The sequence below is a fragment of the Artemia franciscana genome, chromosome 20 (genome assembly GCF_032884065.1).
Source record: "Artemia franciscana chromosome 20, ASM3288406v1, whole genome shotgun sequence".
Classification (NCBI taxonomy): Eukaryota; Metazoa; Arthropoda; class Branchiopoda; order Anostraca; family Artemiidae; genus Artemia; species Artemia franciscana.
This window is the reverse complement of record NC_088882.1, coordinates 10706399-10994756: the sequence shown is the minus strand read 5'-3', so window position 1 is coordinate 10994756 and position 288358 is coordinate 10706399. Positions and strand designations below refer to the sequence as shown.

At 35.7% G+C, this 288358-nt stretch overlaps 4 protein-coding genes and 1 non-coding gene across 8 annotated transcripts in view; 2 read left to right on the top strand and 3 right to left on the bottom strand.

The window, feature by feature from the left end:
* The window catches only part of LOC136039750 (lysine-specific demethylase 2A-like), a gene marked incomplete in the record, with an annotated part of 107872 nt that extends 55065 nt beyond the window's left edge, over positions 1–52807 (bottom strand). The window contains 8 exon segments of the mRNA XM_065723599.1: positions 959–1195; positions 4697–4810; positions 10504–10773; positions 23432–23632; positions 35274–35446; positions 36763–36888; positions 48779–48932; positions 52728–52807. Of these exon segments, the coding sequence (XP_065579671.1) occupies positions 959–1195; positions 4697–4810; positions 10504–10773; positions 23432–23632; positions 35274–35446; positions 36763–36888; positions 48779–48932; positions 52728–52760 (1308 nt within the window).
* A 3732-nt stretch (positions 52808–56539) lies between these two features.
* On the bottom strand, positions 56540–81711 carry LOC136039749 (broad-complex core protein isoforms 1/2/3/4/5-like). Its single transcript, XM_065723598.1, has 4 exons — positions 81481–81711; positions 71412–71832; positions 64613–64678; positions 56540–59421 (listed from the first exon to the last, which is right to left on the bottom strand). The coding sequence occupies exons 1-4, from the start codon at positions 81649–81651 to the stop codon at positions 59078–59080; spliced, it is 1002 nt and encodes a 333-aa protein (XP_065579670.1). The 5' UTR covers positions 81652–81711; the 3' UTR covers positions 56540–59077.
* Positions 81712–94440: 12729 nt separating this feature from the next.
* Positions 94441–189547, bottom strand: LOC136039745 (PRKCA-binding protein-like). Of its 3 annotated transcripts, none has more exons than XM_065723590.1 (9): positions 189510–189547; positions 152530–152641; positions 147732–147860; positions 137627–137766; positions 133472–133605; positions 124395–124528; positions 116898–117091; positions 107386–107644; positions 94441–99434 (listed from the first exon to the last, which is right to left on the bottom strand). In XM_065723590.1, exons 1-9 carry the CDS (start codon positions 189518–189520, stop codon positions 99303–99305), a joined length of 1245 nt encoding a protein of 414 aa, XP_065579662.1. In that variant the 5' UTR covers positions 189521–189547; the 3' UTR covers positions 94441–99302. The 3 variants fall into 3 exon arrangements, with proteins under 3 accessions (XP_065579662.1, XP_065579661.1, XP_065579660.1); XM_065723589.1 differs by lacking the exon at positions 189510–189547 and adding an exon at positions 183466–183555; XM_065723588.1 differs by lacking the exon at positions 189510–189547 and adding an exon at positions 164686–164818.
* On the top strand, positions 111444–111515 carry Trnad-guc (transfer RNA aspartic acid (anticodon GUC)). The gene has a single exon. It is a non-coding gene; the product is annotated as a tRNA-Asp (tRNA).
* Positions 183686–288122, top strand: LOC136039742 (uncharacterized). 2 transcript variants are annotated; one of them, XM_065723582.1, is made up of 10 exons: positions 183686–183915; positions 192732–192862; positions 219170–219263; positions 229023–229243; positions 251355–251491; positions 263744–263943; positions 269138–269265; positions 277796–277951; positions 284165–284369; positions 287523–288122. In XM_065723582.1, the coding sequence occupies exons 1-10, from the start codon at positions 183834–183836 to the stop codon at positions 287999–288001; spliced, it is 1833 nt and encodes a 610-aa protein (XP_065579654.1). In that variant the 5' UTR covers positions 183686–183833; the 3' UTR covers positions 288002–288122. The 2 variants fall into 2 exon arrangements, with proteins under 2 accessions (XP_065579654.1, XP_065579655.1); XM_065723583.1 differs by lacking the exons at positions 183686–183915; positions 192732–192862 and adding an exon at positions 205905–206082.
* Positions 288123–288358: the final 236 nt, after the last annotated feature.

The following is a 288358-nucleotide window of genomic DNA, read 5'->3' as shown; positions in this document are numbered from 1 at the left end:
TACTGCTTATCTATTCTGCAGTGTTGAATGTGAGTAGTTAGTGCTGTAGTGGAACTGCTATAGTTAGAAATTACTAGTAGCTAGTTAGTAGTGTTTCTGTTACTGCTTATCTATCCTGCGATGTTGATTGAGAATACTTAATTATTTATTATTATTTTTTATAGTTTATATTTTTTATGTTTGGTTTTATGGTGTGCATTTGTTTCTGTGTTTGTGCTGTTGCACTGGTGATTTCTTTTTTCACCATAATCTATTTGTACAAAAGGCAGCAAAGGGCGTGACGAAACGAAACAAGAAGAAACAACAATTAAAATCTAGCACATAAATACGTGAAAGCAATTCAACATAAACATACAAAAAAAGGCCTCTATGTTTCACCTCTAGTCCTCTATGGTTTAACCATTTTTTTTCTCGTTATTCTAACCCAATAGTGGACAAAATCAATAAAGCAATCTTTACTTAAATCTGCCAATTTTTCTAACACCCCGCTATTTCTTGCATGAATTACTATTTCTCGCCCAGGATGTTAAATAGTAGCCTTTAGACTGAGCTTTAACACGAAACCCCTGAGTTGATCGTTAATGGATTGGAAAACTCAACATTTAGGGGGTCAAACTAAACTAGCAAAACAAAAGTCATTTCGGCAGAGAAATTCTATATTTCTTCTTATCTTCTTTATCCATTTTTTTCTCGTTCAGTTTTTCTTTTGAAACCACAAAAGGGGGGGGGGGGTATTAAAAAATCGTGAGGGTGGATATTAGAACTAGAGCTAAATTTACAATTACTTAAGATTTGTTTGCACTTTAAGCTGGATGTTTCCAATGCATTTCAGAAGGGGGGAAGAAGAAAAGTCTGATAATTTCTTGGAAAAATTCCCTTTCATGTTCTCCCCCTGTACAAAGGTATGATTAAGAATGATTATCAATATAAGGATTCTGAAGATGAATCGTCCACTAACCTTATTTGACGAAGCTAGTGATAGAGCATAAACTCCCGTTTGGGAGAGATGTGGCTTATCGTTTCTATGTCTTTCCACAATTAGTCGTACATCACGAATCAAAGCAACTGGATCTTTGATCAGATCGGGTATATTCTTTCTATTTGCAGGTAGGGCATGAAGATACATTACAATAGCCTTAATACCGCTTATCTCGAACGTAGTGAGATGAATACACTCTTCTGGGGGTTTCGTTTCCTGAAAATACAATATTAATTTATGAGCATTCTACAATAGATGCAAGTATATCACACCTTTGTGAGGAAGGGGATGATAATATTTCATTCGTGGAGAAAGGGACGATGCGCAAACAAGCACTTTTTAAGGAAAAAAGTTTCCAAAACTTTCTCTGAAGAGGATTTTCAACCCTATGTTTTCTGGCTAGTTGAGGCAAACCACCTGTTTATGGAGTTCTGAAGGAGCTGTAAGCATCAGATGGTTATCGTCAACATACCTGACCATGACAACTAGGCTCTACCTATTTCGACTCAGTGTTCATCTGGTATGAGTGGCAGTATGGCAAGCAAGATCAGACTCTGTGGCACATTACAACCTTGCCAGACTGTATTGAAACTATATATACCATCTATAGATACTTAACATTTCCTTGAAAAAGTACAATAGTAATGTTGTGGATAGTAGTTACTATTATTTCTTTTCATATTTTCTCTTTTTTGCACTCGGTTGATTTCACATCGTGTGCTGATGGGTAATGAAACTTTTCATTTATTCAAATATTATTATTACTTAATATCTGTATTTTTTCTCAAACCTTGGAATTTTTTTCAATCATACCTTGAGAAATCGTTGGATTTTCGGGAGTAGCCATGGTGTATTGCTCTTTTTTTCGAATCCCTTAAAATTCTTTGACGTTCGCCCTATTTATTTTTTTATTCAACTCTGGGAGTCCCTAATTTACGGAAACATAATTTGCACCAAATATTAGACAAAATATGCTAGAAAAGGATAATTAAAACAATGTTACTCTCAGTCATGTAATATCTTTTTAAGGTAGGGTTGCTGCTACTAAGGATTTCCCCCAAGATCTTAAGATTCCAGTCCTAAGCTACTTATGATGCATTACTGACTTGTTGTGTAACTCTTTTTTGTTGAAGCTTGACATCTTTCACAACTGACTGTAGGGATATAATTACTTGCGCTTGTACTTGCAGCCGGAACAGGCTTTTTATATCCCTTGGGCATCTGAAATTCAATGTTTAGTGGGAATTTGCTAAATAGTTATATTTTCAGTGATTCCTAGCTGTGACTATGGTCAGCCGTGACAATTTATCCAGAAGAGCTTCTTGACAAATGCCTTGACGAGAATGGGCTAGGTATAAATGGTAGGAGTTGTGCTAGTGTTGCGAAATCGCTTGAGGTCTTCACTCAGTCATAAGCTCCTTCTCCCTCTCCTGTCCCCGAAAAGGAAACCCTGCTTTCTTGGTATAATAGTGGCAACAGTGTGGTCCTTCCATAAGTTTGGCTAACCAGAACCATGAATACAAACAGTGCAGAGGATGACCTTGAGAAGCGGCACCCCTCGTAAAGATTATAACAAGCAAGAAGGATGAGGTGAATAAGTAGGAAGTAAGAATCATGATTAATAAGGAAGCGTTCAAGTCTTCATAGGTTGGAGAGGTATTAATAATACATTCTAGCAGTTAATTTTAGGATAATAACTGCAAGGCACAGTGCAGTCATAGTGGCAAATGCCGCTGTAAGACCAACTGCCGGCGGGAGTACTGACTCCGATTAATTCTACTTACACTTACAGCAGCGAAAACACAGGCAAAAGGTAGAAATATACATTTCTACCAGGGAATTTTAATGCCCCGACTAGTAAGAGCAGGAATAGATGGTATCCCAGCCTAAGTAAATTTAGTACAAGAAACAGGAGAAGCAGGAATTTTGTAGGTAAGCAGTCTAATTATAACCAGCACAGTATTTGGTCATAAAGTGGCCCATAAGTTAACAATTGGATAAAATGGATCTTAAGTTAACATGGTACTCAATGATGGTAAGACAGCCAACCTTGTTGTGCTGACAGTGCAGTCATAGTGGCAAATGCCGCTGTAGGACCGACTGCCAGCGGTAGTGCTGACTCGAATTAATTCTACTTACAGTACTTACAGTTAATTCTAGTTACAGGAGCAAAAACACAGGTAAAAGGTAGAAATATGAAATTTTTACCACGGAATTTTAATGCCCCGACTAGTAAGAACAGGGATAGATGGTATCCCAGCCTAAGTAAATTTTGTGCAAGAAACAGGAGAAGCAGGAATTTTGTAGGTAAGCACTCTAATTATAACCAGCAAAGTATTTGGTCATAAAGTGGCCCATGAGTTAACAATTACTTAAAATGGATTTTAAGTTAACATGGTACTCACATGATGGTAAGACAGCCAACCTTGTTGATTATCTTATTATAAATCAAAGATTGGCGAGATCTTCGATTGATGTTAAAAGTAAAGGTCACCCATCTCGTTGTGTGTAGAGTTAATCTAAACATGAAATTTAGAAAGGGCCCAGGAAGTTATGACAGTTTGTATATTCCAGGATAAGAATTTGAGAGAAACTTTCAGCAATAGTTAATATGGAAATGGAGAGTCTAAAATTTGACAACATCGAAGATAGATCGACTAATTTTAAGAAAAACCGTTTGTGAAATAGCAGATGATGTCTTAAAAAAGGGAAGTTGGAAGCGCGGCTAGGAATGTTTGTGAAAACCCTTTAAGCTTGGTAGATAAGAGGAGGGGTTTGTGAGAAAACTATTTGAGTCATAGATCGTATGAGGAATTTAAGGGAAAAAGAAAAAGCATTAAAATATGATCTAAGAAGACGTGAAGTAGAGGCCATGGATGAAATTGCCGAAAATCTGGAAGATGCGGCCAGACGGAACAATAGTAAGATATTGTGTTGGCATGTTAAGAAAATGAGAGGGAATAGTAAATCTGGACTTATCCCATTTAAAGATAGGAAAGAGGTCTCAATTCGTAACAAGAAAAGCGTTAAAGAGAGAGTAGCAGAATATTATGAGATTACGTTAAACCTTGGTGAAGATGCAGAAAATGACATAGAAAAGAATGGAAAAGTTGGTGACAATTTGACAGGAAGATTTATTGCAAGGAACACTCAAAAACTGTACTAAAAGGACAAAAATAATAAGACCTCCGAAGCTAATAGTATGGTGAATGAGTTTTTGAGCTATGGTGGTTGCAAAGTTAGAGATATATTACTGAAAATTATGAACATGATTTTTGGAAAAGGTACCAAGCGAGACAGGTTGAGATGGCTAGGACACGTTCTGCGGATGAAGAATGACAGATGCCAAATATCGTCCTTTTCGGCAAACCATCTAGGGCCAAACAATAAAAAAGGTCGTCCCCGAATTGGATAAGCAAAGATCGTAAGGAAAGATTTAAAGAAAATTCGACTTCTTTGGCGGATGTAAGGAGCACAACCTTGAATAAATAGGGATGGAGGAGGATCGTGCACAGATGTGTTGCAATCACATCATGCACAGATCGTGCAACACATCGTGCACAGATGTGTTGGCATGAAGCAGCATGAGGCTGCAGTGAACAGTTAGTAGTAATAGTGGTAGCAGAAGTAGCATTCATAGGAAAATTTAAAATCAATCAAAGACAAAGACAGAAAAAATCAAACATAAAAATTAGAAGACTAAAAAAGGTCACTTACAACTTCACTTTCTTCAACATTCAAGTGCTGGACCCCTAAAAGGGCTTCCACATAACGTGCTAGAACATACCAGAGCATTTCACTGTAAAACGGGTAACGAAATTTTTGAGGAACCTTAAAAAGAAAAAAATCATAAGAGGAAAACATGCAAACACTACGAAGTTATTTTTCAATCACTTTCCAAAAAGAGGGAGTTATTTACAAGGAATACAATAAGTCTTGGGCTAGAAATTTCGTACATCACTAAAACTCGCTATTGTTGCTTTATTTGATTGAGAAGCATTAGGGGTAACAAGAAAAGAATGCGGAAACGACTATTTATCACTTATTGACATTTTGGAAAATTTTTCGGAGTCCTCCTCTTCCTAGTATCTCTTTTCTCTCCCTCTCTAAATACAAGAAAACACGAAGTGATTTAGAATCAGAGAAAAAAGGAAAATGTAAATATATCGGTTGAATATATATGTACACCTCTTTTCTGTTTTCAGTTAATTTAAGCATTTTTAAGTAAAATCTGCAATTAACCAAATGACCACTTACCTTTTAAATGACGAAATTTGCTTTTATAACGTTTTCTAAATAATTTTTGCTTGTTTTCAAATGACATTCGCGAGGTAGTCAATGTAGTTTTTCTGCTTAAGAATCGAAATGTTAGATTTCGATTAAATTGTTCGATTTAAATTCAAATATTGGAATAAATTTGAATATTCAGTCCAATTTTTCAGTCAACGTTTGTTTTACGTAATAAATTATTAATAGCAGTTTTACTGGTAGAATTCTCGGCAGAAGGAGATGGGCTGTTTTATTCATAAAAACTGAAAATCTGCATAATATTTGGTATTTTGCAGGGCAGAAGTCATCCTAACCGCATTTTCATCCTTGAAAAAGCTTGCATCTTGGGTGTATTTTCGAGTGAAACAATTGTCGTATTTGGAAAAAACGGGAGCATAAAAAAACAAAGCGAGTGTTCACTACATAACATCTGATATCAAGATCTAAATGCATCTTCCCCATGTTTTCAATAATTATTTCCTATTTCCACCTTTTTTGGCTACATTTTACACATAATTATTCGAAATCCCAGGTAGTTGTGTCTATATAGTACTTGTTCAGGCGTTCGCTCCTATATTATGAGGGCCAACCAACAACTGCGAAAGAGACTGTGTTCATATAAATATTTAATCGAAGAAGCAATGGAGTTACGTCAAAGTCTCGAGAATTTTGAATCTGCGTTGGCCCAGCACTCTATTGATGATCCACATTATTTAGTTTTGTTTGATAACACCTATATTATTGCCAGTATTCAAAGGTGCCACATATGCTGTCAGCGACGCAGTTGCAATCCAAAAATACATCCGCAATATGTTGGCTTTAATTGAGACCTGAAAGTTTCAACTGAATACCCTGAGCTGGTCGTGAGATTACATATATGTCCTTTTGATCATCTCGATACTTATTGTGTCTTTTGCTTTATTTCAGAACAACATTCCCTGAAAGTTTCAACTCAATACCTTTAGCCGGTTCTATGATATTGCCAATACACTTTTTTGACAACTCGGATACTCATACTGTCTTTTGGTTTAGTTCAGCATCCCCCCAAAGATTCCCTGAAAATTTCAACTAAATACCCGTTGCTATCCTTGTAATAACATAGATACACCCTTTTGAGAACACAAAATCTCTTTATTAATGGAAACTCCCTCTCAACATCAGCTGAAAATTTCAATTCAAAATCTTTGGCTATTCCTGAGATTTTACAGATATACCATTTTCACCACTTCGATGTCATATTGTGTATTTTGATTTATTTTAACATTCCCTGGCAGCTTGAACCGTTTCTGCGATATTGCAGATCTGTCATTTTAACATATTGGATGAATGTATGGTCTTTTTGGTTTAATTTAGCCCCCCCCCCAATACCCTTTTCTATTCTTGATATACCACAGATAAAATCTTTTGAGAATCTGGAGGCATTTAATTTCTTTTAATTTAATTCACATGCCCTGTCCTTCCCTGAAAGCTTCAATTTACCACCCCAATCCTTTCCTAAAATAAATAAAAGCCAGAAACTTCTAGCTTTATTGGTTCCTCGACTATACGGTTTGCTTACCGAGCCAACCCAGTTATACCCGTTCCTTCACGTTCGCTGAGTATTCTGTGGCTTCCCATTCCGTCACACAAAATTTTGAATAGCGCGATACGATACACCCCACTTTGGTCTCTCCTATAGTCCAACTTCCAGCTTGTTGCTCATCCGTTCTCAATGCGGGTGTTCTTTCTTAATTATATATTGTTATATTCTTCCTCAAGAAAAAGTAAAGGCCATATTTGCCTAATATGGTCTTTCAAAGCGCGTCATATCCGCTTTGAGAGAGCTTCGCCCTTGGGATTTATTAGGGAACCTAGATATTTGAAATTCTGGACCTCCATCGATTGGGACGTTATTTAATGTGATCGGAGTTTCATTTAGCCCAGAGGTGCGCACTGATTTTGTTTTCGATTGGCTGATCTTTAGTCCGGTAGCAAGGGACCTAGCGGCAATGTCGTCTATCATGAACAGTGCTTCTGTTACAGACTCAGCTAAGATATCTACATCATTGGCGTAATCAGGGTCTGCTATTGATAGTGTTGGACTGATTGCCACGCCTTTGTATTTGTAAAGGGTGTTCTTCATCTGGTCGATGACAAAGTTAAATAAAATGGGCAATAGGGCACAACCCTGTCGCACTCCTTCGTCAACTGATAGTCATTTAGAGATTTCTCCGTCTGCTCTTACAAATGCCCTCTTTCCCTCGCAATAAGCCTTAATTAAATGGACAATTTTTGTCCGACACTCCATCATCCCTCATCGCATCCAAGATAGCGTTTCTCTTCGCCGAGTCAAATGCCGTTACAAAGTTGCTAAAGACTTGTATTGTTTCCTGCTGGTGTATAAGCCGGTGTTCCAGGATCTGTCTCAGGCTAAAAATGTGATCGCAGCATCCCATACCAGGTCTGAATCCTGCTTCATGTGGCCTCATCCGACCGTTCCTCGTCCAACCATGCCACGGCGGTGGTGGCGTTGCAGGCAAGGATGCTCTCCCTTCCGTCCCTAGGCAGTAGAGTAAACACGCCAGCACACCTCATAGCGGTGAGAAGGTGTAAACGTTACCCAGCTTCACGCCAAGCGAAGTGAGAGCTAACGTGCCCTGGGTGATCCGTAGAACTGGGGCCCCTGCGGTTAATCAAACCCAAGAGAGATTCAGAATTATGTCAAATATGTCTAATATGAAAGCGAATTTGGCTACGGCATTCCCGGCTTTAAGCGATGCGTCGAGGCTGGCGAATATCGGCTGCTGGAACCTCTGTTCCATCAAATGTTCACTAACGCAAGCCTTCGTAGCTGAAAAATTGTATCTATATAGCCTAGATATGCTCTGTGTTTCAGAGGCAAGATTGAATGGACGAACGACAATTTACGATTTTATTAAATCGGTTTGACGATTTTATTAATGAACGATTTTATTAAACTAAATCAAAAGACAATACGTACATCCATGGTTGTCAAAGTGCGTATCTGCAATAGCCAAAAGAGAATAAGTTTAAAAAGTCAAAACTTCCAGGGCATGTTAAGAGGAATGCTGAGCTAAATAAAAAGTTAAGTTTTTCATGGCATTTGAGGGGGATTATGAACTAAATTAACAGACACTATAACTAAATCAAAAGACAGTACGTACACCCATGGTTGTCAAAGTGCGTATCTGCAATAGCATAAAGAGAAAAAGTTTAAAAAGTCAAAACTTCCAGGGCATGTTAAGAGGAATGCTGAGCTAAATAAAAAGTTAAGTTTTTCATGGCATTTGAGGGGGATTATGAACTAAATTAACAGACACTATGTGCATTCAATTTTGTTTATTTTTTATTTTATTTAAAATGTTGTTTATTTATCTGCGATATCTCAAGACCGCCAGCGGGAATTAAGTTGAAACTTGTAGGCATGTTGATGGAGTGGTTGATTTGTATTTGTCTATATTGAAGATTCATGCAAGAAATGGTAAGAATGGCTTCAACCCTATAGAAGACCAAAGGTTATGCAGATTTTCATTCCATTTATTTGAATAATAATCCAGTTACCCTTCCATCCAAAGTTCTATAGTGCAACTATCAGCAAAATTTTGTCCATTGCAATAGCAAGCAAACATTTTGACTCGTAAGGAGAAAAACCGAGAAAAGTTTCACAAATATTCATTTTTCTCAATCAATAAAAAAACTATACCAATTAAAACGAACAGATATTAACTTGAAAAACTCTTTACATCTCTTTTTCAAAGAGAAGTAAAGAGCTACACTAAACCTATGACGTACAGGAATAAAGTCAAATGTTCATTCAAGTGTAAAACGAACACAAATCACATTCAATGAATTAGTTTAACCCAAAAAGAACGGATATTACAATAAATGATCAAGTTAAACTAAAAACAAACAGAAACTGCCACAAACAGGAGTAGGGCTACCGTCCCCTATGCCTTGTAAAGACATATCTACGATACAATCATAGATATAACCTCCTATCATTGGAAGATGAGGCTAGTTGGATCAACCTTGGTGATTCTCTCCAATAGGAATGTGAACTGGGGTTTTTGAGGAAGGAGTCTTGTGGGGGAGGGGCTTGCTGCTTTGGGTAGTTTGGGTGTTCAAAAATTGATTTTAACAATTTGAAGACTGCAACCCTTATTAGAGTTATCTTATTTATCTCAAAGGGGGTATCAGGATAATTTTTAAGTATATTCTGAAGTTTTTGAAGGAGTTGGAGCAAGGGGAGGGGAATTGTTTTTGATTGAGGAGATTTTTTCCTTTTTTGGAGCTCTTCGAAAGGACCTCTTGAAAGTTATTTTTATCATGGATAGTGACGAACGCCCCACCTCCACCATTGTGGTGTCCATTGAATTTGAATCGATCGTCATTTACACCTTACTGAAAACAAAATACATTTGAATCGTTTTCTTCTTTATAACGGTCACAAAAACGATTTGAATTTCAGGAATGAATAAAAAGTCACAACTCGAAATAAAAATTATTTTTTGTACAGCTCAAATGACATTCACTTATTTAAAAGCCGTAGGGGGCTTTAACCCTACTCCTGCTTGTGGTAGTTCCCGTGCGTTTCTTTAGTTCAGTTTCTCTTAGTTTCTTTTCTAAAAGAAAATATGGGCTAAAAAGAAAGCAATTAAGAAAAGGAATTTTATCTTTTTAAAGAAAAGATATCTATATTTAATAGAAATTGCAATATAATAAATTACAATATTGTATTTTATATACTGTATTTTATACAATTATTTACATTATAATATCACGTAAATTACGTGTTATTTATTATTATATATATATATATATATATATATATATATATATATATATATATATATATATATATATATATATATATATATATTGTGCATTATAATATTACATTTTGTATATTATAGTGTTGCATAATATTCTATATTTTGCATAATAATACTAAAAATACAGTATTAGAGATTATGATATTACATTACAGAAATTATAATTATATAACAGAAGTTATATTTTTCTCATGAAAAATATAGAATGTTTTCACATTTTCTCAAAAACTGAAACACACTATGTGCAAACTCTTAAGATTCAGAGACGTCAACATGGCGGAGGGAGGTTCAGGGGGTGTTTAACCCTTAGATCTTGAAAGCTATTTTTTTTTTTTTAGCGAAAAAGCTTTTTTGGTTAATTTCATTGCAGTAAATAAAAACAAATGTTCTCCGGAATTGATACCACAATCAAGATGGACTTACTTTTGTTGTATCTTCTATTTGTGCTGTTCGTAGCTGTCGCTCAATAGCGAAAGAATGAAGAAAATTCCCACCAAAAACTAGAGAATCTTCAGGTGTATAGACGGCGTGTATCCAGCCAGCTGGGATGAAAAACGTATTTCCTGCTTTCAATGTGACTCTGTAGCATTCATCTACTATATCACCAAAGAATATTGAACCTTGACGCCCACTCAGTGTCCATTCTTCGTAAAGTTTTAAGGTGTGATCATTCGGTGGTACCAGCCAAAAAACCTGGACAAGAATATATTTATATTGTTTTCTCTTGCTTTTCTATTTCGTTTTTTTTGTTCAATTTACTCGATGAAAATTAAGAAACAAATGTAGAAAAGAGGTCACACATTAGGCTCTTAAGCCCCTGTGCGGCTACAATAATCAAGAAATTTCTGCATAAAATGAACAAAAAAGTAGATGCTTAAATTTATGCGTAGAAGATCTAGATGAGAATTCTACATCTTCACATGAGGAGATGCTTGAGCACTTGCGCAAAATGAAAACTGAACGAAGACAAACCAAGGAAAAACGAGAAGGTCTGGAGATGAACTAGCACCCATAACCAAAATAACAGGTCTTTTTAACATTATTATTGAAAGTAAGGATTACATGAATACTTAAACATCATCTGAAATTTTGGACCAGGATTCTAGGCTCTGGATATAAAAAAAAAAATGCCACTCATGATATGAATGTTATTGGTGTCCTGTGACACTGACTTTAATGGCCTGCTGTTAGATGGCATCTTGATGGTCTTCTTGATTAGATACCTTTATTGGCCTGCTGTTAGATGGCATCTTGATGGCCTCTTTGTAAGATGGTGGGCTACTGTCCTACTTAGATGGCATCCTAATATCTTCAGTATGTCAGAGGAAAAATAGAGGAGGGACTGAAAGCGTGCAAAAATTCCAAACAAATAATCTAATGATAATAGTAACTTTTAAAATTTTATTAATAAAGTAGAGGGCAGAGCTAATAAATAAAGACGATTAATTAATTATTAATTAATTAGTAAAGAGAAAATCAAAAAAAATAATTTGATTATTAATTTAAATAATTAATAAAATTAAATAGTTTAACTAAAAATTAATTATTTATCACTAATAAACTGAATATAATTGTCTTAATAAATTCAGATACTGTTAAAATTTGGACTGAAAATTTTGTGGGGAACACGAGGTGGGAAGGGGTAATCAAGATTTTGCCCTGGACACAAGAGAGGTCAGTACCGCCACTGCAGTATGTCTAGTGTAATAACCACGGATTTTACTCCTACCAATTAACATATTAGCAAAACACATTCCCATATTACTGTTCTAAATAAGATGTAACCACTTCAGGTTGAGTTTATGCATATACAGATCTACGTTCCATGGGCAACTTGAGGTGTAGCGGCAACCTTTGTTCGGCTTCGCCGAGTAAAGCGTTGCGAGAGCAACACTTTGGTTTTGTTTCTTCGCTTTGATTAAACGCTGAAGTTGATAGTCTGTAAGGATCTTAAATTAAATACTAGGTAAAAAAAAAAAAACACACAAAAGTTGCAAACCCCTCATTGCTGAAGATGATTGTAGCCTAACAGCCGATTATTACTCACAAATCCCCTACATGTCTTACCGCTGGAACCAAATTAGTCTTACCATCAAATGTACCACGAACATATAATAGGCACATCAACTAGCAAAAGTTACGAACCCTTCATTGCCGGAGATGATTATGAGCTAACAACCGAGTGTTGCTTAAAACTCCCCTATATGTCTCACAATTGGTATCGCCCTATTTTTGGTTTCAGTGTGTACCTTGCTACTGAAGTTGTCAACCCCTTTAAACTTTCAAACTGGTACATCTCACGAAGGAATTTTTCTATCGAGAAATGGATGATATATACTTTGATCAGCTCATCAAAAGCTATCGACTACCATCGAAAAAAAATCTGTATGTCGTAGTTCAAAAGTTGACTTTTTGCCATAGGCCGAGTTTCTAACGTCATCACTTAGAAAGGAGCAAAGTATAAACTCTAATTTATTTAGTAATGAGAAAACTTTTAAATTTAACAGGTACATCTGATACCCCTTTTGTACCGCAATACCAATTGCGAACAAGAGCTAAGAGCTCATATGGCACTTGTGACGAGGTCGGAAGACCTAAGAGCCAAGAGCTTATATGGCATGAGTTCTAGCAAGATTATAAGAATCAATAGATCAATTTAAAGGAAAATCAGAGGCTTAATGCCGGTTGAGATTTAAAATAAGAGCTCTGAGATACGAGGTCTTCTAAATATCAAAATTCAATAAGATCAGATCACCACTCGTAAGTTAAAATACCTCATTTTTTCTAGCTTTTCCTCTCCCTTCAGCCCCCCAGAAGATTGAATCGGGGAAAACGACCTTATCAAGTCAATTTGTGCAGGTCCCCAAAACACCTACCATATTTCATCATCCTAGCAAGTCCAGAAGCACCGAACTCGCCAAAGCACAGGACCGCCCCCCTAGCTTCCTCAAAGAGAGCGGATATAGCCCGGTTACGTCAATCACGAATCTACGACATTTGTTTATTCTACCCGCCAAGTTTCATCCTGATCTCTCCACTCTAAACGTTTTCCGAGACTTACAGTTTCCCCCTCCAACTCCCCCAATGTCACCAAATCTGGTAGGAATTGAAAATAAGAGCTCTGAGACATGAGTTCCTTCTAAATATCGAATTTCATTCAGATCCGGTAATCCATTCTCAAGTTAGAAATACCTCAATTTTTCTGATTTTTTCGAATTAACCCCCCCCCCCCAAAAAAAAAAAAATCCCCCAAAGAGAGCAGATTCAGTTCGGTTATGCCAATCACGTATCTAGGACTTGCGCTTATTCTTCCTACTAAGTTTCATTCCGGTCTCTCCACTCTAAGTGTTTTCTAAGATTTATCGTTTCCCCCTCCAACTCCTCAAACATCACCAGACCGGTCGGAATTTAAAAAAAGAAATCTGAGACACAAGATCCTTCTATATATCAAATTTCATTAGGATCCGATCACCCATTCATAAGTTAAAAATACCTCATTTTTTTCAATTTTTCCTCTCTCTCCAGCCAATTTAAAATACCTGATTTTTTCAAAATGAAATTCACGTATCTTCCGGTTATGTCAGTCACGTATCTTGGACTTGTGCTTATTCGTCCCACCAAGTTTCATCCTGATCTTTCCACTCTAAGCGTTTTCCAAGATTTCCGGTTCCTCTTCCCAACTCTCCCCAGTGACACTGGATCCGATCGGAACTTAAAATAAGAGCTCTCAGACACGATATCCTTCTAAATATTGAATTTCATTAAGATCTCATCCGCCGTTCCTAAGTTAAAAACACCTCATTTTTTTCTAATTTTTCAGAATTAACCGTCCCCCCACTCCCCTCCCAGATGGTCAAATCGGGGAAACGTCTATTTCTAATTTAATCTTGTCTTGTTCCTGATACGCCTGCCAAATTTCAGCGTCCTAGTTTATCTGGAAGTGCCTAAACTAGCAAAACCGGGACCGACAGACAGACAGATCGACAGAATTTGCGATCCCTATATGTCACTTGGTAAATACCAAGTGCCATAAAACCAAATGAGAAACTCAGCTGAAATCACGAACAGAAATGGGTAGAAACAATAGACGGCAGCACTTTCGGTCCCCATTTTTTATTTCTGTAAATTTTTCTATTTATCACTCAAAGACGACATATTGGCTGTGGGGCCGGGTAACTGCCGCAAATATTTAATACTTATAGATTTTAGTCCATCTTCAATTTGAAAGTCGTGCCTGCCTGCTTGCCTGCTTGAACGGAGCTTTCCACTCGAAAGCAGAAACATGTTTTAATGACACGAAAGCTTGACTGTTTAACTTCAGATACTTCTCTCTGACATAGGCTATAAAACTCCAAGTCACTTCACACACAATAGGCTCTGGCTCAAGGACAAGCAAAACCATCCTTTTTGACCCAAGGCAAGAACTCTAAAAAGCTTTCCAAAATGCATCCATATTTATCAATCCACCCTAAGGTCCATACTTTCCGTAAAAACCGCAGAGATTAGACCCTTACCACCTTCTAGGAATAAGCTAAAATCGAGGTGATAGGAAAAAAAACACGACAAAACCAAAGTGTGGCTCTTGCAATACAATTTGTTCCAAACCGAGGCAGATTTTCACAAAAGGCTTTATCCAGACTTTATTCTGCATATTGCGATCACTCTATGTTGTTTATTTCCAGTTTGCGCCCGTTTTTTAATAATCAAGATTTGCAAGGTATAAGAGTTCTGTATTTTCGTTATTGCAAATATTTATTGTATTTGCCACGTTCTTATAAAAATCAGAAGATTATTAGAAAGTTTTGTGCCACTGATATTATTTTTGTTTATAAAAAACTCTATGCTCGATTAGGTGCTGAGGCCTGTCAACGCTTGGGTCCTTACCACCCTTTGATTAGACTGTATTGATTGTACTGCCTTTGTTATTTTGTTTTTCTTTCCTTAGCGTTTTTACTCCGCTTAAATTGTCAAAACAAGCGGGTAACAAATAAATTATTATTAATATTAGGTTATCGACCCAGATAGGTTTCCGATAGAAACATACAGGAAGCGGCTAGAGTTCCAGGAAGTATGTTAGTCAACTAAAATGTTCGAAAATTACCCCGAAAATGTTTTTTTTTGTAATTACAGTAAATATTTTAATTTTGTTTGAAGAAAGTTAGATATCTCACCCTTGCATTGGGAAAGTTTTCTTCCAGCAATTTTTATTAACTTGACAGGTCAGATAGTTTCTCCAACAGGACCAAATTTAAGACCTATTTCCCGGGAAGAGGCGTGGGTCGAGGTTTCCAGTAGCAAGTTTAATTACAAGATTATCAAAAATTACCCTAAATATGTTCTATCTGTGTTTTCACAGTAAGTTTCCATTTTCTTTGAATAAGTAATTAGATAAACCGAAACTCATGTCCATCATTTTTCTATACATGTATAATGGTAGAAAAAGGGTATTTGGGTAAAGGTATCAGATAGGGATGATCTTCACACATTTCGAAAGCAAAATAATGACTTACCAGTCAATTTTTAAAACACCTACTTAAATAACACTATGCAAGTTTGAAAGGACGATCGGTCGGCAAGAATTTAGTAATCAAATTCGAATATTAATTAGTCAATTAGTCTAATTAGACAATTAGAATATAAGCAGTCACATTATCAAGAATTACCCTAATTTAGCAAGTGTTCCCTTACTACTTAAAAGTTTATTTCATACAAAACAAGAGAAGATAACGAGAAAATTTGTGAAGACATTGAATAACACAGTGAATAAAACCGAAGCAGATATTTCAAATTAAATACCAAATTAGAATATTAACTAAATTATTATTAATCAAATTTTATTAATCAAATTAGAATATTAATTAGTCAAATAGTCTAATTAGTCAATTAGAATATAAGCAGTCACATTATCAAGAATTACCCTAATTAACAAGTGTTCCCTTACTAACCAGAAGTTTATTTCATACAAAACAAGAAAAGATAACCAGGAAATTTGTAAAGACATTGAATAATACAGTGAATAAAACCGAAAGAAATATTTTAATTAAATATTAAATTAGAATATTAATTAAATTATTATTAATCGAATTAGAATATTAATTAGTTAATTAGAATATAAGCAGTCCAATTATCAAGAATTACCCTAATTTAGCAAGTGTTCATTTACTAACTAGAAGTTAATACAATGAATAAAACCGAAACAAATATTTTCAATTAAATATCAAATTAGAATATTAATTAAATTACTATTAATAAAATTTTATTAATCAAATTAGAATATTAATTAGTCAATTAATCCAATTAGTAAATTAGAATACAAGCAGTCACAGTATCAAGAATTACCCTAATTTAGCAAGTGTTCCCTTACTACTTATAAGTTTACTTCATACAAAACAAGCGAAAATAACGAGGAAATTTGTGAACACATTGAATAGTACAGTGAATAATACCGAAGCAGACATTTTTAATTCAATATTAAATTAGAATATTAATCGAGATATTATTAATCACATTAGAATATTAATTAGTCAATTAGTCTAATTAGTCAATTATAATATAAGCAGTCACATTCTTATGAAATACCTAATTTAGCAAGTGTTCCCTAACTACTTATAAGTTTACTTCACACAAAACAAGAGAAGATAACGAGGAAATTTGTGAAGACATTGGATAACACAGTGAATACAACCGAAGCAGATAAATTTAATTAAATATTAAACTGGAATATTAATCGAGTTATTATTAATCAAATTAGAATATTAATTAGTCAATTAGTCTAATTAGACATTGGATAACAGTGAATACAACTAAAGCAGATATTTTGGCTACAAAAGAAACAAACTTACTTAAATAGTCTCATCGATAAAATAAATTTTAAAACCAAAATTATGAAATAAATTTTGAAAATGTCTCAACTTCCTCACCCCACACAGCTTTAAGCCGAAATAGCTCAGTTGGAAGAGCGTTAGACTGAATATCTAAAGGTCCCTGGTTCGATACCGGGTTTCGGCCCGGTGCATAGTATCTACACCGAACATATTTTGTCCTGTGGTGGCGCAGTGGATTTGACCTTAGTTTGGTAATACGGGACCTAGAGATCGAATCATGCTGCAGGAATGCACTGCAGGGCCGACGCAGGGACCTTAGTAGTCAAGAAGCGTCGTTAATTCTTAAATAAATAATAACCCACACAGCTTTAGCCAAGACTCATGGCTGATAGGTTCGGCAGAGTCATGGTTTAGGGCACATCAAGTGATGAATTTTCAGTTTTAAAATTTGTTTATCGGTGACATTTTTTAGTAATTTTTTTTTTATTTGTTTTGTGGTCTATTTTTCTGATAACGGCTGCTGCACATATAGCTAAAATATCTGCTGAAACTGTATGCATTGTGTTATAAACAGTGTGAACCAATTTCCTCGTTATCACCTCCTATTTTTGTATAATGGATAGGTAGTGCGGTCTTCGTCAGTATATAAGGTTACTTATTTGAGGTTTTTAGAGGTTCTTAAGGTATTTGCCATGAGGATAGACAGTACGGTCTTCGTTAGTATTTAAGGTTACTTATTTGGGATTTTTATAGGTTTTTGAGATATATGCCATGAGGATAGGCAGTAAGGATAGGTGGTTTTCCATTTCATCAGTGTTTAAGGTTACTTATTTGGGATTTTAAAAAGTTTTTGAGGTATTTACCCTGAGGATAGGTAGTGCGGTCTCCGTCAGTATTTAAGGTTACTTAAGGTTACTACCATTTAACTGATGTCGGTGAAACTGAACTGCTAAAGCTGTAATTTGCTAGATTTCCTTTGTGACGGTGAAAACATTAATTCAATTTTGAAAAAAAATTATTGGTAATTTTCCTTTGAAAAAAGACGCTTTAAGGTAACTTCCAATTGTTCAATTTTGTGGCTAGCAATAAAATTATTTGGTTCCATTATCTTTTAATGTTTTATTAACTTCTGGTTCATTAACTTTTATTGGTTTCAATAGAAGTAATTTAGATACATGTAATGTATTAGTAGATAGCACCTGGATCAGTTGAGTAGATGCCACCTAGTGTAAATGAGTAGTGATGATTACATGAGAAGAGTATATAGTAAATCTTTAATAGCAGACAATGGAAGTAGTATTAGAGAGTGGATGTATCATCCTACCAAAATTCCAACCAATCTAAGCACAGCAATAAACTTACGAGAGTTCTTGGGATATGCCAAGTTACAAATTCTATGAAATGTCATGCATATATTTAAAAGAAGTATTTCTCGAATTTCCTATGAAAAATATCCTTAAACTAGCAGCGCAGAATTTGAAATTTCATCTCCTTCATTCAATCAGTAGCATCAGTTTCCGAAAGTAAGGGTGGAGGGCGAAATCTATTTTTCAAAATCTTAGGTGGGGCAGTTTTGTTGTTTTTTTCATTTTGTTCAATGAAAAACCATAAAAAGACATTTTTCAATGAAAATAAATAAGATATATTTTTCAAAATCTAGGAGGGGGCAGCAAATAATCTAGTAGGGCAAAATCACCCCCCCCCCAATTAAAGCTACTCTCTTTAATGTTTCAGTTTAATTTCGTCGTACTAAATCATTTTGTAAATAGAATTTTTATGTTCAAGTCATTGGATGCAAAACTAAGATTAATTACTTTCCCATTAATTCAATTATTTTCATACCGGTTAATTTAGTTGAGTTGCTTAGATTAATTACGGACTAGCTTTTATACCTGCTTTCATACCAGTCCAATTTTATATAGCTGATGTTTATTTCTTCTAAGTTTGTCCATTGTTTTCTTTATATGTATATGTATCTTCTGTTTTGGTAGCAGTAGTGTTTTGGGGCCTGCCTTTTTCATAGAACAAAAATACACGTATGCTAAGTATGATAATGTTGCATCACACTTAGTGGTGATTAGTGTGATATGCTAATCTATTAAGGTCAGTGTGACAAGAATGGCGTAGGAAGATCCTATGGAATAAATACTCAAGTATAAAACCGTTATAGCAATCAATAGATTGGATAATATTTAGACATAGGATACCTACCTAACTTTCCAGTTAGTTTCATAACAATTTAATTATACAATCGGTATTGAGTTCTTCTATTTATATAACTCGTTATAGGTCATTCTTAGAATTTTTGCAAAAATAGTGTTATTGAAAGACATGAAAATAACAATAAAAAAAAACCAAAAGTAAAATCGTGACAAACTCAATAAGTTGGATTGTTTTATATGCATACTTAAGGTTACTGACATTTTTACAACAATTTGACTTTTATGTCATTAGCTTCCTAAAATTAACTACTGCCTAACAACTTAGCACATTAGCGACCCAGTGATCGGAAAAATCCCTACTCTGGTGCAACTTTTGATTCCCTGTGACATGCTGTGCACTTCCTATTCAATCCTAATTTTAGCTTTTGATGGCCAGATTAAAGAATTCAGAGATCCTGCGCTTTCAAGCGGAAGCGAGGCCATCACACGGCATTGTTAATAAAGCTCGACCAGAAGATCCTCTTCTGAAAAATTTAAAGTCTACCACTCCCCATCCCAAAAATCTCTGAAAGTTTCTAATCACGTGAAAGTTTCATTCCCAGTCACGTGAGACAAAACAGGGTTGATTTAGCAAAGTTATGTATAAAATTTATTGGCACACCATTTTTATCATAAGAGATGATAAAAAAAGGAGCCTGAAAAATTCAAACTGCTTCACGTGAAAGATTTGTTATTTTTAATGAATTTGTCACTAAGGCTTGTCAGAGATTGCAATTATAAAAAAAAAATGGGGGAGGGGTAAGGATTTTTCTATTTTTTCTTTTTTCTCTTTTCCTTCTTACATTAAAGTTTTTTATAGTGAAACTCAGTCTTCTCGGTGTATATAGGGTTTACGGTGTCTTGGCGTTTCACCGCGACCATAAAACTGAAAGAGCTCAATTTTTCCTGCAGTAGGATTTTCTGTGTCATGGCTATAGGCCAACTCAAAACTTTAGCCACTTGAGACTTTTACTGTAGTCTCAGAAAGACAAGACAACCCTAGGACTAAGATCGTTTGAACAATTGTTCGTTGATTGATGTTGTTCTTTGGTTCCTGCAGTAGGATTTTCGGTGTCATGGCTATAGGCCAACTCAAAACTTTAGCCACTTGAGACTTTTACTGTAGTCTCAGAAAGGCAAGACAACCCTAGAACTAAGATCGTTTGAGCAATTGTTCTTTGATTGATGTTGTTCTTTGGTTCTTGAATTGTCCTTTGATTGATGTTGTTACTTACATGCGTGTACAACAGTGGTTCCCCATCTAGTCTTAAATATTTATTTCACTTTAACTTTAACCTTCAATCAGTAGCACTTTAACCTTCAATCAGTAGTTTTCCCTTTAACCTTCAATCAGTAGCATCAGTTTCCGAAAGTAAGGGTGGAGGGCGAAATCTATTTTTCAAAATCTTAGGTGGGGCAGTTTTGTTTTTTTCATTTTGTTCAATGAAAAACCATAAAAAGGCATTTTTCAATGAAAATAATTAAGATATATTTTTCAAAATCTAGGAGGGGGCAAATAATCTAGTAGGGCAAAATCCCCCCCCCAATTAAAGCTACTCTCTTTAATGTTTCAGTTTAATTTCGTCGTACTAAATCATTTTGTAAATAGAATTTTTAGGGACAAGTCATTGGATGCAAAACTAAGATTAATTACTTTCACATTAATCCAATTATTTTCATACCAGTTAATTTAGTTGAGTTGCTTAGATTAATTACGGACTAGCTGCTTTCATACCAGTCCAATTTTATATAGCTGATGTTTATTTCTTCTAAGTTTGTCCATTGTTTTGTTTATATGTATATGTATCTTCTGTTTTTGGTAGTAGTTGTGTTTTGGGGCCTGCCTTTTTCACAGAACAAAAATACACGTATGCTAAGTGTGATAGTGTGGAATCACACTTAGTGTGATATGCTAATCTATTAAGGTTAGTGTGACAAGAATGGCGTAGGAAGATCCTATGGAATAAATACTCCAAGTATAAAACCGTTATAGCAATCAATAGATTGGATAATATTTAGACATAGGGTACCTACCTAACTTTCCAGTTAGTTTCATAACAACTTAATCATACAATCGGTATTTTTGAGTTCTTCTATTTATATAACTCGTTATAGGTCATTCTTAGAATTTTTGCAAAAATAGCGTTACTGAAAGACATGAGAATGATAATGAATAAAAACCAAAAGTAAAATCATGACAAACTCAGTAAGTTGGATTGTTTTATATGCATACTTAAGGTTACTGACATTTTTACAACAATTTGATTTTTATGTCATTAGTTTTCTACAGTCCTTAGTTTTTTCTTTTTCTGTATTCTGAAGCTAATAAAATTAACTACTGCCTAATAACTTAGTACATTAGCGACCCAGTGATCGGAAAAATCCCTACTCTGGTGCAACTTTTGATTTCCTGTGACATGCGGGCACTTCCTATTCAATCCTAATTTTAGCTTTTGATGGCCAGATTAAAGAATTCAGAGATCCTGCGCTTTCAAGCGGAAGCGAGGCCATCACACGGCATTGTTAATAAAGCTCGACCAGAAGTGCCTCTTTTGAAAAATTTGAAGTCTGCCACTCCCCATCCCGAAATTCCCTGAAAGTTTCCAATCGATTCCCAGTCACGCGAGACAAAACAGGGTTGACTTAGCAAAGTTATGTATAAAATTTGTTGGCACACCATGGTAAGAGATGATAAAAAAAGGAGCCTGAAAAATTTAAACTCCTTCACGTGAAAGATTTATTATTTTTAATAAATTTGTCACTAAGACTTGTCAGAGATCGCAATTATAAAAAATAATGGGGGAGAGGGAAAGATTATTCTATTTGTTCTCTTTTCTCTTTTGCCTCTTGCATTAAAGTTTTTTTGTGATAGTGAAACTCAGTCTTCTCGGTGTATATACAGTTTATGGTGTCTTGGCATTTCACCGCGACCATAAAACTGAAAGAGCTCAGTTTAGCCTGCAGTAGGCTTTTCAGTGCCATGGCTACAGGCCAACAATAAGCGCTTAAAACTTTAGTCACTGGAGACTTTTACTGTGATCTCAGAAACACAAGACAACCAAAAGTAAAATATTTTGGTTGTTTATCGTTTGAACAATTGTTCTTTGATTGATGTTGTTCTTTTGTTATTGATTGATGTTATTCTTTGATTGATGTTGTTCTTTTGTTCTTGAATTGTTCTTTGATTGATATTGTTGACTTACATGCGTGTACAATAGTGATTCACATCTAGTCTTAAATATTTATTTCAGTTCCAACTGGAAGCAACTTCCCATTTATTACATCATGACAATTCGTTCGAGATTGTACACTTCTCTTTACCTAAATCTAAGAAATGTAACTGGATAACTGATTGGGAGAAAACTAATAAGCATTTATCGCAGTTTGTCTCTGATGCCATTCTGTCGAGGACTAAGGTGCCTTACCATCTCTCGGGGCTGGCTCAAACCTTGAATAATGAGAAAAGCAGACGCGTTTTAATGTACTTTGTGCCAAAAATCATGCGCGGTTTCCGCCTTCTTATTGAGGCTGCCACCGTACTTATACGTAGAGTGCAAATTCGCATAGATATCGCAGAGTGGAAAAGAAATCCCAAGGTTGATGTAGCTCGCACATGGAAATTTGCATAGTGTCTTTCTAAGCAGCTGGAATCCATTTCAAATACAAGCACTCCTCGTATCACGAGTAATCCTGGAGTAGAAGCTTCTCCGGAACGGTTTTACAGAAAGAGCGTTTCTAAATAGCTACGAACTGAGATTTGTGGTGAAATCAATGAAATCATGGAATCAATGAAATCGTTAAAATCATGAAATCATTGAAATCATGAAATCAAAGTAAATCATTAAAACAGTCAATAAGTTGGAATATATTATAACTAAAAAAACTAAAAAGAAAAACAGAACATAATACCTTTCCACCTCTTATGATATGGTACCAAACTAAGGTTCCACCGAAATCGATATGAAAATCGGTATAGCATCCTTTAACTGACATTAGACAACATTTTTGAACTTTTGGATACATCATTTGAGCCATGTTATTAGTAGAATCAGATTGTAGAATCAGAGTGGAAGCTTCTCCGGAAAGGTTTTCACAGAAAGAGCGTTTCTAAATAGCTACAAACTGAGATTTGTAGTGAAATCAATGGAATGATTGAAATCATGAAATCGACAAAATCATTAAAATCATGAAATTGATGAAACCATTGAAATCATGAAATCAATAAAATCACTGAAATCATGAAGTCAAATGAAATCATTAAAACAGTCAATAAGTTGGAATATATTATAACTAAAAAAACTAAAAAGAAAAAAAAGAACATAATACCTTTCCACCTCTTATGATATGGTACCAAACTGAGGTTCCACCGAAATCGATATGAAAATCGGTATAGCATCCTTTAACTGACATTAGACAATATTTCTGAACTTTTGGATACATCATTTGAGCCATGTTATTAGTAGAATCAGATTGTCGGGCTCGAAGTTCTGAAGGCCAGGCAGTGTTGACCCAGTCCATAGCTCGAACCTTTAAGGTGAAAATTAAAATAGAAAAGGCAAGTAGAATTAGCATAATCCGATTATCTGGCTCGAAGCTTCAAAGAGCAGGCAGCACGAACCCAAACCATAGCTCAAAAATCTAAGGTAATGATCATAATAAACATGGAAAATCTTTAAGAATAGCTCACGAATTATTAAACTAGAACTAACTGAAATCACATGATTTGGGCTAAAAATAACTAATTGAAATGGGTATCGGTGAGGAAATATAGTGGGAATTATAGGATTAAAAGTGGCTCTTATCAAGGATGTGGCCCATACAGAATTTATCCAGGCTGGCATGGCATATACAGATATCTTTTTCATAAAGATTAAGGTTAGTGAGGGTTTTTATTATTATGTGGGTTATTAGTTAATAACCCACATAATAATGAGGGTTTTTATTATTATGTGTGGCTATTAGTTAATGACAAAGAGAGAACTATTTATCGTCTTTTATTCTAAAATGAAGACATTTTAAAAACAACTTAGCTGGCACGTATAAAAAAGGTAATAGGTGAATCTGGTACGTAGATTAAAATAAAAAAAAAACCAATTTTTGTAGCTGAAAATAAGGAGCGACATTAAAACTTAAAACGAACAGAAATTACTCCGTATATGAAATGGGTTGTACCCTCCGCAATCCCTCCCTCTTTACGCTAAAGCTTTTAATTGTTTTAAAAAGTAGAATTGTGGCAAAGAGTTAAACTTTAGTGTAAAGAGCGAGGGATTGCGGAGGGTACAACCCATTTCATATACGGAGTAATTTCTGTTCGTTTTAAGTTTTAATGTCGCTCCTTACTTTCAGCTAAAAAAAATTAGTTTTTTTTATTTAATTTCTGAACGTTTTTGAATTAATGCATGTTTGGTTTTGGCTCTCCGCACATAAATTATTCAAATGAAATTTGTATATTAATTCTTTTTTTTGGCTAAATGGCTTTCTCTTAGTTTTGATCAGACGATTTTGAGAAATAAGGGGTGGAGGAGGCCTAGTTGCCCTCAAATTTTTCGGTAACTTAAAAAGGCAACTAGAACTTTTAATTTTTAACGAACGTTTTTATTAGTAAAAAATATACGTAACTTAAGAATTAACTTACGTAACAAACTTTTATATTCTTATATTTTTGATTATATATATGAAGGGGTTTGTACCCTCGTTAATACCTCGCTCTTCACACTAAATCTTGTTTTGTCCCAATTCTTTAAGAATGACCCCTCAATCAGAAAGGCCGTAGAATAAATAGTTGAAATTACTAAAAATAATTTAGCATAAAGAGCGAAGTATTTATCTCCTCCTAAATACATGCTCTTTATGCTAAAGTATTTTTAGAACCCCTCATATGTGTAATAATCTCTGTTCGTTTTAAATTTTAATGCTTCTCCTTACTTTCAATTGAAAAAACTTTTTCATGTTTATATTTTCATTGTTTTTTTTTAATAGTAATGCTAGAAAATCCTGCGCCCTTTTCATTGAATTTCTCTTCCCCCATGAAATATTCCTTTAAGGAAAGATCCTCCCATATGGTTTTCGACTATGCTGAACAAAATGGCTATCTCAAAATTTTGATTCGTTGATTTTGGGAAAAAATTAGCGTGGGAGGGGGCCTAGATGCCCTCCAATTTTTTTGGTCACTTAAAAAGGGCACTAGAACTTTTCATTTCCGTTAGAATGAGCCCTCTTGCGACATTCTAGGACCACTTGGTCGATACGATGACCCCTGGGGAAAAAACAAACAAATAAACACGCACCCGTGATTTGTCTTCTGGCAAAAAATTTTTGTAGATAGGAGCTTGAAACTTCTACAGTAGGGTTCTCTGATACGCTGAATCTGATGGTGTCATTTTCGTTAACATTCCACGACTTTTAGGGGGTGTTTCCCCCTATTTTCTTAAATAAGGCAAATTTTCTCAGGCTCGTAACTTTTGATGGGTATGATTAAACTTGATGAAACATATATATTTATATATATTTATTATATATATATTTATATATATATTATATATATTATTATATTATATATATTATTATATATATATATTTATATTTAAATCAGCATTAAAATGCGATTCTTTTGATGTAGCTATTGATATCAAAATTCAATTTTTTAGAGTTTTGATTACCATTGAGCCAGGTCGCTCTTTACTACAGTTCGTTACCACGAACTGTTTCATTGTGTATGGCAATGCTGTTTGACCTATGTAATGGGATAAATGAGTTCAAGTACAGGTCTATATTAATTACTAAAGTAGGAAAACAGTCTTCCTTTCTCCTCCTGTCTTTCTTTTCTGTTTAATAGGTTATTTTTTTATATTATCTATTATTTGATAATATTACCTATTATTTGATAATATTCTATTACCACGAACTGTTTGATTACAAGCATGCACCTTATTTTTGTTTTAAACGCTCGTGTTCAGTTCTCCCACCTCCTGGCCAATAAATTCACATTCAGTACATTACGCGAAGTTGAATCCAGACAGAAAAAACTGGACTACTAATGCAGAAAAGAAGTCGTGCCCGTCAATTTCACCATACAATATAGAAAATGAAGCCTCATCCGCTTCTTTAATCTCTTCTTTAGAAGCACCAATTCGAGAAAACGTTGAAGCATTTCCCCTAAAGTGCGCGGTGTCTCTCTCCCGTTTCAGTGCAATCCCTTTGCAAAGTCCATGAAGATGGGAAGCTGTGTCGTAGCCAACAGCAAAAGGAAGCAGTTTGCAGATTTCAGTCCCAATCTTCTTAACAGCGGCGTTTGCCGCTGTTATGTGTGCGCTATTATGTGTGCAAGTGGTTCTCTTTTTCTTTTTATTTGTTGTTGCCCGAAGACGCTTTTGTTACAATAAATATATATCTATCAATCTATGACATCTGACCTTTAATAGATGTCCTTAAAGACGTATGACATTTAATAGATATATAATATATGACCTTTAGGGTATGAAGTAGAAATGTAGAAGCAACTTCAATTAAGAATAAAGATCCTAGCCTGAACACATAAAGGCTCATTGAGGGACGTTTGGATCTCATCGCAGCAAGATGTTATTCGATACTGCAATCATGCACGTGTCTCTTATACTTTTGGAGAGTCAAAAATAACCAGGCCATTAAACTCTTGGGTGACAATTTTTACCCCATAGGCAGTTCCATTTTAGAACCAAGTTCTCCAATATAAGATAATATCAAAGCCGCAAATATGCACATTATTTCAAACTATAGACGGTTTCACGTGATAAAATCGTAAAATATTACTACTATTGGTAAAAAAAATCACTGCGGCACCAAACCCTCTGAAGCACAGCTGCGCACGCTCTTCCACCCGAATTTACTTAATACTTCACTCTTAACCCCTTCGATGAATTTCTAATTCCCTGTAAATGACTCCTTATGACTTTTTCTCATCCATTCCAGAGCCAACCGGCTTTTCGTTTTGCCCCAGAGGGCTAGCCAGAAAAAAAACAATCTTTGACAATCTCCCATCCTTCATCCGTAACACGCGTCCCAGCCATCTAAAACTCACAATTCCTTTTCATTACAGCCCTAAAAAGTGGGATAGAGCCTCATTTTTCGTAACGCTTGCTGCTTGATATAGATCGGTCAAACAGATACCTCCAACCATCTCTAGATAATTTCCTCTGAAAAACGCTTAACAAATCTCCCACTGACTTTCGAAGCGACCACACTTTAGAACGATACTTGCATTACTGTAGTTTCCCATATTCTAATTATGGTTTGCAGACTTCTCTTCCTATTCTTCCAATCTTTTCTCAGCCGTAAAAGAACACCCTGGGCCTTGGCTATTCGACTTTTAACGTCTTAACTGCCCCAACCGTTTTTAGTAATAATATTCCCCCAACATCACCGCTCCACATTCAGTTATTCCTGTTCTAAACGACTCAGTCTTCATAGCACTAATATTCAAACTTTTTCTTGCACCCTTAACTCTCAAGACCTTCAAAAGTTCATTAAAGTTGCTAGCAATTTTAGTACATTTACTCCCGAATATTTCGTTCGTATAGTCCAATTCACGTAAACACATTCATATAGTACTTAGAGAGAGAAATGGAATAATAAACTTAACACACTAAAAAACCAAAAATATCTTAAGAATCGAGAAGCTGAAACATACCAAATCCATAGTTTGAATTTTTAAAGCAAAATTTCTTAGCAAGGGTTCTTAGAACCCCAGGGTTCTGCGAAAGGTCCCTAAATTTTTTGTAAGAAGGTGTGAATGAACTAAACAAAACAGCCAAACTTTGATGAAAAAAAAAGTAATATGGTATATATTACACAAAAATTTCCTGAAAACCAATTTATTTTGAGAGGTTTATTCTTTAAGGAGATTAGCACAGTTAATCACCGAATATGGATGCCCGCTTACGCTGGCCCTCAAAAGACGTTCTGGGCACCACTTCAGAGGGTCCAAAATAGAAACAGTAATTACTAATGACTCTCTCCAGTCTGTTAGCAAAAGGTTTGGTGTAGTGTCAATGGCTTCTTTACAAGTATACAACTTCACCTCTTTCTGTAGAGCTTTCTCTTATCCCTCCCCCATTGTACAAGCAGCATGACAAACATAAAGGCATACAGCTCCATCCAATTAGCTTAACATTGTCACACCAAAAACAGAGTACTTGAAGAGTAACTTTGTTTGACGTTGCACTTCTATTTTGACAGGTCTTTCCAGGAGCCTTTTCCTCGAAGACTTTCTCAGTTGGCCCCTCCAAAAGACGATTCAACAACAGTTTAAAACCTCGTGATGGAGCAAAGTAAAAACCTAGTAGTAAATAATATACTTAAAAGCATCTGGATTTAGGATTAAAAAAAAAAACGTAAAAAGACAGAGAAGCAAGACGACATAGAAACTCAAAAGTTTGAGACTTTAAAGATATTCGCAATGGTTAAACGGTTACAAAAGCATGAAAAGCAACAAACTTAAAAATTAATAAGAATTTATGGTTTCTATGGTTTGGATCTTTAAAGTAGAGTTTCTTTGCTAGTTTCCAAATTTTGATAATAAAAAAGCCATAGCTTACACTCTTTGAGTTACAACTGGAAAAAAAACCTTAACACAAGAAAAAAAAATCTTGTAATTTTTTGAAGTACTAAAGGATATTCAATTCTCAGCCTAAATTTCAAAGGCAGAAGGTTAGAGTACCAACTTCAAAGTCTCCGTAAACCTTTCTCCCACAATAGATAGTGGAATGAAGACTGCTGGAAAGCAAAAGTTATAATAAAGTTGAAGAGCTAGACCCTTATGTTAATAGCAGCCTCTATTCGGAGATATCACACCCTCCCTTTGGAAAGCCATCAATAATATTAGATGCGGCACTCAAGGGGTGCCGAAGTATAGAAACATATACCTTTAATATTTTTTTCCCCAATCACTTTATATGAAAGGGGTGGTCGTAAAAACTTCGGAGGGGGCTCCTTCTTTAGAAAAATAGAGGTTTTATCTCCCTTCTTATAAGTTGAAAGTGACTTGGAGAAAACCAGTCCTCCTTCTGGGCTCTTTCGGCTACCTGGACCCTCATAGCTCACAAGATGTTCTATAAAATTCTGCGAGCCATTTTGTTCATAATGGTCAAAACGTCACTAGAAAGGCAACCAGGAATGGTATGGGCCCCACAGCTCCACATTTGTGTTTGTTTACTTTGTGTCAAATTAAAATCTTAAATCTTAGGACAAGGGCCATAATTTCTGTTTAGCCCTAAATGGTTGGCCGAAAATTGCCATCTATCACCGGTCATATACTCAGAAGCAGCTCGATAAGGAAAGCATAACGTACGGACCAAAGACATGGGCGGTCGCAAAAGGATTTAGATGTGGCCATTAACCCAAAGTCAAATTGAAAATTCCAAAGATTCACTAATTTTTAACAAAAACTTATTTACTTCTATTCGGGTTTGAGGGCTATCTCCAATTCTTTTCCTATTAAATAAAAAAAAAACTAGTTTTTCTAACTGAAAGTAAGGAGCGACATTAAAACTTAAAACACACAGAAACTACTCCGTATATGAAATGGGTTGTCCCCTCCGCAATCCCTCGCTCTTTACGCTAAAGCTTTTAATTGTTTTAAAAAGTAGAATTGTGGCAAAGAGTCAAACTTTAGCGTAAAAACTTACGCTAAGCGTATTAAACTTATAAATATGAAGTTTCATGAAGATCCGATCACTCCTTCGTAAGTTAAAAATACGTCATTTTTTCTAATTTTTCAGAGTTAACAAACCCCCCCCCCCCCAATAGAGCAGATCCGTTCCAATTATGTAAATCACGTATCTAAGACTTCTGCTTATTTTTCCCATCAAGTTTCATCCCGATCCCTCCAATCTAAGCGTTTTCCATGATTTTAGGTTCCTCCACCCCAAACTCCCCCCAAAGTCACCAGATCCGGTCGGAACCTAAAATAAGAGCTTTAAGACACGATATCCTTCTAAATATCAAATTTCATTGAGATCCGATCACCCGTTCGTAAGTTAAAAATACCTCATTTTTTCTAATTTTTCCGAATTAACCCCCCCCCCCAGCTACCCCAAAGAGAGCAGATCCGTTCCGGTTATGTCAATCATGTATCTAGGACTTATGCTTATTTTTCCCACCAAGTTTCATCCCGATCCCTCCACTCTAAGTGTTTTCCAAGTTTTAGGTTTCGCCCTCCCAACTCCTCACCCCCCATGTCACCAGATCCGGTCGGGATTTAAAATAAGAGCTCTGAGACACGATATTCTTCTAAATATCAAATTTCATTGAGATCCGATAACCCGTTCGTAAGTTAAAAATACCTCATTTTTTCTAATTTTTCAGAATTAACCCCCCCCCCCCCCAAACTACCCCGAAGAGAGCGGATCCATTCCGGTTATGTCAATCATGTATCTAGGATTTGTGCTTATTTTTCCCACCAAGTTTCATCCCGATTCCTCCACTCTTAGTGTTTACCAAGTTTTAGGTTTCCCCTCCCAACTCTCCCCCCCAACGTCACCAGATCTGTTCGGGATTTAAAATAAGAGCTCTGAGACCCGTGATCCTTCTAAATATCAAATTTTTTGAGATCCGATCACCCGTTCGTAAGTTAAAAATTCCTCATTTTTTCTAATTTGTCAGAATTACCCCCCCCCCCAACTACCCCAAAGAGAGCGGATCCGTTCTGGTTATGTCAATCATGTATCTAGAACTTGTACTTATTTTTCCCACCAAGTTTCATCCCGATCCCTCCACTCTAAGTGTTTTCCATGTTTTAGGCTTCCCCCTCCCAACTCCCACCCCATGTCACCAGATCTGTTCGGGATTTAAAATAAGAGCTCTGAGACACGATATACTTCTAAATATCAAATTTCATTGAGATCCGATCACCCGTTCGTAAGTTAAAAATACCTCATTTTTTCAAATTTTTCTGAATTAACCCCCCCCCCCCCAACTACCCCAAAGAGATCGGATCTGTTCCGGTTATGTAAATCATGTATCTAGAACTTGTGCTTATTTTTCCCACCAAGTTTCATCCCGATCCCTCCACTCTAAGTGTTTTCCAAGATTTTAGGTTTCCCCCTCCCAACTCCCCCCAAATGTCCCTAGATCCGGTCGGGATTTAAAATAACAGCTCTGAGACACGATATCTTTCCAAACATCACATTTCACTGAGATCTGATCAACCGTTCGTAAGTTGAAAATACTTCAACTTTTCTATTTTTTCCGAATTAACGGGCCCCCCACTCCCCCCCAGATGGTCAAATCGGGGAAACGACTATTCCTAATTTAATTTGGTCCTGTCCCTGATACGCCTGCCAAATTTCATCGTCCTAGCTTACCTGGAAGTGCCTAAAGTAGCAAAACCGGGACCGACAGAATTTGCGATTGATATATGTCACTTGGTTAATACCAAGTGCCATAAAAACGGCCACAAGACCATGAAATTCTATAAACACCCCTACCCGGAATGGGGCTGGCTTTATCTTTGCCACTGTTGAAAAAGCTCTGTATTGTATTTGAATGTTTAAAGGTGACATTAAGTTTATGTTTTTTAAGGATTCTTTTCAGTTTGTCACTCAATTTTGGAATGTAGGGCAGACCAGTGAAAAGTTTCTTATCATCCATCAACGGAATGATATATGTTAGGATTCGTGGATTTGATGACTTCTTTTCTGCATTTTTTTGTCTTTTCTCTATAATGGTTTCAAGTAATTTTATGGGGTACCCATTGCAAAATAAAATGTCCTTAATATAGTTCAATTCGGAGACTATGTGAGGCTCCGAGCATATTCTTACAACTCGGTCAACAAAAGAAATAACTACTTCTCTTTTTATACAGGGAGAATGGTTGGAGGAAAAATTTAAGAGGTTGTTGGTGATTTAGGTTACACTATGACAACGGTGTCCTTGCACATCAATCACCTTTACAACTATAGTCGCACTCTATTAATTGATAAGTCCCCATAGGAGTTACAAAATCCAGATTATTAGTATACCAAAGCTGAAACGTTCACCGTATGGATCAGCAAAAAGGCGTCAGACCAAGTAAAGCCTACGTCTAGTATGTATAAATATTTTGCTCTTCCGATTAACATTAATTAGCCAATACATCCAATTTAGAATTAGAATCATCGTAATCCCACCCTCTTAACACTAAAGTTATATCTTTTTCAACGGGGCAGATTAAGATCTGATTCCACATTCTAGTGCATGAAAAAAGATTGAGATAGCTAGAACATGTTACATGATGAAAGATTTCCAAAGATTTCGCTTTTTGCCCATCCATCTGAGGCCCAACGAAAAGCAAGCCCTTCCCTAATGGGGTGGGTAATAGGTCATAAGGAGAGATTGAAAGTATTTGGAACTTCAAGGGTAGGGGATAAAGAGTGAAATTTCGACCTGATTGGGGAGGGGGAAGAGCAGGCGTATCTGTGTTGGCCTTATGCAGTTTGGTGCTGCAGTAAGTTTTAGTTGTAGAAGTAAGTTTAATCTTATACCAACCGAATGGTCATGATAAATTTAGGAGCGTATATTCTAGGCAAAAACTGGAGTAAGATACACATTATCCTCATGTTATTTTTCTTTCCACTTTTAATTGAAATTAATTGAACTGAATACCAATACAGTTGAATTGTGACTCCATTAAAAAATTAAATTTCTCAATAACTGAGCTATACTTGATCGACAATGACGAGTCTAAAAGTTGAATTGAACAATTCAAGTAACCCTTCAATCGAGTAACTGTATGAGTATATAAAAAGGATTCCATTAAAATTCTTCTGAAAAATTGGCCTGACAATCTGACAATTGCCTCACTAACAAAGAAACAAACTTATGAAGGTCGGACCTAACCGTCCTACATTGTTGGCCTCACTAACAACTATATAATAGTTCATAGTTGACCTGATCGTCAACTATAATGAACTACCAAAGTTCAGGGTCCAAACACACTCAAGGTATTATGCTTAATGAAATACCACTCATATATGCAATAGACAAAAGTAACTTTGAAAAGAACTAAATAATTCCAATAAATAAGGAGTTTATTTTCAACTAAAATAGTGACGCAAAAACTAGTATAGTCGAAAATTTCGGTTGTATAGCATATAGCTATCCTTATTGAAAGAAAAAAACTAAGGGAATAGCTATTGACAATCCAGTCGAAATATTCGAATGGTCTAGTTTTGCTATCACTATTTTAGTAAAAAGAGTCTATACTCGTTGGATTTTTGTTTTGTTCTTGAAAAACAGGTAAAATTAAAAACACTATCAGGGCAAATTTCTCAATTGCGAAAATAGCCTAAATAAAATAGCCAAAAAATAGACAAAATCTCTAGCGAAAAATAGCCAAAAATTATAAAGTTGCTAAAACAGGTCATTTTATAAAGATTAAAGACAGAATTTCTTCAGGTGATAGGAATTGGATAAGAAAAAATAAATTACATAAGAAAATATAAATATTTATATAAGAAAAAATAACACAAAACTATATAAAAAATGTCTTCGACTAGTTTTACAATACGACTTAAAACTATTTAACGACCGTAGATTCATCTCACAGATTCAACCAAAGACAATTATTGGTCCTTGAAAATCCCAAAACAGTTTGAGATGGAATGCGATTCATGTAAAAACTATCAAGTAACTTCAGAAGGAAAAGTATAGAGGAAATGATTGGAAATGATCATTGCTTAATTCTTGTCTATAGAACTCAAAAGATACATGCTCACAACATACCCCCGGAGGAGAGAGGAATCAGAGAAGTTTCTCTTGTGAATAAGAAAACCATCACTTCAAGATTATAGTGTTTCTATTGTTCTGAGAGTCCTTGTGGGACTCCCAACATGGAGGTTTGAAATTGTAACGATTTTTCATCATCAAAAGATTTTGCGCGATCCTTTCTTCCAAATTTTGTTTTACAATACTTGAACGTTTTTGGATAGGAACTGTACATAATAATAAGCAAATAGAAAATAAAGATTACCACAAGTGGACAAGCAATCAGTTTATTCAGATCTTTCAAACTGACTTCAAGGCTGGCAATTTGTATGCCAAATTATTTCATTCAAAGTATAAGTTAACGTTTTGATATAATTGAAGTTAATATTATACAACACAATAATATAATTAATAATAATATATGATACAATTAATATTAAACTATAAACTATAATTAAACTAAATCTCATTAATTAAACTTAATGGTAAAAAGAAAATAATATTCCTCACTAGTTTACCTGCATTTATTTTACCAAGCTTTGTCGAACTGAATTATAAATTAATTGCATTAAGTAAGCAATTTTATGCCTAATTTAGCTACATTTCGTTTCAACTACAATTTGATATAATTGAATATAAGGAAATATATAACTATATAACATAGTTAGTTGTATAACAGTTCAAAATAGGGATGAAACCTTTTAATGGACAGTGAACAGATATAAAATTTTTAACTGGATATTTCGAACACATACACAGTGTTCATCATCAGCAGTAAAACTTAGCTAATGATGAGTTTTACTGCTGATGATGAACACTGTATATGTGTTCGAAATATCCAGTTAAATAATTTTATATCTGTTCACTGTCCATTAAAAGGTTTCATCCCTATTTTGAACTGTTATACTTTCGTCATGGAAAGGCAGTGTGGTCTTCGAAGTTATCTACGATAATTAGTTGTAAAACATAATTATAATACAACACAATTAATCTTAACTAAATTTCGCTAATTCAAATATATGGTAAAAGGAAAACAATAATTACCACAAGTGGACATGCAACCATTTTATCCAGCTTTGTCAAACTGAATTCCAACTGAAATCTTAAATAAATTTCGCTAATTCAAATATATGGTAAAAGGAAAACAATAATTACCACAAGTGGACATGCAACCATTTTATCCAGCTTTGTCAAACTGAATTCCAAGCTGATTACATTGAGCTGATTACATATATGGTAAAAGGAAAACAATAATTACCACAAGTGTACATGCAACCACTTTATCCAGCTTTGTCAAACTGAATTCCAAGCTGATTACATATATGGTAAAAGGAAAACAATAATTACCACAAGAGGACATGCAATCATTTTATCCAGCTTCGTCAAACTGATTTCCAAGCTGATTACATTGAGCTGATTACATATTTGGTAAAAGGAAAACAATAATTACCACAAGTGGACATGCAACCATTTTATCCAGCTTTGTCAAACTGAATTCCAAACTGATTACATTGAGCAAGCGGCTTTTATGCTTCGAATTGTAATATTGATCCCATTCCTCCATTGTCATACTCAGACTTGACTGGTCGGATACGTTCATTACATCCAACAACCTATCCCCACCTGAAATGATAAATTGACACATATTACTAAACATAGCAGCACATAGAAGGGAGCACAAAGGGGGCTAGACGTGAATGGAAATTCCTCCTTAAGATTGATTCAAAATACCATCTCCTCTTTTGGATATTTTCTTGGGGAACATGAATTTAGCCGAGAACTTCGATCCTTTTTTAATTCTTTCTAAGCATCAAATGTGGCCACATTCAAATTCTAATAACCAACTTCCCCCCTCCTCTCCCACTAAAGTCAAGAATACGCCTATTATATTACAAGATTAAACCATACAGCCAGCTACATTCACACCTGCATACCTAAAGCAGACCAGCCTCCCACCCCACCCCCTGAAAAAAGGAAAATTCTCAAAAAAGCCCTAGGAAACAGGGAAGGTTGGGCATTGAGATGTACTTTTTGGTTATATTGCTCAACTATCGAAAATAGGTAATACATGGCTATATTAGGAGCTTTGTTAACCTAAGACGCATCAATGCCTGATTTTACCAAATTCTTCCGAAAATAAAGTTTGCCTAGTATTAAAAAGTTCCCGTTCTCCTCTCCCCGTTTTTAGTTGTAAGCTAATAGATCACAGTGGAAGCACTAATATATATTTTTCGAAATTAATTCCTTTTTCACTAATCCGCGTCATTCTTAGTATTCGTAAACACACAACTAGACGACTATAAGAGAATACATGCTGAAAAACCACATAGGCTCTAAGACGACACTGGCTAGGCATAAAAAAATGAACTTTTTCCAAAATGATAAAACGAAAAATCACTTTCAAATCCATAAAAAAAACAATATTTTTTTTTTCCTTTTATTGTTGAATATTAAAGTTTGTTACGCTGTAGTTTCCCGAACACCAGAAATTCCTTGATTTTTCAATTTCATTTTTTTATTTACTTGTTTACATTTTTATATTTTAAGCCCCTTCACTCTTTTCTTCCTTCTTTTGTTTATTTATTGGCCTAATGTTGTAAAAAAAAATGGCGTAATTTAGTTACGGCGCATGCCAAAACTAACAAATCTGCTTTTATTAAACGAAGCGTGAATACAAAAAAAATTAGCTTATTAAAGATGTAATACTGACAACAGATACAGCGGGTATTGTCACTACTACTTCGGCGTCTTGTATTTATGGCTTTATTTTCTAAGCATGTAACTTCACTTTGTTGCTTAATTATCCAACAGACGCAAATTAATTAGCAAACATAGAATCAAACATCTACGAAGAAACATACAAAGAAACATAAATTTTGGCTTTACAAAAAGAAATGAGCAAAAACGGAACTACGGAAGTGCTTAGACAAGTTCCTTACCCACACAAGCTTTGACATCAGTAACAGTGAAAGAGCTAGGAGGAACACGCATGTCTAGTCCAGTCTTCTCCTTACAGAGCATAGGGGTGGCGAAACCATGTTTTTGAAAGTATGCCATTGTTAGTTCTAAAAAACAATAATATAATAAAATATCTACCCACTTAAAGTAGCTTTATGGGTTAAAAATGCAGAAACACAGCAAAAGATCCATCTTCGCGACTTTTTAGGACAAAGAAAAAGAACACTTCACACATATACACACTCCCTCGACTGGCTCAGGCCCTCGCAAATATACCACGTCATTTCATCCACTTGCTAAGGCCAGCAGCTCACGTAAACTATGCACCATAACTTAATCAACAAAATTGTCAACCAGTAACTGCAACCATTAGGTGTTTCACAGACAAAACTTGGCTTTATTTTCCTCTCCATTTTCGTATTGTTTTTATTTGCATGTATACTGGGGTTGTAAGCCGAAACAAGCTTTGATTCGGGCTATTTGCTTGTCTTCTTTTGTTTATTTATATTAATCAACCAATCTTTCTCTAAAAAAAAAAAAAAAAAAAAAAAAAAAAAAAAAAAAAAAAAAAAAAAAAAAAAAAAAAAAAAAAAAAAAAAAATGTTGATCAGAAGAACAACCGAACTAGCTAACAAAAACTGTTGGTAAGGATGAAGGTCAGCCCAAGCTATATTCTATTGCGTGTGTTGAAGCTTTATCTGATCAACAATTTATTTTAATTTTATGATACTTTTTCCAAAACAATTGTCACCAATGGATTTAACAAAATATTTACCTTCAACGAAGTTTTATCAAATGTAGTAAGCTGAAAGGGTGACACGTCCCCCTGCACCCTTCAGCACACCGGTAGGGGGCTTAGGATTGATTTCAAAAACAAGGCAATCATAAATATTTTTTATTGAAAAACCTCAGTCAAAAGTAAAACAAACGTGAAAGCAATTTGCAACAGGACAATTTAACCCGTTTTCATTGTTAATTTCGCTCTCCATTATCATCCCAATTTTTTGGGAATTTTAAGCAGAATTAGAGAATTTTAAAACAAGAATTACTTTAACTTTTCTGATAGTAGCCACATAATTTGTTTTAACTATTGTTTATTTATAATATAGTTGTCAGGACTACGTTAGGATTCAAAATATGGCAAAAAAGAATACACAAAGATACCCATTGTGTTTTTTACGTGGTTCTTTCATATTTCGCTTAATTTAAATCAAAAGTAAAAAAAAGAGACAAAAATAAATACGAATAATTTTTTAAGTTTTTATAATACCTTCTATGATGTTGTGGTTTAAAATAAGATGGCGTTGGTTGTTGTTTTTTTGCTGTTCTCTTTTCTCCCTATGGATTTGAGTTTTTGCTCAATTCAGGTTCCCATACTCTTTGAAGAGAACCTTATTCCGTTCTGATTTTGACACAATGCTTGGGTTTTTTTCTTCAGCCCTCTTAAGTCTCTTTTGCAAGACAATTCACTTTTAGTGGTAAAAAAGAGATAAAAACCACAGCAAAATACACCATGGTGAGATCCTAACAAGGATAAGCACAAATTATCAAAATCTCAAATAGAATGTCCTACTACTTGATTCTCGAAAATCATTGATTTGATGTAACAAAACCATTCAAAGAATAAACAAAGGACCACCTAAAAGGGCGAGGACTTTGGGCAAATCTGTTAAATTACTAACATTACTTTTACATGATTATCATTCCTTTTTTCGGGAGGTCAATGCTTTTCAAAAAGCCTAAACACTTTAACACAAATTACTTCAATTAGGAAATGAATACTGACATAATTACAAACTCCTTATTTTCAAGCAAGAAAATTATCAATTCCTAGAATTGATTACTTGATTTTTTTAAGCAAGATTTTTGGAATCTTCCATTAAAATTTGTTGATCCCAGCAGCACATATTTTCTTTTCTGACTTTGATAAACTTTTATCCATTTGAAATTTTCCCAGTCGCATTTTTGTACAGGGGGAGAGGGAAAGGATACTGAACATGATTCAAGGACGTCCCGGGGAGCTTTTGCCAAAAGCATCAAACCTCCTGCAGAACATACCTCGCGAAAATGTGGTCATTTGTCAAAACTACCTTTAGCCATAAAATATGCGGTATCAGACTGGCATTGTTATTAAGTAGGCCACGAATGTCCCCCTTCGCCTTCCTCAAAAACTGAAGACTTTTATGATTTTTTCGTAATTTCTTGTGTTTATATGTGCTTATATGGACAAGTCTTCCTTAAAAACAGATGACAATTCTTTTCCCATAATGTACATACCCTAATTACTTACTTTGGATGAAAATTTTTCCGTGGCAATAAGCTTTTTCATTTTTTATTTAGTTCAATTTTTCGCATGTTTAACCTATTAGGATTTCCCATGCCCAGAGTCGGCCGCAACGATGCTCCCGAAAAAGGTGACTTTAGTTATTTCACAACTAAAAAACGTGAAAAAAGTGCTTTATGATCATTATCTGCCCGTGAGGTTGCGTAAAAGAAGACTAGAAGTCTTATTGTATTTCCATGAATTTATTTGCTCATACAAAAAGAAAAATTTAATGAAAGCACAAATTCGATTAAGGTACAAGGAACAAACAACCTTAGTGAAAAAGAAAATTTTGAATGTTAATGAGCAGGAATAAACTGTACAATTGGCTTTCACGGGTAAGTGTAACAGATGACTGGTAGAATCACTTAGCATAACTAGCGTCATCACTTCTTAGGCTTCTTTGAAAGGCGATTGATCAGTTCTGATTTCCTCTTCAAAACAAGTACTTCCATAGATTCAGAATCAGCTGCCCTTTCTCTTTCTTCAGAACGAGCTTTCAATGCTGCTTCCAGCATGCTTCGAGCAAGACCAATATTCAAAAAGTCCTTCTCTTTTGTTGATTTCATCAGAAGTTCTCCTGCTTCTTTCAGAAGTGTACCACCGATTTCTTTCTTCTGCTTAACCACCACTTTTTTCGTAAAATTTCTTACTCTAACTCCGCTATTTTATGCTTCCTTTGGACCAGGTCTTGGACTGTAAATTCAGTCTCTTTCTTTTCAGCTTCAAGGTTTTCTTTTTCCAATTCATCCTTGCTAAGTCCATAGCTAGCTATAGCTGATCTGGCTAAACACACCAACTTCTTTGTGATCAGCACGAGCTCGGGTTTGTTCTCAAAGTTGCGCAGAGCATCAGCAGCAAAAGCATTAGCGTTTAGGGTCCACTCCCCAGAGCGAGCTTGCATGCTAGTCATCAACTGAGCTGAATGACAAAATCCTCGCTCCCCGTCTGCACTTCCATGGCAGAACGAAAGAGCTACTCTAACTGCTCGACCCGAGGCCTGATGTTTCACATCCCAGCCTGGTGTCTTCAGTGCTAGGATCTTTTTCAAACAGCCATCGATCCGTGTACTGTTCATGGGTGGATACACAGGGTCCAGTTGTAATAATAACCGAGAAGAACATAAGAGAATATGAGGGGAGCAACTCAAAATTCAGCACATGAATCAATGACTCTTATCGTTGAAACATTCTAATGAATTCAGTGAAGGTACTTGCAGAACTCACAACAAATTCAATTTCGCCTTTCATTATTGGTTTTCTTAGCCAACTGACAATTTTCTGATGCTTCGAATTTGAAATGAAGTGCTTTACCCTCCTTTTCTTTGGCACAAATTCTAGAAAATGTTCAATCAGAGCAGGCTATTGCTCGATCAAGCGGTTTGCAGCTTCTTCTATGGTAAGCGACTTAGTGGAAATGTACTTTACGAGCTTGTGTCGCGGAGCCCTAACTTTTAGCTGACACTGACTAAAATCGTCACAAGGAGCAGAACATCCGCTGAAGAAATGGTAAACAGCAATTACCATATCAGAAGAAGCCTCCCCGAGTTCCTTAAGTCCTTTTTGGAACACATTATGCACTACGTGGATATTGCAAGTACCGATATTTAACAGGACCTTTTGACAACTTTTTCTTTTCCAAGTCAAAAATCGAACAAAATTTCTTATTGACAGCTGGACCATCAATGGCAAGCATCAACAGTCTGTCATTTGGGAGTCCTTCATCTTCTATACACTGGAGGAGCTTCTTGCTCAGATCCTCACTAGTAGCATGTCCCAGATGATATGTTCTAAGATGCCGAGTAATAACTAGTTTTTGCTCCTTCGACCAGTACCAAACCTTTGTTTGGAGCTCTTTCACTCCAGCAGTGTTTGTGATATCATCATATTCTAGTAAAAAGTCAGGCATCTGGATGTCTTCGACCAAAATTTCCCAAAAATAACGATAAATTGCCTCTGTCAACAAGTACGTCATTTTTTGGCCTTTGACGAGAAATCTTCGGGGTACAGAGCCCAGGAACAAAGTTCAAAAGACATCGGTAACGCCATCAAAAGATTATGTAAGTAGAGAACTGGCTATGGTCTTCAATACCCGTGTTATTTCAACCTTTGAAGCTCCATCTCTCTCGCAGAACATCTTAAGCCTCTTCTCCTTCATCTTAAGCTTTCATCTCCTTCTTCTTCTTCATCTTAAGTACAGCATTTCCAACTTGTGACTTTCTTGGTTGAAGTTGATCCAGTGAGTATGAGTTGACACAGGTTTAGCACAGTAAACGCGTTCACCTTTTGTTCGATTTTGGTGGCATGTTGAAGAAGAGCTTGAAACCCTTTTTGGTAGCTGAGTGTCCTTTTGCATATTTTATAGTAAAATGAACTGTCACCATCACTACTCTTGACATACCACTCTTACACTAAGCGATCAGTCCCGTCTTCCCTACCAAACCAGTTTGCCAAAAAATTCGTCTTATCCATCACTCAAAATGACAAGAAAAAAGATGAGGTATTAGAATGGATTTAGAAAGCCTTCTTCAACTCATATATCAACTCAACTCTTATCAACTCATATATTTGTGCAAACAAGTACAAGCCCATAAATCCATTGAAGGACGCTTGATCCTTCTTACATTTTAGCGTCCCCTAAATTTATGGGTCTTAATTTGTACCCTCTACAGGCAACACCCAAACACAAAAAGGGAAGCAAATACTGGAAACATAACTTAAAAATCTCGGCCAAAGTCTGCATCTTCTAAGCAGCCAATTTGGGTGGATGCTCAGTGAACGGAGGTCGACGAGCAGCTATGAGAGGATTATTTATCAGGAGTGAACTTATCTTTTAAGAAAGCTTGAATGTCCGTTAGTTCACTAAATTGCTGAAAAAAGCTCAAAACATGAGCAAAAAATTGACTTTATGTACGAATTCCTTGAAAAAGTGACTGCAGCCGAGCCCTCCATACCCCAATTCACACTAGGGTATGTGAATTCTTGTTTCCAATATATTCTTATTTCTATCTATTTTAAGCCATTTTTACATGTCTATGTTGAGCCTCTATATTTTATGACAGCCTATGAATTCTTATTTCCTTTTCATTCCACTGACAGATCCAGGGAAGGGGGGGAACACCACTAAAATTTTCCCGGCACACTCTTATCTTGTTCTTTTTACTCTTTTTTTAGAATAAATTTGCAAATTTGATCAATTATTGGAACCTTTGTCACATTCCCCCCCCCAAGATTTTGCTCATTGGCGCCCTTGTCACATTGAACCTCCCCCAAGATTTTACTCTAGATCCACCCATGGTTCATTTAATCAACTTTTATTAAATTTGATTTATGCTCCATATCTAGGTTACTGGTCTTTGCTAAGTCAACTCATTTCCATGTATTCTGCACCAGTCTATGTGTTCTTATTTCCGGCTAATTTCTTATTCAATCGATTTTTGTTAATCATACTTTATTGCTTTATCTGTGTTCTGTATTTAGTCTCTGTCTACACAGTGTAGTCTTACTCCCTCTTGATTCTAAATTCAATTTTCAGGCGAGTTCTTTCTCTGAAATACGAATATTTTCAGTAATCATTGCGCTTTTTATACAATAATAGTATTTTATATCATATCACATATTATAGAGTATTTTTTTATACTCTATTTTTACTTATAATGTTTTACGAACGTTTTCATTAGTAAAAGATATACGTAACTTACGAATTAGCTTACGTAACAAACTTATATATTCATATGTTTTTATTACGTATATGAGAGGGTTCGCTCACTCGTCAATACCTCGCTCTTTACACTAAAGCTTAAATTTTACCCCGTATATGAAAGGGGCTGTTCCCTCCTCAACACCCCACTTTTTACGCTAAAGTTTGACTCTTTCTCTCAACTCTACTTTTTAAAACAGTAAAAACTTTAGCGTAAAGAGCAGGGCGTTGAACAGGGAAAAGCCCCTTTCATATACGGGGTAATTTCTGCTCGTTTTAAGTTTTAATGTCGCTCCTTACATTCAGTTAAAAAAAAACTTGTTTTTTTTTAATTTCTGAACGTTTTTTAGTTAATCTATGTTTTGATTTCGGCTCTCCGCAGATGAATAATTAAAGCGAAATTTGCATAATTATTCATTTGGCTAAATGGCTTTCCCATAGTTTTGATCGAATGATTTTGAAAAAAGGAGGGGGGAGGAGGCCCAATCGCTCCAATTCCTCAAATTTTTGGGTACTTAAAAAGGCAACTAGAACTTTTAATTTTTTTACGAACGTTTTCATTAGTAAAAGATATACGTGACTTACGATTTAGCTTACGTAACGAAATTCTATATTCGTATGTTTTTATTAGGTATATGAGAGGGTTCGCCCAATCGTCAATACTTCGCTCTTTACACTAAAGCTTTAAATTTTACCCCGTATATGAAAGGGGCTGTTCCCTCCTCAACGCCCCGCTTTTTACGCTAAAGTTTGACTCTTTCTCTCAACTCTACTTTTTAAAACAGTAAAAACTTTAGCGTAAAGAACAGGGCGTTGAAGAGGGAACAGCCCTTTCATATATGGGGTAATTTCTGCTCGTTTTAAGTTTTAATGTCGCTCCTTACTTTCGGTTAAAAAAAACTTGTTTTTTTTAATTTAATTTCTGAACGTTTTAGTTAATCCATGTTTCGATTTCGGCTCTTCGCAGATGAATAATTAAAGCGAAATTTGCATATTCATTTATTTGGCTAAATGGCTTTCCCATAGTTTTGATCGTATGATTTTGAGAAAAAGGAGGGGGAAGGAGGCCCAGTTGCTCCAGTTTCTCCAATTTTTTGGGTACTTAAAAAGGCAACTAGAACTTTTAATTTTTTACGAACGTTTTCATTAGTAAAAGATATACGTAACTTACGAATTAGCTTACATAACAAACTTCTATATTCGTATGTTTTTATTACGTATATGTGAGGGTTTGCCCACTCGTCAATACGTCGCTCTTTACACTAAAGCTTAAATTTTTTCCCCTGAATCACGAAGGCCGTAGAATAAATAGTTGAAATTACTAAAAATACTTTAGCGTAAAGAGTGAGGTATTAGGAGGAGGTGAACCCCTTATACGCGTAATATTTTCTGTTCGTTTTTAAGTTTTAATGCTACTCCTTACTTTCAGTTGAAAAAACTTTTTCATATTTATTTTTTCATTATATTTTTAAATAATGCTAGAAAATGCTGTGCCCCCTTCATGGAAATCTTCTTCCCCCATGACAAATTCCTCCGTGGAAAGTTTCCCCCACATAACTCCCTCTTCCTAACCCCTCCTTTCAACCAAAAAATCCCCCTGAAGACGTCTGTACACTTCCCAACAACCATTACTATATGCAAACACTGGTCAAAGTTTGTAACTTGCAGCCCCTCCCATGGGGACTGTGGGGGAGTAAGTCGTCCCCAAAGACATAGTTACAATGTTTTTCAGCTATGCTGAATAAAATGGCTATCTCAGAATTTTGATCCGACGACTTTGGGAAAAAATAAGCGTGGGAGGGGGCCTAGGTGCCCTCCAATTTTTTTGGTCACTTAAAAAGGGCACTAGAACGTTTCATTTCCGTTCGAACGAGCCCTCTCGCAAAAAACTAGGACCACTGGGTCGATACGATCACCCCTGGGAAAAAAAAACAACAAACAAATAAACATGCATCCGTGATTTGTCTTCTGGCAAAAAATACAAAATTCCACGTTTTTGTAGATAGGAGCTTGGAGCTTCTACAGTAGGGCTCTCTGCTACGATGAATCTGATGGTCTGATTTTCGTTAAGATTCTATGACTTTTAGGGGGTGCTTCCCCCTATTTTTTAAAATAGAGCAAATTTTCTCAGGCTTGTAACTTTTGATTGGTATGAGTAAACTTGATGAAACTTATATATTTCAGCATTAAAATGCGATTCTTTTGATGTAACTATTGGTACCAAAATTCCGTTTTTTAGAGTTTTGGTTACTATTGAGCCGGGTCGCTCCTTACTACAGTTTGTTACCACGAACTGTTTGATTGTGTATGGCTATACCTATTTGATTGTATGGATGAGTAGGGTTAAGGCCTCATTCAAGTACTGATATATACTAATTACTAAAGTAGGAAAACAGTCTTCCTTTTCTCCTTCAGTCTTTTTTTTTATTATGAAAATTTTTATTATGAAAAAATAGTATTTTTTGTCTTTATTTCTTATTCCGGTTTCCCTTGGAGTTGATGTCTCTGGATTGAGTTGGATATTTAATTGAGTTGGTGAAATCATGTGCTACCCCCTGCCTAGCTTTTCATTTTTTGGAGATTATTAAGGTGGGCGACTCAATTTTCGGTTTTTGTTTATATTTTTTTTTGTTGTTGGTATTTTTTTCTCCCCTGTTCTTTCCCGGCCATGGAGCCTTATGGGGGAGATTGTCTTGAAGTATTTTTTTTGTTTATGGATTTTAATGTTAAATAAAGAACTCAGAACCAGACATAACCAAGTGGAAACTGAAAGGGAACATTAGAGCTCTCTCTCCCGCACTCTCTCTCTCTCTCTGTCTCTCTCTCTCTCTCTATTTCATTTTTATGGTTTATGAATTAATGTCTTAACAAACATTATAATAATTTTAAAATATGAGTAATTATTGCGTGGTAATAATTGTAATAAATCCATAATCACTAAATCCGATGGATGGAATTTCATGAGGTCATAAGAATCAAATGATTGTTATTTCAATGTAAAGAATCCACGATTGGTAAAACTGGAAAAGCAGGGAAAGTTTCTGGTGGGTTCTATCCCTCAGAATCAGGCAATAAAAGTTCTCTAAATGCACCAGATCCAGTCAGGATTTAAAATAAGAGCTTTGAGACACGATATCCTTCTAAATATCAAATTTCATTGAGATCCGATCACCCGTCAACTATAATATAATTAGAAGTTAAGTATGATAAGCATTTATTATTATGGGTCAAATCCTCCAAATAAAAAACAAAAAAATAAAGGAATCAATGTTAAAAATAAGTTACAAACAGTCGGTAATATAAGTTTCAATCTTCAGTAATGAAGTTGTGTAATGAAGTTTTGAAAATGATCAAAAATGTTTTTTTTTGGGTAAACGAGAATACTGATAATAATTCAATGCAAAAATTTCCTGAGGAAAACCACCTCTCTCCTTTGGCACGAGCAAAATAATATAAAAAATGAAAATTCCAAGGAAAAAACAGACTTATGTCTGGCATATATATTAGCTTTTTTAACGACAGGTTTGACTACGGTGCGGCTCGGACATCAGAGTTCCAGATTCTTTTAAAACTTCGATGGGCGGCGAACTTCAGAAAAAGCCTGACAATTATTAGCTACTCGACCTTCGGCAATACTAAAAATCTAAGGCAACTTAAAAAACCTCGTGTATAGTTGATTGTAGCGAACCTTTATGTTCTGCATACTTCTACTTGAAGAGTTCGTTGCTAGACCTTGGGTGGAAAAACTATAATAATGAATTTGAAAAAGAAAAACGCCTTTGACTGCATTAATGAACTAACAAACGTAAACAAAGCCCACAATCTTCATAAATTTGAATGTATTTGATCTATAATTCATGACATATGTTGCCAGGCGGTTTGGTCGTTAAAGAGTCGCTGGAGCATTTCTTGGCAAAAAAGTAGGCCAGACTGGTAACCAAGCCCATGTGTCGCCTCATGATTGTTCTAACAGATCTGTATGATTTTATCGTTCCATGATGGGTTTGTAAGACTTTTGTTTTGTTTAGAATGCGAATGAGATCACATTGTTGATCATTATTAAAGAGCTCAAAGCCACATTCCAAGAGGAATCATTAGGCACTCCTAATGCCTTCGAGGTTTTGTTTAATACCTTTCAAATCGCGGAAGTCAATGCTATAGGTCGGCAAGGCGTCGGTCCTAACGATATATGGACAATTTAGAGGACATTAGTTTAATAGGCTTTTACCTTCCTACTGTAAAATCATTCAAAAGAAATGACCTTACATACTTACAATCAATTCTAAAGGATTGTATGCTTATTTATGTATTTGTGCTGTTGCATTGGTGATTTCTTTTTTCATTATATTATATGTGAAATGGACATTATGCTAATTATTGATAACAACAGTTGGTAAAAACCTTTGCCCCCCCCCCCTTCAAAAAAGCATTTTGGCTAGTAATGATCCTGATATTCACTGAAACTTTTCTACTAGATGAACCAAATGGCTGTTTAAAAACTATAAAAATAAGGACCAAAGGAGCCTGGCAGAACAAACACTACTTGATCATGGTTGCAGTTGTAGCTGCAACCTATTAAAGAACAAACCATGGCCCATAGCAACCAAAAATTAAAAACAGCACTAGAAAAAATTACCATTTGTAGCTGATTCAAGAATGGTGAGTATTATCTTGATTAGTCTTAATAATAAAATGTTATGTCAAAAAACAATTTATGGGTATTTTGAAAAATAGCCAGAAACCCCTAAAAAATGGAGTCGGGTCGAAATGAAAAGTACACCATTGGAATTACCATTGCCCAGAACCATCTACAGGAAATTTACAGTCCCCTGGTTGGAACAACAAAGAAAATCACTTTTTTTGTGAACTGATGCATCCTATTTATTTCCTTTTTTCTCCACTGCTACCAGAGCACTGGAATATCAGAGTTGTTTCAAAGTCTCATTTGAGAGAAAATTTTATTAATCAGTGCAAAAATTTCGCCAATGCATCCTCTCCTTCCTTAAATCCACCATCTGTCTCTTAAAACTTTATCTATAGCAGTTATTTGTCTAATAAACATTATCACACTACATAATTTACTTCCTTTAAAAGTAAAGCTAATGCGTCCATAACTTTTATATTCAGACTTATCATATTTCTTAATATAGCTTGCTTAATAATGATTTCAAAGGTGACTTTTTGATTTTGCTTTTTTCTTTTTTTTTGGAAGGAGGAGGATTCCCTTATCCCCCTAGATCTGTGCCTGCATTAGTAACAGGTAAACCTCATTGAAAAGAGTTATTACTTTCCAAAATCTTAACTCTTACTCAGTTTTTTCTAATAACCCTGTTTTTCTACATCTGGTTTAATCCCCCTCTCCCCCTCACATCAGACTAGTCAAAAGGACATTCTTTCCTAAAATTCTGAAAGTTTTTTTTTTCCACTTTGTCCTCCCTCCATGGAAAATATCCCTTGATGCCTTCTCTCCACCCAAAGTAATGATTTTAAAGTGTAGACGTGTACACAGCTCTATATAGTCTATATACAATTTAAGTATTTTCTGGTAACACTCCTGAAACATTTACTGGTGAATCAAGTTTTTCCTAAAACTGCAAAAGTTTACAAATAACATATATGTTCCCACATCAAAGAAACAGGCAATATGAACCCCTTAGAAATGGGTAATATGATAGCTATGCCCATTTCTTATAACAGGTTTTATTCATTCGCACAGTGAATTTTGTGCCACTAAGCACTAAGGTTAGAGCAATAAAACAAACTTTATTGTGAACAAAAGAGTGGGTCTGAAAAATTTAAGAAAAAATTTAATTTTTAAAAGATCTTATTTTTTATTTAAGTAAAAATTGTTTTAAATTATTAATGACTTAGCTTTAATTTTATTTTTATATATCTTTTTTCCCTCCTCACCAAAGATAAACTATACTGTGAACATGCAAACATAGCTCTAAATATATATGAATTCAGTAACTCACCATTCCCAGTAACAATTCTGAGACACTGGTCAGTGAATCCAGGTTTAACTAACTTGTCTGCTAGGTCAAAAGCTGTGTGTGTGACTAGCTCTTCTTCAATGTCACTTTCTGATATTCCATCTTCATAGCTTGGCCTGAAAATCTTCCTCTTTTTCTGTAAAATGACAAAGAAATTATTGAAACAAATACTAGTCCTTCAAACTTTTTAAGTAACAAAGAATTATAATTAAACATTAGCACCACAAAAAAATCAGCAGAGTAAAAACTCTTATGATGAAGATTTTTTTTTTCAGTGAAGTAAAGAGCATATTACAAATTAAAGCAAGAAGAAAATAGCTTGTTTGAAAATTAAAAGATGAAATATTAGCCTATATGAATATTTGACCTTAGCTTGGTAATACGGGACACAGAGATCAAATCACGCTACAGGAATACACTGCAGGGCTGACGCAGGGAACTTAGTAGTCAAGAAGCGTCGTTAATTCTTAAATAATAATAATAATAGCCTATATGAATAGAGAAATGACCATAAACAAACAAAAACACACAAAGGTTAAACCTAAAAAGAACAGAAATTATTAGCCAATAAATGAAGACAAACAAAAAACTGAATAGCAAATTCAAACTTAAAATACCAAAAACATCAAAATGAAAACCTTGCTTTCCCCCTGGCTTCATCTTAGTTCAATTCATACATAAAAATTGGGATTTTCTATGATTTTTCTTTAGGTTGTTATATAATTATTAGGATTTTTTGTCATGTGAACTTTCTCATTTGTTGCCACACATAATTGTGCAGAGAAAAATTTTCCTATTTACACAACAAGCCCAACTGAACAGTTGTAATTCCCATTTTTTCTGCATCTGATTGTTGAGCATTACAACCATCAATTGCTCAATAGCAAACTATTGAGCAAATATTGGCTAGTGGGATTATGTAGTAAAAGTGACATTTTCAGAATCAGAAGAAGTCAACCAAATGGATAAATATTACAGAATAGGATAGCCTAATTGGTCTAAATAAGAAGATGTTCTTTTAGTTAAGTCAATTAACTAGTAATTTTAAGTGTTTAGTTCTAAATAACTTTAACAGCATACACATAAATGCAAAGCTTAGATTTATGGCAGCACTTGTCTTTAGCAACAGCAATCTTGAAAGTTATAGTTTCTTGAGGTCTATAATGATACACCTTTTTACTCATGCACTGCTGATTTTTCATACATTCCTTCTTTTCAAACATGATCCTCACTAAGCATTAGACTAAATAGCTGCTAATGGATGTCTTTTTCATCAAAAAATAGAGTTACCAGGTTTTCCAAGTTTTTCCTATAGTTGTGTTAGTTTCCACTTAACCAATTTAAAGAATCATATTTAGTTTTTGGTGTTCTTGTTACTTTAAAAGGAACAAATGTAGGAGGTACCTATTGCATACTTTAACCTGTTTTGGTGTATTAAATCTAGTGGAATATTAATTAGAGAGAAGAGTGCTCCTTTGAATTGAACAGGGGCAGATGGAGGAGGAGCAGGATGGAGAGAGGAGCAGGAGACAGCTATATGGCCTGAAAGTGGTTTGATACTGTGATGATTTATCAGTAGTATTACTTGTTTATAGATATTGTAACACAGTATATCTGTGATAATTCAAAAGGCAGTATTTTACCAAGGACAAATTTTACAGGAGACCGGAAAGAAGAAGAAAAATTCAAATTCTGTTTTTGTTTTCTTTGTACCATAATAAACAAGCAGATTTTTACAAAAAGAAAGTTTGTATTAAATACACATTAAAACAACTATGGATATTCAAAGCTCAAATTTTTAGCTGTTTCACTGGGTGAAACAAGACAATATAGCACATTAAAAAATCTTACTACTTTATGATCTAATTAAGAGAGAAGACAGCAGATGAAACCAACCAATAAGACTTGCTTTGTTTGATGAGGGGAAGTATAAACATTTATTTTCTGAAAACACCACATGAAACATTTTGAATTAACATAAACAAATGGCCAGGAGACTGCATCTGACTTAAAGGATTTAAAATCAAGCAGCTTTAAAGCAAAAATTTAAACTTGTATTTTTAATATGGTGTTGTATTCAAGGCTATGCTTAAGACAAGCTATTTTTTCTTTTTCTAACAGCATGAATGATCATGATGAGTTTCTTTTTCAAAATCTGAGTAATTTCTTGTTATGCTCATAGCATAGGGTGGCATAAATTGGTAAATACATTTATATAAATATACATATATATTTCAGTTTCTCTGAATGAACTGACAATCTTGAGCTTTTGATGTAACATCATGTCTCACTGCAATGGGTTTCAAGGGCAAAAACGAAAGGAAACTTATTATAATCACATTCAGCTATGAAGTTGACCCAAGATTTCCTAATTCCTTTTCAAATGAAATTCCTCTCAAAGTTAGTCAAATCTACTGATTTGATAAAATTCCCCCTGGTGCAAAATAGAGAAAAAAACAATCTTGTAGCCATGATAAAAAAGTTAATGTTTTAAATTAGCAGACCTGTAGTTCTATCTCATCAGCTTTGATAATGGTAAAATTCTTGTTTGGCTACTTTTTGCTATCTTGAAAAAGGGTTAGGTTACAAAAATGAAACTTCCAGGGATTGGTCTGCAGATTAAAGTAGGCTATGTCTAAGAAGGTATTTTGAAGTACATACCTCCACTCCTTTTCCCTCTAGAGGGCAGTAACTTTTGACTATGTTTATAAATCTTACTGTTATAAAAATAAAACCTAGCAAAATAGATCTTCTAATTAAACAAAGCACAAGAAAACTGTTTTCAGCTTCACAACTTTGCTTAATTCTAATTTGTGAGGTTTCAAATGTCTGCATATAAACTTCCTAAATTTAGAAGAAGAAAAAAACCAATGGTATGGCTTAAAATTCTACTCAAATAACAGGAATTGCATTTTCAAAACTAAAACCAGAAAAAAAGAAACTAATAGCCTAACTGAAAGTTAAGGTAAAATGTAGATTTGTCATTATTTCAATAGGTTTAAGAGGGTTTTACCTGTCAAGTAGGCAAATTTTCAAGGCTTAAAAACCAAAAGAGGGTTAACATAGAAGCTTGGCAATATCTTCCTAGAGTATATTTATGGCCTTGGATTCATTAGTAAAAGTTTCATTTTCCTAACCTGACCCCCTTCCAAGATAGCAAAAAGTAATTATTCTAAAACTTTACTCATATAGGCTACTATAGGCTACAATTTCTTTCTATATTTTTCAGCTTTTGTAACAAGGACAAAAACCACATTCAGTAACACCACTTCCTCACCTTCATTCTACATGGTTTCATATCATATGACATTGACAGGTATTCCTTAAAAGAACACAACTCAAAAATATTGTCTGATTGTCATCAAACTTTGGCTCTGGTAAAATTCTAGTTAGCCTAATTGACTTCTTGCTAGCTCGGAAAGTGTTTAGGTTAGGAAAATGAAACTTTTAGGGATGAATCTACAGACTAAAATATGTCCTGGGAAGGTATTTTGAAGCAACTACCCCTACTCCTTCTCTCTCTAGAGGGCCCTGACCTTTGATGACCTTTCAAAAAGGCAGAGAAAAAGCAACTGGTAACTGAAAATTAAGGTAAAATGTTGTTTTTACAAAATTTCCATAGGCATAGACATGTCATGTAGGCAAATTTCAGGGCCCTCTAGAGGGAGGAGGAGGAGTGGAGTTGGTTACTTTAAAATACCTTCCCGGGACATACTTTAGCCTGTAGACCCATACAAGATGGCAAGAAGTCAATTAACTAGAATTCTACCTTGGCCCTTATCCTAGATGAACATATCAACAGTATGACCATCCCTTAGGTGAGACCACAGAATGAGTGACTCAGTCACAAAAATTGCCTGGAAATTTGCATAATCTAATCCACCTTTACTCAAAAGATATGAGGTTGGCTGGAAGTAAGTAAAAGGCTCACTCTCTCAGAGACCACGTCATTTTTCCCGTTCATTGTCTTGCGAAGTTTACCACGTGACAGTAATTTCAATTCTTGTTTAATTTTTCGCCATCTATTTTTCAAATAATTTTGTCTTCTAACCTTGAATCCCTACACGCGACGTTTTGCAGAAAATTCATGGCACCGATAACCAACTCCATAATCCTAAAATTTATATGGCTCTTCCCTATAGTTCAGAGGTTTTTTATATACTTTTTCCATTAGTAACTTTTTGCTGGTTCCCCGAAAAATCTACATGAGTGCCTAATCAGCCCAAATCCTTAACGATTCCTTAAATAGGTAATGCCTAGGAATATTGTTTTCGGAAATTAACTTTTTAGTTATATATTCAGCTATTTCCACTGAATATAAGTTAGTTCTAGACCCCCCCCCATCATCCTATGTTCCATTAGCATACTGAGATGAATTTTCGAATGCATAAGCTAAGCATAATATTTTGCTAATTCGCAATGCTGAGACAAGGTGAAAGATATGTGTTTTTGACTCTTTGCACTTCAAATTTTAAAGACATGGCAAATACATTTTCTTGTCAGAAACAAGAAGGAAATAGTGTGAACAAGAGTGAGAGACAACAGCACTTCCTCCTCTTGTAATAAAATATATGATGGTTTCTTTTACAATCCCCAACTTTCCTCAAATAAATCATATGTTCTTCACTATTTTGATGCATCTGATATCCTCAAGACAGCTTCTGTGCAACACTTGGCCTTTCTTTGAAAGTGGTTGCGTTCTTTTCCCATCATACAGCTGCAGTTTGCAGTATGGAACCGTCACCTAACTATCATCGTTAAGTAATAGAATAGTATTTCCTTTTCACTCTCACTACTTATATAATCAACTTTGCTGTGAAAAAGGTGAAATTTCCGAAGTTTCAATGCGTAGGAATGAATCCTACCTCTTCGAGTTCACGTTATAACTGGAACAGGTCGCTCTTTGCTCACACAGTTTCAAGCCACAAGCTGTTTAATATCAATCAAGTCCTTACCTTTTTTATGTTCAACAAGAGCTAAAGAAGGGAAAGAGCAATGCAAACAAAGCTTAGGCATTTTTCCCTCGATTTGTCCTACGCCTTCTTTAATTTTCCTAATTCATCCATATATATATATATATATATATATATATATATATATATATATATTGTAGCACCGTGTGCAGAACGTCTAGGAGGTGCAAGGATATTGCCAGCTTCTGGATTAGGATTTTTACACACTTTTGTTCATTTTTAGGATAAAACATGATACAATCTTTCTTTTTTGGATAATTTCAGGGTACGAACAGGTCGGTTCGTTTCAAATAATAGGCTCTGTCCTATTTATATAGGATTTCCCCAGCCAAAATATAGGATTCGGAAGTCTTCGGGATCAGATCGGTGGTAGATGGCATGGGATGCCTGGTCACATAAATTCGTCATTTCCCGAGTTTTTGCATTTTTTGCAGAAACTCAATTGACTGATCTGCATTTTTTTGCAGCCAATGATTGACTGATACAGGTAAAATACCTGGAATCACTCTTGCTGCTTCTTCGGCATCGATATGAGTTCAGTTTTTCTCTCTGAAAGAGACTGCTCCATTCTCGAAGATTTTACCATCTTCTCTCTTTCACTTGTTCAGGACTTCACAGCTTCTTCGTGCAAAGAAACAGCTAGGGCAATGTTTAAGGAACTCTTGGGTCCGGCAGCCTTCTTCTTTCTATTGGTCACTTCTTGAAGTAGAGTATCTTCTACTGTTCTCTTTTCTCTGATGCTACAAGTTTTTCTTTTCGCTTTTCAGGTCTTCTATTTCTTTCTTTTTGTCGTGGACCTCCTGCAACTTCCACTTGTTGTCCTCTTCAAAAGTTCCTTTCTCCTTCTCGGATAGCTCTTCTTTTTTCTTTCCATGCAGATATTGTTGATACCGAGACCGTGCAGAAGGTGCAAGATTCAATAGTTCTGATCGTTAGCCAGCGGCTTAGGACATGCTATATGAAAGCTTTCTCTGGCACTCTTACTTTCTTTTGGCACTTTCAATAGTCTTCACAGCGTGAAGGCCAGCCGTCAAAAAATGTATGCAAAAGAATAACAAAGTCGGAACTTTCTTCTCCGAACACCTGAAGACCCTTCAAGAAAGCGTTATGGATTATATTGATGTTTCAGTACCAATATTCAACATTCCCTTTCCTGTCACTTTCTTTTTTTGGCATTGAAATTGTTCCAAACGCTTTTGTTGACGTTTGATCCATCACTTCCAAGCGTGATCAGTTTTTCAAGTGGCAGCTGATTCTGCTCAATGACAGACATAATCTTCCTACACAGATCATCACTTGCAGCGTGGCCCATAAAACTTGTGCATAAAAGTCTGCTCTGGATTTCGTTTCCATATGAGGACCAATATCGAACACGTATCTGTAACTCTTTCATACCAGCGTTGTTGGTTGTCTTGTCATATTCTAGTACAAGATATGATTGAATGTCCTTCACAAGCATTTGCTTACAGTAAGGATGCAGCGCATCGCTGATCAGATACATGACTTTCTTCGCACATAGGGGCATTTCGTCGGAGATCTTACCGGGGAACATCGCATGGAAGGTTGCGATAATATGGCCTGAAGAGTTAGCAGACATGGAACTCTGTACCGTCTGATAGTGCCCATATCAACTCAGCTTTATAAGCGGCATCACGTTCACAAAACATGGTTGTACCAACTAACGGTTTATCCCTGGTTGTTTCATCAACTCGAGATTGTCCATTCAGTTGAAGCTATAGCGGATGTAGTTAAGCAGTAACTGCGGCTTTGTGTTCTGCAGATCGCACATGTTGGTTTACCCCTGAGCAACCCCAGCTGTGCAACCAAAATATTTCAAGCAGAGTTTGCAAAAGAACGAGTACTGGTCGTTCCCAGTCTTACACCATTCGCCAATCAAGTTCAAAGAGCTCAACAGTTGTAATTAATTATCGATCTACACCGAAAGACAGCACAGTCTACAACAGAGTCAAAAGCAAAAAGAAAAGCACATCTTGTCTTACTTAAAGAGAAGTGAAAATTGCAAATCATGAGCAATGTTCTTAGTGCTCTTCAGCCGAAAATATAGGAATAATAGGATTTTAGCCAAAATATAGGCATTTTATAGGAATGCATTAAAATATAGGAATTTATAGGCGAGTCCGAATGCTGTAATTTACCAAATTTGAGATCCTCAGTTCACGACTATGACGCTCCATCTTCTAATAGAGATTAACACTGCTAGGTGCTTTAACCCAGTGGACATCTTCTGTCCTTCATAGGGGGATTTTGAAATCGAAACATCTTGATCAATATATATATATATATATATTTAGCGATATTTCTTTGTTTAAGAGTGCAATCAAAGAAATGCTCTTTAGTAAGCATGAATTTCAGTGTTTTTATCCGGAAGGGTGGCGGTAGATAAATAAGTAAGTAACTACGGCCTCTCGTGTAATGAATAAGACAGTATATTTGATGTAATTGCTTTTTGTACAAGGTATGTGACACCGACTGGGTACTGGGTTGTAAACTGTTTGATAGTTTTTTTTTAGGAGGGGTGGTACTAAATAAATAGTCATGACCTCTCTGGGTATGAATAAAATATTTACATTTGAGGACATTGTTTCTTGTCATTTATGTCATGCCAATTAGGTATTGTGTTGTAAACTGTTAGTTTTGTTTTAGTGTATCCCCCCCGGACAAATTTCATACTTCTTGGGGTGACCGTTAAACCGTGGTTATTGTTTGTTATAATAAATATCTATCTCCCTAAAAAAAAAAGCCAGGCAACTTCAATATATAATTTATTACGAAATAATAAAAAGCAAGTCAAACCGTCTCAAATAAAAGCACAGTAACCAAAGGGAATAAAAGGCACTTTTGAGATAGACATATCTTTTTATTATTGTTCCTATCTTTCTAAGAAGACAAGGAAAAGTAACACATAATAACATAAAAGGAAACATAAGACACTGAATAAAAAGCGAGTAAAACAACTTAAACTTAAAAGCATGAAGTCTAGAGGAAAAACAGTACAATGTTTTAAAACTTCGGCAATTCTGACCTCACAAGGGGGCTAAAATACAACTAATAAAGTATACGAATAGGTTGAAGAACAACACATGATGAACTTTGAAACTAAAAACAAAAAGTGAAGTAATTTAAAGGCCAAAACATACCTTGACAAACGATTGTCAAAAGGAATCTTCGAGAACATCTAAACTCTCCTCTTATTCTTTGTTTTGTCCCAAAATTATTTTTTAACATTTATTTTCAAGGACGCATCAAGAATTTTCGTTCGGTGGGGGAGGGGGTTTCCAGGAAGGATTACGGAAAGCAAATTAAAGAAAACATCAAAAATTTGTTTCCATTACCTTTTTCGGACAAAAAAAAGTCGGACAAAAATTCTGGAGGGGGGAGGTCAAACCCAGTCCCCCTTGGATGTAAACTTTTTTTTATCTCATTTATTGAGTGTTGCTCGATAAAAATTCGGGTTTTTATAGGTTGAATAAAAAAAAGCAAGGTTGAAATCAGTCTTGTTATGGTGCAGCTTCCATGAAATTGGTGCAGCTTCCATGAATATTGTAAATTTTCTCACACAATGAAATGAGAATTCAATTTAAATAACAAATTTTTGCATATAAAACTGAACATATTTTTGTCTTCACTGGGAACTTTAGTCAAAACTAAGGAAAATGAAAAACGAACCAGATGCACAGCAAAAGGATTAATGTAACTTATTTGCACAGAACATCCCCTTTTTTAGGCATTTGCAATTTCACCTTCATATTTCAAAGATAATATTTTTCAATATATTAGTGTTTCAGACGAAAGGGAAGATATCAGATTTTCAAAATTTAACAGAAAAACACAAATAAGGCTTCTAAGATTTCATGGGATTATGGGAACGTTACAAAATATTTTTCTGCCATTTTTTTGGCGTTAAGAAAATAATATTTTAGAAAAATAGAAATATTTTGATACTTTATTAAAATACAAATATTTTTCTATAAATTATACAACCAGTGGTAAAAGATAAAGGTAAAGGATGCGGCATTTAGACTTTACAGTCCGTACCAGCGGTGCTGATCTCCGTTTCTTGGCCCTTCAGCCAGGAAGTGCAATGGGGGGTTGGGGGCCAGCCAACCTGTGCTTTCGCACACCCTTCCTGTTTACCTTCCCCAGATTTCTCCAGGTACCCATTTAGAACTGGGTCGACTCTGGCTAAGCTTACAGGATCACGCCACTGACCCCCGTCCCAAACTGAAGAATTGGGTACGCTGGGATTCGAACCCGCGTCCTCTCAGACACAGGATCCCGAATCCAGCGCACCAACCCACTCGGCCAGGGGGTTTTTAATGGAAGATTTCATTGTACGAATAACTGAACTTCGCAAATAAACATGTATACAATTAGTAATATTAAGTAATTAGGCAATATTAGGTAAAGCAATATTATAAATAGATGGAATATCAACGTCAACGCATATACAATAGAGAGCTATTTATACACAATATTTGATTAGTGTTTCTTTTATACTTCAATTTTAGTTACTAGATCTTAATTTTGTTTTTTATTTAATTCAGGATTCAATTATTAGATACTAGCTAAGTGATTAGTATCATAAACTATTTACACATAGACGTCCAATCAAATATTTTCAAAATATTTAATACAGTATTTAATATTTAATATTAAATAATAATATTAAATGTACTAAATTTAATATTTAATACAGTAGGTAAATACCTACTGTGTAATCTTTTCCCATGAATTCATATATGAAGTCTTTGCACAAATTTCCAATATTAAATTAAAAAAATTAAAATATTAATTAAAATATTAAATTAAATATTAATTTAAATTTAAATATTAATTAATTAATTAAAATATTAAATTAAATTAAATGTACCAATACAGCAAAGAAGACAGCGTTATTGCAAGATTCCTAAGGTGAAAAAACGGAAAGCAAGAGATGAAAAGACTGAGGCTTAAATGAAACTCTTAAGAAATACCAGGTAGTATTTGAAGAAAAAAGGAAAAACACCAAAGAAAAAAACCAATACAATAAAGAAGTTATGGAACATATAACACGAAAAATAACAACTGAAACACTATGCATTATGATCCTACTCGAACCATATAATCAGAAAACCTACTAAAAAAGAAAAAAAAAATATGCATTATAGTTCTAAGACCTAATGCACAGTGCCTTAGTTTGAATTTCTTATCACAAAATTTAGATGAGAGAATTACTTATGCTGTGAGTTAACTTAACATGTCTTTATAACTTCAAATGATCAGAAAGATCACTGGAAAAAAAAAAATCCTACTCAATCACACTATGTGATCTTATCATATGATCTCTCACATGATGTCTTAATTTAAACTTTCTATCGCAAAACTTGCACTGAAAATTTCTCCCGCCGTGAGTAGATTTGACATGTCTTCTAAATTTATACATACTTTCGAAATTTCTATCACATTCTCGACATTTCACTTCACCGCCAGGCATAGGGATTGCTACCTCTTCTGGGTCTAGTTCTAACTCCTCCCTAGACTCGTTTCCTTTAGGACGACGAAGGAGTGCAGACAAAATTTGGGGCGCTGGACCTAAAGGCACTGCTCCGATGGAGCTTGATTCAAATTTTGGCTCAAAACTGAGAGCTGCACCTGTAAAAACACAGAAAGATATTTGCATTAATCTAAAAATACGGGCTCCCATATTTTACACACGTTTAAATTATTTGTAAAAGTACTGTTCAACAAAATAAAAGCTTTTTTTTTGAAAAATTTGGCAACAGCGAAAAAAAAACTTTTGTCCTGTTTTTGTCACTTCGTCAGTAACAGTAGTCATGTGGATTTTCTACCTGATAAAGTATTCGAACTGCAGCAAACAAAAGGTGAAGAGACAAACAGAAAAATTGAAGAGAAAAGAAGAGACAAACAGAAAAAAAAAGGTTTTGCAGCAAACAAAAGGTGAAGAGACAAACAGAAAAATCGAAGAGAAAAGAAGAGACAAAACAGAAAAAAAGGTTTTGCAGCAAACAAAAGGTGAAGAGACAAACAGAAAAATTTTGAAAATTTTCTAGACGTTGCAAGGACCTTAGTGAGACAGGCATTGGCTTTAGGAGGAAGAACAAAACGGCAACTTTGTTCAAATTGCTCAACTTCTAGCGAGATATGTGGCAGCTCTTGATTTCCGATATAGACCATACAAATTACTTATTTAGGTACAATTCCTTAGAACGAGTTCATTGACTTTCTTTTAGCAGAAATTAGGGAGAAGACCCTCGAAGAAGTCTAGGATTCAGAATTTTATTCTTTGATGGCGGATACGATGCCCGATCCTTCACTTTCTTAAAAGCTTGCTGTCACAATCCGCAATATCAACTCGGAAGGAACACCTAGAAAGAAACTATGATGTTAGCGATGCTAATGAAAAAAACGGGCAGGATATGGCAGAAAGTATAATAGGAACATAGTCAAGGAAAGGAAGTCTTCTGGATAAACTAGCTTCCCAGTCTTATAACTATGCAAGTTCGATGTCTAATCAATTTAATAGAACCCAGCAGAAAATACATGAACTTCTTGATCACCATGTGCCTCATATTCCCTGCCAGGCCCATAGACTAAACACTGTGAAAGAACAGTTGCAATTCACCTCTTTCGGTAGTCGAGCTCTTCAACATCCTTGACGACATATACGTATTCTTCTCTTTATCTACAAAGCATTTTGCCACCTTAAAGAAGAACTATCCTCGATTCAAAAAAGTCTAAATCTCCGAAACTTATCACGGACTCGGTGATTGTAAGGGCTGGAACCATATAAGCAGCAGTTACTTTGCTTTAAGCAATAGTTTCAGCCATTTACGAAACATATAGATAAAGAACACCGATGCGAAGACAAAGGCACAAGCTAGCGGCCTTCTGAAAAGGATTCAAGGCTTTGAATTTATCGCTTGCCTCATGTTTATGGAAAAATCATGTACAAGATCAAAATAGCAACAGATAAAGTTGAAGAACAGAAAAACTTGAAGAAGAGGAGATTCACATAATTGACGCAATCGAGACACTTGAAGCTGCGAAGAAAGCTTTTGAAAGAATATCGGATGATGAAATGAACGATTTCATTGACAGTACAAATTGTTGGCCAGAATGAGAGAAATTGATCCAGAGGCAGATCATTGTCGGTGAATTGAACCATCTGGTTTTGACAGCCGTGCTCAAGAGTCAAGCTGAGATATCAATGTATCAATTTCATAGACAGCATTTCAGAATCCTGCTTGTAAGGTTGACTAAAATTATGGAATATAATCTCAGAGCTTACCTTGTCAATTTCCAGCCATTTTACTCCTTACTTCAGCCTCCTTTAAAAAAAGGGGTTCAGTAGCAGACACTAAGACAGCAACAACATTTTTTTCAGACCAAGAAAGAACTCCAGATTCTACTATTACTAACAACTCACCGCAGCACAAAGCCACCTGAGGCCAACACAGCTACGCACGCTCTTCCTCCATTCCAATCTATTCAAAGTCTCCCTCGTTACACCCTCCCAGGAAGTTCCCATTTCCTTTAAGTCTTTCTTTATGACATCCTCCCACCCCAGACGAGGACGACCTGCTTTCCTTTTAGCCCTAGACGGTTGGCCGAAAAGGACGATCTTCGGCAATCTGTCATCCTTCATCCGCAGAACCTACCCTATCCATCTCAACCTTTCTTTCATTATAGCCCTAGAAAGCGGGCTTGAACAACATTTTTCGTACTGCCTACTGTTTGAAATACGGTCAGTCAGCCGGGTACCCAGAACAATCCGTAGGCAATTTCTCTGAAAAACATCTAGCAAATCTTCATCCGCTTTTCGGAGCGCCCATGCTTCAGAGTCGTATTTGACCACCGTCATTACTGTAGCTTCCAATATTCTACTCTTGGTTTGCAGACTTATGTTCTTATTCTTCTAAACTTTCTTTAATTGTGAAAAAATACCCTGAGCCTTGGCTATCGTACTATTAACATCTTCACTGCTCCCACTGTCTTTACTAATAATACTACCAAGGTAAGCGAAGCTGCCCTTCTGATCAATCTTTTCGTTACCCAGCGTCACCTTTTCATCTTCAATTATTCCTAGTCTTAGAGACTTAGTCTTCTTAACATTAATTTTCAAACCTATTCTAGCACCCTGAACTTGCAAAAACTCTAAAAGTTCATTGATTTTGCTCACACTTTCATCTAGGATGTTATCATCAGCATAATCTAAGTCCAGGAGAGTGCTTCTCCTCATTTGATTCCATGGTCTCTCGTTGCCTTTCCTGTGCTTCTTAAGACAAAGTCCATAAAAATAATCCAGACAAAGGGGGATAGAACACAACCATGCTTAATTCCTGATTTGGTACAAAACCAGCTGCTAACCTCATTTCCTACCTTAACCGCAGATGTGTTATTCTCGTTCATAGCACTAATCACTTTAATGTGTTTCTTTGGTACACCATACAAGGATAAGACCTTTGCTGAAGCTCTTCTATCAACAGCATCGAACACTTGCTCATAATCTATAAAACTGAGGACCATAGGTGATTGACAACTCAGTCACTTCTCAATTATTAACCTAAGAGTGAAATAATGGTTGACACATCCACTACCTTTTCTAAAACAGCACTGTTCTTCTCTTAAAACTTTGTGTGCAGCATTTCTCAGTCTAAAAAATATCATATTACTAAGCAATTTGCTACCTACAGAGACCAGACTAATGCCTCGATAATTACCACACTCACTCTTATCACCTTTCTTATACAATGCTTTCATTAAGATTCTCCTAAAATCGTTAGGTACTTCCCCTTTTCAAAAATCATATTCATAATCTTCAGTAACTTATTTCTAACCTCAGAGCCATCATACTTAAGAAACTCCTGTACCACACTATCAGCATCTGGAGCCTTATTATTTTTTAATTCTTTTAGTACTGTCGTTAATTGTTCCTCACAAAACAAATCTTCCTTCACATCCAAGGTATCACAAACTTTTCCATTTTCCTCTATATCTTTTCCTGCAACTCTATCTCGGTTTAGCACATTCTCAAAATATTCTGCCCATCTCTCTTTAACTCTTTCCTTATAAGTAATTGTGGCCCCGTTCCTATCTTTAGCTGGGACAAGTCCAGATTGACTATTCCCTCTCAGTTTATTAACATGCTAGTACAGTATATAATTCTAGCACAAGCTTCTTCTCCTTTCTATTAAACACAAAGCTTTTTCACTAGTATTCTAGCTACAGTCCTAACTTTTTTCTTTTAGACACCATCAGCAACTTCACAAATTCTTTTTCTAAAATTATTCCAACCATCTTCCACATTGTCAAATTTTAAACTCTCAGGTTTACTATTCAACTGTTCATGGAAAATTTCTATCAAATTTTCAACCTGCTTTTTAAGTAGATTCTGAAGTTTCACCAAGACGCTACTTGATTTAGGGAAGTCCTAGGCAAAGGAAATTGCCGGCACCATAAACTTAAGCATGCTAATCGCCTTTGCACAATGGCTGCGACAGCAACTGCTGCAGTTGTTGCTGCCGAAAAAACATAAAGCAAGCTCTATTTTGTTAAGAATTTGCTGAGAACTGCCATTGTTGTTTCTTGACTAGATTCCCTCGTGTTGTAGACGAATGAGAAAGACCTCATCATTGTCATTGAGTTAAACAAAGTTTTCCAGCGCTGGCCCACTTTGAAGAAAAGTTGAATACATATTAAGCGCTTCTTAGTTACATATTTAAACATTAGGTATTCCGTTTTAGCTTCTTGTTTATCTCCGTAGATACGTATAAATGATAAAGGATTAATGTATAATAAATTTTCAAGAGTCGTATACTGTGATCTAGGAGTCATTTAAATGAGAGGATGTCACCCCCCCTGTCCTGGGTGCTTCGAGCCACCCCTGCATCAATCTTTTATAAATAATCAAGCTCAAAGTTCAAACTGGCTTGTTACCGTTGTTACCAGAAAATAGAAACGGTACTTTGAAAAAGAGCTATAAAGCAAATTATCAAGACATTATGGTAAAGTGCTATTCAGGCTGCGATCAGAACGCAAAGGGACAAATTCATATCTAGCCGTTTCTATTGAGAAAGCCCTAAGTGTAGCTACTGTGATCAAGTAGAAAAAGTAAATCACCTTCTATTACAGTGCCCAGTAACTGACTGCCATAGAAAGAAACTTCGTGATCTTATGCGTGTAAATAAGCTTAAAGACTGTCATGATTTTCTTGACAGCTCATCAACAACTAATGAGAATATGACAGTGATTTCAGCAACAATGGAATTTTTACAGAAAATCTCAAGGGACAAGTCCCTACAATTAACTTTTTTATATCTGTAGTGTTGATCCAAAGTGCATGATCCTTAAGTTACGCCAGTGAGAAGGACGATTTAATTTTATCCTCATCAACATCATCACAGTGACATATATAGGCAGCTAGAGTACTTGCACTTCCCACAAGCCAAGTATTCTTGTATTTTATTTTGAAATCTTGCTGATGTTCAAAAAAGAGAACTGAATGGAATCAAACAGACAAATAGCATGAGAAAAAAGAAGGAATGAAATAATGACATTTGCCTTACAGGCCAACTACAGTCAGCAGTTAATATTAATAGAAGTTGTTGTAAGGACTTCAAGGCCAAGAAGATAATTAAATCGACACCAGCAACAGCAATGATATATACTAAATGAATTATAGTAGACTGTAAGTGAAGCATTTCTTGGAATCGAAACAATCTTTACTGGTTTCATTAGATGGTAAATTACCTTATCTTTAGGAATACATGTGTTTTGGTAAATATGAAAATGTTTTTTATTTTTTTACAAAACTAAAAATTACCTTCGTTCTCGTAAACTTCGACAGGGACATCACATGGTTCACCATGACCTGATTCATCACTCTCACCTATAAGCAATGGCGAGTATTAATGCAAGCACTGATTATTAATGTTAGTCTTGAGGCTTGAAAACGCATTCAAATATTTACAGCTCCCAAGAAAAGAAGAGATAATTTAGTAATTTCTGGTGTTTAAATCATGTTAATATTTTTGGAAGCGGCCTAAGTGACTAGACATAAATTTCGATTGACAGTTTTCACATATTCAATATAATATTTAATAATTTGTCTCCCATTTTAACATTTTTCACATTTGTTTTACATTTCCAGAATTCATTGTCTTTTTTTTATTTCAGGGCTAGATGATTAGAAATAAAAATCCAAGAATAAATAAAAATAGGAATAAATAATGAAAATCTAACCTCTAATTTTTTCCACGATTTAATAAAGTGCTTCAATTAGTACTCTAAAAGATATTATGAACTTCAATCCAAAGTACTGCTTAACCAAACTTATTTTCTATGTACGTAAACTTTGGAAGAAATCTGAAAGGCTTGCTCAATATTTATGTCAGGACTTATTACTTAAATTATTGTCACAACGTGTGTTTTGAAGGCAATAACCTTTCTCTCAATGCTTATTCCAATTTTTTTTTGGAATAAGCAACAATTTGTGTCAATTCTTATTCCACAGATTATCATGTCAACGTGTATTTTTAAAGCTTTGTAATATATTTTGTTCCTAACTATTCAAATTTTTTGGAATAAGCAATATTTTCGTCAATGCCTATTTAATAAATTTTCACGTTGATGTGTGTTTCAGCATATTTCTATCAATGCTTATTCCACAAATTCTCATATTAACATTTTTTTTAGTCATTTTTTTTTGTCGACAGTTTTCACATTGTCGATAGCTCAAATATTTTGTCAATCCTTAGGCTATTCTACAAATTATCATGTTAACATGTTATCAAAGGTCATAACCTTTTTGCGTATATTTTTAGTCAGTGCTTATTCCTATTATTTTGGAATAAGCAACATTTTCTGTCAAGGTCATTCCATATTTTCTCATGTTAACCCATGTATTGGAAGGCCATAACTTTTCAGTAATAAGTTACTGTCAATGCTCATTCCATTTTTTTTGGAATAAGCAATATTTTCGGCAGTAATTATTTCACAATTATCATATTGACGTGAGTTTCAGCATATTTTTGTCAATGATTATTCCATGAATTCTCACGCTACCATTTTTTGTCGACAGTTTTCATACTGTCGATAGAGTCGACAGGTCAATATTTTTGTCAATTCTTACTCCATAAATTCTCATGTTGACTTGAAGGCGGTAACCATAGAACATGAAATAAAATATTCCAGGAACTGAACAATAGCTTAGCAGGTCATATTTCTCAGTCCACACTGCCTTTTCATTTAAAATGAAAACAGAATGAAAATATATAAAAATACAGTTTTTTACATATTTTTTTAACGAAGTTTATCAGCATGACAATACAAAAATAACGTAAAAACCACTTTTCATTAATAATAATAAATATCTCAATATCTCCGCTTCACTGCCTTTATCAACAGAAAAAAAAGAAAATAGAAAGAACAAAACAATATACTAATGTGTATTAAACTGAAACAAAAGAAAAGCTTGATAATTTCATAATAAAAAGTTCGCATGTTTCGGCTCTTGTTTACTTTGTTTTCATTATCTTTAAATTAATTGTGATTTTTACCTTTTATCTTATATTTTGTTTATTTTAGGTTACGTTTTTTGTTGTTTTCTTTTATTCCCATTGATAGCAACTTCAGGAAGTGAAGCCAAAATATTTGCACTATTATTACTATTATTAATGAAAAAAAGTGTTTTTATTCTTCTGTTTCTGAAATACTGATCTGAAACATTATACTCTTTATTCTATATTTTCATTTTGTTTTAATTGTAACTAAGCTAGTTTTTTTTCCATAAAATTATCCCCTATAATATAGTTTAATTACCTAAATAAACCTGTTTTGAGCACAATTTTTTATCTTTTATGCTAAATTTCTAAGATGCAGCAATCATTTTCTATTTCTTCTTAATAGCCATTATCAATTTAATTCACATTTAAAAAAAATATCTACTACTTTACAGTTTTGATCCCTCTACACGTTTTTGGTACATAATTTTTCTATATTTGTCTCTATTTTCGGTAGATTTCTACGCTTTATCATACCCTTTTAACATACCCTTTTAACACTATCATACCCTTTTAACATAAGGCGCTTATATTTCTCGTTATTTTGGGTCATTTTTTGTCGATTTTTACCGTTTTAACATAAGACATTATCATACCGCTTTAACGCAAGACGCTTCCATTTCTCGTTATTTTGGGGCATTTTCGGAAAATTTTACTGCTTTAACATAAGACACTACCATACCACTTTAACACAAGGCGCTTACATTTTTCGTTATTTTTGGTAATTTTTTGTGGATTTTTACCGTTTTAACATAAGACGCTATCATACCGCTTTAACGCAAGACGCTTCCATTTCTCGTTATTTTGGGGCATTTTTGGAAGATTTTACTGCTTTAACATAAGACACAATCATACCAATTTAACAAAAGACGCTTATATTTCTCGTTATTTGGGGCGTTTTGGTTGCATTTTACAGCTTTAACATAAGATGCTATTCATAGGGAAGACATTCATAGGCCAAAAAGATAGAAAAATGACAGGGGCTCATGAAAAATGGTCGTCTATATCATAGTTAGCCAAAGATGGCGGTCATCGGTCACAAACTGCAGAACTTATCGTTGCGCCAAGATCGGGAGCATTACATTCCCAATCTTACGGGACTCTAGATTGGTTTCTGTGAAGCTTTTACCTACGACTCGAAGCCCAGCCTATAAAATGACACAAACCAAAGTTGGACACTCAGAAACTAAAAACCAAGGAATTCCAACAAAAGTATTCAGTCGAAATCAAGAAAAGATCTGAATATCTGAATAGCCTTGTTTACCCGGACACAATGTAGCAGACATACAGAAACAACGCACTAGAAATCGCCACTGAGACCATCGGTCTTGAAATGTACTCAAAGAAGCCCTGGCTGTCGCAGTAAATTTTGCAAATCATTGAACAACACAAGAAAGCGAAACTGGCTGGAGATATGCCTTCCTACAGATGACTAAACGAGATCAGGAACAAACCTATTCATTAAGACAACCAACAATTTGTACATAAAAAAAAGATGAGCTTGAAAAACCAGCAAAAAAGGTCAGATGACCTCAGCAAAAGATGACCTCAGCAAACGGAAAGCTTCAAAGATAAGAACAGTTAAATCCACCTCCGGCGCGTAATACTTGAAGGCGAAACCAAGCAACTAAAGTGATGGAAGGAGCACTTCGCAAAGCTACTGAACGCGGGAAGACTTGAACTCAATCCCAATCTAATCACGCCTGCTCATTAAATAGCTCATGAAAATCCCCCGGATCCTGACCCTCCTTCTGTAGAGAAGATATAGAATGCTCTGAGGAGATGAAAAATAACAGAGCGCAAGGAGCCTGCGGGATCACAGTGAAGATACTAAAATTTGCAGGACCAACGATGCTATTATGGCTCCAAATGCTCTTCTCCCTCGTTTAGACAACTGACTTGATTCCAGAAGAATGGAAGGAAGGGATAATACTCCCTCTATGGAAGCACTAAGGTAGCCAAAGTGATTGCTCCGACTATATAGGAGTTACCCTCCTGTCAGCTCTTGCCAAATTATTCGCCATGACATTGATCAATAGAAGTGCCCAGTTCATCTGTAAGCGGCACCGGATTTAGCAAGCAGGTTTCATGCCCGAAAGATCTACTAGCGAACAGATCTTTATGTATACCAAGTCACTGAGAAAGCTCGTGCTCGTAAGTTCCACTGTAAAGCAAACATCGTCTTTGTTGACTCTAAAGCAGACATCAACAGGATCGACCATGAGTCTCCTTGGCTGATACTAGGACGAACAGGTCTCCCTGACAGATACTTTCGCCTGTTCAAGGCGCTCTACACTGGTACGAAAATATCCATTCATGTTAATGGTTGTCAAAGCTCTCTGCTAAATGTCGAATTTTTTGCAGCTTAATGTGGTCCCAAATTTTTTTGGAGTGGCTGTCACAATAAAAAAAAACTATTTTATGTTGCTCGTGGTGACACTAGAAACATTCTTCACAATCCAGAAAGTCAGCAAGTTTTGTTGTTTCCATGAGTAGCTGCACCAAAGTAACCCATCTCAAGGAGGCTGAAGTTACTCCGAGTCTGGGGTAAATTTGAAACTCTTTATAAATCCTATGCAACCAGAGATAAGAAATATTTTAACTGAGACTTGATAGAGTCTTTGTACAGATAAACTATACAAACCAAAAGTTCTTGTTAATAGTTTGTATGTGCCACAGCAGAACATCAGTTTCCTGCTTACCATGGGGCAGCTCCAACAGAGTTGGTTTTATCCCGTACAAAGGAGAAGTATGTGAGAACAGTACTTTTTTCCCTTCACCTGACTTTACCTCACCTTACCTTACTTCACCTTACTTTACTTCACTTTCCTACAAATAATGGGGAAACAAATTTTAAAAAGCAATTTCAATGAGCGACCTATCAGAGAGTCAATGAAGCAAACTTTTAATCACTTGCAGCCTCTAGTGTGCTTCTTGTGTAGGCTGATAACGTGCCAAATTTACAATGATGGTAGAATAAGGGACCAGAACAGAGCAGGAGAGTCTTTTTTGGGGGAAAGAAAACACTTGCTAAATATGAGAATAAGAGGCAAATTATCAATAACATTTGAAAAACAAAGAATTTTTTTTTTTTGGGGGGGGGGGGGCATTGTGTGTAGCTGTGGTCTGCATCTTTTATTTTCTCATTTTTTGTGTGTCTCATTTTTATTTCTTTGGTGTTATCTTTGATCTTTATTCTCTTGAAATGTGTAATGTTTTTGGATTTTTTTTTTCTTTTTTAGGATGCCTTATTATTATATAGAAACAATCACCATTAATTTTCTTTCTTTGAATTCAACTTGCCTAAAATGTCGTTTCCCATGATTTTGTCCTGGCAAAAAGTACAAAAGGTTTGAACTAAGAAAAGTTCAAAACATCGGTGAATTGTGATGAAAATAGTTAAATGACAGAGAAATCGTTTAGACTTTAAGATATGAGAAGGCGGCTGGGACCGAAGGTCCCCAGGCCCGAAACTCCCCATTCCGTAATGCTTTGTTTGATTATAGACCTAATTTATATTTATTGTAACAGTTGCTATTCCTTTACTTTTGAATTTTTTGATATGATAGCAATTTCATACGGTAACAATAATAAAGCTTATAGTTTACAACAGGCCCATCATTAGGATTGAGAATTACTAAAATGATTAATAGTTGACAAACACACTTCAATGAAACCTAGGCTAGAACTGCAAAAGACTAGCCACTCGTAATCATGGGGTAAAACCAACCCCCTATTCAGAGATTTACCCTGTACGGAGCAAGTCCAACATGCCAGAGTTACCCCAAACTAGTGGTTTTCTGAGGTAATTCCAACACCCCATGTATGTTCCGACTGGCTTGAGAATAGAATACTAGTGTATTTTGAGAATAAAACAATAAATGAGAATAAAATACAATGTCGTTTTTCATATCACAAATATATATTCTTGAATGAGACAACAGGTGGATATTTGTGCTCTACCCAATGCATATGATTAGTTCCAATAATTCTCTTCCGCAATTGCAATTTCTTTCTTATTTTGCTTTTCTGTTTCTGTTTCTCAGTAAGAAAACACTTAAACTATCCTATGAACTCATCAGCTGTTTAGAATTGTTCTATCCTTCCTCTAATTTCCCACCCTACCATTTAAAAATTACTACCTACCTCATGGCCAGCAAAGATGCCCCTCCTCGAAATCCCAAAATTCATTGACTACAGAGGAAATGAAAAATTGTAGGAATACTGAACACTGTTGTCAAGTACCAAGTCAAGGGAAGGAGTTGAAGTACAGAACCACAGAATCCTGTCTTTACTGAGCCAGATAAGACAGGGATAACCGGAGTTCAAGATTCATTTATTTAAAACAGCTTTCGTAGATTGGTAAAAGCCTCAACAAAATTACACAATCTCTTGCAACACAGGAAAAAAAGTTGAAAAAAACTGAGCATGATTAATGACGCTTGCATAAAACGGAATAAAAGATTTGCTTAAGCGATTCGTTCTGCATCTTATTGGCTCGAACTTGTTCGTGTGTCGAGTACTGTCTTTGGGGGCAATAAGAGGAGGCAGCACCTTACTGTGTTTTTTACTAGTGAGGAGCGATTGTTTAAATTTAATCATAGATGGAATCTCTGTTCTCTCAGCGTTGTTATTTTCAACGTTACAGTTGCAGACATGTCATATTTGAGGCCCGGTAATATCCTTGTCACCCGTTTTTGAACAGCCTCGAGATCACAAAAAATCGTTGGAAAGAATGCACAAAAAAGCTAAACTCTGGAGTAGTGCACATCAGCTTCAACAGCACTGCAACGCCATCTTAATTATCTCTGTGTTGAACTTACCCCCCTTTAATCTATTCAAAATAATACACAAATAATAATAATAATAAACTAAACAAAATAGCGATTATTGTTAGTAATAATTGCTAAAATTGCTAAAACACACAAACTGTGTGTTTACTCTATCATGCGTGTATCATTTATTACCCCACTTCTAGTTTTTATATCCACTTTTGGGTTATGAGTAAATTATTATTGTTATTATGATAATAACATGAAAAAAAATTAACAAACATCTTACTTTGCAGTTGTTGTGCATCACTCTGAACTAAGATCTCATTTTCAGCTCTCTCTTCTATTGGCTCTGGTTTGATATTAGGCAATGTGGATTCGTCTTGTTCAGGGAATCTAATTTCAGAGCTCATCTGCCGAGTTAAAAAACCTTCTTCTGTAACAGGTTCTGGGATATTGTCAGATTTCATCTTCTTCTTCTTCGGTAGGCTTTCCCCTTCATTTGTCTCGGTTGTGTCATTTTCATCAGATGATCTACAAAGTCCTTTAATACCCAGAGCTTCTGCAGCATTTAATAAAGAAGGAAGATTACTTTTTAATATACTAACTTCGCCACTATACATAAATTCCATTATAATCTTCAAATCAATATGTGACACATCTTTGAGAAAAACTACAACCTTTTCATTAGGATGCATACGAAGGACATTCTGGAATAGAAAAAAGACATAAGAAACTCGACAAAGAAAGTCAGATAAAAAAATAAAAATAAATAAATCGCCAAATATTCGTGTGAACTATGAGAGGGGGGGGGGGCTGTATTTACCTAAAGTCTCACAAAATACCTTTTTTGAGTCCAAAGTTTCCAACTCTCAGTAAGAGGTTCTTCATATTAATGAGGTGGGGGGAGGGGCAGAGATGGTTTTCCTTTATCATCCTTATAAATGGCTTATTTCTGAGTAGAAAGGTTTTGAATAGCAGTTCTAATTCCTGAGGAAAGAATTTATAATCCACAACATTTTTAATGTCATCAGAAACACATATTCTTGAATAAAACAACAAGTGAATATTATGCTCTATCCATACAAATGATTAGTTTCATTAAATCTCTTCTGCAAATTACAGTCTCTTTCTTTTTTTGTTTCTTTTGTTTCTGTTTCTCTGTAACTAGCTATAATATGAAAAAAAATAAATCAAGACACCCAAAAAAAACAAGAGATATAAAATGCCCTGGAATTTTCCTCTTTCTTTCCTTTCCATATTTCATTTCATGTTTTAAAATCTCAGTGATTCCACCTTTTCTTGTGAAGAATTTCAAAGACAACCAGGGTCTAATCAATCGTAGTTGAAATGCGAAATGTAGTGTTAGGGAAAAAGATGTAAAAAAATAAAAAATAAAAAAAAGTATAGATTAGAAATCAGCAAAGATTTTAATTTTTTTTTTATATTATTCCCAAAACTCATATACAACGATCTATGAAGCATAATGGAGTACATACATGACTAAATAACTCTTTCTCTAGTACTATCTAATCATATCTTAAAAATAATAGGTCAGTCTCTTTTTCTTATGCTGAACAGGCTTTAAATTAACCAAAAAAAAATGATTTTCCACTTTGATATTCAAGCAAGTACAAATAGGGATAGATGGTATCCTCAGATAAATGTGATGTAGGAAAAAATGGCTACAAATTTTTCAGACATAATAAATTATTTACCACCACTATAGCACTTGGTCACAAAATAGCCCCAAGATTATATGGTAATCATGTGATTTTATTAATGATCATGTGATCACTGACTATGTTATTGTAAATCAAAGACTGGCAGAATCAATATAAGAGTGTTGTAGATTTTCGTTGAAGCTTTCCAATAACAGTAGAATATGAAACAAGACATTTTGGAAAAACGTTTGAAAAGTAGCATGGTTTTATATAATAGGTTTCTCAGTGATTCAAGGCTCTGCCCTACACACTATGCATTTCTTATCAGAGGCAACACTTTAGCGTTGCCTGTAGAAAAGATTCTCAAGATTTCAATGCACTATTATTGTTTTTTTTCCAGTGTGTCACTTCATATGGAAGGGGTGGTCAAATAAACTCCGAATAGGGTTCATTTGATTGGACATCAAAAGTTCTAGTGACCTTTTTCACAGTCAAAAGTGATCAGAAGGCAACCAGCCCCTTACCACGCCTCTTTTCTTCAAATATATCCAATTGAAATTTCGAGATAGCCATTTTGTTTGAAATAGTCGAAAGGTCAAACAGCCATGCCTCTAGGTTTGACATGCCCCCCCCCCACACACACAGGGAAAGAGCTGTAGGCTATGCAAATTGCCCATTGGTAACATATAAGTTTTTTTTATAGATAAGAAGATCCCTGTTTGATCCTGTGTCTCCAAAAAGGGTAAGGTATTAAAATGAAACTTTAAGCATATGTTAAGAGGGATGTTGGGAACAATCAAAACACACCATGTGCATGCAAATGGTCAAAAGGTTCACCAATATCTAAGAAACACCTGCAGGCATTAAGTTGAAACTTTCAGGGTACATTGAAAAGTCAGCAGAGATCAACCATCAAATGCTTCCCCCCCCCTCAACACAGATCAAAATTTTGAAAAAGTCATTTTGTTCAAAATAGTCAAGGTCTAATAACTATGTTTCAAGCAATGTCATGCCCACCATAGCCCCAAAAGCAGCTGCCAAGGCAACCACCTTTCAGAATCAAACAGTTTGTGGTAACGAACTGTAGTAAGGAGCAACCCGGCTCAATAGTAACCAAAACTCTAAAAAATGGAATTTTGATACCAATACCTACATCAAAAGAATCGCATTTTAATGCTGATTTTAAATATATAAGTTTCATCAAGTTTAGTCTTACCCATCAAAAGTTACGAGCCTGAGAAAATTTGCGTTATTTTAGAAAATAGGGGGAAACGCCCCCTAGAAGTCATAGAATCTTAACGAAAATCACACCATCACATTCAGCGTATCAGAGAACCCTACTGTAGAAGGGTTCTACAGTAGCTCCTATCTACAAAAATGTGGAATTTTGTATTTTTTGCCAGAAGGCAGATCACGGATGCGTATTTATTTGTTTTTTGTTTTTTTTTCCAGGGGTGATCATATCGACCCAGTTGTCCTAGAATGTTGCAAGAGGGCTCATTCTAACGGAAATGAAAAGTTCTAGTGCCCTTTTTAAGTGACCAAAAAAATTGGAGGGCACCTAGGCCCCCTCCCACGCTAATTATTTTACCAAAGTCAACGGATCAAAATTCTGAGATAGCCATTTTATTCAGCGTAGTCGAAAAACCTTATAACTATGTCTTTGGGGACGACTTACTCCCCCACAGTCCCCATGGGAGGGGCAACAAGTTACAAACTTTGACCAATGCTTACATATAGTAATGGTTATTGGGAAGTATACAGGCGTTTTCAGGAGGATTTTTTTGGTTGGGGGAGGGGTTGAGAAGAGGGGGATATGCTGGGGGAACTTTCCATCGATAATTTGTCATGGGGGAAGAAAATCTCCATGAAGGGAGCGCAGGATTTACTAGCATTATTTAAAAACACAATGAAAAAATAAATATGAAAAAATCTTTCAGCTGGAAGTAAGGAACAGCATTAAAACTTAAAACAAACAGAAATTATTACACATTTGAGGGGCTCACCTCCTCCTAATACCTCGCTCTTTACGTTAAAGTATTTTTAGTAATTTCAACTATTTATTCTACGGCTTTTATGATTCTGGGGTCATTCTTAATGAATTGGGACAAAATTTAAGCTTTAGTGTAAAGAGCGAGGATCTGACAAGGGGGCGAACCCCCTCATATATGTAATAAAAATATGAGAATACAAAAGTTCTTTACGTAAGCTAATTTATAAGTTACGTAAATCTTTTACTAATAAAAATATTCGTAAAAAATTAAAAGTTCTAGTTGCCTTTTTAATTAACCAAAAAATCGGAGGGCAACTAGGCTTCCTCCCCCGCTCTTTTTTTCTCAAAATCATTCGATCAATATTATGAGAAAGCCATTTAGCCAAAAAAAAAAATAAATGCAAATTTCGTTTTAATTATTCCTCTGCAGAGAGCCAAAATCAAAACATGCATTGATTCAAAAACGTTCAGAAATTAAATATAAAAAAAACAAGTTTTTTTAACGGAAAGTAAGGAGCGACATTAAACCTTAAAACGAACAGAAATTACTTCGTATATGAAAGAGGCTGCTTCCTCATCAACGCCCCGCTCTTTACGCTAAAGTTTTTTACTGTTTTAAAAAGAAGAATTGAGAGACAGTCAAACTTTAGCGTAAAGAGCGGGGCGTTGATGAGGAAGCAGCCTCTTTCATGTACTAAGTAATTTCTGTTCGTTTTAAGTTTTAATGTCGCTCCTTACTTTCAGTTAAAAAAAACTTGTTTTTTTTATTTAATTTCATATCAAAAGAGATACTGGAGTCTTTGTTGCTGTTAAGTTTAAATTCAACACGAATGGTATGATTGTGTCAGTCTTTTGGAATAATCAAAATGACAATTTTGAGTCAGGATCCCAAAGTATTCATGAAATTCCACAAGGAACTAGTAAAACAGCAGTTTGAGGCTGGATGTCTTTGGCATCAACATTTACCACAAAGGATAATAAAGAACTGGAAAAATTGCAGTTCGTCAATCAATCTATTTTCCTTTCTTAATTTGGACTACCTTAAAGTTTTCATTCGGTAAGTCAACTGACCATATTATTTGGATAAAAAAAAAACACCAGACTGGTAGTCAAGTGTCTCAAGTCCACAAAAACTCATATCAAGTCAATAACATGACAAATATTCTGAAAGGGGATTATGTTTGACCACCTTCAAGTGGTGCTCCTGAATGCACTGGTTTTTTCTTGACTGCTGGTGGAAAAGGGTTTGGTCTCAGAATGCAAGTGAATGTAGGAGTTCAATGGCAATACTTAAAGCCTTTTCTTTGATGAACTTTTGAACATGGAGCCAGATATGATGGAGGTTGATGGAAATGAACTAGAAAGTAAAAGCCAGGAACTTCAGAGGATCAATAACTATTCACTGGCATGGGACCCGGGGCTGGGCCAGTCCCTTTGGCTGAGTCCACCCTGCTGCCCTTATGTGAGAATCTTGTATGGCATATTTGAGCCATCCCCCCTCACATTTGGGCATTTCACAAACTTATATTGGCCAATGAAGTGATCAGTAAGGAACATTGTTGAAGGTGGAAGAAAGCCATAAACAGACCTGAACCATGATGAAGCTCTGGATGAGCATTAACAGAAAGAGTATATGAAGAAAAACTTGGAATTTTTCTGTGCCTAATGCCACTGTCTAAAACAGATGCATTCTGTTTCTCTTGTAAAAACTACTACTTCACTCCTTTTAGCAGTTTATTATTTTGTGATCAAATTTGGATTTCATCCAACTAATGTTGCTCCATTTCAAATAAGGCTCTAAGACATTTGCCTCTCAGCCATGATACTAGGTGATCAGCATATTCATGGATTTCCATGAATATTATTTTTGTAGCACCAAAAGACTATTCAAGACATGGCAAAACTTAAAAGGGGTGTTTTCTTCTCCTTGAGGGTAGTCTTTGTGAACATTTTCGATTACTTAGATATTCCAGCTCCCTCAAATTCTAGTACTAAACCTTGATTCCTGAGCATATGGGAGTTCTATTTTTGTATAGTTCTATATAATCTTGATTTTTCCATGGCCAACTTTATGGATTCAAAAGTAGCATTATCAAATGCTTCTTATGTGCTATTTTCTTCACAAAGCTTTTTATGAAGTAATCAAGAAATGCATTATTAGGACTATATATTGGACTATCAGTGGGAGTTACAAGTGGTGCCACAGGTGCTTTGTTGCTGTATTTTTTACAAGGAATAGTAGCAAGCTTGTCACTCAATATTCATTTGTAGAATCTGCCCTAGCCATCTCAGCCTTTTTCTCATTATAGCCAATAAAAATATGTTCAAAATATGCTTAATCAGTTCAAAATATGCTTAATCAGGCAGGTACCCAAAAACATTATGTAGGCAAATTCTCTGAAAAACATCTACAAAACCTTCCTGTTTTTTTGGATTACCCATACTTTAGAACCATGTTAGACCACTGTCATCACTGTAGCTCCAATTTGGGAAATTTAATGCTTAATAGGCCTTATCAAGGATTTTCCCCTAAATTTAAGAATAAACTTAGCCTATAAATTTCCAAAGCCTAAAGTTTTTAAGCATCATTCAAAATAGGTTTGCTGCAATATTTCTGTATATTATGAAGTAAGAATTGCTTTCTTGGCATGTTTTCTTCTCAACAGCCCCAATACTAGGCTTTTATCAAATATACCACCAGCATTACCATATGAGAAAGAGAGGATTGTGTTTCCTTGAGCCCAAAATTATACTTTTTTGGACAGAATTGTGATACACTTTTTGTTCTTTTCTCTTATATCATGAACAAGTTAATCAGTGGTATGGTGGCATTTACTCTGATGAAAGACAAGTCTGACTCTGTCTTATCTTCACAAGAGTTCTGAATAGAATACAATCTGACAATAAAATTGATCTATTTCTAACTCACTAAGGGTGCATAAACATGGTATAAACAAAGGAAAGAAAAATACAAAGAGAATGACTAAATACAGGATAAAAATGTCTTTCCTTCAAGTTGTCTTTCTTCCAGAAGTGGTCAACTTTGAAAACATAGTGTGTTACCTCATCATTAAAATTTTACTTCAGATATGTAAAAAAGGAAAAAATGTCATTCATATGTACTAATCTTTTCATCATCACTTTCTGACTCATTTTCATGACCCAGGGATAGAAAGGCTAAACACAACTTTTTGGAACTGTGGAGCCTTATCTGATTGCCTGTAGGGATTTTTTTGTAGTAAACTACATATTTTGTTCTCAGTTCTGATTTCATGGCAAGGACAGCTTCAATACTTTCTTTCTTCACCCCATTTTTCTTTTCTGTCTTGACATTATTCATCCAAGAAAAAATCCTACATGTCTGTGTATGAACACAGTAGGGATAGTGCCATCTTGGCTAGGTTCTGCCACATCTGAAAAAAACTCTTTTGTCAGTGAAATTTCTTGTTTCATGTATTTTTCTTCATATCAAATGTGTAATCATTTTGACCAAACTTCTTTTTTGGAGTCACTAAAAAATATACGGCAGCTTATGCCACTGGAGCAGGGTTGCCACTATGGTCAGTTGTAACAATTGCCCAAATTTGCATGCTACACAATGATTTTTGGTGCTATTAGTAAAAAAATTCACTGTAATAGAGCTAAAAAAGCACATTTGTGCTATCTTAGCAACAATGAGCATGTGTTTTGGTGCTACAAATAATGAAATATTGGTAAAATAGCACCTTTGTGCTATGGGTGGCAACCCTGACTGGAAGTCAATATCTGTTAGTTTTGCATGAGACTTGGATATTGGTTTCCTACAACCCTAAGTGGTGAAATACTTTGATTCCACCACTACAATAGATTTCTTTGGTTCCTAGGGCCATCTTGGCATTTAAAAACTGAAGGAAATGTCAAAATCTTTGACATTCTTTGTTTTCTCAGCTGTAGCAGCAACAGTTCATAGATGAACTGAATGACACATACATTTCAAAAGCACAAAGTTAGTTTCATTTTTAGATGTGCTGTTATAAGTTACCTTAAATTGCAGCTTGGAGCAATATGAGGATTTCTCCTTATAGAGTTCCAGAGTTGACAATTTGAGTTGAATTCAGGGTTCTTTAGTGACAAGGTGTGCTCTGCTGATCCATAGCTTCCCAGCTGAGTTTACACTCTCTGGAGGACCACTCAGCATCCATTCTTTGTTTAAAGATGTCCAAAGATTCAGCAATGACAGTTTTTAAGAGAGTTTATTCCAAGTGTTGATGATCCTTGAAGAAAAGAATTGGGCTTGGACTCTGAATAAGGTAGGCTACTTAACAAGTTTCAATTAATTATTTCTAGTTCTTCAGTTAGGACCAACAGTGGGAAATAATGCTGGGAGTGCATTAGCCCTCATTAACTAATAGGTTAACATGGCATCACCTCTATTTCTGCTGTATACATAAATTGGTAGTTTTAGCTTTGCTAGTCTTGCAGGGTAGGAGAGTTGCTGAATGCCAGATATCACTTTGGTGGCACAGCTTTGCATATCTTCCAATACTTTTTTGTCTTTTCTAAAATAAGGGGAGGCTAGAGACATTCCAAATTCAAGCTTAAGATGCACAAGTCCCTTACAAAGAAGAGTGATGACCAGGGGAATGAGTAGAAAGAGAACACTTAATCAGCCCCATGTTTGAATTAGCACCAGCAGCAGACTTCCTAGCATGAGTGGTGAATTTTAACTCATTATCAATAGTGATTCCAAGATCTTGCTTACTATTTACAGAGGAAAGTGGGTGACTTGAGAGACAATAATATCAACAAGGGTTCATTTTGCCAAGGTGAATGACATGGCACTAGATAACATTAAATTTGAGAAGCCAAGCCTCAGCCCAGTGATCAATCAGTCCAAGATTATTTTGTAGAAGGGTGTGATCTTCACAGGAAAAGGCTGTTCCAATGAGCTTTAGGTTGTCAGTTTACTGCTGATAGTTGGAGCATCATTGATGAAGATATTAAAAAGTGTAGGACCCAAAACATTACCATGAGGAACTCTACTCAAAACATACTTGGACAAAGAAAGAATACAGCTGCCAGGGTTGTCAAATAACTGAACATATTGAGATTGCATATAAACAAAATCAAGGATCCAGAGCACAGACTTCTCTTCAAGCTTGGCAGCATGTAAATTGATTGCTAGCTGCTTTGTGACAAACTTTGTGAAAAGCTTTAGAAAAGTCAAGAAGAATCATGTTGGCAGGCACCCCTGCATCAAGTAACTTAGTTATATGGTCATATGATTCAAGGAAATAGGTATCAACAGATCTTTCAAAACAAAAGCCATGATGTGAGCTGTGCAAGAGATTATTTGCTTCAAGATTTCTAATAACTGCAGAATTGATTATTCTTTCAAGAACCTTTACAACTGCGGATAGGTCAATAGTATTCAGCAAGGTTCTTTCTACCTTTCTTAAATATTGAAATGATATGGGCTGTTTTTCAATCCAGAGGTAGTCTTGAAAGGTTTAATGATAACATGAACAGTAAGGAAATAGGTTGATACAAGACTATTCAACATTCCTAGAGGATATGAGGATGAATACAGTCTGGCCCAGCCAATTTATTAAGTTTGAGTGACATAAATTCCTTAAGAACTTTAGTTCCTTTAGAATCATTAATCAGAATAGGTTCCATAGTATGTAATCATCATATATAGGAGGTGGGGAAAAAGCAAAGCAGAAACTAGAGGAATAACAGATGCCAATTGTTAGTTGAAAATTCAAACTTTCAGCTCATGATCAGCAACTGCATAATAAGGCCACATCTGACAATATTGTGTACCAACTATGAAGTCAATTGTTTTACTATTAGATTTGTCTCCATTTTCTAAGAAATTGATCAACTTGCATTTGCCAACAATAAGGGAAAGTACTGTAAACAATGATAGTGAATAGTAGAGTATATTCTTTTACATAGGGATATTTAAAACTTGATCAAAATTTTAGAAAAGGTATAAACCTAGAATAAGCGCTGCTGAGAAGGAAACATGTGAAGAAAACAACTTTTACTAAAATTATGATCACATTTTAAATAGGCCTACATATTAAACATTCTCTACTATTGTCTATCAGTGCATTTGAAGTATTGAGTATTGTAGGCTATATGGATAAGATATTCAAGTTGATCACTTTCTAATTAAGTAAATTCAGGTAAATCTAATGGAGAGACAACCAGTTTTCTAGGGGATAAAGCCTAGCCAAATAGATATCTTACCATAGCTTGTTCAGGTAATAGGAACATTGACCCAAAATTATTTTCAGCTTCACAACTTTCCTTAATCCCAATTCATAAGGTTTTAAAGATATGCAGATACATTTCCTAAATTAAAAAAACAACATTGATATGGCTCAGAATTCTACTCAAATAACAGAAATTGCATTTTCAGAACTAAAGGCAGAGAAAAAGCAACTGGTAACTGAAAATAAAGATAAAATGTTGTTTTGTCAAAATTTCAATGAATATAGACCTGTCATGTAGGCGAATTTCAGGGCTCACTAGAGGGAGAAGAAGTGGAGGTGGGTACTTTAAAATACCTTCCCAGGATATACTTTAGCCTGTAGACCCATCCCTGAAAGTTTCATTTTCCTAACCTAACCCCTTTCTGAGATAGCAAGAAGTCACTCAACTAGAATTTGTCCATGTTTTGGCTTATTTTTTTAAGTAGCTTCAAAATTTACCTCAAAAAAAGAACTACACGCTGAGAGGATAACTTTATGACCACTGAAAGTGTGTCCATCAGAAGTATGCAAAGTGACATCCACAAAGCTACATGATTGCCTTAGACTAGAAAGGCATGCAACAACTGTGCTTTGGTGTCTGTTCCATTTCAAACTATATTCATTTGTCATCTTCAATTAGTTTTTTTCCCCATTTGCTTCAACTTTTTAAAAGTAAAATGAAAGGTCTTAGCAGCGTTGTCGAAATAGCAATAGTTTAAATGTTTATTTCAACTTTCGTCTTGTAACAACGATTCGTTTTTCATTGAATGCATGTATTTTAATGCACGAAAGGTTTACCACTCAAAAATCGGGCTTGTTATTGAATACTCTGACGAAAATAGGATGGGTATTAAAGTTTCAAATTGCTCCTGTTATAGGAGACAGCTTTGCGTCTCCATTTCGTCAGAAGCTCCCTTTTCCTTCCCAATCCTGAGCAAAGGAATCTTACTTGCGTGGCATAATATTAACATCAAGGCGGACCTTTCAAAAGTTTTTCTAAACAACACTACGAATCATAGCACATAGAACCCCAAAAATGGGCTGAAATTCCCCAAGTTGGCGTTCGATAAGAAGGAATTGTATACAGTTGGAATCGCCTTGGCCAAAAACCTTTTACAAAAAATTTATAGAAACTTGGCTCGAACAGCAAGGAAAGTTCCGTGGCTTGAACACAAGGAAAATCAATTTTGTGCATGAGAATCATCGTCAATATCACTTTTTTCTCTGATTTCCAATCGATTGAGTCCTTTTCAAAGTTTATATGACAGCCCCTTCCATATGAAGTGCCTTTGAAAAAAAAATAGAAAACATTGAAGCCTTACGGCTCTTAATTATGAACAATACAATAGTGTTGCCTGATTCGAACCATTTAAGGATTATCTGGAATTTCCTTCCTGTTAAAAAGAATATAATGTCAACCTCTGCAAAGACACCGCCTTTTCGATTACTTACTGAACATCCCGTCAAATATGAAAATATTGTGCGTCAAAGTAAGTCTGCAAAATAACCCACATTGAGCTATGATTGATAGACATTTCATTTTGTTAAAATTTTACATATAAATTTTCATTTGAAATGTCTTATTTCACAAAATTTAATTAACTATTTAACTTGAATAAATATTCCAGTGCGAAAGCAAATATCAGTGATATATTTCTGTCATTGCTGCAGAAATAGCTACATCATAATTACAAAAATTGTTGCAAGTAAAGGATAACCACAATACATAGTAACCAAAGATAAAAAAAAATGCTTTTTAAATAAATTTCAAACGTGAAAAAAAGTGATTCGGATCTAGTAACCATTATTTATGTTAACGCTAAAAGTATAAAGTAACGAAAAAAAGTTAATTAAAATTTTGAAAAAATAACTTCAAAACCTTTAAAACAGCTGAATAAATAGTGAGCTATACCAGTAGAACCACAATCGGCAAAAACAACAAGTGGAGATTTTCAGCCCTGAATTTAAAAAATTGAGGAAAGTCACATTTTAATTTCAATAATACTGATCTGTATCTTTTTTTTCTCATTGCTGCAGGAATAGCTGGAATATGGTTACAACAATTGTTGTAAACTAGTAAAGGCAAACGACAAAACATACTGACCAAAAATTAGAGAAAAATGCTTGTTAAATGAATTAAATGAATTTACAAATGCGAAAGAATCACTAACTAAGAATGATTCGGGAGTAGTAACTATTTTCCTTGTTACACTCAAGAGGAAGAAATAATGACAAAAACAAGTATACGGAAACTTTAAAAAAGTTTAAAAATGCTAAAAACAGTTGAACACAAAGTAGCCTATACCTTCTGAATCGCAATGGGTAAAAGCTCGAGGGGAGTATTTCACCCATGAATTAAAAATAAAAGGCATTTGCATTTTAAAGCAAGCTTGTGACTAAAAACGTGGAGTTAAGACATTAATCATGGGTAATTAAGCAATGTTCTCAACTTACGGCATGGAGCTTCACACCAAGAACAAAATTTGCGCACATAAAGCTAATAAGGATATAAACACATCAAACCAAAATATAGTTGAAATGCAATCACCGTAACACTAAGGAGAAGCCAGTAGGAATTTTGCTTCTGAAGCATGGACTTCAATTAGTTTCCAGCCTGAGGATGGACTGAAGTCAGTTTGTTCAGACCAGGAAATGACAATATAGGGGAGCTTGTATTAAGTAAGATTACGGTTGCCAGATTTTCGGCGAAATGTACAGCCCAAACCGGCATAATCGCTAGCCCAAAAATTGCGAACGACATTATAACCCTATTATACCTTATTACAGCGCTCTTATGGGTAAAACGAGGAAGAAGTTCAATGGACATACTAGATAACCTACACATAAGTATAGGTCAAAAGCAAAGTAAAGCTCTGTGAACGAACTAAAATAACAACCCCCTCCACGTGTGCTTTTGTAAAATTGATTAGTGCTTCACTGAAAGCAAATATTATGTAAAAGGAAAATTGTCCTTTACGCACTCGGTTTATTGCATACATACCATGATCTTATTGAAAAACAGCGTTATGTAAACTTAAAAGAATACCTAGTCCTAGTCCACCTCTCCACTGTTTTTTTCCATGCTCTTAGCCTATCATTGGCAAATTTACCGGATATATGCTCAGGGGTGATAATTGATAATAGGTACTGTCCACTAAGTGGCTGTTTTTTCTAAGTCGCTAGTCAATTCCACCCGAATATATCTCTATACTTCCCAAAAACAAATATTGAGTGTAAACAATGGGCAAGTTTCATAACTTACTGTCTTTTTCCCACGGAGTGTGGAGAATCATATCATCCCCAAAAGCCATGGTTACAAGATTGTTCAATCAAAATTCTGATTGTACAATCTTTGGAAAAAGAAAGGTGGTTGCTCTCTATAATTTTTTGTCACTTAAAGAAAATAATATAACTTTCAATTCCTGTTCAAATGAGCCCTCCCCCGATCTCCTAGAAAAAAAAGAATGAAATAAACGCGCACCTGCGATCTTTCTTCTAGCATTAAATACAACCAAATTTTTTCAGAGGGGATTTTGAAACTTTTACCTTTTTAGATCATTTTAGTGACTAGAAATGTCAATATACTCGATGAGAAAAAAGAACTATGTAGCCGGTTTCGAAGCTGGGCCCTGGCACTCGGCAAATGGTAGGCTTGTATATATTAATTCTTGTTGTAAGTAGCCACCAAAAAAATGAGTCAGCCTTGTTCTGGTACTCAGGAAGATGGAGGGCTCTCCAGGGAACACATAGAACTTTGAAGGGTTTTGTCATCTAACAGCATAATTCTTTGTTTTTCCCTCCACTTTCTACATGTTTTGATGGTCGCTTTCTCGCAAATGCTTGTCATTCTCATTGCCACTAATCCTTTAACCACGTATTCCCTTCTTCTCGCCGTGGCATATCTTTTAGCCGCATAGTTCTTTGATCTTTACTTTTGTTTTTGTGTTGCCGCTGCTTATCTTTGAACCCTATGTTTCTTTATTCTTTACTTTTATTTTTGACTCATTGTAACTGTTGCTTAAGGATGTATTCTGACTGTATATGCTTGTTCTTCATTTTTGTTTATCATTGCTTTACACATTTTTTAATACCTTTTACCTCAGTTGATTAGAAAGGCCTTGTCACGTTCGATGGTCAAGATTGTTCAATTGTCCTCTAGACAGGATGAAACTACTTTGAACTCCTTTTTTAAATTGACTAATTAGACTTGGTATTGTATGCTTACTATGTTCCTTCTGTAATGTCACATGCGTCATAGATATAAAAATGATACGTTTACTCTTGGAGAGGGGAAAGAATGGTGAAATTTATTCTCTTGAAATGTACTCATAAATATAACGTCAATCATATGATTTTTCTATAGAAACTAAAAACGGTAAAACCACTAATGAAGCCAATATGATGTATATGACATGACTAACACGAATATTGTTTTTCTAAAATTAAGACTCTTAACGAATCTTCTATACAGAACAAACATCTGACCTATATAGATCGTTTTTTAGGCCAGAAAATACCAGGATGTGTGTGTGTATGTGGGTGTGTGTGTGTTTGTGTGTGTGTGTGTGCGTGTGTGTGAGCCGATCCTGGGGGCAACTGGGTTAACCTCCCTTGACGCTATAGCTGAGGGATAGGACAATGTCCACTTTGATCAAATTTTTGGCTTTGATTTAGCTTTTTTTGCTTATATTTGATTTTGGTTAGAAGCGCTGTAAATATTTTTACCCCGGACACAACCAACCCTATGAACAGCTTTTTGCACAGTTACAATTAATCTGAATATTTTTATACTAATTTCTAAGATCCTTCTCCGCAATTGAATTTTTCAAACTAAAAAAATTCACCCTGTCTCTTGGCTAATTTCGTCGTGATTCCATAACATTCAGAATGCTAAGTTTTATTGTATTTTTGGATAACTTTTCAATCTGAGTTTGTAATAAGAGGAATCTCTCAGCTTTTCCCGTGCAAATTCTGAAAGTCATCTGAAAAATCTTTTTATCGCCAATGCTTACAACCACTTGGGTGTTACGTTCCAGTTTGAGCCAAAGGGAAGGAAAACAGTCTTCCTTTTCTCCTTCTATCTTTTTTTTTTTATTATGTGTGTTTGTGCTGTTGCACTGGTGATTTCTCTTTTCATTATATATATATATATATATATATATATATATATATATATATATATATATATATGCACATATATAATCTTTAAAGACTATTATATAGAAAAACTTAATTTTTTGCAATGCAAACTTTAGTTAGTTAATAATTGAATATTAATGATAAATTTACCAAGTAAACAATTGTAAATCCTCCTTTATCCTCCTTTTTTCACTGCCTGTACTTACAAAGATTTAGATCTAGGCGTTTACCCCTCTTCCCACAAAATACTCCTCGTGGTTAAATGGTATCCAATCACTTTCGACTTATAAAAAAAGACTAGAGCTCTCAATTTTTGATGTATGAACCCCTTCCGATGTTTCTGCGACCATAGTTGACAAGCGGGGACGAGGAGGGGGCAGCCTCCCTCCTATATGGAATATATTATGTTTATTTCGTTAAAAATGTTAAAACGTTCGTTAAAATAAAAAATTCTAGTTGATTTTTTAAGTAACCGAAAAATTGGAGGTCTACTAGGCCTCCTCCCCCACCCTCTTTCTCAAAATCGTCTGATCAAAACTAAGAGAAAGCCATTTAGCAAAAAAAAAAAAAAAAAAACAAACGGAAATTTCGTTTTAATTATTCATTTGCAAAGAGCCAAAATCAAACATGTATTAATTCAAAAATGTTCAGAAATTAAATAAAAAAACAAGTTTTTCAACTGAAAGTAAGGAGCGACATTAAAACTTAAAACGAACAGAAATTACTCCGTGTATGAAAGGGGCTGCTTCTTCCTCAACGTCCCGCTCTTTACGCTAAAGTTATTTACTGTTTTATAAATTAGAATTGAGAGAAAGAGTCAAACTTTAGCGTAAAGAGAACACAAAATGTTTCCGGCGTTTATTTTAATTCATCACTTCTATTCTCCCCCTCCCCACCTTAGAACCAATAATCAAGGCACAAAAAAACTTTAAAAAACGTATTAAAAATGCAAAAATGATATTTAGTCTCTTATGATTTCTGGGAATATTTCTGGTCTCCACTGCTATGATGGAAGTAAAGAGTAACATTAAACCTCAAAATGAGCAGAATTTATTCTGTTTTGAGAGACACTGCCCCTTCCCGTCCAGATCTCCCCTTCATGGTCACAGAAACTTTGGAGGGTGCTCATTAGGACAGAATTGAGAGTTCTTATCCTTTTTTATGGCACTTGGTATTAACCAAGTGCCATATAGCAATCGCAAATTCTGTCGGTCTGTCTGTCTGTCTGTTCCGGTTTTGCTACTTTAGGCACTTCCAGGTAAGCTAGGACGATGAAATTTGGCAGGCGCATTGGGGACCGGACCAGATTAAATTAGGAATAGTCGTTTTCCCAATTTGACCATTTGGGAGGAGTGGGGGGCCGATTAATTCGGAAAAAATAGACAAAACGAAGTATTTTTAACTTACGAACAAGTGATGGGATCTTAATGAAATTCGATGTTTAAAAGGATATTGTGTCTCAGAGCTCTTATTTAAATCCCGACCAGATCCGATGACACTGGGGGGAGGGGGAACCTAGAAAACGCTTAGAGTGGAGGGATCGGGATGAAACTTGGTTGGAAAAATAATCATGAGTCCTAGACACGTGATTGACATAACCAGAACAGATCTGCTCTCTTTGGGGGAAATGGGGGGGGTTGTTAATTCTGAAAAATTTGAAAAAATGAGGTATTTTTAACTTACGAAGGAGTGATCAGATCTTAATGAAATTTGAAGTTTGGAAGGATATTGTCTCGGAGTTCTTATTTTAAATTCCGACAGGATCTGCTGACATTGGGGGGAATTGAGGGGGGAACCTAAAATCTCGGAAAACGCTTAGAGGGGAGGGATCGGGATTAAACTTGGTGGGAAGAATAAGCACAAGTCCTAGATACGTGATTGACATAACCGGAACGGATCCGCTGTCCTTGGGGGAGCTGGGGGGTGGTGGTGGTAATTCTGAAAAATTAGAAAAAATGAGGTATTTTTAACTTACGAAAAAGTGATCGGATCTTAATGAAATTTGATGTTCAGAAGGATATCTTGTCTCAGAGCTCTTATTTTAAATCCCGATCGGATCCGGTGACATTGGGTGAGTTTTTGGGAGGGAACCTAAAATCTTGGAAAACGCTTAGAGTGGAGGGATCAGGATGAAACTTGGTGGTAAAAATAATCATAAGTCCTAGATACGTGATTGACATAACCGGAACGGATCCACTCTCTTCGGGGGAGTTGGGGGGAGGAGGGTTAATTCTGAAAATAAAAAATGAAGTATTTTTAACTTAGGAAGGAATGTTATGATCTTAATGAAATTTGATGTTTGGAAGGATATCGTGTCTTGGAGCTCTTATTTTAAATCCCGACCGGATCTGGTAACACTGGGGGGAGTTGGGGGGACCTAAAATTTTGGAAAACGCTTAGTGTGGAGGGATCGGAATGAAACTTGATGGGAAAAATAATTATAAGTCCTAGATACATGATTGACATAACCGAAACGGATCCGCTCTCTTTAGGGGGGGGGAGGGTTAATTCTGAAAAATTTGAAAAATGAGGTATTTTTAACTTACGAAAGAGAGATCATATCTTAATGAAATTTGGAAGGATATCATGTCTCAGAGCTCTTATTTTAAATCCCGACCGGATCCGGTGAAGGGGAAATTGGGGGGGGGAGTCTAAAATCTTGGAAAACGCTTAGAGTGGAGGGATAGGGATGAAACTTGATAGGAAAAATAAGCACAAGTCCTAGATACGGGACTGACATAACCGGAACGGATCTGCTCTCTTTGGGGGAGCTGGGGGAGGGTTAATTCTAAAATAGATAAAAACTGAGGTATTTTTAACTTTCGAAAGAGTGATCGTATCTTAATGAAATTTCATATTTAGAAGGACCTCAAAACTCAGATCTCTTATTTGAAATCCCGACCGGATCCAGTGTCATTAGGGGTGGGGCGGAAATCTTGGAAAACACTTAAAGCGGAGAGATCAGGATGAAACATGGTGGAAAGAATAAGCACAAGTCTAAGATAGGTGACTGACATAACCGGACCGGATCCGCTCTCTTTGGTGGAGTTGGGGGGGGGGGGGTACTTCGGAAAAATTAGAAAAAATGAGGTATTTGTAACTTACGAACGGGTGATCAGATCTTAATGGAATTTGATATCTAGAAGGATCCTGTGCTTTAAAACTCTAATTTTAAATCCCGACCGGCATTAAGCCTCTGATTTTCCTTTTAAAGCAATCTATTGATTCTTAGAATTTTACTAGAGCTCATACCGTATGAGTTCTTGGCTCTTCCGACCTCGTCACAAGTGCCATATAAGCTCTTAGCTCTTGTTATAAGTTGGTAGTGATTGGAAACCAACCAGCCCTATTGTATTTGTTAAAAAAAAAAAAAATTCAAAAGGGATGGGTACAACCAGTTCAATTGCCCCAGGCACCACAGCTGGGGTGTGGGCGGCTGCCCACTTTGTTCAAAGTTTTAACTTTGATTTAACTTTTTGCTTATATTCGAGAATGGAGGGGGCGTTTTAACTCTCCAGGCATCACCAACCCTGGTAATGGCTCTGTATCTATTGATGTAATGTAATAGTGGTTGCAGCGGTAGTTGTAACAAAGAGCAAACCGCAGCCAATAGTAACCAAAAGTTAAAAAATGCGTTTAGAAAAAAAATACCATGTGAAAAAAATTACCATCTGACACTGATTCAAAAATGTAACTATTATTTCGGTCCGTCTTAAAAATAAATTTTATTGTGGGAAAAAAATTGTGGTGATTTCGAAAAAAAGTCTGAAGTTCCTCAAAAACACCGTCAAATGAAAACGAAAACTGTACCATTGGAATCAGCATAGTTGAAAATCTTGTAAAAGGAAATTACAGTCCCCCACTATAAATAACAAGGAAAATCACTTTTTCAAAAATCTGGAAAATCAGGAAAATCAAAACCATTGCGCCGAAACTAGTAATTAGTAACAATGAAGTCCCCCCACAACAAAAAACCTGTACAAAAGAGTCTTCAAAAGCGGAGGGTTTGGGGGGCGGCAGCCCCCCAACTGCCTCTCCTAATTCCTGTACGTTTTAAGGTTCGACTTTGGGACGCAGCCTCTTTAACTCTTTAAGAAAACGAAGTTTTTTTCATATTATTACATGGGTAGCACTGATCTGTCTCCCATTTTTTTTTCGTTGAATTTTCAAGCAAGGCTAGGGGGTGACCAGAACATCATAGAGGGATATGTAATAGCTCATTCGAACGGAAATTCAATTTGATAGTGCCCTTTTAAGTGACCAAAAGCAAAGATCAATTTTCAAGTAACCAATGCCTTTCAAAAAATTCAAGTAACCAATGCTAGGAGACTACTAACTCCCCCCCCACTCCTTCAGGACCTATAATAAAGGCATACACTGAAAATATACGTGGGAACTGAAAAGAATTAGACAAGCAGTCTAAAAAAATCGTTTAGCTTTCATCTGAGGCTTAGAAAATTGGGCCACTGAAACGTAATCCTTTTGGTATCTTAATGTCTTTCCTACACAGCAATCTACCACCCCTTATTCATAACCCACCATAGCATTGTTAAGCAAATCAATTCAAGTCAATAAAGGACTAAAATAAACGCCAAAAACGTTCAATAAGAGCGGAGGTGTCGCCTTGCAGCACCCTTGTTGAAATTACCAGCATTTTTTCACGGAAAAATCTTGCCGGCCAGTTTGATCCCCGCTGACAGAAAATCCCTCCCCCCCTTGCAAAAAACTCCCTTGAGAAAAATGTCCGTAAGTTTCCCGATAACAAATATTATCTGTAACCAGTGGAGAGATTACGAAACTTTAAAAGACATTTACGCTTCGACAATGAACTTCTCTGATCGTTTTATAGTTAAGGAGGGAGGGAGATGCCTCAAAGGTACCTTTTAATGCCAAAACATTCCAGCTCTTATTGAGGCTTCAGATTAATTCAATTTAAAAAACATTTTTTTTTCAACTGAAAGTAAGGAGCAACATCAAAACTCAAAATGAGCAGAAATTATTCCCTTTATGAAGGCTTTGTCCTTCTCCTCAATACCTTGCTATTTACGCTAAAGTTCTTAGCATTTTTTAAAGGGCTTTTTATTCTAGCGGAACGGCCCTTGGTTTTCAGAAGCTATTCTTGAGAAAGTTTAACAAAAAGTTAAACTTAGGGTAAAGAGCAAGGTACTGAAGAGAGGAGCAACCCCTTCGTATACGGAAATATATCCTTTCGTTCCGAGCTTCAATGTTGCTCCTTACTTTCAGTTGAAAAAAATTCGTTTTTAAAACAAAATTTAATTTCTGATCGTTTTTCAAATAATGCCGGTAAATCTGGCTCACCCTCTATGAAAAAGTCTCTCCCTTCACCGGAAACTCTGTGAAAATTTACTATCCCACAAAATGGACCCCTTCCCCCTCTTACAATTTCTTGCGGACGATTCAGCGTGAAAAATTCATTTGAAAGAGACTTAAATTTCTAATCATTTTTCTGATCACTCCAGAAATCCTCCTTCCGTGGAAATTTTTTCCGGAAACCCAAATATGCTGAAATTAGCCTCCGGACAATTCCCCTGAAAAAATATCGACGTGCCAAAATTGAGTTGGCAAAGAGAATGTAAGACAAATATAAAGATTTTCGTATAGAAACTATGTCAAATCTCTCCACTGTAAAATTTACCCTTGAAAGCTAGCCTCTAGTAATTTACCTCCTTACGGAAACTCTCTCCATGGAAACCCACCCCAAGCACAAAATTCTCCCTCCCAAAAAATCTGTATACTTTCCTGTAACAAATACTATCCGTAAACAATGGGCCAATTTCATAACTTACAGGCCTCTCCCCTCGGGAAGTGGGGGAGGTCGTGTTACCCCTAAAGGCATAGTTCAACTATACTGAACAAAATGACTACCTACAAAATCTTGATTGGACGACTTTGGGGGGAAAAAGGGTGTGGGAGAGGCCCCCTCCCATGGCCATTTTTAGCATATAGCTCAACGAGGGGGGTTAGTTGCCCTCCAAACTTTCAGGCCACTTAAAAAGAGCACTAGAAGTTTTGATTTCCGTTCAAATGCACTCTCTACCGATCTCCTATGACCACTATTCGATACGATCAACTCTGGAAAAAATAAAATAAAAAATAAACACGTATACGTAATCTTTCTTCTAGAAAAAAATTCTAGAAGATTTTTTTTACATTTTGCTATATAGGAACTTGAAACTCCTATAACAGGGTTCTCTGGTACGCTAAATCTGATGGTGGAATTTTCATTACGATTCCTTGACTTTTATTAGAAGTTTACCCCTTTTTCGAAAATCATGCAAATTTTATGATTTGTGATTAATAGTAAATTCTAGATAAATTTTATATATTTGGAATCAATACGATGAGACATTCTTTTGATGTGTCTATTGATATCAAAATGCCGTTTTTTAGAGTTTTGGTTACTTTTGAAGCCGAATCGCTCCTCACTGACAGCACGAACTGTTTGGTTCAGATTGATGTATAATCCCCAGGGACATAACCAGGGAATATTTTTTGTGTGAGTTCTTTTTCCATGGGGGGGGGGGGGCACAAAAAACTTTAAAAAACTCATCAAAATGTAAAATTGATATTTAATCCCTCCTGATTTCTGGGAATATTTCTATTCTACGCTGTTATTATAAAAATAAAGAGTGGCATTTAACCCCAAAATGGGCATTCCGGCCCCCCTTTTTGGTCCCTTTTATTAAGGATCTTTTGGTCCCACTTTATTACGTAGTATAGACTAGACTAAGCACTGAAAGTTCCAAAATCAAAAACAACTTAAAAATTCGCCATAATGAGATTTTGAAAATAGTTTAAACTGTTGGAGAGATTGTAAATCTAGCCATGGATTCAATGTTTAACAAGGGGACTTGCACTATTTTTACGTTTTAGTTGCATCACAACGAGCAAAACAAAACCAATATTAGAATATTGTAAGTTACAGTGATGACAGTGGTCAAATAGGGCTCTGAAGCATGGGTTCTCCGAAAAGCGGATGAAAGTTTACTAGATGTTTTCCAGAGAAAAGGCCTAGGGATTGTTCTGGGTACCCGGCTGACTGACCGTATTTCAAACAGTAGGCTGTACGAAAAATGTAGTTCAATCCCGCTTTCTAGGGCTAAAATGTAAAAAATTTTGAGATGGCTAGGCCGCGTTCTGCGGATGAAGGATAACAAATTGCCGAAGATTGTTCTTTTCGGTCGACCTTCTAGGGCTAAACAGAAAGCAGGTCGTCCTCGTCAGGGGGTGGGAGTCATAAATAAAGATTTAAAAGAAATGGGAACTTCCTGGAAGGGTGTAAAGAGGGAGGCTTTGAATAAATTGGGTTGGAGGAGGAGCGTGCGTAGCTGTGTTGGCCTCAGGTGTCTTGGTGCTGCGGTGAGTTAGTAGCAGTAGTAGTAGTAGCCATGGCTTTATGCTCACAACTACTTCACTTTAATTTACAGTTTTTCTACAGTTATAATCCTATAACTAAAATTTCCCATAGCTATAATCTATAGTTTTCCTCGAATGAGCTCCCTCCGTAGTTTTTAACACCACCTCTTTCATATGAAGTTACAGCGAAAAAAATTTAATAGATTGCCGGCATATTGCTCTATACTTTGGCAACGATCCTTTGAAAATAAAAAGCAGTTAACAGATATTACCAGCTTTTTAGAAAAGAAGAAAGGCAAAAATGCAAAAAAGATGAAGCTTGCAAGAATTAGACAGACACCAAGATTAAGACACCAAATTACAAAGATTTTTTCGGGTGGGGGGGGTGTGTGTGTAAAAACTTTAAAAACGCATCAAAAGTGTGCTTATATTCATCGTTGTTACGTTTCTTACCGGTCAAAAAACATTTCGGTGGGGGGAGGGGGCCCAAGCCCCCTGGATACGGCCTTGGTCAAAGGCAAAAACGAATTTTCACGACTCATATTAACAAATCAGGAATTTCAAAATTTTCGGCAAACACCATAAACATGATGTGAACTCAAGAAAAACGTGCGCTACTGAAATGGAACTCGACCAAAACCCTTACCTAGATGTTTGCATTCTCCCATCTTGAAAAATAAGGAAAATTACATTTTGTATATACTGATGTTTCTTTTGTTTTTGTTATTATCTTCCCCAAGGAAATTATAAGAACAAATGATCTTAGACAAATAAGGGCTCATATGAAAGTAAATTTCGATTACCCTGAAGTTTCCGTGAATCATACCTGATAGTACCCGTGTGAGTTCCATAAAGTACTCAAAAGTGCCACTTTTGTATTTGATGGTTTAAATTTAATTAAAATACAATCCTCCAATTAATTTATTAAAATAAAGTATACGAGACACAATACTTATAAAACATAAATAAATGAGAACATAAGACTAGAAAACAAGGAAATTCATACAGTTCAGACAAGTTGTCTTGAAATAGGTCAACCCACAGAGTATGGGTAACTTATACCCTACCCAAGTTACCCATACTCTTTGGGTTAGCTACTGAGGAGTATATACATAGCTGTTTCGGCGTCTCAAGTGTCACCGACAATTTTCTGCCGGCTCATGACGACAGAATTATTAGCTAACTAAAATTTAATTAGGATATCTCGTGTCAATTTGTCAATTTGACGAGGAAGTTAAAAACGGAACCTTAAAATGTAAATAAAGACTCAAAGCTACATTTCAGAATTGAAAATAAACACAAAATGAATCCAAAATATGACTAAAATTACCAAGATTTATTTCTATTATATTTTATTGTTTTAATTTTATTTGTTTTTATTTATGTATATTTAGAAGTATTTGAGTGCGGAAACGTTATGACACAAAATCCCACGTAGATATAGAGCTTGCCTTCGTATTTATTTCTGACGATTTTTAGCATACTTCCGACGCAAAAGAAATATGCAGTCTGTTTCCAAAATATGAATATGTTGATGAATAAAGCTTAATTTCAGCCGCCAAATGATAGAAAATTGTCGTCGAATTTTAAAACGCTAAAACCATAAAACAGAATAACACAGCCGACAAATAACATACCAAAAGCTTATTCAACAAAGATAAGGCTTTAGTACGATTCCAACCAATTTATATTAACCTTAAAATTACGTTATTATTCAGATTGATTTCAATTTCAATTATAAATTGGAACTTGTGGCGTATCAGCACTGGAATGAGCACTGAATTGCAAAAATTGTGATAAAACCGAATTCAGAATAATATAGCAATGGATAAAAGACTAGAAATCGTTAAAGGTCATTGATGAGATTTTACTAACACCGAGATTTAGTTATCGCTAATTTATGGCAATCAGATTTTTTATTGAATTTTCTTCGTGTAATGCGATTTTCGTAGCACTGAGGCTAAGCTAGCGCTAATTTAAGGGAATCAGATTTTACATAAAATTTCTGCAAACTTTTATGGAAAATTTGATTAGCTTAAGCTAGTGCGAGCTAAATATCAGTATTATTAAAACACCTCATTGTGAATGGACCCTTAAGATAAGCAACAGTAAATAGTGTTGTCAATACACTTGTAAAAAGGATATATGTAGAGATTTATCCCAGTAATTCAAGAGCATACACGAGCAAGAAATAAGCATACTTTTTTCTAAGAAAAAAAAAACGTTTTCTAGGCTAATATTTAAAATTTGGCAAAACTGGTGATACATGAAGCAAAGAGAAGTTGTGGAGACAAAGTTGCTAGGCCGAGCCATCAATAAACTTGTTCAATAATATATGACCTTAAACCTCTGTATCAAACTTTCATAGACCCATAATTAAAAATTGTTAATATTTTAGGGTCAAACGCCCACCCTTAAATACGTCAGCACAAACAATATTCAAAGTAAATGTCTTTATGTTTATCGTTGTAAAATTATAAGCAATAATCAAGTATTACAGCGTCAAAGTGAGCTAGCTGGCGCAAAATATTCATGTATTCATTAAATACGTTAATTTTTAGCTTCAAGAGTCTGCGTCTATTCTGTCCCTAATTTTTATATTCCCTGTTACACATACAATTTTGTAAGAAGCCTAGAGATGTAACTTGCAGCGTTTGAGTTTCAAAAAAATCCGCGTTGTTCGGCTCTTACATTCTACTTTCCCTGCTAAACTTCCTGCTACTTCCACTCTCAATATACCGATGTTAGCTCTAAATTATAGAAGGCTAAATATTTGTTCGGAATAAAAACGAAAAACAGAATCCCCCAATGTCAAGTTTTGAGATTTTCTCGCAAAATTATCGGGCTTGTCTTCAGATACCTGAAATTAATCTTTTAATGCGCTTTCACAGCAAACCTTAGGATGGGTGCATCCAGTTTCAAGGTATTCTTTTAGAAGATAATCTCTCGGTCATTCAACATATTAGTCTAATTTAAATGAAGATACCGAAGAATTTGGAAATTTTTCAGAATCTCAAATATATTTTTCGCAAGTCAACTCTAAAAAAGTTTTCACTATTTAGAATATTCCAATTTCCTTCACTCCATCAGTCAAGACAATTTTAATTCCTTGACAGCCGCTTATGCTGCCTGAAATGCTCTGCCCCAATCGCCAAAAACCTGCAAAACAATTTGCTGCAATTTTGGAACAAGCCTACAGCTCTAATTTGCATTGCTTGATATTACAAAATTCCGTGTCCTCTCAGCCCTTAAGTGTTATGCTCAATACAAACATGCAATTTTTCAAAAATCCTACGGCTGTAACTTACACCACCTAAATTTGAACAAATTTTGCGTCTGTTCGGTCCTTGAGTTTTATGTTCCCTATTCAACATGTAAATATAAAATAAGCATAGAGATGTAACATGCACCGAGAGGACGAAACACTTATACTAAATTTACTAAAAGCAGGTTTACTAAAAGGAGGTTACTAGAGGTTACTAAAAGGAGTATACTAAAAGGCAGGTTTACTAAGGTTTACTAAAAGCAGATGTCAATTTGGATTCATCGAATCAAAACTATGATATTGCTTGAACTTTTTCTAAAAGCATGATTTAAACTTGCTCAAAAAGGAAGAGAAATTTCCGGACGCATTTTTGAATCACAAAAAAACAATAAAGCAAATTTTGCAAATGCCATTCGTTTATGGATAAAGCTGAGTCCCAACTATAGAGCAGAACTAAAATTGCCATGTTACGCTGAAACATTAATTACCGTAGGACTAGAAAAGAAAAACTAAAATAGGCAGAAAGAGCGAATGGTATCAAAATGTTTGTCTTACATTAAAATACAAATACACTTAGGCAACTTAAAAACAATATAAAAATTAAACCTTAAAACTATAGAGGCAAAAGCATATAGAATGAAACAAAAGTAAAAATGTAGTTTTATACACTATTACAACATGAGTAATGCAAATGCACAGTGGCGACAATTAAAAAAAGTCAGGAGGGGATTTATTTTTCAAATCTAAGGGTGCAAATTTATGTTTTTTTCGATTTTTCTACGGAAATACCAAAACGAGGAATTTTTATGAGGGAGAGGGAGGGGAGAGGGGAAATAAATTAGAAAGGGGCAAAGACATCCTTCCCCCTAATTGACACCATTAATAATACAATACGTCACATAGCATCTTCAAAATGACCAGATAAGATCCTCCAAGTATATAACTTGATTATTTCACAACTATAATATTAGTCACAAACTAATATAGCTTTGGCCTAAACTACCATCAAAATTTTCTTATAATAATAATTTAGAACCCTTTCTGATCTATATTATATTATTTTATTTAATTAAAAAAATGACTCGATTGGATGTGGAAAGAACTGAATGTTCAAATAAACGGAATGTCTCAGACATGAGGCCATAAATATGGCCAAAAGAAAAAACAGGAGGATATATCATCATAAAACCAATGCCATATTCGGCGAATTTCCCCCAATTGGGTCAGCTAAAATCAATCGAATCAACCAAACTTTTAAAGATCTGTCAAGTTGGCAGAGATCTTAAGAACATACGATGCAATTTTTAGATGGCTCCCTCCCACCTAATGAATTTTCTAATTTTTCCCAAAATGTCGTAAAAAAGCACATATATGCATAAGCTGCTGTAAGAGCATGAACACGTCCAAGCCCGAAATATGTTTATTATATGCTATAATTTCGAGCTTTTATTGGACCGTAAATGAGCTCAATGACTCATCAAGTCAATACCAAGAGAATAAATTCAACCCCACTGCCATCTAACACGATTGGAAGAATAATACTTACGTAGCGATTGGCGTTAAACGGAAGTGATAGATAGAAAAGACGAGGATGCGGTAGATGGAGCCAAACAGCACAATGGGAAGACAATGTATTGTCATATGAAGTTTTTCAGAGGAGGTCATCAATTTAGATTGATTCAGCTGACTAAAAGGCTTTGATGAAGCGTTGGGTATACGCACTATTATCTATCTAAAGAGCAAACTGAAAATATTCGCAGCTTGGAAGGGCCCCTGGTGTAACACACGTTCTTACCCATATACAACCAAAATAAGTTGTTGATTTTTTTAGAACATTTAAATATAACTCAAAATATCTTCCTTATATTTACTAAGCAATCCTGGATAAAATTATTAACACTATCAGAATAGTTTGGGAACTCAGCCTATATTTACATCAGTCTAGACGCAAAATATATGTTTAATGTCTATTTCTGAAAATCCCCAAGCGTTTCATTCATAACTTTCTTGAAAAAATTGAAGAAAGTGGTGTCCCAAAAGTGATTTTTTGTCCGACCACATAATCGCCAATTAGTCTTGTCTCACCTATCTTTGGCCTTCATTACAAGATATAGCCTGGCCATAAAACAAGAAAATCTTTAACTGGTCTTGATCTCACCAGTATTGGGGCTTTACTGCAAGATACAAACTACTCATGAAATCAGAAGTTCTGATAAAAGTTTTTGGTCCCAAAAATCTCCGATTAGTCCTTTGGCCTTTATTACAAGTTATGGCCTGGCCTTAAAAATAAGAAAATCTTTAATTAGTCTTGCCTCGCCAGTATTGGGGCTTTACTACAAGATACAAACTCTTGATGAAATCAGAAGTTCTGGTAAAAGTTTTTGGTCCCAAAAACTTGTGATAGGATTCCTCCCTCAGATACAAGTAAAAGCAAACGTAGACCATTGGACAGATTTGGAAAAAGACAAAAAAAAAAACAAAAAAAAAAACTAAAAACAATTTAGTCGAACTGAATAAGAAGTGAATCTGCTGTAGCTTTACTGGCAACGCTGTCGCCATGAAGAAGTGTCTGTAATGTGCTTTCCTCTGTAATTTCTTTGGCTTCTTCTGGGACGACTTCATCCTCTGTCATCTATTTGAAAAAAAAATATAAATTGATTTACTTTTTATATTTACTGCAACTATTAATAGGTACTATCGGAGGTAACATAATTCAACAAAAACATATAATACAAATCACTAAAATAATGAAAATTAAATAAAAAGCAAATCCAAATTTAAATTAGTTTTAGGATATAAGTATATTTCAAGCAATTAATTTAGTTCGCAAAGCGCAAGAGCAATACATTTTCATCAATGTTTCTCAATTTTTAAATACATTCTTATCAAATTCCTTCTAAGATGAACTTTTTGGAGACCTTCTTTCGACGAAACTATAAAAAATATTTGAGAGCAACAGAGTGGAAAGGATATGAGAGCAAGAAAATAAGAGGGATATAAGAACACAAGAGAATGAGAGGGACATAAGAAAAAGGGAACGAGACAGATACGAGGACAAGAGAATGAGAGGGATACGAGAACAAGAGAATGAGAGGGATATAATTGTACTTGTACTTGTAGCAGGACTCGAGCATCTCAGCTCTCCCTGGCGTCCAGTAGCTTCATCATTGTAGGAAGCCGAGAGTCTCGGTTGTTTGCGAGTGGCTCGATCAATTCAAGCCAAAACTTTTCCCATCTTCATTCATACTTCTTGAAGCCACCAATTGGGTCTAGATTAGCCTTGAAGCAAACAACCGCCATTTTCTTCTCTACCCCATGTTGCTTTTTCCATTCCAGAATAGGTTTACATCTGAGGGCTTTGTTAATGAAGGTGTGGTGTGGGTGTCGAAGTTTATGGCCGAACCATCGGAGTCTTCTTTGTTTAATTATAGTGGGCAAATCAAAACGCCAATAGCAGATTTTGCGGAGTTCGTCAGTGCTGACTCGATGACGGAGTTTAATGCCAATGATTCTCCTTAGATATGAATGGTCAAATACGTTGATGGCTCGAACGTCGGAAGCTTTTATAGCCCATGTCTCACAGCCGTATAGTAAGACAGACCAAACAAGAGCCTAATATATCCTTATTCTTGTCTTTAGACGTACATTTTTCTTTTTCCATAGAGAGTAATATAGCTGGGTGAAGACTCCAGTTGCTGAAGCAATTCTCGACTGAATTTCTAATGTACATCCTCCTCTTGGGTCTACCAGAGAGCCTAGGTACTTGAATTCAGGTATTTCCTCAATGGGCGACTGTTCTAACAAAATTGGGGGGTCTTGAGAAGACATGACACCATGACTTTTGTCTTCAAGGAACTTATCTTCAGGCCGACCAGAGAGGATTATTCAGCTACCTTCGACAGCATGGATTTAGCTTCTGAACGAGATTCAGCTACTAAGCAAATATCGTCAGCGTAGTCCAGATCGGTGACCAAAAAATTGGGACTTAATCAAACGCCTGAAAAGATCGTCATTGCTCTAGTCATAATCCAGTCGATTACGAAATTAAATAAGACGGGGGACAATATACATCCCTGTAAGATACCAAAATTAATTTGGAACATCGATGAGAGCTACCCATCGATCTGAATTTGGGCTCACGGTATGCTTAGATAAGTCTGACTATTTGTCTGGTAGTCTATCCTCTGTCATGGTCTTCCAGATTCCATCCCTTAGGACTAAATTAAAAGCTGTAATAAAATCTGTGAATAGAGACACTGTCGGTTTCTGGTGTTTTGCCCTGTGTTCAAGCGTTTGTCTTAAGACGAATAGTTGGTCGATTGTTCTCATTCCTGGGCGGAATTCCACTTGATTGAGCCTTGTTTTCACGTTGCACTGGATACGAAAACGATTATGTGGCACTATGGCAAATATATTTGGCAGCAATGCAGATGAGAGAGATCCTTCAATAATTATTGCACTTTGTCTTTAACCCTTTTTTGAAGACCGGAAGGATAAAAGAGTCTCCCCAATCCTGTGGAGCCATCTCTTCTTCTCATATACGACAGGTTAGTTTATGCAGTCTGCTGACAAGTGCTGCCCCTCCAAACTTGAAAAGTTCAGCCGGAATGACATCAGGACCTGGGGCTTTAACGCTTTTCAGGCAATTGATTGTTTGTATTTTTGGCTTAATGTAGAGGATAATTGGAAAAAAAAGTAAAAAAAAAGTTTATATATTACTATGAAGTAATATATAATATTATATGTTAGACTATATCGTGATTATACTACATATATATACTATGTACTGCATTATATATTATTACATATATATAACAATAATCCCAGGAGACTGGGCTTCACCCGGGCCCCGGAACTCGGTACGACGCAGGCTTCTATATATTTGATTCTCTTATCTTTATTGACATAATCTAAGGAATTCGGGCGTGAATTTCATTCCTCCTTCCTGTTAATGCATCAAAGAATCATTCATTTCAGAGGAATTATTTTCTTCTTGGACTCGTTGTGATTCTCACTGTTGCTTCTCTTCGAACCACAGATTTTGTTTTCCATTATTTTCATTTGAGATTCGTAGTGACGCATGCCTTCTAGCTGCATATCTCGCTTGCGTTCCGTTTTCGTGCGTCACTACATGAAACATTTTTCTATGCCTTTCGCTTTAGCTGTTTGAATTGAATCAAAACTTAAAAAAAATGAATAAAAAAAAGAAAGAAAGAAAAAAGAAGAAAGAAGAAGAAGAAAAAAAAGAGTTATGGGAGAAATACAAATCGCAAATGGCCGATGATATACTCCACCGAATACGGTTAGAGGTCAGATATGACCTTGAATTTTACAACAGAAATTTATAACTGCACTTTAGTTATGATTGAAGATTTGTGCTTATGTATGGCAGACAAACTTCTCAAGCAAATGGAAATGTCTTCACCTAATCATATAACTGCTATTTCTACATGTGTAGAATTGGAAAGTGAACAAAGTTAAAACACGAATGATCTATTATCGTATGTACAAACAAATGTTTCTAAGTTAACATCTGAACAAAAAGGCATTTATGATCAGATAATACTTTATGTCGATAACCAAGTTGGAGAAATCTTCTTCTTAAATGCACCAGGAAGTACTGGCAAAACATTTCTAATAAGATTGATTCTGGCATCAATTCGATCCAAAAATGACATAGCGTTGGCCCTTCTGTCGTCTGGAATAGCCGCAACGTTGCTGCCTGGTGGGAGAGCTCATTCCGCTTTGAAATTGCCTCTGAATATGCAATCTACAGAAAATCCCACGTTCAACATTTTCAAATCATCCAGGATAGGTAAAGTATTGCAGCAATGCAAATTTATTGTTTGGGACGAGTACACAATGGCACACAAAAAATAGTTCGAGGCTCTCGAGTGATCATCTTAAGATTTGCGAGGAAATTCCAAACCCTTTGGCAGCACATTAATATTGCTTGCGGAGATTTCAGGCAAACATTACCTGTGATTCCTATATCGAGACCTACAGACGAAATGAATGCTTGCCTGAAAAATTCTAATTTACGGGCACACGAAAAGACATTAAAATTAACTATAAATATGCGTTTCCAATTGCAAAATGATCACTCTGGTGAAATATTTTCAGATCAATTGTTGGAAATTAGAAACGGAAAGGTCCCAAATCACTCAACTTCAGGACGTATAAAACTGCCTCCTGAATTCTTTAATTTACAAAAAATGATTTGGTTGAAAAGGTATTTCCGAATATTCTAACCAATCATAAAAATCATAATTGGCTAAGTGAACGAGCGATTCTGGCAGCCAAGAACAAAGACGTCCACGAAATCAACAATATTATTCTGGCCAAGATTCGAGACCAGGCAGTCATTTACAAGTCAGTTGACACAGTTCTGGAATCAAATGAAGCGGTTAACTATCCATCAGAATTTTCAAATTCACTGGATCTCCCAGGGCTTCCACTGCACGTGCTACAACTAAAAATAGGCGTACCAATAATCCTGTTGCGAAATATTAACCCACCAAAGCTTTGTAACGGCACGCGACTTGCCGTAAAAAAATGGGAAATATAATAGATGCAACAATCTTGACAGGGCTTTTCAAGAGTGAGGCTGTTCTCATTCCTCATATTCCCATGATTCCAACGGATCTAACTTTTCAATTTAAAAGTCTGCAATTCCCAATTCGATTAGCATTTGCAATCACCATCAACTAAGCTCAAGGCCAATTACTAGAAAAATGAGGTGTAGATCTGAATACGGGTTGTTTTTCCATGGACAATTATATGTTGCATGTTCAAGAGTCGGTAAACCTGACAATCTATTTATATGCACAGACAATGGGACAGCGAAGAATGTTGTATATCCGCAAGTTTTATGCAGTTAAAAATTGGCACCTTGCATACGTGTAGCTGGGGCACGTAGCGCTACAACAACGCGTGGCAGGGGTGTTATAACATGTTGCTGGGGCGAAAAAAAAATACTGACATCCCACGTGTTGCTGGCGCGCGACATCAACAAGTGGCAGGGGTCAGCTAGTATATAAATAAAAACACTGTTAATCGTTTAAAGGAAGTATATGTATTAATTATTCTTTAGTTTTAAGTCATGAGGTGTCAAATAAGCAGTTTTAATTGAGTAAAGAAATTCCGATGAGTTGAATTCCTCTTTCCTGTTGCATCACAGCAGAGTCGATTTTATAGGATTTGTTTTCTTTTAGGATTCGTTGTGATTCCCACTGTTGTCTCTCTGCTAACCTCAGATTTCATTTACAATTTAATGTATTCGTTGTGATGGTGGTCGTCATATGTCTTCTAGCCACAGATCTTGTTTGCAATTCATTTTCCTGCATCACTACCTCAAAATTTTCCCAAGTTTTTTAATTTAACTGATCGGATTCATTTCGATCAGTATTTTTACAAGTAATTTTTCAGATCAAGTAATTTTTAATTTTGCATGACATGATGGATACCAAAAAAATCTTTCCCAGCTTTTCCCCAGTCGTTATGGTTTACTTTAATTGCGGTGTTATATAATTCAGTAACAACCTGCTCCGAGTCATTTGTTATCTTGTGTAACTTTACATGTGTCATAGACACTAAAGTTTTATTCCTCTTTTCTGTTTTATTCCTAAAGTTTTATTCCTCTTTCCTGTTTAACAATTAAATAAAAAAAAATAGCTTTTCTAACTGAATGTAAGGAGCGACGTTAAAACTTAAAACGAACAGAAATTACTCCGTGTATGAAAGGGGCTGTTCCCTTCTCAAAGCCCCGCTCTTTACGCTAAAGTTTGACTCTTTCTCTCAATTCTACTTTATTAAACAGTAGAAAACTTTGGTGTAAAGAGCGGGGCGTTGAGAAAGGAACAGTCCCTTTCATGCACGGAGTAACTTTTACAGCAGAAATCTCTGATACGCTGAATGCGAATGGTGATTTTCGTTAAGATTCTATGACTTTTAGGAGGTGTTTTCCCCTATTTTCCACAATAAGGCAAATTTTCTCAGGCTCGTAACTTTTGATGTCAAAGATTAAATTTGATGAAACCTATATATTTAAAATCAGCATAAAAATCCGATTCTTTTGATGTATCTTTTAGTATCAGAATTCCGTTTTTTTAGAGTTTCGTTTACTATTGAGCCGGGTCGCTCCTTACTACAGTTCCTTACCACGAACTGTTTGATCATAGACTCACAAACACTAACATAACATGTTCCTTCATTCCATTGTAATTTTGCTTGTTCATCTAATCGCCCAAGGACACAAAACAAAAAGTTCCTTCATTCAATTATAATTTTGTTCCAACAGCAGATTTCGTTGTCCGTTTTCCTTTGCAATTCAATGTGATTTCTGCTGTCCTTTGTTCCATGCCTTTTTCATTAACTGTCTAGAGTAATATTTTGCAACCGTTACAGATACTAAAAACGATAGATACTAAAATAGATACTAAAACGAAAGATACAAAAAACACTCCTGAGTGAAAAATTATGTAATTTATAGTCTTGAAATATACATAAATATGACGTCACTTGTATGATTTTCCCCCCCAAAATCAAGGTTCTAAACGATTTTTCTCTAAGTCACTACTAAGTCTCGATTGTTCTTTCTGGCTAGAAAATCCCAGGATGCCAATTTTGAGAAAAACTATGCAGCCACTTCCAAGATAAATTATAGATAAATACACTCACAGTTAATCGTTTAGAGATATAAGGTAAAATACAGTAATCAAATAGTCATAATGTTCAATTTTAATAAAGTTCCCATTAAAAGTTTGATTTAAAAGTTAATTAATATTAATTTAATTTTAAAGTTCCCTTTCCTCTCCCTTTTAAATAGCTTTTCTATCAAAAGAACATAGAGGAACCTAATTCCGCGGCATGACAAGTTGACTTTATTTACTACTGTATCACACTGGCATTCAATATGGAAGCCGAACAGAGAGTACGATAGATATATGGGATTTCACCTTTGAGAATGAGTTTCTTCTTCTGGAGAGTTATAAAAGTTTCGGTAACATAACTACTTTTTTGGTTTTATAATCTCCCACATCCACAAAAACACTGGGGACTCAAGAAAATTGTATTATATACACTAGAGAGGTTTCTGACACCAGAATAGCGTATGCTAAGTTCTGAATTTGGAAATATTTTTCGAAAATAAGAATGAATTTCCTATGCGAGAGAAACTGATTTTTAATAAAATGCGTTATTTTTTAACGTGATAAAAATCTTCCAGTTGACAAATAAAACAAGTTCTGATAAAAAATTAGTAAAAGGTGTATAATGACAATTTTTTTGTTTATTGGTAATAAATATTTGTTGATTTTAGGATGAGAGTCACAATACATTTCAGAAAATTCTTGCCGTTTTCGCGTGCCATGAACCAGCTGATAACATTAAATAACAGAGTTTAGACACATCTCAAGTATTATGGCGATTACTTATTTATTTTTGATTTAGACTAAATTTCATGCTTCTAAGTTTTATTAGAAGTAACAACCCAATATATGTGGAAAAGCTTAATGAAAATTTCAGCAAAAATACCCCAATTTTGGTCCATAAATTTCTGTCTAACAAAAGTAGCAACAGGTCGAATCGAACCTCCCAAAGTTAAAAATCCTACGGAAATAGCCCTGGTTCTCTCCCTTCTCTTCGGGCAAAATACATTCCATTTTCTAAAAGCATCCGGGCTACGCCCCTGAAAGACTCCAGAGTTAATGACCTATGGAAATACTGGCATATATTTCATGTTGAATACATATTTTTCTTTTTAATTTGTTTATTATTGAGTAAAACCAAATCTGGAAGACTGGGTTTTTGAAGAAATTCTCAGGGATTTATGTGTACAAAGCTCAAAATACCATCTTTTTGGGCAGATGTGTTGTTTATGTGTACACGAATGTTGTAAACATGTGCACACAATATGTTGTTATCAATGTTGTTGATTAATAATAGCAAATTCGTCCAATGAAAAATTAAACAATAAAAATTCAAGATTTAGAGGTTGGTACTAACCGCTAAAATGCATAACTGAGGTCAAAACCAGGATAAAAGCGCGTTTCCAAGATATAATTATTCCTTTTTGCCATTTGAGTTTTAATAAATTTGACGACGACTGCCGATTCTATTGTAGGCGCTTCTGCATCTTGCTATGCCTTTTTTTCGGGTAATTTCGAGGCAAAAAAAGAGGCTTATTTGAGGTAGGATAAAGTTCTAATAAGGCTTTAATTCACTTTAGCAGCTGGATTTCCTATTACTCAGAGAAAATAAAATAACTTCTTCACGCATTCATTATTATTTCAGATTAGAACTGAAAAATTGATTCATTCCACCAGCATAATTGCGATCAAAATCAACAAAAGTTTCACCTATATACGCTCGTAAACATATATTAATGGTATTTTATGTACATAGGTCTTAATAGAATCTAAAAGAGTTTTGAAAGTATGTTTTGTTTTTCAGAGATGCTTAAGGAAAAATTCACACAATTTCATTTTCTATCTGAGATACCAACAAGAATTGATATAGCGTCATTTTATCCATAAAATTTACTGTCCTCATTCAAACGCATTAAAAATGACGCACACACTTACCGGTGGCAGCGTTTCTTCAAGTGACTCATATGTAAAAGCCCCTGCTGAGAGATCCAACTCAATTGGGAACAGTCCACGCGTTTCCTCAAAAACCGCTAAACATTCCTTGTTATACGATCCCAGTTCAGAGATGAAATGTTGCAAATGCTTAGCAATGTCCTGCATATGCTTGCTCTCAAGTAGTTCCAGTTTTACAAGAACATCGTTTCTCATGTTGCCAAAACGCTTCCTTGCTTCTTGTCGGCAACGGAGAATCAATCTGCAACAGTAACATGAATAAGGGCTTTGTAATGTAAAATGGTTCGAGGGCTAACTCGTGGCTGAAGCAATAGCTCTGGGTACAATTTGCTGCCACTGGTGTTTATATAACAATAATAATAATGATTTATTGTTACCTTTTGCATACAACACAAATGCACTAAAGAGGAGTATAAAAAAATGAAAAGAAAAACAAAAAGGGCACAAAAAAAACAAAAAGAAAAGAACACGCACAATTCTTGACAACTTCAGACGCTTTAGAATACTTTTTTACTAAAAATAAGATGTCCTCCAATCAGCTACCAACGGTTCTCTTTATGAGACTACTTAATTCTAATGAAGTGTTGTGGGAAGTGCGGGTACTTGAGCTACCTGTCCCCAGCAGTTCAAGGCCTATATGCCGGCCAGTACCAATACGGCTCTTCAAACTCACTCCTGCTCCCGCTCCCTTTAAGTCTCCATAAAACTCTCTAGTTTTGTATTCAAAGTATTCTTGGAAAATCCTTATTAAGCTCTCACCCTGTAGTCTATCAAGAACATAGGTTGGCTATTCTTCCTAAATTTCAGCTTTACATTAACTGGAGACACCAGATTAGAACCATTATTTCTAATATCAGCATTCCGTTATGCCCTAATGTTTTGTATTGATCCAGTCAGTCTTCGATTTAAAATGATATAATCAATACGACTAGCCGTCTTACCATCAGGAGAGTACAATGTTAAGTTATGGGGTGGAAAATTTAATGTATATTATATAATGAATATTATGTTTAAATGCACAAAAAACGACCAGCCATTCAACCCTTATTTCAAATAGAAAATAATAGCACACATTGTCACAATAGCACACAGCTACCAACGGACGGCAAACAACAAAAAAATATATCACACAATAAAATTAAACAAATTTAAATATGAACAATTAAAACTTTAGACAGCATTTTCCAGAACTTAAGCATTGTAGTCTTTCACAAAGTACGGAACAAAGGCCGATACCGTTTTAGTGCCTTTCGGGGTTTAATGCCTTTCAGAGTAGAAGGAATTGACAAGGCGAAGTTAGGACTCATCTACATAATTTTCACCGCCTCGCTGGTGGTTCTTAAAAACTCGGTAAAATTTTGAGATGGGAATCGGAGTTTAGGTATGTTCTTTCCCAAAACGTATCATAAAATGGTGGCACCTTTTAGATAAATTCTGAAGCCTCAATGTTGCAAGGATGTCCCCACAGGATTAAATATACATTCTATTCTCCATAATTACATTCTAATTTTCCATAATCATTATTTAGCAGCCCCGCTTCTGAATATTTTCGTTTTAAATATCAGTTAGACCTCGATGCCATACGGGATAAGCATATTCCTTTTGTGATCTTATATACATACAGCATAGAATATGCATAATAGGAATCGGGTAGGTTAGACTGCATATGTGAATCCCATTTAAGGTTGCTTCTGAAAACTACTCCTAGGATTTTTATTTCATCTTTACTTGCAAGTCCAATGCCTACTTGGGACTGGATTATGGTTATTAAGAAGCTAGCATGTAGAATATGGCTCTTTTGTAACATTAACCACAAGCGTTACATCTGAGGGATAATACTTCAGTTTGGAAAATATTGATGATTTCCCTATAATGTTCGCTGAGTTGCAGAATGATATGCTTGACAGGTCATCATCAAACTTCTAGCATCTCAATATTTGCGCTAGGATAGGGTTTAAAACAATGAAAAGAGATAATAGACTCTAATTTTGTCCCTTGAGGAGCTCCAGACCCTATTACTCGGAATCTGGAACTGCCGAGCACCCATATCTTTGACTCGGTTAATAGCAGGTGTTGGACACTGTCGACTATCTTCACTATGTCGCCGAACGGGATTTTAACGTATGCCACTTCTTTCTCGATATGTTTCATCGGTTAATCAAGAAGAGATACAAGATAGTAGGTAGCATTATCTCCACACACGAAACCAAAACACTTTAAAAAGGCATAGGTATTTTGAAACCGAGAAGGTTTTGGGCGAGAGGTTTCTTTGAATAGGAATCAGCTGTGTTGAAGCCGTCCAAGAATGTACCGTCTATAAACATTGATCGAAACCAGAAGCCAAAATAGGACCATACTCCTCAGAGCAATTAACAATCAGCTCAATTGGAATTTAAAGGGGGTAATCACTCTTCCTGGCGCCAAAGCGTTTGAGCTTATCACATACGTCTTGGGAGTGAATGATCAGAACTTATTCGATGAATACAATTCCAAGTAGCTCGTCCACATGTGGGTGTGCGTGACATATATTTGAGAAATATTTGTTGATATGATGAGCACTTAGAGGTTCACAATAATGCCATAGATTTTTAGCTGTTTTCGGGTTTGTCCCATAATCTCCTGGGCCATTCCATGGAATCTAGAGAGTTAGAGCCTCTAATCCATTTTTCGATTTCTGTATTTGAAAGCATATGATAATGTGCATTTTTTTTTACTACAATTGCCGAAGATTGACCTTTTCGGCCAACCGTCTAGGGCTAAACGGAAAGCAGGTCGTCCTCGTTTGGGCTGGGAGGATGTCCTAAAGAAAGATTAAAAGGAAATAGGGACTTCCTGGGAGGGTGTAAAGAGGGAGGTTTTGAATAGATTGGGATGGAGGAGGAGCGTGCATAGCTGTGTTGGCCTCAGGCGGCTTGGTGCTGCGGTGAGTTGTTAGTAGTAGTAGTATCTTGATACTCCGATTCTTAGAGCTCATTATTGGATTTAATTCGATTATTAGTCTCTTTCCTGATCCATTGCTTATTTTGTGACTTTACCAGGATAGACCTTTCAGGAAAAAAAAAACTTTATTTTCATAGAAATCCCTAAAAATTATTTCCAAGCTTGTGGTTTGTTTTTTTTTTACTTTTTTGACTAATTGTCAAGTTTCCACGAATTGTTAGCAAACAACAAAATGGCAGAAAAAAGCAATATGTTCAGGTACTTGGGGAGGGGGCAAAATCGTGAGTGTCATAGAATGGCAAACCAATTAGGCCTAGTATATATATCTTTCGTCAGAAGATACGCTCCGGTAAATATTTCGCAGTTCATATTATTGACTTAGGAATAAAGTGAACATACTACCCGATGCCTTTTTTTATGTTCTTTACGAATATAATAATCGCTTTTCTCGCAAATTCAAATCTAAACCCTATTGAACCCTTAAAATGACCGAAAATTTTCTGGTTTTTGGGTATAAAAAGCCGTAAAACACTGGTTTCAAACTTGCTATTTGATTTTAAATCCATTTTTTAAAGTTATATAATCCACAAATATTTAGTTTTTAAGTGGCCTAACAGAATAAGAAGAAAACATGGCGGACTTGCTATGAATTTTTTTTATTCAGCTTAATCTTGACAAATCAATGTTTGTGAATTATACAACTTTAAACAAAACGGATTTATAATGCAATAGTAAGTTTGAAACAAATGTTATTAACTATTTTTATGTCAAAAAAATATAAAATGAAATTATTATTTTCAAGGGTCCTTAAAAGGCCTTAAAATTGAATTTGCGAGAAAAGCGATAATTATATTCAGAAAGAGCATAAAAAATGGCATCTAGTGGTAGGCCTATGTTCACTTTAGTTGTAGGTCAATATGCCTAATATGAACTGCGAAATATATACCGCTGCTCCTACTAGGGTACTTGATTGGCAAAAAAAATAGTGTACCCTGCACCTCTAGCTTATATGAATTGAACCGGTACTGCTTCTGAGGCCAAATACCAATGTTCCTATTTTATATTCTGAGCTTAAAGCAAGTTTTACCTTTGAAAGCATGTCCTCGGTAGTATAGTGGTCAGTATCCCCGCCTGTCACGCGGGAGACCGGGGTTCGATTCCCCGCCGGGGAGGATTTTTTATCAAATTTTTAATAATACTTTTTGTTTGAAATGGTTCAACTGATCTCTATATGTTAAGTATATGTTTCTTTTCTCTTTTTATTCATATAGTTTAGACAACAGCGGCCATATATCTAAATACAGTTTATCCATATAATTCAACAAATTTATTGAGTTCATTTTTTCGTTTCTCAGAAAAAGGATTGCAATTTGTCAAACAAAAGATTATTCCAATCACTTATTAGCTTAGAAATACCATGAATGGTTAATGTCGACACACTTTAAAATTCTAACAAAATCCACACGTTTAAATCCACTTGAGGCACAACAGCCATATCGACGATTTTCCTCGTTTTGAAGATTGGGAACTGCAAAAGCCCAGTAAAGGATTTTAGACCATGATAAATCGATTTTTGGGACAAACTACCAGAAAATGGGACGATACTGGGCCTGTATTTATTTAGCTACTTAAAGGGATATATAGATGTTTCCATTTCAGTCCAAATGAGCCTTTTTTCCGAAATTCTACGGCAATTGTTTTTATATGATCACCCCCGTGGAGATTATTTTCCAGCCAAGGCCGTATCCAAGGGAGAGGGTGGTTAGGGGGTTTAATCCACCCCTGAAATATTTGTCCGACTCGTAAAAACATAACAAAAATGAATAGTAGGTATAAACAAATTTTTAATGAAGTTTTTTGTACCCCCCCCCAAAAAAAAATCCTTCTTTACACCCACCACCCGAAAGGAATCCTTCCGTAAACCCCCATAAAAAATCCCGGGTACGGCCCTGGTTGCAGCTATTGCTGCAGCCATGGATAAGAGAAAACAAAGGAGACACATCAATGCTACGTTCGTACTACCCAAGCTGTCTTGTTTTTCAACGTATTTTCTATTTTAACTAGAAGTTATTTTTCAGGGATTTCAGCCTTTGTTTATAAATTCAAAAAAATAATGTAATTACATATTTCCCATCATACATAATTCTAAATCATATTTTCAAAGTAGTATTGGATGGGAATTATTTTCTAATAAACAATTCGTTTAAAAATCCACTTCTTATATTGTAGCTACTATAAGCAGTGGTTCACTCTTTATTACATTGCAGCAACTGCTGCACTCATGATTCTGGCTTTATTACTGGCATCCCACGGATACCACCCTATTCTCAGCCAACAAGCTGGACTAAAATTCGGCCAAACGGAAAGCATGTCGTCGCTGGATAAGAGGGTGGTGGCGCAGTGGAATGATTTGTGTTTGGAAAGAACTGGTCAGGGGGTTTAATACGAGTTGCCGCAGGGCCTGGATTTGCATGAAAATTTTTACTTTTGCATCTCAAAATAATCAAACAAGAAGAGAAAAAAGGGTTTAACAAGAATTTGAACTCCAAGGAAGGGGGTAAAGAAAGAAGCTTCGAATAAATTAGGGTAATGCACGAGCGTGCAAAATGAAAAGCTCCATGAAAGCTCATGAAAAGCAAAAGAAAAAGGAAAAGCTCCATCTCCAAATAATCAAACAAGAAAAGGAAAAAGGGTTTAACAAGAATTTGAACTCCGTGGAAGGGGGTAAAGAAAGAAGCTTCGAATAAATTAGGGAAAAGTGCGAGCGTGCAAAGTGAAAAGCTCCATGAAAAGCTTCACTGAAAAACAAAAGAAAAAGGAAAAGCTCCATCTCCAAATAATCAAACAAGAAAAGGAAAAAGGGTTTAACAAGAATTTGAACTCCGTGGAAGGGGGTAAAGAAAGAAGCTTCGAATAAATTAGGGAAAAGAACAAGCTTGCAAAGCTGTGGTGGCTTCAGTCAACTGGATGTTACACCCAGTTTTTAGCGGTAGTAACTTCGAATCGCTGTGCAGCTGTATGAAATTGCAAGTTTGGCATCGCATAACATATCAAAATCCAAATTATTTCATATATGGTACAGGAAAAACAAGCAATAATCGACATTTTGTAACTCCTTATTCCCGTTACCTCTAGTCTACAATATACCTCTTTCTTCTGCTTAATCCTGACCCCTTGAAAAACTTACCTCCTATAACTAAACCAATAAAACAGCAGACGAGAATATTGAAGGTTTTGCATGTAATTTCAATTACTTTAAAATTTTGGAGACATAGTATTTTTTCCTCAAAGCATTTGCTTGTAAAGAAAATACTTTTAACTTCATGAGAATTTATCCCGGAAGAACACATATGCCATAGTCCACAGTCAGGAACTCTCCAATAGAGTGGTAGTCCATTGGAACAAATTTCATGAGACAGCTGTCACCAGTCCCTCCGTTGTCCACAGTCAGTTCCTCTCCAATAGAGTGGTGGTCCATTGGAACAAATTTCATGAGACAGCTGTCACCAGTCCCTCCGTTGTCCACAGTCAGTACCTCTCCATTAGAGTGGTAGTCCATTGGAACAATTTTCATGAGACAGCTGTCACCAGTCCCTCTGTTGTCCACAGTCATTACCTCTCCAATAGAGTGGTAGTCCATTGGAACAATATTCACAAGACAGCTGTCACCAGTCCCTCCGTTGTCCACAGTCAGTACCTCTCCAATAGAGTGGTAGTCCATTGGAACAATCTTCATGAGACAGCTTTCACCAGTCCCTCCGTTGTCCACAGTCAGTACCTCTCCAATAGAGTGGTAGTCCATTGGAACAATATTCATGAGACAGCTGTCACCAGTCCCTCCGTTGTCCACAGTCAGTACCTCTCCAATAGAGTGGTAGTCCATTGGAACAATATTCATGGGACAGCTGTCACCAGTCCCTCCGTTGTCCACAGTCAGTACCTCTCCAATAGAGTGGTAGTCCATTGGAACAATCTTCATGAGACAGCTGTCACCAGTCCCTCCGTTGTCCACAGTCAGTACCTCTCCAATAGAGTGGTAGTCCATTGGAACAATATTCATGACAGCTGTCACCAGTCCCTCCGTTGTCCACAGTCAGTACCTCTCCAATAGAGTGGTAGTCCATTGGAACAATCTTCATGAGACAGCTGTCACCAGTCCCTCCGTTGTCCACAGTCAGTACCTCTCCAATAGAGTGGTAGTCCATTGGAACAATATTCATGAGACAGCTGTCACCAGTCCCTCTGTTGTCCACAGTCAGTACCTCTCCAATAGAGTGGTAGTCCATTGGAACAATATTCATAAGACAGCTGTCACCAGTCCCTCCGTTGTCCACAGTCAGTACCTCTCCAATAGAGTGGTAGTCCATTGGAACAATCTTCATGAGACAGCTTTCACCAGTCCCTCCGTTGTCCACAGTCAGTACCTCTCCAATAGAGTGGTAGTCCATTGGAACAATATTCATGAGACAGCTGTCACCAGTCCCTCCGTTGTCCACAGTCAGTACCTCTCCAATAGAGTGGTAGTCCATTGGAACAATATTCATGGGACAGCTGTCACCAGTCCCTCCGTTGTCCACAGTCAGTACCTCTCCAATAGAGTGGTAGTCCATTGGAACAATATTCATGAGACAGCTGTCACCAGTCCCTCCGTTGTCCACAGTCAGTACCTCTCCAACAGAGTGGTAGTCCATTGGAACAATATTCATGAGACAGCTGTCACCAGTCCCTCCATTGTCCTCAGTCAGTACCTCTCCAATAGAGTGGTAGTCCATTGGAACAATCTTCACGAGATAGCTGTCACCAGTCCCTCCGTTGATGCATTTAAGATCACCGTGAACAAGAGACCCTGTAAGACGGAGTGGGACGTAATTGAATCAATGCCTCTCCATCATCACTGACCAGCGGTTCCACAGCGTTATTTTTCGGTTCACTGGACAATGTGATGTAAGGTGTTAAAGGTAAGGTTAACACTAGAAATTATTGATCATGCAACAAACTTTACTAGACACCAGCACAATAGATCGACAAATAGTAACGATGAAAGCTACTTATTTTTAAGCATTTCAAAATCCCATAGAATATAACATTCACTCCATTCCTGTTAGGAAAAAAAGTCTTCAATTTTAAGGAGTGAAGTTAAAACCTAAAACTAATGAAACCCCCTTGAACAGGATAGGAGGATGTCGGTCACCCTCAAATCCACACACCTTGCGTCTATGTGGTTACATACCCTTTTCTAAAAACAACACAACACAAACGAGTAGCAATTTGTGGAACAAATTGTACCAATGCTCACAATTCTAAGGATCTCACTTAGGCGACTTAAATTCCATCAAATCTAAATTGTTTCAATATAGAGCATGTAACATATCAAGAGATCAATTAAAGGAAAAACACATTATTAGAGATATATAATTTTTAGGGATATATGCATAGGCTCCAGTCCCAAGCCCTCCGAATCCAAAATTTTTCTTGGATTGATGGGTACTTCTTGTTAAGATTATCAAATACACATTTGTTTGTATTGTTGCTCGTCCCCGTAATTTTCTTTTATAATGGCCCTGTCGTTGCAAAAATCATTCCTGGGTCAGTCAGCGTGTAATTGACCCAGCTGCAATTACTTCCGAAGTAGATTGTTGGCATCATTGAAATAATCAACATGAGTTTTCAGTAGAGAGTTAAGATAACAAAACGAAATATAAGATAGCGGGTCATTTAATACTGGTCTGTGGCGAATCCATAAATTCGTTGTGCTCTAGAATGTGAGGCCACCTGATTTTTTTTTTTTTTATTAGTAATTTTAGCAATCATTTAAAAAAAGATCGAAAATACCCTCTAATTATAATGATTCAAAGACAAGTTGGGATTCTCTCGGTATTCCTTAGCTCAATTCCACATAAATAACGACAGCCAAATCAAGAATTTGTAAGAAGGTCTAATCGTTACATATAACCAATTATTTACCCACACAAAAACTTTTCTTCCGCGCAGCGACGTGAAATTTGGATTCAAAAGCGATATTCGGCTTCTGTAAGAACCTAGCTGTACCCTTGACAGGCCAATACTACAGCTGAATACTTATCTATACACCCCGTTTCCAGCCTCAATACAAATGTTGAGCCAGGTTACCTAAAATCTGGCTACTAAACCAAAACTCAACTCCCACCAGAGCCTAGCTTTACACTTGACAAGGCTATGCGTTAAAGTAAACTAAATAGGTAAATTTTGCCTGTATCCGTAATTTCCAGTCTCAACGCGGTAAAGTGACTCCTGAATATGCGCATAGGTTAAGTTAAAGGTAAGAAAAGCTAAAGTAGGTTAAGCAGGTAAGTTAAGTATTTTACCTATACTCATAATTTCTAGTCTCAACACGGTACATGGCTCCTGAATATGCCCAGAGGTTAAGTTAAAGGCAAGAAAAGATAAAGTAGGTAAGTTAAATACTTTACCTATACTCATAGTTTCCAGTCTCAACGCGATAAATGGCTTCTGAATATGCCCGTAGGTTCAGTTAAAGGTAAGAAAAGATAAAGAAGTTAAGTTAAATATTTTACCTATACTCATAGTTTCCAGTCTCAACGCGATAAAGTGGCTCCTGAATATGTGCGTAGGTATATTCTTCATCGTCCATTTCTTTAACCTTAAGACAATAGGCCAAGTATTCAAACTTGACATCTGCATACTTCTTTATGGTTAATCTAATATCTGGGATGGCTTTGTGCAAAAAAGTGCCAATGTCAGTCAAAATCTAGAAAAAATCATCAACCATGAATTGTGTAATGATACCAGAACAGAGGTGATGGAAGCCTTGTTTTTAATTCACGAATTTTAATGCCCAGAAATCAGGGGCTGTTTCATAGAGGACAGAGGGGGCATTCTCTCCAGGCGTAGAAATTTTAAGGGTGTAATGTTTCAAATAAATAATCTAGCATTTAAAAAAATTTCGTAATCTTATAATTTTTGTTTTTATTAAAACAAAGTAGGGGGCGCAGCTGGCAGGAAGTACAAGCAAATTGAATCCAAAATTTTCATTTTTCCATATCTTTTTCCACACGAAGTAAGGAAAGTCAGATTTAAATAAATGAAAAATTTGTAGGAGATAGAGGGAGGGGAGCTAATCAAGATTTTGCCTCGGGCGCAAGAGTGGCCTGCCAAAAATGCTTCATGTTTTCCAAAAAGAAATTACTAATATCTAGAAATATTATAAAATAAGAAGAACGATTTATATAAGTGAATAGAAAAATTTAAACTTAAAACAACAAAAGATATAATGTCTACTAACGATGAAATTTATCTAAAGCCGATATTCATCTAACGCTACAATAGGGAATTAATAAGTGCTAAATTCAATTACACAGGAATGTATTTAGTAGCATGATATTCAATTATTAATCATATCAAATAGTAATATGCCAACTATATCACCCATTAATCTTAATGAATTAATTATATATTAATTAAACAGCTATCAATTAAATTAATATTAACTAGTTATTATTAGTTATTAATAGAGTCTTGTATCACAACAGTAACAAGAGCAGCTAGTGAACAGATCTCACTCAATAAAGAGGCTTGGGTGCCTATAACAAAAGCTGTTTAGGGTTAGGAAGGGCACTATAATGCGGTTCTAGACATTTACTCCCCCCCTTCCGCGGAAAATACCCCCCACCCACCCGATAAGCACCCCCGTGGAAAATAAGGCTTTCCAAATTTGAGAATTTTATTTGAATTCTTTTATTATTTTCCGTAAGGAGAAGGAATTTGGTACTTATGTATTATGTACCACTCGCTCAAGTCAACGCCATGTAAAACTCGGGAACAAACATGTTTCTTTGTTAGTTTCTTTCAGCTTAGCGCGGGACAAGACAAAGACAAGTGACATAATAGATGGGAAATATATAATTTGGGCTATGTATTTGCACATAAACGAAGGGGTAAAGCAATTTGACAGTTTGAAGTCAGAAAACAGTTTTTTGACTTTTAACAAATAAATAAGTATTAAGACTATAAGGAATAAATATCAGAATGTGCATATCAAACTGATAATACACGGTTATTATTTTTTTTTTAGTGAGGTGCGAATTTGTTTCTATAATAAGGTTTCCAAATTTGAGACTAATATTTGAGTTTTTTTTTAGTTTCGTTGAAAAGTTCTAAGAAATGGGTAAAAGAGGAATTTACATACCAGAAGTATCTTAAAAACTTAAGAAAAACACTAAAATCCATTTGTGTTGAAGAGATTTCCATATGAACTTTTCCAATTTTTGGCAGTAGCGGGTGCCAAATTAAAAAAAAAATGAAGAAGAAAAAACAATATAGGCGAAGAATCATCAAAGTCAAGCTAAAACATGCGGCACCAAAAAGTTTAAGAAGGTTTAGCTATCCTTTGAAAGGATAGACAGCGTTGGGAACCAACAAATTCTTATTGTTTAAGTTTTTACGGACGAAAGCGTTGTCAAATTCTATGAATTTGTTTTTCTCATCTTCCAAGTGTAAAACTACCACAAATCACCATTAATAAATAAATGAAACCCAAAACTAACAGAAATTGCAATAACTAGCCTTGTCAAACTCAAAATGAGCAAAAATTAAAAGGAGTATGGCTGACAACACCCATGTCTTCTTCAGACCAGAACATAATTTGCATTTCACTTAAAAAAAAAAAAAAAAAAATAACCATGTATTGTCAGTTTCATATACATATTCTGATATCTATTCCTTATAGTCTTAATAGTTCTTCATTTGTTAAAGTCAAAACAGTGAACTTTGTACTAAAATGTACTTTGTTTTCAGTAAAGTGCAAATTATGTTCTGGTTTTGAGGAGGTATGGAGGTTGTAAGCCCTACTTATGTTAATTACTGGTTGTTTTGAGTTTGAATCGGTTATTTATTGTAATTTCTGTTCGTTTTGGGTTTAATTCATTTATTTATGGTGATTTATGGAAGCTTCACGATTGGGAAATTATTCGAAGTTATTTTCACTCTTTTTTAGCTTAACGACGCTGTTTACTATTCTTTGACAAAGTTGTTTTGTGGAAAAAGTTTTTTATATCAATTTCCGTTCATTTTTAATTGACATAGTCTTTTTCATATAAAAAAAATATTTTATACATATTTTTTTTTCTATTAGACTCGATAGTTTTTACTTTGAAGATTATTTGACTTTATTTCTGCTCAATTTTGGTTTAATGAGGCCCTTTTAGTTACCTTAAAAAAAAAAAATTCCCATTAACAAATACTACCTGTAAGCAATTAGAAAAAAACAACAAGTTTTTTAACTGAAAGTAAGGAGCAATATCAAAGCTTAAAACGAACTGAAATTATTATATATAAAAGGGCTTGCCTCCTCCTCAAGACCTCGCTCTTTACGTTAAGTTTTTTTTTTAATTTAAAACAAAGCTTAATGTTCTAATTAAACGGCCATTGTGTTTCAGGAATCGTTCTTAAAGAATTAGGACAGAAAGTCAAAACTTTAGCGTAAAGAGCAAAGTTTTGTGGAAGGGGAAACTCCTTTGATGTACGTAATACTTTCTGTTCGTTTTAAGTTTTGATGTTACTCCTTACTTTCAGTTGACTTTTTTTATTTATTTCTGATCTTTTTTAAATAATACCAGGAAATCCAGCTCTCTCTCCATTTGTTCACGATGAGTAAAACTCGAGAAAAAACCAGTTTCTTCGTTACTTTAGAAACAAATTTGGGCTATATATTTGCACATTAGAGGGGGGGGGGGGTAAAGTATAGCGGGTCTGCATGCAAAATGTGTTAGGTACAATTATTTTGCATATCATGAAGTAAGAATTGTTTTCTGACTTCAAACTGTCTAAATACTTTACCCCCCCCCCCTATGTGCAAATATATAGCCCAAATTATATATCTCCAATCTATTTTGTCACTTGCCTTTGTCTTGTCTAGTTCTAAGCTGAAGGAAACAAGTTTGTTCTCGTGTTTTACACAGCGCAAACTTGAGTGAGTGGCGTATGATACAAAAGTACCAAAATTCCTTCCCCCTTCGGATAAATACTCAAATAAAATTCTCAAATTTGGAAAGCATTATTTTCCACTGGGAGGTATGTTCCGTGGGGGGGGAGGATATTTTCCGCGGCGAGGGGGTATTTTCCAGGGGGCTATTTTCCGCCAGAGATATTTTACAAGGGGGTATTTTCCGCGGGTGGGGGGAGGGGTACTTTCCGCGGTTTTTTCCGGGGTTGGGTAATCTCCGGGGGGGGGGGGTTAAACGCCGGTAACCCTGTGATTCAATTTTTTTTTGTCTATATTTCAAAATTTAACAAAAGTTGAAATAAATAACAAATTTCGGACACTGGAATTTAGTTCAGGCTCAGCTGATTAAAAAGTACCATTAGGAAAAAGACAGTATATACTAGGCATAGGGGAAGATAATTTCGATAATGTGATTGTGAAATTCTTTTAAGTAAAAACTTTTAATCTTTTAAATATAAGATTACAATAAAAACAATTATTATTCTATTTTTATAAGAAGTTTTGTTTTGATTTGATTCAGCTAAATAATTATTTTAATAAGTCAGTAGTTGCGTGGACTTTCGGACGACCGCAAATCCTCATAGGTTTTTAAGGCACATGGTATTAACCAAGTGACACATAGCAATCGCAAATTCTGTCGGTCTGTCAGTAGGTCCCGGTTTTGCTACTTTAGGCACTTCCAGGTAAGCTAGGACGATGAAATTTGGCAAGCGTATCAGGGACTGGACCAGATTAAATTAGAAATAGTCGTTTTCCCGATTTGACCATCTGGGGGGTGGGGGGTGGGGGGCGGTTAATTCGGAAAAAATAGGAAAAAATGAAGTATTTTTAACTTATGAGCGGGTGATGGGATCTTAATGAAATTTGATGTTTGGAATGATATTGTGTCTCAGATCTCTTATTTTAAATCCCGACCGGATCTGATGACGCTGGGGGGAGTTGTAGGGGGAAACCTAAAATCTTGGAAAACACTTAGAGTGGAGGGATCGGGATGAAACTTGATGTGAAAAATAAGCACAAGTCCCAGATACATGATTGACATAATCGGAACGGATCCGCTCTCTTTGGGGTAGCTAGGGGGGGGGGTAATTCTGAAAAATTAGAAAAAATGAGGTATTTTTAACTTACGAACGGGTGATCGGATCTCAATGAAATTGGATGTTTAGAAGGATATTGTGTCTAAGAGCTCTTGTTTTAAATCCCGACCGGATCTGGTGACATTGGGGTGGGGGGATTTGGAAGGGGGAAACCTAAAACTTGGAAAACACTTAAAGTGGAGGGATCGGGATGAAACTTGGTGGGAAAAATAAACACAAGTCCTAGATACATGATTGACATAAACGGAACGGATCTTATGAGCGGGAAATAGTCGTAGAAATAGTCGTTTTCCCGATTTGACCATCTGGGGGGGGGGGGCGGTTAATTCGGAAAAAATAGAAAAAATGAAGTATTTTTAACTTATGAGCGGGTGATGGGATCTTAATGAAATTTGATGTTTGGAATGATATTGTGTCTCAGATCTCTTATTTTAAATCCCGACCGGATCTGATGACGCTCTTTTTTAACTTACGAACGGGTAATAGAATCTTAGTGAAATTTGATGTTTGGAAGGATATCGTGTCTCAGAGCCCTTATTTTAAATCCTGACCGGATCTGGTGACATTGGAAGGGGGAGTTGGGAGGGGGAAACCTAAAATCTTGGAAAACATTTAGAGTGGAAGGATCGGGATGAAACTTGGTGGGAAAAATAAGCACAAGCCCTAGATACATGATTAACATAACCGAAACGGATCCGCTCTCTTTGGGGTAGTTGGGGGGAGGGTTAATTCTGAAAAATTGGAAAAAATGAGGTATTTTAAACTTACGAGCGGGTGATCGGATCTCAATGAAATTTGATATTTAGAAGGATATCGTGTCTCAAAGCTCGTATTTTAAATCCCCAACGGATCTGGTGACATTGGGGGGAGTTTGGGGGTGGGGGAACCTAAAATCATGGAAAACGCTTAGAGTGGAGGGATCGGGATGAAACTTGGTGGGAAAAATAAGTAGAAGTCTTAGATACGTGATTGATATAATTGGAACGGAACCGCTCTATTTGGGGGAATTGGGGGGTGGTGGTTAATTCTGAAAAATTAGAAAAAATGACGTATTTTTAACTTACGAAGGAGTGATCGGATCTTCATGAAACTTTATATTTAGAAGGACCTTGTAACTCAGATCTCGTATTTTAAATCTCAACCGGATCCAGCGTCATTGGGGGGGGGACCAGAAATCTTAGAAAATACTGAAAGCGGAGAGATCAGGATGAATCTGGATGGGAAGAATAAAAACAAGTCTAAGATACGTGACTGACATAACCGGACCGGATCTCCTATCTTTGGTGGAGTTGGGGGGGGGGGGGGGGGTAATTCGAAAAAATGAGGTATTTGTAACTTACGAACGGGTGATCAGATCTTAATGAAATTTGATATTTAGAAGGATCTTGTGCTTTAAAGCTCTTATTTTAAATTCCGACTAGATCCTGTGACATTGGGGGGAGTTGGAGGGGAAACCGGAATTCTTGGAAAACGTGAAAATTGGGGTATCTTTATCTTACGAATAGGTGATCAGATCTTAATGAAACTTGATATATAGAAGGATCTTATGTCTTAGATACTCCATTTTCGACTTGAATCGGTTCCGGGGACATAGGGGGTTGGAGGAGGGAAACAGAAATCTTGGAAAACGCTTAGAGTGGAGAGATCGGATGAAACTTGATGGGAAGAATAAGGACAAGTTCTAGATACGTGATTGACATAATTGGAACGGATCCGTTCTCTTTGGAGGAGCTGGGGGGGGTTAATTTGGAAAAATTGAGGTATTTTTAACTTAAGAACGGGTGACCGGATCTTAATGAAATTTGATATTTAGAAGGACTTCATGTCTCAGAGCTCTTATTTCAAATCCCGACCGGATCTGTTGACATTTGGGGGAGTTGGAGGGGGAAATAGGAAATCTTGGAAAACGCTTAGAGTGGAGGAATCGGGATGAAGCTTGGTGGATAGAATAAGCAAACGTCGTAGATACGTGATTGACATAACCGTACTGGATTCGCTCTCTTTGGGGGAGTTGGGGAGAGGGGTTGAGTGCTCTGGTGAGTTTGGTGCTTCTGGACGTGCTAGGACGATAAAAATTGGTAGGCGTGTCAGGGAGAGGAAAAATTAGAAAAAAATGAGGTATTTATAACTTACCGAGTGGGTGATCGGGTCTTAATGAATTTTGATATTTAGAAGGACATCGTGACTCAGAGCTCTTATTTTAAATCCCGACCGGCGTTAAGCCTCTGATTTTCCTTTTAAATCAATCTACTGATTCTTAGAATTTTGTTAGATCTTATACCATATGAGCTATTGGCCCTTAGCTCTTCTGGCCTCGTCACAAGTGCCATATGAGCTCTTAGCTCTTGTTCTTCAGTGCGAAAGTGTTATTTGTTTTATTCAATTATTTGTGAATGTTTAAGTTAAAAAGTTGAAACTGAAAAAGACATCACAAATATGACATCACAACTCACAGACATATTTAGGAGCAGCGAAGGTCCAAATGGGCAAAGAGAGACAAAGCTCCGTAAGCCGGGCCTTAAGTCCAGCTTAACGCCATAGGGCCGTTATGGGCGAGGAGACAACTGAGAAGAGCGTTATCGAGCTCCTTTTTGACTAGCATAAATACAGTATAAGCAAAATATAGTTTTTTGTATATAGCATTCTATATAGTGTGCTTGAAGTATCTTATCTCTTCCTTTTTATAGCCACGGCCCATGTGGGTTTAAAGCATTTAGCATCATTCTATCATGCATACGACATTTTGTGTAATTATGTGAGTTAGTTTTAGGGAATTATGTCCTTTATCATTTTTGTTTTGCAATTGTTATATTTTTTCATTGTTACTGTTATGAACCATGTTTTGTTATGTGTTTTATCATTATGTGCTATTATCTTATGGCATTCTTCGTTTTTGCCATGGCCCAAAGCAGCTTTTGTTGCAAAAAATACCTATAGGCACAATTCGGTCTTACCGGCTTTAATGTTTTCAGAGACTGTATTCCAAGCTTCCAAAGAGTTCGATGAGCCTCCCCAAACTTTGTGAATGATTCACTTGCACGTTGTTGAAGTTCTTTTACCCCCATCTTTGAAAAAATGTCTCCAAATTCTAAAAAAAAGCGGTTGAAATAAAAATACAAGTAACCAAATAAGAAAAAGGTTCCAAGGGACAGTCACAGTAATTTACTATATAGCACTATTTACACATTTGGAAAGGGTGCCGGTGCTCATTTACATTCCCCGTAAACCTCTTTAAAGAAGGTAACGCATCTTTGAAAAGATATTTCTAAGTTCTAAGAGAAACGTGGATGAGTCAACAAGAGTATGTAGCTAAATAGAAAAGACAGGGTCTCATGGGACACTTACCGTAATTCTACCAAGTAGCACTAGTTCAAAATCTAGAAGGGGCGTCAGCGCCAACTTAAGTTCCAGCAAAGAGTAACAAATCGAGGAAAGATTTGCATCAATCATGTTTCTTTTCAATATTTAGCATTTTTAAGATAAAAGGAACATAATGCATAAAGCTAATAACAAACCTGAGTTTTGAAGGCAGAGAAGTAGAAGTCAGATTTAAATATGATAGCTCCAGAATAGACATTTATAAATATTTCTGCTATTCCTTGAAAATCAAGCAAAAAACAATGGCTTGACCTCTATCCCCCTTAAATTAATGCGAAATATTTTATAAAGGCAGTAGCAATGCTTCATTGTACCACTAACTAACTTGCTTTGTCTCCACCACCACTGAGGATGCCTAAAGGCGCATTTGCTCTGTTCCCCCTCTGAAGAATACACTGGTCATGGGTATATAGGATTTGTTGTGTATACAATACCACAAAGCACCCATTAGGGCAATTTTCTTGTTTATAATCAGATCTCTTTTAGAGCATCTACCTTGATAAGTTTAGAATATTCTGCACGAGAAAACTATCAATTCTTATGAATGTTTGTGAATCACCTGACATGACGGGATTTATGTATGAAAATACATATAAAAGATGAGGTTGAACCATTATATGAATCACCAAAATAGTCCAATACGATTGTAAGACTTCAGGGCAACTCCACATATGAAGGATGACCGGTGGATTTTCCAGGATGCCGCGGGTGGATCTAGTGGCACACGAGGAAAAAAGGTCTAAGGTAAGATAATCATGGACCTTTTCCCGTTGTCCTTCTTTTTTAAATCTTACATTTATCTTGATCATCATGGTCGACCAATTAAGTATGTAAACTTAACTTCAGGGCTAATTGGATGGGTTTTCCAGTTGCCCATAACTTGCTTCAAACTATAAGCTAAAGCTTTGATATGGTTTCAAAAGAGGTCAAATAGATAATAAATGCTTGATTTCACCTTTTTCTGTTGGATTTAACTACACTGGCCCTTCCCCTTTTTAATCCAACCGTTTTGACAGATACAAAGGCATATAACTTGGTTCAATTATCGTTAGGAGTCACGCCAAGAGCCAAGAAGTTGCAGATTAGCTTCACTCAGCGCTGCTCTTTTATTTGTAATTATCTTCCGAGCCACGATCTAACCTCCAAACGTTGACACCCTCAAAGTTCAGCTACTACTACTACTACTACTAATAACTCAATGCAGCACCAAGGCGCCTGAGGCCAACAGCTACGCACGCTCCTCCTCCAACCTAATCTATTTAAAGCCCCCCTCTTTACACCCTCCCAGGAAGTTCCCATTTCCTTTAAATCTTTATTTATGACATCCTCCCAACCCAGACAAGGACGACCTGCTTTCCGTGTAGCCCCAGACGATTGGCCAAAAAGGACAATCTTCGGTAATCTGTCATCCTTCATCCGTAGAAAGTGGCCTAGCCTTCTCAACCTTTCTTTCATTATAGCCCTAGAAAGCGGGATTGAATCACATTTTTCGTACAACCTACTGTTTGAAATACGGTCAGCTACAACTAGCAAAACCTCGAAAAAGAATGGCATAAAAGAATATCAACCATCATATACTGTTAGGTACATGGTGCCAGGAAGCTATGCATAAAAAAGATAAGATTAAAAAGGGGAGCCACGTGTTGTTAGCACACAGACCTGTAATCTTAAGTCCTTTGGGTGGTGTGTTACCAAGGTGGTGTTACCAAGACCCAATTCCTACCTTAAAAGTCATTGGTGTGATTCTACAAGCTCATACAACTGGGTTGTGGAGCCAATGGGCATTCAAAGGCTTGAGTCACGATCCAGTTGGGTCCGCTCCATCAAAAATTAGTTTATCACAATTATAAGGAAGTTTTTCCATATCAAACTGTTTGTGATAATAAAGTTCATTTACTGGAAAGGTACGACCTTCGTCAGCTACACCCTGTAGTTGCTACATTGGCAATATGAAAATACGAACTGAGAAAGACATATATGTTCACGTAGAAATCTATTAAAGTTTAAGTTTAAAATGACTGATGAATTTATAATGGCAAAAGCCGATGAAGATGCTCAAAGAGTCTATGCCAAAAAACTTGCTGCTGATAGAGAAAGTCAGGAAAGAAAGCGTGCCGAGGAATCAAAAGAACAGCAAGGAAACAGGCTTGAGGCTGATAGAGAAAGAAAGAACAGAAAGCGTGCCGAGGAACTACCAGAGCAACGCGAAAGCAGACTTGCTGCTAAAAGAGAAAGTGAAAAAAGAAGGCGTGCCGAGGAATCACAAAAACAACAAGAAATCAGGCTTGCTGCTGATAGAGAAAGTAAGAAAAGAAAGCGTGCCGAGGAATCACAAGAACAGCAAGAAATCAGGCTTGCTGCTGATAGAGAAAGTAAGAAAAGAAAGCGTGCCGAGGAATCAGAGCAACCTGAAAGTTATCGCCTGGGATTCAGGTACAGCCCAGTCGATGATTATAGCTTGAGTAGATGTGTTCAAATCGGGACAATGTCTAAAATTTGTCCCTATTGCAAGGCCTTGAAATTCAATGGTGAAACAATGGGAATGTGTTGCGCCTCAGGAAAAGTTAAACTTCCTCTATTGGCTGCACCACCAGAGCCATTGAAGACTTTCCTTACTGGAACTACGTCAGAATCTAAGCGTTTTTTGTCACAAATCAGAAAATACAACTCATGTTTCCAATGACGTCGTTTGGAGCCCAAATAGAAAATCCAGATCAATTTATGTCTTCTTTCAAAGTAAAAGGGCAAATTTATCATAGAGCAGGGTCCCTTCTACCATTCTCAGGCGAGAATCATAAATTTTTACAATTGTACTTCATCAGTGATAGAAATTCTGAATTAAATGCACGTTCCAAAATTTCTCCCAACGTTGAAAGGACAATCGTTTCCCAATTGCAACATCTTTTCCACGAAAATAATAATTTAGTGCGTCTGTTCAAAACAGCCATCGATTTGATGCCTACTGATACGCATAAAATTGTTATTTCCGCTGACAAAACGCCTCGTGGCCAACATGTGCGTAGATACAATGCTCCAACTATCGACGAAGTGGCAATCGTTATGGTCGGTGATCAGTTTTTACCTCGAGATATTATTCTTCATAAGCGAAACGCTCAGTTGTTAAGAAACGCTGAAACTCATCGATGCTACGATGCCCTTCAATATCCTATCATTTTTTGGGATGGAGCCGACGGCTATCACTTCAATATTAAATTGATGAATCCAGCCACTAACAAAGAAATGAATAAGAAATGCAGTGCAATGCATTATTATTCCTATAGACTAATGGTTCGGCAGGATGGAGAAAATTATATTTTAAAATGCCGTGAATTGTTTCACCAATTTGTCGTTGATATGTATGCTAGAATTGAATCAGAACGTTTGCTATATATCCGCCTGAATCAGACCAAGCTCCGCTCTGAACAATACATTCATTTGCGAGATGCAGTTATAAATGACGGTAATACCACAAACGTTGGAAGATTAACAATTTTACCTTCGTCATATGCTGGCAGTCCCCGTCATATGCATGAATATGCTCAAGATGCTATTGCGTATGTTCGTCTCTATGGTCGTCCAGATTTATTTATTACATTTACATGTAATCAATCTTGGGACGAGATACTGCAGCTTTTACTTCAAGGACAATCGGCGGTTCATAGGCATGACATTACGGCCCGTGTCTTCCGGCAAAAGTTGAAATCACTGATAAACTACATAGTAAAACTTGAAGTGTTTGGGTCAGTGCGATGCTGGATGTACTCAGTGGAATGGCAAAAACGAGGTTTGCCACACGCACATATTCTAATCTGGCTACATAAAAAAATTACTTCGAACGAAATTGATGATGTGATTTCCGCTGAAATACCTGATAAAAATGTCGATAAGGGGTTACATGATATTATTGTAAAAAATATGATACATGGCCCTTGCGGTGCACTGAACGAAAATTCACCATGCATGGCCAAAGGAACGTGCAAAAAGCAATATCCTCGACTTTTAGTATCCAACACAATTACTGGCAATGATGGTTACCCACAATATAGAAGAAGATCAACTGAAGATGGCGGTAAAACAGCAATAATAAAGAAGCGTAACGGTACCACCATCGAAGTAGATAACCAGTGGGTTGTTCCACATTCCCCATTATTATCAAAAACATTTAATGCACACATAAACGTTGAATACTGTAACTCCGTAAAGGCAATCAAATACATATGTAAATACGTCAACAAAGGCAGTGACATGGCAGTTTTTGGCTTGCAGCCCGAAATCAAAGATTTCGACGAAATCGTACAATATCAGGCTGGAAGATACATAAGAAGTAATGAAGCTGTTTGGCGAATTCTTTCATTTCCGATACATGAACGTAGTCCAGCTGTTGTTCACTTAGCGGCACATTTACAGAATGGTCAACGTGTTTATTTCTCGGAAACCAACGTGCAACAAAGAGCCCTGAATCCACCGGATACAAAATTAACAGCTTTTTTTTCGCTTTGCAAAAATGATTCTTTTGCAAAAAAAAACTGCTGTATACTGAAGTGCCTTCGTATTACAAGTGGAATACTAAAAATAAAGTATTTGACGGTCGAAAACAGGGTAAGTCAGTCGACGGCCAACCTACCATCTTCAAAGATACCACGATAGGAAGACTCTACACCGTTCACCCCAATCAACATGAATGCTTCTTTCTACGCCTGCTTTTGGTGAATGTACCCGGTCCGACATCCTTTGAGTATTTGAGAGCTGTAAACGGTACTATACATGATACTTACCGTAGTGCATGCCAAGCTCTGAATTTATTGGAGAATGACCAACACTGGGATAACTGCATCAATGACGCGTGCGAAACGTCAACCCCAAGTCAAATTCGTGCATTGTTTGGCATCATTTTAACAACTTGCTCTCCATCAGCTCCTACAGAGTTATGGGGAAAATATAAGTCAAAAATGTCCGAAGATATACTCCATCGAAAACAGTAAGAGACGTCAGATATGACTTTTGATTTTACATCAGAAATTTAGAACTACACTTTAGTTATTATAGAAGATTTGTGCGTACGTATGGCAAACAAACCTCTTCAGGATTTGGGAATACCTTCACCTAACCGTATCGCTGCTGTTTCGACATGTGTAGAATTGGATCGTGAACAAAGGTACAGTACGAGTGATCTATTGTCGTATGTACAAAATAACATTTCCAAGTTAACGTCGGAACAAAAAGACAGTTATGATACGATAATGCATTGTGTCGATAACAACGTTGGAGAAATTTTCTTTTTGGATGCGCCAGGAGGTACTGGTAAAACGTTTGTGATAAAACTGATTCTGGCATCAATTCGATCAAAAAATTATATAGCGTTGGCAATTGCGTCGTCCGGAATAGCCGCAACATTGCTGCCTGGTGGAAGAACTGCTCATTCCGCTTTGAAATTGCCTCTGAATTTGCATTCTACAGAAACTCCCACGTGCAATATTTCCAAATCTTCTGGGATGGGTAAAGTATTGCAGCAATGCAAACTTATTATTTGGGATGAGTGCACAATGGGACACAAAAAATCGCTCGAGGCTCTGGATCAATGCTTGAAAGATTTGAGAGGGAAGTCGAAACCCTTTGGCAGCACATTAATATTGCTTGCAGGAGATTTCAGGCAAACATTACCTATAATACCTAGATCAACTCCTGCAGACGAAATGAATGCTTACCTGAAAAATTCTAATTTATGGGCACACGTAAAAATATTAAAATTAACTACAAATATGCGTGTCCGATTGCAAAACGATGACTCTGGTCAAACATTTTCAGATCAATTGCTGGCAATTGGAAAAGGAAAGCTCCCAGTAGACTCAATTTCAGGACGTATACAACTACCTGCTGATTTCTGTAATTTAGTGACGTCCAAAAATGAATTGATTGAAAAAGTATTTCCGAATATTCTAAAAAATCATAAAAATAATAAATGGCTAAGTGAAAGAGCGATTCTCGCACCCAAAAATATAGACGTCCACGAAATCAACGATATTGTTTTGACCAAGATTCGAGACCAGGCAGTCCTTTACAAGTCAGTCGACACAGTTTTGGAACCAAATGAAGCGGTTAATTATCCATCTGAATTTTTAAATTCCATAGATCTTTTGGGGTTTCCACTACACGTGCTACAACTAAAAATAGGCGTACCAATAATACTTTTAAGAAATATAAACCCACCAAAGCTTTGCAATGGCACGCGACTTGCCGTAAAAAAAACAATGGAAAACCTAATAGAGGCCACAATCTTGACAGGGCCTTTTGAGGGTGAGGCTGTTCTTATTCCTCGCATTCCCATGATTCCAACGGATCTGCCTTTTCAATTTAAAAGATTGCAATTCCCAATTCGATTAGCATTTGCAATCACCATTAACAAAGCTCAAGGTCAATCATTAGAAAAATGTGGTATAGATCTTAATACTGATTGTTTTTCCCATGGACAATTGTACGTTGCATGTTCGAGGGTCGGTAAACCTGACAATCTATTTATATGCAGCGACAATTGGACAGCGAAGAATGTTGTATATTCGCAAGTTTTACGCAGTTAATTTGTATTGTATCTATCTATCTATATAAAAACGAGTTGTGTGTATGCATGTTTGTTTCTTTGTAAAAAGAGCGTTTGCATATGACGTCATTATTAGTACATACGGCTTTGTATATGCACAGACAATGGGAAAGCCAAGAATGTTGTATATTCGCAATTTTTACTCCTGGAGACGAAATGAATGCTTGCCTGAAAAATTCTAATTTATCGGCACACGTAAAAATATTAAAATTAACTACAAATATGCGTGTCCGATTGCAAAACGATGACTCTGGTCAAACATTTTCAGATCAATTGCTGGCAATTGGAAACGGAAAGCTCCCAGCAGTGGGAAAGCCAAGAATGTTGTATATTCGCAATTTTTACGTAGTTTGAAACACATATATAAATCTATCTATATTCACAGGTGGGACACAGGGACACAACTAGAGTGGCGCGTAACTAATATGGCGCGTAACGACTTACGCGCGCGGGGGGGCTTGGGGTGGCACGAAGCGCCCACCGACTAGGTGTTGGGGTGGCGCTTCGCGCCACCCTAACAGCTAGTTATTTATATATTTGTAAAATATCATTCTGTACTTATTATGTAATACATATTAATATATATCACATTTTATTTAATATATATAATTTTTAACTACATTAATACAAAATATATAATATTTAATAATTTTACATAATATTTATATAAAACTAGCTGTTGGGGTGGCGCTTCGCGCCACCCCAACACCTAGTTGGTGGGGCACTTCGCGCCCCCCCAAGCCCCCCCGCGCAGGTAAGTCGTTACGCGCCATTGTAGTTGTGTCCCTGTGTCCCATCTATGAATAGAGATAGATATATATATATGTTTTTAACTACGTAAAACATGCGAATATACAACATTCTTCGCTGTCCCATTGTCTGTGCATATAAATAGATTGTCAGGTTTACTGACTCTTGAACATGCAACATTTGTGTCCCGGTGTCTCAGTTTGTAATTTCTCTTTGAGTGTCCCGGTCGTCATTTATATTCCCTGTGTCTCGGTCGTCATTTGTGTCCCGGTCTGTAATTTTTATTCAAACAATCCCTGTGTCCCGGTCGTCATTTATATATCCCACCTGTGCCCCCGGCGTCCCCGTTGTAGTTGTGTCCCTGTGTCCCGGTCGTCATTTATATTCTCTGTGTCCCGGTCGTGATTTGTGTCTGGGTGTCCCAGTCTGTAATTTCTCTTTGAGGTTCCCGGTCGTCATTTATATTCCCTGTGTCCCGGTTGCCATTTGTGTCCCGGTGTCCCGGTATGTAATTTCATCAGTTGACAAACATAACGTCAGTCAACAAACAACTTCGTGACGCATACAGCTCAATCCTTATAATGAAGTCAGTCGACAAACATGACGTCAGTCGACACACAAACATGACGTCACTCGACACACACACACACACACAGACAACTTATTTTTATATATATAGATAGATATATAAAAACATGTAATATTTTTTTAAATACATAATTTAATATATAATTTATTATTCGGCTCATTTGATTGGAAGTTGAAAGTTCTCGTCCTCTTTAATTTATAGTGTCCTTTTTAAGAGTCAAAGTGATTTGATAGCAAGAAAATCCCCCCCCCCCACGATTATCATTTCAAAAAAAACATCCAAATAAAGTTTTGAGACATTTATTTTTCAGTATTGTTGAAAGTTTCAGTACTGCAGGTACTGCACAGTACCTGACAGTACCAACTGGGAAAATACGACTTTTGTCAGTCTAACTCTCTGTGTAGAAAAAAAAAGTTATAACTTTTAGTTGTTACTGGGACACTATGAAAATAAAACTGGGAAAATAAAGCCTTTGCCAGTAACGCACTATCCTTTTTAAACCCATTTTAAAGTTTCCGGTTCCTAGGGTCTATTCTTTATTAGGTTGCATCTATGCAACCATACCCAAAGGGGAAAAAAGTCAAATGCGATCTTTAGTTGTAACAGCAACGCTATGAAAATACAAACTTGAAGAAGATCAAATGTAGAACGAAGGACTCGACGAATCTGTTCAACCAAATGCTTATACACACTTTCTAAATGGTAGCTTTCCGACTCACCTTTAAAAACTTGAAGAAGATCAAATGTAGAACGAAGGACTCGACGAATCTGTTCAACCAAATGCTTATACAAACTTTCTAAATGGTTCAACTCATCAAACTTCTTGATCAGTGTATCGTTGCATAAAATAGCCCTGGGAAACAAACGCCAAAATTAACCAGTTGGGCATTTTTAGCTTAAAGTTCTACTGTTTCACAGTGATTTAACCACTTATTACACAGTTATATACTGCTGCACTGAAATGTAACTATCCTACCTCCAAATACTCGCTTATTGAAACTGTCCTATGTCCAGAAATGGTAAAAATGTATGAGTGATTGAAATACGCGCTGATTGAAACTATCCTATGTCCAAAAATGGTAAAAATGTATGAGTGGTCTATCTTGTGCAAATTTTTTTGCTGAATCGAAATTTTGCAAACAGAAGTAGAACCATGTTGCTAGATATCTTCCAAATCACCCTTTTCTCTCTTATCCTATGTTGCAAAGTTGCTTTTATCACACCCTGAAACTATTTAGACTTGGGAGTCTAGCAGTAGATTTTGATTTACTTTAGAAACTCCGCAGTTTAGTTGTTCTCATATAATCTCTTTTCGAAGTACTCTAAAAACAATCTTAAAACTTCAAAAGCTCTCTTAAAAATTAGCGGTTTTGGACATAGGATAGTTTCAATCGGAGCACATTTGGAGGACAGTTTCATTACAGTGTATCGATATTAAAATAACATTCTAGTTTAATACTCCTATAATTTTCAGGTGGAAAATTGAACTCAATTTCGTCAGAAGTTCTACTGGGATTACCGATATCCGTAAGCATTGGAAGCGATACTTTTTAGGAAAGTAAAGACTTTTTTCCCTTTTCTCTTTTTTAGTTATTTTTAATAACCCTTTCAGTTCTAAAATTTAATTTCAGATTGAACTTAATTTCGTCAGCAGTTCTACTGGGATTACAAATATCGTTCGCGTTCGTAACTCGTTATATAGTTATAGGCCTATACGTTAATATACAGTTGTGACTTGCAGCGGTTAAATTTACGAGGTGTTCGGGTTTTCTGGCGAAGACTTGTGAAAGCGCGTGATGTTTGCCTAGACTTGAAGGGTGACTGCACAGAAAAATAGTGGAAACCTATTAAAATATTAAAACCGGTATTTCTATGGAATTGTTGATCAAAAGATTCCACCATTTGTCGGATAACAAATTTCACGACTTTTATGAGAGATCCAAAATGTCGTTTGTAAACCTTTAAAGGCTGGTTTTATTTATTGCTACTTCAATCTTGGTTGCAAAAGTAGATATTTTTACTTTAGAAAAATAAGTTATAAGCTTCAGCATAGAGGCGTCAAAGAAAGGTTTTCAGATGTGTTCAGATGGGTACTTTTTTCAGATGTGTGCACTAATCGTGCTTCTACTACCTCATCTTGTGTACTCTGTTCTCGTACTCTGTACACTGAGTACTCTGTTCTCGGCTGGCCAATCTCAAGATGATTGGACTGAGCTGTGTGCCGTCGTATTTGTCTTTTCAATTGGACAATTGGCGATACAATACCAGAAAGCTCTAGAGATGGAAGTAAGATGAACTTTGCCGACGAAACTTCTGTCATGGAATCATACAAAAAACGACTCCAAGAATTAGACCAGGTGATAGAGAAAGGAAGCGAAATTGGTCTGAAAACAAATTCCAAGATAACAAAATGCATACCGACAACAAAGCTGGATCAACAACGCAGACCACGCAGCCCATTATATACCTGTTCTCATACACTGCCCCTGAGCGTGCATACCCCTACCTTCAATACGGCTTTTACAAGCAAAGTCAGTCAAGTGGAAATCGTTGCTAAAACACAAAATACCTGAGTTCTGTTGAAATTGCATAAAGACACAGACGACTTGAAACGCCAGGATTAATTAATTGGTTAACTCATATTTAAAGTTCTATTAATAGCAGTTTTGCATTCCGATTTACATAGAGTTTATAGATTTGGTTTGCTTTTGCTATAAAATTCCATTATATACCCTTAGAGCATTTGATCAGCTGCTGCGACGTCTCAGTCAATACATGGATGGGGCTTGATTCATGAATAAACTGAAAATAACAAAGCTCTGGCTGTAAAAAACATCAAACAAGATATTTAATCCATTTAATACTTGTCTCTCCGCAAATAAGTAGGCCAGGATTGGTATAAAGACAGCAGCAAGAAAAAAAGAAAAAAAGGAGACATCCCTTCTTCCAATTCAAAAACGTGATTTTCCTTTCTGCTCAAGGTGGGGGACTGTAATTCTCCTAAGTAGGGTTTTCTGGTACGGTGATCCCGATGGCGTAGTTTTCATTTCAAGCTGACACCGTCTTCGTAAGGTTTCAAGTTATATCTTGAAATTACCATAAATTTATTTTCACAACAAAGTTTTACCATTAAGACTAATTATTATTATTATTTAAGAATTAACGACGCTTCTTGACTACTAAGGTCCCTGTGTCGGCCCTGCAGTGAATTCCTGCAGCGTGATTCGAACTCTGGGTCCCGTATTACCAAGCTAAGGTCAAATCCACTGCGCCACCACAGGACACCATTAAGACTAATCAAAATCAGAGTTACCATTTCTGAATTAGCTTCAAATAACGACTCTTCCCTGCCCAGCAGTCATTATTCGGAACACGTTTTAAGATTTTGGATAGTTTTGGAACTATAAAATTTTGGATAGGAAAATTTTGGCCTAGAATTTGTTCTATACTACGCTGTGTCTGACGCCACAACCCTGATCCAGATACTTAGTTTAACTTCAATAACAGGTGTCATATTACTTCAGCTCCCGTATTATTATTGAGAATGCACCATTAAAAACGTTACATTTTATGCTTATTTGACAACATATTTTGATTTTCTTGATTCAATTTTGTGTTTTATTAGTATTTCTATCCAATGAAATGTCCTTTCGCACTGGATGACATTTCATTTCTGGTTTAATTTGTATACACTTGATAATCATGACCTGGCCTGTCCTTGGGTCTTCTTTATATATTGTGAAGTTTATTGCCTGATTTTCTTTAATAATGGAAAATAATGCTGACTAAGCAAGGGCAAGAGGCCAAATAATTAAGTTAAAGAAGCTAAGTAAATAAACGAAACCAGTCAGACGAATTTTTGCAGATATAGCTGAAACTTTGGACGAATTTGAATAATTAAAAATAAACCCAAAAGAATCGCGCGGACAATTTTTGTTGATAGCTATGAAAGTGGTGGGGTAAATTCAAGAAATGAAAAATTTAACAACCGGTTAGATGAACTTTTGCACAGCGCTGAAAACAGCAGTTAAGTAAAATGATAAAATTGAATAGACACAATCTGGCAGACAATTTTGCAAATAGCGGTGGAGTAATCTAGTAAGATCACTGTAAGATATCATGATATCTAGTAAGATATCAATTCATGAATGCCCTTCCTTTTGCACCTTCAAAAGACTTTTAAAGAGATATAGGTTTTGACCAACCAACCGTTGGTTTTGAATTAAAATTAAGTAGTTGTGGGCACCAAGCCAGGCTAATTGTAGAAAAATCTAAGACGGATAGTTTAAGTGTGTAAGAGGCAAATCTGGCATAAGCCCTTTTTAGGATTTTATAAAAATGATGTCAATTCATTTGTTAATAGATAAGTCTATCTATCCTCCGTCCATGCGTCATTCCTCTGGCAGAACTAAGGTAGATAGTCATAGAACTAAGGGATGAAAGATTGGATTGATTTTGGGTTGACGCGTGGCGGACAGTGTCCACCGTACTTGTATGCAAAATCTAGGACTGAATTTGTTTGGACTCACAGGCGAACAAGTAAAACCTAAGCCTACTTTTGACTGACATAGTTATTAGGTTTATCGACTATGGTGAACGAAATGGCTATCTCAGAATCTATCTTTCAAAATGTTGAAAAGTCTGGGTTTTCTGCGGCAAATTTTTCAGAATTTGCTAAATCAAGCCTTAAGAGGCAAGTCCCAAAGCATTCCTAGTAATAAGGCTTTCTAAAATAAATTATAAAGCATGGAAAAAACATAAAATAAAAGAACGTTTGTGGCAGACCAATATCACCAAAACTAAGCAATTAGAGTGCATAGAAGTCTTTATTTAGTTTTGTGAGGTACAAAGTATCACAACTGAATCAAACTTACCTTGAAAGTCCCAAAGCATCTGCAGTGCTTGAACTCATATTTTCAACAACTTTGTGTTTCATCTTTTTCAGCAAGAAATCAAGAGTCCTTCCTTTCTTAGAATCTGCTTTAAGTTTGTTGAACTTAATTGTTACAGGACCCTAAAAGAAACATGGATTTTAAAGTAAATGGACACGAAGCTTTATTTTGCAGGGGCAGATGAAAAAGGAACATCAGAATTGAAAGAACTTACTAGAAATATTTCCACTCGGTAACCCTTAAAAAGTGTAACAAACTTAGCTGACATAGTTTACTTTTAAAACGAACATCTCCTTCCGGAATCGGACATCAATTACCCTAGCACATGGCAACCAGAAAACGTTAATCAAAAAAACTAAATCAGATCAACGAATGAGCTTTAAGCCTGTTGAATTTGATCATTATAGATAGTTTTGGTGATTTAACTGGAAATGGGCCACGGTCCTGAAAATGTTAGGCCATAAATTAGAGCCATTCAAAAGTTAAAATATTTAAGTTCACAGAAGTGAGAACCAACAATCGCTTCCTGAATATAAAGAAGAGGAAGAAGAATAAAGAGAAGAGAAAACTAAGTAACATAAAGAAGAGGAGGAAGAGATGAAAACGAAGAATATAAGAAATATATGATATAATATAAAGTGGTACTTCCAGAATGGCGTCTAAAACACATGTTTGACTTTAAACAAGTGAAGCTCACACGGTTAAGTTAAACCAAACAGAAACTGCCATTTGGAATCTTGCAATGCCGACCCTAGTACACGGCAGGAAAACTTTGGAAAAGCAGCTAATTTAAGGAAAATACACAAAGGAGTATTTTTTTCAGAAGAGTTATAGCTATTTTAATCTAAAAAGCAAAACAATTTTAAATGTTTTGAAACTGGGTTACTGTTTTACAAATTATTGTTTTTACTTGTTTGTTCCAATATATTCCAGCACAACGTTTACAGGTTTTTGGTTTTGATCAAATGTAAAATGGAACCAGATATTTTTTTAATTCTGGAATCAAATTTCATAGACAAGTGAAGCAGAAAAATTCTAAGCAAAGCAGATCCAAATATTCCAGGAATATTTTTTAATAATAACTGTCATTAAGTGTTCTATTGGCTTTAAAGTGAAGCAGAGATTCATTGGGTTTGTACTTTAGCTATGTTTAATTTACGTTAAAATACCAAACATAGAGAAAACGGATTCTGATTAGTTGAATTGGTTGAAGTGGAAACTTACAGAAGCATACATATCTTCACCATACATATTTTCAAAAATTCAGGACAAGTGGGAGTTTAGTTTTTAATGAAAAACACCTCCACCATCTGCAGTGTTTTGTTAACAGTCGACACAAAATTTCAGACACAGAAACGTGGGTGAAAAACCAGCCAAAACAAGCTAATGTAAAAAAAAAAAAAGGAGAAAACTAAATCTGATTGGCTGAATTGGCTTATTGGAAACTTACAGAACCATACATATCTTCAAAATTCACGACAAGTGGGAATTTTGTTTTTAACAAAAAATACCTCCATTTGCTTTTTTTGTCAGTATCAAGCACCAAATTTAAGACAAAGAAAGGTGGGCGAAAATCCAGCAAAAAATAAGCTAAAATCATTCGGTATTTAACAGCTTAAAAATATGAAGCTATTCTCTGACGGTGCAGTTATCTCTGGGAGTCAACAGATTGTTAATGTTTGAAGTTCTACAAACAGCATTGTCAGACTTGCTAAATCAGTTTTGTCTATTTATTTTGATCGTTCAAAGTGGCAGTACCGGGGGATATGAGATATCAAAATCTATATGTTGAAATAGCCAAGGGACTAATCTTATAAATTCGTAGTTTTCAGATGTTATTGGTACTTTAAGGATTGTGTGAAGAACCTTACACACTGATATGATTATCTGATCAGACTGATTGACTGATGATGATTATCACACTGATATGACAAAACTAGCGATTCTTGTTTCTATTGTGAATGTAACTTATTTCCATGGTTCTTGCTTAGCATTTCCTCTGTTCGTTGAGGACAGCTATTAGTAATAACGCCAAAATACTATTTACAAACTATAGCTATTACTATCTATAACTATTACTATAATTATTACTATTTATATTATAAATTATAACTATTTATACTATTTATAAACTATATACATGTAACTGTTTTGAAATGTTCTCATTTATTGGAATTGTTTGTTCTTGTCTGGAACAAAATTCTACCACAAAAAAACCTAAAAGATGATAAAACAATCTATAGAGGAAGTGCTACTTAAATGTCAAAATCACCTGATAAAGAAAAATTTCAAATGACTAAATATCTAGTCTAAATAACACTGAGTCTCTTAACACCGAGGACATAGCGCCTCCTGTGGCATTTCCACCATGCAGTGCCTCTTTGCACCAATAAAGGCAAACCTTTGCCAGATGTGGCACACGGCCCCTGGGTTACATAATTATTGAAAGTTAGCAACCCCTTGATTAATCCGTAGGCAAACCACGCATAAATTATTCTCAGAATAAACCCAAATCTAGGATCTTTCACAAAAAAGTGAAAATCATAACATTTCCGAGCCTACCCCTAAAGCCTATATAAAAACATAACACAACAAAATTTTTGCATGGTTGTACCATTAAAAAGAATAAGACAGATAGATATATAGATAGATTTATTCACATGAAAACCCAATTGTACCATGGTGACATACAAAAAACAAGCGAAAAAATACAGCAAAAAACATAGATGAAAAGACACTAAAACTAATTATTTAAGAAAATCATCACGACACCTCACACCTACCCGGACGGACTTTCCAATATTATTTATATTCAAGTAATACCTCCTTCTCAAAATTTCAAAAATCCAATCTCTCCCCTGTACTCCCTACCAAATATTTCCAAGCGCAACTCCCTCAACTCCCTACATTCCCCTAAAAAATTATACGAAGACTCATCCATCTCTCCACACATAGGGCAACTGCAAGTATCATCCCTCAATCTATTTCTCCCTAAATATTACCTACGTTCTTGAAGAGGCATAAACTTCCCCCTTACATACATTGCCTATTTCAAATCTTCTGGAGCCAATCCCATTTTTAGGTAAATTTCTTCGCCCCAATTCTCATTTACCTACGCATATAGCCCAGGGGACGGCGATGTGACCTTCTCAGCTTGCCGAATTTGAACTTCACGAAACTCTAGTCTAGTAGCACCTGACCTAGATACAGTCCCTACAAACCCTCCTATCCCCTTTCCCTCATTCCAGCAATTACCTAACCTTGCACCGTCTAATTTATTCTTCAGCTGATTTGGCCACGAATCCTTCCTTTTATCTTGACGCATCATTAAAAATGCTTGCTTAACTATCCTATTATCTTCTATCGATGACACCCTTTCCCAATATTTAACCATACTAATTAACCTACTCTGTCTCATACACTTTATTCCTATATCCCCTCTCAATACTAACCCATTAAACTTATTATCAAGGCCTAACATACGTTTAAAAAACCTCAACTGCATTCTTTCTAAATTTAGCCCCTTATTAAACCCCCAAAGCTCTGCCCTATAATTCAAAGCTGATCGAACCCTGGCATTAAAAATATATTTTAGCAATCCTATATTTCTAATTTCCTTAATACTACTTTAACTTAACATTCCTAGTAGTCTATTTCCCTTACTTTCAAAAATTTTAAGATATTTCTGTCATTTCCCATTTGACGATAGCCTACAACCCAAGTACTGAAATTCATCAACACGGTCTAGTGTCCTACCTTCATACGTAAACTGACACTGCGAATCTATCTGTTCTCCGCTTTTCCTAAAAATCATAACCACCGACTTTTTTACGTTTAATACTAGTTTCTTATTCCTAAAATAAGAAGATGCTAGATCTAGCAGTTGTTGCAAGTGTTCTTTACTTTCTGCTACTAATGCTATCTCGTCCGCAAAAAGTAATGTCCTAACGCTTGCACTTGAAAGCTCAAGTATTGGGGCCCTCTGCCTATCAAATTTTCTTCAAAATCCTTAATATACAATGAAAATAGCCTTGGGGAAATTGTACATCCCTGCTTAACACCAAGCCTACTCCTAATAACCCTAGAGAAATCCTTGCCTACCCGTACTACAGTCTTAACTATTTTATACATAGATACTATAATCTTAACAAATACGCTTGGTAGCCCTAGTGCTAACAACGACTCTATCAAGTTTATCAAGTTTTTGTCAAATCTGAGACCAAGGATTTCATGGCCTGGTTGATCTTATATGATAAGAAGTCATTTTTTTAAATTTTTATTTCTTAAATCCATTACATTTACGTTACTGGGCCACTCAAAAATAGCCAATACTAGTCCCTCTAGGCTCTACCAAGTGCAAATCCTGAGGAATCAATCTTAAAAAAGGCTCAAATTCAGATATTTTCTCAAACAGCCGGAAGAGATAGCCTCATTAATCCAAAGATAAGAATCAAAATAATATAGAAACCTACTCTTATTCCGAGCTTGTTAATGACACATGAGATAGGCCCAGGATAAAAGATACAGTTCCCACAATCAACATCGCGTGCAAGCTAGAAACTTAGATGGATTCCACGAGATAAAATACATTTCACAAGGTAATGAATGCAAACAAATTGACCTACTATCTTCAGATTGATGAAAAATAGAACAAAATGTCATGTTTCACTGCAATACGTGTAGGCAAGGCCATTTTCAGGGGGGTCAGGGCTTAACCCCCCCCCCCAATTTTTTTCTAATCACAAAAAACGTAACAATATCAATGAAAATAAATTCAGACGCGTTTTTTAAGTTTTTGTAAATCCCTCCCGCAACAAATCGCCCCTCCTGAACAAATATCCTGGATACAACATTGAATGTCGGCTATATCTTTCGTTTCTAGACTTCTGCAGCACCCTATAAATTATATATAGGGGGCCTCAATAGTCTGAAATCCAAATATGCGTAATTTTAGAGACAAAAAAGGGAAAGAAAAAACACGGCAGTGAAGTTTACAGTCCGGCGGTGATGATCTCCCTTTCATGGCCCTTTAGCCAAGAAGTACAATGGGGGTTGGGGCCACCCATCCTGTCTTCCACACACCCTTCCTATTTACCTTCCCAGGTTTCTTCCTGCTCATTCAGAGCAGGGTCAACTTGGCTGAGCTTACAGAGTCTCGCCACTGATCCCCACTCCAAACCAAATAACCAGCGACACCAAAACTCGACATCCTGTTCTCACAGGCGAAAGCTTTAAAATCTGTAATGGAATTTAATTTAGGACATTAAAGATTCAACCAAAAAACCTGCCTTACAGAATTTTCAAGTGTGTGCAGAATATTTTCCAGAATTATTGTTTAAGGAACGTTTAAAAAGCCAACTACCACTATTATTCTTTGTTATATTAATATGATTACTATGACATAATTCACTGACATGGTGTTACATACAAAAGATACATAATATCAAAGAAAAGAAAACAAGAATTTCATTTATGATTGACAAATCTCAATAAAAAAATTATATTACTTGACACCAACTGTAGCTGAAAATTTTTTGAAACACCATAGAAGATTCGGATTCTGCGACGGCAATATGTTTTCCAGAATTACAATTTGAGCAAGGTCGTATCCAGGATATTTGCCCAGGGGGAAGGGGGGTCACATAAAAGTTTGTTTATATGCATTTTTGTTGCGTTTTTATGAGTCAGACTAACATTTTTCTTATCTTTTTTTGAGAAGGGGGGGGGGGGGGGTCAAGCTCCCTAAACCCTCTGAAAACGGCATCTAGTTTGAGTTGCCTTCTAGGAAAGTAGAAGGCAACCTTCAGCATCCTAGGAAGCAGCAGCCGCCTTCAGCATTTTGGATAGCAAATAATCAAAAGATCAATCAAAATAGATTTATATAATATAATATAAATCAATATAAACTAAGATAAATAAACATCTATCATTAACTGTTTTGGAACGCACCATTAATTAAATGGCAAATAGTCCAGCAAATGTTCTGACGAGGATAGGCTGAGAATAAAAGATTGGAGCTGTTCAGGTGCTATGAGAAGATTTGGTATCTCCATTTTTCAAAAGCTCCTTCCTCCATACTATACCCGGAAGGTGAACTCTGCTTACTTTGACTCATAGTGATATCAGGGTGGACCTTTCACGAATTTGTCTAGCCAAAAGCGTGAGCACAAAGAACGTTGTAGGGTGGCCCTGAGATGTGGCACCTCTAAATAGCCTAGTGAATAGCACAGCGTTGTACTGGATCCTAACTAACGGATAGTTCTACTAGGTTTTTTATTTTTTTATTTTTTTTTGGGGGGGGGGCTGAATAAACTCTTTCTAGCTATTTTATTTATTATAAGTTGTCTCATCATTGTAGTATAGGATTTGAGGGTATGAATATTCAGTGTCGAAGATAAAAGGCTTGTGTTCACTTGTGTTGGACCTCGATTCTTCTTGATAGGAGTGCATTACCAGGCGCTGGACACTATTTAGTGACCAGTGAATAAAGCCTCCGTTCAAATAGAGGTCTCAGGACTTTTTGCTGTCAAGCACTGTATGTAGACAAGAAAAGACGGCATTAGCACCCGACCTGCATTGGTGGGAGTCAATGCTTTTCTTGACGCTATAATAATTTCAACTGTTTCGATGATATGAAACTCGAAATATTTAACAGTAAGACCTTGAAACATCGAACACAGGTGTTTTGAACTAGATTTGTTAGGAGTTTCAGAAAGCCGTCTCCTAGGATTAGAGAAAACATACGTGAATGGAAGTTATTTATGCAGAAGGACAGATCACACTTGGCAGGAAGTAGGTAATGAATAAGAAAGCTTCCAAGCCTTGCTTATGTTAGGAAGGTATCAACACTGAAATTCTAGTTGCACACATATGACCAAAACGTGCAAGGTACAGGTCATAGTGTAGTGGTAAATTAATAAACTGAATTTTATCAACAGTTACAGGAATAAATGGAGAAGATGCCAAGTAAAAATGTATATTTTTGTTAGAATACTTTAAAGGTTAGATGGTAACCTAGCTAAGGTAAATCTGGTGTAGGAGAGAAAAAAGCAATAGCATTAGACTTCTACTAATTTTGCAAAGTACTGGAAATAGTGCTCGCTGCTTTGAATTTCGGTTGTTAATGTTTGTTGTAGCTCTGCGCTCTGCCCTATCTGTTGTTTTTCTGTCAATATTGTTACAACCATGTTAGCTTAAAGCTTTTGTTTCGAACAAACATATTCTACTTTAAAACAAAGCCGTTGTCCACGGGTGTCGCAAATTAGACCTTTCGGTAAAATTCTAGTTTAGGCGGCTTTTTACATTGTCGGAAAGTGGTTGAGTTAGGGGAGCAAAAATATTAGGGATGTGTCCGGAACCTTAATGACCTTAGTGAGAAAACATTTTGAAGCACCGCCATCAACTCCCACTCTCTCCAAAGAGCACTGGCATTTGACCGCTTTTAACAATATTTGTGTCATAAAAGTGGAACCTTGCAAAATGGGTCTTCTGCTCAAGTTCGCGACAAGAAAAGTGTTTTGAGCCATATACATTTGCTTACTTATTTATTCGATTTAAAAGATCTGTAAATATATTTGGCAAGAATTGCATTTTTCAGAAACTAAAGTCAATGAAAAAGAGATTGAAAACTCAAATTAAAGTATATTCTATTTTATTAGAAATCGGACGTATAATATCTATTATGTATGCAATATTCTGAACCCTAGAAGTTAGAAAAGGAGAGACATAGTAGCTTAGCAATACCTTCTCAGGATATATTTTCGGTCCTGGATTCATTCCTGAAAGTTTCAGTCACCTAACTCAACTATTTTTCAAGATAGCAAAAAGCCCCTAAACTAGGATTTTACCACCCTTTTAGATTCAAGGGCTTATGAAATACCATTTTATTTTTTTTTTCGTGGGAAGCTCTATTGAATATTCTATTACCTTTATCGTGATTCATAGCTACAAAAGTTAGTTTTTGGTTTTAAGGTTTGGCTCAGAATTCAATAAACAATGGAGTCCAAACTCAGAAACTTCAAACTGTATTAAAGTGTGTCAGTCATGTTTCTTAATATGTTCAAAGTGCTGACACCCCAACACAGCAGAAAATCAAAATTTAATCACTGGTAGAGAACAGGGTTGTCACCATGGAAAATATCGTCATAGCAAATAAACATGGCAAATTCGTAATCAAAAATAACCTAAAACCCAAAATTAAATAAAATCTAAAACCAAGAAAAAGAACATTATACAATTAATACTCTGTGATTGAGCAACACAGAAGCTAAATAGAGTTATTTCAATGAGAACACTGAAGCAACTCACTAAAATGAAAGAAAAAACTAACAAAAGGATTATTTCGCAACAGAATAATTAATTTTATATTAATTTCTTTAGTTTCCCATTCGCTTCAGTGTTCTCATTTAAGTAATTCTATTTAGCTTTTATTTTGCTCAATCATAGTAGCATCAACAATATTGTTTTGTTTTTTTTTATTTCTAGGTTTTAGATTTTATTTAATTTTAGGTTTTAGATTATTTTTGATTTTATCTTTTTTTTAGCGTTGAAGACGCCATGTTTTATACAGACGAAATATCCGGGTCGTTTTAGTCTTTTACTTTTCCTTCTACTGGTCGTTTTCCTTTTTCTTTTCCTTCTGGTCGTAGTCCCGTTTGTTTCCTTCATTTTGAGAATTTTTTTTTATTTTACAAAATTTCGACTTTAGCCAATAGAGAGCAGAGCTTGATGTGTCAGCTTTATACATTAAACTTAAAATGGAACTAACTCTTCGAAATAATTTTCGAACAAAATTAACAACAGATCAAGAAAACAAGCAACAAAAGGCAAAAAGAAGAACAAGATGAAAGAAAAGACATTGAAGAGTAGAGGCCAACCCAGAGCGAGTATAAGCTAAACCAAGACTAAAAATGAATATAACATTCGTGAGTCCCCACATCTCAGCAATAAGGGCTCCGTTTTCTTTCATAGCAACTGCAAACCAAATATAAATAACCTTTTACTTGTTGTTCTAAGCTTTTACCTGAAAATCACCTGTGGCAATAGGAGCTTATTCCTTAGGTTACTTATTTTAACTGAGGAATCACTTCTAGTTGCTTCAAGCTAAGTTATGGGTCCTTTTGAAAAGAGACGGTACATATTGATGAGCAAAACCGACCAAACAACGCTGTTATATTAAAAGCATTGTTACATGAAAGTGTTATATTGTTACCTGAAACCGTAATATAAAATTCAACTTTGCACAAATCGTTTAATAATTTTTATATGAGACTTTATATTGCTATATGATAATAAAGTGTTATATGAAAGTTATATGAAAACATTATGTCATTACAGAAATATCACGTAATATGAAATGTTATGCATTGTTATATGAAACTATTGTATTTGTTGTATAAAATCTAACGTTGGACAAAGCATTATACTTTGTTATACTGATATTGTGATTAACATGATATTGTTATATGAAAAATTGATATAATAAACTGCTATATTGCTACATGAAATATAAAGTTATATGGGACGGTATGTACTGTATATGAAACGATTATACGAGACCGTTATATTGTATTATGAAAACCGGCTGGTATAACTAAGTGACAGCAAAATTCTCTAGTCTTCCTAAAAAATCCTTATCTAAAAACTATAGGTATTATATTTGAGATGGGTATTTTAGATACATATATTAAAACGAATATCAATAGTAAGTTTTATTAGCGTACAAACAGGAAGTTGGCAATTACTTTAAAAGGAATTATGCCAGCCGGAAAAAAGAAGTTTAAACTCTACGCTGAAACAGAAACAAGCCAAAATTTCGCCCAAAGGATTAATACTGATTTTATTGCTGTATCCCACACTCCCTGGAGCTAGCTCTCCTTATTTTATTTTCTTTTATTGACAACGCCCAAACTCTGCATATCCAAAATTGAACGAGTAAAGCTAAAAAAGATGGATGCCAGAAAAATTAAGACTTCGCTATCAGATCCAGAGCAAAAAAAACTATAAAACTATAATCACGCATTTGACGTGATCATCAATGTTCTGAATGAAATTTCTTTAAGTCAATCATTTTTAAAAATGGGCTTACTATTGCTGCTTGAATCATTCTTGCAACTTCACTTTTGCTTTTTCCTTTTATTATCTCCTTATTGATTTCCAATAGTTCGTCACCACTCTCCAAACTGCCATCAGCAAAGGCAGGTGTGTTATCGAATATCTAAAAAAGTTAAAGAAAAGGTGATTACAGAAAATTAGAAAGATAATAAGGGAAAAGAGACCGAAGCTTAAAAAATAAAACTCTTTTTGAAACATAGTAAAAGAAAACAAAATTAGAAAAAAAATCAAACACAGGTGCACAGATTTTCATCTTTTGAGGGTGGAGCGTGGTAGATATTTGAAGATTGTGGGGGAGGGATTAGAGCCCCAAATACAAAAACTCAATTTTCACGCTTATATTTACAAAGTTTTTAGACGTTCAGAATAGTCTGGGAGGGAGGGGGAGGGTTTTCAGCCCTATTAAAAAAACTAAGAAACAATATATTAAATAGGCTATATCCATCACAACATTTCACAATATTAGCGTTCTTAAAAACCTAGAATATCATTTAAATTATAAATTTCCAGGTTTCAAAGAGAAAAAATTGGCATTGTAGAAAATAAACAAATAAAGAAGGAAATAAAATGAAATTAGTTGTATCTGACAAATAGCTTCTTTTGTGATGGAAGCGAAAGTAATGAAGACCAAAGAAGCAAAAGACAGTAAGAGCAGAAATACTTCTTATGAAAAGCTCTGCAAGGGGATACCAGGTTGTTGACAGGTAAACTTGAACTGCATTCTCAAATTCAGCTAAACAATTCCTCAACAATCATGTATTTTACTTTGTGATTAGTTGTCTTACAGTTGTTTCAACATTTGTTTCAATGCTGGAAAACAGGTTAGACTTTGAAAACTAATTTTTTTCGTCATTGAGTTTCCAACAAAACATAAAAACTTTAATATTTCACACGAAATTTTTGACAGACTAAGTTTAGGCATTCCAAAGCAAAAAAAAAAACCTTTACATAGTTAAAATTCACATTTCGAGATTTCGTTTTTAAACCTCTCAAAGCCAAATGAATAGCAGTCAGGATCTCAATAGCTTAACAGTTATCAAATAATAATAATAATAATCACTTATCTTTATAAAAATTATAATAAAGAAATAGGCAGAACTTCAACAGCGAAGTGGGCACAATTTATTATTTAATCTTTTTTTTTACCAAGGCACTTTTTATAAAATGAGTTGTCGTAAAAACTTCTAAAAAAGTCCATTCGATTGAAACTGAAAGTTCTTGTGCCCTTTTTAAGAGACAAAAGTCATTAGACGCAACCAGTCCCTATCCTAGGCCCGTCAATTTTTCAGACTTATCCAACCAAATTTTGAAATAGTCATTTTATTCAACATAGTTCAAAGGTCCAATAACTATTTCTTTGTGGATATTAACCCTCCCCAGAGCCCTCGAGGGAGGGGCTGTAATTTATACAATTCACCCATTGTTTATATATAGTGTTTGTTATTGAGAAAGGTGGACATGTTTGACCTTTAGTGTCCAAAAAAGATGAAGGGCATTCAGGAGAGCCTTTCAAAGAACGTTGAGGAGATATTTGAACAAAATCAAAACACTTCACATGGATACGGATTGCCAAAAGGGCGTAACTGAGGAATGACTGTGTATATTAATTTAGAATTTTCAAAAAATGATGAGGGAGATTGTCAATTGACCAAAAGGCAATATTTGCATGCTACTACTACTATTAATACTACCACTACTATCACTAAAACTACTGCTTTTGCAGGGAATACTACCAAGACTGAGGGCATTGAAGTGAAAATTTGAGGAAATGTTGAGGGAAAAATTCAACTGAATCAAAACATACTATTTGTATACAGATTGTAAAAGGACATATCAGCTACATTTTTGGAACAGCTCCCCATATCAAGATGAAACTTCCAGGATATCATGAGGGGGATGTTCAGCTGACTAAAAAGCAATGCTACTACTGCTACTAATAGTGCTTCGACTACTATTACTACTGCTACAGCCCTACTACTGTTCCAACTACTACCGCTACTATTATGATGCTAGTACCATCAAGGCTAAGTGTATGAGGGGGGAAATTTGAGAGAATACTGAGGGGAAATTTGAACAAAAACAAAACACACTATGTACCTGCAGATTGTCAAATGGGTTTGGGTACTAAGTCGGAACTTTCAGAGAATACTTAAAGAGGAAGATCAAATGACCAACAGGCAATGTGTGGACGATACAGCTAAAACTAAAACTACAGCTATTGCTACTCCAACTACTTCATCCATATCAACTACTACTAGGGCTAAGAGTACTAAGATGCAAGTTTCAGGAAGTGTTGCAAGGGAAATTAAACTAAATGAATATACAGGATAGCAAAATGCATATCGGCAACCATGGCTACTTTTATTACGCTGTTACTTCCAGAGCTTGATGAGGGGAATGTTCAACAGACCAAAAGGTAATATGTTAAAACTACTCAAACCAAAAAACACTTTCATTTTTTTAACTTTAATAAATTCAAAATTATTAAGAGTTTAAGTAATAAATATCAGTATATGTAAATTAAACTGTTAATTCAAATCCATTTGTTTTTTCAGTAAAGTGCAAATTACGTTCTGGTCTTCAGAAGCCACGGGGGGCGTCAGTCCTACTCATGTTAATATTTACTTGTTTTGACCTTGATTTGGTAGTTTAACTCTTGGAAAATTATTTGACTTTATTTCTGCTCATTTTTGGTTTAATGTAGCTCTTTAGTTTTCTTTGAAAAACTTTGTGGAAAAAGCTTTTTAAATTAAAATAAAGAAACAAAGAAATCAGAATGGAAAACAATATCTTCCAGTAGCTGAAAAAACTGGGAAAAGATAATTAAATGGTTAAAAACTTTTAGACAGAAGATTCGGCAATGCTTATACAGCCTTGTTGTACACTACACAGCAAGACTTCTTTTACCATTATACGTATATGGATAGTGCCATATTCAGAAATTTGTTTCATTTATATATGGACAGTACTATAAGAAGAAATTTGTTTCGGGTGGTTGCAAGGTGAGGAATGATTATAAAAACCGATTAAACTTAATGATCTGAATAAGAGATGCCAGGAAATCCGATGAAATTTAATATTGGGACATCACAGCCTGGGTAAGTCAATTCTTGATATAAACAACTACATGACAATTTGAACCGTCTCTTCAGCTTTTTTCTCATTTTGAGCCATGGTCTAGAGCTGATACTAATTGTCTTCATTGCCTTTACTACAGGCAACGCTATAGCATTGTCTCTGATACGGGAATATTTATAATTCTTTGATATGAAAGGCTAAACCCAAAAATAGCCAAACAACCCCAAAATTAGGAACTATTTCCAGCATTTGAAAGAACTTTCAAGACATGGAAAGAACGTTTAAAAACTCAACAGGAAATTAATTGTACGAATTTTATCCTTAAACATTGATCCCATCTTCCAGTGTCTCCCTAGGTTTCATGGTTGGTGATATCATTGTTAAGGGCAAAATGAAATTTTGAAAAGCATTCATGAGAATTTTGTCAATGTTGAGAAAATAACCGTTTCTTTAGTCAGCTCCTCTTCTTCCGAACCAATTTTAACTGATTCATGGCCAGAGCCAGTTACTGAGAAATGAATTGCTGAAATTCTTCCTGGGTTAAAGGGTCCACAGTCTATTGACCCTGATTGTATACTCTTCAAGGTCCTAAACTCATTCTTCCTTCAACCACTCTGCCTTTAATCAAACATCTAAAGCTATAATTGGAAAATAGAATTTATCCCATCTCACTTCAGCAAACTCAAGTTATTGTTTTATATATAGATGAACTTCAGACTGGCCAGACTAATTCTAGGCTAATTACACTTTTGGATTTTTGAAAAGCTTTTGATTTATTGGATTATTAAATTCTAATTTCTCTGGTTTGACGAACTCGCATCTGGTTTGACGCTTATTTGCCTTGACTGGTGATCTCCTTGTATTGTATTTTCTGCTCACCATCTCCACGGTGTAGATGTAGAGGGCGGTCTGTTCCCATGCAGAGCCTCTGAGGAGGCTCTAAACTGAATTTAATTTTGTCAATACAATAATCTACTTATACTGTGACACGGATAGAGAGGCAGGAGGGGGGAATAAACCAACATTGCTGCAGTAAACCAAAATCCTAGCAATGCCTCTGCACTTTCTAAGATTATGTTTGGTATCCTGTAAGGTGCAATCCGTGGGCCAGTTGCTCTTGATATCAGTTAATGACAAAACAGGGGCAGTGATAAATCAAAAACTTACAGCTTGTTATTGTCTATGTCACTCCAAAATCTTTACACATAAAAAAAATATAGATCACCATCAATAGATGGAGGCATTCTAGCTGCTTTTATTGGCATCAGTTCATTCTGTGTTGCTGCCAGGACTGAGCCTGAAATCCAGATCCGATCGTTTAATTTATATGAGTTTGTATATTGTAGTACATTGAGTATATTGAGTTTCAAATGTTTAATTTAATTTATATGAGTTTAAACATATAATTTATATGTTTAATTTAATTATATGAGAGGATAATTCTTTATTTTGATGCTAAGTGTCTGTCCCTAAACGCTGATAACGCCTAGCATGAGGATTACCCTGGTGAATTTTTCTTTTGGATGATATTTTGTTTAATATATGAACACTCATCAGCACTTAGGGTTCCGAGGCAGAGCTTGGGGACCCTACTCATCAGTAACCAACACTCATCAGCATATATGAACACTAAACCTTACTTTCAATCTTGACTTTCAATCAACTACTTTTCCTTCAACAAAATAATTACAAACCTGAACTACATAGAGACAGGGACATAATGGGGCTCCGCCGCCGATGCTTATTCCAATCAAGTTGTTCTCATTTTTCTCCAAGGTTATAACTGATGATGTGACAACCAAGCCCCTGAAAAAAATACATGCTAGAAAACTGCACTTATTTTTCAACATATATTTTAAATAGATTCAGATATTTATCATCACAGGATAATAACAGCCTAAATTATTGTTTACCACTAGGCTACTACTGCTACTACTAAAAAAAAAAAAAAAAAAAAAAAAAAAAAAAAAAAAAAAAAAAAAAAAAAAAAAAAAAAAAAAAAAAAAAAAAAAAAAAAAAAACTAGAAAGATCCCCTTCTTCATTCTTATCATCTTGCCCCTTAAAAAAAAAAAAAACATTGTCTGCTACTCCCAAAGGTTTAAAAACAATTCATATTTTAGGGGGATGTAAGAAGCAAAAAATTATTTTTAGGTCCTGACTTCCCAGAATTCTTCTAAATGGTCTAGGAAAATAAGGCCTAACTTAAAGTAAAAATTCATTTTCAGTTTAGAAATAACTGCAGTTTCGCTCATTTGGTTTTAGTGACCAGTTACTTCATCAGACCTATTACAAGTTAGCATATGACAGTTTGATTGTTTTGCTAAATTTGCAATTATATTTTTAACTCTTCCAATAAACAATCTCCTGCAAAGTTTAAATTTACTTGCAGCCAGCAAGCATTGGTAACCTATCAGTTTAGATTCCAAAAGAATAGGAAGACGGAAGACGCATTGATATTTTTGACAAGCATTATTTATGTGGCTTTAGACAAATGATTTAGGGTAGGTGCAGCAAGGGAGAGTGGGGCAGGTTGGTCACATTTTTGGTTTGGCAGACTGTGTGGCCAAAGTGTGCGAGCTAGGAAAATGATTCTAGTGTCAAAAGATACAGCATTTCCTGTTCAACGTCCACAATTTTTCTTAGATTTAATCTACCGTTATTTTCTCTTCAGTAACATTTTTAACAGATGAGGCCGAAAGTGACCAATGTGCCCCGTAGGGGGGGGGGGGTAGCTTGGTCACACTGTTAATAGTCTATTTATTACTTCTAACACCAGATACAATTGTAGTACTATTATTGTTTCAATTACATTTTACGTAAAATGCAACATTTAACTAGCAATTTCGCATTAGATACAAAAAAAAACATTTTATTCAACCGAATATTCACTCAAATTAACGTCGAAGACTAGTGCTTTTGCGGCACGTTCGGTCCCCCCAGAGATCCTGGGAACTGGAAGCTTCATAACAATGTCACTTTGAGGAACTAGTGATTCGTCAGCTACTTCAGGAAAAACAAATTTCCAGGAGGGAGATTTCCTCCGAAGGAAGTTGACTACATATCCTTCACTGGTGTCTTCCTTGACTTCACCGGCAAAATACTTTTTCACTCTCTTGCCTAAAAACTCCACCAGGATAAAGTCACCAACACTGACTTCATCTTTATCAGTTGTACAGTCATCCATATCAACATCAAGGTCGGAATTGTCGTCAAAGACCATCTCATTTTCACTATCTGAGCTGAAATTGTCTGCTTCGACGAAAAGTGCCTTACGTGGCATTTCTTTTGCGGTGTTCTTACTGGATTTACTAGTTTTTTTCTTCTCAGTTTCTCCTTTGCGTTTCTTCTTAGCTGAGAGTTCTTCGATTAAAGCGTTTTTTACTGGTGTGTCAGTAAGAACCTGAGACCTTCCCTTCTTCCATTTAATCGTATCACTCTTTTTTGGTGGTGCTTTTGGGTAAGGTCTTACTACTTCTGGTCTAAGTGCAGCAGACGTTGATCCCACAAGGGCTTGAAGATCAGCTGAACTTGGATCTGACTGTGATTAACTTCCACTATCTTGTCCAACAAACATCTCTGATCCTGCTCGTTGGGCAATACCAGATGGATCAAGTCTGTCAGTAACCTCTGCAGCAAGAAATTCCTCATCCGCGAACACAAAACGATCACAAGGCCAAATTCCGGCAACCCTGAATCCAGATGTGATATTCGTTGGAGTCAATGCACGAGGAAAAGCAGTTCCAACTAGCTCCGCTACGTCGTAAATAGAAATGGATTTTCCTGGATTCTTTGTCATCCACGTGTTGCGGGCAGCATTATAGTATGCCTTGAATGGTCCGTAACAACTTCGATCTAGCGGCTGCAGCTTATGACTTGTGTGTGGCGGGAAGGTTAATGCAATGATGTGGGACTTCTTCATCAGTTCAAGCGACTCAATGGTAACATGGCTAGTGTGGTTGTCCATCAGAAGTAGCACTGGCCTTTCAACGCTAGGCTTGCTGTGGCAGATGAAATGTTCAAGAAAAACAACACAGTTCTCTCCAGTAATCCATCCCGAGGGATGAGCAACGCCCACACTCCCAGGCGGAGATCCCTTCATCATGTGAGGAAGATACTTTATCCTCGGAAAAATCATGAATGGTGGGATGGCAATTCCTTGAGCAGACACAGCTGTGCACATTGTAACTAGCACCCCTCTTTCTCCTGATGTAATTCTTCCAACTTGCTTCTTTCCTTTCTCGGCCACTATTTTTCTTGGATTTTGAACAGTAGTGGGGCCAGTTTCGTCTAAATTCCATACATCACAAGCCGAAAAACTATATTTGCACAGCAATGACTCGTATGTGTCAAAAAAAGCATTGACTACAGGTCTGTTAAAGGCAGTAGCTCTTGCAATACTTGTCGCTTCTGGAAATCGTAGAGAAAGTGTTGGGTTGCGGCGTAAAAAGGCCCAGAGCCAGTCCTTTCCAGCTGTTTTTGCTTCTTCCCAGTGATGAATATCCTTATCCAGTTTCTCAGCAAAATCAAACGCTAGTTTTCTGACCTCCCTTGTCGAAAGTCCATGATGAAGTTGTGATGCTCTAATAAGATAGTTTTCAAGGCTTTTCTCATCTTCAGCCGTAAATATTTTGCGCGTTTTGTACCGTGGGATAAAATTTTCCAGTGGTACTTCACTGACATCATTTGTACTTGTGCCACCTTCTGTTAAGAACTTCTGAGTGTAGCGCTTAAGAGTCGATCGGGGGATATGCATCTCACGGGCTACAGTAGCAAACTTTCCTCCTTCTAGTATTTTTTGCACACCTTGTCTTATAACCTCAGGAGGAATGGTCCCATTTTCTGTTTTTCTCTTGTAGGTCCTCATTTTTGTTAAATCTCACCTACAATAAAAAAAACGAAGAATCTTCAAAGAAAATATAAATAACATTTTCTTTCACACTGTGGGGCAGGTTGGACAGTGCGTCTTCAAAGTGACCAACCTGCCCCATAAAAAAGTGACCAACCTGCCCCACAGAGGAAAGTTAAACAAAAACATGGCTACTTTAAAAACTGTTAAAGTTAAGAATTCAGACCCAAGCCTAAAATGGAGCCAATCAGCTGGCTTTCCTGCGATAAAAATCTTATTGTAATTACTCTTCTTGTTTTCTTTCAAAATGACGCTACGTCTACCTTGATTTTTCATAAAAACTTGCCGAAAAAACAAAATTTGTCCGCCACTTTTTTCACAAAGACGCTATAGCCACCGTATTTTCATGGCATGTTTATGATGCAATTTCTCATATTCAGTAGCAGTTACAAATTTTTTGGCAATAGATGGCAGACCAATTCCCAAGTGTTCAACCTGCCCCACTGGCCAACATGCCCCACTCTCCCCTATTTCTAGATCCAATGAAGGCTTTTGACACAGTTGACCATGGTTTACACTTGGAAAAATTTGAGGTGTATGTGATCCGAGGGAAAGCTCTTGATCTTATAAGGTCGTCAGTAATCAGTCCTTAGTCCTTAGTAATTTGTACCGGTTTGTAGAGATGAATTGCTCAAACTCTGAATTGCACCCAGTCACTTGTGGTGTCCCACAAGGATCTGTTGTCGGCTCAATTCTCTTCCTTTTGTTTATTAATGATATGCCTAATTGTTGTTTTAGTGTTGATGATATGACTGAAAGTCTTCAGAATGAAACTGTATCATTATTTGCAGATGACACTGTGGCTATCAGCACTGCAAAGAGGGAAGAATTACTCCTGACATCAATGAAAAATAATGTGGATAGTCTATATTCCTTGTCGAGGGTAAATAGGCTTAAGATTAATCTTGGTAAGTCAAATTTTATCATTTTTTCCCAATCTCTTGTTTTGTGTCCTTGGACCATGAAATTATAACACGTTGCAGAATTTTAAAGCATCCTTTATTGATAAGGTAGCTGGGGGTTTATATTTATGAGACTAGAAGTTGGAATCATCGAGATCAGAGTATTAAAAATAATAGTGACATTTCTGTGTTTAGGAGTGAAATACATTAAAGTTGAATTTGTTTTGTTGTAAGGTTTTTGGTGCCAATTAGGTATTAGCTGTTCTACAATTTATTTAGTCATGTATTATTTTTTTAATGTATTTTTGCCATCCCCTCAAATTTTTCTACTTCTCAGGGTGGTCGTTAATACTGATGTTTTTTTTTTGTTTAAAATATATATCTCCCTCTCATTTTTTCAGTTTTTAGCAATCTAAGTAAAAATTAAGTTTGGCCCCTTTAGGAGTAATTTCCAAAGAGTGGCCTATGGTAGGCAAATTAACAAGGTAAATTTGGTACTTTAAAATGGATTTAGTGGGGATTAAACATTACTAGGATCACTGTCACTGCAGAACAAGAAAATTCCAAGCAAGCATAAGATTAATTTATGACAAATTAATGACATTTAGTTTTGAAAGGAAGCAAACTGATCAGTCAAATGACAGTTAAGAGATGAAGAGATTCTGTAGATAATGTTTTAGTAGGACAAAAGTAAGTTCTAGGAGATGCAGAGGATACCTGACCTAGTCTTCATGCGTAGATTGATAACTGAGAAGTGTCTGAATTATCTGAAGTTCTTGCTTTTATAGATTATCAATGTGCATTTGATTCAGATTATAGAAAAGCGTCAGTCAAGTTCTTATATGTGTATTGTACAGGCTACCAGATAAAAAAGGTCAAAGTGATTAGTACTACATGCAAGAAAAACATTTTTTCAAGGTTCAATCAGGTTTAATTAAAAAAAGGAAATAACTAAATTTAAAGTACACTGCCCTGTGACAAAACTCACGTTGAGACCCATAAACATAAAAGATTCTTCACTAACACGTAGTACGGCTCCCACTTTACTCTTCGACACATCCACGTGCCTCCTCATTATATATATTTTTTTTAATCGTAATAATAGGGTTCCTCCCTCCCTCCCCAGACATACAACCACCTCACCTGAATATACTAAAAAATCTAAGCTTCATCTAATTTAATTTATCTTTCTTTTTTTATCTTTCACTTATTGACCATTAACTAAATATTTATTTAAACTATTTTCGAAAGACCTGAGGGAGCTCCTACATCTCAGCTCTTTTGGAAGCATGTTCCACACTTTAGCACATGCTACATCCGCGGAAAAATCTGAACGTAGGCCTACTGTTGGAGTTCGTCTCACTTGAAGGTCAAAGGCAGAGCGCGTGTTTCAATTATGTAGTTCAGATATCAACCGAAACAGATTGTGGAAGGGAGATGGAAGTAAACCGGATAAAAATTTAAAAACAAAAACTGAGCACGACAGACGGTAAAGGGAACCAAGGGACAGATAGTCTTCTACATTTCCAACAATTTTCAATGCACGCTTGTGGATTGAGTCAAGTCTCAATCAATTGCGGCGGTTAAGGTAGGATGAGTGGTGCAGGGTGGAATTGGAAGTTTAAGATAGCTGCATTGTATTCTTATTTTGATGGACTTAGCCCAGAGAAAAGGCAGGAAAAAAATCGTGAGCTTGGGGACTGTAATGTGGTTCCAGGCACATTCTAGTTAAATTTTAGCTTACTGAATTTAAGAGTTGTAATGAGTTATCTCATTGAGATAATAATTTTTGTTTTAAGTTTTCTAATTTATATAAATAATTATCCATAAAATTGTCCCCTGAAAAAGACTGACAACTTGCACCAACATACCCCATCCCTTCTAAAGGTCCTACCACAATATTTTTAACCTCACAATAGATGTTACCCTCTATACTTCTTACTGATTAGTAAGTCCTATTCAGAATCATCAGGTGCTTACAACCTGGAAATTCAAATAAAAATATTTGAAGATGCTGAAGTTTGAAGTGAGATTGAAGTGGGATTTTGAGGTCATTCTTACCTTAAAATACAAAGAAAAAAAATCACACAAATCAGGATTAATCCTCTTGCATCAAAAGAATGCTCGTAGTCTCTTTAATTAAGAATATGAGCATTCTTTTAAAATAAAAAATAGTCTCCATAAGAATATGGAAATACAAAAACATCTTCACTGCCAGCATTAAATCAGAGAGGTTAATTCTTTTGCCAGTTCATAAAACAGAAACAAAGAGAAACTTACAGACATAAAAAGCTTCAGAAACAATTGAATCAAATTTGAATTTTGTCCCCATCTAAACAAATTCACCATAAATGCTGTTTACATTCTTTCCATGAACAATCCTGCCCATATCCTAGGTGATGGTTTCTTCTGTACTAAAGAAAATCCTGTTGTTACATCTAATATTCAATGAAACAATGCTAAAGAAAAAATCTTAAGTAAATGTTACTCTTTCAACCTTAAAGAAAAACGCAGACTCTGCAGTCCAATTTTTCTCATTTAGCCAAAAAAAAAAGGAAAAAAAACATCTTAAAACCCACACACAACAAACTGATCCAACGTTAAGAATGCCTAAAAGTATTTTATACTGCACTTCAGGTTTGGAAACCTGCTAAATATACCAATACCCCAACAGCAAATTATACTGTTTCCAAGGCCTCGCCACATGCATTAACTACAAGGGTCCTTAAATAATAAAGCTGCTTGTCAAACATACAAAAAAAAAAAAAAAAAGAATCCCAACCTGATATTTTCCAAAAGTGGACAAAATCTTTGATTTCAAGTTATTATTTATTTCTTATAAAATAGTTTGGTCTAGGTTAAAATGCAGAACAAAGGGCCTCTTCAAACACATATATACAGTACCTAGTTTGCCTTTTGGTAAAAGTGGCTGATTGCCTTCACGCAAGGAAAGACTAACAAGAGGTAGTGAATAAATACAACTGATATCTTTATTTAGGTTTTATAGTTGACTTGATTACTTTACTGGCTAACATTATATGGCATTGGTTATTTTTTAATAAATATTATTTACCTTAGTTAGCAGCTAGCACAGTAACCATCATTTACTAGATTGCAGCTACCATTGCAACAACAATTAAAATTATTTCTGAAAATTATTTATTGTTCATTACAAAAGGTACTATATGTAGCAATGTCCATTAAAATAAGTCATTAAACAGCTCTCTATTATGTTGCATTGCCCTGTTAGCTGCAGAGAAGGAGAAATTAAAAAAAAAGATGCTTTCAATGCAGAAAATCATTGTTCCTGTCACTTTCCTTGTTTTCAATCCAATGTTTTTTCTGTGTTGTTCAAGCCAAGGGAATGAAAGTTTCCTTTGTATGGTTTTCAGACAAGGTAGTTCTCATGGTGTACTCTGCAGTTTAATCTGACATCATTTTTAGGAGTTTTAGGAGTATAGTGCTATTTAACAGCTGTGAAAAAACAAAGCAAAGGGGTGACAAATAAAAATGACCAGTTAGCCAGTCTCAATGCTTTAATATAGCACATAGCTAAAACAGAAAATAGCTATGAAATGGAAATAAGAAGATATTTCTCAGAGGGGTAATAATTGCCTGGCCACTGACCCCTCCCCTTCTCTAATTGGTGTGCCAGATTAAGAGATACTTAAAGTGGTATATTCATTTTGAAGCTAGCAAATTAATAAAGAAAATGAAAAAGTTACTTTTACTTTGCATAAAAAGTGAGTCTGTCATTGAAATTTATTTCCTCTTTTTGAAGAAATACATAAATAGCAAAAGAATACTATTGTTTGCGTTTTAGTCAATACTCTAAATTTAATGGTCACTACCTGTGGCATCAATTCACAAAATCTAGCAAAGTATTTTTCAAAATCTTGGGCAGGAGGACGTTAACAGATGTCTCCCTACCCCCCCCCCACAATTGAAGCCACTGATTACTACATGTATCACTAGTAATATGCTTATCTGCAGTTTTTCATTGCTTGGATTGCCATATTTCTTTCTTTAATGGGTTTTACTATTGACAACCAATTAACAGCATCATATCATTGCCAAAGAACTGAGAACAGCTGGGTAAATATATTATTTAAAAAGGTTTAAAAACATGGACGCAAATGGAAAGAAATGTTAAAATCTAATTAATTCAAACTTCATATTATAAAGTAGTAATTGTATTGTTATAGTGTTTTCTTGCAGTTTTATATATGGCCTAGGCATATATCTGGCCTTTTATGGGTGGAAAGGGGTAGATATTACCACAATTGTAACCATTATAATTGGAAATAAAGTTGATTAGAGAATTGAATAGTGATACTCTGGACAGGGACATAGCCTAAACAACCAAAATCAGTTGGCCATGTAAGAAGACCTGAACACACTATCTAGATGGTTATTGGACTGGTATCAGCTGTTCAATGCTTCAACATTCAAAATCCTACATAAGTTTCAAACCACAAGGCTCAAGTTGCAAAAGCAAATCAAACACTAGGGCTTATACAACAACATTCATCATCAAGAAGCCACATGTATCAAAGTCTATAGAAAGCCATGGTTTATATGCACCTGGAGCTCTCTCCCCTCCTTCAGTAAAGGTGGATATAAAGGCACCCCAGTTGACTCAAAGAAAACCAGCAATGCTTACCCATTCATTGCAAGAAAAAAGTCTCATTTAACTCAAACTTCCAATTTAATGTATAATAGGAAAAAAACTAGGCCTACATGTTATAACAACTTGGAAGTTGCTAGAAAATGACCTCTTATGTCTGAATCTTTCCATGTTTCTTTTTAACAACATGACAGGGTTAAATTCTAGATGAGGGGCTGAATGCTATCTTAGACAGTAGTTGAGTTAAGGAAAAAAACTTTCAGAAATTAATCCAGGGCCTGAAATACTTCTTTTAATGTACTATCATGCTACTATTTCTGACCTTTCCTTATTAGCAGGGCTTACAAGATTGTATAGAAGACAGGTATATACCTATCACATACCCCATAAGAAATGGTTTACTCATTTTTAAGTTTATTTTTCATTTGACTCTAGGGTTTGAAAACATAAATTCTGTAGCCTCAGCAGGATTTTCAGCCTTGTCATGTCACAGGAGCACAATTTTTTCAAGTTACATATAGTTCAACTTATGCATAGTTTGAGTCACAGAATTCATTCTATACTAGGTTCAACTTATACAGGTAGTGGTAAAATTCTAGTTGATTGACTTTTGGCTATCTTGGAAAGGGGTTAGGTTAGGAAAATGAAACTTTCAGGGATGGGTCTAAAGGCTAAAGTATGTCCTAGGAAGGTATTTTGAAGTACCCACCTCCACCCCTTCTCCCTCTAGAGGGCCCTGAAATTTTTCTACATGAGGGTTTAGATTAGGAAAATGAAACTTTCAGAGATGAATCTACAGACCAAAGTATGTCCTGGGAAGGTATTTTGAAGCAACTACCTCCACTCCTTCTCCCTCTAGATGGCCCCTGACTTTTGATGACCTATAAAAATATGTGTTATAAAAGTGAAACCTTGCAAAATAGATCTGCTTAACTGAAGTACAACAAAATTATTTTCAGCTTCATAACTTTGCTCAATTCCATTTTATAAGGTTTTAAAGAAATGCAAATACATATCGTTTTTCTTTTGAAAAAAAAAGAAAACACATTGATATGGCTCAAAACTCTACTTAAGTAACAGGAATTGCATTTTCAGAACTAGAGGCAGAGAAAAGGCAACTGGTAACTGAAAATTAAGGTAAAATGTTGTTTTGTCAAAATTTCAATAGGTATAGACCTGTCATGTAGGCAAATTTCAGGGCCCTCTAGAGGGAGAAAGAGTAGAGGTGGGTACTTCAAAATACCTTCCTGGGACATATTTTAGCCTTTAGACCCATCCCTGAAAGTTTCATTTTCCTAACCTAACCCCTTTCCAAGATAGCCAAAAGTCAATCAACTAGAATTTTACCCAGGTAACAATTTAGAGAGGTAAGCCACATAGGAATTTGAGTTACAGAGGTACAAAATCGCTAAATTTACTGCCTACAGCCACTACAAAGTTGAGAATAACTTTATTAGTGCATTATAGACTTGATATATCAATACTTTACATTCAAATATCAAGACTTGACTTTCAAATGTCAATAATAATTTAGTTTCCTAGGAAACAGACATGATATGTTTAACAAATTAATACATATCAAAGCTTATGTGTTGCAACTTACATACTGGGGTTATGACTATCAGAAGTCCATTGGAAAAAGTTCAAGATAGAGAGGTAAACTTTGACTTGTGGAGGTGAATTGAAAAATTAAATGACAACTCAACTACTGACTTTCAAGTCATAGAGGTAATTTTTGGGTCACTTTGACTTACAGAGATAAAATATGACTGCATAATTACTTTGAGTTATCCATGGTTTTTTCTTTGACTTATAGTTTTTTTCCAAAAAGATTGAAAAAAATTCAAGATATTGAGGATTTTGACTGGTCAATGTTCCTATTACCTAAACAATTGTTTAGGGTCATGAAACTATTTTTTAGATGCATTTTGACTTTTGGAACATCTTTTCTCTCTTGCAAAATTACTGCATATTCACCATTATGGAGTTATTATATATTTGCACATTAGGGGGGGGGGTAAAGCAAAGCATATATTAAATACAACATTTGCTTCTAGGATCTTTATTATTATTGTTGTTATGTGTTTTCTTTTCTTTTTGAATAAATTGAAATTGAAATACAACAATGGTTAGTTTATGTATTTAATATATGCTATGCTTTACCCCCACCCCCTGATGTGCAAATATATAGCCCAAATTTGTTTCTAAACTATTACAGATTTGGGCAAAATTCTAGTTAATTGACTTCTTGCTATCTTGGAAAGGGTTTAGGTTAGGAAAATGAAACTTTCAGGGATGAATCTAAAGGCTAAAGTATGTCCCGGGAAGGTATTTTGAAGCAACTACCTCTACCCCTTCTCTCTCTAGAGGGCCCTGACCTTTAAAAATATGTGTGTTTGCAAAATAGATCTTCTGCTTAATTGAAGTGCAACAAAATTGTTTTCAGCTTCCTAACTTTGCTCAATTACATGTTATAAGATTTAAAATATCCAAATACATTTCCTAAATTTTGAAAAAATTTAGAATTCAGAATTCTACTCAAATAGCAGAAATTGCATTTTGAGAACTAAAGGCAGATAGCAACTAGTAACTGAAAATTAAGGTAAAATGTTGTTTTGTCAAAATTTCTATAGGTATAGACCTGTCATGTAGGCAAATTTCAGGGCCCTCTAGAGGGAGAAGGAGTGGAGTGGGTACTTTAAAATACCTTCCTAGGACTTACTCAGCCTGTAGACCCATCCCTGAAAGTTTCACTTTCCTAACCTAAACCCTTTCCAAGATAGCAAAAATTCAATTGACTAGAATTTTACCCAGATTTGTGATTTCAAATATCTGATCAATGAAAATGAAAATGATTGTAATTCTATATGTTTGGGCCAGAATAACTACATAACAGTGAGTTTGCAGTAGTTTTGCAAGAGAGAAAAGATGTTCCAAAAGTCAAAATGCATCTATTAACAATAGTTTCAAGACCCAAAACAATTATTCAGGTAATAGGAACATTGACCTTTTGACTTATCAAGGTTTGAAGTATCAAGAGCTGTTTTTAGGCTTATATCTTTAAAGCTATATCAGGAAAGAGTAAAAGTAGGCTATGGAGCTCAAAATATTTTTTGTGCATCCAAGCTCTGAGTTAGATCTATTTCTGTAGGTTGTGCTTTTATAACAGGCTACAGAGATTATCTAAGGTCAGCACCCTTTGGAGGGAGACAAGGTGAGTGATATTAAATACCCTTTTAAAGCAAAAATCCCCTTACAATGATATCACTCAAACAGTGAAACTCCATTAGATTGGATTCTTAAAAGTAGGCTGACACAGGCTATTAATTTGATTAAGCTAGGCTCGACTATCTGAAATTATGGGGTTTGTTTTCAGGCACTGTCCAGAAAAGTTATGGGGAATAATTTCTTTACATTTTATCTTCCTCAAAATAAAAGTCGTTGTCCATAATTGATTTTTTCACTGTCCCAGATAGACCTATCACGTGTAATTATTTTGATATTTTGACGTTTCAAGGAATGTTGCTTGTTTCGACCAGGATTGCCAAAGCGACACTTTTTCACTCTGGGTGACACCGTGCCACTATTGGGTGAAAAAGGCAACTTTTTGAAAAAAGGACACTTTTTGGCATTTTTCAAAATCAATACCATATGTATTCATTTTCATTTTTTTTTCTTAAGTGCAACTGCTTTCAATTTGTGCTTTGTGCTTTTCAGGTTCGTTTTCGTCTTAGGGTTTTTTTTGTCGTATCCGCACTACTTTCCTTTTGAAAAGCGCAAAAATTCAAACGTGGTGAAACATGTGACTGGCTCAAAAATATATACAGATGGATCTGTCCAGAGGGAAAGAGCTGGAGCAGGAGCATGTATCCCATCCCTGAATTTGAACATTTATTCTCCTCTCCCATTGGGATCTTCTATCTTGTCTGCTGAATTATGTGCCATCCGCCTGGCCTTGGATGCACTTATAAATTATAACATGGAATCCGAAAATATACTCTGTCTTTCCGACTCTAAATCAGCATTACTACTGATCCAAAATATTAATAGAATTGCTAATGACAAAGATTTATATAATATTAGAAGACAGCTTCTTATGATCAAAGAAAATGAAGTTTATTTTCAACATGTTCCTAGTCATAAAGGTATAAAATATAATGATATGGCTGATTCTCTAGCAGCAAAGGCTTCCATGTTATCTCCTAGTCCTTCCTCTGACCTCAATTCACGAGATATTATCAGGCAAAGATCCAAAGTTAATCACAGTAAATTAATGTTATCTCCATTTCATACAAGATTAAATACAGTGCTATATTATCGGCTGAAATCAGGTGCCCTACTTCTAAATAGCTTGTTATTTAATTGGAAGCTACATCATTCTCCTTTATGCCGAATCTGCTTTTCAGTAGAGGAAACAATCCAGCATTTTTTGTTTGATTGTCAGGCTCAGAGTGAGGAGACTGTTGCTCTTAAGCGTTTCTGCTCCCTGGCTAAGATTCCAAATACTTATACAGCTATCCTGGATTCTAACTTGCCATGGGAAATTGATCGTAAGATATTTAAGGCTGCAATTGATACCTTAAAAGAAGAGAAATATTGTTTAATAAAGATTAAAGCTTGAAGAAGTCTATTTTTAAAGGGACGGGATTTATCCATAGTTTTTGATTGTACAGAAGAGAGCGGGAATGAGTAGGAAGAGCCGTATTGGTACCGGCCGGCCTAGTGCCTTAAACTGCTGGGGACAGGTAGCTCAGGTACTCGCACTTCCCACAATCAATAACAATGTATTATTGTTCATAATCGTATATATCCATTGTTTGCAGACTGGAGGAGAATAGCGCTTCCAGTAGCTAGTTTTTCTGGAGAAGAAGTCAAAGAGGTGAAAGGACTTGTTGTTAGTCCATATACCTCCCTACAATTTTTGGAACTGGAACTGCTCAAGAGAGTTTAGAAACGTTTTTTTGATAAAAAAAAAAAAAAAAACAAGCAAGCATATAACTTCTGGTAAGTAAAAGCTTAAGGTGTTTTGTGACTTTTATTCTATAGGAGTATGCAGAGGTGCAGCCTGGATAGTAGTTAGTAGCAAACTATCCGATTTGCTGCTGCTTAATCATTTTTCGAACAAGGGTGAACCTCAACAGGTTCTTCCCAAAGTCAACCTAATGGACACACGATTTTCGTTTTTTGCGTCGTTGGGGGGGGGGGGATGACACGGGACCAGATCCAAACATGCAATGAAAAAACTATGCAGCTTTTTTGTGTGTTTTTTAGGTCAACTTCACAAAATTTTCAAGTTACAAGTATAGGACCAGGGGACCTATCTAAACAAATATACTGGAAAAACGACCAGGCTCTCACACCATGTAATCAGGGCACCTATCTAGACTTTCAAATTTACTGGGAAAATGTGCAGGTTCTCACTCTTGTGTGACCAGGGGACCTATCTAAACTTTCAAATATGCTGGAAAAATGAGGTTCTCACTCGTGTGGCTTGGGGGTAAATATCCAATTTTTCAAATACACTAGAAATATGAGCAGGTTCTCACGCTAGCAAAATGACCCGGTACTAGTACGAGGCCCCTAAAGTAGTTCCCTTAAATCATCCCCAGGACCCTAGAGCAATCCCAGGCATCTCTGGGACCACTTGAGGGCCCTATTGAGTGCACTGGGACTGCAGTAGGGTCTCCCTAGATTGGTTGTAGTTTCCCCTAAGGCAACCCCAGAGCCCTACAGCCTAGGGCCCTTACTTGAACCTAAATTTTAAAGTTCACAGCATAAATCAGCGTTTCCTCCATTCCCGTATGTAAGCAGCTACTGGGTTGTCTCTCTCCAGAGGCCAGCAGTATTGCGCTCAAGACTGCGGCCCACCTTGTCTGGTGTGTCTCCTTTATTGGATGCATATTCTGATGGAACCCATCTCCTTGCTTGTTGCTCAACGCCCCAAGGTTTTCAGGAAATGTCTCTATGTCTGAGAACAGGAAATGCTTGTTTATACTTATTTAACACCCGAGCTTCTGGAAGGCCTCTATCATGATGTTGAAAAATATGACATGGTTAGCTGCCTTTGTGTTCCCCAGAAATAGGACCAGGGGACCTATCTAAACAGATATACTGGAAAAACGATCAGGTTCTCACACCATGTGATCAGGGCACCTATCTAGACTTTCAAATATACTAGGAAAATGTGCAGGTTCTCACTCTTGTGTGACGAGGGGACCTAGGAAATGTCTCTATGTCTGAGAACAGGAAATGCTTGTTTATACTTATTTAACACCTGAGCTTCTGGAAGGCATCTATCATGATGTTGAAAAATATGACATGGTTAGCTGCCTTTGTGTTCCCCAGAAAGTTGTTCACCACTTCCAAAAACGAATTCCACGCAGCATACTTTAGCGTGTTCATGGAGTTTTAGAACTCTGTGTGTTTTATGAGCTGCCGTATCTGTAGGCCTTCAAAAATACCAGATTTTAGATCCTCAATGGCCAGTTAAGGAAAGGCTCGGCACATGTGGCTGAAACATCTCCCATTTTTGTCCAAAGTTTTCGTGAACTATTTCAATAATCCGAGCATAATGTGTAGTGGTTGGATCAAGATCTGTTTGTAGTCAAATAGGGGTTTGTTTGTAATGTTTCTTGCCCCAGGTACTAACTGTTTTGCGCCAGCCATTCTTTCTTTACGTAATGCTGGGCTCAGTCTCAACTGTCCCACATACATAAAAAGCACGGGTACTCTGTGAACCCAGACTGCTGATCAACTTGAAAGTTCACCGTCATGAAGAGGACATAGACAATCCTTCGGTGCTGCTCATATTAGATTTTGTCGAGCACGTACTTCACTGCTTCATATTTCTTTTTGAGAGTTGTAGAATGTGCAAGAGAGATTGAGGTGAACTGGTTCCCATTGTGAGGAGCACACACTTCAAAGAGAGCTCGTCAATGAAGAGTCACCTATCCCTCAGATCTTATTGAGGAGCTTCAAGTTTACCAAGAAGACTGGTAACATCTCGACAGTATACGAGATCCTCCTTCTAGCAGAAAAAGCCCGGGTAGTCTTCAGGCCTTCTATGACAGGAAGTGATACGCGCTTTGCCGCCAAGTAGATTATTCTCTTTGAGTCTGGAAGCTAACAGCTCGGTGAAGGCCTTCGACAAGCTGAAATCCCAAACCAGATAATTAAGCTCATATTGTAAAAAGAGCTACGGACCATGTGCTTTATACTCTTCTTTTTATCCTCCCCCGTCTGCACTGGTGGCCTCGTCGCCGCTTTCAGGAAGCTTTGTGGGCGCTGCCACAGGTATTTCTTCACACTGAGCAACTGGACAGTGGGAAGATGGAAGGTGCGGGTACTGGAGGCTGTGCTAATTCTTCCAGTCGATACCAGTAGTGCTGATGACGCAGAAGTAACAATCCAATGCATGTTTAACGGCTCCCTCAAATCATCAAAATCCTCAGCTTCAGTTAAGTTTTTACGCTATTCCTCTACTGCCAAAGATATTCCACGCATGTCTTGCACACCATGTACGGTGCCCAGGACTTATCTTGGTCATCCAGCTTGACTTCAAAGTAACTTTCGTAGGTATGCTTTGAAAATCCTGTTACGTTTTTCTTGTCCACTCACAGCGTTTAATATCCACATATGTAGCAATATACTTCAGGGTCATTCCTGTATCACCGTTACGCCAAAGCCATATCAACCAACCGAAAAATTGGTATCCCGGGATGTTCTTGCATAAAAAATAAAACGATGTAGATAGGCCAGAAGCCTGAGAAAATTCATATGTCATGTACTTCAAGACGTCCTATGATTTCATTTATTTATCCAACACCATGTCTGTAGGAAGGCCAAAAGAATGAAAATTTGCAGTTACAGCTACTGTAAAAGATACTTCTTTGGAACCAACACCTGAACTATCAAACATGATAAGATGTGAAAATTGACAACCTGGTCTATCAGTTGTGACAACATCAATAAGGGCAGCTAAAGAAAAGTGTATTGCTAAATTGTCTAAAGTAACCAAAACCCAAAATATTGAAGATAGACAAATGCGTTTAGCAGATATGCAACAGCAAGTATCAAAACATGTCAAAGATGAAAATGAAGAGCAAAGACACGGGTCGTTAGAAGATATGTGCGAAAAAGAGAGAATTAGATGGACTAATTAGGATACCAACCAACCAACCAACACAGAAAAATCTAGGTTTTTGTCAGGCAACAAAGTTTAAAATCAATGATTGTCTAAGGGTTAATTACACAACCTCACAATAGCGTACACACGTATGCAGCTACTTTATGGAAATAAGTTAATGTTGTAACTTGATATATATTTTTCAAGAAAAATATAATTGAACTCAAAATCTCTCATATTATCATAGGCATTGCTCGTCAGGTAGGCCTACGGCTGTATCTTAAAAAGTTGACATGATAGAGTAAAGTAAATGTTATATTCAGACTTGGAAAACTAAAATTAGTCTGAATCCGTTGAGAAATTGCTAACGATTTTTTGGCTGTTGCCCACCGTAAACCAGTATTTTGACCAGAAAAGTAGCTTTTGTAGATATTAATCAATAAAAGAACGGTAGTTAAGCACACAAATCAAAATTTAGGATGGAGGCAATAGTGTAGCTCCGAAATGTTCATCTATCCAGGTTTTGCAAAGGAACACATGTGCAATTAGATTCCCAAGTGTGAATATCCATTGATATATGCACTCATCTTTGACTAAACACCAACCCGTATACAAAATCAGATAATTTTACACTGAAAAAATGGCAAAAGATTGTTCTTCCTTCTTAAACTGAAAGTCGACGAAAGAAAATCGTCATGTTCAGTTATAGCCTTTAGACAGAATGTTTGATCCTAGGCGGGCGTTACAGAAGAGGCTAAGGGAATTAAGTCGAAGCTTCAGGGAATGTTAAAGGAGATGTTGAACTAAATAAAAGATACTAAGTGCATCCAGATTTTCAAAATACATGTGTGCAATATCTTAGGAAGGGTTAAGGGTGTCAACTTGAAACTTTCAAGGCTACTACTACTGGGACTAATTGTCACTGTGGCTTGTTGCAACTGTGACTACTTCTGACTACGACTACAAATACTTGTGATTGCAGCTGTGACTACTTATAATTCTGGCTACTTGTGACTGTGATTGAAATTGCTTACAGCCGTGACTACTTGTGACTTCGTTTGCTATCTCTTGAGACCGTGACTACTATTGACTGTGACTTTGACTGCTTGCGACTGTGAATACTTGCAGCTGTGACTAAGACTACCTGCGATCCCGTATGTATTTATATGCGACTAAGACTACTTGTGACCATGACAGCTTGCGAAATCAACTAATTGCCACTTGTACTACTTGAGACAGTGACTACTTGTGCCTGCAATTATTTGCGACCTGAAACTACTTTTGACGGCAACAGCGACTACTAGCAACTGCAAATACGACTAATTGTGACTGTGACTAATTACAACTGTAAATAATTGTGAATTCAAAGAAAACTATTTATAACTACTACTGTAACTTTTTGCGACTGGAACCTTTTGCAACTGTAACTACTTGCGACTGTGACTATGACCGCGTCTGCAGAAACTTGCATCTGGACTTATGACTACTTGCGTCTATGACTACAACTTTTTGTGACTGACATGCGGAGAAGAATGTTTCGAAGAAGAAAGTTTCAAAGATAAATTTTGTAATGGGGAGGGAAGGGGATTTCCTGGAATGCTTTGAAAAACGGTGTAAATTTAAATTAAACAAAATCAATTTTTTTACCTGAGAGTAAGGAGCAATATTAAAATTTAAAACTAAAGATATTTTTCCGTAAAACACAACCCTTGCTCTTTACTCTAAATCTTGGCTTTTTGTCGTAATTCTTTAAGAAACACAAGGGTGGCTGAAGTTGAATGAAAAGTATTTTCAAAGAACTTCAAGACTTAAGCGTAAAAACCAAGAGATGAGGAAGGGACAGCCCCCCTAATGTACATAATAATTTCTATTCATTCTAATGTTTAATGTTGCTCCTTACTTTTCATTGAAAAAAAATGATTTTTTATTTAATCTAGTAAAGGCAAGGGGAGTAGCTACGGTAGTACACTGCTACAATTTTGCAGATAAAACAATCCACTTATTACGATTATTGTATTTGATGATAAAACAACCCATAAGCTATCATGATACTTGCTTGAAAGTAAGACAGCCATCCCCATATGGATGCTGTTATTAGCAAAGACATTACTGTCTAGACTTCATCTAACTCAATATACGAGTGAAAGTTAGGAAGGGAAACATTCTGGTTAATTACGACGTTGCTAAGCCTCAGGATGGGAAGATCAGTGTAAGTTTCAAAGATCAGTCTAATATGGATCTAGTAAGCATGGATCGAGTATGACAATATATTAAATCAATGGAATAATTTTGAGAACATACTTTATGATGTATCAGAAAATGTCCAAGGGAGAAGAGTGTGAAATGAGCCTTGGAATACTTGCAGGAATAATCTATTCATGGTAGAAGAGAGAATAGCTTTCGCAGGAAGTTTAAGTGATGGATTATAGAAGAAAGTAAAGGAAGTGGATAAGTTATTAAGTAATGGATTAAAAAGGTTTGAAATAGAGGTGATGAATCCAAGTAATGATGCCTCACTGGTTTCCACGAAACACATAGCCGCTACTCTTTTCTTCTAGATCGTTAATCACGAGGAAGTTTAACGGCAATTTCCACTAGACGCAGGTACCATCAATTTTCCTCAAGCTTCAGATATTTGCTTCGTAAATGGGAGTGTTTTCTTCAAGATGCAGGTTAATTACTTAAAAATCTACGAGGGCAAGGGAAAAACCTTCTGGGCCTATCAATCAAGATGCACACGTAGACATTACGCATTAGTTTTTTGGCTGTTAAATACTTTGTAAACCTAAAAATGTAGGGGAAAACCTAAGGCCAAGGCGCCAGTCAAGTGGGAAAGCACCTGTCGTGAAAAAAAAATTGATCTTGATCTAATATTTAAATATAAAGATGAAGTAATCTCACGTGGTATGTTTATGTTCCAGTGGAGCATTATAATCCAGCAAAAACAGGTTTTGAAGTTCAACGACACGTGATTTGTTAGATCATAATACTGATCATGTCAGTATTATTTGTGCATCGTCAGAATAAAAAGTTGCATTCTATTTTCTTAAGTGAAGATGAAATATTCCAAGAAGGCATGTGTACATGATAGCATTGTTGTAGCATTGACTGCTGACAAGGAGAAATACTTGAACTATGGAACAAGTGCTATGGTAGCAGAATTTCTTACATATGCCTGCATTGTCATGTCAGTAGGGAGTTAAATTTTTATGGAGTACCAAGAAAATTCAAGTATTATAGTAGTGAATATGCGAGAATAACCTCACCATAGAAACTACAGTTGAAAGAGAACACAAACATAAGAATAGTAGTACATGACGAAGGGCAGATTTTTGCTTATGTCACTGCTTCTTGTAATACAGTACCACTTGGAAAATCTTGTCACCATCCTCCTATTATCAACATTCAACGAAAGGTAAAAAGAAGACAGCCCCCCTACATTATCATGTAGTATATCTGGTCTAAGTGCTGAAACAGCAATCTATGTAAAAATAATGTATTAATAGACAGAAAATTCATTGGTAAAATAAGAAGGACACTAGCAGACATTATAAGCAAGGGAACTAAAGATGAATTGATGAAAAACAAAGCACCGGCAAGCGTTACTAGTACACTCAAAAGTTAACTAACAGATATATACATTAAATCATGAATCATTATTTAAAAAAAATAATGTTTCGAACATTATTTATTTCGTTAGACACTATAGTTGTTTACCGATCCTATTTCTAAGGTGCCAATAGTGACGAGCTTTACTGGGCATCCGGACTATAGGGCGGTGGCGATAAGATAGATATAATCTTTATTCTTTGCTACTCTATAATCAACAGCAAAAGTGTTAGGATTAAAAATGAATAATTGGACCGACAGAAAATTATAGGAAATCTTGTTACTTTGGAAAAACTGTCAATTTTAAATAATCAGTTTCAAAGATTGCTGGTGCAGAAGAAAATCGTCACTCAAATAATGATTGACAAAATAAGGAAAAATGACTCTCCGTCTTTGGTCTATTGTATGAAACTTTTACGCAGTAGGCCAGATGAATCAACTCAATTTATTCACATACTAATCGAAGCAAAAAATGATATTATTGATTTGCTTTTGAATGCTACCAAGAAATTCTTTTAAGACAAACGTTTTTGCATAGCAACAACGAACAAGTCAAAAAGTTTTGTAAAACCACACGATTACTCCTCGTCCTGGAAGGTGTTCGTTTTGTCAATCGTAAGTCAGTTTCTTTTTGGAAGTGGATAGTCAACGCTGAAGAAATGTTTTACATATTTGAACTATGCTTGTATACCAAGGACAGCTGGTAGTCCTATGAGAATTGTACAATATTGATGACTATGGCAAAAAGTGTAGATTATGCAATTCCTGTAAATTACAGTGGAAATTATGAAGAGGATATGCAGTGGAAATTAGGGACTGAAATTTGTATCTTGAAGATTACTGTGACTCTCACACTAGAGGTTTTCTGTGCTCTAATTGTTACTATGATAAATGTTATCAACGGGAAAAGGCTTACCCTAGGGTCATTGGAAAAAACCCTAAACGTCATTTCAGTTTATCTTTATCGTCGAGGTAGAAACATTTTCTTGAAAACAAAAATATTTTGAATATTTTTCATTTTAGTTTTATTCATTTTATTCTGTTGTATGTGCTTTCTTCTTATATAATTTTGTATTGCTGAGGACGGACCTTGGACACAGGGCCGAATTATCCATTCTAATTTCTTTCCCGCTATCTTGAGAAATTCAAGACAGCTTGTCAAGGCCATCCCTTTAGGTACTTTTGAGGATTAATAAACTCTTGCGCAACCAATCTCTTAACAACTTCATTTAGATTAAATAGTTGCACAACTGTAACTGCTTCCGATTGGGTGTTTTTCTTCTTTCCAAGTTAATTACGCATTTTTCTAGCCTTACTTTACTTTTAGATTATTGTCTAGGGTACTAGGAGCAATAAACTCAGAAAACACGAACATGGCGATTCTAATGGTGCACTGAAAGATCAACGAGATCTCAACAATCCCACTAATGACGATTTCCTAAGGCGCTGTTGGGGAACAATGAACACTGAACAAATCCAGAAAAGGTGGTTCTACCTTTCTTGATGCCATTGCAAAACAGATTGCGCAATGATCTAAGATGATCGCTAAGCATTTTCCGAAGATTTCAGATAAATTTGACTGGTCTAGGATTTGAACTTGGGACTTCTAAGGAAGAAAGAATGACATGCTAGTCAACGGAACTAACAAGTCAATGGTAATAAATTGTTCTTAGAAATACATTGACAAAAACCCTCATATATCACCTCCTGAATTAACAATGGAGTGAAATGAGTATTATCTCATTAATAAATGCAACCACACCCATAAATACTACTCTCTTATTCCTTAGTGGTTTACATAGCGACATGTTTTCTTTTCAAACGACATAGTACACTCATTTTCTAGCCTCTAAGCAGTTTCTATTGAATTTGTGAATTATTTTTCTATTTTTCTACTGTATAACGCTTCTGAATTGGAATCCGATTCATTTTGTATCTGCTCACTTTTCGTAAGCCTTCATAACATGAAATGCACCGTATGTGAAATCCAGCACAGGCTTTCCCTTGTAAAGGTCTCTTCATGCTTTCTAGGTTTTTCGGTTTGGTCCATCTTGAGCCGCGAGGATGGCAAAGGCCTAGCTCAAAATATTTCGGATTTGCTTAGACATTTGTTGTGCACCATTCTGCTTTTGGTGAAAAGGATTGTGATTAAATAAGCCTTTCCATTGTCTTTTACAGACGCCTTTGACCTCTTCTCAGAAGAAAGAGAGTAGGCAGAGAGAAACGGTCCTCGAAAAACCATAGCTATTCTTGACACCAAAAGGCCTTTTTCTTTGGTTTTCTGTGCTTTTTCTTTTTTTTTTCAACAATTGATTAAGCACATGTAATATTTGTCTTGTCACTATTTGCAAAGAATTTGACATTTCTTTGTTTTTTGAAGAATATATTAGCTTTATACAGAACAAGTGATATTTGTCTTGCCATTATTTCTCTCCTTATCAAGTTTGATCTCTTAGTCAATTGATCTCATGAATACATTAATTATTGGGTGAAATAATAATGTGGTTGTGTATTCTTGCGAGAGCAGCGTTATCAAACGCATTGGCGAAAGCCAGGTGAAAAGGATGTGAAGCACGTTCCAAGCCAAGCGCGTTTCACATGCTTTTTGATATCAGTCTGCGGGAAATGGTCGACAAAAATTTTGCAGAAGATATGATATGCTACTGAAGGAAAAGAGGGAGCGAGGGCAATTAAGCAGTGTCGGCAGCGACAGACATCGTATCTGTGGTGTGTTGGCGCAAATCTTTTAAGCCCTGTCTTCATTATGGCTTTTTACGGCCGAGGCAGTTGGGGAGGCTCATAGTGAAAACAGGTTTTCTCGCTGTACAGACTAGACATTTTGGCTGAAAACGTAAAAACTAAACAACGCATTTTTTCATTTATCTTAGTTGTACTACTCCAACTTTTGTTTACGTTCCTGTAACACCGCAAACGCAGCACAAATGATTCAGAGTTCCTGAAATAAGACTGCACTTTCTAATTTTTGGTCAAAAACGACGAAAATGAAAACGGTCGTGCAAAAAGCGGCAACTAGTACAACCGAAGGTGCGAGAGAACCCGAGAAATAGTACTGAATTCTGTTTCTTCTTCGCGTATTAGGCGATTTGAGGTTTTGCATGGGATTTTACTTATTTGAAGAGCCGCTTTGCTTTTAATTGAAAAAGAAGAACGTAAATCTGGCCCTGGAGTAGTGGCGAGAAAGCCATTTAAAGCCTTTTTTGTCAACTTTTAAAGTAGCTGAATTTGTGCTGAATTTGACACTTTAGTCTCAATTAGTTTTGGCAACCCTGAGTGAATCTGAACAATTATTACCGTTGAAAACAAGAAACTCGCACTTGTCAATATTTAGGTACAAGCCGATATTGCGGAAAGCAGAAGTAACTGAGTTCACTGAACGGGCAAGACCAGACTCAGTTTGACTAATCAGAAGAAGGTCATCCGCATAAGCCAGATATGAGATATCAGATGGTCCTAGTAGGCACGTAGTCGATATTTTTGATAGTACATATTCAATACAAGCATTAAAAATATACGGCGAAAGAACTCCCCCTTGTCTTACACCGCAACGAACAGGGATATGACCAAAATAAGAATTATCTAATGACTTAAGGCGAAGGTAAGAATGGGAGTACCAAAAACGAAGCACGTGAATTACCGACGGATTTACTCCTCTCTGGCATAATGCTGTCCATGCTTGAGTATGACAAACACTGTCAAATGCTTTAGACAAGTCTAGGGTTGCGAAATGAAGTACACGACGAGTGAAAGAGTTAGGTTTGTTCAGAGTTAATTGCTGCCCCAACAACCTTAGGCAATAACCTACAAGTAGCTTGACGCTAGATAAATCGATTGCACAATTTTCTGCATGTTTTGTATTTGGTGTCCTTGCTGGTTTTTTTCGGGGGTGGAGGTTAAGTTTTGAGGGGAGACACAATTTTGAAACAAGCACCAACAACAGGTGAGATGCCTGAAAAAGCTTTTATTTCAGGAAAATTATGTCCCAGCGATCCCTTACGGACGAGACTGGACTCGTCCGTAACAGTTTTGATAACGAACTGTAAGTAAGGAGCTCAGTAACCACACAACAGACTCAGCTCAATAGTAACCGAAACTCTAAGACGGAATTTCAATCTCAGTAGATTCATCAAAAGAATCAGCTTATTATGCTGATTCCAAATATTATTATGCGCATTCATCAAGTTTAGTAGGCTATTACCCATCAAAAGTTACGAACCTGAGGAAATTTGCCTTATTTTTAAAATAGGGGGGGGGGAGAATCCCTTAAAATACAGAAATTTTTTGGGTGGGTGTGCTTGGGGTGGATTTTTATAGGAAGAATCTTCCTTGGACTGTCTTTTCAGACTCTCTCTCTTTCTCTCTCTCTCTCTCTCTCTCTCTCTCTCTCTCTCTGTATATATACATATATATATATATATATATATATATATATATATATATATATATATATATATATATATATATATATATATATATGTATATATCCTAATCAAGGTGCATATGAAAAAGCAAAATCAATTTTTTATTTGGCATTATTCGGCGTACTCCCCCAGGAATGCCGACTGCTGACGTTCAGAGTTGTCTACGAAAATGTACAAAAGTGTTGCAAATACGATGATGAAGATCGTTCCGCCTAAAGTTCGAAACTAGAGAACACCTACAAAAAGCGTTAGGCAGTCCTCCTAAGATTGGTTATGAGCGACTTCCTGTTGCCCCTTGCGAATACCGACTGCTGACGTTTAGAGTTGTCTACGGTAATGTACAAAAGTGTTACAAATACGATAATGAAGATCGTTCCGCCTAAGAACTCTTCTAGCCTAGTCATTAAATCTCTAAGAAAAATATCCTGCTCCATCCTGATATCCCGCTATCATTGGTACTGCACTAGCTGTATTATGGCTACAGTAATAGAGGCGAACCAGAGCCCGTAGTAACTAAAAATGAAAGAAAAAACGCTTTTTAAATAAATCTTAAAATAAAAATAATCACCATGTATGTCAGGAATTAGGACTAGTAACTAATATCCATGTTAAACTGAAAAGTATAAATAATGACAAAACAAGTTTATGAAAACTTCAAAAAAAGCTTCAAAACCCTCAAAACGGTAGTGGATTGAAATAAATAGTAGGCTACACAAGTGGAATCACAATGGTCAAAAATCTCAAGCAGAGCTTTTCTCCCTAAATTGGAACAATTTAGGAAAGTCACAATTTAGCTTGGATAACGTTGATGCATTCTCTTTTTCTCTGGTGCTTGTGTCCTAAAAAAACAATCCTTTTTGTCATTTGTCGATAGATTACGCAAGGTAATTTCAAAAAAAAGGGTTTTTGCTTTTTATAGCAAGCTTGCGGCCAAAAACTTAGAATTAAGACATTAACCATGGGTAATTAAATAGCTGTTCTCAACCTATAGCAGGGAGCTTCACGCTGAGCAAAATTTGCGCACGTAGGTCTAATAGGGATATAAACACATCAAACCCACAGAGAGCTGTATGTACAATCACAGTAGCACTGAGGGAAAGACAGCAGGTATTTTGCGTCCACAGCATGGACTTATATTAATTGCCAGGCCGAGCGGTAGATTAATGATAGTCTGGTCAGATAAAAAAAAAACATTATACAGTGGAACCTGTGCTAAGTAGATTATCAAAGGACTGGGACATTTGCTTCACTGAAGGCAGGTTTTCAATAGAATTTCAAGGGATGTAATCATATTACTAAAAAATATAAAATATTTATTCAGTTAATCAAGGCTCTCCCTTGAAGTGTTGCACATAAATCCAATAGCTATTCATTCTTTTTTACATTTCCACGTTATTTTGTCCTTTTAGCCCTATCTTCTGTGACTTCAGTCTGATACTCGTTTCTCAAACCAGGTATCCTGAGGGCTATTGCTAAAATCAATAAACTTGTATAATTTTCCTCATAATTTCCTATAGATGTCGTGTAATTTGCCTAGATATTTAATTATTTTCTAGTAATCTGAATAGGCCCCATGAAATTTTTCTTTTGTATAACATGAATAGGCCCCATGAAATTTTTCTTTTGTATGTCTCCAACTATGCCACCGGTGCATCTTGACCGAATGTTGTATAACCATGTCCTTGTCAATGACTTTTTATTTAATGATCTAAAATGGGTGCAATTTCAACATTTTGAGACTTCATAGGTAATAAAATAATGGCAAAAATGTTGTTTATCGGCCATTTTTCCCAAAAGACACCTTTTGTGCTTAAATACGAGTGGACGGATTGTGGGACTTCTTGAGAAATTGAAGACTCAAGATTTCAGATTCTTCAAAAATCAAACCCTTCTAGAATTCAAATAAGAAAAACAATACTTAAAAATGAGAACGGGCTGCTGAATAATGTGGGGCAACTTTAATGTAATAACATTAATCTATTTCAACCTTGAAGCCTCCAGTCTCTTCCAACTTCTAAGACTTCTAATGAAATTATTATAGTTTCCATTTGAGCTAGAAGCACTAGAATCTCAAACAAGCATACCTAAAACAACAAAATTTTATTTCGTCTGGTTATAGTTTGGAACTAATGCATTAGAGAGTGCACTGTATTTTACTCTGGCAAATACGAAGTGTGATCAAGCACATTATTCACACCATTCTAAAACATATTTTACTGATGGCACGTTTCAAGCTAGTGCTGACTAATTCTGGTAGAGATAAACTTACCTTGGAATTTAGTAAAGTTTTATTGGCAAGTTGTCAATTTAACAGCCCAATATACAGTATAGCCCTTACAGCTCATTATTTTGGATGTCAGCTTTTCCTTTTCTTTTAAAGCCGCTTTCCAAGGTTTATAATAAAGCTAGAAACTCATTCAGGAGACTAATGATTCGAGAGTCATTCCTTTACTCAACCTCGAATCACTGTCAATTTTTTCGTGAACAGTTTTATTTTTCTCAGCTTCATGGTGACCTCCCCCAAGTGTTCCACCGTATTTACCTCCTAACAAAGTAACTATCATCTTCGCAATAGAGAGAGAGAGATAGACATCGGTATATTTAAAAACTATCGTAGCATAGCTAAATTCAGTTTTTTTTTTACAAAATCATACATTTAAACAAAAATCACACACTACAACTCGGCATAGAAAATTGATACGAAGAAAGGCACAAATGAGTTGGCGTAACGATTAGTTCGTACTTTATGAGGTTTGAACTTTATTTTGTAATCGAGTTCGACTATTGAGAGGGACTGGTTCGGGTAGTAGTGATCGATATTGGCTAGGACAGATTTTCCAAATTGCTAAATATGGAGTCCAAGCCGGACTTTAAGTGGAAATAAATTTAATTTAGCGAGGGCTTGATCCTAGGGTATGTCGCGGTTTCGGAGTATAATCCTTGTTGCTACTCTTTTAGGTTGTTCCAAAAGATTGTTAAACAATTTTCGGCTTCTTAGAAGTTATTTATTTATTTTTATAGACGTTTTTCACAAAATTTGTTGGATTTAATTAGATCCATTTAATTTATTTAATCTATCTACCTTATTTAATATCAGTGTTCTACAATTTTTTCTTCTCTTCTCTCTGTAAGTAAGTGATTTTTCTCTGAGTAAGCCACTCATATTCCTTCTTCTTTACAGGCCAAGGAGCCATCGGGGGAATAGTATAGTGCATTACTGTATGTGTGTTTAATCATTAATAAATCTTATCTTAGAATGTTTAAAAAATGTTCAACAATATCTCAAAATTTGAACTTCACTAACAAATCCTTTACTAAATTATTTTAAGGTTCCCACGCTTCACAAGTCAAAGCACGAGCGTATTTGCAGATCAAAATGCTAACTAACGATGAGAAACAGGCAGACTTTCCACAAAGAGACATCGGGAATACTGATTTTATAGTTTGATTTGGAATTAAATTTTATATCTTTGCTCTATTTTCTTGGCTTCCTAGACTGCTTTTAATATTAGCAACTTCCACGTTTTCAGCTAGTGTATTAAAATTACGCAAACTAAAAGCATTGGAATAACAGAGGAACTGACGTCCCTCTACTGACGGTTCCCTTGACTTTCCCTTTGATGGAATCCGTGACGGTTCCCTTTGACAAGGGAACTGAGGGTTCCCTTGACTTTTTCTTTTTGCAAAAGATAATTATTTCTGTCAAATTTGCGGCTATTCAAAACTTCTTGAGGTTCATTTACTCTCCTCTTAACTTAAAAAAAAATGATCATTTCATTAACCGCTTTGCAAATAAACACGCATCCGTGATCTGCCTTCTGGCAAAAAATGCAAAATTCCACATTTTTGTAGATAGGAGCTCGAAACTTCTACAATAGGGTTCTCTGATACGCTGAATCTGATGGCGTGATTTTCGTTAAGATTCTATGACTTTTAGGGGGCGTTTCCACCTATTTTCTAAATTAACGCAAATTTTCTCAGGCTCGTAACTTTTGATGGGTAGGACTAAACTTGATGAAACTTATATATTTAAAACCAGCATTGAAATGCGATTCTTTTGATATAGCTATTGGTATCAAAATCCATTTTTTAGAGTTTTGGTTACTATTGAGCCGGGTCGCTCCTTACTACAGTTCGTTACCACGAACTGTTTGATAGTCAAAAGATCATATAATAAGGCTTTTGGGACTGGCACAAACCACCAGAGCCTGAGGGCGAGAGCTGTAAGTTAGGTCCTTGGAGCATTTAAGGTTCTTACGGAAAGGATGGTAATATTAAGTTTAGAGGTGACTCATTCTGTTGAAATTAAAACTTCTAGTTCCCTTTTAAGAGTCAAATGTAATGGAGGTTGTGAAAATGAAAATGGACTACCTCCCTTTTCACCGAGCGCATATAATTGAAATTGTGCAATGACAATTGTATTTAAAATAGTCCAAAGAACATATAACAATACCCTGAATGCCAATAAGGTTTTTATAGAATGGGTCGTCGTATTTAATTTAGAAGGGTCCCATTTGATTTTAGATTGGAAGTTATAGTACCCTTTTTAATATTCAAAGTGATTTGAGAGCAGTACCCCCCCTCCCACTCGCATCATTTCCCAAAACGAACATCCAAACAAAGTTTCGAAACATTAATTTACTTCAGGATAGTTGAAAGGTTCAGTAATTTGCGTTTTGGGATGTCTCCCCCTGAGTCTTCAGGGTAAGGGCTGTGAATTATGCAATTTTCTCATTGTTTACATATAGTATACGTTATTTTAAAAAAACGTATGCATGTTTGACTTGTATTGTCCCAAAATATAAAGGGCATTAAGATGAGTTTTTCAGGGAATGCTGAGGGGAGTGTTGAACAAAATCAAAAGATCTTTATGTTTATGTGGGTTGTCAAAAGGGTGTAACTCAGGAATGACTGAGTATGTTAATTCGGAATTTTCAATGATCAACTGACGAAAAAAGGCAATATTTGCAGGCTACTACAGCTAAAACTACTGCTGCTACAAGTAATAAACTGTTACCATTAATATTACTAAACTATTACTTCTGTAGCGAGTACTAATAAGGTTGAGGCTATTAAAAATAAATTCTGATGGAACGTTGAGGGGAAATTTGAACTAAATCAGAATATACTCTGTGTATACAGATTGCTGATACGTACGGGCGTGTACGGGTGAGTACGGGTGTACCAGAAATGTTTTTGGCACGGCTTATCATATCAAGAGGAAACTTCATGAGTAATTTGTTAAGGAACAAATTTCAAACTTGAACAGATTTTAAACTCCAGCAAACCTAAAGATGCTTAGTAATTTGAACAAAAGTAGTTTATTGCTTCTAATTTACACTGCTCTGACCTATTAGCTTCATTTGTATACTATTGTTAATAAAAACAGCAATAGGTAAAGGGAGGCCAGAGGAGGCGTTTAGCGGGGCACAGTCGGTGTCTCAGTGACAATGCCTGGCGAGGGTGTCGATTGACGAAAACTATGGGTTGGAGGCAAAATGCATTTTTAAAATCTAGAGGAAGCTTTGTGTGTTTTTTTTAAATCAAAATACCAAAAACAAGATATTTTTCAAATATAAGGGGCAGATTCTCCCCCCCCCCACTAATTGACACCCGTGCTGCCTGCCAGTGGTAGTAATTGCTCCATCATGTCCATTTTATGACCAAATTATAAAAGTGTCAATAGAATAAATTTTTGAATCAATTCCAGCTTGTATATCAAACTTTAAGGGGAGTTTAACCCTTTGTCCCTAACTACCCTAGTTGCATTATTTGTGTAATTACAATTTATAGTCTAGGTATGATTAAAGCTCTAACTTTTGAGTTCCTTTCAAATTAACGACGAGGGATTATATTAAGAGCGTTATATATTTGTGATTATATTTTCGCTAACTTGAACTTCAGAAGTACAGCACCGTTAGCTAGAGTGCAGCTTAGACACATTCAATTTCATTTATATTTTCATAGGATTAACTTTTGCAAAGGTCAATATCAAACCGTTAAATACTTAACGTGACTTACCCCTTTCGCATTCATACTTTCAATCATCTCCTTTGTTATTTCTTACTTAATCCAGTCTAATCTCATATCAATGCCACTCAAGTTTAAAAGCACATAACTACGAAAATATACAGCAAACACAAGCGAGAAATTTCTCTTTCTGTGATTGGCTACTGCACTCTCGCTTTTTATTGGTGGGTAGCCGGCATTGCTAGAATTTCCATGAGTGAAGATGCTTTTTGGTTTGACCTAAATAGCACTAGGTTAGTTATGTCGACCCCGAAGCTTAAAGTGAAATGTCGTAGAAATCGGCGGGATTCTTGCTTCGACTTTCAACAGTGCAAGTTCTGAAAGTGAAACCCTAAGAATCGCAATTCTAAGTTTTCATCATGCAGTTAATTGTGCTTGGAGTAGTGCTGTTCTTATTAATTGCTTTCTCATCCGGGATGGATGGGAACATTTACAAACCTGGTAAAAATTTATTTTTCATTGGTAGTTTTTTAGCAAAATATTTATTTTTTAATAATCTAGACCACAGTGAATATGACCGTATTTGATGACACCTGTCAGAGCCCTATCCAGGGCTAGCTCAGGGGGGTACCAAACAGATTTTGTTCGGGGGAGTTGAAGGATTTATACTTGCATTTTTACGACCAATTTACGAGACCGATAATTTTTCTGGAAGAGGTGCTCAAACGTGGTAACCCCTATACTTCAGTTTGAAATAGGGAAGTATAGCCAGGAAACCCCTCCAGCAAGGGTCGTATCCAGGATTTTTTTCGGGGTGGTTTTTACACAAAAAAAAACGGCATAAAAATGAGTCTATACCTATTTTTGTTACGTATTGACGAGTGAAACAAATATTTTTTTGCGGGGGGGGGGGGGGGTTAAAACCCCCTAGCCCCCCTCCCCCAGATACGGCCTTGCCTCCCTCATGCAAATATTTGCGCGATTGGTATATTTTCTCTACAACACCTTTATAATTTTAAAATCATCCTTGAACTAATGCTTGTGTGAGTACCTGATTAAAAAAACGGTTTCCTCTTAAAATGACAGTTCAAATGATTCAACGCGAGCAGGCACCAAACAAACATTCTAAATACCCAAGCCTATAATCCCTGAAGATTCGGGACAACCTATATACCAATTTAAGGTAAGCACAATGAAGCATAGGCACGATGTCCCACCCCTCCCTTCATCCCCATTACCAATATTCTTGGTTTTCCTACACTTTAGTATAATATGATAATATTTATGTTTTTTTTAATATATATATCCTGCAACAAGTTTCAAACATTCCTTCGTGTGTCCTTGATCGAATACTGAACCAACTTTTAGAAACCGGTTTGATTAAGCAAAAACCAAAATCAATTATTAGTTAATACTAACAATATGGACGATTTCAAGTTAATGATGAATTAAAATCAAAAGAAGCAATTAATCTTTGGTTTTCAGTCATCTTTTTGAGGACTTGGTCGCCTTGATATCTGAATGACTCGAGTGTTGCAAATTACACATAATCTATCCGACGGACCTTAAAAACCAAAGTACCTTGGAATCGCTATAATACTCAAAGGAAGAAAAATTACGAGCAATAGGCTAAATTGTTAAAATTAAAAACATGATTTAAATTTCGAAAATTTTGCGTGAATCTTGGTTAATGGATTCACGGAGTTTATAATAACCACGGAGTTTATCTGAACTACGCCTCAATTTTATCGACCTCTATGGTGGAAAGGACGGGGTGTCAGACGGTTTGTCATTCGCTTTCCCTCCCAAGATTGTCTACCCGATCCCCCTGGATGTTGAAAAATAGATTTTTTCGTATTTTCACTGAAAAATGACCTTTTTTCTTGAAAAATTAGAAAAAATCTAAATTTTCCTACTAGATGTTGACGAAAATATTATCATCTTCCTCTCTCCATCTCTGTGGATTGACATCACTGCTTTACGGTAGATTCAGTGAGAATAAAACTTTTTTTCTGAATGTCCTCGTATAGCAACAAAAAATAACCGTTCCAGGCAAGAATTCCCAAGAGCTCAAATTTGCCTATATGGAAATGAAATGGCGTTTAAATTTTACCTTGTACACATTACCTAGACAGTTTACATTACACTAAAACAGCAGGGAAATGGGCACGTCTCAAATCCAACTTTACTTTAGCCGTCGAAAATTTTAAACTACTATTTAAATAATGCTAATCTAATCCAAAGTAAAACACCTCATGCGAGGTAATGAAAGAGAGTGTGTGCCTGTTTCCTACAATTCTTAGAGTTTGCTATCGCCATGCGTATATTTTTTACAAAATGCAAACTGTTAAAAATTTCGAAACTACGAATTTTGAATGATTCTGAAACTTGAGTACTTATCAGCTTTAACCAAAGCCAGCTTGCAAAATAAAGAGAATTGGCGGGTTCTAGGACCATTCAGCACTAAATTTGAAAGTTTCAAGTAAAAATCATGCGAAATTTGCATCTGTTTCTATCAGCTTCTATAAGTGCTGGTTCGTGAGGAGAATATCTTCAGTGAAAGGGGTTAATTTAAAAAAAATAAACAACAAACTACAAATAATATGAAAAATAAAAACAAAACCAAAAATAAAGCAATCCGTCGGATAGTAGAAGGGGCAGGCTCCAAGCCCCCCCCTCCCCCTGCAGCCCCTCTCTCTCACTAAAATAGGAGCCTGAATGATAACTTAAATTCAGCTAGGTAATAAAACGGACCCTGTAACCTTATTAATATAATTTTTCAGCTCTGTCCCATTTGGGATGTTTTGTATCAGTTATGCAGACTTGGCGGGATAGTATTTAAGGAAGGGCCATACATTTAAGTATTACCTGAAAAACACGGGAACTAATTCAGTAAAGTGATTTCAATCAGAGATTTCTATAATGTTATTCTCAATAGGCCAAAAACTACACAGGTATGGGGGGGGTGTAGGCTATATTCGTCAGGGCTTAGATCAACTGTGCGAGATCTGTAGAAAAAAAATGAGAAATGAGAAAAAATGTAGAAAAAAAGTCAGAGTCTGTAAAAAAGAAACAACACCACTCAACTGTCGTCAGCACCGAATTAAAAAAAAAAAAAAAAAAAAAACATACAGATAATCTTCTTTTCCCAGTACAAAAGTATAACCAAAAAAATTTTTATCGTAGAAAAAAAAAATCATACAATCTGTTTAGATCTGCTTAGGGGAGATTGTTCAGTTTGCAATGCCATTGGAATTACATTTAGCGTGTTCAAAAATAGTAAGTTTTACTCTAGCTTATTAGGTCTGATGCTAATTTGTAAGAGAATATAGCTATCTAGTGTTACACAAGGCCGTATCCTGGAAGGATTTAGGGGGTTTGACCTCCTCCCCTAAATGTTTATTCGGCTCATAAAAACTCAACAAAAAAGAATATAAACAAATTTTTCTTGTATTTTAAAAGTTTATTTTGTTCAAGCCCCCCCCCCCCAAAAAAAAAAAAAATCTTTGTTGCACCCCACCCACAAAAAAAATCCTGGACACGGACTTGATGTCACTATACCAGTGGTATCAATCCACAAAAATGTATTAGGGGAACGGAAAATTTTATTTTTCTAAGTCTGAGGGGGGGGGGGGCAACTCCACTGTTGTTTTTTTTCAATGACAAGATGAAAAGAGTCATTTTCCAATGAGTAAATCCCTCCCTCAAATAAAAGGGCAATTTAGGGCTTAGGGGGAGGGCAAACCTAATTGGACAATTCCTTCCAAGCCTTTCCAATTCTTACTGATATTATATTTATTACATTAGGAAAACTAGATTTTCCTATAAGTAAATTAGATTTTCCTACATTGGGTTAACTTTTAAAATATCTTACTTTTTCCTGTAGGAAAATTTCCTTATAGTCTTTGTTAAAGTGTTTGTTTTGGCAAATCAGAGGGGTTGCTCAGTTTCCACTACCTAGTGAATATCCGTGAATTCCACTTGCACCGTCAAACGCGGCAAACTCTCCCTACCCTACCTCTCTCCGTGCCAGGCTGGTACCCTCTCATTATGCGAGGCATGTTGCATCGAATTTTTGGAAGCACATAGCATCGGCGGGCTAAATAGGTCACCCAAAGTAAATGTGCTACCTATTGCTCCTAGCTATGGCTCCATTACTCTACCTGACTCCGCGTTCCAATAATACTAATGTTTTCAACTTGTGTCGCGTCGGTGCAGTATGTGCGAAACATAGAAATAACATTAATCATATGCTAATTAAAACGTCATTTGTAGTAATTAATTGAGGATCACTTTCACTTATTGAAAATAACTCTCCGTCATTATTTCATGAGTTTTGGGGTTCATAAATATGGAAACGGGAATAGTTACAAAGTTTTGGCGTTAATAGGTTCGTTAACAAGCTATTATTAGGTGCATCGATCTTCTTAATTTCCTTGTCCGTTGAAAAATGTAAGACGAATAGAGAAAAAGGGATGATTGAAGACAATTTCAGAATAAACAAATTGATATCGATACCACTGTCTAGATTTTGTAATTTAGACTGTATTTATATTCACCTTTAAATTCTATTCAGATCCTAGCCGAGTGATCAGCGCACTGGACTTGAAATCCTGAGAACAGGGGTTAGAGTCCTGGTGTGGCTGGAACGGGGGTCGAAGGTTTGATTCTCTTAGCTCAGCCAGAGTCAACCCAGTTTCAAATGGGTACCTGGAGAAGTCTGGGCGAAAAACTCGGGAAGCGTCGGATGATTTACCCGCAACCCCGCATTGCACTCGCGGCCGAAGGCAGTGAATCAGGAGATCAGTACCTGTGTAATGCAGACCATTGGTCAAAATGCGAAAAAAAAAAAATTAAGCAAGATTATATTCTAGTTCCAAAAGAGCACGAATTATATTATCAACTACTAAAAAACGAAATGCCGTTCGAAATATTTACCAAATTATCCGAGAAAACTCAAATGGAGACACTTCTTCATGAAGAGCTGATTTTTAGCTTTTTCTTCTCTAGTCGAGTGATTTTTAATGAATTTCTCGAGGTAATCCAAGTTACAATTGAAGCATTGCAGAAGCAGAAGGGATATTGTTAATCTAAACCTACTCGTAAAATAGCGAGATGGTAGCTGAGTTTTGGTTCCAAGATTTAATACCAATGAAAACAGAAAACATTGAACTTTTAAACCTATTACTAAATTAGTTAATAAATTAGTCTTAATAGAGGATAATTCAATCAATTAATTGGATAAATCCAATTAATCTTAATTAATTGATTCGTAAATATTTTTTTTTCTTAACGCATCATTTCGACTTTAAAGGGGAATAGGATTCTTTTCTCTTTTCGGATAATTGGAGGAGCTTCTTTCCACTTTTTCCACATCGGGACGCACAAAGTTAAATCTGCGCGCCTAATTCCTGTGGTATCCAATAGCTTTTATGATCTTAGAAATATAAATTTCTATCACCCTTTTATTGATTTGACAAAGTTACCCCCTCCCTACCTAGAGCGGGCTAATGGCTAATGATGCTCGTCCTGGGTTCCATCCCGCTTTTACAGAATATGTGGGAAATGCAAAAAAGCCGGTAGCGTCAATTGGAAGGGCTGAATCATCTATATTTTTCTCTCCAACTCTCTAGATTTTGAAAAAATACTTTTTCGGAGAATTTCAATGAAAAATTTCATTTTTAAATTTTTATTGAAAAAACTGAAAAAAGTAAATTTGCTCCCCAAATATTGAAAATACGGGTCGCCCTTCCCCTAAATTTTCGCCACTGCAAAAATAGTGGGACATTGATATCTAAGTCATAGAAACACGTTGTTTTCAAGAATTACTGTCCAGGTTCATAATATAACATCAAACTTGATTTCAGCAAACATTTATTGCTTTTAAAACTGCCTTAACCATAAAAAGACCTACCTGCACAAACATCTGAGTTTTTTTTTTCAATATTTCCGGAAGATTTCTCTGCTTTGGTTTTTCAATTACTCCATCGTGCACACTCCCCTTCCCTCCCTCCCTCTCCCGACGAAAAAATCTAATGTATGTGTCCACTAGAAAGACTTGTCATATTGAGCTAAATGAATTTAAAACTTCTTACTTTATTCTCATTTTTTACTGGAATAGATCACACAAAATTTATTTTAACTGAACTCAACTACCACACATTTTCCATTTTTATTTTTTTGGCAAATAAAGTAAAACAGCTTTATTGATGCATGTTCTAAAATGAAAGATAGACGCGTGCCTGACTCAATCTAATTTATATTATTCTTCAGAAGAGCTGATTTTCTGCCAATATATGTGGGAAGAAAATTTGATATATCAGGTTTTTACTATTCTACCTACAATTTCAACTTATAAGTTCTCATTGCTGACAGCTATAGCACATGCTTTTAGCTGATTTTTAATAGCATTGCATTTTCTAAATGAGATACTTCTTTAAAATAATGGTAGTATCTTCATAAGAAATGTAAGAACTCTTAAAAATTCTAAAAACATACTTTTGGTTCAAATTCATTGGCCCTTAAAAAAGCAGTCTTCCTTAAAAAAAAATAACAAAAAGTATAATTTTAGCGTAAAGAGCGAGGGATTGAGGAGAGGACGGTCCCTTTCATATACGGAATAATTTCTGTTCATTTTAAGTTTTATGTTGTTAATTACTTTCAGTTGAAAAATCTTTTTTATTGAACTTGTGACTGTATTTTCAAGTCGTGCTAGGACCCCACCCCCACTTTGTTTAACATTTTCTCAGAAAAATTACCCTCGGAAACTTTCCACCAACAGAAAATTTGCCCTTTGGAAAAACCCCTCGTAGAACATCCTTCCCCCCAAAAATAGTATGTATATTTCCCAATAATAAATACTAAATATGAGCAACGAGAAAGTTGGGTAACTTATGATACTCTCCCCGGGGACTATGGGGGCTATGTCATCCCCAAAGGCATAGTTATTGGACCTTTAATTATACTGAATAAAATAGCAATATCAAAACTTTGACCGAATGTTTATACAAAACAGGGGCGTGGGAGAGGGGGTTAGCTGTCCTCCAAGCGTTCTAGTCACTTAAAAAGGGCACTAGAACTTTTGATTTCCGACCAAACGGTTCCTCTCGCGGTCCTTTCGGAACAATGGTTTAATACGGTTATCTATGGGGAGAAAAAAAACAAACACGCATGCATGCGTCCGTGATCTTTCTTTCGAAAAAAAAATCCAAAACGTCACATTTTTGAAGACAGAAGATTTAAGTCTGTACAATAGGGCCTTCTGAATTGTGTAAAACCTGATGATATGGCTTTTATGAAGGTTGCTTGAGTTTTTGGGAATGTTTCCCCCCTTTTTTTCAAAAATCAGGCAATTTTTTCTCAGGCTCTTAGCTTCTGATGTGTTACATTAAACTTAATAAAATTTATATATTTGGGATCAGCATAACAAAAGAATTCTTTTGGCGTACCTATTGTTATCCGTTTTTTACAGTTCTGATTACTATTGGGCCGAGTCGCTCCTTACTTACAATCCGTTACCACGAACTGCTTGACTCCAGACGAGAGCAGGCTCCTGTCGACTATCGCTTTTTCTTCTTCTTTTTGTTCTTCTAGGTATTTTTATTTTGTTTTTCTTATTTTTTCTGACTTTTGCCTCTTGTATGTTTTTTTTATAACTGCATTGCTGATTTCATTTGAATAATTTAGCTAGTTGTGCCTTTGCGTTTAAGTTAGTTGACACTTTGTCCGTGTAATCGTTATTTCTTTGTTATCCTCATTAGTTAGTTAAAGATACAGAGCAAACTTTATTTTGACGACAGTCAATCAGGCAAATCTGTGACAGAGTTTTAGGGGTTACACAATTTTATGTAATTTTCATAATCACCAATCTTTTCCCATTGTTTTTTCATAGTTTTATGTAGTTTTTTTTCGAATTCATTTCACTATTGGGCTCACTCCCTTTTTGGAAAAAAATCTATATCGATCCAAATTAATTGCTGCAGATGTACCTAATGTCGATTACCACATATCCCTTTATTATTATTATTTGTTTATTTTTACAAATCAACATGACAGCTTTATTGATAAGTATCCTTAAAAAAAAAAAACCTACCATCTGGCCACCACCATCTAATATAATATTATCATTGCACAAATTTAAGACTTCGGCTGATTTTCTACCTGTAATTGTGGGGAATGTTTCATGAGAATAAAATATACGCAAACATATTTTACTTAATCTACATTTCGAAACTTTATATTGACGCGCAAAAATTTACAATTTTATCTTTACCCGGCCTTTTGGATTCAGCTCGTTAATCGTCAACTTTTGGAATTTGCTAATCCTATGAATACTTGAATATATACACGTACCCAATTTTTTTTGGTGGGGGGGAGAGGAGATTGCACAAAAAATCCATATGTAATTTTAAAAATGAGCAATTAAAAGAGAAATTAACAGAATTAACGAAGAATTATTAAAAATCAAGATTTGGGAGGAGCTACAGGGTCCGAAGGTTCCCTTGTGTGCTTAAATGTATACATATCTACAAAGAGCCAAATTTTGTAGGTTTTCGATTTTTTTTTTGCCCCGGGTATAAGGTACAAGGAGCCCTTGGAGAACTTTTTGCCTTATGGCTTAGAAATAAATTTCTTGGGCTTTCAACGCTACCCATGGGGAATCTAAAAATTGAACCAAGAGTTAAAACTAGGTCGAGTCGATGCACCTACTAGAACTTCATAGATTTTGGTTTTCTTGGTTTTGAACTTCCTCTTAGAATTCTCCCCTAGTTGGCTAGGAAAAAAATCGAACTTTCTGTGCTACCTATGAAGAATCTAAAAATTGCACCAAGAGTAAAACCTAGATCGAGTCGAAACACCTACTTAAACTTTATAGATTTAGTTTTCTGGGTTTGGAAATTCTTCTTAGAATCCCCCCTAGTTGGTTAGAAAAAAAATGGGCTTTCCGTGCTACCAATGAAGAATCTAAAAATTGCACCAGGAGTAAAACCTAGATCGAGTCGAAGCACCTACTGAAACTTTATGGATTTAGGTTTTCTGGGTTTTGAACCTTTTCTTAGAATCTCCCCTAGTGGGTTAAAAAAAAATGGACTTCCAAGCTACCCATGAAGAACCGAAAAATTGCGCCAAGAGTTACGCCTACTGAAACTTTAGAGATTTAGATTTCCTGGGTTTTGAGCCTCTTTTTCGAAAATTCACTTTGTCTCCCTTTAAGGATTGAATCTGTATGGCCCATTGATTATTATATGATTATTATATGTATTTTTGTATTTCAAACGTCTTCCAGTACATTCTATGAAACAATTTAATTCTTTCAGGTCGGCAAAGGCGCGACATGTTTGAAGATGAGAACTCCAAGGATGCAAGTGACTATGGAAGGAAGCTTATATACAAAGATAGAATTGGAGAATTGGATGACAAACGGATTCGTGGAAGGAGTCCTAGTCCGGTAATGTCCAGTCTCCTATTATTTTGTCTTTCTAGGCGGCTTCGTAGTAGTAAAATTTATAAGGCTCTGATCCTGGGGGGAGGAGGGGAGGTGGGGGACAAACCGCTATTAAAGAATTAAAAGTTGTAATGGACTCATGCAACCCACGGTTCGAGCAGACAATCGTTGTTTAAATGACTTTGAGCCCTTAAACCCACGCTTATTGCCAGAGATGAGTTGGAACTTATAATAAATACACGTATAATCCTTGCATCCTTAATCCCAGGTCAATAAATAAATATTGATTCCAACTATTACTTCATAGTTTTTAGTCAATTCGGATATTGTTTTGATATTTAATTTAATCCTCCCCCTTAGAAGTAAATCCTGTAAATGTTTTTCTATTCCTAAGAAACATCATCCCGGCGACGTCCTGTTTCTCGAGTTTCCATTTAAATAACATCTTGCCATTTTTCCTGTAAGTTTTTTATTATTTTAAAAGGTAGAGTTGTGAGAAAGAGTCAAACTTAAGCGTAAAGAGCAGGGTGTTTAGGAGGGGACAACCCCTTTACTATACGAAATAACTTCTGTTCTTTTAAGTTTTAATGTCGCTCCTTACTTGCAGTTAAAAAAACTTGTTTTTTTATTTAATAAGTAAATAAAGCTTCATTTAACGCCTTTGTGGAAAGGAAAACATCTATAACGAAATCTTTTCTGTATAAAGTAGGCAAAAATAAAAGAGGTTTCATTTTGTTTTGTGTGACCACAGAGCAACTAGATGTGAATCAACCTGTGACAGTGAGAATCCCTAGTGATCTACTAAAATTTATTGTCCGTAAATTACGTCAAAAAGAAAAATTCAGGTGAATTTACTTTTATGGTAGTTAGTCTAATATAGAAGTTCGCTTAGAAAAAGTAAAATTCATAATTTTCCATTAGAATCCAGAATTCAGGCTTTGAAATGAATGTTGCCTAGTTCTTTATGATATAGCCTACATTAGGCAAATAACCTTAAACGAAGATATTGCATGTCTTAAGTGACAGACTTATCGCATGACTTTTATATCAGACTTATAAATATCACCGTGATCTTTGAGTATGTCACCATAGCTCAATAAAGTCTGATATCTATCACAATTTTTATTCTCTTCCTAATTTCTGACCTTTTAAAGTTATGTTGGTAATATAGTCCATTAGACAGGAGTTATTTATAGTCGATATTGTAGATCTTAAACCTATTAGTGTGGAATGCCAATAGGCCAAAAATCTATCTCTAAAACATTAGATTTATACTTTAGGTCTTGTTTTAGAAATAACTATTTACGACCTCAGATAAGTGACTTATAATTAAGCTGCAATGTGACTTTGGTTCTCAGTTTATCATTTCATTTTATCTTAGTTGAAGTGCACACGTTTTAAGGCCATACTTGGGATGTTCAAGTATGGCTTTGAAAGTTGAGCACTTCGCTAGGTCGAGGGAGATTTTTCTACTAGAAGTTATTAAAGGAAAGTTTTAGATACTTGTTTAACTCACTGTTTATCAAACAAGAAGCAGTAAGAAAATTTTGTCTTTTTTCAGAAATTATTTTTGTCATTTATTCAGAAATTCATATTATTCTTGATCCCACAATGAAAGAAAGGTTAAGACCGCTAGTCTACATTTTTTATGGAGGATTGCAGATTCCCAAATGTGGTAGCCTACTTTTTGGGCATCCATCTGGGCCAAATAAGAGGCTAGTTGGGTTAAATGAGTAGGGGAAGGTCTTAAGAAAGCATTTAGAAGAAACCTGAAGTTCAAGAAGGAGGGGGGTTAAGAGCGAATCTTTTAATAGGTTTGGATGTGGGAGAAGCAGCTATGTTGGAATGGCTGTTCGTTCAGTGTTGGAATTAGTTGTTACTAGAAATATTGAAAGTGGAATTAGCAATAGTAATATAGCAGGCCATACAAAAAGATGCCGACTTCTTTTTATTCAGTTATTTTTCACGATTTTTTCCTTATAATATCCTTTTTCAGTATATTGATTATGTATTTGATTTTAGCTTCCTTTTTAGTTTAGGTTAATTTTATCAAATATGTTCCGTACACATTATTTTCCATTGAAGTTCTATGTGAAAATTGTAGAACTAGTTAAAATTACATTCAGCCTAAAATTAAAAATTGTATTTGAAAATGGAGAATAGTTATGCAATTACTGGTGTAGAAACCGCAAGCACTGACGAAGAAGACTGTAAAACAACGGATTTCTGACTGACGCGTTCCATAGAAAACCAAAAATTTCAGGAATAAGTGAATTTTTTTTTAGCTTTAGTGGTGGTGCTACTCACTTTGATCAAAAACCTTGCCGACATAGTTTCATAATTTCATAGTCAAACCATAAATTCTCAATTGCTATCAATGATAACTAGTTGCCTGGAAGGGTTTGCTTATACACCCTTTGTCATTGAAACAGTCAGCCGACGTAAAGGCTCACAAAATGATTTATAAGACATCGAATCCTCTTTGGGGGATACATAACTCGTATGTAAAACAATTCATGCTTGTTTCAATTTAAATGTCACTTCCAACTTTTATTAAAAACCACTTTTTTTTAATATGAAGAAGCGCTATTACAAAGTCTAAACAAACTAGTACCCGAATGTTTCTTTAAGAACAAGAAGAAATTGTGCATACTGACAAGACCGATCTTATTATGGAAAGTAGTTATGGCAATTTAGAATGCAGCATTAATGTTCTTCCGATCATCCTACTTAAATATTAGCATGTGATTAGGTAGGCTACTTCACACCCTTGTGTAAAATAACTTTCTGGGTGATATGAATGGACTGTTACAACAAGATTTAAAATTGACAGCTTGTAACGTATTTGAAAATCACTACTGTTCAAATTTCTGACATGACTTTTTGTATATTATTTACATATTTTAAGATAAAAACTATTTGGGCTGACAGAGCCTGATCCCAAATAAACAAAAAAAAGGTATACAGGAACCTGTTTTGCGGGTATGTGGATGAGGATATAAAATGGAAATAATGAGATAGGGCAATTCTCATTTCATGCATAATTGGAAATGGTAATTGTCGCTTTCTATTGCATAAATATTTAACAACGGACAGTGCAGCTAACACGGTTGATATATATATATATATATATATATATATATATATATATATATATATATATATATATATATATATATATATATATATATATATCGACAATGACGGCTCTACTGTGTATGTAGAGCCGTCAATTGGAAATAATGAGATAGGGCAATTCTCATTTCATGCATAATTGGAAATGGTAATTGTCGCTTTCTATTGCATAAATATTTAACAACGGACAGTGCAGCTAACACGGTTGATATATATATATATATATATATATATATATATATATATATATATATATATATATATATATATATATATATATATATATATATATATATATATATATATATATATATATATATATATATATATATATATATATATATATATATATATATATATATATATATATATATATATATATATATATATATATATCGACAATGACGGCTCTACTGTGTGAGAGGGACAAAGAAAAGCTCCTTCGTAACCACTAGCGCCTTCTCCCTCAAATCACTTCCTTGTCAGTTAGTCCTTCAGTTTCCGTCCCTTTATCTAATAATATGAAAAAAACTTCGTTTTCTTAAAGAGTTAAAGAGGCTGCGTCCCAAAGTCGAACCTTAAAACGTACAGGAATTAGAAGAGGCAGTTGGGGGGCTGCCGCCCCCCAAACCCCCAGCTTTTAAAGACTCTTTTGTACAGGTTTTTTTTTTTTGCTAACCCCCCGCTCTTGCCTTCGGAAAGGCCCTCTTTTAATTAACAAAAAATTGAAATGAATGAATAATGGAATAACTTCGAAAAATGTTAAACACAAGAGGACAGGAGAACCATTGCGCCGAAACTAGTAAATAGTAACAATGAAGTCCCCCCACAAAAAAAACCTGTACAAAAGAGTCTTTAAAAGCTGGGGGTTTGGGGGGCGGCAGCCCCCCAACTGCCTCTTCTAATTCCTGTACGTTTTAAGGTTCGACTTTGGGACGCAGCCTCTTTAACTCTTTAAGAAAACGAAGTTTTTTTCATATTATTTCTGTACGTTTTTCTACAATCCATGGTGGATGTAATTTAATAATTCCTGTACTCCTCGTACAGGAATTAGGAGAGGAACTTGGGTGGCTGCCGCCCCCCCCCCCGCTTTTAAATCGTTGTATAAAATAGAAAAAAATTAGGACTATAAGAAGACTATTAGGAGAGGCAAACCCCCCGCTTTTAAAGACTCTTTTGTACAGGTTTAATTTTTTTTCATATTAATTCTGTACGTTTTTCTACAATCCATGGTGGATGTAATTTAATAATTCCTGTACTCCTCGTACAGGAATATTCCTCGTACAGGAATTAGGAGAGGACCCCCCCCCCTCCCCCCGCTTTTAAATCATTGTATAATATAGAAAAAAAAATAGATAGAATGACCGAAATGTTTCTTTTGCTCATAAGAAGCTAATATTCTGTTATCTCTCAAATGATAAGCTGTCCAGGTGTTATCAAAATTTTTTTGATGTTGTGAAAAAAAAACCGCCCGTAAGGGACTTGAACCCTTGACCCGAGGATTAAAAGTCTCACGCTCTACCAACTGAGCTAATATCTTACATGTGTGTAAATATAACTTCTCAATAGCTTTTAAAAATTTCAAATTAACATGGGCTCTTATGGAGAGAAATCCGTTAATTAAATAGCTAATGGGTGGTTTCTGGAAAACAGGGAAGGAGTTATCGGATCAAGCTGAAATTTCGCGGATAAGCTCCTGGGCCCTAGGGGACCTTAACTTGTGAATTTCAGCCCGATCGGACAACGTTAAAGGGGGGCTTGGGTTGACAGGTCGAAACTTTCGGCCAGATTTTCCCCATGAAGAAAAAGTTGGAGGGGGATGAAATTTTGCAGGTTTCTTAGTTGGAGCTCGGGCTACGAAATGCATCCCTCCCCATCCGTCTGCGACCACTGGAACCGAAGATCGCTTAACATTGTCGTGTGTCGCCTCTTTATAGAGGCACGAGTGTGCCTCCTTGAAAATGTTTTAATGATCGTAGATGTGAAAAACTAAAATTCTAGGAAATACTAGGAAATCTTTTCTGGCGGTAGCAGGGAACAGGAACAGGGAACAGGATGCCAAACCTAATCAATCCATTTTCAGGCAGTCACTTGAATTCTTATTTTGGGAGTAGAAGAATGAGAGCATTTACGTATTTTTTGTTAGGGTTTCTCGTCTCTGTTCTGCAGTGGATATTATAAGATATCTAAGTATCAAAAAGACCAACTGCTGGAATCGGCAAATTTTGTAATCAATTAGCTGATACAAATCTAAAAGAACGTTTTATCATCCAAATTCTCCTGGAAATAGAGATGCAAAAAAGTACAAAACAATAAATACAAAAAAAACAAGATTGTTGATGCTAAAAATTTCCAAGAACATGAGGAACATTCATTTAGTGTTATTTGGTCTTAAGTATCAATGTGGTAATGCTACCATTGTCTGACCTGCGTGTGCCAAATATTGGACTAAATAAGATCGAAACATCGACATTACCTACTATTACTGACATCTAATGACTTTTATTCTACCTAGTTCCAACCTAATTTTGAATTCTTTTTTGTAACTTTAAATTATAATTATAAGAGGAAAAATCTAAATTGCTTTTTTGAATTTTAATTCAACCCTGATGCATCATACATAAAACTTCAGACTGATATTTCAGTCTTTCCATATTTTTTAGCACCGCACACCTCTTTTGCAGAGATGCCACTGATGATTTTATGCTTATATTTGTCACATTTAATCCCTATATTTGAATACAATTCTGTTCCTATGATCTTAAACTGAGGACGGAAATTTCAGATCATTGGGGAAAATTTCTTAGATTGGTAACTCTATTCTAGTGGCGATAATTCTACCAAAATTCAATCTAAAACCTTCAATTCTTTAGATTCCAAATCCTATAGTTTGACTCGACTTTCGATTTTAATTATATCCAATTGTCAAGCCAAAGACCCGTAAAATAGGGATTTGATATCTCGCTGGAATCTGAGTAGTTGAAAATACAAGATGAGGAAATTCCTTATTTTGATTAACTTTAATCACTGTGGCTTTCATGGTCGAGGCACAAGTAGGTCAGTTATGAAATAGCCTACGCGAAATGGAGTGAACTAGAATACTAGAATAGAATAGAATAGAGAACTAGAATAGAGAAGAAGGATTCACGGTGGTGTCGGCCTCAGGGGGCTTAGAAAGGACTTGAGCTGAGTTTGATTAAAATTTAGGTCTATTTTGAGTCGAAGATATATCTGGGTCAATTCTCCGACGGTTTAAATTGAATTGGCTCGTATTTCAGTTAAGTCGAGATAGCCCAGAATTTGAGCAGTATCTCAAAGGACAATATAAACAAATGCATTCTCACTCTAATCTTATGAACATGCAGTATCAACAGTAGGGAAAAAGACGAACTATAAGAAAAATATATTAAATTATAGGTGTATTTGTGAAAATAGTTCATTAAATATTTGCATAAATGTTTTCTCTTCGTTTATATAAAACCTGAAAAGTAAGAATGTTTTGTATTGTATAATACTACCAAAAATAAATAGACTTCCTTCATTATTCTTGTAATTTTAGTCGCCAGATTATTGTCTGCTCCTGTGATTTTTCTTCTTTTTCTGTTTTTAGAATCTTTAGACAACAAAGAGAGATAAAACTCTACAAAAAGAAGACTTCAAACGAGACGACGGCCAGTAGAATTGAAAGACTAAAACAACGCGGATATTTCGCCTGTATCCAAACAAGGCGTCCTCAGCACAAGATAAAAAATTAAAAGAAAACTAATCTAAAAACAAATAAAAACCACCACCAATAATAATAAATACAATTGTCGCTACTTATCCACGTAGGGAAAAGCAGCTATTTTTGTTTTAGTTGCTTTTTGATTCTCATTGAAGAATCAAATTCTTCAATGAGATTCTCATTGGATACAGGCGAAATATCCGCGTTGTTTTAGTCTTTCCTATCTACTGGCCGTCGTCTCGTTTGAAGTTTTCTTTTTGTAGAGTTTTATCTCTCTTTGTTGTTTATTGTCATGTCTGGCCAGTTCGGCTTAAGAACTTTCATTAGAATCTTTGGAACATAAAAGGTTTTGTTACGTTATTCAACATTATGGTTAGTCAACGCTGCTGAGTGTTGTCATGAACCGTACTCCAATAAGCAATTTATTTAGAGGCTATTAAATATAATTAACTGAAGATAACAAGGTGGCACCTTGAAGATAATGAATCACCTTAAAGATGCCTATTATGATAGGTGAGAATTGTGGAAACAAAAATCAATTAAATCTTGATTGTTTCGCTTTCTTTTGGACCGAGAAGAGTAAACCTGATGAAGAAGAACAGTCAGGCAAGGACTTGCTAATAGGCCCGGGCCTAGGGGTGTACAATTTCAGGGGGCGCAATAAATATATAATTGAGTGATTTTTTCCTCGACGAAAACTGGACTACTGTGATTATCTTCAGTGGCATGTACACTCGGCCGCTGCGTAAATCACGCCTCAGAAATCACTAAGCATGTAAGTTATTGAGTTTTTTTCTGACGATCTTGAGCCCGTAATTGTAGATGAATGCTTGCATTCGAAACTGTTCTTAATACCCCCCCCCCAACGTACAGATATTTGATTCTCAAATTATTATCATTACTGATGTTATTTTGCGATAAAACAAAAATTATCATCAAAAATATTATTTTTTTTAAGGAAAAACTGACACTTCCTCCATTGGTATGAATCTGGAACGGCAAAAACGCTGGGGCCTAGAAGCGTCAGAGCCTTAAGTAAAATACTTTTGGCACTAATATTTTATTGACTCTACGTAGCCAACAATTTCTAACCCCACAAGCCACATGACTATAACTTTAATTTTTGCTTCCCATTTGTCTTGATACTATTGCCTCCGTACAAATAAATACAACGATTTAAAAACAAGTTATATTTTTTGTCTTTTTAAGTTGTATATGAAGCAGTACTGTGAAGTTTTTTTTTCAATCTGTAATTGGCAATAAAAAGACGGTTAAATATGAAAGAATTTGCTGAGGATAATGATTGCTGAGGATAATGAACAATAAACAAACTTTTATTTCTAATTATTTATCAATAAAATGCTGTCTTTGAAGTAAATTAAATAAAAAAACTAGTTTTTTTTAACTGAAAGTAAGGAGCGACATTAAAACTTAAAACGAACAAAAATTACTCCGTATATGAAAAGGGCTGTTCCCTCCTCAATCCCCCACTTTTTGCACTAAAGTTTGACTCTTTCTATAAAATCTACTTTTTAAAACAGTGTAAAACTTTAGCTTAAAGAGCGGGGCGTTGAGGAGGGAACAGGCCCTTTCATATACGGAGTAATTTCTGTTCGTTTTAAGTTTTAATGTCGCTCCTTACTCTCAGTTAAAAAACCCTGTTTTTTTTATTTGATTTCTGAATGTTTTTGAATTAATGCATGTTTTGGTTTTGGCTCTCCGTACATGAATACTTAGAACGAAACTTGCATATTTTTTTTGGCTAAATGCCTTTTTCTTAGTTTTAATCGGACGATTTTGAGAAAAAAGGAGTGGGGGAGGAGGCTTAGTTGCCCTTCAATCTTTTGGTTACTTAAAAAGGCAACTAGAACTTTTAATTTCTTACGAACGTTTTTATTAATAAAAAATATACGCAACTTCCGACTTAACTTCGGTAACGAATTTCTATATTCGGATATTTTTATTACGTATATGATGGGGTTTGCCCCCTCTTTAATACCTTGCCCTTTACACTAAAGCTGAAATTTTTTCCAATTCTTTAAGAATGACCCGTGAATCACAAAGGCCGTAGAAAAATAGTTTAAATTACTAATAATACTTTAGCGTAAAGAGCAGGTATTTAGGAGGAGATGAACCCCTCATATGCGTAATAATTTCACTTCGTTTTTGTTTTAATGCTGCTCCTTACTTTCAGTTGAAAAAACTTCTATATATTTATCTTTTCATTGTTTTTCGTTTTAAATACTATTAGAAAATCCTGCGCCCCCTTCATGGAAATTCTCTCCTCCCATGACAAATTTCTCCATGGAAAGATCCTCCTATGTAACCCCCTTCCCTCAACCCCCTCCATATCCAAGAAAAGATTCCCCTGAAAACGTCTGTGCTCTGTACACTTCTCAATAACCAGTACTATATGTAAACACTGGTCAAAGTTTGTAACCTGTAGCTCCTCCTCCGGGGACTGTGAGGGTGAAAGGTGTCCCCAAAGATATAGTTATTAGTTTTTTCGACTATTCTGAACAAAATGGATATCTCAGAATTTTGACCCGTTGACTTTGGGAAAAAATGAGCGTTGGAGGGGGGCTAGATGCCCTCCAGTATTTTTGGTCACTTAAAAAGGGGACTAGAACTTTTAATTTCCGGTAGAATAAGCCCTCCCACATCATTCTAGGATCAATGGGTCGATACGATCACCCCTGGGGAAAAGAAAAAGAAAAAAAAAATGAACACGCACCCGTGATCGGTCTTCTGGCAAAAAATACGAAATTCCACATTGTTGTAGGTATGAGCTTGAAAATGTGTACTGTAGGGTTCTCTGATACGCTGAATCTGATGTTGTGATTTTCGTTAAAATTCTATCACTTTTAGGGGGTTTTCCCCGTATTTTCCAAAATAAGGCAAATATCCTTAGGCTCGTAACTTTTGATAAGTAAGACTAAATTTGATGAAACTTATACATTTTAAATCAGTGTAAAAATCCCATTCTTTTCATGTATCTATTACTATCAAAATTCCATTTTTTTTACTATCAAAATTCCATTTTTTAAAGATTCGTTTACTATTTACCCGGATCGCTCCTTACTACAGTTCGTTACAACGAACTGTTTGATCGTTAGGGTAAATTGTGAGCTCTCGGTTGACTCTAAAAGAGGATTTTTGACAGTGTTACCAATTAGGGGAGAGGGTGGAGTGGAGCATTTGTTCTCTCCGATATTTTTCTTCTCAACCTAGGTTATTGAAAACTATCAATTTTTGTCTATCTTTTTTTGTATTTTCATGGGAAAAAATTTAAAAATTCCTCTCCCTAGTTTTTGGAAAATAGATTTTATCCTCCTCCATGATTGACTATTGACACCACTAATTTTTAATACTTGCCCTACTTCCTATGACATTTATCACGTTATGGTTTTACAAAAAAAAAAAAAAAAATAACTGTAGATGAATATTAGTTTTGGCCGGTAAAATGGCTTATGATAGAGAAGCGATTCTTGGATATTAAGTGAGTCAACTCAGTTAGACAAGTTCCTAACTACGAAGATAATTTCCTAGAAGCGGCATATTTTTCAGGTAACAGCACTATAAGAAACGATAAAAGTAGCAAAATAGCGCTGAGGTTAATTTCAAAAGACAAATTTGACGTTGGATCAGCTTCATCAGCATCATCACCTAAGGAAATCTATAAAAAAAATAACGTAAGATAAGGGAGATACAACAGTTTTTTTGGAAACCTTTTTTTTTTAATCTAAAAACAGGAGTTCGCATGCATGATGGTTCATTTCGAAGTCATTGGACAACTGGTTTTATAAAAAAAAAGATAAATAAAGCTCTATTATGTAATATGCCTTATAATTGAGAAATTATTCTCAGATTTGAGGAGGGTCAACTCAGCATAACAAGTTGTTAACTATGAAGGTAATTTCCCACAAACTACAGGGTTGAACAAGATAAATGTTGATGCTCGTGTTTAAAACAAACGAGCTATGCAAAAAGAAAACACCAGAAACTAAATTGTAGCTGCAATAACTTCTCAGATCATTAAGTATTTAAAGATACCGAATAGTTTGTGTGTATTTTGGCCTTGTTTGAGATTTAAAATTGAAGATTTTTACCTCTGCGCCAAGTATTTTAAATATACTTTAATCATAGACGAAAAACATACGAATTTAGCTGCACGGTACATATTTTTTTTTTCAAAAATTACCCCCTAATAACCGTTGCCTGAAACTATGTGGTCCCACTAGCACTAGCTTTAAAGAGCTCATAAAGGCTTAAATACCTGTGGGCTATTAACTTTTGGTTTATATAAGCGTAGGTTTGTCTATAGTATAGCTTTACTCAACTGCTGGTAATCACAGAACGTAAATAAAAACGTTAAGCGGTGGGTATGTATTACTAAATTAGAAACGCACATTATATCCGTTAATCTGTGATGCAATGTTGTTTTGAAATCAACACTTGGACAGAGAACGTATTCAGGATGTTTCGGGGGAAGGGGGGTAAGAAACTTTAGAAAACGTATAAAAAATTTGTATATTCATTTTTGTTACTTTTTTACCAGTCTGACAAACATTTTGGGGAGAGGGATAAAACCCCCTAGCTCCTCCTGGATGCAGCTTTAACTTGAACTATAGGATGGGTTCAAAAAAATGTCAAACTAATTTTGGGAGGGATGGATGTGCCAGAACTTTTTTTTATTGAAAAAGTATGTAATCTTCATCAGCAACAAAAACTTAGATGTCTATAGTGAATTTCAGAAAAATCAAGTTGCATACTGTTACCGCATAACATAATTAAACAGAAAATGTTTCAAATATTTGCTCTAATAATGGTTATAACCTGTACATTCATAGAGTTCAAAATTTAACATCCCACAACACTGAACGGTGTTGTAAACTTTTCTTGTATTCTTTGCCTCCATAAAACTATAAGAAATACAGCAGCGTTGCCAGGGGATGGTGACAATCCCCTTGCAACGCTAACATCACCAAGCAGATATTTGTTGTCAATATCCTGTTAGTTCTTTATCCATTTTAATTGACATTGACAGTTCATATGACTCTGGCGAACCCTTGCTTGAATCAGCCAATAGCTTCGATAGAACTTTTCAAACAGTTCGTGGTAACGAACTGTAGTAGGGAGCGACCCGGCTCAATAGTAACCGAAACTCTAAAAAATTTTACTGTTTTTTACTGTTTTAAAAAGTAAAGTTGAGAGAAAGACTCAAACTTCAGCGTAAAGAGCGGGGTGTTGAGGAGGGAACAGCACCTTTCATATACGGAAAGTTCGTTTTAAGTTTTAATGTTGCTCCTTACTTTCAGTTAAAAAAAAACTTGTGTTTTTTTTATATAATCTACAAAATCTTTGGCAGACACTTCCAGTTAAATATAAAGCCCCCTGACAAAGGTGTTTTTCAACTGGCTCATTCTCAGGAAAAAAACATTAAAAAAGCAGCTTCTATAAACTTGCAAATGAAAATGGTGAAAATGAAAAGCGCTATCTTTGTAAAAGAAGTGTTCCACAACAAGTGCAGTTGCGAAAACAAGGGCCTTTTGTGCAAGTCAAAGTGTCATAACAGTTTAAGTTGTTGCAACAAATAAGATTTCAATCACCTAATTTAGTAGATTTCACGTTCTTTCAATATTTTTAACATTTGGGGCTCCAGCAATATTGCAATGAGATATTGGTAGAGAATTTAGTAATCAAGTCATATCCAAAATTGGCGCTATATAAAATTTTTGTATGTACTGCATGTATTACGTTCTTAGTCCTTCCTCTCAGAAAGAGGAATGAAAAATGTAATGCGTGCGGCTTAATTAAGTAGAAGATTACATAAAAAAAACAAGTTTTTTAACTGAAAGTAAGGAGCGACATTAAAACTTAAAACGAACAGAAATTACTTCGTATATGAAAGAGGCTGCTTCCTCATCAACGCCCCGCTCTTTACGCTAAAGTTTGACTCTTTCTCTCAATTCTTCTTTTTAAAACAGTAAAAAACTTTAGCGTAAAAAGCGGGGCGTTGATGAGGAAGCAGTTGATCACATTCAAACAATGCAATGTAATGGTAAACGATTTTAACCAGTTTGTGCACGTGTACAGCGTCAATTGAGTTTTAACTTGTACATATTATAGAAGGTTTTAATTTGTTTTCAGCTCTGCTATTAAGAACCAAGAAAGGTACTTCCGTTGGTTGTTCTAAATATACGCCTTTAGGTGAATAATTTCATAAAGGTCATTCCAATTTGGAATAAAATTTGGCATAAAAAGATTTTTGTTTCTCTAAAGAGAATAAGCTTAGACCATCTGGATCGCTCTAATGAGTTCTTAAATGAGCCAGGATAAAAGACAATGGGAGTGACGATGGCAGGTAGGTGCCTTGAATTTTTTCCGGGGGGGCCACTAATAATAAAAAACTTTAGGGGTAGAATAATAAAAAATAAAAATGTGATTGCGTAGTGCCCAAATTCAACAAAGTCAAGATTTAGGGGAAGGGCTTAGACCCAAGTCCCCCTTACCTACGTTTCTGTAATGGTATAATGAGAAATAACTTTTTCTGGTCAAAATTTTTCTGGTCAAAATAATTTTTCTAAAATAAGTTTAAATTTTACATTTAAATTTTCTGTAAATTTTCTATTGGATTTATGCAAGGTCGTATCCGGGGGGGGCTTACCAGGTTTGAACACCCCCTCCTTCCCAAAAAATGTTTGTCTGACTCGTGAAAACGTAACCAAAATCCATAGTAACAAATTTTCGATGTTTTTTTTTTTTTTAAGAACTTCTTGTGACTTTGAAAAACACACGTTGTGACTTTATGCCTCCCTCTAAAAGATTCTTGATACACCCCTGGATTCAAGACAGAAAAATCCCAATTACTATCTTTCATTCGTCCAAATTTTTACCTTTTATGGTATTCAAATCCCATCTTGTTGGTTCCTTTACATAAATTCTTTGTTTTTCATTTATTAGAAATGATGTAGAACTATTGTTTAATTATTTCTGAGAAAAATTGGATTCTAGGCCATTTTGGATGATGGCCTAGAAGGTTTTAAAATTATTAAAACCTTCAGGAAGAAATGTCAGTATATGTCAATTAATCTGACAATCCACAGTCATTTGTTTTTTTTTTGTTTCTTTTTCAGTAAAGTGCAATTTGCTTTCTTGTCTCCTTCTCAAAGGCATAGGGGCTATCAGCCCTACTCCTGTTAATGTTTGCTCGTATCAAGGTTAATTCGGCTATTGATTATAATTTTTGTTCGTTCTGAGTTTCATTTATTTATTAATAGAGATTTGTGATAGTTATATGCTTGGAAGATTATTTGACTTTATTTCCCCTCATTGTTGGCTTAATAGAGCTCTTTACTTTTCTTTGAAAAACTTATCTTGAGGAAAAAGTTTTTTAAATTAATTTTGATCAATGATTGTTCTAATAAAGGCTGTATCTTAATCTAGAATATAACTGTGTCGACCAAGAACTATCACTTTTATTCTGTAAATAATTACCCCTTCCCTAAGGACTTTCCAATTAAGGACTTATCTGCGGACCTCTCATATATTTTTACTAAATATTGGAAGTTGGATCATTAAAACTTTACAACTAAAGTAAACTTGTTTTAAAGTACTTCACTGCTAAAGTGAACTTGTTTTGAAGGACTTCACTGCTAAAGTGAACTTGTTTTAAAGGCTCTCTATATGACAGCTCTTAAGGCTAATGGTCTTAATTTGTGTCCAATGCTATTTCTCCTATGATAGAAAATCATGAATAACTTCTGCGATTTTGGTGATTTTGAACTGATTTTTTTTTTTGATGACTCTCGAGTTAAAAAGGAAAAAAATGTTGGTTTCACTTTTTCTGTATATGCTTTACCTATTGTGCAAAAAAAGAAATCAAGTTATTTTAGTTTGGTGAATAAAAATTTAGTGGATGGGAAATGACAGTAGATTTTTTTTTTAGTTCATCCTGCCAGTATTTAAAAAAAAATGTTGGTTGCAGAATTGTTATATTTTTATTTTTAACGGTGCAAAAAATTATTTTTAATTTTCAACATTTTTCTTGCTAGAAGGTATGAAGTTGGCTCCAGAGGGTAGAATTTTGGATCATATGTAGATTTTATAATCTACAACCATTACAGAAAATTTCTGATGTCTATCATAAATAGTTTGAAAGCAAAATCAGAAAAATACAATTTCAAAATGTGCTTACTTTTTACTTATTTTACCCCTGTTTCCGGCTTAATAGCGTTGTTCATCAGCCAATAGAAAAAAAGGCGGGATTCTTATCCAATTTTAGGCATTACGCCTCCAAGGCATTGTGTCTCTGATTAGTTGACTTGTCAACTGAAGTCAACAAGACATTTGAGATATGAGGAAGAAAATTATCAACAAAAGGTGGCTGAATTTAAAATACCGGTAAGTAAAAATTACATATACAAGTTTCATTCCCTCTTGTCCATTAAATAAAAAAAAACAAGTTTTTTTTAACTGCATGTAAGGAGCGACATTAAAACGAACAAAAATTATTCCGTTTATGAAAGGGGGTAGTCCCTCAATGTCCCGCTCTCTACGCTAAAGTTTGACTCTTTCTCACAACTATACTTTTTAAAACAATAAGAAACTTTAGCGTAAAGAGCGAGGCGTTGAGGAGGGGACTACCCCTTTCATATACGGAATAATTTCTGTTCGTTTTAAGTTTTAATGACGCTCCTTACTTGAAGTTAAAAAAAACTGTTTTTTTATGTAATTTCTGAACGTTTTTAAATTAATGCATGTTTTGATTTGGCTAACCGCACAACGAAATTTGCATATCTTTTTTTGTCTAAATGGCTTTCTCATATTTTCGTTCTGACGATTTTGAAGAAAATGGGGTGGGGGAGGAGGTCTAGTTGCCCTCCAATTTTTGGTAACTTATAAAAGCACCTAGAACTTTGTATATTTGTATTACATATATGAGGGGGTTTGCCCTTTCGTCAATACCTCGCTCTTTACACTAAAGCTTAAATTTTCTCCCGGTTCTTTAAGAACGACCCTAGAATCACCAAGTCCGTAGAATATATAGTTGAAATTACTTTAACGGAAAGAGCGAGGCATTTAGGAGGAGATGAACCCCTCATATGCGTAATAATTTCTGTTCGTTTTATGTTTTAATGCTGCTCCTTACTTTCAGTTGAAAAACTTCTTCATTATTATTTTTTCAGTGTTTTTTTTAATAATGCTAGAAAATCCTATGCCCCTTCATTGAATTTCTTTTCCCCCGTGACAAATTCCTCTAAGTAAAGATCCTTCAACGTAGCTCCCTCCCCTCTACCCCCCCCCTCAGCCAAAACCCCTCAACCGTTGACTTTTAATTAAAAGGAATAGTTGTGGGAAAAGTCAAGTCATGGCCAATTGTAGAAAAAGCCAAGACAGATTGTCCAATTAAGTGGGCATCAGGTCAAGATAAACACTGATCAAAGTTTATAACTTGTAGCCCCTCCCCCGGGAACTATGGGGGAGTAAGTCGTCCCCAAAGACATCTTATTATGTTTTTTGACTATGCTTAAGAAAATGGCTATCTCAAAATTTTGATCTGTTGACTTTGAGAAAAAAAATGAAAGTGGGAGGGGGCCTAGGTGCCCTCCAATTTTTGGTCGCTTAAAAAGGGCACTGGAACTTTTCATTTTCATTAAAATGAGCCCTCTTGCGACACCCTAGGACCAATGGGTCGATACAATCACCCCTGGGAAAAAGAAAACAAAAAACAAATAAACACGCACCCTTGATCAGTCTTCTGGCAAAACAATTCTATGACTTTTAGGGCGTGTTTCCCCCTTTTTTCCAAAATAAGACAAATTTTCTCAGGCTCTTATCTTTTGATGGGTAGGACTAAATTTAATTAAAATCCGATTCTTTTGACGTATTTATTAGTATCAAAATTTCGTTTTTTAGACTTTCGTTTACTATTGAGCCGGGTCGCTGTTTTGTTTTTCTATGGTTCTTTTCATTTTTTTTAGAAAGGTGCTGCTTGGAGAACAAGATAAAGATAATTTGTCAAATGGATCGAAAATTTCAGAAGAATTTTCAGCAAATCCTCTCATAGACGATTCAAATAAATTGGGAAACGGTAGTGGTTCTTACGGTGTTGATTGCCCCGATACGAATACTGAGATAGACTTATCTGGAATTCCAGATGGAAACTGCATTGTGAATCTAAGGTATTTCCTTGCTGAAGGAATTTCAGCATTCAGACACAAAATCAGTTGCGATCACGGAAAATTGATTATAAAGCAATTAGAAAAGAAAGGCCGGAAAACTGAACTGAAAGTTAAGTGTAATAAGTGTAACTGGGAAAAGAGGATTAAAGGTGAACCAGAATGTCCAGCAACAAGCGTAAAAGAATATCTTTCAAGTTTTACGGACCAGACACAGGTTGCTTTTTCCGAAAAAAAATCAAGTCTTAAAGGCTGCTTGAATTTGAAGGCTGTTTGGGGAGCCATGGGTAGTGGAGGAGGGTATTCTACACTGTGTGAATTCTTCGGGGTGCTTGGAGTGAAACCAATGTCACGAATAGTTTATTCCCGTATTGAAAGGCAGCTTGGTAATGCTTGGATGAATAGTTTATCGGAAATTTTGCTAGAAAATGGACGAGAGGCCTTAAAATCAGCCATTCATGATGATATGTATAAGGAGGACTCATACTGGACAAAAGTGATATGTGATGGAGGCTGGAATAAGCGTAGCAAAGGACACGATTATTCGGCCAAAGGATGTGTTGCAGTTATCATAGATGCATTTACGAAAAAACTGTTATATGTTGGCATAAAAAATAAATACTGTTATATATGTTTTTCTTCTGCAAACGCCAAAGTAATTCCCAAAGATCATTTCTGCTTTCTGAATTATAACGGAAATTCAAGGAGCATGGAAACAGATATTCTAGTTGAAGGCTTTCGTTCCAGTGAGGAGATGCACGGATTACAGTTTTTAGAGTTTATCGGTGACGGTGATTCCAGTGTTTTTTATAAGCTAAAACAAATTGTTTCCTACGGTTCCAACATACGGAAACATGAATGTGCAAATCACGTCACAAAAAACTATACAGCCCATCTATATAATTTGTGCAAAAATAAAAAAGGTTTGTACACAAAATGTCTTCCCCGAGGAATTATCCAGCAACTGACAAAAAATTTAAGGGGTGCGATAAAAATAAATTCTGAAAATAATGGAACAGCAGAAGAATTGAAAATCTTGTTAAAAAGAGGTCCGTACCATGTTTTCGGAAACCACACAAAATCTGATTCTGGATGTCCTAAGATTGCTGAATTGACCGTGAATAGTAAAATAGAAGATCGGTGGAATAATTTTCCCCTGCACGTGTTTGAAGATGTTATGACAGAGGTCGATATTGTGTGTCGAAAAGCAGAGCAGCTTCGAAATGACGCAACTACAAACTTAGCTGAAAGCTACATGTCAGTTGTTGCTAAATTCATCGGAGGAAAGCAAATAAGCCGGTCTAAACGAGGTTCATATCATGCAAGAGTTCATGGAGCAAGTCTTGCTTATAATTCAGGTCCAAAATGGCATCAATTAGCTTGGGAAAATATTTTTGGGCTTAGTCCTTCTAGCGTAACAAAAAAATATTGTAATAAAACGGCTAAACTCCGTGTAATATCTAAACGTAATTTGACCAGTTATTATAGTGCTCTTGGAGGAAAACACGTTGCTAAGTTAAAAAATAGAAACTATAACTTTGGTAATCGTGACTATGGACCAAATTGCAATAAGCCAGACATGACTTCTGATGAAATGAATTTGGCCATACAAAAATATACTGACGAGAATTTAAAATTGGATTTTGCCAGTATAAGCTGTTTGTTCAACAGTACCAAGGGCCAATCCAAAAATGACACTTGGGTTGAAGAAAGATCTAAGAGAATAACTAGTAGTTACTTCCACAGAATTGCAACCAGAAAAAACAGCACCAGAGTTGCCCCAATTGTTAAGCAAATTCGAAACTTGGGACCTAGATTCTGCTCTGCCCTAATGAAAAAGGGCTTAGATTTAGAAGTAGTGGCACTAGAAGCATATGAAAACAAATTCAACTTAAAAGTCGTAAAGGGAGATCAAATAGGACTCAGTGTGCATCCACAGTATCAGTATCTTGCTGCATCTGTAGATGGGCTGCTCCCTAATGGCACACCTATAGAGATAAAAACGGTGCATAATATACCAGAGTTCAAAACCATTTATGATGTGGCCCAGTCAAAAAATTTAGTTAAAGCATTTTTTCTTGAATTATCCAGTGAAGGTCTTCAGCTAAAAAAAAATCACAGGTATTTCGCCCAGATACAAGGCCAACTCGAGATACTGGATAAAATGGTATGCCACTTAATAGTTTATAACTCTATTGAGGATTGGGAAATAATTACAGTTCACCGATCGAAAGACTACTGGGAAAAAATATTTCCGAAGCTTGAAGCCTTCTGGAATGAATCCTTACTTCCTGAAATTTTAGACTCAAGGGTTGCAAGGAATATGGAAATCAGAGAACCTGTGTCTGTAAAATGTACAACAGCCCACCAACCGAAGGACTCAAGCTTGTCTCAAGAAATAAAAAGAGGAAAAAAAAGAAGGTTGAGTCGAGTTGAAGTGAACAGCAAGAAAAAAAACGCACAGAAGGGATCGGGGGAGAACAGTGAATTTACCAGGAACTCAATGCATGAAAACAGTGATTTTGAAGAAATAATTTGGCATGATTTGGAATAGATAAATCTTCGTGTTTGATAAAAAAAAATGTGTTAAAAAATATTGGCAAGGAAAATTATTTTTTCCTCCATAAATTTCTGTCTCAATCTTCGTCAATGTCCAAAAATAATGAAGTTTCTTATCTGGTCTGAAGCATATTAAATACATTTAATACAAACAATTTTAGTTTTTTTCTTATAAATTTCTTGTATGTTACTTGGGCTTAGTATTTGTGATTTTTATAGTTTTTCCTACAATTATTACGTTTTCTGTACAATTCGTTCATTTTTGGTATTTAATTAAAGCGTCTTTAAGTTTCTTTCCGAAATCTTGTGCATCTCGCCCTAACACAAAATAACGTTAATGCCCTAATCTTATTACAAGGAAAATAGCTTTCATCTTATTAATTCCAAAATACTGACAAAAAAAACCTCTATAAAAATCAAGGTGACTGGAAAGATATTGAAAATGAACTGAATGTGTAATGTATAATTATTTAGTGTTTAATATACTAATTACAGGAAACATCAACAATTAAGGTTTACAGATTCTATTTAGCGACAATTTTTTATTTTGGTTTACGGTTAGAACGGAACTCTAGTCGAACTCCTATGGGCAGTAATTTGTGTCCTTTTTGGTTTAACTTTAGCACTCATTTTAATTTTTAATCGTTTAGGATTTAATTATTTGTATATAGCAGTACCCATTTCTTTTATGTTTGGTATAATTATTTATTTTTATTTCTCTTCATTTTCAGTCAATTATGCATAGACAGTAATGTTTGACCGTTTCACATTTAGATCATTGAAGGATTTTATTTTCTGTCCGTCTGTTTCAAATGGCTCTTTAATTTTCAATTACTTAACTCACTAGCCTAATTGTATAATGTACATTCCCAGATTGCTATGAAATCACGATCTTGTATCAGACTTAGCAGACATCTGCCATGCTTGGGATACTTATGTCATGCTTGGCACAGATCATTCACTCTTAGTACTGTTCTCACAGTTCCGCTATGCTTGGCACACTTCTGCCATGCTTGGTACTAGCCACCTGAGGTATATGATTTCTGAGAGTGAAAAACCTCTCAAACATTCATCCTTTTTATGGCACTTGGTATTAACCAAGTGACATATAGCAGTCGCCAATTCTGTCGGTCTGTCTGTCTGTCGGTCTGTCCCGGTTTTGCTACTTTAGGCACTTCCAGGTAAGCTAGGACGATGAAATTTGGCAAGCGTATCAGGGACCGCACCAGATTAAATTAGAAATAGTCGTTTTCCCGATTTGACCATCTGGGGGCGAGTGGGGGCCCGGTTAATTCGCAAAAAATAGAAAAAATGAAGTATTTTTAACTTATCAGCGGGTATTTGGATCTTAATGAAATTTCATGTTTGGAATGATATTGTGTCTTAGAGCTCTTATTTTAAATCCCGACCGGATCTGATGACATTGGGGGGAGTCGGAGGGGGAAAACCTAAAGTCCCGGTTTTGCTACTTTAGGCACTTCCAGGTAAGCTAGGACGATGAAATTTGGCAAGTGTATCAGGGACCGGACCAGATTAAATTAGAAATAGTCGTTTTCCCGATTTGACCATCTGGGGGGGGGAGTAGGGGCCGGTTAATTCGGAAAAATAGAAAAAATGAAGTATTTTTAACTTATGAGCGGGTGATTGGATCTTAATGAAATTTGATGTTTGGAATGATATTGTGTCCCAGAGCTCTTATTTTAAATCCCGACTGGGTCTGATGACATTGGGGGGAGTTGGAGGGGGGAAACCTAAAATCTTGGAAAACACTTAGAGTAGAGGGATCGGGATGAAACTTGATGGGAAAAATAAGCGCAAGTCCTAGATACATGATTGACATAATCGGAACTTATTTGTTCTCTTTGGGGTAGTTGGGGGGGGGGGGGAGTAAGTCTTAAAAATTAGAAAAATGAGGTATTTTCAACTTGCGAACGGGTGATCGGATCTCAATGAAATTTGATGTTTAGAAGGATATCGTGTCTTAGAGCTCTTATTTTAAATCCCGACCAGATCTTGTGATGGGGGCGGGGAGTTGGGAGGGGGAACCTAAAACTTGGAAAACACTTAGAGTGGAGGGATCGGGATGAAACATGGTGGGAAAAATAAACACAAGTCCTAGATAGATGATTGACATAAACGGAACGGATCCGCTCTCTTTTGGGTAGTTGGGGGGGGGGGGGGTTAATTCTGAAAAATTAGAAAAAATGAGGTATTTTTAACTTACGAACGGGTGATTGGATCTCCATGAAACTTGATTTTTAGAAGGATATCGTGGCTCAAAGCTCTTATTTTAAATCCTGACCGGATCTGGTGACATTGGGGGAAGTTTGGGGTGGGGAGACCTAAAATGATGGGAAACGCTTAGATTGGAGGGATTGGGATGAAACTTGGTTGGAAAAATAAGCAAAAGTCTTGCATACGTAATTTACATAATTGGAACGGATCCGCTCAATTGCGGGGGGGGGGGGGGGTAATTCTGAAAAATAAGAAAAATAACGTATTTTTAACTTACGAAGGAGTGATCGGATCTTCATGAAACTTCATATTTAGAAGGACCTCGTAACTCTGATATCTTATTTTAAATCTCAACCGGATCAAACGTAATTGGGGGGGGGGCAGTTGGGGGGACCGGAAATCTTAGAAAATACTTAAAGCGGTGAGATCAGGATGAAACTGGATGGGAAGAATAGAAACCTGTCTAAGATACGTGACTGACATAACTGGACCGGATCTGCTCTCTTTGGTGGAATTGGGAGGGGGGAGGTAATTTTGAAAATTGAGGTATTTGTAACTTACGAAAGGGTGACCAGATCTTAATGAAATTTGATATTTAGAAGGATCTTGTGCTATAAAGTTTAACTTTAGGTTCTGACCTTCTCACAAGTGCCAAATGAGCTCTTGGCTCTTGGGTCTTCCGACCTCGTACCATATGAGCTCTCGGCTCTTCCGACCTCGTCACAAGTGCCATATGAGCTCTTAGCTCTTGTTCTTTGGGTAGTTTACTTTTGCATGTGCGGACTGTTTGTTTTCGTTGTTGTATTTTAATGGGGGCAGATACGATGGACAAGGGTTTTTAAATTCCTTTTGGGAAATCCCAAACTTTTTACTGTTATCGCTTTTCTTCTATTTCAATAAAAATTCTTTTTTATGTGCTTTAACCCGTATGCGCCTGAGAGGCTATATTTCTTCCAAAATAAGTTCATTAGTACGGGTATGCATTGAGTTTTTCGTTTTACACAAACTTTTCCTCTTGTTATCTTCCCAATAAATTAGTTTTATTTCCATCAATTCTGTTTATGTGCTACTTTTTCATAGTAAATTTATGATGGAATGGCGGATTAGTCTTCTTAGTTATTTAGCAGGATGAGATTGAGGAGCACAAAAACACAAACGTACGCAAACACAGGAACAAGTCTACACACACACATCAAATTACCAATTACGCACTTATTGTTTGATGCAAGCTGTGCTAGAGTTTTGTTCGCAGGAATTCTTCAATTCAATTCAATCATATATATTTAAATAAAAACACATAATTACATGCACATAACCTGCCAGGAAAGCACAAAAGTGCTTGACTAGGGCAGAAACTTAACTAAAGAATAATTAAACAATCAACTAACAGAAACAACGAATCAACTGGATTTATCAAAAAACGAAAAAAAAGAGAAAAAAGGGGAGTGACGAAGAGAAAGAAAAGAAAATAAAGAAAATAAAAGAAAAGATCGAAAAGAGGAGGACCGCATGATATTCAAATCTAAACAGTATTTCTGGAACGACCCTTCACTGCTCGCTTGAAGGTAGTAAGGTTATTTGAGTTCCGGATTTCCAAGGGGATTGAATTCCAGATAGCTGGTGCATATCCGTAGAAAGTCCTTTGCGAAAGCCAAGTTGGGTATCGCACAGAAGATTCTACTCCTGGAGGTAATCATACATTCTTTCATGGACTACTTTCTCATAAATCTTCGAAAAAAAGGTAAAATAGAAATGGATCGGTAATTACTCGGTTCATTTTTTGACTTCCCTTTGTGAAGGAGTAGCACTCAGGCTAATTTAAGTCTTTCTGGAAAAGTTCCCTCTTCAAGTGATAAATTAATCAGATGAGTCAAAATAGAAATAACAATTGTTTTTGTTGCTTTAACGATACTTCATCTACTCCACAGGATTGTTATTTCATACACATAATTATTTCATTTATTTCATTTTCATCACAATTTGTAAAAAGGAATTCAGAAGTAACATGACGAGGTTTAAGTTTGGGGACTGGTGGACTTCGAGAACTGAAGATTAAAAGAAAATAGCCAGGTGGGTGTTTCACCCACCTGGCTAACTGCTTGCAATTCTCAATACCCAAGGGTTCTCCCAATAGCCAAACAATTTTCATTTCCAAACGTACTCGGTCTCGGTTGAGGTTTGGGAGAGTTCACGCTTTACATTTCAAAACAGACACCCATCTCGAAAATAAAAGATTTGTCTACTTTTCGTACAAGTTCTACCATTTGCTTTCAATGCACATCGAATCAAAATCTCTGAGCGAAACAATATAGGATTACCCTTTAAATTGATGTGCAAAAGAAAACACTATTTTTAGCTCAGCAGTGGGTATATTTTCTTTTACATAACCTGTTCATTTAAATTAATCTCCGTAGAATCTAACGTGCTTTTGCTAAACAAACATCTTTTGTTTTTTTCTCCCACTTGTTTATGTTTTTGTCAAGTCTCATAAACGAGTTTGCTATCGAATAGATACTAGCAGTGGCGTTATTAAGATTCTTAGAATCTGTTTCAGAAATTGGGCGGGAACAAAAAAGACCATTAGCCTTAAGCTTTTGGCAGCATGCATACACTATATTACTCTTAGTAATTTCACCAAAATTGAAGACATTGAATCTAATGAATAAAAAATTGCATTTATCTTTATTGCCTTGCAATTTCACTATCGCAAAATTTCTTGCATGTGTTAAAATCAGGTAAGAATTGAAAATTAGCAAAAAACGGTAGTCACAAATGTTTCAAATGTATGGCTAATAATGGCAACAAAATTTTATGGCTTAAATTAGAGACCATCAACTACACCACCAAAAGTTGTAAAATTTAAAAGCATTTCAAACCAGCACTTAAATTAAGGCTCTGCTCTTAATGAACTATGTAGATAAGTAATGGATTTCCCAAAACTATATTTGTTTACCGTAGATAATTAAGCCATTAAATGATAAGTTTGCTTTTTAGCTGAGTATATAGTACAGGTAGGGCTGCACCCAGAAAATTTTGTGGGTCATATTTTGAAGAAGTTCTTTTTGAGGATGTAGGACAAATGTTGGGATTTTATTGTCGTTGTAAGTTTTTGATGAGTAGAACCTAATTTTGGTAATAAAAAGGACTTTGAAAACCTGAAAAAGAACTGAGTAGCTGTCGGAAGCAATAGCTTTGTCTATTGCAAGTCACAGCCACGATCCAGTTCGTTTTTAGGGGGGGGGGTAAAAAAAACGAAAGGTATCAAAAATCTGTTTATATACATTTTTTTTACGCTTTTACGAGTCGGACGAAAATATTCAGGGGGGACATTCAAACCCCTAAATCCCCATCTTAGATTCATTCTTGGTCCATCGCCAAATACCGTATCACAGGAATTTTCATATGCACTAAACAAAATAAATAATATAAATGGGACCACAAACCACAATGAGCTGGTAGGTAGGAGTACTGCTGCCTAGTGCGTGCGACCAATCGGTAAATTTTTTGCCGAGGGTCGGTAAATCAAAATTTTGGCACTGCGATCCCACTCAATTTACTGCTGGTCAATCATTCTGGTCAATCAGCCACAGTACCATTCTTTTCTTAAAACATTGGGTAAAGTCTGGAACAGTCTATTGATTTATCGACCAATTTATAAAATCCACTACATTCCCCCGGACCTTTGTGTAATAGCATCTCCGACCTTAAGCATACGAATATATGCCGCAGCAAAAGTAAAACGTAAAAGTTTGTACGTAAAAGAAATCTCTACAAATTTGCTTGAGATTTTAGTATCCACTAGTAAAACGCTCCTCATGCTTCTGATTTACACTCTTTAGATGATTAAATTAAATAAAAGTTTTTTTCAACTAAAAGTAAGGAGCAAAATTAAAAATTAAAACGAACAGAAATCATTACGTATATGAGGGGGATCGCCCCCTCGTCAATAACTCGGTTTTTACGCTAAAGTTCAAATCTTGTCCGGATTCTTTAAGAATGACTCCTGAACCACAAAAGCCGTTTAATTAGAATTGATAGCCCTTTTTAAAGTACTAAGAAAAAACTTTAGCATAAAGAGCAAGGTATTGACGAGGCTGAGATCCCGTCATATAAGTTCTAATTTCTATTCGTATTTAGTTTCAATTTTTCTCCCTACTTTCAGTTCAAAAAACTTGTTTTTTTATTTATTTTCTTATTGTTCTTTCAATAATGCAGACAAGCGACCTAAAAGAAAAAACAAGAAAAAAGAAAAAAAATAAAACCCTCCATGGAAAAGTCCCTTCCCCCACGAAAAATTATTGAATGGAACGATCCTCCCACGTAGCCTCCATACACAATTGCCTATAGCAGAAGCTGTAGTTTTCGTAAATGCTTAAGTCAGTCACCCAGAAAGTTTTCTCAGTATTTTTAGGTGATTTGAATTTCTCTTGGGCGACAAAGTGAACTTGAAGGAACTGATTTATATCTTTATTTTAGGTAATAATTGAGTCGAAGTCAGGAGCTGTGTCTTCACATGCAAATGAAATTAACACTGGGACACAGCGGATTGGTCCCAATGTGGAAGTTAAAGGTAAGTTTGATTTGAGTGGGTTGACGGATGATCTGAATGTTTTTTTGGTAGCAGAACAACTGTTTAGGCAGTCTAAATTCTCACTTTTGATAGTTGGCTAAAATCTTTATCTCTGACTGTAATATAAAAATAGTATACACCAAAAGTGCTTCGGTAGAAATTAGACTGTTAAATCCCTAGTTCTAAAAAAAATGAAAATAATTATAACAATTTGTGGCAAAGAGCCATCACCAATTTCGTGAGAGCCAAAAATATGGCAAAGCTTCTTTCCTTACCTTTCAACAATAAACAAATTATAAGCTTTCCTTAGAAATTTCATTTATATAACTCCCCAATTCCTTCGTGACGTTAGATTGTACAGGCGGATTGACAATTCTTTATTTAGAACTTGTCATATAATTTAAAATGGCTTAAACTTTTCCAAGGAGAAAGCATACTCGTTGGGCCTAAGAGCCTTGTGTTACTTGGGTGGCGTGATCGTACACTTTTCATGAGCTTAGTTTCAGTATCAGGAGACAGAATAATATTTAGTGGCAGCTTTCTGATGAATGCATGGGAAACCATAGGCGCTTTCAAACTGATTGGGCAGCAGAGAATTTCATCTGATTGCAATTTTTTCTTTTTCAGCTTAAATTGTCCTTTGGTGGCATGGATTCTGTAAAAAACAGGATTTACAAGGCTGCAGTCTCTTTCGATAATTTGAATTTATTCAAATCTTAAAATGTTTGTTTTGTTAAAATTTGTAAAAAATTTTCGCAACTTTGATAAGTCCTGAACTAAAACATTCAAAAAAGTAGAAAATCGATCGCTGCTTGGGGTTTCACAAAAATCATGACAAAATTGCACAATGCCAGTACTGCACAATGTTAAATAAAATCGTTTAGTGAAACCATACTTTTTTGTGAATGTTACAATTCCAGACAATATTTTTCGCGTAGTTATAAAATACTTCGGGAAAAAACCTTTGTAACTGTTATAGTTTTGCTGTTTAGCCTTCTCTGAAAAAAGAAAAAAAGAGGAAAAGAATGCGTACTTAATTTTTTGTGTGTAGATATTTACCTAATAGTAAAGGAAAAGAATAATGTTAGTCTAAAAATAATATTAATTAAAAAACTTTGAAATGGAATAATGATACGTGGTAGAAATAATGAATAAAAAATGCAGATAGAAACGGTGTTCAGCTTACTTTAAATTTGAATAATATAAAATTGCTAAAATGTTTGAAGCGTAACAAAAATACGGTATTTTTTTTCTACAAAACTTATTAGTAGAACTAGGGGTTTCTGGATGTACTTTGATTATGACCCTAAGCTGGGCTTTATGCTTTATGTGGTGTTTTTCTATTCAGAAAGCGTAGCAGTTTCAAGATCTTTGATTTGAAGTTTACTTCCTTTTAAAGGCTTTTATAATGATCACATATAATACAAAGTTGGCGTTAAATATAATGAAGTGCGATGCCACTAAATAAAGCAAAGTTTTAATTGACAGTTAGTGGCTGCTTCTCTGTTTTTGATCCTTAAATGTGTTTGCTCAATTTGTTCAACTATAGTCAGCTGTGATAATACAAGACTCTTTATGAGGTATTTTCTCCATCAGAGATTTGTTCCGTCTGCAACGAATACTGAATCATGAATCAATCTATGTTGCATCTAAGGCCGAATCCATGAAGTGGGTGTTACCGGGTTTGAACCCCTCTATAAAATTTTTCTTCGACCCGTAAAAAGTAACAAAACTATATACTAACAAAATTTTGGGTCGTTTTGTAAAGTTATTAACCCCTCCCCTCGAGCAACATCCTGGATACGTTCTTGGTTCCACCATCTCATTTGTATCTCCTTCAACTCATCTCATTTCAACATTGTTTCTAGGATTTCCAGTTTTCCACAGCGTGTTGCTTAAAGTTACTTATTTTGTTTAAATAACAAGAAAATTAGTTTTTAATCCTCTTTTTCATGTTTTAAACAGTTGGAATAATATTCTTATTCGATCAATTTTTCATTAGATAACTGGCTGATTTAAATTCTATTTCAAATGTAACTTTAATATAAGAAAGCCTCATTGCCCCTCTTGTGGTTCCTAGCTCTTGGGGCTAACTCTGGACCGGCTGAGTGAAAACCTTTGTTAATCTATGATCAAACAGTTCGTGGTAACGAACTGTAGTAAGGAGCGATCCGGCTCAATAGTAACCAAAACTCTAAAAAATTGAATTTTGATATAAATAGCTACATCGAAAGAATCGCATTTTAATGCTGATTTTAAATATATAAGTTTCATCAAGTTTAGTCTTAGCCATCAAAAGTTACGAGCCTGAGTAAATTTGCCTTATTTAGGAAAATAGGGGGAAACACCCCCTAAAAGTCGTAGGATCTTAACGAAAATGACACCATCAGATTCAGCGTATCAGAGAACCCTACTGTAGAAGTTTCAAGCTCCTATCTACAAAAATGTGGAATTTTGCATTTTTTGCCAGAAGACAAATCACGGGTGCGTGTTTATTTGTTTGTTTTTTTGTTTGTTTTTTTCCCCAGGGGTCATCGTATCGACCAAGTGGTCCTAGAATGTCGCAAGAGGGCTCATTCTAACGGAAATGAAAAGTTCTAGTGCCCTTTTTAAGTGACCAAAAAAATTGGAGGGCATCTAGGCCCCCTCCCACGCTCATTTTTTTCCCAAAGTCAACGGATCAAAATTTTGAGATAGCCATTTTGTTTGGCATAATCGAAAATCTTAATAACTATGTTTTTGGGGATGACTTACTCCCCCACAATCTCTGGGGGAGGGGTTGCAAGTTACAAACTTCAACCAGTGTTTACATATAATAATGGTTATTGGGAAGTGTACAGACGTTTTCAGGGGGATTTTTTTGGTTTTGGGGGTAGGGTTGAGGGAGGGGGCTATGACGGAGGATTTTTTCTTGGAGAAATATGCCATGGGGGAAAAAAATTCAATGAAAAGGGCGCAGGATTTTCTAGCATTACTATAAAAAAAAAACAATGAAAAAATAAACATGAAAACGTTTTTACATATGAAAGTAAGGAATAGCATTGAAATTTAAAACAAACAGAGATTATTACGCATATGAAGGGTTCTAAAAATACTTTAGCATAAAGAGCGAGGTATTTAGGAGGAGATAAATACCTCGCTCTTTATGCTAAAATATTTTTAGTGATTTCAACTATTTATTCTACGGCCTATTTGATTCAGGGGTCATTCTTAAAGAATTGGAACAAAACTTACGATTTAGTGTAATGAGCGAGGTATTAACGAGGGTACAAACCCCCTCGTACACATAATAAAAATATAAGAATATAAAAGTTTGTTACGTAAGTTAATTCTTAAGTTACGTATATTTTTTACTAATAAAAACGTTCGTTGAATATTAAAAGTTCTAGTAGCCTTTTTAAGTAACCGAAAAATTGGAGGGCAGCTAGGCCTCCTTCCCCACCCCTTATTTCTCAAAATCGTCTGATCAAAACTAAGAGAAAGCCATTTAGCCAAAAAAAAATTAATATACTAATTTCATTTCAATAATTTATGTGCGGAGAGCCAAAATCAAACATGCATTAATTCAAAAACGTTCAGAAATTAAATAAAAAAAACTAGTTTTTTTTAACTGAAAGTAAGGACAGAAATTACTCCGTATATGAAATGGGTTGTCCCCTCCGCAGTCCCACGCTCTTTACTCTAAAGTTTTTAGTTGTTTTAAAAAGTAGAATTGTGGCAAAGAGTCAAACTTTAGCGTAAAGAGCGAGGGACTGCGGAGGGGACAACCCATTTCATATACGGAGTAATTTCTGTTCGTTTTAAGTTTTAATGTCGCTCCTTACTTTCAGTTAAAAAAACTAGTTTTTTTTTTATTTAATATGATACAGGCCTTGAACCCAGGCGGGCAGATCTGATGGAAAGTGAAATTCCATAAAATTCTTCAAGGAAGTTGAAGGAAAAAAGAAGGCTTGAAAAGATTTCAACAAAATAATATGATTTTGTTTGTATTTATCAAACAGGAACATTTCTTTATAGTTAAAGCAAAATTTTTCCGGCTATAAAACTGAATGCTCAAACAATTCGTGGCAACGAACTGTAAGTAAGGAGCGACACGGCTCAATAGTAACCGAAACTCTAAAAAAAACTCAATTTTGGTATCATTACATATACGAGAAAGTTGGCTCATTATGCTCTTTCCAAATATATAAGACGCATTGAGCTTAGTGTCACTCATCAAAGGCTACGAGCCTTAGAAACTTTGCCTCATTTTCATTGTTTTTCATTGATTTTCATTTGTCAAAGAATCTTAATGAAAATCATACCGTCAGATTCAGTGTATCAGAGAACCCTACTTTGGAGGTTTCAAGCTCATACCTGCATAAATTAGGAATTTTGTATGTTTTGCCAGAAGAAAGATTACGAATGCATGTTTATCTCTTTGTTTTTTCCCAGAGGTAAATGTATCGAACCAATGGTCCTAGAACATTGGGAGATGGCTGATTCGAACGAAAATAAAAATTTCTAGTGTCCTTTTCAGTGACCAAAAATATTGGAGGGCAACACTCCTTTTTCCCCTAATCGTCTCATCAAAATTTTGAGATAGCCATTCTGTTCAGCATAATTTGTGTACTGTGTACATAATTTGGGCACATAACTGTGCCCAAGGAGATAGGATGACCCCCCCCCCACATTTCCTACGGAAAGGTATTTAAGCTATAAATTGTTTCCATTATTTACGGAAGTGTGCATGCGTTTTCGGGCGGGGGTGTGAATTTTCCAGCTGGGGGGATTTATGCTGGGAGAATTGGCCGGAATTCCTTTACTAAGTTATTTTTATTTGTCTTATTTTCTCTTTGACAAATCAATTTAACGTATGGAGATGTTAACAATAATTGTCCGGAGTAAATTTTCACCGGGATTGAATTGTCTAGAAGATCTCTTTCCGGGGATGGGGATTTTTCAATTTAGGTGGAAAAAAATTAGAAATTAAAAAAAAACTAATTGGAAGTAATGAGCAACATTAAAGATTAAAACGAACAGAAACTAGAGAGTTTACGAAGTGGGTTGTACCTTCCTCGGCACCTCGCTCTTTACGATAAAGTCTGAGTTTTGTCCCAATTCTTTAAGAACGACTCCTGAAACACAAGGTTCGTTTAATTAGAACAATAAGAAGCTTTTTTAAAAGTACTAAAAAAAAATTAGCTTGAAGAGTACGGTATTGAGGAGGGGGCAACCCCCTCATATGTGTAATAATTTCTGTTCGTTTTAAGTTTTAATGTTGCTTCTTACTTTCAGGTGATTTTTTTTTTTTTTTTTTTTTTTTTTTTTTTTAATATAAGAGCAAACCAAACATGTGCCAGCATAGAAAGATGTGTCTTTGTTTCATTGGGCGACGTGAAATCTGGCTGCCGAAGTAAAATTCGACCGCAGGCCGAAACTAGCTACTATCAGCTGTCTACTATTAGTGTATACCGTTGATGAACGATGTTTTATAATCATTGCCTTCATCTTGTATTTTTTATGAACAAGCAAGACAATGCAATTCTACAAACCTGAAACACTAATTTAAGTAGAAATAAAAGTAGAAACTCATAATATGAGTTTAGATTAAAATCCAAAGCAATAAAAAAAAAATGTTTTAGCCATAAGTTGTTTCCAATTTATCTCTCTGACCAAAAGTAATATTGGTGAATCGGGTCCCACATTATTATCTCTTTTGGAAGATTCTATCTGAGCCAGCTTTTAAAAAAAGTTAATCTATACAAGGCAAATGCGCTGACAATTAAATAAAGACTGATACAGCCAAGGGGTTGCCCACTTAGCTGTCTAAAATTGAGGTATTGAGGTGGAACTGATGGCACAAACATAGAGCTGTTTGCAGGCTTTGATGCACAGAAGAAGGACTAGAGACATAGCACGAAGAACTCTCGGGTGCAGAAATCGACCAGGGTAACAAGATCATACATCACGCTAGTCATTGTATGCAGCTGTTATGAAAAAGAAGAAAACTCATCCGTGAGCTGGAATAGCGGTGAAGAAAAAACGCTTTTTTACAGTTAGTAATTGATAACCTTTCAATGTCTTGTCAGTATTGACTAAATGATAAAGGAGATAGTAATTGCAAGAGAGACATGTAATTAATTAATGAATGTCAAATTTTGAGTCATCTTACATAATCAATAATTTCGTTTACTATTGAGCCGGGTCACTCCTTACTACAGTTCGTTACCTCGAACTGTTTGATTAAGCCGAGTCATTCCGGGTCTCTTTCTCTCTCTCTCTCTCTCTCTCTCTCGTTACCTCGAACTGTTTGACTGAGCTTGTAAGGTGTTTCTCTGACTTAAGCCTCCAGTTACAAAGTAGTTAAAGAACGTCGACTTCAGCCTTTAGTTATAAACCTAAATCTCCTAACGTCTCCGAACGTCGACCTAAATCTGCACCATTGCTATGTGGCCTTGAAAACCAGACTAGTTGATGACAATTTGATGACAAAACAATCATTAAACTGACCAATGGTTTAAAAACAAGCATTTACATTGGCAAAAGGCACTTTCTCTAATCTTTTTTTTTTTTTTTTTTTTTTTTTTTTTTTTTTTTTTTTTTTTTTTTTTTTTTTTTAATCGTATCTTTTGGCCGAGTGGGTTGCTGCGCTGGATTCGGGATCCCTTGTCTGAGAGGACGCGGGTTCGAGTCCCAGTGTACCCAATTCTTCAGTTTGGGACGGGGATCAGTGGCGTGACTCTGTAAGCTTAGCCAGAGTCAACCCAGCTCTAACTGGGTACCTGGAGAAATCTGGGGAAGGTAAACAGGAAGGGTGTGTGAAAGCACAGGATGGCTGGCCCCCAACCTCCCATTGCACTTCCTGGCTGAAGGGCCAAGAAACGGAGATCAGCACCGCCGGTACGGACTGTAAAGTCTAATGCCGTATCCTTTACCTTTTTTTTACCTTTTTTTTACCTTAATCTTATCTTTCCATTTTGATTTTTACTTTTGCCCCTAAAATGTCACCTCTAAAAATTTTTTGTGTGTGTCCCTGATTGTATTTCAAACTTTTTGTGTCATAAAACGTCTGGTTGCGAATGACTTTAATTTAGCGCCCTTTAGCACATGTTCTGTGGTGGCCCTGTGGGTTTTATTTCACCTTGGTAATACAGTACTCAGAGTTAGAGCTCAGCTGCAGCAACAAACTGCAGTACCGACACAAGAGTCTTAGCAGTCAAAAAGTGTCTTTATGTACATGCAAATAGACCCTACACATAATATTGATTGCCTGTAAATATTATCTGATGTCATGCCCAGTTGAATATGGTTCCGGATCACAAATCTCTTGCTATTTAGTTTTACAATTCAGTATCACACAGGATAAAAAAAAACTTAGCGACATTTATTAGAATGAATCAAGTCTATTGTTTTAATAATTTATTGCAACAATAAAGACATACATTTTGGTTGCTCGCTAAAAGAAAACTAAATTTCGAGTGACATTTATAATTATGGATTTAAGAAATTTATTTTTGGCGGGGAATAATTCAAGTGCCAAAGATGAAAGAGCTGATGAATTTCAAGAAGGAAATTCAGAAAGTTGTTGGAAAATTATGAAATCGTGAAACAAAGATGGGATGCTGGTCTGGGCTCCCCTCCCCTGCACAGGTTCACTTTCTCAATTTAAAATATAAGCGTATTGAGTACATTCAGTATAACAAATCCTGATACATTTAGATTTATGTAATTTTATCATTGAAATATAAAAAAAAAAGTTTTTTTAACTGAAAAGGAGCAAAACTAAAACTTAAAACAAACAGAAATTACTCCGTATATGAAAGGGGCTGTTCCCTCCTCAACGTCCCGCTCTTTACACTAAAGTTTTACTCTTTGTCAAAACTCTACTTTTTAACACAGTAAAAAAACTTAGCGTAAAGAGCGGGTTGTTGAGGAGGGAACAACCCCTTTCATATACGGAGTAATTACTGTTTGTTTTAATTTTTAATTTCGCTCCTTACTTTCAGCTAAAAGAAAATTGTTATTTTTATTTAATTACTGAATGTTTTTGAAGTAATGCATGTTTTGATTTTGGCTCTCCGCACATGAATAATTAAAACGAAATTCACATATTAACATTTTCTTTGGCTAAATGGCTTTCTCGTAGTTTTGATCGGACGATTTTGAGAAAAAAGAAACAGGAGAGGAGGCCTAGTTGCCCTCCAATCTTGGTTACTTAAAAAGACAACTAGAACTTTTAGTTCTTTAAGAACGTTTTCATTAGTCAAAAATATACATAATTTACGAATTAAATTACGTAACGAACTTCTATATTCGTAGTTTTTATTACGTATATGAGGGGGTTTGCCCCCTCGTCAATACCTCGCTCTTTACACCGAAGCTTGAATTTTGTCCCAATTCCTTAAGAATCACCCCTGAATCACAAAGGCCGTAGAATGTATAATTGAAATTACTAAAAATTCTTTAGCGTAAAGAGCGAGGTATTAGTAGGAGATGAACCTCTCATATGCGTAATAATTTCTGTTCATTTTAAGTTTTAATACTGCTCCTTAGTTTCAGTTGAAAAAACTTTTTCATATTTATTTTTTCATTGTTTTTTTTTTTTAAATAATGCTAGAAAATCCTGCGCTCCCTTCATGGAAATTCTCTTCCCCCATGAAGAATTCTTTCATGGAAAGATCCTCCAGGTAGCCCCTCCCCTCCCCCTCAAAAAAAAATCCCCCTGAAAACACTTCCCAACATCCCCCCTCTGTATACTTCCCAATATCCAATGCTATATATAAAGAATGGTCAAAGTTTATAACTTGCAGCTCCTCCCACAGGAACTTTGGGGGAGTACGTCGTCCCCAAAGACACAGCTATTAGGTTTTATGACAATGCTGAATAAAATAGCTATCTCAAAATTTTGATCCGTATGACTTTGGGGAAAAATTAACGTTGAAGGGGGCCTAGTTGCACTCCATTTTATAACATAAGACATAGTTATAAGGTTTTCGTTTATGCTGAATAAAATGGCTATCTCAGAATTTTGATACGGTGAATTTTGCAAAAACAAATGAGTGTGGTAGGGGGCCTAGGTGCCCTCCAACTTTTTGGTCACTTAAAAAGGGCACTAGATTTTTTAATTTCCATTAGAATGATCCCTCTCGCAACATTCTAGGACCACTTGGTTGATACGATCACCCCTGGGGAAAAAAAACAACAAACAATCAAATATACACGCATCCGTGATCTGTCTTCTGGCAAAAAATACAAAATAGGAGCTTGAAACTTCTACAGTAGGGTTCTCTGATAGCCGAATCTGATGGTGTGATTTTTGTTAAAATTCCATAGCATTTACGGGGTGTTTCCCCCTATTTTCTAAAATAAGAGAAATTTTCTCATGCTCGTAGATTTTGATGGGTAAGACTAAACTTAATGAAACTTATATATTAGAAATCATCATTAAAATGAGATTATTTTGATGTAACTATTGGTACTAACTTTCCGTTTTTTAGAGTTTCGGCTATTATTGAGCCGGGTCACTCCTTACTACTGTTCGTTACCACCAACTGTTTCAAATAATTCAAAGGCAGCTTCGTGCCTGCGAACTAAAATACAAACAAAATAGTGCCACGTATATTTGAAATAAATATCCAGCAGTTTCAGAAAAAAATTCAAGCTTTGTCCCCTCCCTCCAAAATTGCTCTACAAGCTATAAGATTTCTCACTTGCACATGACTTGGCCCTCAGGAGTGACAGTAAGCATAGTTCTTATGCATGTTCTTTTCTTTTTAGAAATTTCCTGCATGAAAATGTCCTCCCGGGAAAAATTTGTTGCTACTATAGTCAGCCCAAATGGTCAGTCTATCCAACCACTATTTGACAGCAGACCCTCAATTGACCCTAAGACATCTCGAGTGTGTCAAATTCTTCCAGGCAGCCGAACAGGCGTGCATAAAGTGGAAATAACTAACTTGGATAGTTGTGGTGTACAAGCGTGTCCTCAAGATGGTCAGGTGAGTAAAAGTGCGGCTCTCAAAGAAAAGTGCGGCTTTGATCATTTTATCAAAGATAAAATGAGCTTTTGTGAGCTTCTTGAGTTCTTAATTCTGAATAAGGGCTTGTTTCCTGAGGAGGGTGGTTCACTTTCAGAAATTTTGCTGACCAGGTGGCGTTCGCCACGTTTAGTGTGTGCCATTTTCGTAGACTAAATGGTACTGATGTGCACGAGGCTTTGCGTTTGATCAGAGGTGATTCTATTATTTTACGTTTCTTGGGAGAATCCACCCTTCTTCCTAGCTGAGTGATCGCTTTTAATCCACTCGTATGTTACAATAGTTTGTCGCTCCAAAAAATCAAAAAGAAATCTTAGGTGAAGGCTGTCATCGTAACATCAGATCAAATATGTGGATTTCATGAAAATACGGAAAGAAAAGTGGCATCGTTGATTTTGGGATCATGGCAGTTGGAACGGGTGCGTAAGAATGGTAGATACCTAAATGAATCTTCTTCTTTATATCCAACAATTGAGGTTTAATTTATTAGGTTTTTAAATATGTTCGTTATTACTGAAATCAAAGGAGTCTAAAGCATAATGTATACCCTTTAAATTACAAGGAAAGTGCTCAAATTCCGAAAAGAGTCTGCTCTTAAGGGGTAGAAAAACCAATTAAAAGAGAGTTATCTTTATCATGAATAAGCAAAATAAGGACGAATAGTCAAAATAAAGCATTCACAGATTTTCCAATAGAAACAGGTAAATAGGACGATCTTTAACCGTAATCTATTAGAAGACTTCACGCCATAATTTGTTGCCACGTTTGAACAAGGTCAAAGTTACTTTATTCCAGAAATTCATTTCAAAAATTGTTTCAGAGGTGGATATCAATCATTTTATGTAACAGGTTAAATCCAATATCATAATTACCCAGACTTTTAGCTTATGAGATTTAACTGGTACTGCTAACATTGTTCTGCAGTATGTTGTTTGAGGTATGTATGTTTTGTCTAGTATGTTCGATCAAATATGATAATTCCTAATAGTAGCTTAGGAGCTTTTTCTGGTACTGCTAACATCAGCAAAAAAAATATATATTATAATGATAGAGAGTAAGTTGGGTTTGTAGAGAGTTCAATATGAGTTCTGTTTATTTACTCTCTCTCTCTCTATCTCTCTCTCTCTCTCTCTCTCTCTCTCTCTCTCTCTCTCTCTCTCTCTCTCTCTCTCTCTCTCTCTCTCTCTCTCTCTCTCTCTCTCTCTCTCTCTCTTTTTTTTTCTCTCTCTCTCTCAAACATGTAAAAAACAAAATCTCATGTGTTCTTTTCCTTCAAAAACTTTTTAACAAACTCTCGAAGTCATTTTGGACTTTACAATTTTTCAGCATTTGCACCAATATCCATTGCTGTTGTCAGGCGAATTTACTCGGAAGGATTAGCTGATAATAACATATCAGTTTAAGCCCTTAAATTCAGTCTGAGGTGGGATCCACCCACGAACTATATCCAAATTCTCCTCCTACCCCTAAATTAGGAAAACAATGTGTAGATCGACACTTTATTTGTATTATTGCTGCATAGATGTACATACTGAATTATCTCCTTATCCCCCCTCAAGAGAAAAAATTGGGTTGCTATTCTACCGCAAAATACGATCAGTTTTTAGGTATTTCTGTTCTTATCAAGTTTTTAGTTTCTGGAAATTTTTCTAGCTCATACCTTTTTTGTACTGTTATTATCATTTTCAGGAGCAGGTTCAAGTTACAATACTTTCTCTTTTTATAAGATCTAGTTTTTCAAGTCAAGAGATTAAAATATCCTGTAAAAATTATTCAAATTCCCTGTTTTTATGCTAGGGATTATTATTAGTATTGGGAAATTTTTTAAGAGGCTAACACTAATTCATATTTTTTGAAGCGGTTACTTAAGTCTAATAAGCTATTTTCAAGGGATTATACAGCAGGGTAATTTCATGTATGCTATATTAGAGATAAGAACGCATTGAGAAATTACCAAAAGCCATGAATGTATAATGATAGAGGGTATTGGGTAGATGTAAGGGGGATTTTTTGCCTTCCTTAGAATTCGAAAAATTCTTCTTTTCATATGTATATATTGAAAAAAAACGAAAACAACAAAATTGTACCCTAGACATTGGAAAACACATTTTTTTTTAAACTTTCACTGAAAAAACGAAAAACTCCTTACTCCACTAATTTTTCATGAATTTGCGTTGAATGAAGATCTTTTTTCTTTATAAAAATCTTTTGGAACAACAAAAAAAGAAGATACAAAAGAATATTTTTTCTGTTTCTGGTTGTTTTTTTTTAGTTACAAACATTTCATGTAATAGTAAGGTCTTCTCCAGGACTGTTTTAGGGGGGGGGGATAAAAAAATTGGGAGGGGGATTACAATTTTTTATGTAAAAAAATCCTCCTCCCCTCTGGATATGGCCTTGTGTACTAGAACTTGGGATTGTTGATGCCAAGGAATAGGATTTGTTATAAAATAGCCGGTGAATCAATTAGAATTACTTCTAACTACCTTACACTTATTGAAATTACTGCAAGACCCGATGTGCCGTTTGGGGGTAGGTGGCAATCGCCCCCCAATTAATGTAGAAAAAATATCATATATTCCATGCCCCTTGACTATCGGTATATGGACCCCTCGCACCTCCCAATAAAAATGCTGGTGATTCGCCCCTGTCAGTACCCTTAATATACTTTACTTAAATCGTCTACTAAATGAAAGTAGGAGACCTCGATTACATTATTACAATTCTTAATTGTTCCAACATGGGTTAATTTCCACCTATCTCTACCAAATTTGTGTGTAGCGACTGTTTAATTAATTAGCCACCGTGTAGGTTGAAAGAAAAGGTCAATTTAACTTGGGTACTGCTATTTTGGACTATATTTTTAGTAAAATAAGTATGTTTTTCTCTTTTATCGTTCAGGGGCCCAAATTCACGAATTGACTCGCAGAAAAATAAATGAATGTCACTACATCTAAATCTAGAAATATTACATAACTTGTTTTTTTTGCGAGGAGGGGGCATTTTCATTGGGCAGGATGAATACGCCACAAGTCGTTTTATATCTGAAATTCGCGTCACCGACTGAAGCTTGGTTCTCTGATATTTATGGTAAAGGTTGCAATTATTGTGATTGTTCAAATAGAAATTAATGGATGTCAATTCCGCAATATAGCTGGTGCCAGACGGCTTAAGGTTTTGAAAAAAAGAAGAAAAATCGTTTGAAAAAACCAGCATTTCAAAAGAAGAAATGCTTCTGATTAGTTGCCGATTTAGGTCTGTCTTAGAGAACGTCGCATAGTTAACGACTGTTCACATGAAGCTGATCTAGTTTTTTCTTCTGAATCTTTAATTGCAGTAAAAAAAATGCATCGTTAATGCACGAAAAATCTGAAAAAAATACAATTATTCAACTGAAAATATGATTGTGGGGTTGCTCACTCTCAGTCATTTGATATGGATTTCAGAGCACCACGCGTTGGCATTTTGACATCACACCACAATTTTCGTGTCCTGTATTATGCATTCCAATCCTAGCATGGCACAAGCAACGTGATAAATATGATGGCCAAAAATTTAGGACCTCCGGAGCGGTGACATTGAAAATAGAAAAAAATAACGTCTTTGGGGTAAATAGTAAGTCGACCTCGGTCCAAACAAAAAAGTAAAAATCACGACAAAAAAAGAACCGAAAATATACCGAACTATGTGACATATAAAGAAATTAAGAAAATGAAAGCGAAAAATTACATTATGTAAAATTCAATTTCAATTACTTCATGCAACTGTGTCCCTCTCCCTTGGAACATTATTTTGAAATAGAACGCTAGCAATGGAAAATGTTGTAACAGTATTGTTCCTTAGTATCAGCGTGGGGATGTCAATTGAAGAGGAGGGTTACCCCCTCCCGTAGAACTTGAGAATACTTTTTGTCATATTTTCATTTAATATCCTTTCTGGTATTCTTATTGAAAATTTGAAAAACACATTTTGCCTTCCTCCCCATCATGCATATCTGTGAATTGATGCTAATGCGTCTTCCTTCCTACAAGTATAATAAAAGAACATTGGAACATTATTTGGTACTTGTGTATTATTCAGAACACACTCAATAAGTGAAGTTAGGTTTTTTAGTGAAACAAAATACGATGCAGGTATATATTAATGAAATGTTTTATATATAGAGGTAGTTAGGTTAGGTTAAGTTAGTTATTTGATATAATGCACACACCCCCCCTTAATGTGCAAATATACAGCCCTAACTTTTCATAAAGCTAATGAAATAAAACAAAATACGATGAAAATATAATACTTTATTAGAAAAATTATAAAATTACAACTTACAATTATGTACCCAGAACGCAAAAATGTCGTTAAAAATCGCGTTAAAAAGAGGTCTTCCTTCTGCCTTTACTGCCGCCCGCCACATGTACTCTACTAAGTATGATTGTAAATGATGGCGAGATGTACCTCATATTGTGTCCATTGACACACTCTTTTGTTGTGGGCAACAACCCCTTATCCTGGAAAAATACAATTGCCTCTTTCTTAGTCTTTGGCAAATCCCAAATCTTCATTTCAAAATCCATGTTCAGACACAGACACTATCTTCTATCACTATGCGTAGCAAACTAAATTGAGTTTTGTCTTTGTGGCTATGAAACTGGATTTTCTCAGCAAAATTCTTGAGTGTGTTCTGAATTGAATTGAATCAATTGAATAATGAATAAGTACCAAATATTTAATTAATTAAAGCACCTGTATCGCAATTTGTTTCACGAAAGAACCTAACTTCACTTATTGAGTGTGCTCTGAATAATACATAAGTACCCATTAATTTGAAAGAGAACGCTAGCAATAGAAAATATTGAAAAGTATTGTTTATTAGAATCAGCATAGGTACGTCAATTGAAGAGGGTTGTTTTTTGCCCTACCCCAGGATTTAAAAATACTCTTTGGTGTATTTTCATTAAAAATCCTTTTGGGTTTTCTCATTGAATACCGGAAAAAAACGCACCTCCGAGATTGGAAAAACACATTTTGCCTCCCTCCCCATACATTTTCTGTGGATTGATTCCAATGTGTTTTCTTTCCCCCAAATACCATAAAAGACCTTCCCACCCTCATGTATAAAAAAGCAACAATTGGCTGTTTGCCCCTATGAAAGCGAAGCTGATATGTTTTCTCTTTTTTATGAAGCAGCATATTATGTTATATTACATCATGTCATACTGTTTCCTTAACTTTCTTGTATGGCCTCCCACGTCTAATTGTATTCTTCTAATGGTTAGGTTCTGGCAATCATTTGAAGATGACGGCTTGATTTACTGTTTGAGATGAAAAATAATTCAGCTTCTTTTCTCAGCATGATATCATATATCATAAAACTGTATCATATTATAAAACATATATCATAAAACATAAAATCAAATATCATAAAAGACCTTCCCACCCTCATATATAAAAAAGCAACAATTGGATATTTGCCCCTACGAAAGCGAAGTTGATATGCTTTCTCTTTTTTTTATGAAGCAGCATATTATGTGCTCATCAATTGAGGAGGGTAGTTTTTCACCCCTACTCCAGAATTTAAAAATACCTTTTAGTGTATTTTCATTTAGAAATCCTTTTTGGTTTTCTCATTGAATATTTGAAAGAAACGCACCTCCTAGATTTGAAAAACACATTTTGGCCTTCCCCCCAAAAAAAACAAACATTTCTGTGAATTGATTTCTATGTGTTTTTTTCTTTCCCAAATATAATTAAAGACCTTCCCACCCTCAAATATAAAAAAGCAACAATTGGCTGTTTGCCCCTACAAAAGCGAAGTTGATATGCTTTCTCTTTTTTATGAAGCAGCATGTTATGTTATATTACATCATTTCATACTGTTACCTTAGCTTTCCTGTATGGCCTCCCACGTCTAATTGTATTCTTCGATGGTTAGGTTCTGACAATCGTTTGAAACTGACGGGTTGATTTACTGTTTGAGATGAAAAATAATTCAGCTTCTTTTCTCAACATGCAACAATGTAGATATGCAGAAAGCCTCCAACCGAACTTTCAAAATGAGTTAAAGGCACAATCAGGAGCTCAAAATCCTTGCCTGGTTTTACCAAAAAATGTTTGTCCAGTGACCTTTATTTTATCAATTAATTTCCTCTGTTTCCACACTGTTGGTAATAAAAGCGAAGTTCACAGGTATTTTTGCATAAATTTATTTCAAAGGTGGTCCATATTGAGAGAAATAGTACAAAGTAGAAAAATGAAATAAAAGTTGAAATACATGGAAAATATAAGAAATTACAGGACAAGTTATTAAAATAGCAAGATCAGTGGCATAATTTTGTCAAAATCCTGGGAGGGGAGGGGCAAAGTTGGAGCCGACTTTCTCAAATCAAGTGAAATTGACAGTGAAAATTGAAAAATGAACCATATAGTACCATAAATGTGAAGCTATACTAAAGAAAACTGACCTGTTTCTGTAGATGCCTGAATTATGTAGGCTTATCTTAGTTTTGACAAACTTTTTGAAGAAACTAAATTTCAGCTGGAGGGGTGGGGGGGTAAACTAGGGTCTGAGGGGTGTGGCAAAATAAGGTCTTGGAGGGGAAGTTGCCCTGCTATTCCATAGCAAATTTCACCCCTGAGCAAGATGCTGCTAGAAACAACCCTAATGTTCCCCCTCCTCCTTATGCTCCTGATACCTAGCATACTTGAGTTTAACAAAAATATTCCTTTGAGGGTTCGAATATCAAACACAATTTTTCATCATTCGTGTTCTGGCTGCAACAAGGAATTGGATAAATAAGAAAATAGAAAAAAAAACAACAAAAACTAGAATGCAGAAAAAAAAGTTATGGAGGCAAAAAAAGTTATGCAGACAAAAGTAAAGGTGAATCCTAAAAATATGGAGGCTTCGAGAGTTAAGAGCTCGAATGCCCTCACTCTACGTAAGCATGAAATATCGACATATCGACACCAATATGGAGGCTTCGAGAGTTATGAGCTCGAATGCCCTCACTCTGCGTAAGCATTAAATATCGCAATATCGACACCAGTTCTAGCTCTGTCGCAAAGAGTGGGACTTGCATGAGCAGAGACTGGCGCCTGTGTAAGCAGAAAATCACCAGTGCATCCAGAGTTCAGCGGTTCTTGGAATTTTTTTCAGTGTAGTAATAAGGGAAAATTAAGGCTGTTAGTATAATAATAAACGTTTGATCCCTGTTTCCGAAGAAAAACCCTTACAAAATTTGAAACAAAATGCCAAGAAACACCAAACGCTAGATGGCATTGGTTATTTTTAGACACCATCTCCAGGGGCACTGCTTTCTCGTCACATGGTGTATATCTCAGAACTGCTCTGCCGCCCAGTTCTGCCACACTTGGAACAGTTCCATTACGCTTGACAAAGTCCCCGAAGCACTTGACACGCTCCCTGAAACGCTTAGCACAGTTCCGGCACCATTTGGCACGTTTCATCTGGTATGGTTTCTGAGAGAGAGTGACCCCCGCACCAGCCCCAGTTTCCACTCTTATAAGCTGCCCATAGTCTTGGCTCTGGCGTTTAGTAAGCTCAGCTGATTAAGTTTTCTTGAAATGCTGTTTTTTTTTTTCTTGCATAATGGACCGTAAAGCAACCTTGTCCTTCAGTAGCAAAATAGAAGAAGCAATTATACCCGATTTAAATTCTGCATCTTTCTGGTGAAACATATTGACAAAGAGTCTTAGACCTGATTTTGATTAGTAATTGTAAAGCAATAGACTACTCGACATATCATGACTAGAGCATCTATCTATATCTATATCCATATCTGTCTGAAATAAGAAGAGCCTTTGAAATTTTTCCAGTAAGGGATTCAAATTAAAGAAAACCAGCTTTTCATCGGACGGAAAAGTTTTTTTTATTTTCCGAATGCTGCCCAAATTTGTACTTTTATGTTCTCTTGGTCAACAAAATGGGTAGTCTGAAACACCCCTGCCCTCCCTAGTAGAACAACTGATTGGCTCAAAAATGATGAGTTAAACTTTTGGAAGTAAAGTCCCCATATTATAATATTTACTACGTATATACTCAGGACTGTATCCAGGGAGGAGGTTACTGGATTTGAACCCCTCCCCCGCCTGAAAAAAATTGTGTGACTAGTAAAAAAGTAACAAAATAAATACAATCAAATTTTTGATCCGTTTTGTAAGATTTTTGTACCCCCTTGGGAAAAAAATCCTCCAAACAAAAATCGTGGGCACGTCCTTGTGCATACATACATTTATACTACAAAAATAATATCATATATATCAAGGTTGATTCAGTAAATAGCTTTCAAACAATAAAAACGAAAAAATAAAAAATAACCAAAAGGTAAAAAGAAATTGGTTTTACTACATGCCACATACACACATAATATCACATATATCAATGGTAAGTGGCTGAGAACTTTCACAAAAACAAGAAAAATTGCCTCATTTCGAATTTTGGACCAAAAATCACAAAAACGAAAAATTAGCAAAATAAAATAAAAAGTAATATTTGGTTTCTAGTCGGATAAGTTTTTGACGTAGTATATTTATTAAATCATTAGACTAATTTAATATACTTGGTCTCGTTCCATTTTTATCTATAATAATTTATTTACTGCTAAGGTTATATTCAAATAAAAAGTGAGATGCGATAAGTTGTGTCATATTTAACGGCAAGAAGCGTTTTTAGATTTTGTCTTTCTGATTTATGTTCAAGTCAATTGCTACATTGTATCTTTGCTATTAGACACATTGACATATTTTTAAATTATTAACTTTCTATTCTCAAATTAACTTCATTTCGTGTAGTTTTTTATGTCATTTATTCCTGTAAAGGAATACTGATGGGAAAATAAAACAACAAACAAGAACAGAATTCAAAAGCTTTGTCAAATACTTAGGAGAAGTGTCATGAACACAGTAAAACACGATTTTTTTTTCAAGGCCTTAAGAACGAGTACTCAAATGCAAAGGAAATAGGAATGGAATAAAAGTATTTTTCACTTAGGAGTCCAGGGATTGAAGGGCTTATTGATATCATTTGTTATATAAAAACAAAATATGTTCAAATATTTAAAAGGCAATTGGAGAAACATTTTTTCCCTATTAATTAAACTTGTTGCACTTGTACATCCTGATGGTAAAAGGCTATAAGTCTTATAAAAAGGCTATAAGTCACTCATGCACGGATTAGTCCCTGTTCATTTTCTCTTGAAATTTTGCTCTTTACTTCCATTTTAAAACAAAACGGGTGTTATACAGAAACACACTCGAGAACTTGTATCTCGAACATGAGACATTACCAGTTTTTCACCGTGTTAATACCAGACAATTAGCTTCGACTGTGAAAACAAAATCAAAGAATTATAGAAGGAGGCCGCCCAAATCACATTATATTAAATAAGTAACCTAAACTAATCAACTAAATATTTAACTGAAATATAACTCCCATGTATTTTTCCACCCAGCCGAAGCTATTTGTCTGGTATTAACACTGCAAAAACGGGTAATGTCTCATGTTTGCGATAAAAGTTCTCGAGTGTGTTTCTCGTCTAATATACAAGTATCCGACTTTTTTAATAATTTAAAACCTGACCTAAGACGAGACACAGATTGTTCAGCCTTACAATCCGGAACTACCCGAAACCTGGAGTTCTTCTGTTAGGTTCATTTTATCAGTGTGACGTTGAACTGCCTTGTCCCATATACGACCATTCTTGCAGAGTCCCCAAAGTAGTTCTACTCTAATCACTACTAATAAATGAAAATTATTACAAACCCACTGATTTGCTTCTGTTTTCTTTTTGTTTATCTCAATAAGGAAATTGTTTTAAAGTTCAAAAAGTGGCCTTGCCCTATCAGGTACAGATTTTACTTTCTTTTAAGAAACATTGAAAACGATCTTTTTGTAACAGCAATAAATTTTGAAGGACGGTCATATTATTTAAACCAGTAAAGAAATTACCATCATTAGTTTACAAATCTGTACAATCATTAAATAAAAACATCCATAGTTAATAATGAGAATAAAAGGCTACACAGGTAGTGAAAGCTACTAGATGCAGCTAAATTATTTCGCCTTTAGTTTTCCTACGATCAAAGATCACAGGGTATCATTTGATTACTTTAAAACTACTTACTTCATGGATGTTCTGCGGTTTTAAAGTTCAAAGGTCAAATATAGTAACAGTTGGAAGTAATTGTCACTAACAATCTCAATTTCGTAGCCTTAACTTGAAAAGAGACGGTTTATTTAATAAGATTAAAAAAATTACACTCGTGAGACAAGGAGACGTGACATGTGGGATTCATTTAAATTGACAATGCGAACAAAGAGAAAACGAAAAATGACTTTCTTAAACTTACGTCTTAAAAGAGAGCGTTGGTTTTATTAGTTTTGTCTAGCACTTTTTTTTTTCCAATCGTATTATTTTCTAATTGTATCCTAGAAACGGAAGCAAACTTTGCTTTTTATGTACCTGATTGGTCCTTATGTAAAAAATTAAATAAAAAAAAACGAGTTTTTTTTTAGCTGAAAGTAAGGAGTAGCATTAAAACTGAAAACAAACAAAATTCTTTTTATGTTTCTATTGATATCAAAATATTGCTTTAGAGTTACGGTTGCTAATGAGCCGAGTCGCTCCTTACTTTTAGTTCGGTAATACGAACTGTTTGATTAAATTAAAAAAAAAGTTTTTTTTTTCAACTGAAAGTAAGGAGCAACATTAAAACTTAAATCAAACAGAAATTATTTTGTATGTGAGGGGAACTGCTCCATCCTCAAACCTTGCTCTTTACCAACAGCTAATACTAATACCGTGCCCTAGAGGTAGTGAGGGGTCTTATCATCTACAGAGCAATCTCAAAATTTTGCTCTCTCTCTCTCTCTCTCTCTCTCTCTCTCTCTCTCTCTCTCTCTCTCTCTCTCTCTCTCTCTATACTTGCTATTAGTATTCTTGGTTTTGTTGTTTGTCAGATATTCTTGGGGAAAAAGGGCATGGGAAGGAGCTACTTCCTCTCGAATCCTTTTGAACACTTACAAAGGCCACTAGAACTTTTAGTTTCCGTTCGAATGATCCCTCTCCCCATTTCGGCTCGATAAGATAACTCCTTGGCATAACAAACAAACCACAACAAATAAACACACAACTGTGATCTTTCTTCTCGCCAAAATACAAAGTACAACTTTTATGTTGATAAGGTCTTGGAACCTCTATAGTTAGGTTCTCTGATATGTTGAATCTGATTGTATCTGAATCTGATATTTCATTGATATCGCTTGACGTTTGGGGGTGTTTCACCTTTATTCCGAAAACCAGACGCAAGTTTCTTAGGTTCTTAGCTTTTAATGAGTAACGTCAAACTTATATTTTTGGAACAAATTGAAAAGTTCGATTCCCTCTGATTAGCCCTCCTGTTTAAAATTTTAAGCCCAGAAGGAATAGCAATTCTTTCTTTTTTTTGTCACAAGGTATTGTATAAGTAAACTTCCGGTTTGTTTGCAGTGAAATCAAACAATAAGTGCGGGGCAATTCTAGTGAACCTAATTGGGAGCATTCTGCAATTAGTTTCCTTCTTCCTCCCTAAATTTGAAGAATCATTTTTTTGTATTTTTCATTGAAAAAAGTTAAAAGAAATTTTCCGCTCCTCTAAATTTTGATAAAACGCATATCCCTCTGTAACTTCATGAATTTGTGCCCCTCCTTGGATTTATCTTTAGTCTGCCCGTACCTGAAAAGTTTTTACAGCAAAATCGCACATTCGTCAGTGTTGCCAAGTTGAACCGTAAAAACAAATAAGCGAAAATAATTTGTTAAATTTGAGACCACTTTTATTATACATAAATTCAAACATTGACAATATATTGATTTCTAAGACAGTTACGCCGTCACGACAGTTACACCCACGATGGTATAGCTCTAAATCAGCTACAAACAAAAATCAGCATTGCTGATCAAGTGGATGAAAAACAGCTACGCTATCCTGTCAACCTTTATATATATATATATATATATATATATATATATATATATATATATATATATATATATATATATATATATATATATATATATATATATATATATATATATATATATATATATATATATATATATATATATATATATATATATATATATATATATATATATATATATATATATATATATATGATATATTATATGATGTAAGTTTGCAATTAACCTATACAAATTATCAGATTTCATTTCACTGTCATATTTACTTTAAACAGAACATTGTTGATCATATATGATAGGGAATAATATTGAAAAGGTCGTTTCTTAAAAAAGTAATAATAATACAAAAAAATCTACTATCCAATTTAAAGCTATTTTTGTCCCAATAGTATATTACAAATTCAATTTGTCAACCTGACTTATCCGTAAGCGAATAGAGTTGGCAAATTGAAAAAGTCCAGTGACCCGAAAAATGTTAATGTGGTAAGGAGGAAACGTTTTTTAACAGGGATATTACATAAATGTAAAACAGGAAATAAAAAAAAGAAATAACCTTCCTGAATTATAAAAAACCATGTTAGTTACCAAATCAAAAATGTTTAGTTTTCCTCCTCAAATATGTTAACCGTTCTTTCTTAATTTTAATATTTTGGCCATAAATCTAGAACTATTTAGGTCTGTTGACACAACGTCTTTGATATTCTCTGTTTCATAATTGGGGAATCATTTCATAATTTGTGCAAATATAACAGTTATCCTGTTCATTTCATAGGTTTAGTATCAAATTTGAGGCCAATTTTTAATTAGTAAATTGATCTATTATGGACATATTACACCGTTGAAATTCGGTGTCACCATGGAAGGTGCAGTTTTGATAGAAGGACTGCAGTTTTAATAGATGGTGAATTGGTTGCGGAATTTCCCAAAATAAATCTGCTTAGTCTTAGCTGTTCAGCAAGACCGTATCCTGGGGGAGGGGTTGGGTGTTTGACTCCACCCAAAAATATTTTTTCGATTCGTAAAAACGTAACAAAGATATAAAAAATTGATAGGTTTTTTAAAGGTTTTTTGTAAGGCCCGTCGAAAAAAAGACCCCCCCCCCGCCGATCAAAAATCCTAGATGCGGCCCTGATGTTCGAATTTAAAGTGCTAAAGATAGTGGCAATAAAATCTGATTCTTGAACTAGTTTAGGTGGAAATCTACATCACCAAATAAATCTAGGTAACTAGGAAAAACCGAGAATCAAATTTTACCAAAAGACCTGCTTAGGCACCTCTGAAGATTTTTGTAGTAGCGGGACTTCGGCTACTATTTTTTACTCCTACAAAAAAAAACAATATAAACAAGAGCTAAGAGCTCATATGGCACTTGTGACGAGGTCGGAAGAGCCAGGAGCCAAGAGCTCATATGGTATTATTTCTAGCAAAATTCTAAGAATCAATAGATTGATTTCAAAGGAAAATCAGAGGCTTAATGCCGGTCGGGATTGAAAATAAGAGCTCTGAGTCACGAGGTCCTTCTGAATATCAAAATTCATTAAGATCCGATCACCCACTCGTAAGTTAAAAATACCTCAATTTTTCTAATTTTTCCTCTCCCTTCAGCCCCCCAGATGGTCGAATCAGGGAAAACGACTTTATCAAGTCAGTTTGTGCAGCTCCCCGACACGCCTACCAATTTTCATCGTCCTAGCACGTCCAGAAGCACCAAACTCGCCAAAGAACTGAGCCCCACACCTAGCTCCACCAAAGAGAGCGGATCCAGTCCGGTTACGTCAATCACGTATCTACAACATTTATAAGCGTTTTCCAAGATTTCCGGTTTCCCCCTCCAACTCCCCCCAATGTCAAAAGATCTGGTCGGGATTTGAAATAAGAGCTCTGAGACATGAGTTCTTTCTAAATATCAAATTTCATTAAGATCCGGTCACCCGTTCTTAAGTTAAAAATACCTGAATTTTTCTGATTTTTTCAAATTAACAATGTCCAGCTCCCTCAAAGAGAACGGATCCGTCCAATTATGTCAATCTCGTATCTATAACTTGTGCTTATTCTTCCCATCAAGTTTCATACCGATCTCTCCACTCTATGGATTTTCCAAGATTTCTGTTTTCCCCCTCCAACCATCCATATCCCTGGACCCGATTCGAATTGAAAATGGAGTATCTGAGACATAAGATTCTTCCATATATAAAGTTTCATTAAGATCCGATCACCCATTCGTAAGATACCTCGATTTTCACGTTTTCCAAGAATTCCGGTTTCCCCCTCCAACTCCCTTCAATGTCACCGGATCTGGCCGAGATTTAAAATGCGAGTTCTAAAGCACAAGATCCTTCTAGATATCAAATTTCCTTAAGATCTGATAACCCGTTTGTAAGTTACAAATACTTATTTTTTCTAATTTTACCGAATTACCCCCCCCCCCCCCCCACCTCCACCAAAGAGAGCGGATCCGATCCGGTTATGTCAGTCAATTATCATGGACTTGTGCTTATTCTTTCCACCAAGTTTCATCCTGATCTCTCCGCTTTAAGCTTTTTCCAAGATTTCCGGTCCCCCCCAATAACACTGGATCCGGTCGGGATTCAAAATAAGAGATCTGAGTTTCGAGGTCCTTCTAAATATGAAATTTCATTAAGATACGATCGTTCTTTCGTAAGTCAAAAATACCTCATTTTTAATTTTTTAGAATCAACCCCCTCCCAACTCCCCCAAAGAGAGCAGATCCGTTCCAGTTATGTCAATCCCGTATCTGGGACTTGTGCTTATTTCCCCCACCAAGTTTCATCCTGAATCCCTCCACTCTAAGCGTTTTCCAAGATTTTAGGTTCCGCCCTCCCCCTAACTTCCCCTTCACCGGATCCCTTCGGGATTTAAAATCATAGTAATGAGACACGATATCTTTCTAAATATCAATTTTCATTAAGATCCGATCACTCCCTCGTAAATTAAAAATAACTCATTTTTTTATTTTTTCAGAGTTAACCCTCCTCCCCCAACTCCCCAAAAGAGAGCAGATCTGTTCCGGTTATTTCAATCACGTATCTAGGACTTCCGATTATTTTTACCACCAAGTTGCATCCCGATCCCTCCACTCTAAGCGTTTTCCAATATTTTATGCCCCCCAACTCCCCCCAATGTCACTGGATCTGGTCAAGATTTAAAGTAAAAGCTCTGAGACACGATTTCCTTCCAAAAATCAAATTTCATTAAGATCCGATCACTCCTTCGTAAGTTAAAAATACCTCATTTTTTCTAATTTTCAAGAATAAACCCTCCCCCCCAACTCCCCCAAAGAGAGTGGATTCGTTACGGTTATGTCAATCACTTATCTAGTTCTTGTGCTTATTTTTCCCACCACGTTTCATCCCGATCCCTCAACTCTAAGCGTTTCCCGAGATTTTAGGTTTCCCCCCTCAATTCCTCCAATGTCACCAGATCCAGTCGGGATTTAAAATAAGAGCTCTTAGACATGATATTCTTCCAAACCTCAAATTTCATTAAGATCCGATCACTCCTTCGTAAGTTAAAAATACCTCATTTTTTCTAATTTTCAGAATTAACTTCCGGTTATGTCAATCACGTATCTAGGACTCCTGCTTATTTTTCCCACCAAGTTTCATCCTGATCCCTCCATTCTAAGCGTTTTCCAATATTTTAGACCCCCCCAACTCCCCCCAATGTCGCCAGATCTGGTTGGGATTTAAAATAAGAGCTCTGAGACACGGTGTCATTCCAAATATCAAATTTTATTAAGATCCCATCACCTGTTCGTATGTTAAAAATACTTAATTATTTCCAAATTAACCGACCCCCCACTCTCCCCCCCCCCCAGATGGTCAAATCGCGACTATTTCTAATTTATTGAAAATAAATAAAAAACAATTTAAAATAAAGGAGTAAAAAGAAATAGTCGCAAAAATCGCGACTATTTCTAATTTAATCTTGTCAAGTCCCTGATATGCCTGCCAAAATTCATCGTCCTAGCTTACCTGGAAGTGCTTAAAGTAGCAAAACCGGGACAGACAGACCGACAGTCCGACAGACCGATAGATTTTGCGATCGCTATATGTCACTTCGTTAATACCAAGTCCCATAAAAACTGGTAACGCTGTTTTACCCATTTATACTCACATGCAGACACACTCTCACAACAGATCTCCTCAAGCATAACCTACGTCTTTCCAATAAAATGTTCAGCCAACAATTCTATCCACTCAATATCCAATCGCTCTTTCCACCTTTTACTCTCACTTAAACGCCATCATTTTCTTACATTCAAAACCTTTTTAACTCAATCCCTTTTCTCTTCTTCCTTATTTTTCATACATATTCACATAATTTCGTTACAATCAAAACCACATCTCGCTCTCTCGTCTCATTTCCGGGAAATACAATATTCAGTTTAATCAAACTTATCTTATCTTCTCAGTGTTCAAAACCACACCACGATTGCTCAAGCCACTTGAACATTTATCTACAATTCCGTCATTATATTTGTAGTCAAAACATTCAGACCGAATTTTCAGTATTTCGTCAGACAGCTTGCACTTTTGCCCTTCATCACGAGTAAAACGACTCACTCGATCTTGGTGCGGCAGTATCTCATGAATAAACGTAAATTCATTCAGAAAGCCTACGTTTTTTTCTCTCGAATATACCATATCACTTCATGAATTTTTCCTGGCACATCACTATTTTTTGTTTTGCTAGTTCATCCTCCTCAGTATTTGTCATCGGCAAGGTCCGTTCTTTTATTATTTAACCGTTGATCCATTCACAACAGATGATTTAACAAACGTCTCTAATCCTCAGAGACTTGTGCACCTTTCGGAAATCTATAACACCAAGACTCCCTTCATCTAGCAGCCTATACAACATTTTTGCACTTAGCTTTTCAGTTGCCCCTTCCAAACAAAACGCCAAATGCTCCTTCCCATCTTTTTCGCGCACTTATCTTCGATATTAAAAGACGGTGTCAGCTAAAATAGCAGCGGGAGAGCATACGTGTTCACATACACTACTTGTCCAAACATTGACAAGAAATGTGTCCTTTGATGGGCTGCCAGCAACCCCTTAATCTTTTGCACACGATCTTCTCACAATTTTCCCATATTCACCGTACTCTCAGAAAGAGCATCGAATATTTTCACTGACTGAACCTCCTCGACCCAGACTGGGCCTTATTTCCTCGAATACCACCAAACTGATATCCTCCCATGATTCCCGGCATTATATTCTTCATTCTCTTAATTAATAATTTGGACATTCTTCTGTAGTCACTGATTGAAACCGATACAGCCCTCTGGTTTTGAAGCTCCTTCTATCGCCTCCTTTAAAAAGGAAAAATATCATGCCTAAATCGTCCCCTAGATATCATTGTTCAATATAGCTTCTTACCACCAGAGTAAAAAAGATCACCAATTTCCGGACAAAAATTCTTTATAAAATTCGTATCCCGGTCCATCAACACCAGGTGTCTTCCCATTTTTATTCCTCTTATTATTTTTTCAGTTTCCAGTCGTGCTACCTCCTGCCGCTTTGGGAAATAGCAGATAGTTAATTTTTCAGCTTTTTCGAACAGAGAGCATTGCAAAATTTAACTGATTAGTTTTACTTATTTATTTTCACGATGCAAGGTGATAGCACTAACGACAATGTAGTGCTGCGCTAAAAGAATCCGAACAAGCAAAAGAACAATCCTAGAAAATTGCAGTTTCCGTGTGAGTATGTCTAAGATGGGCCCCGGGCCAAAAATGTGTTTATTTTTATGTCCTTGGTGCTTAAAGGATTTTTAACATGGTCATTTTTAATTATCTTTGGTTACACATGTAAGTAGTACATGAATAAGGTTGCAAACATTTAAAGGGAGGGAGTTCATCAAGTATTAGCAATAGGAGTTAGAATTTAGTAAAGAAGAAGGATTCAGTCACTGTTCTTATTGTGTACTAGCAAAAAGAAAAGAAAAATACAAAAAAGATTTAAGATTTTCAACAGTGAAGTAAATTAGAAAATATCTACACTTTAAAAGTGGCTTCTACTTCCAGGTCTTACTAGAATTCTATGCCTAAACATTGATTTCTGACCAGGCACCTGTTTAGTCAAGGGTGCTCATGGGTGTGGGTAGCTATGCCTTCCTCCCTAGATTTTTTGTCCCTTCACCAGGATCTTGAAAAGCACCTTTATCTTGTGGTTTCATCGAAAAAAGACAAAAAAAAACCTCCTAGATTTTAAAAAATTAGTATTTTTATTAAAAGAAATGAAAATATTTGCTTCCGCATCCCTCCACTACATTCCGGTGAATAGGTGCCCATAGGAGGCCTAATCACATACACATACGAGGACCTCTTTCAAGAATGGATGATGAAGGTAGTGACGGAAATAACTTCCTGGCTAGTAGAATTTCAGATCCTTGACACAGAGCTCTAGTCCTTAAACTCGACGCTTTGCTGTAATTTGTGCTTCTAAGCACTCAATTTGATGTGTTAACAGAAGCAAAATAGACATAGACCTCTAACCGAGCGTGGACCTCTAGCTTGACACGCTTGCAAACACCAATGACAAAAAGCGCTAAAAACCAGAGCTAAGAGCTCATATGGCATGAGCTCTAACAAAATTCTAAGAATCAATAGATTGTTTTAAAAGGAAAATCAGTGGCTTAATGTCGTTCGGGATGTAAAATAAGAGCTCTGAGACACGAGGTCCTTCTAAATACCAAAATTCATTAAGATCGGATCACCCACTTGCAAGTTAAAAATACCTCGTGTTTCTAATTTTTCCTCTCCCTTCAGTCCCCCTGGTGGTCGAATCGGGAAAATAACTTTATCAAGTCAATTTATGCGGGTCTCTGACACGCCTACCAATTTTCATCGTCCTAGCACGTCCAGAAGCACCGAACTCACCAAAGCACTGGACCCCCTAACTCCCCGAAAGAGAGCGGGTCCAGTCCGGTTACGTATCTACGACATTTGCTTATTCTACCCACCAAGTTTCATCCCGATCTCTCCACTCTAAGCGTTTTCCAGGATTTCCGGTTTCCTTCTCTAACTCCCCCAATGTCACCAATTCTGTTCGGGATTTAAAATAAGAGCTCTGAGACATGAGCTTCATCTAAATATCAAATTTCATTAAGATCCGGTCACCCCCAAAGAGAGCAGATCCGTTCCGGTTATGTCAATCACGTATCTAGGACTTATACTTGCTTTGCTCACCAAGTTTCATCCCGATCCCTCCACTCTAAGCGTTTTCCAAGATTTTAGGTTTCCCCCTCCAACTCCCCCAATTACACCGGGTCCGGTCGAGAGATTTAAATTAAAAGCTCTGAGACACGATATTCTTCTAAATATCAAATTTCATTAAGATCTGATCACCCATTCGTAAGATCATTTTTTCTAATTTTCCAAATTAAACCTCCCCCCACTCTCTCCCTCCCCCTCCATATTATCAAATCGAGGAAGTGAATATTTCTAATTTAATCTGGTCTGGTCCCTGATGCGCCTGCCAAATTTCATCGTCCTAGCTTATCTGGAAGTGCCCAAACTAGCAAAACCGGGACAGACAGACAGACCAACAGAATTTGCGATCGCTATATGTCACTTGGTAAATACCAAGTGCCATAAAAAGGACAAAGGCTCGGATATAACGAAAATTCTGTGATCATGAAGTACCAAGAAAAAATTAATCTGAGGAATTTATTTTTTAACAATGGGGGTAATTTGCTATAGGACAGGGAGGAAAACTGCCCCCCGAACCTCAGTCCTAACCCCCAGTTGAAATTTAGTGTCTCAAAAAACCTTGTCGAAACTCACATAGACCTACATAATTCAAGCTTTCACAAAAACAGATCAATTTTCTTTAGTATACCTTTGCCTTTACGGTACTAAATGGCACAATTTTTACTGTCATTTTCACTTGACTTGAAGAAATCGGCTCCAACTCCCCCTCTCCTCCCCCATAATTTTGATGAAATCAAGCCCCTGATGTTTATTACACGTATGGAAGATAAGGCCAATACGCAGTGCCAAAAAATGAGTTAAATTAGGCAACGCATGGTCTAAAGGAAAATAATTTTCTGGGTTAAGGCGCTAACAATCTCCTGTCAGAGTTGAGAAGGAAAAAGTCTAGGCTTTTTTTTTTTTTTTTTTTCTTTCTAGTGTCAGTTAAAGTTCTTTGACCTGTTTTATTAAATATTTCAACATAATAATGTTTTTTCCTTAGTCAATGCAATATTTCGCCTAAAAGATTACATGACAATTTCCCTTATTCCTTAAGAGATTAAATGTAAAAAAACAAGTTTTTTTACTGCAAGTAAGGAGCGACATTAAGACTTAAAACGAACAGAAAATATTCTGTATAAAAAAGGGGTTGTCCCCTCCTCAACGCCTTGCTCTTTACACTAAAGTTTGCATCTTTCTCAGAATTCTACTATTTAAAAAAATAAAAAACTTTAGCGTAAAGAGCCTGTCGTTAAGGAGGGGACAACCCCTTTCATATATGGAGTAATTTCTGTTCGTTTTAATCTTTAATGTTCCTCCTTACTTGCAGTTAAAAAAACATGTCTTTTTATTTAATTTCTGAACGTTTTTGAATTAATGCATGTTTTGATTTTGGCTCACCTCACATGAATAATTAAAGCGAAATTTGCATATTATTTTATTTTTTTTTAGCTAAATGGCTTTCTCATAGTTTTGATCGGACGATTTTGATAAAAAAGGGGTGGGGCCGGAGGCTTAGTTGCCCTCCAATTTTGGTTACTTAAAAAGGCAACTAGAACTTTTTATTTTTTACGAACGTTTTTATTAGTAATAAATATACGTAACTTACAAATTAACTTACTAAACGAACTTCTGTATTTGTATACTTCTTATTATATATATGAGGGGGTTCGTCCCCTCGTCAATACCTCGCTCTTTACACTAAAGCTTGAATTTTGACCCAATTCTTTAAGAACGACACCTGAATCCTAAAGGCCGTAGAATAAATAGTTGAAATTACTAAAAATGCTTTAGCGTAAAGAGCGAGGTATTGTGGAGGAGACGAGCATTCTTATATACGCAATAATTTCTGTTCGTCTTAGGTTTTAACGCTGCTCCATACTTCCAGTTGAAAAAACTATTTTTTTCATTTTTTTTTTTTTAATAATTCTAGAAAATCCTAGGGCCCCTTCATGGAAATTCTCTTCCCTCATAATAAATTTCTCCATGGAAAGATCCTCCCACGTAACCTCGCCCACCCGACCAACCTCCCCCCTAACGTGAAAAATTCCCCCTGAAAACATCTGTATACTTCCCAATAAGCATCACTATATGTAAACAATGGTCAACGTTTTCAACTTGCAGCCCTCCCCCGGGGGCGGGGGATTAAGTCGTCCCGAAAGACATAATTGTTAGATTTTTCTATCCCACTGAACAAAATGGCTATTTCAAAGTTTTGATCCGGTGACTTTGGGAAAAATGAGCGTGGCAGGGGGCCTAGGTGCCCTCTATTTTTTTTTCACGTAAAAAGGGCACTAGAACTTTTAATTTCCGTTAGAATGAGCCCTCTCGTGACATTCTAGGAACTCTGAGTCAGTTCGATCACCCTGGAAAAAAAAACAAAAAAAAAACAAATAAACACGCATGATCGTCTGTGATCTGTCTTTCGGCAAAAATACAAAATTCCACATTTTTGTAGATAGGAGCTTGAAACTTCTACAGTAGGGTTCTCTGATATGCTAAATCTGATGGTGTGATTTTGTTAACATTCTATGACTTTTAGGGGGTGTTTCCCCCTATTTTCTAAAATAAGGCAAATTTTCTGAGGCTCTTAACTTTTGATGGGTAAGACTAAACTTGATGAAACTTCAATATTTAAAATCAGCATAAAAATGCAATTCTTTTGATGTAACTATTGGTATCAAAATTCCATTATTATGAGTTTTGGTTACTATTGAGCCGGGTCGCTCCTTACTACAGTTCGTTACCACGAACTGTTTGATGATATAGTAACGTTTAAATTGGATGTAACGCTTTGAGAGCGAAATCTTGGGCGTTATAGTTTTTCATCCTCTCTGTGAATTACTTGTAGGGATGTTGATAAAATTCTTTATCTTTTAGCCGTGGCTTTGCGTCAGCATCCGAATTCCAGTGGTAGCTGGACTTAAACTCCCCGAGGATGAGCTAATCATGGTGAAGTGTAAGCCCCAAGACAGAATGGTTTCAGAAAAGAAAGAGTCTGATTTTAATGGAGCAAGGTAAGGAAATATATACTATCGATAAGAGAATTTCCTAATAAGTATTAAAACGAAGAATGCATTCAAATGTTCCCAGGAATAATTTATTTCTAAGGTTTTATCGGTGCGTTTTCTTTGTTGCTGTTCTGAAATTGACAATTTATGTTCTGAAAGAGGGCGGTAAATCTTTTTGAGCTAAATTGTTGCGTCAACATAAGAGTTCTAGCGAGCCAAATATTCGCCCACGTGAAAAATTCCGTTTAAGGTATGTTCTTGTTCTTTGTTATTTTTTATTTTGTTCTTTGTCCCTGAACTGTATCCAGGATTTGTTTTAAGCGAGTGGGAGGGGACTGCCAAGGAAACTGTTTCTTGGGCGGTGAGCTATGGTGTTTTTACCAGCATTTTAAACTTCAATTTATCAGCCGAAGAAATATTTTTCACTTTTTTAAGAGAAATGGTCTTTTTATCCACATTTTTACGAGCGAATATCCAGTCCGAGAAATGTTTCGGGTGGAGGAAACCAGTCCTCCCCTCCGACTCCTCCCCTAGATACAGCCCTACCTTTTGCCCCCTAATTTTTGCGTCCCTCAAAATCATTTCCTGGCATCTGAGTCAGGATTTACAGTAGCTAGTTAGTTAAGATAATACATTATTCAAAAACTTACATATTCAGGTTTTATAACTTATGACCTGTCATTTTGCAGGGCTGTTTTTCAGATCAATTAGAAAACTTGTACATGCTGTAACAACATAGCTAATGTATCATTCTTCGCCGCTTTCTTCTCACCTTAAACACAGCATGCAACCAATCGATTTAATGGGTTCTAATCGATTCTGTGGGTTTTGTTGAGGCTGGTTTAACAAGTTCATTTTTTTTTTGCTTCCTACCAGTAGAGCCAAATTCACGAAAATATGAAGGGGGCAGAATGTATGTTTCAAAACATCGGGAGATGGTCACTTTGTGTATCTTCTATAATATTTTTCAATATCTAAGGGGGACAATTTTTTTCAGCAATTACCAAAAAATGATGCTTTACCATAAAGATACAAAAAGGTATTTTTCATGATCCTGAAATGAGTCGAAAATTTGGAACGGGGAGGGAATGCCTCTTCCTCCAATTGGTACCACTGCTTGCTACAAAAACGCTTTATGGGGGAGATATATCTTCCCTTACTTTTTTCAAAAAAGAACCAGTTACACTTTCAGATGAAAATACTGATATAGGCAAAACGTTAAAAACGACTGTACTCTCACTTCAAAAAGAAGAAGAGACAAGAAAAATAACGACGCTGGGGCAACTGGATTGGTTAACACTGAAGAACAAACAGGGCTTAGGTTCAATACCAAGCATTGTAAACGTAGCTATTTTTTTTCTACATGAATATATGCTGTGCTTTCTCATAAGACAATAATTATGGATCTGGCCAGACACGTCGATTAACAAGAATGTTGGGGAAAATGTAATAAAGCGAATTTCTCAAAATATAAGGGGGGTAATTTCGATGTTTTTTTTCGGTTTTTCTTAAGGAAAAGACAAACAAAGGTATTTTTCAGTGAAAACACCGAAACAAGTATTTTTAGTAACAATAAAAAGGTATTGAGAATCTAGGGGATGGGGATATTACTTTCCAATCCCCTCCCCAAATGGCACAACTGGGTTAATAGATATTTCTGAAACAGAACAAAATGCAGCAAAGTTTCCAAAGTATTCAGAGTAGATTATGTGTAACAAAATATGCATGAAAAAGCCAAACTTGGTGTGAAAACCAAATGAGTCTGAGGTAGGATGTAGGGGGGCCCGAAGAAGGCGACCCCTCATACGCTGGGTAGTGCAGCTTGAATTTACAACGGCATATATATACGCAACCAATTAAATCTTAAACCCAGACTGTATCCAAGGGGTGGTTTAAGGGTTTTGAGCTCCCCCTCGGAATATTTATCTGACTCGTAAAAACGTAACACAAATGCATATAAGTAAGTTTTGATGCATTTTTCAAAGTTTAGCCCCCCCGCCCCCGAAAAAAATAGCCCTCCTCGACAAAAATTGTGGATGCGTCCCTTGTTAAGACCATTAACAATGAAAGAATAGGGAGCAGCTGATTAAGCATTTCGGATATCAACAGTTCGTGGTAACGAACTGTAGTAAGGAGCGACCCGGCTCAATAGTAACCAAAACTCTAAAAAAAGGAGCTTTTATAACAATATTTACATCAAATGAATCGCAATTTTGATGCTGATTTTAAATATATAACCTTCACTAAGTTTAGACTTACCCATCAAAAGTTACGAGCCTGAGAAAATTTGCCTTATTTTAGAAAATAGGGGGAAACACCCCTCAAAAGTCATAGAATCTTAACGAAAATTACACCATCGGATTCAGAGTATCAGAGAACCCTACAGTAGAAGTTTCAAACTCCTATCTACAAACATGTGGAATTTTGTATTTTTTGCTACAAGACAGATCACGGATGCGTGTTCATTTGTTTTTTGTTTTTTTTTTTTTTCCCCAGAGATGATCGTATCGACTCAGTGCTCCTAGAATGTCGTGAGAGGTGTCATTCTAAAGGAAATTAAAAGTTCTAGTGCCCTTTTTAAGTGACCAAAATATTGGAGGGCACCGAGGCCCCCTCCTACGCTCATTTTTTCCCAAAGTCACCAGATCAAAATTCTGAGATAGCCATTTTATTCAACATAGTCGAAAAACTTAATAACTATTCTTTGGGGGCGACTTACTCCCCCACAGTCCCCGTGAGAGGGGCTGCAAGTTACAAACATTGACCAGTCTTTACATATAGTAATGGTTATTGGGAAGTGTACAGACGCTTTCAGGGGGATTTTTTGGCTGGGGGAGGGGTTGAGGGGAAGGGGTTATGCGGGGGGAACTTTCCATGGAAGAATTTGTCATGGGGAAAGAAATTTTCCATGAAGGGGGCGCAGGATTTTTTAGCATTTTTTAAAGAACAATAAAAAAATAAATATGAAAAGTTTTTTCAACTGAAAGTATCGGACAGCATTAAAACTTAAGACGAACAGAAATTATTACGGGTTCATCTCCTCCTAATACCTCGCTCTTTTCGCTTAAGTGACTTTATTAATTTTAACTATTTATTCTACGGCCTTTGTGATTCAGGGGTCATTCTTAAGGAATTGGGACAAAATTTAAGCTTTAGTGCAAAGAGCGAGGTATTGACGATGGGGAAACACCCTCATATACGTGATAAAAACATACGAATATTTAAGTTCGTTACGTAAGTTAATTCGTAAGTTACGTATATTTTTACTAATAAAAACGTTCGTAAAAATTAAAAGTTTTAGTTGCCTTTTAAATAACCAAAAAATTGGAGGGTAACTAGGCCTACTCCCTCGCTCCTTTTTTCTCAAAATCGTCCGATCAACACTATGAGAAAGTCATTTAGCCATAAAAATAAATTAATATACAAATTTCGTTTTAATTATTCATGTGCGGAGAGCCAAAATCAAAACATGCATTAAATCAAAAACGTTCAGAAATTAAGTAAAAAAAGACAATTTTTTTTAACTGAAAGTAAGGAGCGATATTAAAACTTAAAACGACAGAAATTATTCCGTATATGAAAGGGGCTGTTCCCTCCTCAACGCTCCGCTCTTTACGCTAAAGTTTTTACTTTTTTAAAAAGTAGAGTTGAGAGAAAGAGTCAAACTTAATTGTCGGATGGGAACACATGGCTAAAGGTAGGTTCAAAAATTGAGTGAACCCAGAGCCATGAGCCTTAGGTACGACTCTAGTTCGTCATTGTAAAAAGACACGTTTGCATGGAGCATAAATGGGAGACAGTTAAATAAAGTAGCTCCCGAAGTGATTTATTGCCATGAAGAATTACAGAAACTACTGGAAAAAGGAGTAACTATCACATTGGATTGGGTACCTGGACATGCGAACATTAGGGGAAATGAAATGGCCGACACTGCAGCAAAACAAGCATCCATAGAAGACGGGCAACCACTTGCAAGTGTTACGCCCAGGATGGTTAATCAAATTGGAGAAGTGATAAAGAAATTGAAAATAAGGACACTCGAGGACACTCGTGCGTTCTCAACAAATAAATTTATTATACAAAAGAAAGAAAGGCGATTTGAAAAGAAAATGTATGGAGCGCTATGTAAATCTGAAGCCAGGGTGATATTTAGACTAAGGTCAGGTCATGCAGGAACTCAGGCATATAGAGCCCGTTTCTATAATGATGATCCGAAATGTACATTTTGTGGAAATGAGGAAACGGTAGAACATCTTTTATTCGATTGTGAAGGAACAGAAGACAGTAGGAAGGATATTCGAAAATTTATTAGGGAAAACAGAATTCGACAGAATAGTGACATACTAAGCGGAGAAGGCTTGAACAGTGATTGTGCTGATGGACTTAAGTTGATATGCAAGTTTTTAAAGAATATTAATCGGATAAATCTTATATGAACCAAGTGGTATAGTGATCATAGTATAAGAAGCCTCCTGAGTCCTTGCGGGAAGAGAGGAGGAATCATCCAGTTCAATTCAATTCAATTCATGAGCCTTAGCGCCTGCGCAAACCGGTAGCCGGTATATGTTGCTAGAATATATATCTCGGAAGACCCTAGTATCTATCGTTACTGATTTTAAAGAAAATGAATCTCCTCCTGAAATTAAAAACTATACATATACGTAAAAATGTTAGTCCTAAATCTTACATATTCTCTGCTTCTCGAAAAATGCTAAAAGCAATTTAATTTCTGTTTTAAGCAATGTTTTGTTTTTAATACGTTGCAAAACAAATTGAAGCCACAGTAGACAGGTTTCAAAACTAGCATTCCAATTAATTTGGTCTCACTAATTAGGTCTACTACTTCGCACTTTAGAGCTAATTAGTTTGCTAGACAACAAGCAAAAAAAAAATGAGGATCAGAAACCTACTGAAAGCATGATAAAACACCATAAATATAGTATTTATATAATATATATTAATAGGGATATATATATTTATGCTTTGCATAATAAGTAATATTTAAATTAAGTAATATAAAGTGGCGGTACTTGTGTATTATTCAGAACAAACTCAATAAGTGAAGTTAGGTTCTTTCGTGAAATTAAATAAAAAAAACATAGTTTTTTTAACTGAAAGTAAGGAGCGACATTAAAACTTAAAACGAACAGAAATTACTCCGTATATGAAATGAGTTGTCCCCTCCGCAATCCCTCGCTCTTTACGCTAAAGCTTTTAATTTTTTTTAAAAAGTAGAATTGTGGCAAAGAGTCAAACTTTAGCGTAAAGAGCGAGGGATTGCGGAGGGGACAACTCATTTCATATACGGAGTAATTTCTGTTCGTTTTAAGTTTTAATGTCGCTCCTTACTTTCAGCTAAAAAAATTATTTATTTTTTTTATTTAATTTCTGAACGTTTTTGAATTAATGCATGTTTGGTTTTGGCTCTCCGCACATAAATTATTAAAATGAAATTTGTATAATAATTCTTTTTTCTTTGCTAAATGGCTTTCTCTTAGTTTTGATCAGACGATTTTGAAAAATAAGGGGTGGAGAAGGAGGCCTAGTTGCCCTCCAATTTTTCGGTTACTTAAAAAGGCAACTAGAACTTTTAATATTTAACGAACGTTTTTATTAGTAAAAAATATACGTAACTTAACAATTAACTTACGTAACAAACTTTCATAACCTTATATTTTTAATATGTATACGAGGGGGTTTGTACCCTCGTTAATACCTCGCTCTTTACACTAAATCGTAAGTTTTGTCCCAATTCTTTAAGAATGACCCCTGAATCAGAAAGGCCGTAGAATAAATAATTTAAATTACTAAAAATACTTTAGCATAAAGAGCAAGGTATTTATCTCCTCCTAAATACCTCACTCTTTATGCTAAAGTATTTTTAGAACGCCTCATATGCGGAATTATCTCTGTTCGTTTTAAGTTTCAATGCTACTTCTTCCTTTCATTTGAAAAAACGTTTTCATGTTTATTTTTCATTGTTTTCTTATAGTAATGCTTGAGAATCCTGCGCCCTTTTCATTGAATTCTTCTTTCCCCATGACAGATTCCTCCAAGGAAAGATCCTCCAACATAGCCCCCTCTCCTCAGCCCCACCCCCAAGCAAAATAAAATCCCCCTGAAAACGTCTGTACACTTCCCAATAACCATTACTATATGTAAACACTGGTCAAAGTTTGTAACTTGCAGCCCCTCCCCCAGGTATTGTGGGGGAGTAAGTCATCCCCAAAGACAAAGTTATTATAGTTTTCGACTATGTTGAACAAAATGGCTATCTCAAAATTTTGATCCGTTGACTTTGGGAAAAAAATGAGCGTGGGAGGGGGCCTAGATGCCCTCCAATTTTTTTGGTCACTTAAAAAGAGCACTAGAACTTTTCATTTCTGTTAGAATGAGCCCTCTTGCAACATTCTAGGACCACTTGGTCGATACGATGACCCCTGGGGAAAAGAAAAAAAAAAAAACAAACAAACAAATAAACACGCACCCGTGATTTGTCTTTTGGCAAAAAATAGAAAATTCCACATTTTTGTAGATAAGAGCTTGAAACTTCTACAGTAGGGTTCTCTGATACGCTGAAGCTGATGGTGTCATTTTCGTTAAGATCCTACGACTTTTAGGGGGTGTTTCTCCCTATTTTCCAAAATAAGGCAAATTTTCTCCGGCTCGTAACTTTTGATGGGTAAGGCTAAACTTGATGAAACTTATATATTTAAAACCAGCATTAAAATGCGATTCTTTTGATGTAGCTATTGGTATCAAAATTCCATTTTTTAGAGTTTTGGTTACTATTGAGCCGGGTCGCTCCTTACTACAGTTCGTTACCACGAACTGTTTGACAAACTACGATGCAGATACATCTTATGAGAAAATCCGGTTTCATAGCCACAAAGACAAAGCTCAATATAGTTTGCTAGACACAGTGATAGAAGATAGTGTTTGAACATGGATTTTGAAAAGAAGATTTGGGATTTGCCAAAGACTGAAAAAGAGGCAATTATATTTTCCAGGATAAGGGGTTGTTGCCCACAACAAAACAGTGCGTCAATGGACACAGCATGACTTTATACTCTTACGATAAGGAACGCATAGTGATAGAAGATACCCACCCTAACCTTCACTTATTGAGTGTGTTCTGAGTAATACACAAGTACCAAAAAGGCTTCAGTTACCGGCTGCGTAAAGTCATACCATTGTTCTCAGGAGGGTAATTGACAATGGCCAATATCACACGACGGTAGTTCCACATCAGTAAATTGTTCTATATAATGTAAGAAATGAAATGAAATTTATGTCTTTACTTATGCTAACATTCCAAACAGATGGTTATTGGTTAATTATGATTGAAAAATATCATTTACAAACATATCTTTAAACTTTTTTGTATTATCAAGCAATAAAAGAATTATTTCTTCCCATGGGTGGTATTTTAATGAATCTTACAACTTGCAATGATATTTTGTTCATTCAAGCATGAACAGTCGCTCTTTTCACAATAGGTAATTTACATACGACTTCATTATTTGGGCTTCAAGATTCGCATTCTTTCATTTATAAAAAGAAACTTGTTGAGGTGTCACAATAGTGAGATCTTATATCTTATTTTATTAATTGTATTTTAGCTATACGAGCGGCCGCATCCCAAAAGTCTAGCCTGAATTGAATAAACAATTATGGACATGATTAGAACGTCCTTACACCCCTTCCTTTCTTCTATTTTTGTAATTTGCACATTTGTGTCAGATGGAAACTTAATAAATACTAGACCATCATGGTTTCAAGCTGATTAGATTTTGCTCTTTTTATATTTAAACTGCTATGGCTCTGACTTGAAGCTCTCAGGGGTCAGTTCTTTTCTAATATAAGTAGTTTTCTAGTGTAATGTCTCTCAATGAATTGTTAAAGGTCATGAGACTGTGTTTAAATTTGAAATTATTGTAAAGAAAACATTTTTGCATGTTTTCCATTCGTGCGGTTTTTCCCCATTGTGCGTTGTCCTATACATAATGATATTTCTTTGAGGAATTTTTTTTTAGCATATTTAATATTCATATAGTTTCCCACCAGTTCGGGTTCAGACATGGACCGCCAAAATTGAATCTTGCTTGAAGTATTCCACTTTTGTTCAAATTACCTTCAGTTTTTATTGTTCCTGTAGCTCTTTTCCACAAGTTTTTGGTTTTATCTCCTACTTTTAGATTTCCCTTTTAATAAAAATTATAGTTTTGAACTCCTGGGCCTTTCCCCTAGTTTATTCAATCTTTCTTCGATTCACAGTCTTTCATGAAAATTAGCATGAATTACAAAGTAAATTGTATAATTAATAACTGTTTGTAATTATAATTAATAATCGTATAAATCAGAAAAAAGGCACGAAATCCCTAAGAAAAACATAGGAAAATTCTTACTTGGGACCCTCAAAATATGATTAATAGTAAATTTATTCTTTGATAGAGTAAAAATTTTGCTATTATAGTGCTTTTTTGTAAGTTTGCATATAGCTTTAGCCTAAATTCTACTTCAATAATGGGGGGGGGCTCTCAAAGTAGGGATGTTTTTATAGAGAAACAGTATTGAACGGGAAATTGGCTGACGCTCTTTTTTGTCACTATAGTTATTCTTTCATTGAAGGGGTATTGCTGCGGAATTACCAATCTTTGTTAGAGAAATGGAATTCTAACTTCAAAAATCTATTTATAGGCTCAGTAAGAGCACATTTTTGTAACTAGTATAAAAGTATGTTCTTTGCTGTATAGCCCCCTTCAAATTTAGATTTTTTTTAGGGGTTCGGTTACAGTAAGCCAGAACAGGGGCAGATCTAGGGAGTTGTTTCAGGGGCAGGTGCCCCCCCCCCCCAGAAGGTTGAAAGTTGTACTAATGAAATGGCCATGAGGTGAGAAATACCGATGGAAGAGCCAAATTCTTTTTTTTTTTGAAGAGCACAAAGATTGATTTTGTTCCCGCCCATGAACTAGGATCACTCGTTTTATCTGTTTAATTAACATTAGTGGTTTAATATAATGACCAAGCTCTATTACTAGGTATTTGATGAGTTTCAAGCCTATGTGTAATTTTCATTTGTAGGTCAGAGATATCTGGGATCATAATGTATACTTTTATTTATTTTTTCTCTCATCCACTTTGATCCGACCATAATTATCCCATCAAGATATAAACTGTATACCCTTCAGCATGGTTTTATGAAGTAGGCGGCCTGTACATCAAATCAAACATGGATTTTATTATAATAAAGATGTCAGTGATATGTTGGCCCACCATAGTTGTGTATTTTTGGCTTAGCGTATCAAGTTTCTAAAAATTTATGTCAGAATATGATTTTAGCTGTATGAAATTGACTTTCGGGGTGGACCACCCGTAGTTAAAAAACTCGTCTACTGTATTATCATGCGTTTGATTGCTTTGAGGCAACTTATAGATACAGTCAATTAAAGATACTTATGTGTTTCAACTTGTTTCACTTATTATAATACTTAAGAAAGTTTGTTGATTAGTTGAATAGATTGGATGTTAATTATATTGAACGACTTAACAAAAATGTAGCTAATCATACTTGTAGTCAGGCGCGTGCTCAGGGGTTCGATTATATTCTATGCTCAATTCTCCTGAAATTAAATAAAAAAATTTTTTTAACGGAAAGTAAGGAGCGACATTAAAACTTAAAACGAACAGAAATTACTCCGTATATGAAACCCCTTTTCCTCCTCAACCCCTCGCTCTTTACGCTAAAGTTTGACCCTTTCTCTTAACTCTACTTTTTAAAACAGTAAGAAACTTTAGCGTAAAGAGCTCAAAGGTACTCATGATGCAGTTTCTTTGGTTTAAATCAAAAGTAATTCCAAAATAGCATAATGAAGATAAGGGTCATTCAAAATCTAATTGCAGTATAAATTCTTCATAAATATTCGCATTACAAAATCTTTCAAAACAGTTCAGATTTTTCTAGTCCATCGGCGGAGTCAAATCATGAAATCTTATGGCGATGCACTTCTCAATATCGAAGTGGAAGGGTGTCATATTGATATTTTTCTTCCTTTTCCAATAAAATTACTAAACAAGAGTACTTTTTTAAGAAAATACCTCAATAAAACGCATTTTTTGAAACCTAGAGCATTGGTTGATCTAATCAACCAAAGACTAGGCTTGGGCCTTTTGACATTCTTTCCCTTCAAACAGCTTCTAATAGCCAGAGAAGAAGCAATATTTCTTTCAAGTACATTGTTAAGCTAGGCGCAATTTTTCAAATAATTATTCACATATGTCGTTCAATTCGAATTAGGTAAATGATGAACGCTTTCTTGATAGTCATTTAATGACTGATTAGGTATTATCTAAGTACTTCTCGAGAAGTGTTTCGATGTATCGTGTCAAAATGATAAATGAACCTTTTCCCTTTTTGATAGATGACGCATTGAGTAAAATGAAAAAGGTGCAACCTTTTTTGTGATAGTGTGAAAGTTTAAGACCTGACTACTCTCTGATAATTCAAGAAATAATATGTACTAATTAGTGCTTGTGTTTCCTTGTGTACCGTTTAGGCGTTTTTAAAATGGCGTCGTCTTGATCTCTTAAAATCAATGCATTTTTCAAACCAAATTTATTCAAAAAATTGCACATTCGGGATTACAGGAAAGAGTGTCTTTGCTACTGTTGCTGCACCATCTTACAACATGTGCTCTATGGTTGAAAATTGGACTGATGCTCTGATTGGCAGTTTGAGGCTCAGGGATTGATCCGTACAGCAGCAAGGCTGGGCAGCAAAGTTACTAAATGTCCCATTAAAAAAGACCCTGCAACTGAAACGTCAATTCGACACCTTATGCGCCAGCAATGGCTCTTGATGACCTTTATCTTTTTTTTACATCAAGTATGTGGTAACGATATTAAGGTAAAATTCTGGCAGCTATAGGAAGGGTTTTACTTGTCCTCTCAGTCTAAGAGGCAAAACTGCGACTGTAAATATAAAGGTCATGCGACTGATAAAAATAGCGACTGTAAATACGGTATATTTGTATATTATCAATTAGGGTGTTGGGCAATTGGTTCTCTTATGGATGAGGGGATGGGGGTGCATTTGAAACCGAAAATTTTTTTTAGGCTAATGTTTTCAAGCTTCTTATGAGATTCGCTTCTGAATGATATTAAAAACGAAGTTTGACTTTTTGTCCCCAGCGCCTTAAAAATGACCGCTTAAGTACAAGTACGTACATTCATAGGTACTTTCAGTATAACACTATAAAATATAAGCGTAAAGACGGGGTCGAGGAGGAGGAACCCCACACAAACCGAATAATTTCTATTTGTTTTTAATTTTGGTCTCGGTCTTCACTTACATTTGATATACACTGAAAACTAATCTTAGCCCATGAACAGACACGTGGGTAAGGAAGAGTGGGGATGATTTTTAGATCAGGGTACTTCTTCCCAACATCTCACTTCATACCGATTTACCTTTCCACACCTTTTAACTGGTATCGGATTAATGTTTTAGAAATAAACTCTCAGCAAGCCGGCAGGACTTGATAAAGTGAAATTTTCTCTCATCGTCTTCCCCCTCTCTCTCTCTTCTTGTCTCGATATTCTCTTTTTTTACGCTTATTAAAGCAGAGTTTACGCTGTCATTTGGTTTCATTATATTTGCTAATTTATTTCAAACAGTGGGGTGGTAGAATAACAAGAAAATAATATCAGCCCAAATACAACTACTTAATAAATGAGCTCCTTTCACTTTTTCCACCCTCCCGCCTTTTGCCAGTCTGTTTACTCTCCCGTTTACTTGCTCTTTACATCTTTCTGTTTATCTCCCTGTATGTCAGCACAAAGTTCTCCCTCCTCTCTTTCTCTCTCTCAACATTCTTTCTCTATGTTATGCTTACAAAATTAATGTTCATAGCGACATTTCATTTCTTTATACTTAAAAAGTGCGAGATAGTGTAACAAAAATCTAATGTCACCCTGTGGTGGCGCAGTGGGTTTGACCTTAGCTTGGTAATACGGGACCCAGAGATCGAATCATACTGCAGTAATACACTGTAGGGCCGACGCAGGGACCTGAGTAGTCAAGAAGCGTCATTAGTCTGATACAATACAATACAAAAATAAAATTTCACCCCGTGCATAGACTTGATACATGAACCTTTGCTCTAAAACTTTTATCTCTCTACCTATTGCCGCCATTTATTATGTCTCCTTTCCATTTTCTTTTATCGAAAAAGTTGGCTAATTCAGGCTCTATTTCAGCTTGGCGATTCAGGCAGTATCCGTTGAGAGACGCAATCCACTCACCACATTTTCTGGAGGAAAACAAGAGTTTCTTTGTGAAATCGGGCTTTTTAGAAGACTTGCTGGGACTTCTTTATTTTCCCAGAGAGTTACAAGTGGAAGCTTAGTAGACCTTGGGGAAGAAGTGCAACTAAGGAGTATCGTTCGTTCTGGAGATGGTGAGTTCTGATCACTTATTATCAACAGGAGCAGAAGTGATTAAGGAATTATTGAGACCAAGCTCCTCATCATTAATATATTTATCCTAATCGTCAAATTGGAACTAATGGCGAAAAGCATAAGCTCAGCTACTTTAAAAACCTTGCAGAGAACCACAAGTAAAAGTCAAGTAAACCTTGGCGAGGTCCAACTAGAGAGCATTGTTCTACATGGGGATGCCACGTTTTGATCAGTGACTACACCCAGGGTAATAAATGGTGGGGATATTAGGAAGACAAAGCATCCAGACATTAAGACCTATAAATTGTCTACAAACGATGTAAGCAAGCTTAGGAACTTTCCATTTAGTATTCCTCCAAAATGGGTTTAGAATTTTTCCCCACTGGGTTTATGATTATACGCCTAGATAATGATGGTAAAAATTATTAATGACTATTACACCTAAACCCTGGCTATTTAATAAATGCATTTTAATTAGTTAGTGATAAAGCGAGTAAAAACTGAATATCTATGCAAGATATATATATATATATATATATATATATATATATATATATATATATATATATATATATATATATATATATATATATATATATATATATATATATATATATATATATATATATATATATCCAGTAGCGTACTGGTGAGTGGTGACAGGGAAAAAAGGGATACGTCAGTCATATCCATGTTCAAATACAATTCCTTGTTTTTCAAGGCAGGAGACTTCGGGTCTTCGTAACACAGACAACAAATTGCCATCTCAAAATTTGTATCCGATGCATTTCGGGAAAATAAGAGGTGTGTGTGTGTGGGAGGGGGGGTTATGCACCCTACGGTCAATCTGCATTTCCAAAAGAGCACTAAAACTTCTGAGTAGTAATCCAATGAACTCCCTCCAAAGTTTATACGATCACCCTTTCTATATTGACCTTTAATGCCCCCAGGGCATAACTTACAACCCTTGCCCTGAGGGCTTTGAGGGGTTGTTATCTTCAAAGATATAATTTCTGGATCTTTCAACTACGTTTAAAAAAATGGCTATCTCAAAATTTTGATTGAATGCGTTTTGACAAAATGGTTTGCTTGGGATGGGGGACAGTTGCCCTCCAATCAGTTTTGACTATTAAAAGGGCACTAGCTCTTTCAATTTTCAATCGAATGAGTCCTTTTCGAAGTTTCTACAAATTCCTCGATACGAACTGCCCTGGTCTAAATAAATAATACATTGTGTCCACATCGCTTTTCACTTAGGCAGCGCTATTGCGTATATCCAACATATCCAAGTATTTTTCCAATTACCAGTTTTTTGCTCTGAAGCAATTTAATATAAATTTCTCCATATATGAAAATCTTCAATTTTTCCACATAAGTGTGACAAGTGCAACAACGTCATTGCAATACTGATGAATATAAAAATGACGTCACTCACATAATATTTTTCTTCTGAAATTAAGGCTCTTAACTAATTTTCTCAAGCTTCTGGCCTATCCAGATACTTTTTTTTAACGGCAAGCTGATAAAAAGATGTCATATTATTTTTAATATGGTTAATTTTATTTAGGCGTTTATATTATCTGACAGCAGCAATAAAGCTTTCAATCATGGTTTAAACGGACCAAACTATTTGGTTTAGAGACCCCATAATTGAAATATTGTCAACTATAAATTGATAGGGTCATTGGGTATGATCTACTGATAGGCATTTCATCAAGATTAAAGTCATATAAGGGTTTTAAGTGGGCTGACAAAAGAATTAAGTTATTAGAGGGGGATGGATTGGCTTGATGTAATTCAAGGAATTTCTACGTGTAAACCATTTAAAGTGTGATTGCTAATGGCTCTATGAATATAGTCTGTACGGCATTTAAATTGTATATTTTCTAGCGATCAACAATTTCACAATCTGAATTTTCAGAATTGCACGGACAATTTGGGCCGCTAAATTTTGTATTCCATACAAATAAGAGATTTTGGTTTAATGCTTGAATTGCCAAAACAATAGTTTTTGTCAATAATATAGTCAAATCTGACAATAATTTTGTCAAACAATAGATCAGTAAATAGATTTCCATAGTTTTTACAACCCTAGACAGGATTTTTCGGTTCGCTTACAAGAGGCATAGGTACGGAGTTTCACTTGACGTAGGTCTAAAAGGAGGAGGCTAGCATTTTTAGAATCTCTTTTTTAATTAGAAAAAATAGTTTTGTCTATAGAATCTTGAAAATCGGTTCCAGGGATGGGAGGAGTTTGGTGAGTTTTTTTTTCCATTGCTTTTTAGACAGCCAATTTTCCTAACAATTACTTATCAGTGGTCCCCTCAGGTATTTACACCATCATAAGAACTAGCCTATATAATGGTGGAAAACTCTATTTATAACGTTAAAGCAATAAGTTAATTTATACCAAAATCTAAATAAAATGTGAGGAGGTCTCCCTGATATTTGGAGTCTCATCGTAAGTTCAGACATTGTGTTTCAAATCTACCACTGCCGATTGCAGAACTGATGATTTGAATTGGATTTATTGGGGGAGGGATGGATAGAGAAATTTAATTAAATTAGCAATTAAAATATAATTAATTAAACTAAATGTAATCAATATCAGAATGAAAGGAGGCTACCATCAAACAGTTACGGAGTAGGGTTCTGGGTTCGATTGTTGTGAAACGATTTTCATGCTACAGCTTTCATGTATACCCGTCCTATCTCTTACAACCTCTTCAATTGAAAACAACGATCTTCAAGGTCCAAAATGCATTCATTCCAGACATGGACGCACGTAGCTTTTTGTTTAGGGGGGGGGTAGCCGATTCTTTGATGAAAGGCTTGGGGAGCTGAAGTTATATTGGTAGTTCACAAAACCTTACATTGCCGGTAAGTTCTATCATACCGATAAAATCTTTATTAATAAGTAATCACCAAAAATTATAAATCACCAATAAGCTTTAGAATTAATCTTCTTGGATCAGAGCCAAATCTTTCCAAGACATTATGGGTAATTGCTCCTTTTTTGAATTTTATTCTGTCATTCCAGCTGTTTATTTCCAGCTTTTTCAATCATCTACCTTTTATCAACTGGTTTTTTAGCCATCTACCTTTTTTAAACTATTTTTTGAGTCATATGCTTTTTCAGCCACCTGCTTTTTCATCCATACGTAGGGTAAATTTGAAGTTCAAGGGGGGGGGGGGAACTCTGGATCTACTAAAATCGAAATATAGAGCTGAAACTGATCATCTGTATCCAAAAGAAAATTTTAACTTGATTACATAATACTGAAATCTTCCCGGAATTTCTGAAGACCCAACCTTTAAAATATATTAAACCAATTCTCAGAAATAATAAGTTACTGGTTTAGCTGCATGCCTGATATAAGTTATTAACAACAGGAACAATGACGGGTTTTGGGGAAAATCGGAATCACCGACACTTAGCTATATCCAAACAATAGCATTTCATTATCGCTTCCGAGTTATTTTTTTCCATATGTTTTTTTTTCTTTTAAAGGATTTTGTAAAATAGCCTGGACATGCTTGAGCATAAAATACAAGATTTTTCCGAATATTTTCAAGCTTTTCCAGCCCAAACTTTTCTAAAATATAAGACTATAAATTTTCCAAGAATCCAATATGTTATTTAAAACCTTTGGTACCTATCAAAAATAATGTTGGTGAAATTATATCAAGAGATATGAGACGAGCTAAATTTCCGTTGATGACATGTAAATGATATATATTTAGCCTATAAATGTTTATAGTTGTAATTAAAAAGGCAACTAGAACTTTTAATTTTCTACGAATCATTTTATAAGTAAAAGATATACGTAACTTATAAATTAGCTTACGTAAAAAACTTTTGTATTCTCATGTTTTATTACATATATGACGGGGTTCGCCCCCTCGTCAGTACTTCGCTCTTTACACTAAAGCTTAAATTTTGTCCCAATTCATTAAGAATGACCCCTGAATCACAAAAGCCGCAGAATAAATAGTTGAAATTACTAAAAATACTTTAGCGTTAAGAGCGAGGTATTAGGAGGAAGTGAGCCCCTCATATGGATAATAATTTCTGTTCGTTTTAAGTTTTAATGCTGCTGCTTACTTCCAGCTAAAAAAAAAATTTTTTCATATTTATTTTTTCATTGTTTTTTTTAAGTAATGCTAGTAAATCCTGCGCTTTCTTTATGGAAATTTTCTTCCCCCATGACAAATTACTCGATGGAAAGTTCCCCCAGCTTATCCCCCTCTTTTCAACCCCTGCCTCCAACCAAAAAATCCTCCTGAAAACGCCTGTACACTTCCCAATAACCATTACTATATGTAAGCACTGGTCAGTGCTGAACTTGTAACCCCTCCACGGGGACTGTGGGGGAGTAAGTCGTCCCCAAAGACATAGTTATAAGGCTTTTCGACTACGCTGAATAAAATGGCTATCTCAGAATCTTGATCCGTTGACTTAGTGAAAATAATTAGCGTGGGAGGGGGCCTAGGTGCCCTCCAATTTTTTTTGGTCACTTAAAAAGGGCACTAGAACTTTTCATTTCCGTTAGAATGAGCCCTCTCGCAACATTCTAGGACAACTGGGTCGATACAATCATCCCTGGGAAAAACAAAACAAAAAAACAAACAAACAAATAAACACGCATCCGTGATCTGCCTTCTGACAAAAAATATAAAATGCCACATTTTTGTAGATAAGAGCTTGAAACTTCTACAGTAGGGTTGTCTGATACGCTGAATCTGATGGTGTGATTTTCGTTAAGATTCTATGACTTTTAGGGGGTGTTTTCCCCTATTTTCTAAAATAACGCAAATTTTCGCAGGCTCGTAACTTTTGATGGGTAAGACTAAACTTGATAAAAATTATATTCATAAAATCAGCATTAAAATTCGATTCTTTTGATGTAGCTATTGGTACCAAAATTCCATTTTTTAGAGTTTTGGTTACTATTGAGCCGGGTCGCTCCTTACTACAGTTCGTTACCACGAACTGTTTGATGGAAGACTTTTGAAAACGTGTATGAAAAATATTACTGAAAAGGCAAACCCACTAAATTTCAAGTTTTCCATAAAGTTAGCACCTGAGCACACCAATCAGCATCCGTTTCAAATGTCGTGTTGAGCTCCTTTACCGATATCATTTAAGATTTAACCTATGAACCAACTTGTAATGTTTTATTTATTCTTCAGGTTGGAACTACTCAAAACTTACGGATATTACAGTTCGAAGACTCCGTCGTGATGAAAGTGTCACTGCACAAACGTCTGATGTTGCAAACCTCGTCTTTAATGACGGATGCAGAAACGCTGCTTTTAAGGTATACAACTTTTTATTTCATTTCCTGGAAACTCCCTGGAAGAAGGCTTGTCTCTTTTTTTAGGCTTTGAAGGTTGCATGTCATTCGCCACAATTTTTTTTTTCAGACAATGTTTCGGGCATAATTTACTACGATAGAAAAGATTTAGGAGTTTCTTATGAGGTTTTATGAGTTGCAAAACTGTCATACTTTCACTTCACACCTTCAGTTCTATAATTGAATGTGCTTGACCTCCTTTCTTGGATCAAGACTCATAATTCTTCTCGAGTGTCCGCCATATCGTAGCAAAGGAGAGTCAATGTCTAGTGATAATCTCTAGTGATAAAAAAAATAATTTTTTCACTAAAAAAAAATGACTTAAAAAAACAATTTTTTTTAGTGATAAAAAAATATATTTAAAAAATAATTTCTAGTGATAAAACTGATAATGATAGTGATAATTAAGCCCCTAAAACTGCTGCAGACAGGTCTTCACAAGGCAGCTACATTCGTATGCAGCAAGTATTTCTTAAATTTTTCTCTTAGAATGTTTTTAAATGGTCCCTGCTACACTTGAGGTGACGAGATTAACTTGTATGAACCTCTCTTGTACCTATTACCTTCACAAGGCAATTACCTTTACAAGGAAACAATAAATAGCTAATAGTAACGAATTTTAACTAGGGAGCAACTCACGCTAATAATATTTTTGATAGAAATATGTGCTTGAAAAGAATCGGCTTTTTAATGCAATTCCATATAAATATACTTCATAAACCTGTTGTTGAGTTTTCAAGCCCTTATCGACGAAACTGTGAAATTTTACATTTTTCTTTTTTGAGAAGAAAATCAAGTATGCTTCTTCATTTGTTTGTTTGTTTGATGCCTGTTCCTCTGTTGGTAATGTCGAACCAATGGTTCTAGATAATTGGGAGCAGTCTCATTAGAGCTAAAATTAAAAGTTTTAGTGCTTTTTAAAGACGCGAGCAAGATTGTGCCTCGCCAAAGTGGCGTTTTTGCGATTTTGTGGTGCAAAATGACAATATTTACTCAAAAGGTTCCAAAAAATTATGAATCAAATATTCTAAGATAACCAACCGATGTGAAATTATTAAAAAAAAACTATATATTACTCTTTCCCGTTTCAGACACTGCAATGCTGCACAGTAGTATCCAAAAAGATCCAAAAAGATGCATTTAGTCCCTACAAAATAGAAAGTTAATGCAGAAGCTTCATTTATTTCGAAGCTTCATTTAACTAACCTGAATCATTTGAAGCATCATTGGAAATGTGAAGTTGTACTTAACTGTGCATCAGCCATAATGGAGGAGGGTCATTGAATCTTTGCATAGGTTTTGGGAGCGTGTCTGGGCCTCAAAATGACATTTATGTCTAAATTTTCTAACTTCCCGTAAACTTTCAGATAAATATAAAATAAGGTGTGGGCGTGGGATTTAGAAATGAATCTCTAATCTCCCTTTATTTAGGACAATGCCTGTCATATAGGTACTGCAGGGTATGGTATCACTCCTATTGCAGACAATATTCCTCTTTGCAGAGTGAAAGATTACGTTCGGATATCTACCAGAGGGGGCCATATGAGCACCACCACGAAACTTATGGAGGGTGAAAAAGTGTTACCAGGAGTTTTGCTTTCACCGAGCTTTAAATGGAAATAAAATAAAATAAAAAACAAGTTTTTTTAACTGAAAGTAAAGAGCGACATCAAAACTTGAAACGAACAGAAATTACTCCGTATATGAAAGGGGCTTTTCCCTCCTCAAGACCCCGCTCTTTAAGCTAAAGTTTTGACTCTTTTTCTCAACTCTACTTCTTAAAACAGTAAAAAACTTTAGCGTAAAGAGTGGGGTGTTGAGGAGGGAACAGCCCCTTTCATATACGGAGTGATTTCTGTTCATTTTAAGTTTTAATGTCGCTCCTTACTTTCAGTTAAAAAAAACTTATTTTTTTATTTAATTTTAGAACGTTTTTGAATTAATGCATGCTTTGATTTTGGCTCTCCGCACACAAATAACTAAAACGAAATTTGCATATTAATTTGTATTTTGGCTAAATGTCTTTCTCATAGCTTTGATCGGAAGATTTTGAAAAAAAAAATAGTGGGAAAGGAGGCCTAGTTACATTCCAATTTTTTGGCTACTAAAAAGGCAACTAGAACATTTAATTTCTTACGAGCGTTTTTATTAGTAAAAATATACGCAACTTACGAATTAACTTACGTAACGAAATTTTATATTTCGTATGTTTTTACTACGTATATGAGGGGGTTCTCTCCCTCGTCAATACCTCGCTCTTTACACTAAAGCTTAAATTTTGTCCCAGTTTCTTAAGAATGACCCCTGAATCACAAAGACCGTAGCATTAATAGTTGAAATTACTAAAAATACTTTGCCGTAAAGAGCTAGGTATTAGGAGGAGGTGAACCCCTCATATGCGTAACAATTTATGTTCGTTTTAAGCTTTAATGCTGCTCCTTACTTTCAGTAGAGAAAACTTTTTCATATTTATTTTTCTTTTTTTAATGCTAGAAAATCCTACGCCCCCTTCATGGAAATTCTCTTCCCCCCTGGCAAATTCCTCTATGGAAAGTTCCCCCCACATAACCCCTCGCCCCAAGCAAAAAAAATTCCCCTGAAAACGTCTGTACACTTCCCAATAACCATTACAATATGTAAACATTGGTCTTGCAGCCCCAATATGTAAAGTTTTTAACTTGCAGCCCCTCCCACGGGGACAGTGGGGGATTGTAAGTCGTTCCTAAAGACATAGTTATTAGGCTTTTCCACTATGATGAATAAAATGGCTGTTTCAGAATTTTGATCCGGGGACTTTGGGAAAAAATGAGTGTGGGAGGGGGCCTAGGTGCCTTCCAATTTTTTGGTCACTTAAAAAGGGCACAAGAACTTGAAACTACAGAACTAAGGAGCTTGAAACTACTATTGTATGGTTATTTAATACGCTGAATCTGATGATGTGATTTGTGTTAAGATTCTATGACTTTTAAGGGGTGTTTCCTCCTATTTTCTAAAACAAGGCAAATTTTCTCGGGCTCGTAACTTTTGATGGGTAATACTAAACTTGATGAAACTTATATATTTAAATTCAGATTTAAAATACAATTCTTTTGATGTAACTATTGGTATTAAAATTCCGTTTCTTAGAGTTTCGGTTACTATGGAGACTTGTCGCTCCTTACTACAGTTCGTTACCTCGAACTGTTTGATGTTTCTAAATTTCACACTTATGCACATTACTTAGTGTCTCTCTTGTTTCCCAAGGCGAATTCCTTCTGGTCCACATGTCAGTCAGCATTCATAGGGGAAATCTCTATAAAAGGCCTGCTAAGAGAAATATCAAAACATTGGAAATGGAGACCCGTAATCAATTGTTGATATTTTAGCACCATTCCTTCACGCCCCCATCCAATATATATTTTAAGAGGCGCATTTTTCTAAGGATTATAACTATTCTCTAAGCGTTGTTATACGAACATTAAGCTGGACTGTAAAAAAACGCGAGTTTAAAAAAGGATTGAAAGCTTCTTCGAATTTGAAAGCCTTAGATTAAACAGGTAGGAATAAAGAAATCATCGGTAAAGTAGGAATAAAATTTTTGTTAATGGGGGCAAAAAAATCCGTGAAATTAAGTTTTCACAAAAAATATAATATCAATAATAATTCTTATATGCAATGTGTCCAATAATTCTTATATGCAATGTGTCCTAACTTCAAATCTGCTCATTGACACAGGAAAACTTAGCGTAATTTTATTTTCAGGAATTACGAACAGGAATTAGGTCCCCGAATAAGGGATACACTCTTCGCAATAATTATGCAATGGAATTTAGCATGAATTGGATTTTAATAAAATTACAATTTAACACAGTTACGATTACAATACTTAATAGAATTCATCACGAACGAAATTACTTTCATTTGAAGAAATAGCTTATTTTTTCATTTAATTTATCAGAAAGCCTCATCTGGCGAGCAGTTACCACATTGAAGAGGATTCCAAGAAAACTGATCCCCAGCCAGAAAGCCACTTCAAATCTCCTTTAACAGGAAGTTCAATTGTTTTATAAGGAAGGTTAAAATTAATATGCTAATTGGCAAGCCCAGTAGCACATCTATTTCTGCAGGTGGATAAAAAAAACGAAATATCTCGTCTAGATTTGGTCAAGCGAAATTATCTAAAGCTATACGTATAATCGTTTCTTCGAATGATGGTATGAAATTCCTGTTTTATGTTGCCAGTTCCAATATCAAACGTCATAATTTCTCGAAGAAATTGAAAGCATGAACTTAGCTTAATCTGGAACTAACTTTCACTAAATGTTATTTACCTGTGAATTAAATAAAAGTGTCAATTTCATATTACCCGTTACCAGCATTCGTAACCATTCCATTACTTGTCAAAGACCTAGTTGAACAACAGGCATAACAAGGGAAAAGTACACCCGTTCACACCAGCATTTGTAACCATTCAATTACTTGTCAAAGACCTAGCCGAACAACAGGCATAAAAAGGGTAAAACCGTAGCGTTAATTTTTTTAGGACTAGGTAAAAATTGTTGCCCCAAAGACAGACTCAATACCCTTACTCCTTTGCCCCCCCAAAAAAAAATCTGATCCTGCAGACAAAATTGGCCAAACTCTCTTATAATGGTTAGAAATTAACTAATTGCAAATGTACTCTAGAAGAATACTAGCTTCAGCTACCCGATGTTCAACATCATGTGGTTAGCTAGGTACTAAAGACACATATCAATCCTTAATGAATGAGAATATTTTAAATCCTTGTTGACGTATGGAACGTGCCTTAAATCGGTCTTACTTTAATCGTAGATAAAGCATATTTAAGAACCTTGGTTAAAAATGGTAGCTGTCAAACCACGTAGGATGTTGTGCAAACACGTATGCAATAGGGCTGACCAGTCCCTGTCTCCTCCTAAGTTACATAGGTCTTACAATTTATTTTAAGATTTCTTATATTTTCTATATAATTGTTATTTTTTTCGGATTCACAAAAATTTTGGCTCATTTTGACATAAGCCCCTGCTTGTTTACTTGGTAATCTATGAGACTTCTTTTGTGAGCAATGTTATAGATAATTTTTTCTGGTGCTCTCATCCGGAATTTGTTTTTTTCTGTTTTTTATTCTTATTATTTTTTCAAATAGCCTTGCAAATTTGGTAAATTATTGATACCCATGTCACATTCCCCCTTCTAGATCGGCCTTTGATCCCCTCAGATAAGGAAGGATTTGTTGGCCCATTACCAGTGGTGCCGATTAGCGAAAATGTTGCTTGGGGGATTTATATTTTAGAATCAAAGGGGGAAGCAACGAATTTTGCAAATCTTGGGAGGGGAGTTAATTTATTGAACACACTAAAAAGGACTTTTTTGGCGAAGACATAAAAAAAGGCATTTTCCTAAATCTAAAGGGGAGGGAATGTGAAAAATAGTGATAGTTATGGCGAATGCCCCCTTCCTTCCTCTTATATTACTTTTGCCAATCCAGTTTGCAGTTATATTGTCATTTGACAATCCTGCTTGTTGCTTCTAAATAATTATATCTCCAAGACAGTTCGTAAGTGATATGTTTTCTTTCGGTGTTGCTAGTTATGCAAAACCATCCTGCTACTTTTTTTACCATAAGGTATTCAGTCGTTCTGATTCAGCTGTCTAGTGTTTGAATCATTGTCACCATCTTTATCAACCTTTCAGAAAAAGAAATCAATCATCCAACCAAAATTGAGTGTCGCTTCTTGAATAGAAAAAAAAAATCAAACATGAGCATTGACATTTTCTCATTCCATTTTTATGGAGTGTGTCACTTGTAAAAACATGATATTGGAATTGTTATATTTCCGGTTAGTTTTCTTAAGGGATTATACAACATTTGTTGCATATATCCGTGACTTCAACTTATAGACTTATAGACTCTGGACTTCTGGCTCCTAGACATATTAGAGAAGCCACCCACAAAATGCTGTGATTTTGTATAAATCCTTGGACTCTTATATTTTTTCGAAGAGTAAATAATTTGATTTCAATCTTCAGGAAAGTTTATAAGAGCTCAGGTTGGAACCCTACCGCAACAAAGTTAAGAATTTTAGAGTTAATCAGATAGTTCAGAATTTTTCCCATAATTTGCCTATTATGTCTTCATAAAAAGTCTTTGGGAACCTAAAGCCAAAATTTTTCCCCTTCTTCAAGTTTCTTGGATATAATTCTGCAAGAGTAGATGTAGCAATTCTCAATTCTAATCTTTTTTTTTAATGATATTCCAGTCAAGGGGAGGAAGAATTCAAGTTTTTGTTGTCTTGGAATCCATTGAAACAATAATTAATTTTTGATAGAAAATTTTGACTTAAATAAAATTTAGTAGAAAGCACAAGCTGGAGTTCTATTTGCGGGATTTCTTGATCCGGCTCCAATCCTACCTCTTTCGGAAAAAGAAAGGCGGGTGACTAGATGCTTGCTTAAAATCCTGTACCAGAAAAGGTTTCCAGGTATCAACAAGATTTGAAAGAAAGTAAGGCTGGCCTGGGACACTATCAAATATTGGCAGTGAATGAAGTTCTCTAAATTTGTGCCATTAGGACACCTATCAGAAGAAGCTATTGGAAATAGATAATACCCAATGAAGGATAACAGTAAGAAAAGTAACCGGGCCTTTTGGGAATTAATGACCAGCATTACTTATGGGGGGAAGGTCGATGAATCTTCTTCTTCACGATTTATAGCAAAAGGAGTCGTCAGATATAAACCAACTATATTTAAATTCACAGCTATTCTCCTAGTTATTCTTTAGGGAGCCCAGGACTAATCCTATCATTGTGGGTGAGGAGGAAGACGGGGTCTAAAACTCATGTGATCACACCATCCGCAGAAAAGGGAAATTGAATCTAAACGATTGCTAGGTATGAAGTAAGAAATAGTCACCAAGATTCGTTTTTCTCGACTTTGCACATGATCTGAACTATGCAGGGAGGGTAAGGGCTTGAAAATCTTTATTTATTAGCCTGACTATCTGTCAAAGTTCTTACTAAAAGTGCTGCTAGAACTCACTTTTTTTAGAGAAGGGGGGAATCTTTATCACCCACATTCAACTGAAGGGATCATCAGATCTTATACAAATATGGTAAGGATTTGCAGCTAAGCTGGTTATTTATTTTTGAGAGTCTAGGAGTAATCCTATTTCTATTGGTAAAAAGGAAGGGGGGTCTCTGAAACCATGTGATCAGCATAGCTGCAGAATAAGGAAAATTTAATCAAAACCGTACCCGGTAGGCAGTAAGGGAATCACAAAAATTTGCTTTTCTCACGTTTTGACACGATCTGATCTATAAAAGCAGGGGAAGGGGCTTCAAAATCTCTCTCTATCAGTCTAATTATCTGCCTAAGCTCTGGTCATAAGTGAATGTGTTTGAATTTAATTTTCTTTAGAGAAAGGTGGAATTTTCGTCACCCATATCTACCTGAAGGGCTTATCAGGTCTTAATTTAATATGGTAGAGACTGGCGGCTGGGCTTTAAGCTCTTCTGCTAGGGTGCTGTCGTCCAAATATCATAGCTTATAGAACCTCTATAGCCTATATATGCCTATAGATATATGCCATAGCCTATAGATGAACTCAGGGATATATAAGTTTTAAGGTTTTGTTTCATTTTTGTTAAATTACGTCTTCACCTTTGTAATTCCACCCTCTTATGAATGGTTTATCATCGCGATAAATGAATAATTATTCCTTTGTAAACATGAAAAACGTATTTTACTGTTCTCAAAATACACAGTAAACTAAACATGATTTCTTCACTTGGAAAATAGTCGTATGTGTTGCACCACAACTGCGGCTTATGTAGGTACTCCATATCTATCCTGCAGGCACTCAAAGTATTCCATGGTAGCCTCTAAATTTTATGCAAAGGAAAGTGGAAACATTTGCTAATTTTTTTTTTTAATTCCTATATGTAGTCCAAAATTTTCATATTTTTAATTGCTTATCATCTATCTTTTTTTACCCTTTGAAGATTTATTCCAATTTTATTGTAAATGTCTGTGTATGTATTTGTTTTTTTCTTCCGATAGAAAACTGTGGAATTACTAGAACTACTTTAATTTTTGAATTTATTTTTCTATTTTCTTGAGGACTAAGATATAAATTTTTTTGTAATACAATAAACTATTTTAAAACGTACACTCTAAACAGAGTCGATTAATTCAATATGGCGAGTACAAGACTTTTATTCCAGAGAAGTCTGCAAGTAAAGACATTCTGACCATGCCCCCCTCCCCCACTACGTAAAATTTAAAGTTGCTATTGACAGTCCACACAAGCCTGTTTCGAAAGATTTTTTTTGAATTGCTGCTATATCTTGACAAAAGATAGCTAATTTCTTGCTTTCAAATGCTCATCATATCTGAGATTTCTAAGAATCTAAAAAACGTCTCTATATCTGAGTTTTCTGAAAGATTAAAAAACATCTAACATAACTAAGAAAAAGATTTAATCCTTTTTTAGATGATTGCACCAAACCATCCTCAGCGTGATAGTCGTAACAACCTCTTGCAAAACTTCAACTTCAGAGTTTTCCTTTTCCAAGATATGGAGGATGGTGATAGCATACTTGTGTCTGCTCGTGTCATCGGCTGCGTAGAGAGTATTGATTGTGCTCCTGTAAGTGAAACACTATATATTTTTATCCTTATTACCAAAAAGTGCAGCAAACTTTAAGACTGGGAACTGGCTAAGGACGTGTGTAGTGGGGGCTTGGAGCTTCGTCCCTTCCCTAAGAAAAATCTACAGTTTTGAATGATTTCTGGGCACTTTTAATTCAAATTTTAAGCCGAAAATTTGTGTTTAGTATTAGCCAGCCCCCTTCCTAAAAGAAATTGAACGTTAGTGTTTGCAATTTAAGCTGGTCACCAAATCTTTAACAAATATTTAACAAATCTTATAATATAAATATTTAAAAAATAATATTTAACAAAACTCATGACCCACCAGGAGGGTTTTTTATGAAGATTTTGTTCAGATGCGTAGCTCCAGCCTTTTTTTTTGGGGGGGGGGCAATAGGGCTCTACATCTGGATATTCAAGGGTCATGGTCTGTATAATAGTTTTTTGCAAATCATTGGGGGAGGACAACTATCCCTCTTGCCCCCCACCCCCGAAGCGACACCACTGATTATGTTTATATTAGTGTTAACTACTTTTGTAAATGATGCTCTAGAGGGTCTGCAGGTTTTTAAAGTGGTGTCTATTTTCTTAGACATTATAAAAGCGTTCAACACTGTTGACCATGTAATTCTATTGGGGAAGCTAGAAAGTTGTGGTATAAGAGATAACGCACAGAAGCTACCTGAATCCTTTTTGGGTGGTATGACACAGTATGTAGAAATATCTGGAGCTACGTTGAGTGAAAGGGTAGCTGAATTTGGTGTGCCCCAAGGTTCTGTTTAAGATCCCCTTTTAATATATATTAATGACTTGAGCTTTTCTGTAATGACTTTAGTTAATAGTTCTCAAAGTTTATATACTAATTCTAAGGTTATCCTTCCCAGTCTGGCTGATGATACCCATTTTACTGTAGCAGCAAAGACATCAGCTCATTTAATAGAAATAGTGAAAATGGGTATACAATGCATAGAATGCATTGGTATATACAATGCAAGTGGATGAGGGTAAATAAACATGTCAAATCATAGTAAATCAGGGTTCCTTATGTATGGCAAGTCTTCTAATTATTACCTTTGGATCACTATTACACAAATAGGTAATTTATGTAGTCAAGCGCGCCAATAAAATCGGATACCTTGGTGTTATTATTGATGAGTGCTTTAGTATTAAAAATAGTATATCTTTTATTAGTAGTAAAATTGCAAGAAATGTTGGAATGATAAGAAAGTTAAAGAACAAATTCCCGAATTATGTGATGAGATTAATTTATTTTTCTTTAGTCCTCCCATATTTAGTTTATCGTGTGAGTATATGGCCTAGTACGTTTTCAGTCCACTTGAAGTAACTACGTGTGATGCAGAACATGGCGCTCCTAGTGATGGCCGGAAATAGCAAATACATATCAGTTAGATCTCTATATGTACAATTAAATATTAAACCCCTGTCAGGTCTAGGAAAATCTTTATTATGCATAATTCATGTTTAAGTTTTATTCCAAATTAGTTGTTAAGTGTTTCCTAAATTTATTTACTTCTGGTGATGAAATACACAATGATCCTGCACGATGTGCAATAAAGTGAGGAAACCTCCAGTCGTTAGAACTAGATCTATATTTTCATTACGTAACATATTTGTGTTACGTAATGTGTTACATAATGTGTTATAACATATTGTGTTACGTAACATATTAATATATGGAATAGTTTGCCTGAATTTTTGAAAATTCGGAATTCGCGAATGTGTCTGATTTCTGTAAGGATCTTAAAACAGTTTGTCTCCAGTTGTATGATTTTTGAAGAGAAGTTAAATTGAATTTCTTTCGCTCTTAAGTTCTCACCAAGAAAAAATATTCAATGGAAATAAATTGTCGAATTTTTAAATTGTATTGCTATGTTTAAAGGGTTACTCCAAACAAATGAAAGCTTACGGAGGTTTAATTTTCTGTTGTATGGCTTTTTTAGTGTTGTTTTTTATTTATTTTGTTGTGTATTTTCTTGAAGAGACCCCCTTATCATATCAAAATCAAATCATATACGCAAGTTTTATTTTGCTAATTCATTTCTGACAACCAATGGATTTGGAAGAGTATTGCTACACTAGATACTATTTTGGAAAAATTTAGCTTAAGTTTAAGTTTTTAACAAAACTGCACCTTGTGCCAGGAATTACTTTCTAATTTTGGATTTAAAACATTTCAACGTACGTTTTTTGTTTTTTCTTATACTGGATAAAAAATCCTTTCAGAATTTAAAATAAGGATAAAAATCCTTTAAAAAATTACCTTAAGTTTAAGTTTTTAACAAAACTGCACCTTGTGCCAGGAATTACTTTCTAATCTTGGATTTAAAAAATGTCAACGTACGTTTTTTGCTTTATCTTATACTGGATCAAAAATTGTTTCAGAACTGATATCATGAAAAAATATACTTCACCTGAAAAGTATCCCTAGGAAAAAGATATATGAACAAATAATATAATTCTTGATTAAACAAATAGCAGATTTTTCGTGCAAGCAATAACAGAAGAAAAAGTAAGAAAATATAAAGGCAACAATGACGCAGACAAACATAGATTACTATGTGAAAAGGATCAAACAGTTCGTGGTAACGAACTGTAGTAAGGAGCGACCCGGCTCAATAGTAACCAAAACTCTAAAAAATGGAATTTTGATACCAATAGCTATATCAAAAGAATTGCATTTTAATGCTGGTTTTAAATATATAAGTTTCATCAAGTTTAGTCTTACCCATCAAAAGTTACGAGCCTGAGAAAATTTGCGTTATTTTAGAAAATAGGGGGAAACACCCCCTAAAAGTCATAGAATCTTAACGAAAATCACACCATCAGATTCAGCGTATCAGAGAACCCTATTGTAGAAGTTTCGAGCTCCTATCTACAAAAATGTGGAATTTTGCATTTTTTGCCAGAAGGCAGATCACGGATGCGTGTTTATTTGTTTTTTTGTTTTTTTGTTTTCCCCAGGGGTGATCGTATCGACCCAGTTGTCCTAGAATGTTGCAAGAGGGCTCATTCTAACGGAAATGAAAAGTTCTAGTGCCCTTTTTAAGTGACCAAAAATTTGGAGGGCACCTAGGCCCCCTCCCACGCTAATTATTTTCCCAAAGTCAACGGATCAAAATTCTGAGATAGCCATTTTATTCAGCGTAGTCGAAAAACCTTATAACTATGTCTTTAGGGACGACTTACTCCCCCACAGTCCCCGTGGGAGGGGCAACAAGTTACAAACTTTGACCTGTGCTTACATATAGTAATGGTTATTGGGAAGTATACAGGCGTTTTCAGGAGGATTTTTTTGGTTGGGGGGAGGGGTTGAGAAGAGGGAGATATGCTGGGGGAACTTTCCATCGAGAATTTGTCATGGGAGAAGAAAACTTCCATGAAGGGAGAGCAGGATTTACTAGCATTATTTAAAAAAAAAAATTAAAAAATAAATGTGAAAAAGCTTTTTCAGCTGGAAGTAAGGAACAGCAATAAAACTTAAAACAAACTGAAATTATTACCCATATAAGGGGCTCACCTCCTTATGATACCTAGCTCTTTACGCTAAAGTAGTTTTAGTAATTTCAACTATTTATTCTACGGCTTTTGTGATTCAGGGGTCATTCTTAATGAATTGGGATAAAATTTAAGCTTTAGTGTAAAGAGCGAGGTACTGACGATGGGGCGAATCCCCTCATATATGTAATAAAAACATGAGAATACAAAAGTTCTTTACGTAAGCTAATTTATAAGTTACGTAAATCTTTTACCAATAAAAAGATTCGTAAAAAATTAAAAGTTCTAGTTGCCTTTTTAATTAACCAAAAAATCGGACGGCAACTAGGCTTCGCCCCCGCTCTTTTTTTCTCAAAATCATTCGATCAAAATTATGAGAAAGCCATTTAGCCCCCCCCCCCAAAAAAAATATACAAATTTCGTTTTAATTATTCCTCTGCGGAGAGCCAAAATCAAAACATGCATTGATTCAAAAACGTTCAGAAATTAAATAAAAAAACGAGTTTTTTTAACTGAAAGTAAGGAGCGACATTAAAACTTAAAACGCACAGAAATTACTTCGTATATGAAAGAGGCTGCTTCCTCATCAACGCCCCGCTCTTTACGCTAAAGTTTTTTACTGTTTTAAAAAGAAGAATTGAGAGAAAGAGTCAAACTTTAGCGTAAAGAGCGGGGCGTTGATGAGGAAGCAGCCTCTTTCATATACGAAGTAATTTCTGTGCGTTTTAAGTTTTAATGTCGCTCCTTACTTTCAGTTAAAAAAACTCGTTTTTTTTTTATTTAATATTAGACAGGAACAAATGACTGCACTGTAAAGCAATAAACCCAAAAAATTAAATTACCTATTAAAAGAAGCCAAGCCTTTTAGCTCAAATAAGAAATCTACCAACTATCGTTCCAACTCTCTTATCCCGAAGAATAAAAAGACATCAAAGGAATACTTACCTTATATTCGAACCTCATCTCCAGACACTCTCTACAATATAAAGGACGATGAAAGAAAACTAGGAAATATGATTCCGAAGATTTTAAATAACACCATAGCAGATAATAATCTTTTTAAGTAGCAAGAAAGATCGTACCACGGCAGAGTGGTGTTTTCTACCACTTGTACAATAAAATATAAATCTTTTCCAAAGCTAATTCGAATTATCAACAAAATTGGAATCTAGTGTTTTTATTTAATAATAAAAAAATTCCACATTAAAGAGATAAAAAATATACTACTAGTCATTGCCCTTGCCCGATCAAGGTGAAAGTCTCCAGGAGTCTCGGGATCCTTAGAAAGCTAAAATATATATTTCCAGAGTTTGGAAGAATAGAAAGATAAGCCTACAAACCAAGATTAGAATATTGGAAGCTACAGTGATGACAGTGGTCAAATATGGCTCTGAAGCATGGACACTCCGAAAAGCAGATGAAAATTTACTAGATGTTTTCCAGAGAAATTGCCTACGGATTGTTCTGGGTACCCGGCTGACTGACCGTATTTCAAACAGTAGGTTGTACGAAAAGTGTGGTTCAATCCCGCTTTCTGGGGCTATAATGAAAGAAAGGTTGAGATGGCTAGGCCACGTTCTACGGATGAAGGATGACAGATTACCGAAGATTGTCCTTTTTGGCCAACCGTCTGGGGCTACACGGAAAGCAGGTCGTCCTTGTCTGGGTTGGGAGGATGTCATAAATAAGGATTTAAAGGAAATGGGAACTTCCTGGGAGGGTGTAAAGAGGGAGGCTTTAAATAGATTAGGTTGGAGGAGGAGCGTGCGTAGCTGTGTTGGCCTCAGGCGGCTTGGTGCTGCAGTGAGTTATTAGTAGTAGTAGTAGTAGTAGGGTCAATTCTTAGAAATTTTTCTGCAGCCAAGTTCAGTCTTATTTTATATATTGTCCTATTATTTGGATGTCTACCTATCCATCACCACTATCCATCACATCGCCACTTTCAAAGCTTAATGATGAAGCAAGAACGCAAGATAAAGCAATAATAAGAAAGCAAAAATTCAGGAAACTAACTGTTCTTCATTTAAACCCTTTTCTTGATTTGAATCCTCTTTATTTTCTATCGCGTGCTTCTTTCACTTTTCGACATTTGCATGGCTCCCTTCCTCCTACCTGATGTCATAATATATGTTTTATTTCTGATCAGTCAGCTTATCTTTTTTGCACTTCCAGCATTTTGGATATTTTTCAAGCTTTATTAGTGAGGTCTGACTTTAACCCCCTGATAAATGATAAAATGATGTGAATAGGCTCCCAGAGTCTTCGCAGAACTGCTGCTTGCTCGTCTCGTATCTTTAAAAAGAAGGCTAGAGAACTTTTGACTAATAATTGAGTTTTGTTCTGTCCCCTGGAGTTGATGTTTCTGTATTGGCTTGGGTCTTTATTTGAGCTAGTGAATTAAAGTGATAATATCCTGCCGTGCCTGTATTTTTGGAAATCCTTTTGGTGGGTGATTAGGTTTCATATTTTATTCATTTTTATCATATTGTTAGATTTAGTATATTACTTTTTTTCTCCTGTTTTTTCCCCGGGCCACGCAGCCTTACGAGGGAGATGGTATGGAAGTTGATTTTTCTTCTGGAGATGTAGGCTTATTGTTACTGATATATGTTGTATTATTTTTCAGTTGTAGAAATAAAACTCGTCCTAAATATAGTAATAACTCTAAATGAACTGAGGAAATAATTATTTTCAGTCTCTATGCTCTGACGACCGCCAGCAAGGCTATGGACGCCGGAAACGTAACGTTGATGACAACTTTACTCCAGAAAAAATTGGCAAAATAAGGGAGATTGAGGTTCATAGGATTTTTCACAGCAATGGAACAGAACAGGAGGTGACACCCGAAGCTCTCAAAGGATGGGAAACAGACATGGCAGTTAAAGTTGTCATGCCACCAAGTAAGTATATCGGCTTTTTGAATTCTATTATTCTTCTGAGAGGATGGGTATCACAATGGGAGAGGCTAAGGGGTAAAGACAAGCAATGCTCTCCGTAAAAACTGATTTCTCTAGAAATGCGATCCAAGTGAATTTGAAAGTAAAGTTCTCACAGGAAAAATATTATTTCTTCTCTCCTAAATTGTCAATTTGGTGACCAGGCCACAAAGACTTACGGGTGTCTCAGGGTAAGTATGCTGAGAGCGAGGGGGTACCAGTCCACGAGAATGGAACAATTTCTTTAATTTTTTTTTCAATGAATATACGAGGAAGTGCATTTTGCAAAATCTGGGGGAGGAGGTAATCTTGTTCTTTAAAAAATGGCAATGAAAATATGAACTAGATTGGTTGATACCCTTTTTTTGGTTAACTCGGTAACCTGACCAGACCACAAAGACTTAAGGTGTGAGAAACTTTCTCGGGCTAAGTCTGCTAAGAACAAGAGGGTACCAATCCACGAAAATGGAAGGATTTACTAAAAAATTTTCAATGAAGATACAAGGAAGTGTATTTTGCAAAATCCGGGGGGGGGGTGGAATCTTTTTATTTAAAAAAAGTTCAAAGAAAATACCAACACTATTGGTTGATAACCTTTTTTTCCGTAAATTATATGATCTCATCCTCAGATGTCAGTGAAAGCGTCGATAACGGACAACCTACCTTGCAAGCAGATTATTCACTTCTAAAATTCAAATCTTCTTTAGAGATTACATCTGAAATTTAAGCGGCAAAACCTTTATTACATTGTCGTGATTTTTTGTCCAACATACTTCACCGAATCTGTATTGAATATTAATTGGAGGTTGTTAGCTTTTTATCGCTGCATGATATTTGAGTATATGTTACTTGACACATTTTGAAGTATCTTTGTTTTTGGTTCGACAGAAAGCTATACATTTATTCCTGGTTTGATAAAATGCTTTCAGATTTGTAAAGAAGACGAACGGTTTAGGGACAGCCACCCTTCCTATAAATCTCTAAAAGCTGTAAAACATTTGACAGCAATGGGAGAATATCTTCAAATTTGGAAATAAAAGAGGCTTTTCCGTAGCTTCGCCGTTTCTCCTATCTCTTTCAAACACACAAAAATGAAAACAGTACAGAAAAGATCAGAAAATCACTTTCAAACATTTTGTGGTAACGAACTGTAGTAAGGAGCGACCCGGCTCAATAGTAACCGAAACTCTAAAAAACGGAGTTTTAATAACAATAGTGACATCAAAATAATCGCATTTTAATGCTGATTTTAAATATATAAGTTTCATCAATTTTAGTCTTACCCATCAAAAGTTACGAGCCTGAGAATATTTGTCTTATTTTAGAAAATAGGGGGGAAACATCCCCTAAAAGTCATATAATATTAACGAAAATCACACCATCAGATTCAGCATATCAGAGAACCCTACTGTGGAAATTTCAAGCTTTTATCAACAAAAATGTGGAATTTTGTATTTTTTGCCAGAAGGCAAATGACGGATGCGTGTTTATTTGTTTTTTTTTCCAGGGGTGATCGTATCGACCCAGTTGTCCTAGAATGTCGCAAGAGGGCTCATTCTGACGGAAATTGAAAGTTCTAGTCCCCTTTTTAAGTGACCAAAAAAATTGAGGGCACCTAGTCCCCCTCCCACGCACATGTTTCCCACAAAGTCACCGGATGAGGAGGGGTTGACCCCTCCTCAACGCCTCACTCTTTACGCTAAAATTTTTTATTGTTTTAAAAAGTAGAGTTGAGAGAAAGAGTCAAACTTTAGCGTAAAGAGCCATGCGTTGATGAGGGATCAACCCCTTTTATATACGGAATAATTTCTGTTCGTTTTAAGTTTTAATGTCGCTCTTTACTTGCAGTTTAAAAAACTTGTTTTTTTTATATTTAATTGGGTCTAATGGCATCCATAGTCTATGTACTATTATTGATCAACTAAAAAATGATATGCCTCCCAATTTTGCACTCTTTTTCTTTCTTCTTACTTTATGTAGAACGAGTGCTTGTGAAAAGCTGGAGAAGGGCTTATTTGATTGAAAATTCAAAGTTCTTGCCTTCTATTTAAGTGACAAAATAGATCGGAGGATACGGAAAAGCCTCTTTTCCCTAGATATCCCAATGGCTTCTAATTGCATCGAGCCAAAGTTCCAAACATAATTAAAACAATACTAAAGAAAGTGGAGAAGATTACACCCAGGTGTGGAGACAGACAGAGGTGGAGGGGTGGAGACAACTCCATCCCTCGAAATGTAACTGAATCAAATGAACGAAATAATCAATCGACTGTAATTTATGGGGAGTATATGCTAAAAAGACATTTCTCAGGCAGCATACAATGTAAAAAATAAACTCCAAAAATATTTTCAAAGACTTGTTTTCAATGTCAAAGGTATGAAATTTTCTTAAGTGACAAAAGAATTTATTGATCACTGTAAAAAAAATATGTTGTAGATAGAAATTGTTATTTCGTGTTTTTTAGTAGAAGGGGGGGGGATGAAAACCAAAGGTAATGGTTTCATTGTTCCTTCAAAAGCCTAAATATGAAATATTTCAGGAAGCTAGATTAAACGAAGTAAAAATTTGCTTTCCAAACTTTGATAGAAAAAATAGGGTGCAATTATCAACCTATATCTTTAATCATCTAAAATCAACATGATATATGATCATTGCAAATAATAACATCAATGGCTTAACCATCATTTAATTTCCCATTTGCTGGAGCTTCATTTATATCCTCCTCATCTACGGAACCGTACCGGCATATAGAGAAGGGAAGAGTATTTACCCGAATGAGTGTCTAGAATATCCTACAGAGGAAAGCCAGAACATTCAGGTTTTAATTTCATTTATTAACTTTATTATGGGTAATATTTTGGGGGAGGGGGATAAGAATGGCTCGTAGTGATTGTATATGCAGTGTTTTGTAAAGGGTGATGCCTACCCAAACAAGTTTATAAACTCCAGGTTTGTTCTTAAAGTGTTTATTTATTTTATTATAAAACCTCTTTTCTTTTTTCTTAAAACTCTGCATGATTTTTGCATATTGATAAGTTTATAAGTGGCTTTCAAGTTTTACATATATAGCTGTGCATTGTACGTGCGAATTTAATGATTATGTTTTACGTTTTTAGATGCATTTGGAACTACTAAGGTTGACTCCTTAGAGCAGCACTGTTTAACCTTCGTCATACTTGCAACAGCTCTTGGGTCATCCCTCTTAGTCGTAATAGTAGTCATTGTTCTCTACTGCGCGTGCCGCCGTACGCAAAAAGTGATTGAACAAACCCCATGCAATCACATTTCATCCCAACAAAGCCAAAGCAAAATAACTGAAATATATAACGAGATTGAACTGCTGGACGTTCTATCTAAAACGATCAGAGAGAAAAAGCAAAGAGTACACGAGGAAATACGTACACTATACGGACCAGGTGAAGACAATGCAAGGGAAGAATTCTATGAGAAAGATGACACAAAAACACTAAGACAGATTAAAAGAAGGAGTGGAGTCGCGCCAACACACAAAAAAATGAATAATGGTGGCTACATCACCAACGTAAATTTAAACCAACTGTCCGAGCGCCATGCAGACATGACAGCTCAAGTATAAGAATTTACAGGTTTTTCACTTGAATTTATATAATCACAAGTGCCTAAGCAATTTGTTTTTTCATGTGTGATCCTACAATTTTTCAGAATGAAAAAATAGTATAATATTAGTTTCAGTGAAAATTCCATTCATATATATATATATATATATATATATATATATATATATATATATATATATATATATATATATATATATATATCAGACATGTGCTCTCAAAGTGTTTGGGTGAGAAATAAGAAAAGTATGATTTCGTTCAGAACGAGGAAAAAATTGATAAATCATAGTTACCTTTCTGCAAAACTTTGTACGGGTAAATAGTTTGATATAGGTGCAAGGAATTGTCCAATAAATTGA

Coding starts and splice junctions, on each gene's coding strand:
- LOC136039745 (XM_065723588.1), bottom strand. CDS start 164,720: ATGGACAACGACTTTTATTTTGAGGAAGATAAAAT. Junction 147,861..152,529: donor CCTGTCTCTATGTAGTTCAG/GTTTGTAATTAT, acceptor TAACTTTTTTAG/ATATTCGATAACACACCTGC. Junction 107,645..116,897: donor ACTGGAAACTATGAGTATAG/GTAAAATATTTA, acceptor TTACTGTTGCAG/ATTGATTCTCCGTTGCCGAC.
- LOC136039749 (XM_065723598.1), bottom strand. CDS start 81,651: ATGACAAATGAATATAGTTTGAAATGGAACAGACACCAAAGCACAGTT. Junction 71,833..81,480: donor CGTGTAGTTCTTTTTTTGAG/GTAAATTTTGAA, acceptor TTTCTATTCCAG/AATGTCCTTCGTATGCATCC. Junction 64,679..71,411: donor TGATGCACAACAACTGCAAA/GTAAGATGTTTG, acceptor CATTGCTTATAG/GTGAGAGTGATGAATCAGGT.
- LOC136039742 (XM_065723582.1), top strand. CDS start 183,834: ATGCAGTTAATTGTGCTTGGAGTAGTGCTGTTCTTATTAATTGCTTTC. Junction 219,264..229,022: donor TCCCAATGTGGAAGTTAAAG/GTAAGTTTGATT, acceptor TTTTCTTTTTAG/AAATTTCCTGCATGAAAATG. Junction 251,492..263,743: donor TCTGATTTTAATGGAGCAAG/GTAAGGAAATAT, acceptor GCTCTATTTCAG/CTTGGCGATTCAGGCAGTAT.